We start from the raw sequence: 252,085 nt of genomic DNA, 5'->3' as shown, positions 1-252,085 counted from the left end.
GGCAACAGGGGCCCTGTGGGACCCCCTTAGTTTCCACACCACCAGCATTTTCATGGTGTGAGCACTGCCATGAGAGCATTGGTGGTAAGGAAAATTGTAGTATGCTTGGGGTTGCCTAGCATATTGCAGCCTCAGACCGCTGCTCCACCGCCAGAGAGTTAGGTTACCTGGAAGTTGCAATGGTCCCATGGTGGTCTGACCGCCAAAGTCGTAATACAGCAGCTGGACCGCCGGTGTGTTACTGCCACACTGCTACAGGTGCGCCACGGACCGCCAAACTCATAATCAGGCACTTAAGGCCTGATTACAATGTCAGGCACTGTGGTTTGGAACCGCCCCACCTTAGGTCGGCAGTTCCGACTGCATGATTACAATGGATCCATTTTCCAATTGAAGCTTGTGCGGTGGGCGGGAAAGGCCCGCTGGACAAGCTTCCATTCAAAATGGATGTCTGTGAACATACCTGCACTGTATGGCAGGCTAGAGAGCCCCAAAGTCACTTACCAACAGCCTTTCCATGTCAGAAAGTTCGACATGGAATGGCTCGGGAAACCAATATAATACGGACGGCGGAACCACCGTCATTAAGAGATTATGCTTTCTTTCTGATGGAGCCCGTCAGAACCACGTCAGAATCCCCTCACAGGTTTATTTCTGATGCTTTCATCCTAATATGGTGGCTGGACTTTAAACCTACCATGTCGGTCGGAAAGCCTCCGACCACTGGTTGGAGGGTTTCAGCCCGACATCGTGATGAGGCCCTTATTGTTTAAAATGAAAGTAGATCTTTCAAATTATACATTTTTAGTAATAAGCAATTAGAATGTATCTAGTACAAATGTTGTCCATTAGAAGGACCACTACAGAACGTAGCTGGCGACACACTTACATTTTCTTCTTCTCAAACACAAAGGAGTTTTAAAGACCTGCAGGGGTTGACTCCCCAAAACCAGAAACACAAAGGAAACCCGGGGTCTGTAGACTTCAATGAAGTGCCCACAGAATGTCCCTTTTTCAGATGGGATGCAGGGGGCGCTGATTGCGGCTAATTCTTAGGCGCAATCCATGCCACCGGGCATCTCATCCTATAAGGATTGGATGCTACCTGGGGTTTGTGCCATGGTCAAGGCGGGGTACGTTTTCTGACTATTGCAGGCAAACATATACTAGTGGAATTCTGAATGCGTGGACTACCACTCCAACCTCTAATTTTGTATATTTCTTTGGTTACACACATTTGTAGAAGCACACTTAAGGTCCTGAAGGAGGCCACCACACCAACTATGAGGGTATCAGGTTGAAACATGTTGACCTATCTCTTCACGCTATGACTGGTCTAATTCCCCCTTGTCATAGTCTGGTTTTTCCTGGTATAGGGATGCTTCTATAAAGTTCATTGCATATCCTATACCTAGTTTTACTTAACATTGTTTTTGTTCATACACCCCTCATCACACTCTGCTCCCTAAAGGTAATTAGTATGCCTCTTCCTAAACAAAAAAATCCCTGTGCTTCTCCCTCTCAGTGAGGTTGTAGCCTGCATCATGACTGGGTTCATAGTGCGAGGAGGTTACCCAACGATGAAGCATGCCACCTTCAGGTAGGTGAGGGAAACAGTCCTTTAAAAGGGACACTCAATGAGCACTTCATTGCAGTCTACAGACCCAGGGTTTCTTTTGTGTTTCTGACACCCTTACATTACCTGCCAAAAAGAATAATCCTGTGCCACAATAAAAACTCAAATGACTCCATTAACTAAAGCTATATTCTGGTTCCATGCAGCTTTTTGTTTAGCTGATGAACCAATTGCACACATTTACCTAGGTAACTGGCACACTGGCAAACAGGTTTGTTCCTTCTTCCACTGTCTCCCTCTTCCTTGGATTCACAGTACAGTAAGCCACATCCTATCCCCTTCAGCCAAACACGCCTCAACATTGGTATTAACTATTCAGGAATGGGTATTTAAAAAAAAATAAAATTAGAGGGTCGTTCCTTTAAATTCAAAAGTTTGGGAACTTAGGGGCAGATGTACGACCTGTTTTTGCGGTTACAAATGGGAATGTAGCCCGTTTTGCAACTGCAAAACAGGTCAGCCCCATGTACAAACCATATTTTGCGACTTGCTAACCTATTAGCGACTCGTAAAATATGGTTTGTGACTTGCGATTAGGAAGGGGCCTGAAGGCAAAAATACTATCCTCCGAGATAGACCCTAAGGGGAGAAGGGCCCTGGCCAAGATTTCTTTTTTCAACAATACCTTTATTTTAGCCGGGTATTATGGCCCTAACATAGACGACTCCACCCCATTACAATCTTTATACTCTCACTTAATCTCGGTAAATTTTCCTGTGATCCTAGGCGGTGATTTTAATATAATCTTAAACCCAAACACAGATCGGATACCAAAAGGGAAACAGAACACCTTGCCCAAAATGAGAGAATGGCTGACAATATATAAAAGAGATCTAAATCTCATTGACGTATGGGATGAAAAGGGTTCCAAACAGGATAGATTTACTTTTAATAATAAAAAATTGAGAATACAATCAAGAATCGATTACTTCCTAATAGATCAGGGACTTGTAGAGAATACTCATAAATTGACCCGCCTTCCCGCTCATCTCTCAGACCACTCGGCCGTCCAAATGATACTAAAAATAAAGGATGTTAAAACTATATCAAGATGGACTTTAGACCGTTCAATCCTCCTGGATACTACAGTAATTGATTTACTCACACAAGAGACAGATCAGTATTTTCATGATAATAATGGGGGTGCTTCACCCCAAATGATCTGGGACGCATACAAGGCAGTAATTAGGGGTAAGATTTGTAGCCTGGCTATACATAAATCAAGAGAGGCAAAAAAAGAGATCCAGAAAATGGAAGAAAACATAAAAATATTGGACAGACAGATCTTGTTAGATACTTCTTCCCCGAGATGTCAAGAATTAATGAGGGAAAGGCTCAACCTGAAGGAAAAATTATCATCACTATTGGAAGGGAAAATTAGGGAAAGATGGGAATGTAGTAAACTTGCCAACTACGAGTATGGAGAGGGTTGTGGAAAGATGCTCGCATGGAAGCTCAAATCAGACCAAGTTAGAAATAAAATAAATTACATTCACCCAACAGACAATTCTCAAAATGGGTTTGAAGAGAAAATAATAAAAGAAGAATTCTCGGCCTTCTTTACTAAACTCTACGCTGAGGATTGCAACCCAAAAATTGAAGAAATAACTAACTTCCTAATAACACAAAATATTCCAGTCTTAACCCTAGAGCAAAAAATAACTTTAAATAGTGAAATAAAATCAGAGGAAGTTGCCCAAGCGATTAAAGAGCTAAAGAGAGGAAAAGCAGCAGGTCCCGATGCCCTCCCCAACAAATTCTATTTAAAGTTAAAAGATACGCTGGTTCCCCATTTAACAACACTAGTCAACCAGATTTTCATAAACAATGCTAAAATTCCGGATTCATGGAATGACGCCACCATTTCTATTATACTGAAACCAGGTAAAAATCCAAAGCAATGCGAATCTTACCGCCCAATATCCATCTTAAATTGCGATTACAAGATTTTTACTCAAATCCTGGCAAAAAGGTTAGGGAAAATAGCGGGAACCTTAATAAATTCTAATCAGAAAGGCTTCATGGCAGGAAGGCATTTACAGGACCTCACTCATGAGCTGATCGCAGCAATTGATATCTCTATAGCAGAAAAAATCCCTCTATCAATAATTACGATAGACGCTGCTAAAGCATTCGATAGAGTAAATTGGTCCTATCTAAATGAAGTGTTAAAGAAATTCAATCTAGGGGAAAACATCGTAAAAGCAGTAGGCAATATTTATAACTCGCCCAGAGCTAAAATACTAATCAACGGCCACCTAACTAATAACATCCTGATAGGTAGAGGTACACGCCAGGGTTGTCCCCTCTCCCCCCTACTCTTTAACTTTTATATTGAGCCGATCGCAGAACATCTTAGGAATCTCCCTTCAATCTCCCCATTTTCTTACCAAGGGTGGCACAAGAAAGTCGCATTATATGCGGACGACCTTATGATCTTTACCTCAGACCTAGAAGAGGCTCTTAAAACAACAGAAGAGACCTTGTTAAACTTTGGGAGGATATCTGGTTATCAGATAAATCAATCAAAAACTGAAATAATAAGCTGGAATGAAAACTTCATATCCCCCTTTAGTAAAGATAAAATAAGGTACCTGGGTATTGATCTGGTAAAGGAGATTGATAAAATTACTCAAATAAATCTACATAGGGTAGAGGTTGAAGTAAAAAGATTATTGAATGTCTGGAGAGCTCTGCCCTTAACATTCCTGGGGAAATCGAACATCATAAAAATGGCAATTCTGCCAAAATTCACCTTCATTTTTAATGCTATCCCGCTTGAGTTCAATAGAGATAAGATAAAAAAGATCCAGGGAGACTTATCCAGTTTCATATGGTCATCTAAAAAACCAAGAATTGCATGGCGTAAACTAAGAAGATCAAAAGAGCAAGGAGGAATAGCAAGCCCAGATCTATTAGAATATTGCAGAGCCTTCCAATTTAAAAGTAGTAGGGTATTGCTGGGTCCATATGAAAATTACCCACTATTCTTATGTGTATTAACAAACAACACCAGCCACTTTCTATACAAATTTGGCCATCCTAAGTTCTTTAAAAAAATTAAACTAAAGGTCCTGAAATCTGCCGCAAGAGTATGGTACTGTATCAGATCTACGTTGGATATCCCCTTTTATAGTGAAAAGGCACCGATCTGGGATTCTCATACCACACCAGACTGCCTCAAGGATAGTTTAGCAACATCACTAAGAACAGCAGGAATAATGGAATGGGGTCAACTCCTGTTTCAGAATAATTTGCTTGACTGGGATATACTATCTCATCGCACGAACTCCACTCTTTCTAAGTTCAAATACTACCAACTGCTGAGTTGTAGTAAGTCTCTCAAAGAAACTAGAAAAGGTAATACTACCCTGGAGACAAAGATGCGGACGTCTAAATCATTTTTGAAAGAAACTTCCTACTGGTACTGGGCCCTAATCTCGGCCGGAGAGGAAAACTTCAGAATTCCAGAAGATATCTGGGGAAAAGATCTGCCGACGCTGGATACAAGAAACATATGGCAAGTATCTATGAACATGTGCTGGTCAATTTTAACATCTGCTGCTCTTAAAAGAAACCATTTGCTCACTGTACACAGAGCCTACTGGACTCCGAAAAGATTATCCAAATTTAACGGGGCCACAGTGAAGAACTGCCCAAAGTGCGGTCTACAGAGGGCTGATGATTTACATATGTTTTGGCGTTGTCCCAGCTTGGATGCCTTTTGGAATGAAGTGGGTACTACCTTAGAAGGGGTATTTGGAAGACAACTCTCTGTAAGTATGGACTTAGTTATTTTTGGGATCTCAAGAACAAATGTGGGAAGGCCTCTTACTAAAGCCCAAGAGAATTTACTTTTCATTCTGATTCTCTTGGCAAGGAGGGAGATCTGTGTAAAATGGATAACTCCGGTTCCCCCTACTCATAATGAATGGTTGGCCTCAATTTTGAAAGTGTTTAATTTAGATAAAAATAAGAGGTATGCCTCTAAAAAATATAGATTCTGGGACCTGTGGAAGAATACCATAAGCGATGAACTAAAGGGTGTGGTATATATAATGTCTATTTTGAAACTTGAAGGCAACACTCCTGGCTCTCCAAATTACCTCCTCGGTTTACGGTCCAATGATTACGCTATCGCAACAATGATGAGAAAGGCTGGTAAGAGTAGCAAAAATGGCTAGCTCAACCCACTATGAACAACCATGCCTCCTCCCTATAAGTATGTGGACGTAAGGGGTTTCCTTTCTCAAGGGTGCCACAAATATCGAGAAAGATCCCCGAAAACTCCAGACTTTTAAATGTTGCGTAATGAGGACAAAAAAAACAAAAAAAAAAGGAAGGGGCGTGCCAAGGCATCCCTTCCTAATAGGGATTCCATTACCCATGTATGATTGTCTGGCGACCGCTCTGGCAACCGCATTTGCGGTCGCAAAACACTTGCAGTTTACCACCCTTTCCAAAAGAGTGGTAAGGCACTTGCAAACATGAAGGGATCCCCAGGGGACCCCTTCCCCTTTGTGAATGGGTGCGTAAATATTTTTAAGAGCAGGCAGAAGTCCCAGGGACCACTGCCTGCCCTTAAAAAATTAAACTGAAAAGTTTCAATTTTCTTTTCTAAATGCATCCTTTTTTCTCTCACGGAAAATGGGCTGCATTAAAAAAAACTGCTTTATTTAAAAAGCAGTCTCAGACATGGTGGTATGCTGACCCCAGTACTCCACCATCCCTGTGAGTGTGAGCCATTCCCAATGGGGTCCCAAATTGCGATAACCTCATGAATATTAATGAGGCATGCAATTTGCGAACCCATTGGGAATAGCAATCAGTGTCTGAGACACTGTTGAACATTCTTTTTTGCGAGTCGCAAATTGCGAGTCACAATTTCACGCAATTTGGGAATGAAATGAATGCTTGTACACCTGGCCCATTATTCCCAGAAGATCTCACCCACTTTAAACACAAATCTTGATACATTGTGGAGAGTACTTGTATGATTTGTTTGTTGCTCTTAAAATTCAGTGGAAGTTCCTGTAGTTTCCTCATTGTGCAGCACGTCCTATTTCGTTGACAGTGACATGTGTTACAAAGGCTCAGGTGCAGGGGCGTAACACAGGCTCTTAAAGTTCAAGGGACCCCAAACCTTCTGGGGGACCCATTCAGCCACAGGTCAATCCATATCTGTGAGATATGGGAGACTCTGGGGCCCCTCATCACATTCATCATTTTGCATTACGTCACGGGCATGCAGCACACTGCCCATAGGTGTGGATGCAAGGATGGGGTGGACCTGAAAACCCTAGGAACCGAGCAGGTGTGCTCTTAGCTCCTCCCCATACTGGGGAACCAAATGCAATATACAGCTCTAAGAATAGCTGTAAATTGCTATTGATATAAAATATTGGTTCGGCACCCAACTTTGTGTATTTCTGTGTTAATTGAACAGTACAGTCACTTGTCCTAAGTGCACAATGTGATTTTTCGATCTCCAGGATCATATTCAGGTCATATTTAACAAAAAGTCATGCAGCGCAACGCAGCAAACCACCTCTGCTGCGCTGCATGACAGGGTAAAGGGAAAGGCCAAAAATGTGCCGTATTTAACATAATACGGCGCATTCTTATCTTTTTTCTGCCTAGTGCCAGGATTGTTTTTTTGCAAGAAGGGACACTTTCCTGCACACAAAAAAATATCCCTAGAGGCATTCCCTCTTTCCATGTGTGCTGAAGAATACAGGACACAAATAGGTAAAAAAAACAATTTCTCCTGGGGAGGCATAGCACTTTTGGCACATTCCCAGGTCTACTACTTATGGTAAATCGCGGAATACGTCAGATTCCATGGAAGTTGCATGGAAACGCCCACACACTACCCATGGAATGCCTCCCTGGGGCTGAAAAAATGCAACGCAGTGATTTGTGCTGCGTTGCATTACTCTGGATTTATCAAGCCACTCAGGGCCACGCAAGGTGGCCTTGCGTGGCTTGATAAGTCGCACTTGGTAGTTGTGTTGTGCTTGCACCCGTTGCGTCGTGCAAGTGCAACGCACCTACTTGATAAATATGGGACTCAGGATTTATCTCATTTTGATGACAGTGCAAATGCCTCTGACCTGCTGGCTGGCCTCGATCGCTCTGGGCTCCGATGAAAAAAGGTGGCAATGCCAGTTCTGATGCTCCTAAAAGGAATCCAAATCAGCCTTTTGTTGGCATCCACATCCATAATGTGGCCAAGGAAGCACATAAGGGAAACATCCTTTACAACGCAACTTTTACGACGCAGTGCTTTTACATCGCAACTTTTACAACGCAAACCATTTCAATGCATTGCGCTGGGGGGCGCTCTAGGATAGGGAATAGATTTAATTTACTATCCAACACCTTCCCTACTATCCACGGGGACTGGAGTTGGAATAGTAAATTAAACTATTCACTATCCAGCACCCCTCAACACTATGCGTTGTAAAACTTGCGATGTAAAATCATGCGATGTAAAAGCATGCGTTGTGATGTCATACATCCAGCACATGATGATGAAACAGTGAAAGATTTTAAGGGCATGCATTGCGATAGCCCATAGGGCTGGTTTACAACTCAAAAGTGGCCACATGCTTTCATCCATACAGGTACTCCATCCATTCATCAGTCAACTCAATCAATCATTATTCATGCTTTCAGCCATGCATTTTGTGTGTGTGCATGTATTCATTTACCTCTTGATTAATTCTTGCATTCACCCACTTACCCATCCACAATGTACTCTTGAAACTCATCTATCGATGAAGAAGCATTTTTCGATTATCAAACAAACTTATCGGCTCTGCTGCAAGTTTGTGGAAGGTGGGAGAGTACTTGCTGTAGTGTGTGACTGTTAGTCTGTGAGGGCATGAAATTGCTGACAGGAGTGTGTAACTGCTGCCTGTGAGAGTTGTGAAAGAAAGTGATGTCAGTAGGTAGAGCCTGCTGGTCTGTGAGGGGTGTAAGACTGTTGCCAGCAGTGTGAGACTACCATTTCCAGAGAGGTGCGAGAGCCCTGTCAGAAGTGTCAGCCTGCTACTGTGTCAGGGTTGTGAGTGCTGTTGGTAGTGTGTGACTGCTAGACTGTGAAGAGTGTGGACCTATATGGGAATACTTATATGTAAGGAGGGTAGGAACATCACCATTAGCCTGTGACTTGTACTCTGTAAGGCGGTATGAGAGTGCATGATTGCAAGTGTATGAGGCGGGCCAGACTGGCAGTACCGGGCATCAGCGGTTTCCCTGGGAGGCTGGAAAGGTGGGAGCTGGTTTTGCAGCAATGGGGACCGGTTTTGTTATTGGGGGTCCATTCTGCTGTGGTGCTGCAAATTCGCCCCCCAGGGGCAGCAGTGCGTCACACTTGCTGAACCGTCAAAACTGCCAGGCAGGGCCGGCTTTAGCACTGGTGTCTCCTGGTGCGACAATCACTTTTGGGGCCCCCACACCCCAGGACCGCCTCCCCGGATTCTCTCACTACCACCTGCAAAAGTGCCCCTCATCTCTCCAATCATAAGATATTGCTAAACAGAGTGCCTCCCTTGAGGTCACAGGGCCCCCTCCAAAGGTCAACACCCAGTGCGGCCGCACCAGTCGCACTGCGCTAAAGCCGACCCTGCTGCCAGGGCTGCTTTGAGTTCCCTGTTCAGCCCTGGTGTAAAGCATGGTTGGTTTTGGGAGTTTTTTGCTTTTCCATTGTAAGGGCTTTAAAAGTTCCTCTTGTGGTCTCACTGAAGCCATCAAGCCAAAGCAAAAATCCCCCATTCGCGTGTCGAAATCTACTACTTGTAACTCTTGTAAAACTATATTAACTTTATGTACTTATTTGCATACAGTTTATGTGCTTTGTCTATACAAACAAAACTATTACATTTGCTTTCACAATTTACATTCATTTATCAAATGAAATCATTAAAATTAAAAAAAATCCTCGTTCAAGATGTCATCTTTCTGTATTTTAGTGTCATCATTTGTCATTGTGTCCATACACATATTTTCTTTTTATTGACTCCGACTTACAGCTATTATAGACAAATTAATATAAATTCAGTATAGACTGCGTCTCCATATAACAATGCACAAATGTTGATCCTATCATCAACACCTTCGTGTGAATAGTATGAACATTACTCCTTCTGAAAGTCAAGGATGCGTTTCAGTAGCATCAATTAATAATTTAAGCTTCTTCAGGACTTGAAATTCATGCATACTACTTCACAAAACAATACCAATACAACTGTAAATGGTGGAGCCAATTCTTCACAATATTTCCTCAAAATCACTATAAAATAAAACCATGCTACATTGCAATTACTTCACAATGCTTGTCCTCCCACAGAACATTAAAATAAATCGTAAATCTAATTGATTTTTTATTAGGGATTAATCCTGCATATGCTATTATTCATTGAGGCTATGACCTGAGACATGCTGTGCACTTAATTTAACAATGGGGGAGTCCTATCATTAAAATAGTTCTGCAGGGAACTTAAGTCCAACTCGACCATTCGTAAGTGAAGCCCTCTTCCCCTGCTTGTGAGTCTTGGTGGTGCTTTCCTTAATGAGGTGCACAACTAGTAGGTTTAGTGTGTGCAGGCACTCACCCTTTGCTCTAGAACAGAGGCTCTGAACCTGTGGTCCAGTCACCCCTGGGGGGCCTGTGACTACTACTCAATGGGCTGTGACGGCTAGGCAAAAATGTAATCATATTTAAGAAATTAATAAAGTGAATATAATAAAATATTATGTAACTGAAAGAATTTGAAATTGGAAGATAACATTTAAGTTGGAATCCTCCGCTTGATTTAATATACAAGATGGATGTCTTAATTTGAACTTAGAAAAGCGCCAACCCTAAAATTGTGATTTTTTAAAAATATTTGTTTGTGAAATAAATAAAATATTTCAGCATGTGTGTATTTGTTTGATAAATGCTTGTTTCTATATTTTTTTTGTGTCCAAATCATTGGAATTACTTGATTACTTGGTCTAGGGATCTTGCTCAGGGATACCTTTACTTTTAGATCAGAACCGCTCACTTTGACACTTGATTCTTACCAGGCCTTATATTTTTCGATAAATGTTACCCCCACGGAGAGCTTTTCAGGGGTCCTCTGTTATAGGCCCCCGGGCTCTATGGCCTTGTTTAGTCAAGACCTGTGTAATAAGCTAGAACCCTATTTTGCGAGACTGAATTTTACTCTTCTTGGGGATTTTAACTTTCATTTAGAAAATAAAGTGAATCTTGATACGCAAACGTTTATAGAATGCAAGAATGACTGCGGCTTTTCACAATTGGTTGAATTCCCCACACACTTGGCGGCCACACCCTGGACGAAATGTTTTCCAACGATCGTCAGGTGGAGGTGGGTGTGCCCCTCCCGTTAGCATGGTCTGATCATTATGCTATTCCATTTCAACTAAGGGTTACAATATCAGGAATCTCCAATTATGCCAATAGGGAGGTGGGCGATAAGCGGAATTGTAATCTGGTTACTAATGAAGAGGTCGCCACTGCTTTTGCTGATTTTTAGCACCTGGAACATTTAAGTGCTAATTCAGCGGCTGATATCCTTTCTAAGCAGATTTTAGCTGTGATGGGCACTCTTGCCCCTATAAAAACGTACTACTCGGCAAGGAAGAAGCCCTCTGCACCTTGGTTCTCCGACCGTTTGGGTAAGATGAAACAAGAGTGCAGTAGGAAGGAAAGGTTTTGGTGGAAGGGTAGAGATTCACACAAGCAATCCCTGAAAGCTTATAGAGCAGCTATCATTGAAGAAAAGGGAAGCTATTATTCAAAGATATCAGAGAACCTGACGTCATCTAAGGAGCTTTTTGACATCCTTAACTCCCTTGTTGCGCCCACGGTCTCAGATGCGGTGGAGCCATCTCAGGCGCTCTGTGATAGGTTGGCCTCCTTCTTTTTCTCCAAGATATCGGACATTTATGTTCAGTTGGAGATCCTAAATGCTAATCAGGCACCTGGTGGCCTATCGGAAACCTATCCTGGTGATGGTCGGAGAAATGTGGTATCAGCAAGTCTCTCTGCCTTTCCAACACTCACTCCCGAAACAGTCGAGAATTTACTTGATGGAGTCAAGTTGGGGTCGCCCCTGGATCCTTGTCCTCTTAAGGTCCTAAAAACAGCCAAGGCAGCGCTTATCCCCCATATTACTATGGTTCTGAACTTAGCCATCTCACAGGGCCAGTACCCCCTAGGTTGGAAGGCAGCAGTGGTTAGGCCTCTCTTAAAAAAGCCCTGTTACACCCGTCAAACCTAAAAATGTTCCGTCCCATCTCCCTTCTGCTGGGCCCAGCGAAAATCCTAGAAGTCCATCTGAACTCTCATTTGGGTGCCTATTTGAGGGAACATCAGATTTTGGATAGATCGCAACATGGTTTTAGAAGGTTCCATAGCACGGAGACGGCCCTTGCTGCAGTTTTGGATAATATTCGAGTGCAGGTGGATGCAGGTTACACCACTCTCCTGATCTTACTTGACCTCACTGCAGCATTCGAAACCCTGTCTCCCCGGGGACTGGTGGAGCGTCTCAGGGAGATAGGGGTCGGGGGCTTGGCTTTGGATCTTCTGACTTCTTTCCTGGAAGAGTGGTCCCAAATAGTCAAATTGGGAAGCTTCCACTCGGAGTCTTCCCCCCTGGTTTGTGGGGGGCCTCAGGACTCCTCCCTGAGCCCCACCTTATTTAATATCTACGTGGCCCCACTGACAGGGGTGGTGAAGTCCTTTGGGTTGGAAGTTCTGTCTTATGCGGATGACACCCAAATTATGGTGTCAATCACGCAAAATGCTAGGGATTCCGCGCAGAACTTTAAGAACTGCATGTTAGCAGTCTCGTCGTGGATAGTACAAAACTATCTCAAACTGAACGGCGAGAAGACGGAAGTCTTGATCATTGAAGACAGTCCTAACATCTGGTCTAGTGAATGGTGGCCTGATGCCCTAGGCGCCTGTCCAACCCCAGTCTCCCATGGGAAGAATCTGGGAGTTGTGGTAGATGTCTCCCTTTCCATGAACCTGCAGGTCTCCAGGGCAGTGGCCACTTGCTTCTGGCTTATCCGGATTATACATAAAATCTCTAAGTTCCTCTCACTTGAAGCACGAAAAAAAGTGGTGGTTGCATTAATACTGTCCAGATTGGATTATTGCAATGCCCTCTATTTAGGCATCAATAAAGGCCAGCTGCGATGTCTACAACTGGTGCAAAATGCCTCTGCCAGGTTGGTGATGGACATCCCCAAACATCATTTGGTCTCGTCCTCCCTTAGGTCGCTGCACTGGCTCCCGGTGGACCGCAGAATTGTGTTTAAAACCCTCTGCCTTACTCACAACGCATACTATGGCCTGGGCCCTTTGGGCATAAAGACCATTTTTCAACAGTATGTGCCCTCCAGACACCTGAGGTCAGCAAAAAAGAATCTCCTTGTTCTTCCTAGGTGAGATGGGGCGGGAGGGCCTTTTCATTTGCAGCTGCAAATATTTGGAACTTTCTCCTGGACTTTCTCTCGGGGCAACAAGAACACTCAATCTTCCGTAATGCCCTGAAGACATGGTTGTTTCCTTGAAAGTCGGGTTTGAGTAGGAATCGGTTTTGCCTGTATGATGTCTGGTGCTAGCACCTTGATGCCCTTGGGCTAAGTCCACACTTTAAAAGTCTCACATACGTTCATTCATTCATCTTGGTTCCCTGCTTCCAGTAATGACTTAGTGGTGATCCCCGGATTCCAGTAATGATTAAGTGAGAGGCCACAGAAGTCAAAAGGTTAAGAACCACTGCTCTAGAACACTGCTTCCACCCACATATAAACAGCTCTACAAAAGGTTATCACAGTGTACCAGTCCCAGAGTCATCCCCCTCAATGCATGAACACATAACATGCATGTGCAGCAAAGTGATCTTCAGGTGAACCTCACAGATGTGGTGTGGATGTGCAGCAAAGTAAGCAATAGGAAACATACCAAGCACACCCATTCTCACAAACTAGATAAATAAATGATAGTGGAACAGACACCTCCCACTACTGTTCTTGCCTTTTGGGAAAGAGAAGTAGAGGTTCTGGGGGAAACCTGGCAATAGACATAATAAATAACACAACAGAGATGGGGAAAAGGAAGGAAAGACACCACACTGACTCAGCCTGTTCTTTCATTACTGCAACAAGCCACCAGCTTACTCCAAAACCTGTTCTTTATTATGTTATGTGGGCATGGCAGCTATCTTAGGAGTAGGCAATCTACAGTGTAAATGAATAAACTGTGTAGCTTTATATTCATGCCTTTGTAACAGATAAGCAGATACAAGCCTTGATTGAATATGTTTTGCAAATCTAATATTGGATATGTAATAATTACACAATATGGTGATGATACTTTTTCCCAGTTAGTATTGTTTATGGCATTTTGGATAATAAAGGCAATGAATTTAGGTTTATTTAAGAAATAAAGATGTTTAATCACCATGTTTTTAAACTGTAATTTTGTATTTTTCAAGTAAAATCTTGAGGAAGTTCTGAGAGGAGGAATTAAATGTTTTGACTGCCCTTGTCGGTCTTTTTATGCATACATCATTTGGAAAAATTATTTTTTTTTTTTTTAAATAAAACTACCTGTATTGCAAGAAACTGAACAAACAACTTCAAATTTGAAGAAATCAACAAAGGGTGGGCATCAAATAATTACTGACTGTATTCACCTGATTACATAGTTTGCTAGTGCCTCTCACATTAAAGGCTTAATCCACAGAGTGTCATGTCACATTGTACCAGCTTTGCAGCTGCTTGCATGTTTGGAATGGTGTGCTATTGCAGCTTTTTCAGTAGAATCCAGCTCTGCCATTGTTGAAGCTTATGGTGACACAGCAAGTGGTTAAGGGGGGATAGACCCTAGTAGGGCTGGTTCCATCTGGAGTAGAAGGCAATAACAATGCACCTCCACTGTAATTCATATCATAGGACCTCATTACGATGGCCGAAGGATCAACACTGACAGGCTGTAAGTGGCGGTTTTTCGGCCATCTTACCAGGGATCTCCGTCCGCCATATAACAATGGCATTTTGACGGGGAAACACCGACTGCCACAGTCCCGACAGGCAGTCTGTATCCGACCGCCTGTCAAACCTCATTGTAATGCAAGAATTGTGACATTACAATATCCCTTTCTGCTGGTCGGTCTGCAGCAGTCAACCAGTAGCAAAAAAGTAGGCAAAAACTGATTTGGGGGCCTGTAGTGGGCCCACCTAACCCCCTGGGCAAGGGACATAGGCCCTGGGGGCACTGCATGGTGCATGCCACGTAGTGCAGGGATATGTGTGGGGTTTCTGTTTTGGCTTGCAGCGGGTGCTGCAGACCACAGCACCCACCACAATGCAAAACATGGGCAATGCGACTGCCCCAGTGGCGGTCGCATCCTAATTTGTCCTGTGGGACTGCTGCCTCATAGGTGGGCGGTCCCAAATATAATTGGATGTGGAATGGACGAAAGTTCGCCCACCATCCTAATGACCCCGATAATGTGGGAATTGGTTCAGGGACTCGAAGGGCTATCAGAAGTTCCTGGGTTCTAATTGTTTATTGAGGCTGCCTACTATTGGGCCCAAACTGAGCTTCAAATACACCAATTTAGCACATGACCATCAGGATGTGAGGCAGAGAAATCCATGTCTGCTCAGGGAGGTGGTGTGGATTAAAACCACAGAGCCCTGCTAAGCACACATAAGCACCTAAATAAACTAATGTTCAGCCACTGATTTTTTTATAAAGAACGATAATTTACAAACAACTAAATGCGTACTAAAAAATAAATTTACTGATTACACAATGCAAGCAAGACCTCTGTAACCACTCCTTGATGTAAAGTCCTACGGTTCTACTACATTTTTGAGTAAGCCACGATTCCATCTTGGGTACTGTTCTTTGCCAACTTTCCTGATTTATGCAGAATCATTGCGATTCTGCCATTGATGCAGATGACATCTGACCATATCTTTCTAACAACTGTGAAAGTGTGAAGTCATTTGGCTAAAGACATAGATATAATCTCTGATGCAACATCAGCCTGGGACAAGTGTCTACTTATCACCATGTGAAGGTTAAATAAGAACAAATACAGACATATTGCCAAAAAAGTGTAGTATGAATCGATGTCCTTTATTTTATACGTTCATATGGAAACATCTGGGACGCTCACCTTGAAGCACATAATCTATGTTAGACATTTTTAAACTTAAGCCAAAAAATCCAATCTCTGATACGTTTTGGTGTTCAAGGATTGGCACATGTTCACTTGTCAGGAGACGTCATTAGCCTGGATTATCTCACAAGATTCTGCTAGAAAAGGTTTCACCTACTGTCAGTGCACTTCTACAACTACGTCAAAGTCGTAGAATATGAAATGTCCTGATGTAGAAATCTGTGTAAAAAGATATCTCATTGTTAATGTAAAGCCCTTTCCTGGGGTATTTCTCACAGGATTCACAATGTAAAACTCATTCCTATAATATTTGTCATAGATTTCACAATTTAAATCCCTTCCTACTGTATTTGTCCTTGTTAGTAACGTAAAACTCCTTCTTATTGCGTTTGTCGTAGACTTCTCATGGTAACATCCTTTCCAGTGGAAATGTCAAAGAGTTCACAATGTAAACTCCTTCCGAGTGTATTTGTCACAGAGATAAGCATTGCAATTCCCTTTGCTACTATATTTGACACATATCAGTAATGAGCAATGGAATCTCTTATATGGGCTAACACAACTGCTGCACAGATCAAAAACTAGTGGATATATGGGGGAACTTGCAAGCATTTGCCACGCATGCCTTCACAACGCAGTCTCTATCCTGACTGCGACGCTACCGCGTGTTACTTTACCACGCAAGTCATTACAACGACTTACATTAGGGGGCGCTGGACACTGGTATAGTATAACTTACTATTCCAACTCCAGTTTATGCAACAGTAGGTAAGATTTGGACTTAAAATCCAACACCAGTCCAACAATACACCCCCTAAAGCAAGTCACTGTAACAACTTGTGTGGTAAAGGAACGCATGGTTACGTCACAGTCGGGGTAGTGACTGCATTGTAAAGGCAGATCATGGTAATGACTACGTGATAAAGGGTGTTTACCAAAACGAGCACAGAAAATCAAGAAATGTTATGATTACACAAGCAATGTCAAGGCAAGGGCACTGGATCAGGTTGCTATGCGAACACTGTTAGCCCTTATATTCCTAAGGCGACACTTAATGCAGCAGCTAGGAACATCACAGGATCTAAAAAAGTTATCACATCACTCCTGACCTTCGAGCTCTGAATTGGCTACCATTCAAGGCCAGGATGCACTTCAAAATTGCTTGCATGACTCATAAAGCACTTCAACATAACACCCCTTCCTACCTATCCCAGAAACTGACTCTTTCGGGTGGAAACAGACCCTCCAGAAGTGCAAGCTCCTAACTTCTCAAGCCACATTGTAAGGGGCGCTGATACCTTTGGGTCATGTTCACGCTATACAAAACTCTAAAATACATCAATAAATGTGCACAGTACTGGTTATCAACACTGAATTACCTGTACTACAGGACAATACAGCTTTATTGCAACTAAATACTTAAAATTCTTTCCCACATTTGATGAAGATGGGTCCAAAAACAATAAATAACTTGCTGAATAGCAGGAAGGCTAACAGTATTATATTGTACAGGTGAGCTCCTTATCCAGCATTGCTCTAGCTGTATGCAAGTCCTTATGCAATGACAAAACATGAGTTAAAAAGCAGCAAACAAAGAGGAGCTATGGCAAAGCCCCTTGATTGATCTTCTCTAGAGTATTTAACTGGACAACACTTGTGTTAAGGGGCCTATGGTGGCCCTAACTAACCTAATTGTGGCCTAAAATAAAATATCTCTTAGTTTCTATATCAGACATGATGACCCTGGGAGCTACATTACATTAACAGCAAACCATGGAAGTTCAAATGGATGCTGTCTTTAAAAGCATCTTCCTCCACCCATTGCGTTGAAGGAAAGTCATTCCAGCCCCATATAAATCCTTGTGTTGTGGGTACGCCAAAATGTTTCAAGTTGGACTATGTGAATGTGCTACAGGAACTTGATCAATAAGCTCCAGCTCACTAAGAATGCTGAGGTTCAGATGGTGACTGGTCCTGGGAAATGAGACCAGACATCTAAGGTTGAAAGTGGAGAGCAGGATTGGGTTCAAAATCAGTTCCCTGGTATATAGGCATGTTTACAAATGAGCCCATGCGGGCCATCCCGTTTAAGATATTAGATGCAACGATTGCCGAAGAAAAGGTTTCAATCATGGGAGCCCCTTACTGATCTTCAAACGCCATGTTTGTTCTGAGAATTTTATGTTAGATGGTCTCACAAATCAGGAGCTCCACAACAAAGACAGTGGCCTCTGTTTTTTTTTTCTTTCGAGTTTTATACAGCGCGAACTCCACCCGAAGATATCAGGTATCAGAGCGCTTTACATGAGCACCAGTTTCGTTAGAGATGGACACATTCATTTTTGTTGGGCATGGGGGAGATTAAGTGAATTGCCAAGAATCACAGGGTGTTGAGCGACCCTGTTGAGTCTCGAACCTAGTTCCCCAGCTTTGAGGTGGACCTCTCTAGCCCTAAAGCTACATTCTCACCCCTAAAGGTGGGGGTAAGTGGTCAGTGTCTGGGGGCATGTCAGGAGATATAGCTAATTGCTTAGGACTCATCAGGCACGGAGGAGGGAGACGCCAAACTCACTCACACTGAGGGAAGCAAAAGTTAGGGGTCTTGCAGAGTGTTGGTGCTGTCTGGTTCAATGCTTTACTGGTGTAGAGAACACACTACATTACGATGATCCGGCGATTAACAGCATTTCCCAGCATAAAATCAACTCTCAGTTAGAGCCTAATTTAGATCTTGGTGGATAGGCTAATCCGCCAAAAAAGTGACGATATTACATCCACCATATTACAAATGCATTATATCCTATGGCACTTGTAATACAGCGACGGGACATCCGCCACGTTTGTGACAGAGTATCCTCTACGCCAAGATTTAAATCAGGTCCTTCGTTTGGAGATGGGGTGCAAGATCTGGAACATGTTCTCTTTGCCTGTCCAAATCCGATTATTGTGGCTGCCAGGAACAGATACATAACACCGATCAAAATCAAATGTAATATAAATTCTGTTGAGAATTTGATTATCCTCTGCAATGCTCCACCCAATGAATTTGTGTGTATCAAAGTGTATAACTTTTTTAAATCATTTTTAAAATTGTATTAGATAGATAATTTTAAAACTAAAATTGTCATTTTATTGCTAAAAATGTGTTGTTCTCGCAAGAGAACTGAATCAAATAAACTAAAACTTGAAATCAGGTCCTTCGTTTGGAGATGTTGCAGCAATCTTAGATATCTGAATTTAAATTTCCCTATGGTTTGTGACATAGTTGCTAGGCAATTGTGATACAATGTTGCTCCTCTATTGTGCAGCCAGGGCGTTGCCCCCCCTGTATTTGTGGCCTCTGTATTGAATGTTTTAAAAATTATAAATTTTTCTGGCCATGCAGCAGCTGTTATTTCAGTCAGTGCTCTCTCTTGTGCAAGTAGTGGGCGGGGGCGGAGCTGGGGCTTGTCAGCAGGCTGACTTAGGCTCACCCAGGTCACTCACTCTTAAAGTGAGATGCGCATGTCGAGTTGGCCGAGTGCCTTTCTCTGACCAGCCTGACATGCGCACTTGAGGTCTCTCCCTACTTGACCAATTAGTGAGCCCGGGGAGCTACTTCCCACTGGTCTCCTATAGAGCGCTGTGTTTGCCTGCCAGAGCCAATCCTAGTGCTTCTCTCATGCTGGTTTCTGACTAAAGGTAGGAGAATCTGGATGGGTTCACGAGACGTGGGTGGGCCTCTACTATTCACACCTCCTGGCCTTGCACACATTTCTCCTGCAGTGGATATTATCTGGCTGTCCCGAAAGCACTCTTGGAGTTGTGGAAAATAATAAGCAGAAATCATGGCCTCCGGCTGCTCAGGGGAAAACAGATTCCATAAAAAAAAAATGTTCCTTAGAAAAACTTTCTGGATGTTGATTATCTCTTGATTCTAGATGTTGTCTCAATTGTTTTTATTTTTTTTTTATTTCAAAAGTTTTTTATTTAGAAGATTTTCCAATACAGTAATGTTGCAAGCTCCTACACGCTGTGCCTGATTTAATCTGTCCATGTGTATCTGTCTATTATGCTTGCCTGCTCTGCATACGTTTGCATGCTGTGTATTTTATGGGGGTGTTAGTGTGGTGTTAGTATGGCGTGTATCTTATTGCACGATACCTGACATTTTCTGAATGCATATTTACATGTGACATTTTGTATCTTTGCGCTTTGTATGTGTGATTTAACTGATTTTATATGTGGCGTGTATGTTATTGCACGATACCTGCATTTGTGCCTGACGGTTTACCATTTTCTGAATGTATAGTTGCATGTGGTATCTTTGCCCTTTGTATGTGTATTTAACTGATTTCATACTTGTGGCTCCACGGACCCAGGAGGCCTATCACTCGAGTGAATGCAACAGCCAGTTAGCTGCATGGTGCCTACAAACGCCAACAAGACATAATAACTCCACTAGAAGTCTCCCCACTTCCCACACATTGGACAAGCTGTACTCACCAATGCCTGGCAAGTACCACCCGGGGAAGAGACCCAATGGGGATCCATGGTGCAAAACTGAAGGGCCATTATTCATCCAACCTGCACTAATGAAGCAGTTGACATGGTGCCAAATGGTGTGAGAGAGAGAGAGCGTCAACAACAACAACAACAGATTTTAAATGCTTGGAGTGTTAACATGCCTGATTTGAAGAATTGAAAAGACATATACAGGGTGTGGGTGTTTAGAAGGAGGCCACAGTTACTGCGCTTCCTATGATTTATGTTAGTCAAACGAAAGAAAATTCACGATTTCAAAATGTTACCAACATTTCCCCTCAGTTGTAAAAATAAACATATTCACATGTGGTAACTGATAAGCAGCCATTGAGCCTGGGTCATGTATGTGAGGGAGAGTCCTTTTAATTCATTTTAGTATGTAGTTTTCTAAGACCTTCCAAAATGTGTAGATAAGGGCTGGTGGTGCAAGAAGAAAGGGCATCCTACATGGCCCCTATGGCCCCCTCCCCCATGGGATACATTCAGGGGGGGCACAACATGCGCCCCCCAGTCTCTATCCCAACAGATTTCCAGCATGACATGGACATCCATGTTATACTGGAACTCTTTTGCTGTTCCCATTGCGGTGCCTGTTTTCCAGGCACTGCAATGGGAATTGCAAAGAAATGCTGACCGTATTACGAGTTGTGCATTTCCAACTCGTAATACGGTTGGCGGTCCTTGGGCGGTCTTGCACGGGTTTGGCGCCGCTGCGCCAAATCAGTATCAGGCCCTAAGTTACAAAAGAATTGTTAATGGGAGTGGATTCCACTGTTGAATAGTGGAGTTTTCATCACATTTGCAGAAACCTCTGGTCTCTTGGAATCCTCCAGTAATCAGGGGCGGCTCTAGGCTCATGGCGGCCCTGGGCAGGGAGCGTAGGTAGGGGGCCCCGTAAGAGGGGGTCCAGGCGGGGCAGAGCGCGGAGGCCAGTGAAGAGGGGGGGTCAGGATGTTTGGAAGTGGAACAGAGCCGGAGGCCGCCAAATCCCTGCCAGGGCTCGCCACGCAAATATGTATCCATCCTCAGAGGATTATTATATTAAGGATATATATTGGCGTGGTGGACCCTGGGGTTTGGTGGCCCTGTGCAGGTGCACAGCTTGCACATGCCTAAGGCCGCCCCTGCAGTAATTCCTGGCTTTTAAGTCAGTGGCACTTTTCATCCTCAGAAGTTCGAGTCAATGTTTTCACAGTAAAAACCAGTGTAAAAGTTCAAGAGGCAACGTGCTGCTGGCGCTGAAGGTGTCACACCTGACACCGGGCCACTTTGCACTTGTGCATGATGAGCTCACACAGTGACACCAGTAACTGGATCACTGTGGCTTGCATTTTGTCATGTGGTGGTGGGAAGAATTATTGGAACTTGTGTGCTAATACTAATTACTGTAATAATTCATCTTGGGGAAATAGACCCCTGCCTTCAATCAATCAATCAATCAATGACATTTATAGAGCGCACTACATACCCGTGGGGTCTCAAGGCGCTGGGGGTGGGGGGGGGTGCCGCTACTGCTCGAACAGCCAGGTCTTCAGCTTCTTCCTGAAGGAGAGGTGGTCTTGGGTCAGGCGCAGGTCGGTCGGGAGGGAGTTCCAGGTCTTGGCGGCCAGGTAGGAGAAGGACCTTCCTCCTGTAGTCGCTCTTCGGATGCGGGGGACGGCGGCGAGGGCGTGGTTGGCTGATCGGAGGTGGCGTTTGGGAGCGTAGAAGTTGATTCGGCTGTTGAGGTAGCTCGGGCCTTGGTCGTGTAGGGCTTTGTGTGCGTGGGTGAGGAGGCGGAAGGTGATTCTTTTGTTGACGGGGAGCCAGTGAAGGTCTCTCAGATGTCCGGAGATGTGGCTGGTTCGTGGGATGTCGAGGATGAGTCTGGCTGAGGCGTTCTGGATCCGCTGGAGTCTCTTCTGGAGCTTGGCGGTGGTACCGGCGTAGAGGGCGTTGCCGTAGTCCAGTTGGCTAGTGACGAGGGCCTGGGTGACGGTCTTCCTGGTCTCGGTGGGGATCCACCAGAAGATCTTCCGTAGCATGCGTAGGATGTTGAAGCATGCCGAGGAGACGTTGTTGACTTGCCTGGTCATGGAGAGGGAGGAATCCAGGATGAAGCCCAGGTTGCGTGCATGGTCTGTTGGTTTGGGTGCGGTGCCCAGGGCGGGAGGCCACCAGGAGTCGTCCCAGGCGGAGGGTGAAGAGCCCTGGATGAGGACCTCCGTCTTGTCTGAGTTCAGTTTCAGGCGGCTGGTCGTCATCCACTCGGCTACCTCTTTCATCCCTTCGTGCAGGTTGGCTCTGGCGGCGGCGGGGTCGTTGGTCAGGGAGAGGATCAGCTGGGTGTCGTCGGCGTAGGAGATTATGCTGAGGTTGTGTTGGCGTGCGATGGCCGCGAGGGGGCTCATGTAGACGTTGAAGAGGGTGGGGCTCAGTGAGGATCCTTGAGGGACGCAGCAGATGACTTCGGTGGCCTCTGACTTGTACGGTGGTAGGCGGACTCTCTGTGTTCTTCCGTCGAGGAAGGAGATGATCCATTCCAGCGCCTTGTCCTGGATTCCGACGTTGCTGAGGCGCTGTACTAGGGTGCGGTGGCAGACAGTGTCGAATGCCGCGGAGAGGTCTAGGAGGATGAGGGCCGCTGTTTCTCCGTTGTCCATCAGGGCTCGGATGTCATCGGTGGCAGCGATGAGGGCGGTCTCGGTGCTGTGGTTGGCTCGGAAGCCAGACTGTGAGGGGTCGAGGGATCCATTCGTCTCGAGGAAGGCGGCCATCTGCTTGTTGACGGTCTTCTCGATGACTTTGGCTGGAAACGGGAGGAGCGAGATGGGGCGGTAATTCTTGAGTTCGGTGGGGTCCGCTGTGGGTTTCTTGAGTAGAGTGCTGAGTTCGGCGTGCTTCCAGCTCTCAGGGAAGGTGGCGGTGTCGAAGGATGTGTTGATGATGTCTCGCAGGTGGGGTGCGATGACAGCGTCGGCCTTGTTGAAGACGTAGTGAGGGCAGGGGTCGGTCGGTGATCCGGAGTGGATGGAGTTCATCATGCGGATGGTGTCTTCGGTGCTGATCGGGGTCCAGGCGTGGAGGGTGGTGGAGGGGGGTGGTTGTTCGGTCTTGGTGTGCGTTGGTTGGTTGTTGAAGCTGTTGTGTATGTCCGCGATCTTGTTGTGGAAGTATGAGGCGAGGGAGTTGCAGAGGTCTTGCGATGGGGTGATGTCGTTGTTTCCTGCGCTGGGGTTGGATAGCTCTTTCACGATGTTGAAGAGTTCCTTGCAGTTGTGTGCGTTGTTGTCCAGCCGGTCCTTGAATGCAGTTTTCTTGGCGGCGCGGATCAGCTGGTGGTGCTTCCGGGTGGCCAGCTTGAAGGTGGTCCTGTTGTCCGGTGTAGGTTCCCTTCTCCAGACTTTCTCGAGGGCTCGGCAGTTCTTCTTGGAGCTTTTGAGTTCGTCGGTGAACCACGGGGCTTTCTTGCTGCCGGGTCTGCTGGGCGGGGTCCTCAGCGGGGCGAGCTCGTCCGCGCAGTTGCTGATCCACTTCGTGAGGTTGTCGGCGGCCTGGCTGGGGTTCGCTGAGCTGGCAGGAGGGTGCTGGCTCAGGGAGGTGGCGAGCTGGTCTGCTGTGATCTTGTTCCAGCTTCTGCGGGCAGCCTGTTGCTGGTGGTGGTGGGTCGTCGTTCTCTTGAAGGTGAAGTGGACGCAGCTGTGGTCCGTCCATTGAAGCTCTGTGGCGTGGCTGAAGTCGATGTCTGTGCTGGAAGAGAAGACTGCGTCGAGTGTGTGTCCGGCGAGGTGGGTGGGGTGGACACCAGCTGCTTGAGTCCAAGGTTGGCGAGGTTGTCGAGCAGGGTGCTGGTGTTGCGGTCGTTGTTGTTCTTCAGGTGGAAGTTGAGGTCCCCCAGGAGGATGTAGTCAGCGGAGGGGAGGGCATGCGGGCTGACGAAGTCGGCGATGTCCTCGCTGAATTGTGTGCGTGGTCCCGGAGGTCGGTAGATCAGGGTGCCTCTGAGGGTGGTGTTTGGGTCGGTGTGGATCTGGAAATGCAGGTGTTCGGCGGTGGTCAGGGTGTTGTCGGTGCTGGTCGTGAGATGGATGGTGTTCCTGTGGATGATGGCGATGCCTCCTCCCATCTGGTTGGCGGTGCGGTCCCTCCGGACGATCTTGTAGCCCTCTGGGATGGCGATGGCGATGTCGGGAGCTGAAGAGGCGTTCATCCAGGTCTCTGTGAGGAAGGCAACGTCAGGGGCTGTGGCGTCTAGGAGGTTCCAGAGTTCGATGGCGTGTCTGTGGACGGAACGGGTGTTGAGCAGGATGCACTTGAGGTGGGTGCTGCTGGTGTTCGACTTGGCGGGTGCTGGTGCGAGGCAGGTCCGGATACAGGTGAACTTGCAGGCGTGGCAGCTGAAGGGTCCGTGGGTGCGTCGTGGTGTGGCTTGGTGGCATCCAGGGATTCGGCCGGTGTTGAGTGCGATGAGGGTGGCAGCGGAGTACGTCAGGCGGGTCGGTCGGGGTCTTCGTGGGCCAGGGGTCCTGGCACTGGGCACGGTCCAGGCGCGGATGGGCGTAGACGGGCTTACCTTTGGCGCGCCTTCGGCGCACAATCGGCGCACCCGCTGCGCGTGACCGCTGCACGTTCGCGCGGTCGCCATATATGGCCAAGTGCGCGGGTGGGCGGAGCAGCTGGGAGGCGGGAGCGGGGAGGGAACAGAAGGAAAAAAGGGGCGGGGTCAGCAGTGGTGGCGGGAAGCGGGGAGCGGGGAGGGACGACGGAGGGCGGCAATAGGCAGGAACGATACAGACAATACAGCGGGGGAGACAGCAAATCTAACAATAACAAATCTACTCAGCCTTGCCTTTGATGTGCACACTGCTCCTGTGACCACTGAAATAGCAGTTCTGCAGCTTCCATTCTGGGGTTGAGGGTGCTGCTGGAAACTGCAGCACTTACCACCAGCACTCTGGGGCCTGGAATGGAAGTGCATCAGGTCTATCCAGGGGCCTGGCTTTGCCCTTTAAAATTGGGGGATGGGGGTGAGCTTCATATTTGCAACAATCACGCTGGCATATCATGTTAAATGATATGAGATGCATGGCATGAGGGTGGCATGAGGGGCAGGGGAAAGGGAAATGAGTGGGGATTGTTAGGGGTACTTAAAACTTACTATTCTGTAAAATAACCATCATGTTTTAAGATCTGCAAAAATGAGACGAGAGAGTGTGTTCTTTTGTCTGTGTATGTAAAAATCCCAGGTGAAATCCTGCAGACACCTCACCATACCCGCCTGAAAGCACCTGGACCCAACTACTTATTAGAGAATACATTTAGTAGGGGATGTAACACCCCAAACACCCCCTTGAGCTACTACGCTCTGGGTCTGTCAATCTGGCATGAGATGGAGGCTGCAGTGGTACTGGAACAATTTTCAAGGTCCGGTTGTTGACATCAATGTTTAATGATTGAAAGCAAAGGGACTGTGAAAAATCCAAAGGTAGCACAAAGAACAAGTGTCGCAAGAGAGCTACACCCACTCATCAGGAAAGTGGTAAATGTGTGATATATGTAGATGGAGTAGTATATATTGGGGCACGCTGTCACAAAGATATTACCAAAGTGTGGTGCCATAACAACTGGTATTTACAGATAGCATAACATATGGTGTTGTTTATCATGTGTGCAAATATTTCAAGACTACACGTTCACAATTGCTTTTAAACCTTCTTGCTTTCATAAACTTGCTTTAAAAGGAACCATTTAACAACTCTTTTTCTGAAAACTTTCTTGGGGTAGAACCCCCATCCCAAACCCCTTTTACTTTGGTCAGGGTCGCTCACTTGGCTTGCTGGCTAATTCCCATACTTTTACGGCTCACCACTTTGAAATGTCACCAGCCGCCATTGTCCATTTGGAACATGGATTGGGGAATAACTACAAAAATCGATGTGCACACACTAATTTCTGCAGATTTCTCCCAAAATGCAATTTCCAGAGAAAACCGTGACTGAGTCATTATTATTATTATAACAAAAACGCAGTGTATTATTGGGGTACTCGTTTACATACCCTTAAAATACCATTATGTGTCTGCCCTCTCTGTTGATGGTCACGTTGATAGCAGTGACAGGCGGGTCTCTGTTGACTATTGCACAAATCAGTGACCACCGGTAAACACCATTCTTTAATCATTTACCCTAAAAGTTGCAGAGGGTTAGGAGTTATAAGATCGGAAGGGGAGAGCCAGGCTTTAGCTTTCTTCGGCGCTTTGTTTTCAAGCCTGCTGTCTGCTCTAGCACTGACCGGCTCCCGGGGGTCCTGCCCTGTCGTGGGCGCTACGAAGATGAAGCAGATTACCGCAGCGCTGTGCTTCACGCTGCTGTCCCTCGGCAGTGCCCTCAGCCCTCAGCCTCTGGTGCCGGAAGACTGCAACGCCACCGAAGTCCAGGCGGGCCTTGTCCTTGACGAGATAAACAAAGACCGAGACGAAGGTTACATCCTCAGCCTGTACCGCGTGGCCGACGCTCACAGCCAACCGGGGGTAAGAGAGTGAGATACAAGCCTACATCGACTCTAGCCTTCTCTCTAATGTCAAAAAAACACATTTCTCCATCTAAGAATGTTATATTTCGCTTTATGACACTTTGAGAATCCCTGGAAGTCATCTGGGCATGGTCATTTAAATTCGTTGTTCATTTTTTCAGGAAGGGGGGACTATTAACCACATTTTATGTATCTATCCTGCAGTTTTGCAATGAAAGGCCTGATTTAGATTATTGGGCAGATAGTCAGTAAAAAACGTGACAGATCACTTGTCCGCCCTATTAAAAGCGCCATAGGAAATAATGCACTTGTAGTTAAGAGGATGGCAAACCCATCAACTTCTTGACAAGGTAAACCATTGGGCCAACCTCTAAATCAGGACCTATGCATTCAAAAGCAACCATTACAAATAGTATTAGTGGGTGTTCAAAACGTTTGATTAGTAGGGTCACTAATATTATGTGCTCAGTCAAACAGAGGTTGCTAGTCATTACAAACAGTGTGCTAATCCATGATCTGTTGCAACTGATGTGGGATAGACTGTGATTGATTATTTTAACTTTTTCTATTTAAAAGGGCCAGTCATTTTTAATTATGCAATAAAACGTTTATTAATATTACTCGTTATTATCATTATTAATATTATTAATATGTATTGCTAGAGGCACAGAGATTGGCTCCTGGATCAGGTGGTTTCTTCTTGTTTCAAAAAGAAGCTTTTTTTTGTTCTTTTAGGGTCCAGGTAGAATATTTTACTTAACTATTGATGTGGTGCAAACAACATGTTCTGTCCTCAGTGGGAAAAGCTGGAAAGACTGTGAAATCAACCCCTCCCATCAAACGGCAAGTACTACGATAACAAGTAGATTTACATTAAATATAACCTGTTTTTCCTGATGTTATTTGGACTGAAAAAAAGGTGCACTTTTTAGTTCTGGCAGTAGCCGAGAACTTTTGATTTTATTCAAAATATCTGTATAATATACTTAATTTCAATGCTTTTCACCCAGCCCTGTTCACGCATTGAATAAGAAACAAACAATTGTTCCCTCACAAGTAGTAGAGAGCCTTTACTACTAAGATAAAGAAAAAGTGTGAACAATAACAAAACTCAAAAACCTTTCAGTGGTTAAAACAAGTACCTGTGTATATAGATGCACAAGCCTATGCAAGATGCTGGTTTATTCATTGCATAAACATAATAGAGAACTTGTACATCCAAGCATCAACAAAATAACAGTAGAGACTCCTTGTGAACGGCGCAGTTTTTAAGTGAGTGGTGCAGGATAGTGAGCAAAAGTATGCAGTGTTTTTGTAAAAACATTAAGTTGACTTTAAAAATGCTTGAGTTTTACATCAGAAAACCCTGGTCCCCAATGGGTTCTTCTTCTAGCAAGTGTTCCTTTGAAGCCAACACATGTACTCAACGTTTTGACCCCTAAGCATCAATTTGTCATTGATCAAGGATACAGATTAAGATGTGTCATGGCTGATGAGCTGCCGTGCCACATAAAGGCTCAGCTTTTTTTATTTTGTACTATACCATGCTCCTATTATAAGGAATCTTAATCTGAATATCTCTTACTCATGTGAAGTAAAGATAAGACATGGCAAAGCATTCTGTTGTACTAAGAATGCCAAGGCATTGTACCCCGCTCAAATTCTGATGAGAAAAAGGGAGAAGAGTGAGGGTGGAAGGTCCTGTAGAGCAGGTTGTAAGAGCAGAGGAATCTGGAATTTACAAATGCGTGTTGCTATAAAAGCACAGATAAAAACATCATAAAATCTTACATGGGTCTTGCCAAGCATGACTCAATCCTTCAAGAGGTTAGCACTAAAATATGACACATGCTGGTAAGATGTGAGATTTGTGGCAGGCAATGGGTGAAAGAAATGTGCAGTAGGATGTCTTAAAAAATAAACAAATTGAGCATTGACTTTAGTCTGCTCAACATCATAATAAAAAAAAACAATTGATGGACAGAATGCAGAACAATGTCATACATTCAACCCAGTACAGATATCTGGGCCTAAATCCATCGTTTTTTTGCTCACCATGCCATTCCAGTTTGGACCCAGCCATATGCAAATTAGTCTTGACCCTGGGCAAAAAAACAATGGATTTAACCCAGATCTTTTGACTGGGGGAGAATGTTTGCATTGTCAGCATTCCGTCCATCATTTGTTTGCTGAACACTTTTTGCCCTAAGTGGGATGGGTATGCCCAGACGTCGGTCCCTTGCTCACTGTGCCACTGGATTCAAGCTAGCCTGGCAGAAGAAGGGTGACATACCCTGAAGCCAGTCCCAGGATGCTTGTTTCCGGTCCAGGGAGGACCTGGCCTGGAATTTTGGTCTGGACTGAACCCATGAGGCACAGAGTCAAGACTTTTTTGCATATGGCTGGGACCAAACTGGGGTGGTGTAGTGGGCAAAAAAATGATGGATTTAACCCAGATCTTTTGACTGGGGGAGAATGTTTGCATTGTCAGCATTCCATCCATCATTGGTTTGCTGTAACACTTTTCACCCTAAGTGGGATGGGTATGCCCAGATGTGGGTCCCTTGCTTACTGTACCACTGGATTCAAGCTAGCCTGGTTGAAGAAGGGTGACATACCCTGAAGCCAGTCCCAGGATGCTTGTTTCCGGTCCAGAGAGGACCTGGCCTGGAATTTCGGTCTGGACTGTACCCATGAGGCACAGGGTCAAGACTGATTTGCATATGGCTGGGTCCAAACTGGGGTGGCGTAGTGGGCAAAAAAACTATGGCTTTACCCAGATCTTTTGAATGGGGGAGAATGTTTGCATTGTCAGCATTCCGTCCATCATTTGTGTTCATGGGGTAACAGTGTAAACTAGACAATTATTGTGTCAAACACATTGTGGAAGAGAATATCACCAAAATAGGTCAAATATTGTATTTGATAAACATTGATGTATATTTAATTTATTTTAAATATTAATTAAGTAAAAAAACTAATATATATATATATATATATAGAGAGAGAGAGAGAGATTACTTAACAATACAACTCTACTAAATAAACATTTTTTAAATATATTTAAAATATTAAAGTAATGCTAAATGAAACTTAACAAACATATATATAACAAACAAATTGAAAGTTTATAACCTAATTTAAATACTAAAATGGACATATTATTAAGTTGGTGGCCAAGATGGCAGCGAGAGCAGACGTGTGATCCCACTGCTCCCGCCGATGGCCGTTTCTTAGCACCGGTTCTGGCGCTCCGGAGTCCTCAGAGTTGGACCCGTGGACTGCCGGAACTGTGGACAGAGCAGAGCGGGTCCAGAGATCTCGCCGAGAGAGGGGATTTGCACACGCCCGACTGTCGGGCGCTCGCAAACCGCGAGGCGCCCATCCCCCACCGAGCCAGAAGCGAGGCCCGACCCCGAGCGAGTGAGTGGAGGCCGCGCGGTGGATCCCGGGGTCCCGGGATCGGAGAGTGCAGTGCCGCTGACTGTCTGCTCCGGGTGAGTCCGAGGGTGTGCTGCATCGGGGGCTGCGGTCGCAGCTGGAGGAGAGCGACGCGAGGTCCCGGGGCCTCGGAGGTCCGGATGAGCGGCGGAGCCGCCGTACCGCGAAGAGAGTCCCGGGAGCCGGATTACCTGCTGGTGGTGCGGGGGAGGCGGCCTGGAATACGATCAGTGTGTGGCGGCCGATCAGGGGACTGGCTGAGCTTAAGGCAGCAGAGTGCACCAGTGACGGAGTGAGCGCACTTCACAGACGGGCCTGCTCAGGAGTGCTGAGGCGGATCGGGGGTGACGCGTGAGACCTGTGTCCCATTTGACTGGCGAAGACGGCGAGGCCATGAGGAGTATCCCGGCGATGCGAGGTGCCATTGAGTGCCTTTGTCTAAGGTCGCGGCTTCAGTGAGACCGGAGTCGGAAGCCCACTGGCCCGAGAGCCGTTAAAGGTGAGGAGGACACCACAGGGACAGTTTGAGGTGGCGTTAAAAGAGCCAGGAGGAGTGAGTGACCCTCCAGGGGTTGAGTGCAAGAGTCCGACTGCCCCAGAGTCTGTATGGGACAGCGTGAGACTGCTACAAGTGAGTGCTGATAAGGCAGAGAGAGGCGAACGCGCCAGACTTGGCGAAAGAGGGGCGCGGACGCTGTGGAGATTTGGAGTCGCCCTGCGGGTGCAGTGGGGAGAACTTCCAGGCCTACAGAGTTGGGGCATTGATCCGCCGAGCAGATCACCTACCGGAGTCAAGGAATGTCAGCTGGCAGGGGCTCCCGCGGCAAAACGGTGAAAGAACTTTTTGCAAAAACGCAGACCCCCCCACAGAAAGACACTGCGGTTTCAGCGCCAAAGAAAATGGAGCAGTGCACAGACGGAGGAGCGGAGCCCATCACAAAGGCATTTCTGGAATCCCTTTTCACGTCCCTGCGGGGTGACATTCAAACCTTCAAGACAGAATTTGCCAACGAAATTAAAGAAGTCCGGCGGGAGATGGATGGCATAGGGCAGGGGTCTTCAAACTGTGGGGCGCGACCCCCAGGGGGGCCGTGGAGTGGTGTGAAGGGGGTCGCGCCTTCACAGTCACACGTCTGCCCTGGCCTCCAGGGCTTCAGCCCCCCTCTTCCCCCGTCCTGTGTCTCAGCCGGCTGCTGCAGTGAAAATTGAGCTGCTGGGGGCTCGGCTGGGCAGTGTCTGGAGTCTTATCTCCGGCACTGGGTTTTTCACAGGTCTTTAAAGACCATTAGCATATTTACATGCCTTTGTAAACTGGTAACAGGGGCTTAATGTTTTTTATGGTTCCAGTACCCCCTGGGCCCCCACTCTGCCTATTTCTTACATTTGAATTTTTACACATCTTTCTGTAGTGTGAGAATTCATTTAATGAAAAGGAATATAAAGTTGGGTTGCCAAAAGAAAAATGCCTGCTCTTGACACTAAATAGAGTTATGAATAAAAAAAGTATGTATTAATTAGTTATGTGATTTTTCTTCTTTGTTCTCTTAAATTTTCAGTCATGGATCATTGAGGCAGCCCTAGAACACAATTAAAAGTGACACAATTAAAAGTGCTTTCTATTTATATTTGCTGTTCTAAGTATTGACAGATAAGTGCTAAAAATACAGCTTTAGGTGACTGCTTAATTCTTGGCCATCAAAATAATGAGCTGGTAACCCTAATCATAAGAATGGAAGTTTGTTGCAGGATCAGCACCTTATTTATTTCCTCCACCCTCAATCCCTGATTAATGCCATTATAGCAATAGTTTAACTATTATCTGAAACCCTACACTTCAAGTTTCTGGGAATGCACCCTGCTTTCAGACAACTCACTTCTCATTCTCGCCTTCACTTTCACGCTCACCCTGCACTCGCAGCGATCACAATGCACTTGCACTGATCACCATGCACTCATAGCAATTACAATACACTCACACTGATCGCCATGCACTCACAGCGATCGCCATGCACTCACAGCGATCGCCATGCACTCACAGCGATCGCCATGCACTCACAGCGATCACAATGCACTCACAGCGAACACAATGCACTCACACTGATCACAATGCACTCACACTGATCACAATGCACTCACACTGATCTCCATGCACTCACAACATTCACCCGCTCACCCTGCTCTCACAGTGATCACTCTGCACTAAAAATGTGCTTGCATTGTTCACTCTGTACCTCACCCTGCAGTCACACGTGCGCACTTCTCATCCTGCACTCATGTGACACTTCACTCATCTGTCCCCCCCTCACTGCTCAATCTGTAGCTCACTCAAACAAGGCCATCACTAACCATGCACTAATTTGTCCCACTCTGCCCTTACAGCCGAACCCAAATTCATATGGTCACCTCACTCAACCTGTAGTCACTCTTTTTACGCACGCTACTCTCACACTGTTGCATTGCTCTCCGTGCAGTCACATGGGCACTCTTGTCACCCACACAGTGCAGAAGGTTAAAGTACCTGGTACACAGAAGATGTAACATTCACATCACAGAAGTGAGTGTGAGTAAACTATGAGTATTTTGTCAGACAGGTGCTATATAGAGATGAGGTGTATTGTTGGTGAGTGGTAGTGAGGGAATTCATGGAGAAGGTGGAAAGACTGTTGCACCGTGTGCGACCAGGGCTAGGGCCAGCCCTGGCTAGGAGTGTTAAAGCCCCCCGAAGTTCGGGTTTAGTGGATCTCCTGCTTCTGCCTATTATTATTTACATTTGTAGTGCGCTACTGTTACCAAAAGGTGTCATGGGGCTAATAATCATCTGCCTGCAATGTGAGAGAGGGATCCGGGGTTGGGAGAGGAGAGAAGAGAGTGATGGAAGGAAGGGGTGAGAGGAAAGGGGCATGGGTAAACTGCTTAACTCTGCACAAGACCGCCAGGGTTTGAAGGGACCCTTGCTGCTCCCGGCCATGGCCAGGTGAGTTTCTAATGTGGCAGCGCGTATTCCTGCGCAGTGGGAGGCCCTTCACAAAGGTTGACTAGACATCTTTCTGATGTTAATTGCTGTATTTTGGTTATAAACTGGCACTGATGGGGTGAAATCTTTCCTCAGTGTTACTGTGTTTAAAAAATGTCAAAATAATAAAGCAATGCTATCCCAAAATACGCAGCATCACAGAACATTATTTAAATTTTCTACTCACACAATTTAGTCAAGCCTGTCGCATAATTTGGTACTCACCTGCCTCATAATTCCAGTAGCCCTGCCTAGAGGTTTAGACAGTTTTTTAAGGAGGGGGTCCTTACGCCTGTAAATGTTGACAGGGGGGTCTCGGCATCCAAAAGTTTGAAGACCTCTGGCATAGGGGAACGGGTGACGAATCTTGAGACCAAAAGTGACAATATGGATACTGAACTTGCAGCCCTGCAGCAGGAAATCATTCGCCTGCATGACCAACAGGTGGATCTCCAACTTCACATGGAGGACCTGGAGAATCGTTAGAGATGCCACAACGTACGAATTCGAAATGTTGCCATGTCCGATGCCACTCAGGACACGTTCCGGTATGCCAGAGAGCTCTTCAATCATGTGCTGGGGAGGCCACTGGACTCGACGCTCCACCTCGACAGGGCGCATAGAACGGGGCCTACTCGGGCGTCGGCAGCGGCCCCTCCGGACATTTTGGTGTGTGTCCAGGACTTCCGCACCAAAGAGGAGATACTACAGAAGGCACGACAGAAACACCCGATCTCGTTCCAGAGCACGTCACCGCTGCTGTTCCAGGATTTTGCAGCCCTCACGCTACACAAGCGCCGTCTCTTCAAACCGGTCACGACCCACCTACAAATGAAGAACATTTCATATAGCTGGGGACACCCCTTCCGTCTGGTCTTTCGGCTAGAGAACAAACAGTACCAACTTCGAGCGCTCTCGGAGGCCTGCCGTCTGTTGGACATTGAACAACCGGAGGAGGAGGACGAGTCCCAGAGAGCCACATCGGAAACGGAAGAGCAAAGGCCCCAATGGCGCCAGCAGTGGTGGCGGAAGAGAGTGAAGAAACCTCCAGCAATGGAAATTGCAGCGGGTCAGCGGGCGGCAGTGGAGGCAGTGGCCGTAGATGGTGGTGCTGACCCCACAGGATGAGGGCCCACGAAGATCTGAGGGCAGATTTATCCGTTCAATCCGAGCGGCCGTTGGCGGGAGAGTGCTCCCGGATAAACTAGTAAGACTACCCCGTGCGGGCGGCTTTTCTCCTTTTTCGTCTCCGGATGAAGGACTACAATAGTTTGCGGGGTGGGGGGCAAAGGGGGGGGAGGGGACGGGGTTGAAGGTTTGGTCCATGGTTCATTTGATGGGAGAGTTGGTCCTTTCTCCAGGGTTCGGGGCTCAGCCAGGGGGGTTGGGTCTTAGATGTCTGAAGGGGTGCTCACAGGGCTGTTATCACAGCGGGGTCATGAATACGCTCTGCTAGATGCTGACGGATGATATAATTATTCTCACTTTAAACGTGAGGGGATTGAACAAGCCCGTCAAGCGCAAAGCGACCCTGCTCCAGTTGGAACAGTCCCAAGTGGACATTTGCCTCCTACAGGAGACCCACCTTCTAGGTAGGTATTGTCATTGTCTTAGATCCAGCAGATTCCCCCTCCAATTTTTCTCCTCGTGCCCTGAAAAAAAGGCGGGAGTGGCGATCCTGGTGGCACGAAAGTTTAGAGGGAAGGTGCTGGGTAAGACCGCGGAAATTCAAGGACGCCTGTTGGTATCTAGGTTTGCAGTGAAGGATGTGACTTACACGATTGGCACGATTTATGGGCCCAACGAAGGGCAAGAAAAATTCCTACACAGAGCACTCACCGACATCACCGACACGACAGACCATCACCTCTTGTTGGGTGGGGACTTGAATTTAGTTTTTGACAATACACTGGACAGGTCCTGTCACGCACTGCTCAGGTGGGAGCGCTCTCGGCCGCGGGCCTGACCCGGGTGAGGGATTTGGGGTTGGTGGACCTTTGGCGCTCGCTTCACCCTGGGGAGCGGGATTACACATATTTTTCAGTTGCACATAAAACGTACGCGCGACTAGACTATTTGCTCGCCTCCACAGCTACCCAAGCGCTTGTCTCTATCGTTGACATAGGTACGGCTTCCCTTTGCGATCACGCACCGGTCACAGTCAGCCTGTCCGTGCCTGCGGAGCAACTCTCTCGTAGAGTGTGGCGCCTCCGAGATTCGTTACTGCATAGGAAAGGGGTGACCGCCAAAATTCAAAGCGTAATAACAGACTACCTTACTCACAATAGTAACACTGACACCACCTTGGCTCCACAATGGGCCGCACTGAAGGCCGTCCTCAGGGGGGAGTTTATTTCTGTCTCGACAGCAGAGAACGCGGAACGTCAAGTCAAAAGAGACGAGCTTACGCGACTGACCAGGGAACTTGAACAAATACACAGAAGGACGGGGGCCCCGAGAATACGGCGGCAACTGAGAGCTGCCCGCCAGCAGCTTGCAGCGTTAGACCTGGACAGGGCTGAATACGCTGCCCTGCGGCTGCGTCACACATACTATACGGGTGGGGACCAATGTGGGCGCCTACTGGCGCATAAGTTACGCGAGGTCACGCCGAGGCGGGAGGTAAGGGAGCTGAGAGGGTTGGATGGCCTAACAGTGACAGGAGATAGTGCTATAGCTGAGGCCTTCAGCGCATACTATGCGGACCTATACAAGGCTGACCCACCAGACCCAGAGGCGGAGGCAGACTTTCTAGCAGCCATCCCTCTACCTGAGTTGACGCAGGATCAGACTGATTGCTTGGAGAGGGACATCTGCCCGGAGGAGATGATTGCGGCCATCTCTTGGCTCAAAGTGGGTAAGGCTCCTGGCCCGGATGGCTTCCCGGTGAGCTTTTATAAAACATTCTGTGTCCAAGTAGCCCCAATACTTGCCTGACCCTTCACCTCCTTTGCGGAGGAAGGTGCGATCCCGAGAGACCTATTGGAGGCTTCTATCGCGGTGATACCTAAACCGGGCAAAGACTCCGCGGAATGTGGAGCGTACAGACCCATCTCTCTCCTAGACGTAGATCTTAAGCTTTACACCGGGATTCTTGCCTCCTGGCTGGGTCCATACATGGGGGCCTGATTGACCCTGACCAGTCGGGATTCATCCCAGACCGGCAGACCTCTGACAACACCAAAAGGGCCTTCCGCCTGCTAGAAAAAGCGGCCCGCACGGAAGGTGAGTACATGATGCTGGTCATAGATGCCGAGAAGGCATTTGATAGGGTCCACTGGCCCTATTTAGAAAAGGTGTTAATGAAGGCAGGCATGGGGCCCAAATTCCGAACCAGTGTGTTGAACTGCTATAAATTTCCCTCTGCTACGGTTCGGGTAAATGGCTGCACGTCGCCCAGGTTCAGGATCGAGCGAGGAACCAGACAGGGATGCCCGCTGTCACCCCTGTTGTTCGCCCTTTATATGGAGCTTCTTGCGCAACTACTTCGGTCAGATCCGGAGGTGCAGGGAATCAAGTTTGGGGGCGACACCCACACCATAAGACTATATGCCGACGCTGTGCTGATATCACTAACCAAACCCCGGAGCTCCCTTCCAGCGTGTATTGCTGACCTCACACAGTTCGGCCAGGTCTCGGGCTTCAAAGTAAATATGACTAAGTCAATGGCCATCGACTTGTCGCTAGTGACAGACACGCACACCCACTTGCAGGCGGCGTTTCCCATACAGTGGAGTTGGTCCCTTACCTGGGGATACAACTGGCGCCTTCTTTACAGACCTCCGTAGAGATTAACTATGCACAATTGAGGCAGAAAATTAGACGAGAGTTGGGACAGTGGAAGTATTACCCGATATCCTGGCTGGGCAGAGTAGCAGCTGCAAGATGACGATTCTTCCCCAAATACTATACCTCTTCCGCAAGATCCCCCTTGCTGCCCGCGAGGATGGATAAAACTGATCCAGTCGGAATTGACACAGTTTATATGGAACAGGAGGAAACGCCGCCTGAAACTGCAGATAGCAATGCTGGCACCGGAACAAGGCTGTATAGGGATCTCGGACCTGTCGACTTATTTTCAAGCAACTTAGTTGCGCTTCCTGGCAGAATGGGTTAGATGGGAATCCGGAAGACACTGGCTGTTTCAAGACCAGGCGGTCGCCGGACGTACCCTACAGGAGATCCCGTTAATGCGTCGAGAACATAGACCCCCTAATCTCTACGCGTCCACTATCACACGAGTACCGCTAGAAATTTGGGACCGTGTGGGGGTTAGTCAAGAACTCACTACCCTCCCATCGCCCCACACCCCCATCATCGGGAACCCGAACTTTCAACCGGGACTGGATGAAAAAGCTTTTGCACACTGGAAACCTGCCGGATGTCGCGCTCTCCATCATATTTATGGCCCAGAAGGTGTGGTTCCCTTCCCGCAGCTCCGTCAGGAATTCGGTCTGCCGGAATCCGAGAGGCTCCGTTATTTGCAGGTCCGGCATTGGGCGCTCAACACAGAGGTGCGATCCTTGGCGGATAGGCGCTTGACGGCATTCGAGCGGTGGCTGATCACCGGCTCCACGGATAAGCAACTGATCTCATACCTCTATAAAATGCTCATGCACAAACACAGATACACATACAACTCAGGTAGGGTGCGATGGGAACGAGAACTGGGGAGATCCCTTACACACAAAGAGTGGGAGGGGGTGTACTACAGGGCGCATCATTCGGCCTATCATATGGGACTTACAGATACACTAACGAAGGTAGCGACCTACTGGTACTACACTCCCGAACGTCTGTAGAGATGGATAGCGGCAAGGATCCCCTTTGCTGGCGTGGCTGTGGGCAAGTTGGTACGCTGGTTCATGTACTATGGGAGTATCATTTTCTGCAGGGGTACTGGGACAAGATCCTAACGGAAGTAAATGAACATTTTGACACAGATATCCCACGCTTTCCCGCCTACATCCTCCTGGGGCTACCTAATGCACTGACCTATCCCCTAAAATAGCCATTACACTGGGGTCAGCTGTACAGAAAATTGTGGTGCACTGGCGGACGAAACAAATCCCCACACGCCAGGGCTGGCTTCACCACCTTTGGATGGTCTTGGGCATGGAAAAGTTGTCGCTGTCTAGGGCAGGGGAGGGGGCTCGCTATGCCGAGCTATGGCAGCCATTTCTATCCTTATTGGCTTCTGAGTTTACGGAAGTAACTTGTCCGAGATATCTCCGATTGTTGAGGTTGACGGAGGCCGAATCGGAGGAGGGAGGGACTAACCCAGTTGTGAAGAAGGGAGGAGACCAACGGAGAGAGTAGATGAGAACCATGGACAATAGGGGATGCGGGTAGGGGTGGTTGGGATGGGGGGCGTTACAGTGTTGGGAAAAGGGGGTGTTGGGATTTGGGTTGGGGGGGAATGTTTGGGGGGGTCTTTCTACTTTGGACTACTTCAGGTGACTGGGGTGTGATGTACCCTGAGAGGACTTTGGGGCGCCATGGCGACGGGAAGGTGCGAGAGGGGAGGATGGTTGAACCCAGACTACATAATTCTGGTAATGGTTAAGGTCCTCCCCAGCTGGCAAACATGGCGAAGTACATGGGGGACGTTTTCAAGCCACACTGTATTTATGATGCGGCCGGCCCATCCTGGGTTGTAGGCGGCTTGCTGTGTATAACATTGTCTCCTCAGGATATGGCTAGTGTCTTGTACCTTTCCTGTATGCTGAGCAATGGGTCGGCCATTGGACTGACACGCGAACCCTTTAAAGTCCTACTGTATTTTGTCCTTTTATGATCATCAATAAAAACATTTAATACTAAAATGGACATATTAAATAGTTATGTTTAATATCTTAAATTGAATATACAAATATATATATATTGAAATAAAAATATTTGAACAATAAAATGTTACAAAGATAAACTTAACTGTAAAACAAGACATTTACAAAACAAAACATATAGTTAACATATAATAAAAATATATTATAAATAAATAAACTAATAAAATTAACATATAAAATAATTTCAAATGAAGAATACTTTTTAAAACAATATATACATTCAAAAAACTAAATATTGAAACATTGAAACAAGTAAAATGAAACAATAGAGAACAAAGTTATTATGATTCCAAAATTCTTTTTAAATTGGAAACATTTTACATCTTGCTTGCATAACATTTACTGATGTCATTTTAAAGAACACAACACCAGGAAAGTGTTGGATTTTGAAGTACTTTATTATTTCCACTCCATCATTAGAGCAAGTGATGAACTTGGAAGGGGTTATGTTTACTATTCTTATTCCAAACTAAGCAACCTTAGGGAAGGTGTTGGACTTTGAAAGGGGTTAGATTTAACATTGTCACTCAAATATAAGCAACAGTAGAGAAGGTGTACTTCAGAGGGGTTAGATTTACTATTCATGCTAAAGTATAAGCAATAATAAGTAAAGTGCTGTACTTCGGAGGGTTAGATTTAATCCTCCCACCTCAGTCTAAACAACATTAGGCAAGGAGTTAGTCTTTGGGCTCATTCAAATGACTTGTCCCACTACAGTCTAAGTAACAGTAGGGAAGGTTATGGATTTCGGGGTTGTTAGATTTAGTATTCCCACTCCAGTCTAAGCAAGAGTAGGGAAAGTGTTGGAATTTTGAGAGGTTAGATATACTATTCCTACTCCCACTTAAGCAACAGCAGGGGAAATGTTCGAGTTTGGTGAGCTTAGATTTACTATTCCCACCCCAGTCTAAGCAACAGCGGTTAAATATACCATTCTGAATCATAATTGTTTTGTTAAAACATTTCAACACCTAACAACATAAAATTATTACATCAAAATATTTTTTAAAAAAACAAGATATGTATAAAAATAAATTGAATTTAAAAATATCAAAAAATGATCACATAAAAAATAAAATACATTTTACAAATATTAAAGGCACTTAAAAAATTAATATTTGACATAAAATAAAAACATATGTAATGCAAATCAAAGAAGATTTACCTAATTAATTGTCAATTAAATATTAAAATAATATAACAAATAATTAAATAAACAATTTCAACTTAAATAACTTCCCACCCTATTTGACTGCAAACCCAACAGCCCATTCTAAAATATAAATCACTACTTAAATCATCATACATAAAAAATATAATCAAATTAACTAAATAAACTAAAATAAATAAACAACAATTAAACAAATAACCAATACACGGTTGACATACTTAATAACCAATTAAATATATTCAATGTGCAATTTAAAGTTAACTGACGTTCAACATCAATAAATTATAATTTAATTACCTTCCCATCATATTCCCCTAGAAATCGAACAACAGTCCACTACATTATAAATGACTAATGAAATTAAAAACAAAAATAACACATTTATAACTGCAAATTATATTTAAAGAAATATAGTAATCACACTAAAAACTAACACCTAAAATAAATAAGCAACTAATATATATTACATTAATCAAACAATATTTATTACAACTATATTAAAGTAAACAATGTTGAATATAAACAATAATTTAAAAAATCTTGAACAATATTTAAAAAAATATTATGTACAAAAAAAACCAATAATCTTACCATTGATATTCTGTTCCACAATATTTTTATAGTGACAATATTTTTGGCATGATATTCATTCCGCATCATATTCTGGAATCAATATTTAGCTGTTCACCCGCTGTGCCTGGCTGAACTGAAAAATATAACCCAAAAAAACAAATTAGCTTTGATTTACACCAATGAGCCTCCACCGCTTTGTAAAGGTGCTGTTTATTTCCACTAGCACAGCTTATTAATCCATTCATCAAACTCCCCTCTCTTACTAAGGTCAGACAACATAATCTGAATATCCCATTCCTCTCTGAAGTAAAGCATCATGTGGTGTCTATTTTTGTTATTAAAAGCCTAGTTCACAAATTATGCTAGTTTTGCAAGGTCCATTAAAGGTTTCTATAACTACCTTTTCAGAGTGTTCACCACTAATTATTTACTGAAGATACTTTGTCACTGACCCACATGTTGGCAATAGGCTTACTTTGCACAAATGTTCTGCCTGTTAATTAAATGGAGTTCTTCAAATACAAGACATGCTGCATTGCTGAATATATAGATTACAACATTCTAAAAATGGCATGATAAAACAATGCCAGATGAATATAGGGCATTTTAACCATACAGAAATATGTAACATAGCAAATATATGCTAATCCATGCATAATGTGAGCTATTTCTGCCCTAGGTGTTTGGACAGTGCAAAGCTGTGCTATATCTCAATTTGCCCTGGAGGAAAGTGAAACTTTACAGTTACAATTGTACTCTCAGCACAGGTAAAGTATCCCTTCAATAAATCAAAATAATGCATGAGTAAGGTATTAACACATAAAGACTAGGTGGAGAGTAGAGTGAGTAAAAATGCTAAGTTAAATAGCATTATATAATAAATAAGTGAACTATAAGGTTAATGTCCGTTTTGTACGCTAGATTCTTAGCCACGTGATTGCCTAGTCATCTTTGAGTGGAGTCTGATTTTATAGAAAATATGCATGCATAGTGTTATGCATCTCAGTACAACATAACATAAAAATATCAGTGTACAGAAAAATTTAATAATTTTTTTACATTCACAGTTCCTCCACGATTGATTGCTGATATGTGCCCAGATTGTCCACTTTTAGAACGAATCACACCTGGATATGTCCAGAAAGCGGAAGAACTTGTTGAAAAATACAACATGGAAAGTAACAATACCAACTACTTTGTACTAGATAAGGTTGAAAAGGCATCAATGCAGGTAACTATCAACTGCCCACTAGCAAGACTCAAAAAGTAACTTTTGAAGTTGTCTGAAGAAATTGTTGAACTTCTGAGGTTGTCTTGTTGTTAAGAGATATTCCATAAAAGTTTATAAATCATTTATGTACCTTAAAAAATTGGGATGGCCAAATGTTTATAGCTTATAACATATTTAGGACGTATAAGATTGATTGTATTAAAATATGTTAGAAGGTCTATCAATGTTGAGCACACAATCATGTTCCATGCAAATTAAGTATTGTTGGAGTCGGAGTTCATCAGCAAAAAATCATCAATTCTGCATAAAACTACAAACAATCCATAGCTAGCACTCCAATAGCATCAATTCCAGTGGTTAGGCTGTTGCTTGTAATCATGAATTTAAAGTGATATATATGGCATCTGCTAGTTCCAGTTAAAAAAAATGTGATACTTGTATAGCGCACTACTCATCCGCAAGGGTCTCAAGGCGCTTGTACGAATACCGCTCTGGAACCCATCCTGGCTTTCCCTGTGAGGCATCCACTCCTGGGCAACCCCAAGGTGGAGGCCAGGCATCCTTAGCGTTGTGGAGATTAAGCAAGCTATTGCCCAGAGTTGCAGAGTGGGACTCCATGATTGGAATGGGCACCGAGGCGAGAATTATCAGGTCCGTTGAATTTTGAGCCCAAGACCCGCCAAGGCGGGGAATTGTACCCTGGTCCCGGGCTAAACCTCTGCATCAGGGTCTGCCACTCTAATCATTGAGCCACACTTCTCCATGCATTGTAATGTGTAAACCATTATACAATACATGCATTACAGTTGTGAAGAATGTCTGATGTTAAGACTAGTGTTAATAATATTTTGTATGTGCATGCATTATAAATATTCACATTTACTTGCATATTTTTCATAATGGCATTTTTCATCTTTTAGTGGGTGGTTGGAGCATCATATTTTGTGGAATTCAGTATTAGAGAGACCAATTGCTCCAGATCAGTAGAAAATACTTCTGACTGCGAGGTCCTAGAAGATGACAAAGCAGTAAGTACACTGTTAAATACATTCTTCATTATAACCTGCACAAACGCTGTACAGCAACATCAATGCCTCATGCTCTGATATTAAATGTGATATAATGAAAAACATTGTAGAAATTTTAAAGATTCACTTAAATTAACATTTTTACATTTTATGGAAGACAACCCTATTTTATGGCATTTTTTAAAATGTGTATTCATTTTAATTGCAGGACAAAGGGATTGTATAAGAGAAAAACAATCAAACTGACTTATTGCAATTTCCTTTAGCACTCATTTAACTGAAAAACAAACGTTGCATATTCACCAAAGGCATAATGGAAAGAAATGCAAACTTTAGCAATGTAATGGAATTGCAAAATAGTTGATGCTGCACAACTATTATCTGGCAGTATTACAAGTTTCACATTCATCTACTTTGAACGCCCTTGCATCCACATTTTATAAATAATTGAGCACTTTATATCCCTTCGTAGTCATACTGCAGTTATAGTGCCTAAAGTACTAATTACGGGTCACAAAAATCAGGTTGCCATTTGTGACCGGTACTGTTGGACCAGTAAATAATTTAATTTAATGATCTGACTGTGTACTAATAGGTCAGTTTGAAAAATTCCAATTCGGAGTGAATCGCAATACGACCTATGTCATGATTATTAATGAGGTATGTTGCATATATAGATTCACTTAAGTTGGTGGCCATCACAGAGATGGTTGCCTGCTACGGTCAGCAGGCCACCATATCTGTAATTACCTTTCAATAAAGTTAACTTAAAGGAAATCAAGCTGCGACTAAAAAGAAAATTTGCTTTTTTTTAAAAAATTGTCTGACATTCGGGAGTGGTGGCCTACTTCCCCAACAAAAGATTTTTTCATTCACAAAGGGGAAGTGTTTACAAAGGAATATATTTCCAGCCAGATGCATGAGTTGGTAATTTACAATGTTTAGTGACATGATTTCATTCGCAAAACGTTGCATACCGCTTCAGATTTTGGAAAGGGTGTATGCAACATCTCCGAATCAGAGTCATACTTCCACTGACTTCATATTAATGAGGTAGGTCGCAAATTGCTAAAGTCTATAATTAATGGCTGTCGCATGGATAGTGAGATGCTAGGTTCTGCCGACAACCATGTCTGGGATCGGTTTCAACAAATTAAACTTTTTTTAAATGTGATTTTCCTTAATGAAAATGTGGCTGCATTTTAGACAGAAAGTTTACTTTTTTTTCAAAGGTTATTTGAAAGTTGGTAGGGGTGCCTTGGACCATTGACTGCTCTCCAACAAACTTTTCTGTAGCAACCATAAAAAGGAAGGTGTCTCTTCCTTTTTGCAAATAGCTTACCATCCCAACTCAGGATTTGGTGATTTTTCAATGATTTGCAACCAGATTTCTTTTGCAAATGATTGTCACATCACATGCCAGTTCAGTATTTGGAAACACCACCAACATGCTCCTTCCAAACACCAAATCAGTCATTCTCAGTCCCATGTTAGGAGTTGGTAAAACTTTACTGACTTTTAAAATGGGATTTGTACAATTCAAAATCTATTTTTGCATTCGCAACTCTTGTAGTCCTTGCAGTTACAAAAATGTACAATACACCTGGCCCGTTGTAACTACAGGTTAGAAAAAAATACCCCTCATTTGCATTATTATAACATACGTCACTGAGCTATTAGAAATATCCAAAACAGTCAGTAATTCAAACTCACTGTATTTTACTCTGTTCATTTGCTCCACTCACACATCAAAATAACTAATTGGCACCATATTTAGAAGATTAAAACCCATATAAAGGTAATTCCCAAATGGATTTGAAACAGTTGAAGTAGTGCATACCCTCTTCACTGTTCAATTGGTTTCCCCACAGAAAAATATCTGACGGTGATCGCTAGCAGGATTAGCCCACAGCCCTTTTGGCCTATGTTCAGCCCAAACTGATTACCAGCATGACACACCAAGTCATGCTTCCTTACTGCCCCTTTAAGTCATAGTCCCTAAAATCATACACATAACAACAACATGATGAAACTCTCTTCCGAAGTACCCAGCCCACCGATGCTTGATTTCCAACATTACATTTTGTTGCCCTCATTAAGTTCACCCGCCATTAATTTAGGATGTTTAATGAAATCTCATTCATAACGGTAGTTGTAGTGATAGTTCCTAGAATCTGTTTTCTTCTTCTTAGCAGCAGTCCAACACACAGTTTTTTTACACTTTTGAATATGCAATAGAATGGACAGATATTATGATAAAATTATTTTCTTACCCATCCTTTACCAATGTTGTTTCACTGAAACTACTGTTACAGTACCATCGACATCCATAACATTATAGGCCAATGTTGTTTTGTGTGGCAAAAATGTTTACCAAAATATTTTTTCTAACTAGACAACACAGTTGCATATGATAGGTTAAACACCTGCCAGAAAACTTTGAAAATATTTTAAGACATATTTTAAAATCTGTAATAATATGTCTTTAATAATCCATTAGTGAACAAGTAATGATAATAATAATAAACACAACCATAAAATATATCATACATTAAAACAGTAGCAAATCCATTAAAAAACATACTTCATCATACATTGAATTATACAAATGTCCCTGTCAATTCAATTTAATTCAAAAAGCTTTATTCAACACAGTTGTCATGGAAGCACAAGGAACAGGGTCAAGACTGATTTGCATATGGCTGGGTCCAAACTGGAGTGGTGTGGTGAGCGAAAGAATGATGGATTTAACCCAGATCTTTGTGACTGGGGGTGAATGTTTGCATTGTCCAGCATTCCGTCCATTAATTGTTTCTTTTGCATATGTCACATAAGTGGGGAAGGGTATTATCAGACGTGGGTCCCATGTTTACTACACCACTGGATTCAAGCTAGCCTGGCTGATGAAGGGTGATGCCCTGAAACCTGTCCCAGGATACTTGTTTCTGGTCCAGGGAGAACCTGGTTTGGCAGCTCGGGCTGGACTGTTCCCACAAGGAGCAGGGTCAAGACTGATTTGCATATGGCTGGGTCCAAACTGGGGTGGTGTGGTGAGCAAAAGAATTATGGATTTAACCCAGATCTTTGTGACTGGGGGTGAATTTGCATTGTCCAGCATTCCGTCCATCAATTGTTTCTTTTGCATATGTCACCCTAAGTGGGAAGGGTATGCCCAGATTGTGGTCCCGTGCTCACTACACCACTGGATTCAAGCTAGCCTGGCTTATGAAGGGTGATGCCCTGAAACCGGTCCCAGGATGCTTGTTTCCGGTCCAGGGAGGACCTGGCTTGGCAGTTCGGGCTGGACTGTTCCAACAAGGAACAGGATCAAGACTGATTTGCATATGGCTGGGTCCAAACTGGGATGGTGCGGTGAGAAAATGAATGATGGATTTAACCCAGACCTTTGTAACTGGGGTGAATGTTTGCATTGTCCAGCATTCCGTCCATCAGTTGTTTCTTTTGCATATGTCACGTAAGTGGGGAAGGGTATTATCAGACGTTGGTCCCATGTTTACTACACCACTGGATTCAAGCTAGCCTGGCTGATGAAGGGGGATGCCCTGAAACTGGTCCCAGGATGCTTGTTTCTGGTCCAGGGAAAACCTGGCTTGGCAGTTCGGGCTGGACTGTACCCACAATGAACAGGGTCAAGATTGATTTGCATATGTCTGGGTCCACCTGGAGTGGTGTGGTGAGCAAAAGAATTATGGATTTACCCCAGATCTTTGTGACTTTGGGTGAATGTTTGCATTGTCAAGCATTCCGTCCATCAATTGTTTCATTTGCATATGTCACCCTAAGTGGGAAGGGTATGCCCAGACGTGGGTCCCGTGCTCACTACATCACTGGATTCAAACTAGTCTGGCTGCGGTCCAGGGAGGACCTGGCTTGGCAGTGCGGGCTGGACTGTTCCCACAAGGAACAGGGTCAAGACTGATATACATATGGCTGGGTCCAAACTGGGGTGGTGTGGTGAGCAAACGAATTATGGATTTAACCCATATCGTTGTGACTTGGGGTGAATGTTCGCATTGTTCAGCATTCCGTCCATCAATTTTTACTTTTGCATAAAAGCAAGTACAGTATGGTGTACATAATTTAACTACTAGATAGATATTACAAGTTGATATATATCAATGAGTACAAATATTAAGAACTAACATTAATCATTTTAACATAAAAGAGTTTAGTTAAAAGAAACAACAATCTCATCATTAATACCACCACAGTAACACATGACATATGCTACATATTAAAATAGCTTACTTTGCAGTGTAGTAAAATAACACAACAAAAAAGTGGCATAGACCACAAGGGAAAACTAAATAGAATAGTAAGTGACCAATAAAATATCGAGTGCATATAATCAAACATATAATAAAACTCCAAACATGAGTGAATAGAGATAAAAAGTTGTTTACACACTGTACAAGTTAATAATAAAAAAGATTCACACAGTAGGATTCAGTTAGTACAGTATGGAGATCTAGTTGGTGTTACAGAGGAGGAAAAACCTGGTAGCAGAGATGCTTGATTATTCTCTATTGATGCAGTTTTTTAATCTAATGCACCATGCCCACTTTAAAAATTTGGCTTGTGGTATAGCAAAACGAGGGATCAGTCCTAAGAATTCTTAAAGCTTCGCTGCTTTGCTTAGTGCCAAAATCTTTACATTTAGGCACAAGCCAGATCTTTCGTGGGATAGCGTAGGCAGGACATATAAAAGGGATATGTAGGTATGTTTCTGTATATTCAACACAATGTGGGCACTTACTATCTCCTGAGTTTGACTATTTTGAAGTAAATGATTTTAAGGGAAGGGTATCAACTCTAAATTGAAAATAGAGTTTTCGATCAAGGGGCTTGGAGATAGTATCCCAATACAGTTTAAGGTAGGGATGAGGTTTAGGGATGTATGTCATCGATGTTTATTAAAAGTCATGAGTTTTGTTTTGTCTGCATTCATTTTGAGTCCTCTGTGTTTACAGAAATCACTGTAATCCACTAGGGGTCTTGGAAATGATAAGGATGTTGCCTGCAAACATAAGAATTGGGACCTTAGAATCCCCCAAGGGTTGGGGCATCAGTAGGTGTTGAGGCTAGAAATTTAGCAGCCTCATTAAATTCTCCCTGTCAATCTCATGCGTTACTAATCTATCTTGATCTTAAAATTGCTTCCAAAAGTTCATAGAACCAGCACTGTATAGTTACATACATGTCCTATAGCATAAACACAGCCATAACATTGTTCCTATCCATTTAAGCCTTCTTTCATAATAGTATGGGTCACAAATATTCCACCCTATCTCAATCATATCTGGATTTCTTTGATCTTATCATTGTACTTAAAAAATGCATTACTGCAAATAATGTACGATCATTCTGCAAAAGTTGCAACTGCCAGGGAGCAACACGAGCCTGCCTACATCCAATTTCTTTTAAATAAGGTTCAAGAAACTGTCGTCTGGGATGAGTAAAATATTTACATAGAATAACAAAATGTAAAATATCCTGTAGAGACCTATTGTCACATCCACAGGACCCGCTATCCTCAGTTTGTTCCGCAAAACTAGGAGCAGAGGCAATTAAGTGATGAAACATAAAATCTTAAAATGAGTAATTAAAAAACGCTCATGGGGACTGGTTAAAATGATAAGATAAGACTCCATTCCCGGCACTGATTTAACTGGAGCGGGTGATCTTACCATAGGCTTATTAAGCTCCTTTCCTTCTAGCTCGGCCATAGGTGTTTTAAAAAACAAGTCTTTAATTAATTTTTTATCCTCACCCGTCACTGTGTTATAGTTCATAAATATATCTGGTCTGCCGAGGGCTCAGATGATTGTTTGATGTATCTTAACCAGGGAATGTTCAATGCATGATCCAATGAGAGACAATCCTAAATGACTGCTTGATTAAAAGATGCCTCTTCGTTTGGACCATACATTCACCCAGCAGAGCAAAGGCTTAACTGCAACTAAGTCAGTGATGTACTTGACCCCCAGTTCCTCATGTACAGTATGTAGGTGTTCCCTGTGGCACTTGTAAAATCCATTTTACAAATTTATTTTGTGTAATCTGTAATTTATCAGCTGCCTTATAGCTTCAGATCTCACTCCCATACAAGGCCTTGGAGATACAAAATGATTGGTGTAATTTTAAACTCACCCCCGGTGACCATGTACCTAATCTGTGTGCGTAGTTTGCGATAGCTCCCAGGGTTTTATTCATGTCACTTATCCTTATGTCCTTCAGGTTATTCCAATTTAATTTGATGTCAAATAAAAAACCCAGGTATGAAAAAGTTAGGACTTTGGCTAAGCTAGCAGTGCCTGCCTTTTAGGTTTGTGTGCTAGTCCCTCAACACCCTATTTCCATCACAAACGACTTCGTAAAATTGGGGGGCAAGTCCAACCTATTCATGAAGGAAACAAACCTGTCAATTTAGTGCTTGCAATGCTCTGGGTGTTTAAGTTCTAGTGAACAAGTAAACAAATCAATTCAAAACAGCAATATAATGTATATGGCTACAATTTAAAGTAGAATTCTTAGAAATTATAATTATTTGAATGGATGTGTGTTTGGCATGGTATAAGGACACATAAGAGTGTGAGGACATAGGTATTAGTCGTCAGTAAGGTTAATCAAAAGAAAGGAGCATGGAGGTCTATAAATATAGCTATATAGATATACATATACATATAGATACAGTGGATGTGGTGTATGGTTAAAAATGGAAAGTTACTGAAAAATCCTAGCATAAAGTGAATTTATGATTAGCATGGGTCATAACACCTTAATGTAATTATTTTTTAAACTTAGAACCTCACTTAAAAAAACACAGAGTGCAGTTATCATTATGAATAAAAACAAAAAAACAATGAAAGGTGCAAATTATATTTAGCTCCATATTCCATAACACACAAACAGCCATACATGCCACAACTTGCATACCATTGAACTCTTGGTGGGTCGGTGTTAGGACAGATTGAAGGCCAGACACTTTGGGGAAGGGCAACCTGCACTGGGTTGGTTAAAGGGCAGGCTGTTGCCCAGGCTCTGTGCCTAACTCCTGCTGCACACATTTGCTGAAAAAACCCACAGTAAAAGCTCAGTTAATGTCTTGGCACAAACATACAGAACCTGAATGAAATAACGGTCCAGATGATTCTAAAATTTGCTCAGAGCAGAATTCATTTCTTGAAAACTACTGAATAGAGCCACACCAAACATGTCAGAGGCAATTCCTTGAACAATGTTCCATTTTTCAAGTTTGGTGTAATTGTGTCTGTGCTGAGGAGCAAAGAGTCCTGCGGGACTTAAAATGGGAAGTGTTACTTTTGGTATCCTCATTTTGTTTGTTCCCTATTGGTGGAATTTACTTTGAAGGGCACAGAGTGGATACTTTTTTTTTTCATTTTAAAGTTTCTTGGTAGATTCATTGAAAAGTGCCAAAAGTACTAAATGCCTTTTCAATGGAAATTCTGACTTAACCATAACTTACATTTTTTACTGTGTAATGTAGACAGATTGATAGATAGGTAGATAGATAGATAGATAGATAGATAGATAGATAGATAGATAGATAGATAGATAGATAGATAGATAGATAGATAGATAGATAGATAGATAGATAGATAGATAGATAGATAGATAGATAGATAGAGTATAAAAAGTAAAATTAAATATGAATATGTAAATGAGAGATTGTAGTTCATACGTTACTGTGAAAGATGTTTTGGAAAATTAACTGCTTTCACAGTCAGAGCTATTTAACTAGCCTCTTCTACCATAAATTTAAGAAGGCAAATCATTTTAATGTTTTCAGTTCTCAATAGCTTTATTAAGTGCCATTGTACGGACAACTCATTCTCAGCAATCAATCCACAACTGAGCAAATGTCTGGCTTGATCTATTTTCATTCACATCTTTTAACATGTGTTCTATTGTGTATATTTATCCGGTATCCCAAAGAAGCTAGTGTGGGTCGCAAGCAGATTTTTTTGTGGGCGCCAAAGTCCAGGCATTAAATAAAAATGTCTTTAAATTCATTCTTCATCCTGTCACATTTGCTGCGCTTCAAAAACAGAGGCCAAATATCAGGCTATGTCTTCTTCTGCTTATTTTTTAACACAGAGACTGATGTTTACAGACTTCTCTCACTTTGCAGTTAGAGAAAGAAAAATAAAGTGATCTATGTGACAACGCTGGTGGGGTACAAGTGTAAAAGCAAAGCTTGAGGGTGTAATTTTTTCTTAACACACCCAAAAATGTAAATACCTGTAAATGAACTGTACACATTCAGCAGATAGAACGCAAAATGAAGCGTGGACAGGAGTTGGCGTAACGGCAATGGCTGTCGACCTCATATCTGGGGAGCTAGATTCGAGTCTCGGCAAGGACGTGCAACATCCTGTGATTCTGGGCAAATCACTTAATCTCCCCGTGCCTAACGAAAATTAATGTGTCTTCATGTAGCGCAACTGGTGCTCGTGTAAAGCGCTCTGATACTCAATACCATCGGGTCAAGTTTGCGCTATATAAAACTCTGTAAAAATAACAGAAGCATGTAGGAGAGTAGGATCTGCTTACTATGGTTACCCCCACTTTTTGCTGGTGTTTCACTGTTTTTCAACTTTAGTCTGGCTGGGACCCTGCTAACCAGGACCCCAGCCTAGCTGTTTTCTCTCTAAATTGATTGCATGTACTTTAGGTACACTCCAGATTGGTTACTGGGTTAGCCTTATGAGTCCCTAGTATATGGTACCTTAGGTACCAAGGGTATAGGTACCCCAGAGGCCTACCAGGGGCTGAAGCATGTATTATGCCACCCCTGGGAAGCCTTCAAAAATGGCACCACAGGCCTGCTACAGCAGCCTGGGTAAGGTGGTGCTTGCATCCCTTACTAAGATATAAGATACCTATATCTACCTTAATTGGCAGATACATATAAAACTATAAGTCACTCCTATGGCATGCCTTGACAATCTTGAAGGCAGAGTGCTTGGTTTTGTGTGAGAGGGTGCCCAAGTATGAGCTGAGCACCTCTGCAGCTTTCGGAATCACTTCTCTGTAGCTGTTCTGTGATACAGCCATACCATATACTCTTAAGTGCATTATAACCTCGCAGTAAATGCTAACTTTGGAATGGCTGCATCAAAACATGTTGTGTTTGGTGTCAAACACTTTGGAATCCTACCCCCCCCCCCAACCAGTTCTGGCGGCGGGGGTAGAATTCCACCCTTCTAGAGGGAGAAGACATGTACACACTTACCTGACCGGTAATAGATTAAAAGAGCCCCAGCATCACAAAATGGATGCTGCAGCCACAGACAATAGGTTTCCTGTCACAGGGAGGTGTAACCACCTCCCCATACAGGCTTTAGTGTATTGGGGCTGGGTGGGTGCATTCAGTGAATGCTTTTCAGACAGTGCTGGGGGCACACTTGGTGTCCCTGTACATACCCCAGTTCAAACCGGTTGCAGGGGCACTTAGCCCCTGCTCTGGCGTGAAACTGGAAAAAGGGGGAGGGGTGTAACCACCCCGACCCCGGGTCCTCCTATAAGTGGGGCCCTAGAGTAAGTCCAACCCCTAAACCTAGTATAAGTATAGGAACCCAGTCCTTAGGACATCAGATTACCCTGGACGAAACTCTGCAACATATATCCTGGAACTTCGACATTCTATTTCGACTAGAAGATGGATGAATCCCCCTTGGGGTCAAGGAGTGACTCTCCTGTTCAAACAGGCACCAACGAAGCATCTTGCCAGTCTGCATTTCCAAGGCTCCCACTGGAACCCGAAGGTTTTGTGACACAGGACACAAACTTCCAGACATCTCCGAGGCCGACACGAGATCCCAGCAAAGCTGAGACCTGTAGCCATCACGAGAATTGTGGGACTGGAACTCCTGGACACCATGCACATTTGCAAGTGCATCTACTTCCCGACCTTTCCTGAAGTTGTGCATTGGGCTACTCGTAGTCCAAGCCCTGAAGTACCGAAGATTGTGGGCCTACACTCCACGAGTGTTCCGTTGCCCCGATTCTAGCATTTCTGCTCGAGGCCCCTTTGCGATCCCTGGTCCGTCGACTGGTGGGTCCCCAGGAAGGTAACTCTTTTGTTTCTTGGGCTTTTCTGGTTGCTCCACACGAGCCCTGACTCCTCTCCAAGGGTTAGCCCCTCACACCTTGCTAGTCTGCTCCGAAGCCAATCTTTGCATTCTGCATGGGTAGCTGTTGCCACGGCTTGTTGGATCCCATCTGGATACCAACACAGCAGCACTTGACATCCGACATGGGACAGCTCAAATCCAGCTACTGGTTGTCATCAACGCCTCCTGGTCCTCGTGGCTGAATAGTCAAGCTTCACCTTCTGCACCTGAAATCACCCGACATCGTTGGGCATCTTCTTACTGCCTCTCTGGTAACTATCAAGTGACCCACACTCTGTCGCCTCTGCTTTCAGGTTCTTCAGTTCTCTGATACACCCTTGGATCCATTCTGACACTTTTCACCTGGTCGCCTGCAGTACTTCTTTGCAGCTCGCCATAGGAAACGACGACGAAACCCGACATGAAAAGACACCTATGCACCCGGCTTCCCTGGGTGAAGTAACACGAGTACTTCAGTGCTCCTGTGGGTCTTGACCCTCGAACTGTCTAATTCTCAAGGGGTTTGCTCCTAGTCCACTCCTAAGTGTCCCTAATCTTTAAAATTCTAATCGCAACTTTCTCCATAGAAGTAAATGGTGATTCGCAGCTGTGTTTAGATACTGCACGCGTCCCCCATGGGTGTCCTGCGTCCCTACCTTGGGTGGTTCCTGGTTGCCCCAGCGGTTCTACAGGCCCTAGGCCTTGTCTCCATGTCTCTCGTGGTTCTTATACCACTATCCTAGTGTATGGTTTGTGACGCCCCTAGTGCTAAACATATACTGTGCTAATTTACTGTGTGCTAAATAAGTTTACTTCTATGTACTTTTGCCTCTAGCCTCATAAAGGGACTAGCGGGTATTACAGCCCAGTGGAGAACATGCTAAGTGCGCATGACTGTTTGGAGAGCCCAAGACGGTAGGCCAAACCATCATGCGCACTTATTGTGCACAAACCACTCCTCCTCCCTTTGCTTTGACACCAGCGCGCCCCTCCCTAACTCAGCCCAATAGCTAGGGGAAAAAAATGATAAAAATGATGTTATTATCATTTTATTTTTCCTGCTCTGAGAGCAGTGGGGCGAATCTCCTCTGCCCTAGCGGAGGAGTAGGCCCTGCCTGACTGCAAAGTGAGAGGAGTTTGCAAACACCAATCCCATATTAAACAAATAGGCAGCAATTTTTCAGACAAAATAGCCTGACATTCGACCTCTGTCTTTGAAGGGCAGTAAATGTGACAAGGTAAATACAGAATTTAAAAGACATCTTTATTTATTGCTTAGACTTTCGTGAACCACCAAAATTTGGATCGTGACCACTAGAGTAATTCTATCAGTTTTGCAAATGTCAAGTTTTCGGCTTTGCACTGCTTGATAATGAGGAGGAGCTGGAAAACTTGGTGAATGGAGAAGACCAAAATACCTGATATCTGTGAAGCCAAAGATACGAGGGAAATCAGTGTTATGTACATCATTGACTTTATCTCACTCAGATATGTTCATAATATGAACTGTGGTAACGGAAGAATAGACTTTTGCGAGTCTATCAGAATACTTAAAACTCAGGATTTTTGTTAGTTGAGGAAATGAAATTGGACTTCTCCCAGTTTATTACAAAGCCCAAACTTGGAAATAAATGAATGGTAAGTGAAAGGTCTTGGTGAAGAGAGAACTGTTTTTTATATGAGCATAATGTTGTCTAGGTAAATTATTAGTCTTAACCCTTGAGCTCTCCAAAAAACCCAAACTACTGGTTTCATTAGTTTTGTAAAGCAGTAAGGTGCTGATACCAGGCCAAAAGGGAAACACCTCATGTAATAAACCTGATTGCCCAATTGAAACTGCAAGTACTTTATAAAATCTTTGTGAATTGTAACCATCTGAAATGTATCTTGGAGGTCTAAACAATCCATTGAACATCCCTGTAAAAGAGAATCTCTGATGAGGAGAATAGTTTCCGTCTAGAAATGATGGTACATTACAGAGCCTCAGAATTGTTTCAGGTTTATCACAGGTCGCATGTTTGTTCTTTTCTGAACCAGAAAGATATTGCTGAGAAAACCCGAGAGGAAAAGAAAAGTTTGCTGAATCTCATCTTTCAGGATTAGAGAATCTACTTCTCAAAAGACCTAATTGAGAGATTGAGCGTTTCAGGAAGGACATTTTGGAAAGGCTCTGAATGAAGTTATATAATATAAAACTTGTCTGTGGTTAAAATCCAATGATCTAAGTTTAGTTATTGTTAGCCTGGAAAACAAGTTGCCAAACATACTCTATTAACAGGGGGCGCTCTGCATCCCCTGTGTCTAAAGCCTCTGTTCCTTCTTTTGTGAAAACAATTGAGGTCTAAATTCCCTGTTTGAAAAAGCAGAACCTCTGGAGTTGGCATTAGAGTTGACACAAAGGGGCCGATTCGCGATCCGGGCCGGAAATACTACGAGCCGTATGCGTGTTTTCCGCCCGACTCGTACAGCTGTACGAGCGAGCAAGTACGATGCGAGCTACGTGAAATTAACTGACCGAGTCGTTTCTGGGTCTGAACCGCTCCGTACGTCTCGGCCGTAAGCTAACCGTGGCATGCAATGTATGCGATTTATGACCGAGCCAGTACGATGCACGCGTCGGACAGCCGGTGTCCAGGAAGTTGCCTTTGGGGGTCCGCGTCGGACCCCCTATCACCCGCAGTCCTACGACTCGGACACAGGGGGAGACCCAAGGGTCTCCCCAACACAGGCATGTACAGTGCGGATGGCACAGACGCGTACCCACTGTAGGGGGGCCCTTGTGTGAGGCATACCCATTCAGTCAATGGGAGCCCATGTACGCGTCTTACAACCGGCTCCCATTGACTTCTATGGGAGTCCGACCGAACCGAGTCCGGCAGCATACAACCGCATCGTACTCGCTCGGTCGTACTGCAGGACTTCGGCTCAGTCGGAAAACACTCCGGATACGGCTCGGTCGGAGAGCTTTCCGACCCGGATCGGAATTGGCCCCAAAGTGACTAATGCCTCAGTCGGCCCTCCCAAAAACACGGTGGCTGAAAACTATCTTGAGCAAAAACTGAGCTTTATCCAAAGATGCAAATGTTGTCACATACTTGCTTTAATATTTAATATAAGAGTAGCTAGAAAACATTATTTTTGTCTGAGGACTTTCCTCCGTGGCCTCCAACGCTCTTTATATATAGTCAATGTTTATAAGGATGCCTTGCCAACGTGCATATACAATTGCAGCTTTGGTGTTGCCTAAAAGGTATATTGCCCTTTGAGTCCAATTTGACAATTCATCAGGATATATTGAATTACCTTCTAATCGTGTCTCTTCAGCTATGTCCAAAATCCTTGGTAGAGGGCCTGTTACTTTTAACAGCTTATCTTGACAATCAGACCAAGCCAAATCAGTCCTTTATTAGAGTCTTTGCCAACCTGAGAAAAAAACAATAAACTGGTGTAGCTGTGATATTACCTGGAGCTAGTCTGGCAGTCCAAAGCAACTCTAAGACTATTTGATATATACTGACCCACATGATTATCAGGGACCCATTCTAACGAATGTGCTGTGGGTTTAAACATGGGAGATTTCTGTTTTTTTCTGGACTACCAAACCATTCGGGTCTATTGTAAACAATTTAATAATGTCATTATTATGAACAGTGTCTTGGTTACCAAACCAAAATCTTTTAACACATCAAGTACAATTGATGACTGGATATTCTGCAATTGGTCAATTCACCTTACTGTTTAAGGTCTTAAGGGGGTTATACCATCAGTCACATACCAAAAGCTTTTGCCATCCACATTCTTAGAAAACTGAAAAAGCTTTTCATTGTGTCTGCTAAGAGACACTCCAGCCATAACAATAGAAAACTCTTAAATGGATCTCTTGGAGTCCGAAGATCAGAGATTTAGTTAGTTTTGTGCAACAGCGGTAGATTAGATCTTCCTGGTGTACACCACATGCGGGCAAAAGCAGGAGGTTTTTCAAACATTTGAGGGACTTTTAACATTTTGGCTATTCTCCTCGAGGCTATAAAAGATTAAGGATTATTCTACATTCATATAGGAGTAAAGCAATAAAATTCTAAACATATAAAGTTATATATATATTTAATGTAGGTAATGGAGCTGGTTCATTATCACTTAAGAGCAGACACAACCAATGAAAGAGGAAGGCCAAAAGGGAGAATTGTCTCGAAGAATAGTTTGAAAATCAAACTGGAAAGGGTTAACTGTGGAAAGCTGTGAGCGAGGGAAGATGTGGAAAGCAGGGAGGAAAACTCTGAGGAAGGGAAAGAAAACTCAAGCGGGCCCATTCAGAGGCATGAATGGAAGAGGAGCTATGTGCCAGTTACAGAAATGCACAGACTGCTAAAGAAACCAGTATGTTGGTTGAATACCTACTTTAAAGAGAGGATGCAGAGGAGAAACAAAGGCTGGAGGCAAAATGGGGAGCTATACTCTTGAGACAGGTGACCGAATGAAATGGCGTCGCCAATCCAAACAAGGATGTTGGGCACGCAGAGCAGCGGCGTGGGGACCACACTGAGAACACAGGAGGAGAGAAACAACACTGTGTGCACTATATTATATAGCACAATTGAAATATACTAGTATAATCAGTCAAAATATGCTCAAGAGAAATGTAAAATATGAAGGACATAAAAAGAGCAGCAAGAAAAGTAGACTTGTTGCTCGTAGCCAATGATAGGATAGGCTCAGTTGGGTGCTGATTTTGTTTTCAAGCCTGTTGGGGACTGTAGATTTTTTTCTTTTTAATTCTTGACTGCTATTAAATAAAGCAAGAAAGGTTTTGGGGAAAATATGGGCATTTATTAATGACATAAAATCCAGAGCCACAATTTTCACCAGTAGGACTTTGCAAGTTGTCAGTGCACTGGCTTTGTTGACCTTGGTGAGCCCCATTCTAGAGTATTGAGCTAAATCTCAGAGGCACAGCAACATTATCCAATGATATCTAAATTTCAGAAGGACAGCAACAAGATCATAGTCTGTTATTCAATAGAATCATTAGTGTACAACTTGACGCAATATGCTTTCATTCTTTTGCAGCATGTCGGGTTTTGCGATGGTCAATCCCTTACCCCTGCATCACCTTTTGAGTCTGGTCTGTTTGTCTCCTGTAAGATCTATGATCCCAAGGTAAGTTGTGTATGTTAAGACATTTAACATCAGTAGCCAGGTAAGAATGCATGGTGCTGAATTCCGTCAGTAAAATCAGTTCTTGTTTACCTTTGCATGGCTTTCATGCTGCATCAAACTCTGTACTTAGGGGCATATGTATCAAGCACTTTTCCCGTTCGCAAACAGGCTGATTCTCAGAATCGGCCCGTTTGCGAACGGGAAAAGGCCTATTGGGATGTATAATCCCTAAAGTGTATCGCAAATGAGAGAATCGCAAAATCTGCGAATCTCTATTTTGCAATTACATTTAAGGAATTGCAAATTGCTATTCCTTAAATGAAATGTATGAAGCACCTACGTTGTGCAATTTCTCCTTACAAAATCGCAAATGCACTTTTTGGCATTTTTCAAAGTGCCATGTGGTGCACATACATGCCCTTAGGGCATGTATGTGTGCCACATCCGCAAAAATGCTAATTTCAGTGGTGCATCAGGGTGTCCTTTGGAACTGGCACCCTTGAAATTGCATTCTCAATTTGCGATTCGCAATTTGAGAATCGCAAATTGAGAATGCAATTTCAAGGGTGCCAGTTCCAAAGGACACCCTGATGCACCACTGAAATTAGCATTTTTGCGGATGTGGCCTCCTGGCCCATAGGAATGAATGGGAAGGTATTCCTTAATTGCAATTCACAATTTGCTAATCGCAATTAAGGAATGCCAAGAAATCGCGAACTATTTGCAAATTTTTAAATACATCTCGTTTACGATTCTCAAATAGCGATTCTCAAAAAATCGTTATTTGAGACTCGCAAATAGAGTATTTGATACATATGTCCCTTAGCACACTGGGTGAAATGGGAATTTGAGAAGGAGGCAAATAAATTTCACCATGATGTTGTAGGGCCTTTCCCTTGCAATCGCCAGTTCTTAGGGCCCTAATATTAAGGTGGTCATTGTGATGCATCCTTCATGAACCGTTACGTAACGTTTGTGGTGTGACCCATAATTACAATTACATAGATTTTAGTGTTCTGTAGGGGAATTAAATACAATGAATGAAACAAGGATTTATAAAGTGTAACAGCAAAGTAGTAAGGTAAACCAATGTAAGGTATCTCCAAATTCACACTCATTTTTCAACACATCAACAACACACTCCTTGCAGTATGTTGTTTTAATGTAGTGGTTCATTGACTTAATGCTAACCCTCATTAAACTGAACCATACTCTTCTTTGTCACATTCTTTACAGGATGTGTCTGAGCCACATTCACAACCAGGAAAACACACTATCCCTTTCAATTTAACTGAAATCAAAACCCTTCGCTTTTCTTTGGGAACATAATAACTGCCTGTTTTTTTTTATCTGAGAGTCGTTTTGGTAATAACCATGTGCTATCAGAATGGTCGAAAACAGAGACTGCGAGGAAGGTGGCGAGGGAGGGAACCAAGTACTGTGAGGAAGAAGAGTGGGGATCAATGTAAATAGGATTAGGGATAATTAATGAAATCATCTTTTGATCATCCCTGTTGGTAATTAATCAACACTCTCACAAGTTTGTAACTTCAACGTAGTACAACTACTTATCATTAATCATTAAAGTTGAGAGCATTTCCTGCAGATAGCACACAGAGGAAGCAAGGCGGGCGTAGCTTGGTCAGTAAGATTGGGGGAGGGGTGAGCTTCAAATTTCCCAACAATCATGCTGGCATATTATGGTCAAAATACATTATTTAAGGAGCAGACCATGAGGGTCTTTTGGGGCAATTGGAAGGGATAGTATTGCAGATTGTTAGGGTTACTAAAATGACAATATGTTGTTAAATAACCAACAGTTTTAAGAACTGCAAAAGAGAGGGGAGAAAGAGAGAGAAAGAGAGAGAGAGAGAGAGAGTGTATGTTTTTGTGTGTGTGTGTGTGCATGTAAAAATCCCAGGTGAAATCAGACAATGACCTCACCATACCTGACTGGAAGCATCTGTACCCAACAATTTACTAGAGAATTCATTTATCAGGGTGGGTGTAACACCTCAAGCACCCCCTCCCACGCCCGAAGCTATGCCCCTGATCACAAGTGGAGCACCATGCAACCTGGCAGCACATCGGACACCTGTTTAATGAGAATCTTAGACATTTAGCCCACTGGTCCAGAAATGGTAATCCAAAAACATCTAGAATGTGTGATGTAAGCAACTGAAGCCACACAGACTCCAACTCGTAGGGCAGTCCCATCGGATGAAACCACCACCCACACAACAAAAGACGTAGTACTCTCAATAAAACAAGGTCTCAGCTCTCTTTCTTTTAAAGCACAACACACAATCTTGCAGGCTTGAATATTATACAGTGGATTTGTCGCTCAGCATCTCATAAGCTGCTTCTCTCCTTGGCCCAGAAGAAGGGAAAGTTTTAATAAATGAGACTGTGGAGGAGGAGGGAGAGGCAAGCAAATTATATTGCAGAACCACTGATGTTCTGTACAGAAATTCTATATCTTTAAGATGTTCTGGAGAGACCCAGTGAGTGACAAGTTGGTAAAACATCTAGCAAAAATGGGGCATGAAATAACAAAACATGCCACAGGAGGGAATACTTACCTATCCACTGTTAGCTTCTTGTAGGATCACGCACCATGAGTTCTTTACAAAGCACACCACAAAATAGCAGGACAAAAATCAGAAGCATTATGGAAATAAATGCACTAGGCAATGGCCAAACTAGATTAGACATATTTCTTCAATGGTAGTATTCGTATACTGGAACCTCCAATCATAGGTTGTCCACCATAAACAATGCCATAAATCTAAGCATAGAAAAACACGAGAGATCATTTCAACATCCACCATCATTTGAACCCTGACAGAGGCTTATCATGGCAATGTCAAACAACTCAATATTATGATTTAAGACCAGGCTGTGCCATGGTGTTCATGACATCCTCTGATGTGCATGAAGCACACTGAACCCGATGCAGAAAATCAAAAAATCATAAATGTATGCCTAATGCATGAGAAGACATTCATATTATTTATTTGATTTTTAAGGTGAGTTTTTAAACTAAAAATGTAATTCCACTAAGAACTGCACAGATTCCTATAAACACCTTACAATAAAATCTTTATTTTGTTTAACATGCTTTTATCTGTTTTTTCGTAGCCCGATCCTCATCATCGGCACCGGGGATGTGGGCGTAGATCTCATAGGCATGGTCACAGACATGGCCATAAGCATGGACCAGGCCATAAGCATCATCCTCATGGGCACAACCATACCCATTCAGAAGACAGAAACCATCAGGAGGAAAGTCCAGCTCACAGTCATGAAAGCAAAGATGGGAAAAGGCATAGTGAACCGCATGGGCATAGACATGGAGAAAGGGACAGCAAAAAGCATGGAAGAGGGCATGGAAAAGGGCATGGGCAAGAGCATGGGTGTGGTCCTCCCAATGGTGGTCACAAACATCATGGCAGCTCATCAGAAGAACACACTGGATCAAAGCCAATGCCTCCCACACCTGCAGGGCCTGTTGGGTCAGTGCAGCTTATTTATATGGAGAATGAGTCTGATGTTTTTCCTGTTCCAACTATTCCCGACCCCTCTCCCAGTGCTCCAACTGGTTGTCCTGCAGGTTTAGATCGATTTAAGGATCCAGAGCCTCAGCCTTTCCCTGTGGTCCCTTCAAATTCACCAGGATGCCCAGCAGAGCCCAAGCATCGGGTATCCCACATTGCATCCTTATTGCCACAGCCTAAGTAAAAGTCAAATGAAATAATGCAACAAGAATAAATGCACTTCTAATTAACAAGACTGGACCTCAATGTTTAACTTTTTGTTATATAGAGTGTGGATGTTTTAATTAGCCGCTTGTGTTTTATGAGCCTTTTCTATTTCCTCTTGAATGCAAATTTACAGCACTGCAATGCTGCTGCAAAACCTTGCAAGAGGCAGTAGGGACTAGATAACCCATCACTGGTATTTATATAAGGTTAGAGGAGTACTTTCTATTATTTTTTCTAACCTATTGTATCTGGAATATCACTCATTCATTGGCTTCCTCCCTATATCACTAAAATAACATTACCATGATTAGTTAATGCACGTTTCGTCTATGAACCTCACCTTTTCAAAACTGGGGTTGACATCATATAAGAGACGCCCAACTTTTACGCCCCTCGTTTTACACTATTCTTCAAAGGAATGAAACAACGCCATTCACCACTTGTCTAATTCCTCTTGAATAGACATTTCACAATTCATACTATTGATATTTTACCAAAACTAACTCAGACAGTTCATTAGGGGTGCTTCTTCCTACATGTTCACATTTATGCCTTTGCTTGAGCGGGTGGGAGCATGTACTATGCAAAATGCTCCTGTCAAGCTACTATTAGAAAATTGGCAGGCATATTTTAGGCATATGTCACCCAAATGTAGTTTTATATGGTGTATATGTAGATCTTTACCTACACTATGTAGAACTGCAAATAGAAGAGAATAGAGAAACCAGTACCGCCTAAAGAACATAACACAAATATTACTCCTGGAAGCATGAAAATAGAGACCTTTTCTCCTTGTATTGGAAGATGTTTTGGAACCTAACATTACCTACATGTGTGTTGTTTGTTGTTGTGTGATGTGCGTTTAGGAGATGCAATCCGTTATGATGTGTCTTTCATTGTGGGACGATTCGTTTTAAAAGTGGGATTAGCCATCTGTTTTTTAAATTCACTTTTTATGTTTTGATTTGTATGGGTGTCTGCAATATTTACAATTGAATGAATCATTTTTACATTATTGTTTAAGTTTTTATATACATATGTAATATTACATTTTTTATTGTTTTAATATCTAATAATACAAATAAATTAAACCAGGGGTGGGTGGACCTTGTGGAGTTTCACTCTGCAAAACTCTGCTGAGTGACATAAAAACACCTCAAAATTCAACAGAGTTCCGCCAGTGGGCAGAATTCAGAACGTTGCACTGCTCGCACAGATTTGAAGCGCTGGGAGCATGTTCCACACTGTAAAATCAGCACAAATGGCACCACATGGCACGCCAGAGGTCGCTGCTTCTTTCTGCAGCTCAAGTAGACTTCTTACCAGAGCCGCACCTTTCTCAACGCTAATGGTAGCTACCTGCTGCAACTGCCCACGTTGAGAAATCTTGCTGGGAGCTGTTCTAGCGCTCAAAAATCATGCTAGCACCTGCAAATTCTCGCTTGCCAACTTAACGTTGCTGAGCCACGTGCAAGAAAAACTCTGCTGCAAAGCGGTTGCCGGAATTTCGCCGTAACTCTGCACGTAGGCAAAACCTCTGCTAACTCCGCCGGCTGCATGGAATTTTTCACCCATCCCTCATTTGAAACTGTTATTTAAAAATGTCAGTAAGTTAAATCAATTTAACAAAGAACCTTTATCAAACGTTACTACATATAAAATAAAAATGTTAGTGAGGGTTGCATTTTTTTCAATGTTTAAAATATTATTTATAAGTACCGTGAATATATTGAAATGAATAAATTTTTAATACGCATTTCATTTATTTGCACCTAAGTCTGAAAATTAACCAGTAGATTTGTATCTTTACAGCCATAAACCTGTGAGAAGCTCCACCCCCTGAGTTAGGGGGTGAAGACATGTAAGTCTACACGTACACTAAAATCCACACTTTAAAATAAAGTTCTGTTGCATGTCTTCACAGAGAATGTTATCCTAACCAAACCATAGAGAACACGAGCATTTCAGCATTCATATGATTCACTGTCATAATAAGGTAAAACAAATGCCATGAAACTCATCAAAAATAAACTAATTGAATCAATCACACATATCTCACAAACACTTGCCTTCCTGGTGTAGAGGTGATTTTGGGGGAAGGGTGCAGGAGGTTGGTAAAAGGCATCAGAAATACAAAGTCATGCAGTTGGAGAAGCAAGAAACAAGTGCCAAGGTGGAGTTAGATAAGAAGAGAAAAGAGATACGAGGAATCATTGGATCTTTGCACAGCTCTCCACTGTGACCCCCACCAGTTCTTTGAGTTTGTGGACAATCAGCCGCAGACAAGCCACCATCTAAATGTTCAAGAGGTGGGACTCAGATACTCAACAGACATGCAAAGAACAGCAAACCTCGTCTCTCTATTTACTTCTTCCCAGATTTACCTAGATCATCACTGGTCATCTTCATCTCCAACTTAATTTCTTGCTTCTTAGCTTTGCTCTTTACTACTAGTCACTTATCATGTAGCTTAGCTCCACTCTGTCTTCCTTCGTCTTCTACAGCTATATTTCTAACTCACGTCTACAAAGCACCAACGCAGCACTATCTAAGGGACAATGTTTAACAACAGGATCAGGAATGTGGATAGTAGACAAAATGAAATAGAAATAAAAAATTAACCGCAGTGAATTTATGGGATAATCTTCTGAAGGATTTAGGTCCATAGAAGTCTTGGGCATGGTCTCATGATAGGTGTGTTTGATCTCATTAGTACAGCCACTAATTACGCCTTATTCAAATCAGAACACAAAAGACAGTGAAACCTTCTTTGAGACAGCACCTAACCAAAAAATTACTAATATAGTAAAGTTCCCTTGTTATCAATGTTTAGGGAATGCGTGCACACTGATTGACAACCACTGTCACAATGTTAGTTCCAACAGGAACTTGACAATATAAACAAAAGCAAAGGTGCACCGCAGAGTATCAGCAGGACAAAAAATTCTAATTCAAATAATAACATAAGAAATGGTCTTCAGTTTTGATTCCTTTATTCTTTTGTGACGTAGAAAAACACAGTACAGCCGACGCGTTTCGTCCCAACCGGGGATTTCTTCAGGGCTGTTTAAACACAAACATATATACATACATTTAAAATAATGTCCATCACAATGACAAATACAGTGACAAACATACAATTAAAAACACAGGTCTAGGCTATATCAGTCAACATACTTGGTATGCCAAATTATTTGATCAAACTATTAAACAAAATTAAATGTGGAGGTCTCTTAGGCAGCACATTCAGGAGCTATGTGCAAGGGTCTAATTTCCTATAACATTATGTTAAGTTGTAGGATAGTTTATACCGCATTACTATATCCTATATGATAAAGAAGTATAAAGATTCAGCATTGGAAAATATCAAAGGGAGAACAGGAAGTAAGTTAGAAAACAGGAAACATGAGAGTCCTATGTCTGTACACTCAAGGGAGTATATTCCTGGTGTGTTCTTTATGTACCAAAAAGGGTAATGTACATCATTATGTACATAATCAGGATCTAGTGATTAATTACTCAGAAGAAAGAAAAAAAATATATATATATACTGCTCATCAAGACACTAATAGATATATTAGTGTGAAGCAAAACGAGGTGAGCAGATGCAACCATTGTTTAAAGAGAAATTTAAAATAGATCTGTGATGTACCTACCAGTTTAGAAGTGGTAATTCATATCTCTACAGAAGATGCATCTAATGCCTTGGTATCAGATCCCCCATTTAAATCTATAAAACAATGGAACAACAGAATCCAAGGTCAAAATTGTGTCTGACGAATAGAGTTAGTGCCAGAGTAGTTCATGTGACTCCAAGAATACCTTAAATTTAAAGGAGAAGGCCAAATTATGAGCAAGAGAAAGATTCTAGTAGAAGCACCACTGCGAAAGAGGGGCTCTTCGGCGAAGAATTATGGATTCCCCTTCCGATGATACTTGTAAGAGTATGGGTCAAAAATTCTCTACAAGAACCAACCACAAAGCATAAATGAGATAAACGGCAAGTATGACAATTTGGGAATACTCGCAGAGGAACAGAGAGGGGTCTTATTACTTACATTATCAGTGCATGGATTGGATAGAAAATATAGAAGGGCTCTTCACTGAAGATTTATCATTTCACCTTCCGTTGTTGCTTGTAAGGATATAAGTCCAAGGCTCTAAAGGAATCAACCATAATACATATATGAAGCTATGGCATATGTAACACTAGGTGAATGCATGCCAAGGGTCGGATGGGGGTCTAATACTTACATAACAAGTGAAGGGCTAGGGTAGTTACTACGACAGGTCTGAACGGATGATCCTATGATATTATCACCTGGATGTCGAATGAATAAGGAGGTCGCGACAGCGTTAAGTGATTCTAGATGGGGAAAGGAATAAGACCAGCTTGTAACATGGTTAAAGATATAAACACATCTAAATCCCCCAATCTTACATATAGCCTTTTACAACCGAAGCGACCTAGTTTGCCCAAACATTTTTTTGCTAAAGTGACATTAAGAAGTTAAGTCCAGATGATAAAGAAAGCCCAGTTCTTCTTACCTCAGAGAATTATCTTAGAGGTATATATCCTTTAGTGGGTAAAAGCCCTATCAGGCATTACCAAATGGCTCTTTTTATGCAAAAAAAGAAAGAGAAGGAGACCAATATGATTATGTAAATCGAGAATGAGATAGTGGAATACAGTTACCTAACTCACTAATAGAAACAGCTGTTGCAAAATGGTTAAAATAGAAACATTAATACAAGTACTGTTTGGAGACTCGTCTTATGCTACTCCGATCGAACTGAGCTGAGTACTCCAAAAGTTACACAGGATAAATATCATGCCTAAAAGAACTGAAAGAAAAGGAAATCGCCCCATCCCCCAATATTTCTATTCCATAGGTGAACCTAAAATAAAGTTCAACCATCGTAATACAATGAACAAGAAAAGTGGCCCCAGCCCCCCCAGGGTTCCCAATTCAAAAGTAAAACAACAGCGTGAGAGCCCCGCTTACCGTAAAAAATGATCCCGGCCAGACGAACACGATCATCATGGACGCCACACCTGGAGGGGAATCAGGTATCGTGAGAGCATGAGGGAAAATGGCGGCCATATTGGAACGGCAAAGTCGGAAGTGGTATACTAGTACTGGAGACAAGCCCCACATCCCGAAGGTCAAAGAGTCACTGACGTAAAATCACATGAAAAACGGCTCCTAAAATCGCCACCATCATGACCTGCCCGGAAGGGGTAACTCCGGATCTAAATAAACAATACATATGCTAGTGGTCAAGTCTCCACAATGCTCTGTAATACTGTAGGTATAATATATATGGCATAGTATCATAAATCTTAAGTGGCACAATATAAGAGGCACAAGAGGTCAAATGATCAATTTTAAAGAAAGATATAAAGAGTATTTTATACACCAAAATTGAGCCAATCAATAACGGTGAGGAAGTTTAACACTCATTAGAGATTAAATCACATGCGCATGACAGGAATGACGCGGCCATTTCGAAATATCAGAAGGAAGTAGTATGTAGCCCAGGAGACTAGATAAGGGGCATGATACAGCTTGGCATGATGGGGAGTCAAACAAGAAAAAATATGGACATGTCAATTTAAGAACGATTTCTCGATAAGCGTGAATCATAATATGTTAGTGATTCATATGTGGCCAGCCAAAATAGAGTTGGAAGGCAAGGGAAGTGACCTTTTCGGGAGGAGACAGTATAGCAAAGAGTATAGGGACACAAAGAAATATGAGCAAAAGAAGAGACATGAAAAATTATATAAATAAGGTGTGAACATGTATACAAAGTCAAAAGTCAAAATTTTTTATTTGTTTCGGTACTCGATTGAGGACCACAAAATAAAATATATACAATATACATTCACATTTAATACATTTTTAGTGAAATTTTCAAAAACTTAAAAATTTTATAGCAAACATATTCGTTTGGGGGATTTTTACAAATTAATAAAAGGTCCTTTGAGTTTACGATCCTACATGATCGATAAATGGGTATAAGACATGATAACCTTGCTTTCACAATTACTGTATTAGGACATATAAAAAGAAGATGTTCCAAATTCTGACTGCCCCCCTGACAAAAGGAACATAAAGCTGTCTTTTCTGATCTCCAGGTAGAGGTAAAAGTTAGTACAGGAAGGATTCCTAGACGCAGCATCATAATTGCGCGTCTTGCACCGTGTATGAGGGTATAGTCTAGATATGGTAGGTATTGCTTATATTCATGGGAGTCTACATAGGTTTTATACAAGGATAAACTAACACAATGTGAATGGTCAGTGTCATAGCTCAATTTAGGGGTGAATTTTTTTAAAAATAGTTTGAGTTGGGCTGGAGACCATGTAGACAATATTTCTACATTAATTTTAGCAAGCTGAAGAGCCTCTCGCATATTTTTTAAAAAAGTGAGATTGGTGGAACCGATGTTAAATGTCTCGATTTTTAGTAAACTTCGGAGAGTGCCTTCCTTAGAGTGGAGAAGATTATAAGCCCACCTTATGATACTAGCTACAGCCGTAGCGTAGGCACTCCTGATGTTGCATTCCAGTCTCAACACCTGTACTGGAGTAGATGTAGAGAACTTCAGTAAGTTTTTTAGTATTTTACCTTCAATTAAGTTCATGTATGTCCATTGATAAATAGGAATGTATTCCGAAGCATATGAGACAACTGGCGGAATCTTCGCTCGATAAACTTGAATCAGTGCCGAAAAGTGCCTATGTCCAGTAGCAGAATATAGGCGGGACAATGCCCCAGCATGTAGGTCACTTTTCCTTTTTAAATGATCAATTTGACTCTTGTTACTCATATTTTGCGAAAAAATTCTGCCCAAGTAAGTATATTCCTTTACCTGCTCTACTTTCTCCCCTCCCAACTTCCATTCATATCTCACCCTTTTCTTTTGGTTAGAGAAAGCAACCACTTTGGTCTTACTAATATTTGGAATTAGGAAATTTTTCTTGGAGTACTGATGTAAAGTGTCTAGAAGATTTTGAAGTCCAAATGGTGTTAGATCAAACAGGACAATGTCGTCCGCATACAGCAGGGAATGAATATACTCGTTGGCTATCTTTGGCGACGTACTTAAACATTGTTGTAAATTACTTGGTAAATCACTTAAGTACAAAGAAAATAATATTGGAGCCAAGAGGCACCCTTGTTTTAAACCATTTGATGTGAAAATTACCCTTGATAGACCTTTATCACTCCCCATTTGTATACGGCACCAAGTGTCGCTGTGAAGATTCACTATTAAGAGCAGTAGCTGTTCTGGTATGCCCATTTTTCTCAGTTTTGACCACAGGGTCGGTCTGTCTACTCGATCGAAGGCCGTCGAGTAGTCTATGAACGCTGCATAGATGGTTTGCTTTTTCCCTGATACATATTTGTTCAGAATTGTTTGAAGAATAGCTACATTGTCAGTCACTGCATGGTTTGGACGAAATCCAGACTGAAACATAGGGATTAAACCCAGGGAAAATGCCCAAGTTTTTAACCTGTCCAATATTTCTGCAGCGAAGATCTTGCCGACAGCATCCATGAGGGCAATTTGCCTATAGTTTCCCGGGATGCTTCTTTTTCCTTTTTTGTAGATCGGGATGATTATACTCCCCTTCCAGGAGGTTGGCATTTTGCCACTATCGATTATATAATTAAATAGTGGCGAAAGTAGCCGTCCCCATTCTTTGTGGTCAGTTTGGTATGCCTTGATAGGTATCTGATCGGGTCCCGATGCGCCAGTACTTTTTGCCCATCTTATGATTTTAGAGACAGACACGGCCGACGTTTTATTGATTTTTTCGTCACTCTTTCCCGGACCTTGTACTTCAGCTTCGCCATTATTAATCAACCTGTTTGGACTATAAAGCTCTCGGAGGTAAATTTCCCAGTCCTCTTCAGTAACAGGAGTTGATTCTAACTTTTTCTTGGTTCCAGTCATTATTGCAATCAGGGCCCAATATTTGCGCTGGTTTTTTTGTTTGGCTGCTTCTTGGATTTCAATCCAATTGGTGTCCTGCTTCATTTTTTTCTGTTTAGTTTTTTCTCGTCTTATTTGGTTTTTTAATCTATTAATTTTCTTTTTATTTGTAGGTGAGAAGTTCAAAAACTGGGCACGTATCAGCCTGTTGATTTGTTTTACAACTGGTTTGTTTGAATTTTTATGATTACTACTTTGTTTACTTTTCCTTAATTTTGTTTGATCTAACTTACTTTGTAGTACATATTTCAGCTTATTTAATATGCAGTCAAAGTTCTTTATAAGATCGGCTGAATATGTAGTAGTCAACAAATTCGTTTGAGAGACCAATAGCCTCACATGGTCCAAGTTTTCTGACCCCCAGTAAATACGGCCCCTCGTTGCATTTACTTCCAGTGTAGTTTGATGAAATATCGGCTGATACTGGAAAGTAGTTTGTAGAATCCATTCAGTTGATAGACATAGAATAGCATGGTCACTTTCCTCATTGAATGTGATTGATAGTTGACTCATTCGATCTTTTTCGCCGATCCCACATATGAAATAGTCAAGGATAGAGGGAGATCCATTACCCTGCCTCGTGTACGATGCTGGTTTATCGCCATGTATATTACCATTTAAAATAGTCCCGTTTATTCTTGGGAGAAATGATAATAATGCGCGACCTCTCCTATCAGATTTCATTCCTTTTGGGAGTACGGGGAGTGATGTTTCCAAGGATTCTTCATTTAAGAGGAGAGCCCATTTCTTTATTTCGCAGTTAGACATTTTTGCATTCATATCTCCCATTATAATAAAAGGCATGTTGGGTTGTTCTTCAATGATTTGAGAGATGGTCTCCATTAGGTGTTCAAACAACAGATCGCAGTTACTACTGGGAGGCGCATAGATGTTGAAGAGTAGTAAAAGAGTGGGTGATATTTGGGATTTAAGAGATACCTTTAAACATTGTAAATTATCCGTCTTTGTATTAATTATTTCTTGCGACCAAGAATAATCTTCTTTTAATAAGATTGCTAAACCGCCTTTAGCATGGCCCCTTCTAGAACTTTTTGCCAGGGTTTCAAATACATAGTATCCTTTTTGAATAAAAGGTTTAGTATTCCATGTTTCCTGTAAACCTATAATGTCAGGGAGGCTTTCTGTTACATACTTCATTTTATTGTCCATCTTCCCAGCCAAGTTCCAGGACAGTAGCGTCATACCTTTGCTAAACTTGATTTTTTTGAGGTTTAACAATTTTTTTACTGTTTAGGGTTTCAGATAACCATGCCCAAGATTTTGTCGTATTCTCATTATCGGTAGGTCTTAATTCCCTGGACCATACTGACCTCTCTCCTTCCTTTACTTGTATTTTTAGCGAGTCTTTTCTTGTGGAATTTGAAGCTGTTTCTCCCCAGAGTGTACTATTAATTTCATTCCTTCGGTTATTTTGTCCCAAGGTACCTTTGTTTAAATTGTTGGTAGGTATGGGCTCCACTATGGAAATAACATCATAACCATTTTTATGAAGGATTTCCTTCTCCCTGAGTATGATTCCAGGTAGAACTGGCGAAAAAAAGGAGACTTGTGCTAGTTTCTTATTCTCATTATTAGGAAAGAGAACTAAATCGATTTCGTTACTTGTCAGTGAGGTCAGTGATGGCATTTCTTGTAAAAGGTTCAATATTCTACCGCGGTTAAGTGGCATCTTGTCAGTAGGAAACAGTTCCTCAATGATTAAGTGTTTGGATATAATTCCTTCCCATGGTTGCGTAATAATAATATTCGCTTCTTCAGCAGCCTTAGTGTTTTGATCTGTTGTTTTATATTCTACCACTGGACAGAATTCTTCAGCTTTTGGGTTCAAATGTGTTAACAGCGGAGATTTTTGAATTTCTGAAGAATTCATCAAGATTTTGGGAGTGAATTTTTGAAATTTCAGTTTATTTCCTTTTTTCCTTTGTATTCTCCTTAGTGGTTTTCTCTTCTTCCCCCTATCATTTTCCTTCTCATTTCTTTTTTCAGATTGATCTTGTTGACTATTTTTCTGTTCAACGGTAACGCCCAATGGCTCTGCTTTGTTATCCATAATACCCTGGTCCTGCTTGTTATTAGACTCTTTGTACGAAAAAATAGAAAAATGCTTGTTAGTGTTTCCAGTAATGGATTCCGATTCTTCTTTAAACAATTTTTTTAGAGATTTAGAGAATATGTGATAAGAGGTTTGTTCTTCTTTCTTAACTCATTTGTTTTAGTCACAGTTTTAGCTATGTTGTTTGTTTGTGTACTAGCTTCTCGCTGTTTTAAAGTTGTATTAACGTTATTTTGAGAGTCTTCATCTTTTAATGTTTCAAGTGGATCAGATTTTTTTGATATGTAATTATTTTGAATTCCTTTCTTTTTTTCCTCGACTAGGTATTTCAATATTCCTATTTGCACGTCCAAAGTGTCATCGGAATTAGCAAGAATTTGGCCAAGATGAGTGAGCACTGATTCCAGAATTTCTTGCAATGTAAAAAGCGCCTTTGAGATAGGAGAAGTGATATTTCCAAAGGTTAAGTGTGAAAAAATTGGATCAGTAAAGTTGGCCTGGTTAGGATATAGGATAGGGGATTTTTCCGGTGAACTGGTTAAAGGATGTATTTGACTCAATGTTATTTCAGATTTTTCTTGTTCTTGCTTCGTATTCATACTCGTAAACACATCAGAGGGTAGCTCATAATCCTTTTTACTTATTGGAGTTGTGGGGGTTATTTGGGCCGTTTCCACGGGAATATTTTGATCTTTCCCTGTGAAAGAAATAATTGCCAGGTTACTTTCTGATTTTGTGCGTCCTCGATAGTCAGTACTCTGGACGAAGAGAGGTAAAGAATCGTATTTTTCCTTATTTATAGGTGATTCTAATTTATTTTGATTTTCAATTGAAAGTGAAGATATAGTTTTTCTCTTCGAAAGGGTGGAAAAGTAGGTGTTTATAGCTGGAGTACTTGAGATTTGGCCAGGTTTCAATGAGTTGGCAGCCGTCTTTCTAACAGCGGTTTCAGTCCCCATACGCTTCAAATAAATTGTTCGTGAACGGAGTTTTTTTATAGCCCTCATATTTGGGATCAGAGGTCAAATTGACAATATATTGGCCGCAGTTGATTTTATCTGTTTGATAGGATCTATATTTCTGATGTGTATTAGAAAAGATTCTATCAAGAATTTAGAAGTGATCATATATTGGTTACGAAGTATAGATTTGGTAGTACCTCTGTAGCCAAGCGTAAATGGGGTGGCCCGTCCCGTCCTCGGTCGTCCCGGACGGCCACAGACGGCCCGCCCTTTGCCCGGGCTTCGCCCCGAGCTGCGTCCCGCGCGCGTCCCGCGTCGCGGTAGATCTGAGGGCAGATAAGAAGGAGGAGGTTGGGGGCGTGGCCACCGGGGGAAGAGGCAGCAGCTGTGTGCAGCTGAGGCTGCTGGACCTCGCAGTCCCCCGGTAGGCTCCACGCACAATCAGATGATGCAAGCCTCAACCTGGGAGCGCGTTACTCTCCACGGACTGTGGAGCCGCTCACACCAGGGAGGACAGGGCAAGAAGGCAGTGAGCGGCACCCGCGGAGCGGGTGTCGCGAACAGTTGCTTGAAATACCAGGAAGCAGGGAAGCACACAGCACGAGTCTGGCTCCTCTCGAGTTGCAGGTAGAAAGCCCAGAAAGCGCCAGGCAGCCAGAAGCCCAGGTGAAGTTATTTGCGGAGGCTGGGGGCGTGGCCGCCGGGGGAAGAGGCAGCAGCTGTGTGCAGCTGAGGCTGCTGGACCTCGCAGTCCCCCGGTAGGCTCCACGCACAATCAGATGATGCAAGCCTCAACCTGGGAGCGCGTTACTCTCCACGGACTGTGGAGCCGCTCACACCAGGGAGGACAGGGCAAGAAGGCAGTGAGCGGCACCCGCGGAGCGGGTGTCGCGAACAGTTGCTTGAAATACCAGGAAGCAGGGAAGCACACAGCACGAGTCTGGCTCCTCTCGAGTTGCAGGTAGAAAGCCCAGAAAGCGCCAGGCAGCCAGAAGCCCAGGTGAAGTTATTTGCGGAGGCTGGGGGCGTGGCCGCCGGGGGAAGAGGCAGCAGCTGTGTGCAGCTGAGGCTGCTGGACCTCGCAGTCCCCCGGTAGGCTCCACGCACAATCAGATGATGCAAGCCTCAACCTGGGAGCGCGTTACTCTCCACGGACTGTGGAGCCGCTCACACCAGGGAGGACAGGGCAAGAAGGCAGTGAGCGGCACCCGCGGAGCGGGTGTCGCGAACAGTTGCTTGAAATACCAGGAAGCAGGGAAGCACACAGCACGAGTCTGGCTCCTCTCGAGTTGCAGGTAGAAAGCCCAGAAAGCGCCAGGCAGCCAGAAGCCCAGGTGAAGTTATTTGCGGAGGCTGGGGGCGTGGCCGCCGGGGGAAGAGGCAGCAGCTGTGTGCAGCTGAGGCTGCTGGACCTCGCAGTCCCCCGGTAGGCTCCACGCACAATCAGATGATGCAAGCCTCAACCTGGGAGCGCGTTACTCTCCACGGACTGTGGAGCCGCTCACACCAGGGAGGACAGGGCAAGAAGGCAGTGAGCGGCACCCGCGGAGCGGGTGTCGCGAACAGTTGCTTGAAATACCAGGAAGCAGGGAAGCACACAGCACGAGTCTGGCTCCTCTCGAGTTGCAGGTAGAAAGCCCAGAAAGCGCATGTATACTATATTTATCCGTAGTGACGGATATTAAATTATCAATAACAAGTGTCATTGTCCAAACTAAACATGAGACACATTTTGGCTCAGAAGGAAGATCGAAAAAGATATTTTTCAACAAATTAAGTGAGAGATGTACATTAAAACAAATCAAATGACAAAATACTAATTTGAAATTAGGACATAAAAATCTGGACTCAAACGAGATTAATAACATTCATAAGTCTTACACGGACAAAAGGACAAAATAATAATATTGATAACTGACACAATGTGATACGTAGATGTCGACACTAATGAGAAACCAAAATTTGAACAGTCAGATCTATAAATATCATTACAGCAAGAAAGACATTTAATTCAAAAGGAACCAACATTTTCCTAGTAGGATTCAAAAGATCTCAATGCAGGGGCCACATTTGGACTGAGTGAATATGTTGGGACAGTTATTAAAGCATGCATATAGCATGATCAGGATAGAAAATAATGCATCTCATCATCATTGTTATGTCCTAGCTCTACGCTCCGTAATTTACATATCCATCCGGCCTCTTTTTTTCTTAATTTGAGTTACCGGTTACCACCCCTTGAGTGGACAAGTACATGATCTATTCCCATAAGCCAAAGATCCTCATCTGGTGTGTGCTTTTCCCGCATATGGAATGTCCAAGGGTATTTGAAATCCCCATTGCGACGTGCTCTAACATGTTCTTGGATTCTTAATTTTAAGGCTCTTTTTGTGCTACCTACATAGATTGTATTCTGGTAATGTGTCACCATGAGTGCATGGTGTCATCCCTGAGTACTGGGCACTCCTTGGGTTCTTGTAAGACAAGACTCCTGGTTTAGTTTTGCGATTTTTTACTCGTTCATTTATTCACATCATCATTGTACTTCATGATAACATTACGCAAGTTCAAATCGCTGTTTCAATTATTCCAATTATTCATGAACACATATATACATCCGATTGCTCCAATGCATTTCGGGCCAAACGTGCCCTTCATCTGGGAGCTTTCAGTGTGTTGTGATCTTCGGCTTCGGTCGTCGGTGTGGCGGTCTCTATGTGTTCATGAATAATTGGAATAATTGAAACAGCGATTTGAAGTTGCGTAATGTTATCATGAAGTACAATGATGATGTGAATAAATGAACGAGTAAAAAATCTCAAAACTAAACCAGGAGTCTTGTCTTACAAGAACCCAAGGAGTGTCCAGTACTCAGGGATAATTAAACAACAAGGGGTGGTGATGGGCAGAGTTTCTGAATTAAGCAGAATACTCTCACCCAGTCAAGAGATCAGGGCTAGATCCAACACCGTTTCTTAGCTCACTGCACCATCCCAGCTCAGAACCTGGCTATATGCAAATTAGTCTGTTCCTGTCCCAGTGCATGATGGGAACAGGGCAAACCAAACTACAAAGCCAATTCTTTCACTGGGAAGGAAACAAGCTTCCGGGGACCGGTTTCTGGCATTACAGCCGTCTTCGGCCCGGCTTGCTTGAATCCTGATGGTGCAATGAGCAAGGGACTCACATCTGAGTATACCCTTCCACGCTTATGGTGGACAAAGTAATTAAACAACAAGGGGTGGTGATGGACAGAGTTTCTGAATTAAGCAGAATACTCTCATCCAGTCAAGAGATCAGGGCTAGATCCAACACCGTTTTTAGCTCACTGCACCATCCCAGCTCAGAACCTGGCTATATGCAAATTAGTCTGTTCCTGTCCCAGTGCATGATGGGAACAGGGCAAACCAAACTACAAAGCCAATTCTTTCACTGGGAAGGAAACAAGCTTCCGAGGACCGGTTTCTGGCATTACAGCCGTCTTCGGCCCGGCTTGCTTGAATCCTGATGGTGCAATGAGCAAGGGACTCACATCTGAGTATACCCTTCCACTCTTATGGTGGACAAAATAATTAAACAACAAGGGACCCCGGTAGCTTGTCTCCTTTCTGGTGAAGAATTGGCTTGGTAGTTTAGTCTGCCCTGTTCCCATGATGCACTGGGCCAGGGACAGACTGATTTGCATATAGCCAGGTTCTGAGCTGGGATGGTGCAGTGAGATAAATAACGGTGATGGATCAAGCCCTGATCTTTGGACTGGGTAAGAGTGGTCTGCTTAATTCAGACACTCTGTTCATCACCACCCCCTTTTCTGAATCGATTTTGGCCACTATAGGTGTGGCAGGGTATACTCAGACATGAGTCCCTTTCTCACTGCACCATCAGGATTCAAGCAAGCCGGGCCGAAGACGGCTGAAATGCCAGAAACCGGTCCCCGGTAGCTTGTCTCCTTTCTGGTGAAGAATTGGCTTGGTAGTTTAGTCTGCCCTGTTCCCATGATGCAGTGGGCCAGGGACAGACTGATTTGCATATAGCCAGGTTCTGAGCTGGGATGGTGCAGTGAGATAAATAACGGTGATGGATCAAGCCCTGATCTTTGGACTGGGTAAGAGTGGTCTGCTTAATTCAGACACTCTGTTCATCACCACCCCCTTTTCTGAATCAGTACTCAGGGATGACACCATGCACTCATGGTGACACATTACCAGAATTTGTCTAATAGACGTGCCTAGGACGGACACGTCACCTGGTGGAGCACCCGACCTACTTAGTTTTCTAAAGAAATTTTCTTCAAGGTGAAAATACGATTCTCAAGCAGTGCGCCACCCACTCTTTGTTTTTACATAGATTTTATCACAGGAGCAGCCCAAGATATAAATCACATATTTGGTGTTACAATTTATTAAGTGATTAATATGGTATTTGCGCTTGGTGTTAAAACCAAATTCTTTAGTTTTGTCTCTCCCTAACGGGCACATGTTAAATCCTCTGCTGGTGTAAAATCCTTTAGTCACGGTATTTAACCAACAAGATTTTTTCTCACTCGTAACATAGCTAGGGTATAACATGTTCCTGAGATTCACTCCACGTTTGTATGTGACCTTAGGGTTTGTAGTCAAAACGCTCCATAGACTTGGTATGTCTGTCAATAGGTGCCAGTGTTTCCTAAGAGTATTATAGACCCTACTGCTTTCATCAGTGAATTGCGTGATGAAGGAGATTGGGGCTTTCTGCGATCTTTTTGGTGGTTTAGGAGTCAGAGTAGCCTTTCTTGTCACTTTGAGTACCTTTTCATGTGCTTTATTCAATGTTTCTACGGGGTAGCTACTCTGCAAAAATCTTTCTTCAGTTTCCCTGATGTTTCTAAGAAATGTAGCTTCAGTACTGTAGTTTCTTTGCATCTGAACCATTTCCCCATAGGGGATGTTGTTAATAACATGCTTTGGATGCGAACTTTGGAACTGTAGGGTACTATTACAGGCAGTCGTTTTCCTGTGTGTTCGACTCTGTATATTGTTATTTTCTATGAAAAATGTCACATCAAGGAAGTCAATTTCTTTCTTACTAGAGTTCATGGTGAACCATACATTGAATGGATTGTCATTCAAGTATTCATAGTAGGACAGAAGGTCAGGGGCAGGCCCATCCCAAAACATGATGACATCATCAATGTACCTGCCCCAAAAGATTACATGTTCTGACCATCTAGCAGCATGTCGTCCCCAGGCGTGCTCCCGCTCAAACCAGCCCATAAAGAGCCCGGCATAAGCGGAAGCAAATCTGGAACCCATTGCTGTACCCTGGATTTGTTGGTACCAGCTAGAATCATGCAGAAAATAATTCTTGGATAATATGGTATACCAAGTATGTTGGATGATATAGCCTAGACCTGTGTTTTTAATTGTATGTGTGGTGCAAAAGGGGGTGGTGATGGACGGAGCATCTGAATCAATCAAACACAGACTTTTGACTGGGTGTGAGTGTTTGATTGATTCAGATGCTCCGTCCATCACCACCCCCTTTTGTACCGCTTTTGGCCACCATAAGTGTGGCAGGGTATGCTCAGACGTGAGTCCCTTGCTCACTTTGCCACTGGATTCAAGCAAGCCGGGCTGAAGACGGCTGGAATGCCAGAAACCGGTCCTCGGAAGCTTGTTTCCGGTCCAGGGAAGACATGGCTTGGCAGTTCGGGCTGGACTGTTCCCATGAGGCACAGGGTCAGACTGATTTGCATATAGCCAGGTCTGAACTGGGGTGGCAGAGTGGGCTAAAGAACGGTGATGGATTAAACCCAGATCTTTTGACTGGGTGTGAGTGTTTGATTGATTCAGATGCTCCGTCCATCACCACCCCCTTTTGTACCGTTTAATTGTATGTGTGTCACTTTATTTGCCCTTGTGATGCTACACTACATACTCAACTCATATGTGGTCATACTCTCCAACTTAACTTCAAGGAAGGTGTGCTTCGCATGTTCTAGGGTGCAAGTACTGTCTTTACTCCATCCGAGCAATGCATTTAGAGACCCTGTGGACATCTCTAATCATTTGCAAAACTGCTGTCATGGTTCCTGCGACTGGGTTAAAAGTTTGATGCACAGCTCCATCAAAGAAGATGCCCTCCCATCGAACTTTTAACAAGTTTTTGCTTTTCTAAAAACAAAATTTCAAAGCCAAAAAAAGAATGGCCCACACGCTATAGAAGATTTCACCAAGGGTGTGGGCGGGTCATTATAATCGTTTTTGACTGACCCTCACCTGGAGGTGACAAACCACAAATAAAATAAATAACATGATGTTCTCTAAATAGGGTGGATGGTGTTATAAGTAAACTTCCGACAGTCCGTACTCCGTTCGGGCATTGGAAGTGTATGTCAGCAATGGAGCCAGAGTAGGCTTCTTTGATGTCATATGGAAGGGTTTATTGTACCTTCTCCATTAAACTCTAAATCAGGCCCTAAGTACTTAAGAGCAATTAATTTAAATGGTTTATAATTTATGCAGAGCTGTTAGAGCTTGTCTGAAGTTCTTCACTGCCTTCCAAAAATGTTGCCAGTTCATCAGGGCCTCCTTACCTCAAAAGCAGTTAGGCAATGCTTGTAAACCTTATAACTACAGTCCTTAAAACCACAATACCAGGTGCAACTGCAAGCTCACTGATTTGCCAAGTACTATATTTAGGCTTGGACTTTCAAGTGGTATCACTGTTTAACTGGGAATGCTTGCTCTTGGATTGTGGTTTGGTGCAGCATATCTAGCCAGCAGCACATGTGTAGTTCACAATAGGTATAATGCCCAAACCTTGATATTCTTTTGTAGAAAATTTGACTTTTAGTATTATTATTATTATTATTGAGTTGACTTGCACAGGAACCTTCAGATGTTTTCTTCCATAAGCATTTTTTTCGGAAAGCATATCAACAGTTCTCTTGTACTTACTATTCAGATCAAGGTTTATTATAATCAAGCTGCTCTATGCCTGTTAGCTATGCACAGTGTATGCTGGAAAAGTTAACAAGGGTACAGTTTGATACCTGATTCAGTTCTTTAAAGTATTTTTGGGCACCTTCAAGTAGCCACACTTGAGTGCGGACCTTGCGCATTGCCAGATGTTGCACAGTTACAGGACCACGGATGATGGGCCATGTGAGTCCAGGCCAGATGTGAGAATAAACAGCAGGAAGGGTGATTACACTGGCCTACTCCTCAGAGCTGGCTAATATGGGGGGGAATGGGAGCATGGTTCTGCAGAAGCAGATCTGAAGCGCAGTTCACAGGCTAGAATGTATCTCAGTTGTGGAAGGACAGGTGCAGGTTTTAGCACACAGGCTCACATGGTGGTCCGTTGCAGAGACAGCTGTGTCATAACACACAGTGAATAATATATGCTATAGGTATTACTGGGGCACCAGTAGAGGAGCAGGAAAGGGTTGAAGAAATGTAAGGTGTAACAAAATCTCATATGGACATTGACTACTGATAACCGAATGACAAATTTAAGATGCAGGGCACATGCTGACAAAATGGTTAGTCACAATAGGAATTAGCTGAATGAAGGTTGCAGGCATTCCAGAATCACCTTCTCATCAAGCAAGGAAGAAGTGCCATGAATGCAGGCATCACAGCCCATTGTGATCATCCTGCTCAAAAGGCTGCACCAGTAGCCTTAGCCAGATTAAGCTCACCGGTTTCTGGAACCGGTTGTATGAGGAATGTAAGTTACGCTGGGTGCCAATACAGGTCTTGACAAGCTTGCCACATTTGACCATCTCACAGTAACTTGCTGGCTGCTTAACTTAGGATCTGGCTGAAAATGGAAGCTTCTATGCATGTTCACTGGGACCTTCAGCAGCAGAGCTTCTTCCTAAATTGCCAGGGTACAGTCCTTCTCATTGCAGGGGAGACTGGCTATTTTTTTGTCTCTGAGAACCATCTTTCTCTACACAATTGTTTGGATCTATTGAAGTGAAAAAGTCACCAAAGGAGAATATGCAGATGATTTGTTGGGCATCCTTCTTCCCTTTAATATGTATCCAGCAGTGGTGTAACGAAACTTGAGGTGGCCCCCTTGCAAAGTACATGGAGGGGTCCCCCATGCTCCGGACCCAGTCAGGAGCTCTCATGCATAGGGCCCGCTGCACTTGCACAGTGCCCAAGGGGGACCCTTGGAACTCAGGTGCCCATTGCACCATGGGGGCTTAGGGGGGCTATACGTAAGCCACTGGTCTGCAGATTGGCTTTTACTTTGTGTTGGTGTTACCCATGGAAGTTCACACAGGGTATGAGCCTGTTTGAACTGGTCTACATAGGTATTTTCATCTCCTCCTTCCTGCCCGATGGCTGTACTTGGCTTTATAAATGGTTCTGGAGAGAGGCGGAATGATAGCAGCAGGGCAAGCATGCAAGGAGATGGGTGAGGGCAAGCACTGACTGCCGCCAACCCCCTGAAGCACCCTACAACCTTTAGGGTTTCCTAAGCACTCTCATACATGCTACATTTAACAATCTGGTAGAATGAGGGGGTACAACCATGATAAATATATAATGTTGGACCTGGCCCTCTCAGCAGGGTAACCCCCAAACTTTGTCTTTTTTTCTCCACTTTTTGCTGAATTTGTTTTTGTTGGCCATATGAATTCTATGCACTTTACCACTGCTAAACAGTGCTAAAGTGCTTAAGCTCACTCCCCTAAAATATGGTTGTTAGATTTGGGAGTCTCCAGTTGGCATAGGTAGGTACAAAATAGGGACCATTGCGTCTAGTCAGGGTAATGGGGTACACTCCTAAAATAACCCCTGCTCACCCCCTTGGTAGCTTAGCACGAGCAGACAGGTTTATCTCAGAGGCAGTGTGTAAAGTTTTTGTGAACACATACAGCAATCAAGTAACAACACTACAGATGGACACCACACAAGTTGTATATGAATAATAGGTATCTTTTATATAGATTTAACACAAGACCACAAACGACAAAAATCCACAATACTGCAACTTAAAATGGTAAAATCAGCTTAGTTATCTTTAGATCTTAAATTCATCACTTTGAGTGGGATGAAGTTTTGGTGCAAAGAAATAAAGATGTTGTCTTCCTCTTGATGCGGACCGCGACAGGCCCTGCGACATGCTTCCCGGCGATGCGGTGGCGTCTGCTGCAACGTCGATCCTCTTCTTCGCTGATGCGCGGTGCGTTGGCAAGGATGTGAGCCTCGGCAGGCCCTGTGACACGCTTTCCGGTGATACAGCAACATCTGCTGCGATGTAGTTCCTCTTCTCTGGCGATGCGAGGTGCTTCGACACTGATGCGAGCCGCGCCTGGCCCTGCAACATGCTTCCTGGTGATGCGGCGGAGTGTGCTACGATGTCGATCCTCTCTCTGGCGATGCGAGGCACTTCAGGGACCCTGCGATGACTCAGTGGTTCTTGGGGGCCACAACAGGCCCTGCGATATGCTTCCCGGTGATGCAGCGGCGTCTTCTGTGACGTCGATCCTCTTCTTTGGCGGTGCGAGCGCTCGCGGGTTGTGAAGCTGCAGCGGCAGTTCGGCATCACGCTTCTTGCTCGTGAGTCGCGCTTCCAGCACTTTGCGATGCGCAGTTCCTCAAAAAGTCCTGCACAACTGCAGGCACTTCAAAAGAATTCTTGGGAAGCTGGTGGGTGAAGTCTGTTGTCTCTGAGACTTCAGCAGGAGGCAAGCTCTTTTCTCAAGCCCTTGGAGATCCTTACAAGATGATGAAAGTACACAACGTTCCTCTCTGCTTTCTTTGGCGGTCAGGCAACCACTTCAGGCCAATCCCCCAAGCAGCACTTCAGCTTAGGGATATTCTCTCCTCAGTCTCTCTGGTTCCACTCCTCAGCAAAGGTGTCCTCTTGTTATCCATAAGTGAACAAATTCTCTGGGGTTTGGGTCCCCTCTTTTATACACAGTTTCTCTTTGTTCTCTGAAGGCAGAGAGACTTTTGCCTAGTACAAACCAGTTCTGGTCAGTCCTGGAGCACTCTGTTTACATGACTCCTTCTTTCCTTTCACAGTGCAGGGCAGGGACATCAGACGCACCACAGGAGGTGGAGCCAGCATTGTGGAGAGAAGGCATTGCCCTATTCAGGTCCCAGGTGCACCTCCTCCCTCCCATCTAGTTGCAGATCTCTCGATTCAGCACTGGGCTGACTCACACTGTCTCCTGGAAACCCTCAGCCCCTGTCACTCAAACTCCAGACAAGGAATACAAAACCTAGCAGAGGCAGGTTTGGATGGTGAGACAAGAAAATACCTACTCTCAAGAAGTGGTATTTTCAAACACAGAATGTTAAAACCAACTTCACTAAAATTCGGGGTGGGGTCGCACACTACTCACACACCAGCGGGATCGCCCCTAAGGACTGTGGTAAATGTAGTTTGTGTTCCGCGATGCATCTTCTTTCGATTCCTTGCTATCTTCGCTCTCTTCGCCATCCCTGTGTACGTGTTTCGGGGTATTTACCCCTCATCAGCAGGGATTAGGCCATCTTCTGGTGTTGCCGGTGGCTGCCAAATATTACCAGGTTTAGTACCACTCAGACGCGCAGGTGCAGGGTCCCAGGCTCGTCAGCCAGCTGCTCGAGGGAGCTTTAACATTACAATTCGGGGTGGGGTCGCACACTACTCACACACCAGCGGGATCGCCCCTAAGGACTGTGGTAAATGTAGTTCGTGTTCCGCGATGTATCTTCTTTCGATTCCCTGCTATCTTTGCTCTCTTCGCCATCCCTGTACACGTGTTTCGGGGTATTTACCCCTCATCAGCAGGGATTAGGCCATCTTCTGGGGTTGCCGGGGGCTGCCAAATATTACCAGGTTTAGTACCACTCAGGCGCGCAGGTGCTGGGTCCCAGGCTCGTCAGCCAGCTGCTCGAGGGAGCTTCAACATTTCAATTTGGGGTGGGGTCGCACACTACTCACACACCAGTGGGATCGCCCCTAAGGACTGTGGTAAATGTAGTTCGTGTTCCGCGATGCATCATCTTTCGATTCCCTGCTATCTTCGCTCTCTTTGCCATCCCTGTACACGTGCTTCGGGGTATTTACCCCTCATCAGCAGGGATTAGGCCATCTTCAGGGGTTGCCGGTGGCTGCCAAATATTACCAGGTTTAGTACCACTCAGGCGCACAGGTGCGGGGTCCCAGGCTCGTCAGCCAGATGCTCGAGGGAGCTTTAACATTATAATTCGGGGTATGGTTGCACACTACTCACACACACATTGCAATGCCCTTTTCTCCTGTATTTGACACAAATCAGTAATGAGCAATGGAATCTCTTATGTGGGCTAATACAACTGCAGCACAATCAAAAACTAGTGGATATATGAAGGAACTCGCATGCATTTACCACACATGCCTTCACAAAGCATTTTCCACCCTGACTGCGATATTACCACGTGTTCCATTAGCACACAAGTTATTACAATGACTTACCTTAGGGGGGCGCTGGACTCTGGTATTGTATAACTTACTATTCCTACTCCAGTCTATGCAACAGTAGGGAAGAATTGAACTTAAAATCCAACGCCAGTCCAACAATGCACCCACTAAAGCAAGTCACTGTAACAACTTGTGTGGTAAAGGAACGCATGGTTACGTCACAGTCGGGATAGTGACTTCATTGCAAAGGCAGATCGTGGTTATGACTGCATGATAAAGGATGTTTCCCAAAACGAGTATAGAAAATCAAAAGAATGTATGATTACACATGCAATGTCAGGCTGTTTCATAGCATTTAAGACCCTAGTGCAATTTTCCTGATTCATGCCCTTATATAGGTATAAATCACCTTGTCCTTATTTTTTTTAAAGCTTTATTAAGTCTTTATATCAGAAAGTTATGACAATACATAATCAAGAAGTTAAACAAAATGATTTGATATAAGATAATTCAAAAAAGGAAAAAAGAAAATGACAACAGGCGGGTAAAGAGTATACACAAAAAAAAAACGAACAGACAACTCCACTTATCCAATCCAAGCCGAAATAGGGGCCCAAATTCTGCGGCCCAGTTCCTGTCTTTTGCAACCTTTAACTCTATTAGAGATGAGCGAATTTTGCGGATCTCGCGTTCGCGAATTTTGCGGATTTGCGGATTCGCAATCCGCAAAATCCGCGAATTCCCGCGAATTTGCGGATTTTTTTTTTTTTGTGTTCGCCCGTGTTTCTGCCAGTTCGCGAGGGTTTTTACAATTTCGCAATTTGCGAACTTACCTGTCGGGTCGCAAGTTTTGCGAACTTGTTGTTTCTACGTGTCCAGCCTGTTTGGGACACTCTTCTTCATCACTGCCACTCTCTGTCACCACTGCCACTCTCTGACTACTCATGCCACCCTCTGGCCCACCCATGCCACCCTCTGTTTCATCACCACACCCTCTGGTTGTCCAGTGTACATTATTTTCGGCAAAGCAAAGCACACCTTCCCTGCCTCAAGTGACCTGAATTAATTTGGGGCTGATTAATGTGTCACAGAATATTTTTTTAGCTGGCACCTGCTTCCTTAGTGCGCCCTGATTAGTGATCTTTTGCACTTGCTAAGTGCTTTCATTGTTGCAAAATTAGTTACAACACCTGCCCTGCCCCAACTGACAATAATGAATTAGGGGCTGATTAATGGATTTTAACTTCCAGCCTGGCTCCTGCTTGTCTCCCTTAGCTGTAATTCAGGACCTTTGTGGCATATGTGTAACTATTCTGAGGTTCAGAGCAGGGTCACATAATAGTTTCAACTGGCAACTGAACTCTGGAGGGGCCCCTCAGGAAGCACTACAGGAAATGGCTACTAATGATGAGCCTGAACTTTTGAACCTGGTAAGTAGTTACTTTCAGTTTTGCTAAGATCGTATTTCTGCAATTTTGCACTTATTCACGGGGCGCGAACTCACGCGAACAGTGCGAGCAGTGCGAGCAAAATCCGCTGCTCGCGGATTTGCGGATTTTGCGGGAGATTCGCGAATCTCGCGGATTGCGGATTTCCCGAAAATCCGCAAAATCCGCGAGCGGAACGGATTTTCCGCCCATGCCTAAACTCTATACCCAGCTGATTCCATGTTATATGTTGCCAACAGACGAGCCCTCCAGTTACAAAAAGTGGGGGGATCCGGACTAATCTAGTGTAAAGTTATGCATGCTCTAAAAATTGACATTGCAATAAACAGGAAACCTTGCTTATGCTTACTACGAGAAAGATCCTTTTGTGATTGGTCAGAGCCTAGGATCACCCAAGCTGGTTTAAGAATTAAGGCTTTGCCAGTAATTTGAACAAGAAATCGCTCAACATCTTTTATATAATTAGCTAGCTTGGAGCAAGAAAAAAACATATGTACTGTGTCTGCGGCCTGGGCACCACACCCACTGCATGAATTCCCTTGATGATTAGACCATTTAGCAACTTTCGATGGTGTGTAATACAAATCAAAAGCGGACATATAAAATTGAGACCGCAGACTACCAGTAATTAACATCTGATCAGCCAATTCCAAGGGAATACCTAGGTCAGTTCCTCCGTGAGCAAATTTCCTGTCCCATTTATCATTATGAGCAATTAAATCATCAGGTAACTCAGAGATAAGGGTTTGATATTTGGCCCCTATCCTAGATTTCGTTTCTATAAGCCCAACTAATGGAATACTTTCAAACATGTCTGTTCTAGTTGTTACCTGCTGTTATGGAAAGCTCCTAAGTTGTAGAAATTTGAAAAAATGACTTGTGGGGAGACCAAACTTAGTTTGAAGGTCAGAAAAAAAAGCACGTTGATCCCCAAAAAGAGGTCCCCCAAAACCTTAATCCCCAGGGTGCCCCAAACAAAAGTAATTGAGTCCTGAAAAAACATGGGCAAGAGACTACTTGAAATAAGAGGAGTATATGCGTTGATATGTGGAATTTTGAATCGTCTGTGGATTTTTTCCAGACCGAAAAGGCCGAATATATGACCTTAAATGTAACTCTCTTGTAATAGCTTGGTTCGATGTTTACTAACCAAGCGATTACAAGCGGTCTCTCCAAGAAGTAGCTCAAATATTGAGGGTCTTGAATGCTCTGGCACCCGAGTATTCCCAGCAGATATTAGTGGACCCATATGTTGTAAAAGTGCAGCCCAGTGATACAACAACAGAGAGGGCATACCCCCCCCCCACCTTAGTCTGGGGAGTATTAACGACTTTGTCGCCCTCCGCGCTTTGTGATAGCCCCACAGAAAACTTGAGCATGCCCTTTCAGGGCTTGAGATACAACGTGTAGGAAATTCTATGGGAATAGAATGGAATAAATATAGGAATTTCGGGAATATTGTCATTTTAATTACATTGGAGCGCCCATGGATTGAGAGATGAAGATGGTCAAGGGTGCATCACCGTTACAACGCAACTTTTACATCGCACTACCACTACAACGCAACTTTTACAACGCAAAAACCATTACAATGCATGCCATTACAACGCATGGCATTACATAGCAGATACTATTACAACGCATGCCATTACATCGTAAGTATAGGTATGTATATAATTTTTATTTAATTTTATTTTACATTATTTTATTAATTTAATTAATATTAAAATTAATATAAAATATTAAAATATTATTTTAAGTAATTTTGGGGTATTTTAGGTTTTAGGGCTGGGTTTGGTTTTTGGGGTACAGGGGTATTTTTAGGTTTTAGGGCTGGGTTTGGGTTTTGAGGTACAGGGGTATTTTTAGGTTTTAGTGCTGGGTTTGGTTTGTGGGGTACAGGGGTATTTTTGGGTTTTAGGGCTGAGTTTGGTTTTTGGGGTACAGGGGTATTTTTAGGTTTTAGGGCTGGGTTTGGTTTTTGGGGTACAGGGGTATTTTTAGGTTTTAGGGCTGGGTTTGGGTTTTGAGGTACAGGGGTATTTTTAGGTTTTAGGGCTGGGTTTGGTTTTTGGGGTACAGGGGTATTTTTAGGTTTTAGGGCTGGGTTTGGTTTTTGGGGTACAGGGGTATTTTTAGGTTTTAGGGCTGGGTTTGGTTTTTGGGGTACAGGGGTATTTTTAGGTTTTAGGGCTAGGTTTGGGTTTTGGGGTACAGGGGTATTTTTAGGTTTTAGGGCTAGGTTTAGTTTTTGGGGTACAGGGGTATTTTTAGGTTTTAGGGCTGGGTTTGGTTTTTGGGGTACATGGGTATTTTTAGGTTTTTGGGCTGGGTTTGGTTTTTGGGGTACAGGGGTATTTTTAGGTTTTAGGGCTAGGTTTGGGTTTTGGGGTACAGGGGTATTTTTAGGTTTTAGGGCTAGGTTTGGGTTTTGGGGTACAGGGGTATTTTTAGGTTTTTGGGCTGGGTTTGGTTTTTGGGGTACAGGGGTATTTTTAGGTTTTAGGGCTAGGTTTGTGTTTTGGGGTACAGGGGTATTTTTAGGTTTTAGGGCTGGGTTTGGTTTTTGGGGTACAGGGGTATTTTTAGGTTTTAGGGCTGGGTTTGGGTTTTGGGGTACAGGGGTATTTTTAGGTTTTAGGGCTGGGTTTGTTTTTTGGGGTACAGGGGTATTACGACTTTATATAAATTAAATTCATTAAATTAATTTTATTAAATTTAATTAAATTAATAACAATATTTACAATTATTAATTTAATTGAATTAATAAACTATTATAATTAAATTATATTATTTAAAAATGTTTAATTAATTAGATTATTTTTATTATATTAAATATAATTATATTATGTATTTTTTATAATTTACTTAAATTATATTTATTGTAATAAATTACATTATATTATTTACTATTTATAAATTTATTATATTTCATTAATTATATTACTTTAAATATATTAAATTAATATCAATTTTAATATTAATTTAATTACTATAATTAAATTAATTACTGTTTTAAAAATTTTATATTATTTTTATTAATTTAAATTAATTTAATTAACTTTATTACATTTTTTAAAAAAAGATATACTTACCTATTCTTACGATGTAATGGCATGCGTTGTAAAAGTATCTGCTATGTAATGCCATGCGTTGTAATGGCATGCATTGTAATGGTTTTTGCGTTGTAAAAATCGCGTTGTAACGGAATGCGTTGTAAAATAACGCGTTGTAACGACATAGATCCATGGTCAAGTCTCTCCAATGACTGATTAACCTCTTTAACCATCGGTGACATATTGATTTCCGGTATCTCGTCCACCCTTGCCATGATCTTCACTCCCAGATAGGTAGCGTACGAGGTTATTGGAACCCCTGCCGGTTTTGAAAAATCGGAATGAATTATTTGAGTTTTGTTGACATTAGGTCGATAGCCAAAGACCGCCCCAAATTGATTGGCTAAATCATAAACTGCCGGAAGAGCCAGGCATACTTCTGTAGTAAAAATAGCGACATCATTAGCAGCGTATGCCAGTGTTTTATAGGCTATACCATTAACCAATGCTGCCTTAATCTGTAAACAAATATCTAGTTTGTTCAAAAGGGGGTCAATATAGATCGAGAATAAGAGAGGAGAGCAGGGGCAACCCTGGCGAGTGCCTCTGCAGATGGAAAGAAGTCCCGAATCTTGACCAGAAATACGGACTGAAGCTACTGGAGAAGCGTATAGTGCTTGCATGGACCGAATGAAATCCTGTGGGAATCCCTTAGTTCTAAGTAGTTGCCATAAGAAACCCCATAAGACCCTGTCGAATGCCTTTTCGGGGTCCAACAGGATCATAGCTAGGGGCTGTTTGGATACTTGGGCCCAATCAAATAAGGCGATTGCTCGCCTGATATGATCTGTGGTGTTACAGCCAGGTATAAAGCCATGTTGGCGATTGGAGACTAGGGAGGCAATCTCCTTACCTAATCTAAGTGCAACAACTTTGGCGTAAATTTTGCTGCCACACAAATTATTGAAATCGGACGGTAGGATGAAGGACTGAGCTCTGGTTTGTCCTTCTTCCTGAAAACTATAATTGTGGTCTTGCGCTAGGAGTCAGGAGTCTGTCCCTTCTGTGCCAATGTAAACAAAATTTCTAACTCACCTAGTAGAATATACCTAAATGTGCGATAAAATTCTAAGGGTAGCAGGTCAGGGCCTGCTGCCTTACCAGGAGCTAATGATGTTAAAGCTAATTCAAGCTCTTCCCTGGAAATCGGGGAGGAGAGGACCATTGCTTGTTCGGGTGTCACCGTCGAAGTTACATAGTCAGACAGGTACTCCTCCCCTGTGTCTAACTCATCAACCTTGTCAGGAGAGTAAAGAGATTCATAGTATTCCTGAAATACTTCAAGGACCTTGTCTGGTTGATCTTTGATCTGTCCCACGCTGTCTTCTATCCGGCTAATCCTATTCAGAACCCCCTTATGTTGCAGCCTCTTAGCGAACAGTCTCCCGGTGTTTTCACCGTACTCATAAATCTCTGTTCTACACTGTACAAAATTAGCCACAAGCTCCTCTGCAAAATATTGATAGATGTTATTCCTGCAGATAGCTATCTGCTTAAGACATTCCTCCTGTTTTGCCTGATCTAAGATAACCCTTATTAGTGATGTCTCTGCCTCTCGCAGCTGAAAATTAAAATCTCTCACCCTTACTTTAATTTTCTTTTGACGGAATAGCGAAAAACTGAGAGTCTCACCCCTCACGCTGCTTTAAAGGCATCCCATACAACAGCCACAAGAGCTGTACCGCTATTCCGAAGGAAACATTCTTTAATCTATGCTGACATATGGCTACAGTGTTCCTGGTCAAGCAGAAGTTTCCTCTCGAATGGCCAAGCTGACCTAGGAGGTCTTGTCCCTTTGGATGGAAGTTGTAAGACCAGGAGATTGTGTTTCGAGATGACTCAGGGATACAATTCGCAGGTAGCTCCCTCAAGGATCAAATCAGTAACCAAAAAATAATCTAAGCGTACCAATTTACTGTGAGGGGTAGAATAAAAAATATAACCAGGATCACTTGAGTAGAGCCTTTGCCAGACATCTGCCAAGGCGTGTTCCTGGCAAAGCCCCTGTAACCCTTTAAATGTCTCCGCACAAATTTTTGGGGGAGGGCCATTGGGCAAATTCAACATTTAAAAAGTGCAAGACAGAGGGGTCGTCCAAGTTAAAGCCATATAATGAGCAGATGGTATATGCTGACCCCCTGATAGTTATGTCCACCAGAGCCCATCTGACAAAGTTATCAACCTTTACCTGCTTGACAGTGCTAACTCCCCACCTGGCCATTATAGTTACCCCACTAGTAGTGGTTATTTGCTGTGAACAGGCCTTGTATAGGCATGGCAATCATAACCATATTTAGACGTAGCCCATGCAGTCCAAATACAAGCATGGATACTTCCACTAGTTCCAAAAAGCCACAACGATTTCTTGGAAAACTCGGCTTCAGCAGTTAGGGACCTCCCCTTGCTTGAATATTGATTTGTCCAAGAACTCATGGAGTTTTCAAAGAACTATGACTATTTGATGACATTATTACGTCCACCTTTACATCAAACTCGGCTCCTTCAAGTTATAAATATGCCCACACTTGCCCTAACAAAGACACAGTGGTTTGGAGCAGCTTGACTATCTACTTGCCCGATGCAGCTCGCTACAGCAAGTGCCGAAGGAAGCCGACCCCCCAGCTGACGCACTGAGAGAGACGTTGTCTTTTCTCTTGCCGAGAAATCTAGCTCCAGTGTTTCTAGGCTCCCCTTGCGGGGTGTTGGGAAATCCAGTCCCGAGACAGAGAGATACTAGACCTCCTTCATGCTAAACCAAGGTACGGAGCTGATTAGACCCTAAGAGAAATCTCGGATTGATTCTTGGCAAAGAATACTAAACTTATGCTACACCACACTTACTTCTTCCCTCGTACTAGACTTAGGTTAGGTACATCGGGGTAGGCGTATTTTAGAAGCACCAGTTGAATACTTTTAATCTTAATTTATTTATTTATGTATTTTATGGGTTAGAAACCATACCATGCTTTTACAGTATTAATTTATAATACGCTTCTTACTGTACGCATTATACTTTACAGCCAGTATTACGATTGTAGCAGTTCATTTCTTCTGCATGAGAAAGAAGACTGTTCAATAAATACTTTTATTGAAAATGCCCGTCTCTCTATTTCTCTGCAACTCTGATGAAACGAAGCATGCACGATTGACTGAGTGAAATATGTATCTATTGTTTCCACGACTCTGAAGATACGTTTTATCTTGGGGAAACAAAGTTGTCATGTTTATGCGGTTGTCAGAAACTATTCCCTTCTTGTTTATTCGAGAAAGTTTCTAGTGACCTCTGAGGTCACAATTAAGTCTAATATATTCAATAGAGACCCAGTCAACCTACGTCCTACGTCACATTTTTGGATATATTATTCCAATGCGCAGAGCCTATTGGGAATATAGGAACTACGCTACATGGCGCCCAACGTGGGGCAAGGCACTAATTTAACGCTAGATACTAGAGTAACTCAGTCGTGCTTTTCACAGAGACCCCTTTTGTCCCGTAAAATACTCCAATAGACGTATGGAGTGGGTGAAAGGATAAAATCCGCCATAACATCCTATGTATTCGTTTTTGCTTTTTGTTCAACATTGAAGGATACAGTGTTCTAAAATATTGTGCACCTTATCTTTGTTTCTTTGAAACTTGCTCTGCAAACTTTCAGTCAACAAAATGTTGAATAGTGACAGAGAAAACGATGGAGATGCAGTAAATGCAAACCAACCGGGTTTAAACCTTACAGGGTTTCAAGAAACCGATGTGGACGCTATAATCATCCCAGAAAACATACGGAAAACCATTGCTATAAAGCTTATACAAAATGACCTATCATCAAGAGGTGGTAGGGTAATATTTGTCATAGAGGCACATGAATATCGACAGACAGAGATATTCTATTCATGGATTATCTTCCCTGAAGCAAATCCAAGAACACATGTGTTCCACTTCTACAAGATAGAGGAACCTCCAGCGGAATACACTCCTTTCGAGGACATTGAAATTCCACTAACTTACCAAGAGCATCAGCTCTGGTTTCAAGGCCCCCTACAACATCAAAATCACATTACCAGGCTCGGTCCACTAGGTAGACCAGGAGCAACATGACCGGTACGAGCCAGCTATACACCACATCTTGACATTGAAAGAATGTCAAGTGGAGAACTATTAGCTCAGCTAAAACAATTAATTAAAATACATATATAATTGGTTCAATATGTCATCCGGACTCTAACGGTCCAACCTGCTATAAGAATTCCACAGCACACCCCTCATCAGGGGAACACAAACAAAATTACACGACAGACTATACAATCGGTCATTGGTAAATTACCCACCAAAAGGGAACAAATTCCATTCTGGTTAGCTCAAAAAATTACTCAAATCGAGGCAGTATTTCCCGATAGTACACCTCATGAGAAAAACAGGATTCCATAAATCTGTTTACCAATGGGGATGGCACCACACCTGGAGGACTGTAACACTTGGGGTACAATCTTTGCTGCAATCTACACAAAAACACCTGGTGGTCCGTCTATGGCGGTAATACCAGACGTCCTGAAATAGATTCAAAATGAATACGGGGCAGAGCCTGCTTTAAATCTCGGTTACTGAAGGATTTCAAACAGGTCTCAGCTATAATATTAGCTAATATTAAAGGTGAAACAGTATCCGTGGCAATCCGCCAAAAACTAAAAGAACTTGATGTAACTGAGCAACCGTATGAACTGTCCAGAATAATAGAAAAATCCTATGAAGAACTAGGTAGAGATAGTTTGGCTGGGAAACCAGTAAAACCTGAACTAACAGAAAGTCCTTAAAAAGGTTTTATTAAAAACACTCTCACTAATCCTAAAAAGAAGTGGGAAAATACTAGACAGACACTTCCTAATGAGAGGCGTTCTCAATCCAGAGGTAGGTCTCCTCAAAAGGAGCCCTCTGAAAAGAGGTATAACCTCAGAAACAGGGATATTTTGAGAAAACCTGATAGATATCAAGATACTGATACACGTTCCTCTCGTACCTTTCAGACTTCCTCACAGAAATCGGAAAGAAGAGGACGATCAGAACACAAGGAAGAACGCGTGAAGTCCAAAGACGATCAATACGTTCCAAAAAATAAGAAAACCCAATTCACCAAAAAGAAGGTAGCAGGTCTAAAAATCAGACATGCCGTAGATCTTGAGGACACAACTCAAGAACGGGGAGTGGGCCCGGACAATGCCGGACAGCGCAGCAGAAGTTACCATAGCTCGCAAGATCCTGAAGGATCATCTGGAGACAGTGGACTTGAATGAATACATTCAAGTTGAAACTACAGATACCAGGGTTAGTGTACCCCATAAATTATATGAAGTAACACTCCGAAGTGAGGGGGATATAACTAGGAAAATAAGCGCACTCTTTTGGGAGAAACTCTCTAAGGGTCATGACATTCTTCTGGCTGAAAAAGACTGGCCACCGGAATTTGTCAGGGAGTGCCCACATGGCAAAGAGATCATTATGCCATCCTTCTCAAATCATAATTCTATTAATAAAAAATACACATATGCCATAGAATTGGCTGTAGCCCAGGCTCCAGCATTATATAAAAAATCATGTGGGATGGGATGAGGATTCTCCTCACCATAAGATCCAGTTAAGAAATCAACCAACTGCTCGAAGGCAGTATCCAGTTAAGCAAGAAGCTAAAAAACAGGTCAGGGAGATCTTAGATTAACTTGAATACCAAGGGGTGATTGAAACATGCACCTCGTCCATGAACAATCCTTTGTTTCCAGTCTCCAAACCAGACAATACATATTGTCTAGTTTTGCACTACAGACATTTAAACTCCTGTTGCAAAACCTTTGCATTACAAAATGCACACAGTGCAGCACTGATGAATAACATCGTGCGCAAAAAATATAAAACCACATTAGATATTTCTAACGGTTTCTTCTGTCAAAATATCGCACCTGAAAGCAGGTACTTGACCGCTTTCTCAATTATGGGGACACAGCGTCAATTCTGTTGTCTCCCCCAGGAATTCAAGAATAGTCCAGGGTTATTTTCAGCCAGAGTAACAGAGTTACTACAAATGTATGATGATGAGGCATTATCTTATGTCGACGACATCTATCTTACAGACGATGACTTGGACAGGCACTTGAACAGAGTGAACACCATAATACTTGGCTTCGCATCTGAAGGGTACAAATTAAATTTTAAGAAATCACGAATTGCCCACCTCAAAGTCCTATTCTTAGGATACAAACTTTGAAGTGAAGGCAAAATCCTGGCAGCCAACTTTTTAGAAAAGTGTGCGCTGCTCCAACCTCCAAAAATGCTGAAAAACTTACAGTCAATTCTAGGTTTCCTGAATTTGGGAACAACTTACATTCTAAATTACGCAGAAAGGGTTAAACCTCTCTACGAACTAATCAAACCTGATTTCAAATCAACTAATTGGACACATAAACACACAGAAATTTTGCGTTCAGTGCAAACAGACAAGTTAGCAACAACACACTTACAGACACGCGTAAACGTACGCAATCTTGTAATCCGAATCATCTCAGGGAGATGCGGATTCACGTACTTAACCTTTAATGAAGGTGAAAAGGTACCAACTAGTTACAAATCCCACTTGTACACACAAGCTGAAGTGAAATTCACTTCAACAAACAAATTCTGACAGCGGTTCAAACTGCAGTAGCAAAGAGAGCTCTCGTACAGGGTAAACGCATAAAAGTCGTTACTCTTGTACCTGCTTTAGAGGCAGTGACAAAAGCAAGCATCCCGAATGCAAAAGCTTTACATCTGAGATGGATACAATGGGTTAACTCTCTTGCTGCAACAGACGTTGAATACGTTTTTGACCCCTACTTGAAAACTCAAGAATTTCTACAATACGAACAAGAATGTCCTCTGCCCACTGAGATTCGGCCTCTGGAACATTACGGATGTATAATTTATACAGACGGTTCAGCACAGCCAGCAATTGGGGGAAAACAAGCTTATAGTGCTTCCTGTGCGATTGTTAAAGGTCGCTGGCGCGATGGTAAAATCCGACCTATGGTCACAAAAACTCAATCTCTAGGAGGCTTTCAAGATGGCGCTTGAAAATACCAATTGCGAATTCCCCACACTTATAGTGTGCGATTTGTATTAATGTGTTCAATCTTACAACGGATACTTGCAGAACTGGGTTCAAAACGGTTTCAAAGACGCAAAAGGTGGCACAATCAAGCATAAATTGCTTTGGGAACAAGTAGTTTTATTACAGGAAGAACTACAAAAGACTCAAGTGATCCATACACTGAGTCATCAGCGTGATGGCGTTCACATTGCAGGGAATTCATTGGCTGATGAAGCCCCGAAGGCAGCTGTGCAAACGTAACTGCAATCACTCGTTCAAAAATAGACAGCGAAATAATGCAAGCTGTTGCTGCTTCAATAAAAGACAGTGGTAAAACACTTCCAAAAGGCTTTCCACTCAAGTACTCATATATAACTGATGCGAATAATGTTCCTTTTGCTCGAATCCCTGGAGTGGGGGGTAGAGTAATCCCAAACATGGAATATAGATTAGGACTAATTTTAGCAGCACATGAAGGACTTGTCTCTGCACACGCAGGTGTTTCCGCCACAGTGTCATTAGTAAAGCAAAGATACTGGTGGCAGCGCATGAGGAAACAGACCCGAAACTATGTTTTGGAATGTGAAATCTGCCAGAAAATTAAAGTTTCAACAGTGAAACGCCCGGCGAAGACGCCCCTTTTAATTTCAGATAAACCACTAGCATGTATTTACCTGGACCTCTGTGGTCCCTTACAAAGGGATGGCAACTATAAATATATCATGGTTGCAGTGGATTCATGCTCAAAATTCATTTGGATGTGGCCTCAGCGCTCGGCTGACGCCCAAACTGTTATAAAAGATTTGCGAGTCTTATCGGCACATACGCAATCGGCACGCTACATTCTGACCAGGGTCCTGTGTTTAGCTCCTAAGTTTATAAAGAGGGCATGGCCAATCTGGGCGTTGCATTGCGGTACTCAATTCCATTCCATCCTGAGGGAAATTCGGTTGTTGAAAGAAAAAAACATGACATAACAGCAAGGGTATTAGGCTTGGGTGACGGGTGGGACAAACATCTAATACGTATCCAACGTAGTCTTAACAATCTGCCAAGAAATTCTCTGGTTGGAATCACTCCATATGAAATACTTTTTGGTACTAGAATGATTGTCAAAGACCTCGATCATCATACTTCAGTGGTAGAACAAAAACCCTTTGACATCAAAGACCGTTTGGCTGTTTTACAGGACTTAAATGAAACAAGAAGAAGTCTAACCAACACATTACAGAAGCCAACGACCACTGAAGAGAAACCACCTGTCCCAGCAAGACCTGTCTGGATTCCAAAGATTGGGGATCTAGTCAGAGAAAAAATAGCAGATAAGAAGGAATTTGGGCCTTCTTACAGAAAACCAGTACCTGTGCTAGCAATCCACAGATCAAGAACAGTGTTACTGCTGCCCCTTGCTGGAAGAAAGGAGAACTGGTTTGTGTCAATCGACCTGGTAAAACCACATCATGTGGCTGATAATAAGTAGTAGGCCCAGTGGACTCCAAAGATGTAGCAGACGACCAAATCTTGCTACTATCCAAGAGGTTCAAACTGAGAGACTCATCCCCTTTGAAGAATCTGCAGTGCGAAAAGGACTATGCAACAAAGCCATGGAACTGGTGCCTCTTGAAACTCAAATAACAGTTTGTCAAGACATTCCCATCTACAATGATGTAGCATCTGACTATATTAATATGACAAGGGAACAAGCAGCTCCAGCGATTTCAAGTAATCCTGATGCAATACCTTCAATTGACAGAACTGCCTCTGGTTATTTCATCAACTTTGATATGTTTTCTGAGGATCCCAGTGAGCCCAAAACAACGCCAGCAAATAAAACTTTCAAGGAACAAGTAACAGAACTTTTTCACCAGCTTGCAAATACATATCTGGTTTCACCATGGGTTGAATTTTGGATTGTGTTAGGTGTATTTTTTCTCCTACTTTGGCTCATTCTTGTTTTAAGTTAGGGAAAGCGGATAGATGGAAAATATAGTAAAATGAACACAGTAAGTAAGAACATCAACTTGCTCCTGAAGCCACACAAATCATCTCATTGTGAACAAAGAAACCTGTCATCAGTGAACATCACAGCTGTACCTCTACCTGGTGGTATAGCATGGGACAGAACTGATTATGACATTTATGGTCCTGTAGCGCTGTTGAAGATTCCACACCAATTTAAGGTTTCCTTGAGTGACTTTGTTTCACCCAGCACATTTTCTGATGGTTGGGACTTTGAGACTGTTAATAACATGATGGCAGACTTAAAAATGTCAGCACAATTTACAAAACATGAATACTTCGAAGGTTCATCAGATTATGAACAAATGTATTGTTTTAATCATTATGGTCATCATTATTTGCATAAATCTGCAAACCCTAGAATTTTTTTCTACTTATAATCAATGGGAACATTGTCCAACGCCACCAAAGGGTAGCTCAAAAACATTTAATGAAAAATGTCTATACTTCTCAGGTTTTAATGTCACAAATCCAGAAACATTTTACTTTAAAAATGTTAATAAGAGAGGAATGAAAAGTATGTTGACTATACTAAGCAAATGTATTCTGCAGCCTTTTATGCTCAATTGTCCATATTAGGTTTTGACTTTTGGAAAGACAACATTGAGATATAAACTGTCTGGGGCACAAAAGACTGGCAGGTGCAAGGTTTAGAAGCCTTATTCAGAGCCTGCGTCATCCCAGAACAATTAATGTTCTTAAATGAAACTGTTCAACAGACATCTTGTCTTGGCCTGGCTAAGATAAAAGATTTAAACAAACCGTCCATACCTAAGCCCACACCTGATAGTAATGGTACTGCAGATGAGGAGGTAGACGTAAACTACATTTTACAACAAAATAGAACTAATACTGATTGGAAAAAATGGTTAATTTGGCCCACAGACATGAATAACTGTCAAGATAGATTCCTGAACAAGACACAAGGGTTTACAGTAACTAGGCCAGAACCAAGATATGTCCAGAGACAACATCCAGGGATAATGACAACATACAGTGTAGGAAAACTGTGCCTTGAATGGCTACAACAATCTGCTCTCCCAGATATTAAACAACACTTAAATTTACTAAAAGATAGCGTTGATTGGAGAGACTTCTTACAAGGACCTCGTAAACCATGTCATAAACGTTTCATAAACGCCGGTATATATGCTGCTTATAATGAAGCATGGAAAGTCACGCAAATGGAAACTGCAGAACGAATACGAGAAATTGATCGTATTAATTTAGAGAAAGCTCTCTCTGTAGTTGACAATGGGTTAACGACTCTGTCAGTCAGAGTTTATTCTTTGGACAGCATTGCATCTTCTGCCATATAAATAATGGAACAGGACTTGCTCATGCTACAACATGGCCAGTCTCAATTACGTTCTATAATGCTGCTGGGCAGGACGTTACAAAACCTTCTTTCAGGCTATGTGCCTTGGTGTCTAATCAACACCACGTCATTATTTGCTGGATTTAACCTTCCAGATAAACAATTATCTTTGGCACAAAGGGGAGCAGACTATACGGTGCTGAGCATAGAAAAACTGGAAAGATTACCATTAACCGTTTCTGAGAAACCAGCAGTTGAATGGATAATATATGGCACGATCACGATGCCAGCAATGATTTTCCAGTTTCAGTATTGCTTGAAACACATACCAGCAGGCCTGTATGAAAGGTTGGGTAAAGAATACATAAAGTCGACCTGGGATTTACCATACACACACAAATGTTGGAGTGGTGAAAAGGAGGTATTTCTTAGTGATAAAAATTGCAAAAGCACACTGAGCGGTACAGTTTTATGACAGGGTATTAATTTACATGGAGCCTGCGATAGTTCTTCGACCAACTTATCCTGCCACCTGCAGGGTTCTCCGGCAGCAGCGATAGATCCAATTTTTAGGCAGCTATCCAATAGGACCTACATAATGTTGAATGATCACAGCTGTTGTGGAATGATGCCAGGAATAGCCTATCTCGTTAGTGTGTCAGCCAGGGTCACTTGTATGCAAGTATTGTTTCCTAAAACTCAGACAGACGGGGAGTCGCCTCTATGGCCTTCACTGAACATCTCTTCTATACGAATTGATACTTTAAGCAGAAGGAAAGCCATTCTTTTACAAAAAACTGTGCCACTGATCTCGTCCAAAGAGACGTATGATCTGCAAGTTGCAAGGTCCCCTGCAGAGATACATGCCCTATTATCAACAAACTGCCCCATACATTTTGCAGAAATGTTTGGTCGTATCTTAAACATGTCTGATACCAATGGTATTGTACATGTATTTAAGACGTTTTTTTTTCGGGACTGTTAGCACCATTTGAAGCAGTCCTAGGCATTTTTCCAAACTTCATGCACTCTGTGTTCGGCGGCCTGCCTCTCATCTTGGGACTCGTAGCAGGGATACTATTTTTGTTCCTTTTGCTCCGATATGGCAAGTCCAGTCACCAGCGATACCCAGATTACCATGGAGAACACTCTTCTGCCAATGCAGTATCGAGAGCGCATTACACAGATTCTTGGCTTGGCTCGTTTGAGAGATCTGAATACCACGTGGTTCCTATCGTTCAGGCCAATCTGGCAAGATTGCATCTTACCTGTTCTACGATGCCTGCCTTGTGGATATTTGTCTGACACTTCCATCAGCCCTGCCAACGGATGTTGACGCTTTGCTTGGTTTAGTAACGGCTCATGCATTGTGTTGTCCTCAACGGCTACCAATCCTGATGACGGCATTCATTGAGGTCTCATCAGCAATTCCAGCTAACGGTGAGATACGTGGACCAACAGGCACACATGTACCATCTACTGCGAACATTGCTAATGCGACTGACGCTGACGGCAATGCTTCTCATCAGTGTACGATTGATCTACTTAATAAAGTGGTTCAACTTTCACCTACTTTGGTAGACGATTTCTTTGCCAACTTAGAAGATTCAATGTTTTCTCCTGACACCGAGAAGAACTTTTCAAATTAGCGCACAGCGTTCTATCAACTTTGAATTCGACCTTCGTTTTTCAAAACAAAAAACACTTCTAACTTTGGAACTATATTTTTCTACGATTTGATTTGACTTTTTCTAAAACTGAACTTTGGCACAAAGTAACCTGCTTAAAGTAGAACTATTGTCAGAGAACAAGAATTCTTTGAATACTTCCTAGAAACAATAATTGACCTTATCCAGAAACCAAAAACAGTTTATATATTCTGCTATGGGATGGCCTGGACCTTTTTAGAAACACCAGTTGAGTACTTTTAATCTTTATTTATTTATGTATGTATTTTATGGAGTACTGGATCAGGTTGCTATGAGAACACTGTTAGCACTTACATTCCTAATGTGCAAAGTTCTGGTTATCAACACTACGTTACCTGTACTACAGGACAATGTAGCTTTATTGCAACTAAGTACGTTAAATTCTTTCCCAGATTTAATGAAGAAAGGTCCAAAAATAATAAATAACTTGCTGAATAGCAGGAAGGCTAACCGTGCAGGTGATCTATTTTCCTGTAGCTGTATGCAAGCTCTTATGTTACGACAAAACCTGAATTCAAAATCAGTCGATAAAGAGGAGCTGTGGCAAAGCCCCTTGGTTGATCTTCTTTAGGGTATTTAATTGGACAGCACTTGTATTAAGGTGCCTATGGTGGCCCTAACTAACCTAATTGTGTCCTAAAATGACATATCTCTAAGTTTGCATATCAGACATGGTGACCTTAGGCGCTATATTACATTAACAGCATTCAATGGAAGTTCAAATGAATGCTGTCTTTAAAAGCATTTTTCTCCACCCATTACGTTAAAGGAAAGTCATTCCAGCCCCACTTAAATCCTTGTGTTGTGGGTACGCCAATACGTTTCGAGTTGGACTATGTGGATGTGCTATAGGAACTTGGTCAATAAGCTCTAGCTCACTCAGAATGCTGAGGTTCAGATAATGAGTGGTCCTGGGAAATGAGACCAGACATCTAAGGTCGAAAGTGGAGAGCAGGATTGGGTTCAAAATCCGTTTCCTGATATATGGGCATGTTTACAAATGAGCCCATACTGTTTAACATTTTAGACGCAAGAATTGCAGAAAAAAGTTTCAATCATGGATGACCCTTTCTGATATTCAAGCGCCATGTTTGTTCCGAGAATTTTATGTTAGATATCCTAACAAATCAGGAGCTCCACACCAAAGACAGTGGCCTCTGGGTCGGGGGTTAGTGGTCAGTGTTTGGGAGCATGTCAGGAGATATAGCTTATTGCTTAGGACTCAGTAGGCGCAGGGGAGGGAGACGCCAAACTCACTCACACTAAGAGAAGCAAAAGTTAGCAGGTTCTTGCAGAGTGTTGGTGCTGTCTGGTTCAATGCTTTACTGGTGTGGAAAACGCACTACATCACGATGATCCTGCAATTAACTGCATTTCCCCGCAAAACATACATTTTCACTTAGGGACTGATTTAGATCTTGGCAGATAGGCTACTCCGTCACAAAAATGACGCTATCTCATCTGCATATTACAAATGCATTATACCTTACGGCACTTCTAATACACTGGGTGGGATATCCGTCACGTTTGTGGCAGAGTATCCTATCCGCCAAGATATAAATTAGGCCCTTAGTTTGAAAATGTCGCAGCAATCTTAGATATCTGAATTTAAGTTTGACTATGGTGTGTGACATAGTTGATAGACAATTGTGATACAATATTGCTCCTCTACTGGGCAGCCAGGCCATTGCCCCCCTAAATTTGTTGCCCTTGTATTAAATATTTTTTTTAATGTATATTTTCCCTGCCATGCAAAAGCTGTTGTTTGAGTCGGTGCTTTCTCCTGTGCAAAAAGTAGGGGATGATGGGGCTGGGGCTTGTCAGCAGGCAGACTTAGCCTCGCCCAGGTAACTCTTAAAGTGAAGTGCGTATGTCGAGTTGGCCGAGTGCCTTTCTCTGACCAGCCTGACATGCTCACTTGAGATCTCTCCCTAAGTGCACAATTAATGAGCCCGGAGAGCTTCTTCCCACTGGTCTCCTATGGAGCGCTATGTTTGCCTGCCAGAGCCAATCCTGGTGCTTCTCTCATTCTGTTGTCTGACTTCAATAGCAAGGGAGGAGGATTTGGAGGGGTTCAGGAGATGTGAGTAGGACTTCACTATTCGCACCTCCTGACCTTATACGCATTCCTCCTGTAGTGGATATTACCTGGCTGTCCCAAAAGCACTTGTGGAGTTGTGGAAAATAAGAGAGGAAAATCTTGACCTCTGGCTGTTCAGGGGAAAACAGATTCCATTGCAAAAACGTGTTAAAGATTTCCTAACAAAAACGTTCCGGATGTAAAAAGAGGGGCTAAAATAACTTAGAGATCCATATCTCTTGATTTCAGATGTTGTCTCAATTGTTTTGCTAATGTTGCAAGCTCCAACACGCAGTTTCTGATTTCATCTGTCCATGTGTAACTGTATATTTTGCTTGCCTACTCTGCATACGTTTGCTTGCTGTGTGCTTTTATGGGGTGTTAGTATGGCGTGTATGTTATTGCACAATACCTGCAGTTGTGCCTGACGGTTAGCCATTTTCTGAATGTATATTTGCATGTGGCTTTGTCTATCTTTTCGCTTTGAATGTGTGATTTAAATTATTTCAACTTTGTGGGTCCACGAAACAGGTCTATCACTCGAGCGAATGCAACAGCCAGTTTGCTGTGTGGAATGAGCAAGCAAAAGGAGATGATGAATGGAGCGTTGAAACTTTTCACTCACCCCAAGTCACAGATCTATGTTGAATCCATCATCATTATTTAGCTCACTTCACCACCCCAGTTCAGACCCAGCTATATGCATATCAGTCTTGACCCTGTTCCTTATGGGAACAGTCCAGCCTGAACTGCCAAGCCTGGTCTACCTGGACCGGAAACAAACATCCAGGTACCAGTTTCAGGGTAACACCCCTCATCAACCAGGCTAGCTTGAATCCAGTGGCAAAGTGAGCAAGGGACCCATGTCTGGGCATACCCTACCCACTAAGCGTGAACAAGGCAAAGAGGAGATGATGAACGGAGGGCTGAAACTTTTCAGACACTCACCCCCATTGACAGTTCTGGGTTGAATCCATCATCATTCTTTAGCTCACTTCGCCACCCCAGTTCAAATCCAGCTATATGCAAATCAGTCTTGACCCTGTTCTTCATGGAAACAGTCCAGCCCAAACTGCCAAGCCAGGTCTTCCCTGGACCAGAAACAAGCATCCTGGGACCAGTTTTGGGGGTAACACCCCTAATCAGCAAGGTTAGCTTGATTCCAGTCGCAAAGTGAGGAAGGGACCCACGTCTGGGCATAACCTGCCAGCTTAGGGCAAAAAAAGCAAACGCAAGGAGATGATGACCGGAGCGCTGAAACTTTCCAGACACTCACCCCCAGTCCCCTCATCATCATCCTTTAGCTCACTTCTCCACCCCAGTTCAGACCCAGCTGTATGCAAATCAGTCTTGCCCTGTTTCTTATGGGAACAGTCCAGCCCAAACTGCTAAGCCAGGTCTTCCCTGGACCGTAAACAAGCATACTTGGACCGGTTATGGGGTAACACCCCTAATAAGCCAGGCTAGTTTGAATCCAGTAACAAAGTGAGCAAGGAACCCTTGTCTGGGCATACCCTGCCAACTTAGGGCGAACAAAGCAAACACAAGGAGATGATGAATGGAGCCCTGAAAGTTTTCAGACGCTCACACCCAGTCACAGATCTGGGTTGAATCCATCATTATTTTTTAGCTCACTTTGCCACCCCAGTTCAGACCCAGCTATATGCAAATCAGTCTTGGCCCTGTTCCTTTTGGGAACAGTCCAACCAGAACTTCCAAGCCAGGTCTTCCCTGGACTGGACACAGCATCCTGTGAGTAATTTCGGGGTAACACTTCTCATAAACCAGGCTAGCTTGACTCCAGTCAATCAAAACAGGGTCACCCAATAACCCAAAGGCATCTGGGAACAATATACTAAGTGAGAAAAAATTGATGCCTACGGTATTGTTTTTTTAGAATCAATCCTGGGACAGGTACCATTAATTACCTTTCCCTGACACACTTAGTTGTTTTTTGAATTCAATCAAAACTCATTTTGTTAAAGAAAACAAACTCTATTCCTATATATGTATTTCCATCTAGCTTGACTCCAGTGGCAAATTGAGTAAGGGCCCCACATCTGGGCATACCCTGCCAACTGATGGCAAACAAAATAAACACAAGGAGATGATGAACGGAGCACTGAAACTTCTCAGACACTCACTACCAGTCACAGATCACGGTTGAATCCATCATAATCCTTTAGCTCATTTTGCCACCCCAGTTCAGACCCAGCTATATGCAAATCAGTCGTGACCCTGTTCCTTATGTGAACAGTGCAGCTCAAACTGCCAAGCCAGGTCTTCCCTGGACCGGAAACAAGCATCTGGGGCCCGGGTTCGGGGTAACACCCCTCATCAGCAAGGCTAGCTTGAATCAGGTGCCAAAGTGAGAAGGGGACCCATGTCTGGGCATACCCTGACAACTTAGGGCGAATTGAGCAAACACAAGAAGAAAATTAAGAGACACTGATACTTTTCAGACACTCATCCCCAGTCACAGATCTGGATTGAATCCATCATCATTCTTTAGCTCACTTTGCCACCCTAGTTCATAGCCAGCTATATGCAAATCATTCTTGACCCTCTTCCTCATGGGAACAGTCTAGCCGAACTGCCAAGCCAGGCCTTGCCTGGATCGGAAACAAGCCTCCTGGTACCAGTTTTGGGGTAACACCCCATATCAGCCAGGCTAGCTTGATTGCAGAGGCAAAGTGAGAAAGGGACCCACATCTGGGCATACCCTTGCCAACTTAGGGCGAACAAAGCAAACACAAGGATATGATGAACGGAGCGCTGAAACTTTTCAGACACTCACCCCAGTCACAGATCTGGGTTGAATCCATAACCATTCTTTAGCTCACTTTGCCACCCTAGGTCCAACCCAGCTATACGCAAATCAGCCAAACTGGTATGGCATGGGGAGAAAAAGAGTTGGATTTAGGCCCAGATCTCTGTACTGGGGTGAATGTATGACAGTGTTCTTCCTTCTGTCAAACAATTGTTATTTTTTGCATTTGTCACCCCGGGTGGTATGGGTATGACCAGACGTGGGTCCAGTGCTCTCCATGCCACTGGAGTCAAGCTAGCCTGGCTGATGAGGGGTCAAACCCCGAAACCAGTCCTAGGATACTTGTTTCCAGTCCTGGAGGACCTGGCCTAGCAGTTCGGCCTGGACTGTTCCCTTAGGGATCAGGGTCAAAACTGATTTGCATATGGCTGGGTTCAAACTGGAATGGCATGGGGAGTAAACAACCGATGGATTTAGGCCCAGATCTCTGTACTGGGGTGAATGTATGACATTGGTCTGCATTCTGTTCATCAATTGTTGTTTTTGCAGTTTGCTGTGTGGTGCCTACAAATGGCAACAATACATAATAACTCGACTAAAGTCTCCCCACTTCCCACACATTGGAAAGCTTTACTCTCCAATGCCTGGCAAGTACCGCATGGGGAAGAGGGGGAACATCCTTTACGACGCGAATGTTACCCCGCGCTACCATTACAACACGTCTCTTACAACGCAAACGTAACCATGACTTGCGCTGGAGGGCGCTCAAGGACAAGGAATAGTTAATTTACTATTCCAACACCTTCCCTACTATCCACGGGGACTGGTGTTGGAATAGTAAATTAAACTATTCCTAAGTCCACACCCTACAGGGAAAGTCGTGGTAACGACTTACGTTGTAAAACACGCGTTGTAACGGTACGCGTGGTAATAGCCTGCGTCGTACCGTCATACATCCGGGAAGAGGCCCAACTGATATCCAGGTTGCAAAATTACTGGGCCATTATTCAGCCACCTGCACTAATCAATCAGTTGATAAGGTGCCAAATACTGTGCTAGACTGGTGGTGGCTCAGCAGTGGCGGTCCACCGTCCGCTGCATTATGACTTCCAAAGTCGATGCGGTGGTGGACCGTCGGCTGCGCCTGGGAACAGTCATTCCCTGATGGAGTATATGCACATATACCTTGATGTATCAAACATTTTATATATTTATTCCACTTGGAATTTCATAAATTAGTATCTGGCAACATACATACTACTGAAAGTCATACATCAGTTAACAGTAGTATTCATAACACCCTTCGCATCTTCTCGGACTGATTAGTCGGGCGTCTCTGGACCAAGCGTGACTGGTTTCTCGTACAAGCGATTTGTTGGCTTTTTTGACATCCTGCGACGTCTTACTCATAAGATACACTTACAGCTCGACCATTGACATTAAGATTGGTTTCTTCCAAAGCGCTTAATGAATGTGTATGTGCAACTGTTTTGTCCTGGAGATGGTCCCATGGATATTTTAGACCAACGGGGGACCCAAACGTCGACGCCCAGCACTGTTTCGCACATCTGTTGATTATTCAGATTTCAAGCATGTTTCCATGCTGTGTTTAAAATTCCATGTATATGGTGTTTTTGATTACCCATAATTTATGCGAAAGGTGTTATGAATACTACTGTTAACTGATGTATGACTTTCAGCAGTATGTATGTTGCTAAATACTAATTTATGAAATTCCAAGTGGAATAAATACATACCATTTTTGATACATCAAGGTTTATGTGCATATATTCCCTGTGACTCTATGGATTAAATGTTCATGTGTGTGACAATATTACAAATTAGCAATACTCTATAAATGTTTACTCTAGGGACATTGTGTTTCTGTTATTGAATATACCCAGTCCCCAGGGGATTATTGGGTGGCTCTGTGATTGCTGTCATTCCCTGATGGAGGCGCAGGAGCACCACAATGCAATATGGTGAGTGGGGACTGGCACAATCCCACTCAGCATAGTGCGAGTTCCTGGACCTCCAGCCTTTTCATGGCGGGGCCCCGCTATGAAAGGGCTGGCAAAGCAGGAACAAAGGGGGTCCTACATGGCCCCCCGGGACCTCCCACCATGGGGATACATTCAGGGGGCACAACATGTGCCCCCCAATCTCTATCCCAACAGATTTCCAGCACGGCATGGACGTCCATGTCGTACTGGAACATTTTTGCTGTTTCCTTTGCGGTGCCTGTTTTCCAGGCAGTGTGAAATGAAGATAAATTCAAGGAAATTAAGGTAGATCCTTTATTCAATCGAAGAGCACAGTACAAGTAATCCAGCAAGATCAGCATCAAGGAATAACTGTCCTTTACAAAGGATGCACATCAACATGACATGTATAACATTCCACATTCAGTAATGACATAACTAGAATGTGTATGATTAAAGGAACAGTACAATAAGTAAGCAACACAACACATCCCCCTTTCTAATAATAAAATAAAAAATAAGTTCCAATTTATATGCTATAAAAAAACTAATACCTATTGTTTGTGATATAATCCTTAACTATTGTTTGTGATATAATCTTTAAGCCACAGAGGAACCACCCTCTTCCTTGAGGAATGGCGGAGCAAAGGATCCTCGCCAGCAACAACAGAACTTCCTTCCATCAGCTAACCACTCCAGAACTGTCAATCAAATTATTGTTACCACTAGAATCATCAACATCCAAATCTTCTGGTTTCCAAAGAGTGTTAGAAATATCAGGTCTAGAAAAACAACTCGGATTACATCTTGCAACCCTACTCAAATTCCAAACTTTCCCATTGCTAAGTTTAACAGAATTCTTTAAAACTTCCATCACCTGAAAGGGTTCAGAAAAAGTAGACTCGCCTTTCTGCACCTTAAAAGGTTTTTTTAATTCTAATCCAATCACCAACATTTATCTTGACTTCCTTAGATCCATGTTTCAAATCATGATATTTTTTACTTTTGTCATGGACCTGTACCAACCGTGCCCTAACTAAGTCCTTAGAATAAGGTTCAACTTCACCTGAAAATAACCAAGTAGGGATAGTTTTAGAACGTGGGTTCCTACCTTTCATTAAGACAAAAGGGGAAACACCAGTAGAATCATTAACGGTAATACGGTAATTCCAAACCACTTTCCCAACTTGAGTTGGCCAATCCAGATTATTACTAATAGAAAGCTGAATAGTATTCTTCAACACCCTATTAAAACGTTCTACGACACCGTTACCACCAGGATTATAAAGAGAAGTTGTCCTATGCCTAATACCAAGTTTACTGAAATATCTTTTCGTTCTTACAGACAAAAACTGAACACCATTATCGGTGAGAATGCAAGAAGGGATTCCCTCTGTAACAAAAGTCTCATCCAGGAAACCTAGAACAGAATCAGTATCTGCCCTCTCTACAACCTTAACAACAGGCCATTTAGAAAACAAATCAATGAGGACAATCAAGTACAGATGAGAACCATCTTGTTCCTGAATAGGACCCATAATGTCCACCGCAACACATTCCCAAGTAAACTCAGGAGAAGAACATTCCAACATAGGAGGACGAAAGGTATGCAATGTTTTCTCTGCAGAAGCACAAATAACACAATCTCTAACAATCTTTTCCGTTTGAGAATAACAACCAGGCCACCAGAATAAATTCTTTACTAATGACTTAGACCTCACAATCCCAGGGTGACCCTCATGGCACAGCTCAATGATTCCTTCACATAAACCACTAGGAGGAATGATCTTCTCACCCCTTAATAATGTCTCATGTGCAACTGAGAGTTCAGACCTAACTTCCCAAAAAGGTCTTAAAACATCATCCAACACATCTTTTTTATTAGGCCAACCATCAACTGTGTAAGAAATTACTTTCTGTAAACATTCATCAGCCAAGTACTCACTACTCCATTCTTCCCTGCTGAAGGCTGAAAGACCTTCATCATGAACATAGGCTATTTGCAATTCATTCCAATCGTTATTATCACATTCCTCCAACATTACAGGCATCCTTGACAGAAAATCAGCAAGAACGTTGCTTTTACATGGAACATAAACAATCTTGTAAATGAAGTTCTGAAACCTCATAGAAATTCTAGCCAGGCGAGCAGAAGCATTGATTACTCCTTCTGTAGTCAAGATCTTTACTAACGGCTTGTGGTCGCTGCGTAATAAACACACTTTACCCCAAACGAAAGACTTGAAATGATCTAACGCCCAGGCACAAGCTAAAGCCTCCCTTTCTATTATAGGGTACTTTTCTTCACAAGGAGAAAGAGATCTTGAAGCATAGGCTATTACATTTTCCTTCCCTTTCTCATCTATTTGCATTAAAACAGCTCCAAGACCCTTGTTACTAGCATCAGTAGGTATTATGTTCTCCAAGGATGGATCGAAATTGTGTAGAGCAGTGGCCTGAGCAATAGCATTCCTAATATTCTTGAAATCTTCATTACAAGACTTAGACCTTCAAATCTCACACCCTTCTTCAAAAGTTGTCGAATATTATAAGTAACACTTGCAAAATTAGGAACATACTTAGAACAAAATTCAGCCATTCCTAAAAATGACTTAATGTCGTCTTTACTTGTAGGAATAGGAGCCTCAGAGATAGCTGAAACCAAAGAAGGTTTAGGCTTTACACCTTCCGCATCAATGATATGGCCTAGATAAGTTACGCTCTTTTGAGCAAATTTACATTTAGAATGTTCAACAGTAAGGCCCTTGCTCTCAAGAATATTTAATACTTTATGTAGTCTTGACAAATGTTCATTCTCATCATCCCCAAAAACAAGAATGTCATCTTGAAAAAATCTGACACCTTTTTCTCCCTTAAACAATTGATACATTAATCGTTGGAAAACTGCAGCCGCCGAAGCTAAGCCGAACGGCATGCGTTTATAACGGAAGCAACCAAAAGGTGTCACAAAAGATGTAAACTTCATTGATTCAGGGCACAGAGAAATCTGGTGGTATGCAGACGATAGGTCTATAGTAGAAAACCATCGTGCATTACCAAGACTAGAAACCATCTCATTAATTTTAGGAAGTGGGAACTTGTCAACCACAATATTGTTATTTAAATACCTTAAATCCACACACAATCTGATTTTCCCATTGCTCCGTCTCGCGACGACAATTGGTGAAACCCATTCACTCGCTTCAATTGGCTCAATAATGTCAGTAGAAACAAGTTTATCTAGTTCTTTGCTGACTTCATCTCTTACCAAAATAGGAACATTCCTACATTTATGCACTTTTGGACAAGCATCGTCCTTTAATATGATCTTATGCTCGAAACCAATTAAATTCCCCAAAGTTTTACTAAAAACTTTCGGAAATTTGTGTAAAATTCCATCAGTAACAACAGAACTATCATCAACTACTAAAACTTGTTCTTTACTGTTTGGATCTAAAATAATGTGAAGTTGTTTTTGGTCAAACCACCCTAAAACAGGTGGTCCTTTCTTCGAAATGTAAAGCTTTCCCCTAAATTCTCTACCTTTGAATCTGAAAACAAACCAACGAAAACCCAGAATAGAAATAGGTTCTCCCATATAACCTTCAGGGTGGATATCTGATGGCAATAACTTCTCACCAACATGTTGGACAAAAGAAGATTTCCACATTTCCTCATTAACAATGGTATAAGGTGAGCCCGAATCAGCATAGATTTTGACATCTACTCCACCAATACTCATTGAACAAATAGGTTTGTTAACCATATCCTCATCTCTTATTCTCAAAACTAACTTATCATGAACATTCATTACTAAATTATCTTCTATATCATTTTCAGAAATTTCTTCCTCATCAATGTCATTTACAAAATTTACTTTACTCTTCTTTTTCCTATTACATGCTTTTGTCAAATGGCCTTTCAAACCGGAACTAGATCATTTAGCTTTCAGGCCAGGACATCCTTTGAAGTCAGCCAAATGCTCCAAACTGTTGCATCTGTAACACTTAGGTTTAAAATTCGAAGAAGATTGAGGATGTTTTGTAGGAAACCTTGGTGGATTGCTGCTTACTCAAACGCCAAGCGCAACATTTCCTTACATTAATCGGCGCCTTTGCCCGCCCGCCTCCCGCTCCTAAGCAGCTCCAGAAAACATCGAGCGGAGCGCGGCGCTGAGCGAAGGAGACTCCAACTCCCAGCAGCCCTAGCGGCACCGGCCGCGTCAGTTTCGCGCCAGGAGGCGCTGAAAAACGGAGTCACCCCGGTCGAGGGGGTAGTCCTTTGCGGAAACCTTGGTGGATTGCTGCTTACTCAAACGCCAAGCGCTACATTTCCTTACATTAATCGGCGCCTTTGCCCGCCCGCCTCCCGCTCCTAAGCAGCTCCAGAAAACATCGAGCGGAGCGCGGCGCTGGGCGAAGGAGACTCCAACTCCCAGCAGCCCTAGCGGCACCGGCCGCGTCAGTTTCGCGCCAGGAGGCGCTGAAAAACGGAGTCACCCCGGTCGAGGGGGTAGTCCTTTGCAGAAACCTTGGTGGATTGCTGCTTACTCAAACGCCATGCGCTACATTTCCTTACATTAATCGGCGCCTTTGCCCGCCCGCCTCCCGCTCCTAAGCAGCTCCAGAAAACATCGAGCGGAGCGCGGCGCTGGGCGAAGGAGACTCCAACTCCCAGCAGCCCTAGCGGCACCGGCCGCGTCAGTTTCGCGCCAGGAGGCGCTGAAAAACGGAGTCACCCCCGTCTCGCGGGACGCCGGGCTAAGCCCGGGCAAAGGGCGGGCCCTCTGTGGCCCTCAGTGGCTGAGGTAGGCTGGGCTGGGCCCGGTTATTTACATTCTGTTTTTGCTTCGATGAACATGCTTTTATTTCTGCTGGTTTGAGAACGATCCGTGTACTGACATTATTACACCGTTCTTCATACTAACTTGGCCGGTCAGGGATTGACGTTACTCCAGGTTCACATAAGTTTTATCCTTTTACATAATAACATTTTACTTACTGTACATTCTCCTCTGGGGATTGTCCATTTCGATTAAGTTTATCTCTGTGGAAAATAGCACGGAAAATGTCTAAAACTCTACGCTCAGGAAGGGTAGTGGGAGAAAAACCTGGCAGAAAATTAACTACTACCCGCACAAGAAATAAATCAGTGAATAACCCACCGTTGAAAGGTCAATGCCAACTATCTGAACTTTGGGATCTATCTGTTGTAAAAAAATCTAAAATTGCTACTCCAGAAAGCTCTGATACTAAAGCCCTGGATGTTCATACACCAGCCCCCATAGACCCCCTACTGCCTCTGGTACATCCAGGGGCCCTACAATCAATGGTGGGGGGGTCTTCCTTACGGGACTCAACAGAGGGGAAGGTGATGGCCGTAGATGAGCCAGTGCATATACCACTGATGCCTCATTCCCCTTTGAACGATAGGCCGGGGGGCAACTTGTCTGCACTATCTATTGACCTGGAACTTTGGGGACGCTACGTAAGCCCAGCTAAAGTGGAGACTTTGGAACAGTTTAAATCTTCAGGGGGTGCCACCCCTTCTGGGTTACTGCTGTATAGTAGCACCCCTTCGTTAAATGGCCATGAAATGTCCGACTTGTTAAATGTTTCAAGGAGCCCCGATCTTAATCTCTTGGATAATCGTTGCTCTGTGGAAGCACGAGAAAAGCCGATCTCAGAGTCTATGATCGCCCTGGAACAACTCCTAGCCTCAATCTTACTTCTTCTGGGGAAATTTGTACGCAGCTCGGACTGTATTTTGGAATCAGTCACTCAAATTTTAAAGACATTGCTGCAAAAATCGCCTGATATGAGGAATGCTTCCCCCCCCAAGTCTGAGCATTACTTGCCTGAGGGGAAAACCAGAGACACCAGAGGGGAACTTGATAGGAAGGTTGAATCTCCTACCCTGGAATCACACAAGGACATGCATTTTACTGCAGCTCCCAACTGCATTAAAAACTCAGCTCTGGAGATAGAGGAAGATGATAAACCTTTGCCTGGCCCTGAAGTGGTCCAGGAGTTATTTCCTATTTTTATGCCTGAGATCGGAAAAGAACCCCTGGACGATAAACTGGAGGTAAAAGAAGACAGGGGAAAAAATGGTAAACATAAAATTAATAAAGGGAACAAGAGGAAACTAATTCGAAAATACAGAAAGAAAAAGCAGCGGAGGATTATTTTCCAAAATATTGCAGCGTCAAGGGAGAATGATGAAATTGATGTGGAGCCCTCTTCTACTTCCCTAAAGGTGGACATTGATTTGAACTTAACTACTTTAACCTCTGTAAAGGGGGAAAATGAACAATGTAGTCCGATGACTCAGGAAGTTATACCTCAAACGGGGGGCTCTCTCCTATGCTCTCCTCCACGGAGCGCATTTGGAGCGCCAATTTCATATCCACCTGGGGCTCTTAACCCTTTGGCCCCCCCTTTACTGTAGCATTAGAGTCTGAAAATCGCTGCCCTCCTGCCCGGTCTTTAAATATTACTAAGGCCCCGGTGGATGTGCGTGTGTTAGACTTCTTACCTTTATTTGATACTGACCTTTTGTTAAATAGAGCTTGGCTTCTCAAACGTTTTAGTGAGATTGAAAGTCTCTACCATATTCAATCTAGAGACATAGAATTGGTGTCTCTGTTGGGTGGAAGTAGGGTATTGAGTATACGGGTGAAATTTTATTCGCCTATTATAGTAAATTTGATACTAGAACAAGCCGAAAACTTTCAGCTCTTAGGTATTGACATTCTCCCTATCTCTAACCCAGGCAAGCCAAATCTTTTATGTAACCAGGTGTTTGGGGGTGGTGAGCAAAACGGGGTAGCCTCTCCCCTTAGAGACCTAAAAATTTGGGTCTCTAGGGGAAAACGCTCAGTTTTGCACGTGAAGCCACTTCCACTAACTGAGAACTCTTCACTTATAGATGACAATAACTGGTGGAATTGGCTCCATAGTGCGTTATCAACAAAAACAAAGGATAACCCCAAATTGTTTCATCATCTTTAACACCTCATTAAAAATAATTTCCTGGAATGCGGCTGGATTCCACAGCAGCCCAGAGAAATTCGCCTTTTTATCTTCTCTGGGTGCGGATGTATTGTGTATTCAGGAAACATGGTGCATTGATATGCTAACGCCATCAAAAGATTTTTATGTCCTGGAAGTACCCGCTGCGCCCTCTAAGAAAGGGCATGCCAGGGGGGGGATTGCCTGCTTATTGTCAAATAAACTGCAATGGAGATTCTCCCATTATATTGATCCTAGTAGACTTTTCCACACAATAACCCTAGAAAATTTGTTCCATAATGGCAAAAAATATCCTATGGTAATTTTTAATGTGTATATACCCCCTGAGGAGTGTTTTAATGCTAGTCTGCAGCAGGTTCTCCGATATATTGAACAGATAAAAAACTCCCCATCTTCCCTGGTAATCTTGCTTGTAGGTGATTTGAATTGTAAAATTTCTAACGCTAGTCTGAAACTCTTAAGGAACAAAGTTAAGGAAGAGGTACACTTTATTCCCCAGACGCTTTTTCCTGAGAACCTGGTGACAAACAAAAGAGGGAAGATCTTGTTAAAAGAATTAGCGACTGGTGATGGTATTATTTTAAATGGAAGATTTCCATCCGACGTCCCCGCTAATTATACTCATAAATCCCCCTTTGGGTCGTCTATTTTGGACTATGCTATTGCAGACTATGGTCTGTTTCCCCATATTCAGGACCTTAAGATTATACCTACGTCACTCAGCGATCATAGTATATTGTTTTTAACAATGTCTTTAAATCCTTTGAATACTGTGTCTTGGTCGCTTAATGGCAACGAGGCTACCTTCCATGCCTCTTCTGGAAGGTGCTTCTGGAACTCTGCCGCTATTAATGGGGTGCAGGACCTTTTGGCCGATACCCTAATGGTAATAAATGAGTGGAATGGCAGCGAATTACTTTATTTTGAAGAATTCATGCGAAAGATTTTATTGTACGCAAAACAAACTGTTCCCCCTAGGAAAGGAGAAGTGGTCCCTAATAAATTGCGTACTCTGAATAGGGAAATAAATAAACTAGTTCGCGAACAGTATTTAGACAGAGTCCTGGAACGTGGGAAAGAAATTGCTAGGTTAAAAAGAGAAGCAGACTCAAGCAAAAAATTAAAAAGGAAAGGGAGGACAAAGTTTGGATTAATCTGAGGGAATCTGCTGTACATGGTAATATTAAAGACTTTTGGGCAATAATTGGGAAGGGGTGTGGTACGCGTCATAGTCCCACCCCCATTCCTATATCAGAAGAGGTATGGTCCTCTCATATCCGAGAGCTCTACGCAGGGAACGGGACTACAGGTATTGATAACTCCATATATGCTGCACCTGAAGACCTTGTATTCCACCCCTCAGAGAAAGAAATCGAGATGGCTATAAAAAATATGCGGCCCTCTGGGGCCATGGGGCCGGACGAACTCCCTATGACGGTCCTTAAACAAGATCCCTTAAGATGGAGTAAAATCTTGTACCCCTTGTTTAAGGCGTGCCATCTCTCCAAAATTGTTCCTGCTTCCTGGAGAGGAAGTATTTTGGTCCCCATCTTTAAGAAGGGTACAAGGGATAGCCCTAGTAATTACCGCCTGATTGCGCTCCTCGACGCCATCGGAAAGGTCTTTGCGAAATGCCTTCTTAGTTCCCTTTCTGATTGGGTCGAGGAAGGCAATATTCTGCCGTTTGAACAGACCGGTTTCCGTAGGGATCATGGTACGCTAGATAATCTCACCGCCCTTCAGGTGATCACAGATAAATATGTCCAGGTGAGAGGAGGAGTGGTGTATGCCGCCTTTATTGATTTCTCCACAGCGTTCGATAAAGTAGATCGTGGAACGCTGTGGAGAAAATTGGCGACGCTTGGTGTCCCTACCCTCCTGTTGGAACTGGTTCGGTCTCTGCATACTGAGACCTGGTGCAGGGTCTTAATGGGGGGCGAAAGGGGGCTTTCTGCCAAAATACCATCTCGGAATGGCCTTAAACAAGGCTGCTTATTGGCTCCCCTTTTGTTCTCCTTATATACGGTTGACCTCCCTGCTGCCGTGTCTGCCAGTGAGGGGATTGCCCCGATGGTAGGAGGGACTCCAATATCCTGCCTGATGTATGCCGATGATGTTCTTATTCTTGACTTGACTCCAATCGGTCTTGCAAATCGGCTACAGGCTCTCCATGCTTTTGCTGGTGATCATCACATGAAGATTAACATTACCAAAAGTAAAGTGATGTGTATAGCTGGTAAGAAGAAGTGCCGCTCCACAAATTTCGGTTGGGCTATTGGGGGGCATAGATTGGAGGTCGTAACCTCCTATACTTTCTTGGGAAAAATATTTTCGGCCAATATGAGTGAGAAGCTCCATATAGAGCACTGCTCTCGCAAAGCTCTTGCCCATGGCAATGGTTTAAAGTCCCTATACCAGGCAACGGGGAAAAGGCATTTTTCCAGTCTTCTAGAAGTTTTTAGAGCAAAAATCCCCGCAACTATCTTGTATGGTATTGAATTAATAGAGGTGAAAAACTGGGACTTTTGCCATAAGATTGAGGGGAAACTCTTAAGATCCCTCTCTACTCTAAACAATGCTTGCCCACTAGCCGCTTGTAGGCTTGACTTTGGACTCAGGAGTACCTGGGTTCAGGGTCTATGTGCCCTAATAAGATGGGTGGCCAGTTTGGCTAGAGCGGGAGTAGGAACCCTGCGAGTCCTCCTCAAAAATGAACTACTGGGCAACTTTAAAGAGTTCTCTAAACTCGTAAGTAACTTTAGAAGGGCTGTAACGCTACTTAAACTTGATGAAAGTGTTCTGTTTTCCTACTCTCCCTCACAGTTAAAACATGTCCTTAAGGAGGCTTCGTGGGAGTTTTGTTTCCTTTCTGATATAAAGTCAGTTGGTGACAAAAGGAACGTGGAACCTCTCATTTCTTCCTATAGGTTGAAGCAGCCACAACCCTATGCCCTATGGAATCTACTGCATGGTATACGTAGATTTTGGTTTTTGTTACGCTATGATTTAATTCCACTAAATCTACTGTTATCCAAATGGCATGGCACTTCTGCTTTGTGCAATTTATGTAAACTGAACACCCAGGACTGTATGCATGTACTATTGATTTGTCCCATGCTACGTAATTTGCGCAATCGATGGCTAAAAGTAATTTGTCTCCGCCTTAGCATTGTCACTTTAAAGGACTTTCTTCATGCACTTTATTGCCCTCCGAACGAAATGTTCTGTTCTTATATTTTTAACTTTTTTAAAGGATTTTTAGCTATTTATTAATATGTAACTGGAGATATCTTGTCTGTCCGGCCTTGGTAGATTAATTTGCCGGTGTATATCTATTGTGGATTGAATCTTGTTCCTCAAACTTTTGGATTTTCTGTGTACTTGTTGTTGTGTATTGTATATTTTTATGTGGCCCTCTTTGAGAGCCAAAACATAATAAATAAATTTGAAATTTGAAAATTTAGGAAACGATTTGTTGTTAGAACCAAAAGATTGTTTTGAGTTATAGCTAAACCTCTTTTTATCAGTAGCATTCACCTTGCCAACCACTTCATTAGTCAGTGCACTGTTATCATTTTTTATCACGTTAGCGCACCTGCCAGACATTTCTGCTTTGCGTGCAATAGCAAGAATATCATCTAGAGGAGAATCTCCATTAATCCATAAACTATCCTGTATAGAAGCATTGTAAGAATGCATAACAATTTGGTCTCTAATTAATTCTTCTTGTAGTACACCAAATTTACAGTCTAATGATAATTTTTTAAGGTCAGCAAGAAAATGGTCAATGTTTTCATCTTTAGTCTGTTTCCTTGAAAAAAAATTGAATCTTGTTACGCCAATACACACTTTAGGAGCAAAGTAAGTGTCTAAATGTAAAAGCGCTAACATATAAACATTCAAATCACCTGGAAAAGAGGGTTTAGTCATAGTTTCATATACCTTTAGTCCAACAGGACCTAAAGAATGAAGAAGAAGTCTCTTTTTTTGAGCATGAGACATTTTTCCATCCTCATCTAATGTATCTATATAGTTACAGAAATAAGGCTTCCATTCCAACCACTTAAGTGGTGGTTCATTACCAGAAACCCAGAATGCCTGAGGAGGGCTAATGTTGTAATTAGGTTGAGTCATTGTAAATTAGAAAACCTAATACCACAATAATTTAAAGTCAAAATGTTAAGTTAAGTAATGCTGGATTAAGTACTTTAAATATTATCAGTAAGAGTGCTAGTGCAAGTAACTAAACCTATAATGTACTTATAGAGGTTAAATAGTGCAACACACTAAATTTAAATCATCACTGTACTGAATACCATAAAAAAAATAATTATATAGAGAAAATAGAGAAAGGTGTGCGAATCACCGTTGATGGTAATGCGCTGATGAAAGTGGAGATGGTGTGCGAATCACCGTTGATGGTAACGCGCTGATGAAGGAAATATGCAAAACCTCCTTTCGATCGTTTAACTTTTTCTCCGAGTCTTTCACGAAGGTCTCCGTAACTTTCCTCTTAACTTCAGGTTTAACTAAAATGGCCACCAAAACGTGTTACGTCACACACAATTACCCACAATTCAAGGCGGAAGTCAGAGCGTCGAGTTTGGAAGATGGAACCAAAAAGGTGAAACTGTCAGTAGTTACGAGGAGTCTATAATGTATTTACCTTTGAATATGGTGCGAGCCGTGTAGCGAGCTGTGGTGCGAGCTGTGACGCGCTAATGGCAACATAAACGGTAAAGCGCTTCGTTTCTTAAACTTCAATTAGTCACGCCAACATTTCAATTCCACTCGAATTCAAGGTTAAAATCCAACAGCGCAAGAGTTAATGTAAATCCTTTGAATATGCTCGATATAAGCTCGATATTTAAAACGCTTGCAATTTCAAAATGAACAGCGCTAAGAAAGAGTTCAAATATGCTCAAGCACCCTACGGTTAATCCAAAAGTAAATATTCAATAAAATAATTGGTATATTTACCAAGCTAGGTAAATGTCAGAGTTCTTTAACGTCCTTTCTAGTCCATTTGAGATAAAAAAAAATATCAAAATCAGGTTTAAGTAAGTATCCCACGTAGGTTCTGCTCTTCGAATCCCGTCGCCAGTGAAATGAAGATAAATTCAAGGAAATTAAGGTAGATCCTTTATTCAATCGAAGAGCACAGTACAAGTAATCCAGCAAGATCAGCATCAAGGAATAACTGTCCTTTACAAAGGATGCACATCAACATGACATGTATAACATTCCACATTCAGTAATGACATAACTAGAATGTGTATGATTAAAGGAACAGTACAATAAGTAAGCAACACAACACAGTGCCATGAGAATTGCAAAGAAATGCTGACCATATTACGAGTTGTGCATTTCCAAATCGTAGTATGGTTGGTGGTCCTTGGGCGGTCTTTCATAGGTTTGGCGCCAAGGAGGCGGTGTTGCGCCGGCTCTGCTGCGCCAAATCAGAATCAGGGCCTAAGTTACAAAAGAATTGTTTAGGGGAGTGGATTCCACTGTTGAATAGTGGAGTTTTCGTCACATTTGCAAAAACCTCTGGGGCCTCATTTATGAAAAGTGACGCATCGCTGCGTGAAAACAGCGATGCGTCACTTTTCACTGCGCACTCCTTACGACATTCCTGATGCGTCATATTTAATGTATGACGCATCATGTTGCAAGGAGTTACAGATATGTCAGTATTTCTGACGTATCAGTAAGCGCAAAAGTGACGCATTGCTGGAGTGTGTCACAAAAGTGACGCAACTCCAGCAATGCGTCCTTTCACATGGGGAAAGCCCCATGTGAAAGGGCTTGCATCATTCTTACGCCTGCTGTGAGGCAGGCGCAAGATTTTGACGCAACAGCGTCCTAAAAGTGACATAGATTTCACTGCGTCACTATTACGAGGCTTTTTGCGGGGGAACGCCCCCTCTGCATACATTATACCTGACGCAGGTATAATGTGGCGCAGGGGTTTAAAAAGTGACGCATCTACCTAGATGCGTCACTTTTTAAATATGGCGCAACGAGGTTCATTTTTTACACCGCTGGTGCGTCACAAAAAGTGACGCACCGGCGGCGCAAAACTGACGCAAGGCCTTCATAAATAAGGCCCCAGGTCTCTTGGAATCCTCCAGTAATGCCTGGCTTTTAAGTCAGTGGCACTTTGCATCCTCAGAAGTTCGAGTCAATGTTTTCAGAGTAAAAACCAGAGTAAAAGTTCAAGAGGCAACGTGCTGCTGGCGCTGAAGGTGTCACACCTGACACCGGGCCACTTTGCACCTGTGCATGATGAGCTCACACAGTGACACTAGTAACTGGATCACTGTGGCTTGCATTTTGACATGTGGTGGTGGAAATAATTATTGGAACTTGTGTGCTAATACTAATTACTGTAATAATTCATCTTGGAGAAATAAATCCCTGCCTTGCCTTTGATGTGCACCCTGCTCCTGTGACCACTGAATTAGCAGGGCTGCAGCTTCCATTCTGGGGTTTAGGGTGCTGCTGGAAACTGCAGCACTTACCACCAGCACTCTGGGGCCTGGAATGGAAGTGCATTGGGTCTATCCAGGGGGCTAGCTTTGCCCTTTAAAATTGGGGGATGGGGTGAGCTTCAGATTTGCAACAATCACGATGGCATATCATATTAAATTATATGAGATGCATGGCATGATTGTGGCCTGAGGGGCAGGGGAAAGGGAAATGAGTGGGTATTGTTAGGGGTACTTAAAACTTACTATTCTGTAAAATAACCAACATGTTTTAAGATCTGCAAAACAGAGATGAGAGTGTGTGTTCTTTTCTCTGTGTATGTAAAATCCCAGGTGAAATCCGGCAGACACCTCACCATACCCGACTGAAAGCACCTGGACCAAACTACTTATTAGAGAATACATTGAATAGGGGATGTAACACCCCAAACACCCCCTTGAGCTACTACGCTCCTGGGTCTGTCAATCTGGCATGAAATGGAGACTTCAGTGGTACTGGAACAATTATCAAGGTTGGGGTGTTGACATCAATGTTTTAATGTTTGAAAGCAAAGGGATTGTGAAAAATCCAAAGGTAGCACAAAGAACAAGTGTTGCAAGTGAGCTACACCCACTCATCAGGAAATTGGTCAGTGTGTGAAAGCATATGGAGCTGGTGTAGTACATATTGGGGCACACTGTCCCAAAGATATTACTAAAGTGTGGTGCCATAACGACTGGTATTTACAGATAGCATAACATATATTGTTGTTTATAATGTGTGCAAATATTTCAAGCCTGCACGTTCACAATCTATATATATTTTTTTTTCAAGTCAAAAACCACTTTATTCGATTTTGTTAAAAATCATAAAAGCATGCTACAAACAATTAAAAAACAGTCCAGATACATATAAAAAATTTCATACAATACAGTATCAGTATCAAGTATAAAAACAGTTAAAATGTCAGGTTTAAAAAAATCATCATGTGAAAAAAGGCAAAGCATACCAACATTCATCACAGACCCCAATGTTAGACTTGTAATTTCCTCTTCCTAATCCTAACAGCAGCAACGAGGTAATTTGCCACACTGAACATCACCAAGGGCGATTCTAGCATTTGTAAGTACAGGAGCGCTGGTTTTGCCTGTATAAAAGCTTTCTCTTTCAATAAAGGTACCAAATACTTCTGTCTCGGGACATTATAAAAGGGGCAGAACAACATAAGGTGCATATTATCTTGAATGGAAAAGTTATCACATTTGCATACAGGTGCGTCCTCAGGCTTAAACCAACCCTGACTATCACAGAGTACCAAATAAATCTGGTTAAATCGAAATTTAACCAGAAGCCACCTGTGAAACGGAATATTAACTAAGGCAAGGTACGGTTGAATGGCTATGCAGGTAATTGTCATATAATGGGCTCTAACCGTGGGTTTATATAAAAGCGAATGTATGTCTGTCTATATATATAAAAACGAATGTATGTCTGTCTGTTTGTCCTTTATGCATTACTACAACACTCATCCGATCGGCATGAAACTTAGGGAAGTTGTTGAGTACACTCCTGCGAGGGTTTCTGGCAAAAAAATTAAAATAATTTCAAAAAAAATTTAAATTGTTAAACGTTGTTGAGTACACTCCTGCGAAGGTTTCTGGCAAAAAAGAAAAAATGTAAATATCGGCCCCCCAGGGCCCTCATAATATTTCAAAAACTGAATGTGTACAGTTTCCTGTGCGACTCGCTTTTGCAATGACCATCAACCATAAAGCACAAGGACAATTGCTGCAAGTGTGTGGACTAGATTTGGAGAATCCGTGCTTCTCACATCGACAACTGTATGTGGCCAGCTCACGTGTCGGAAAACCTTCTGATTTATTTGTGTACGCACCAGACGGAAAAACAAAAAATAACGTGTATCCACAAGCACTCTAATAAATAAACAGAATTAAAACAACACTTTAAAATGTTTTCCATAGTAAAATGAATAAGTTTCAATAAAAACGACACAATGTAAATTGAATGTTATCATAACAAGTTTCCTTGAATTTTCTTGCTTCTGAGATCGCAGCAACGCGCAACGGGTAAGCTAGTTACTTATAAACCTTCTTGCTTTCTTAAACTTGCTTTAAAATAAACCTTTTAACCACTCTTTTTCTGAAAACTTTGTAGAGGTTGAACCCCTATTCAAAAACCCTTTCACATTGGTCAGGGTCGCTCACCTCACTTGCTTCCAAAGTAAACCTAATCCCCAACTTTTACATCCACCACTTTGAAATGTCACCAGCCGCCATTGACCATTGGAACTTGGCTAGGGGAATAACTTCAAAAATGTCTGAACTCACACTGAAATCGGCAGACTTTTCCCACATTATCGGTTCTTTTTTCAGTCTCACTCCGATAGTTTAGGCACTGGGAAAAAAGATCCAGAGAAAAACCCAATGGTGAAAGTTGCAATCCAGATTCAACTAGAAACTTGTAATATATGGCTAAGATTTTGTGGCTGAGTCACAAAAACATTTATGAGTACTGGAAGTAGCAATATAGGAGTATTATTTGGTAATCTTACATGCTGTTGTGAATCGACTGGACAAGTCCAATTCCTTATTAATAAAAGTGCAACATAGGCACAGTCCTTTCTATATGTATACATTATATATGTTCCCTATCCTATTCTTCCTATTTTATTCCCGTTTTAGATGTTTTGGAGCCGAACGAAAAAGCAGTGTACTACTGGTGTACTCTTTTACATACCTTACAGGCCTTTGTGTGTCTGCCCTGTATGTTGATGGTCACGTTGATAGCAGTGAGAGACCGGCGGGTCTTAAGTTGACTATTGCACAAATCAGTGATCAGTGACCGCCGGTAAACACCATTTTTTAATCATTACCCTAAAAGTTGCAGAGGGTCAGGAGTTATAAAATCAGAAGGGGAGAGCCAGGCTTTAGCTTTCTTCGTCGCTTTGTTTTCAAGCCTGCTGCCTGCTCTAGCACTGACTGGCTCCCGGGGGTCCGGCCCTGTCGAGGGCGCTACGAAGATGAAGCAGATTACCGCAGCGCTGTGCTTCACGCTGCTGTCCCTCGGCAGCGCCCTCAGCCCTCAGCCTCTGGTGCCGGAAGACTGCAACGCCACCGAAGTCCAGGCGGGCCTGGCCCTTGACGAGATAAACAAAGACCGAGACGAAGGTTACATCCTCAGCCTGTACCGCGTGGCCGACGCTCACAGCCAACCCGTGGTAAGAGAGTGAGGGGGGTTCCTTTCCTTATGACCTGTCCGGAAGCGTGGAGTTAGTAGGGGGAAATGGGTACGTGCCCTAAACTTGGAGAGGGGGTGGCGTACAGGCCAGAGCTGCCGACGTTGGAGTTGGGGAACCAGGTTCGAGCCTCAGCATCCTGTGATTCTGGGCAAATCGCTTAATATCCCCCCGTGCCTACCACAAATGAATGTGTCCTTGTCTAATGTAACTGGTGCTCATGTAAAGCGCTCCAGTACTTTCGAGTCGAGTTCCCGCTATACAAAAAAATAAAAAATAAATAAACAATTCCTTTTCATTCCTTCACATAGAAAATACTCTTCCATATATGAAGAAGTATATTCCCACAGGCTCATCAAAAACACATGGGGCGGTAAGAACACACTGCACCAACCTCTTGCAATTTATTTAGCTGCAGGTCTAGAAGGGCAGGACGGACGTGCAAATAAGTGTCAAGGCTTAGAACGTTTGTGAGTGTTCACTAGATTCCTATTGCACAGCCTGTATAGACCCTGCTGGCTCCAACATACCGTTGCGAAGTATACGGCGGATTTTCTGTGGCCTTCAGTACAATCGGCATTTAGGGCCCGATGTAGGTACCAAATACCGGTCGGAAACGGCCGATTTCGGCCGTTTCCGACCGGTATTTGGCCTACAGAGATGTAGGGGACCTTTTTTTGTCTGATTCGGTATTTTACCGATTCGGTAAAATTACCGAATTGCAAAAATACCGAATCGGTAGTTTTACCGATTTTTAAATTTGTAATGTAGGTGGGACTACTTTCTGTCCCACAGGCCCTTCAGATTCGGTATTTTAACACCCATTCCAATTGGGTGTTAAAATACCGAATCCACGTGTGCATGCACATGTGTGCATGCACACCTATGCCATGTGACAGACAGACATGCCCTTAGGGCATGTCTGTGTGCCACATGGCTCACATGCCTGTTTTGGGGGTGCTAGAGGGTGTCAAAGTGACACCCCCTGCACCCTTGCACAAATCGGTAATTACCGAATCGGTAATTGGCTTCAAGGCCCATAGGAAGCAATGGGGGATACCGAATCGGTATTTACATTATCGGTAAATACCGGATCTTACAGATTCGGTATTTACCGAATCTGAAATACCTACATCTCCCCCCCTCTAATTTACCACTTCATAAATACCGATTCGGTATGATTCGGTATTTATGAAGTGGTAAATGTAGATTTACCTACATCGGGCCCAAAAATATGCGCATTGGGATTTTGTGATCTGGGATTTGTGAGCAGAAGTATCACTTTTTGTGCACATTGGTCACACTTAGGTGTGCACAAATTAATGACTAACGTATATAATCACATTGCTTCATGTCCTGAATCAGTCTGTTGGTTTCAATGTGGATCTTGATAGCATCGCTCCTTTGACAAATGCTGCTAATGTTGTAATTAAAAGGATCTCTGTAGATAGATGAACGAGCAGTGCAGCAATACATCCTTCACAGGTTCCAATCCTTCTGGGCCAGTCTTTCATCCTCATCAGGTGGTAAAATGTGCATTGCACACCTCGAGCTGCCTAGCGATGCAGTGAGAAGAGTTGTTTCATTTACAGAGTTCTCAAGAGTGTGAAACATAGATAGTAATTTTGCAGATATTGATCAAAAAAATGGTGTAAACTGATATTTTGTTCTGGTCTTGCTAGCAATATATTTTTCAGGAAGTGCGATGCTTAATGGTACATCCGCTGCCTTGAAGGGGATTAATACTTAGGGGGTGAGTACGCCATCGTAAGATCTTTTTCCACCCGCCATATCAGGATGGCGGGCGGTTTGGCTGGCGGGCGGAAAGACCGTCCTCCACAAGTCCGACAGAGACAATCGTTATGATTGCCTGTCAGACCCACCCCACATCCACAAAATGGTGGCGGTGGAGGGGATGCTGCATCCCCTCCAGATTGTCAATGGCGGTTCAACCGCCATTGAAAGGCTGGCAGGGATGCACTTTGGGGGCCCATTGCGGGCCCCCCTTGTGCAGGTGTCCCCTGCAGTTGCGGCGGGTGCTGCAGCCAGAAGCACCCACGCAATGTTAATATTGCCTTCCGGCGGCCGCATTGTAATATGCTGTGCGGGACCGCTGCCATTTAGGTGGGCGGTTCCAAACCCTGGGACGATGGCGGACGGACTTAAGTCTGTCCGCCATCTTAATCACCCCCTTAGTTATATTTGCAGTTCATAGAAAAACATGCTGACAATTCAGATTCAGAATTGAGTCAGGGTGAATAAAAAATGGTGTACCGGCCCCAGCCCCATAAAAAAACAAAGCACATGATTCACAAGCTGCACTTTGTAGTACTACCAGCGGCGGCCGGCACAGGTAAACTCGGTGTGACGGGGAATGGTGGGAGGGGAGCAAGTTGACTGATGACAGAATAGGTATAATTAAATAATACCTATTCTGTCGTCTGTCGGCTTCCCCCCTACCTCACCCCGCCCGCCTTACCACGCTTACCTGTGCCGGCCGCCACTGAGTACTACAGTAAGACTGCAACACTTACTACAACGTGCTTTTCTCCTACTGCACTTTTGTAAGTGTACAAAATTTTGGTATTTATAATCTGCGCTTATTTATTTATGTACACTTTTTTAGTAACTGACACCTTTGTAGTAAGCTCCTACCTCCATCAGGGGCGGCTCTAGGCTCATGGTGGCCCTGGGCAGGGAGCGTAGGTAGGGGGCCCCCAGAGGAATGCAGGCGCGGAGGCCACTGAAGAGGGGGGGTCAGGGTATTTGGAAGTGGAACAGAGCCAGAGGCCGCCAAATCCCTGCCAGGGGCCGCCACGCAAATATGTATCCATCCTCAGAGGATTAATATATTAAAGATATATATTGGCGTGGTGGCACCTGGGGTTTGGCAACCCTGTGCAGGTGCACAGCTTGCACATGCCTAAGGCCGCCCCTGCCTCCATCTCCATTATTTTTTATGGGAAGGTGTGCAGTACAAGAGGTTGGCCATGAGTGGTGCTGAACTTACTCAAAATCGTAAATCACCTTTGTGAATCGGGACCCAAGGCACTAAATATTTCTTTGCACATCCATGTGTGAGCTAGGTTAAATAAGGTTGTCACGGCCCACAGTGGGCAGAAGGATTTCGGCTGCTTCTGTGGCCGCAGTGTAGAGTAACTTGTTACTTGTAGAGTTAAACCTGGTTTCACTTCTCAACAGTCTTTAGTGCCCCTGACTCTGAAGTGTTGCTGATCCTCCTAACCAGGCTCTGGAGAAGGAAATCTAATACATAAACTTGTTCTTCCAGTGAAGTTCTCAAAGAGTTTCTATGCAATGCTCCTGGCCTCATGGTGTTGGTTTCCAAAGCTTTTTATTTCTTAATATTTATGTTAAACCTTGTTGTTTTGACATAGCGACAGAAACTGTATGGCTCAGTCTACGCTCAGTCTAACCAGTAGGATTCTATCGAAAATCAGCTCCCCAAATAATTTCAGTCATTGGTAAGGAGGTAGGTGACTAGGTTAAGGGCCCTTCTGCTTCAGATACCTTTGATGCCTGAAACCCAAAATAGCCAATGTTCAGTTGATCAAACAGTCACTGTTTTTCCACTAGTTTAGAAAACTTAACCAAAACCCATGGTCCTGATTCACAAAGGTAAGCTTACACTTTTGTGTAAGTTCACCATTTTTTTGGTATTCACAAACTACGCTGCAGATTTACAAGAATCTGATGCATCTGTAGAGCTGCGTCAGTTTCCCTGCTCCTCCATGGGAAATCCTTGCACCACCATAGATGCCCCGCAAATACGGTGCACCATGGCGCAAGGATTGACATATGTGTCAGAAATTCTGACGCATCTGTTGACGCAAAAGTCACGCATTGCTGGAGTCGTGTTCCAAGCACGACGCAACTCCAGCAATGCATGGGGAGGCCTATACTTATTGTGTTGCGTGACTCTTTACGCCTGCTCCATGTAGGTGTAAGGTTTTGATGCAGTGGCGTCCTAGATGTGGCACAGTGAAATCTTGCAGATTTCACTGGTTCACTTCTACAAGGCTTTACTGTGTGGGAATGCCCACCCTGCATACATTATACCTGATGCAGATATAATGTGGTGCCGGGCTGTACAAAGGGACGCATCTCCCTAGATGCATCACGTAAATGGTCCCGAACTAGGTGCATTGTTTAGGCCACTGCTGCGCCAAAAAATGATGCAACAGTGGCACAAAAGTGACGCAAGGGGCTTGTAAATCTACCCCTATGAGTTTAATTTTGCTAATAGCAATTTTTGACTTCTGAGATGCCGCATTTGGGGACTCTGCCCACAAAAGATAGGACAAACTATCTTTTCATGCCGAGAGTCTATGCCACTAGTGTGGAGTCTCTGCAGTCGTAAGATTACGATTCGTAAAATTAAACTTGTAGTTTGTGAATACCAAAAATAAAGTAAACTTATACAAATGTGTAAGTTTACCTTTGTGAATCAGCCCTCTAATGTATGCAGTAGTAAATGCCTTTCCCAAAATGCATCCGGGCATCACAACGCCTATGATTGAAATCAAAGAGAAGGCTCAGAGCAATCTCCTCATTTAAGATAGGACCTCTTGAAATAGGTGTCATGTGAAGGAAGTAATTTCTCATAAATGTATGAGGCCCAAGACAGCCCAACCAGTATTTTTCTGATATACAATGGATAATTAATTAATTAGCAGGTAGAAGGTTCGAAACATGAGAATTGTTTTGTGCAGCACCTTTACTTACAGAGTTTACTCAGGGGCCTATTTACAATTTGTCATGCAGTGCATCACTGTAAGTCACCTTGCTGTTCTGCATTGTTCAACAGGAAAAGGGCAAGAATGTGCTGTATTTAAGGCAATATGGTGTATTCCTGCCTTTTCCGCTGTGCTGGTGCCCTTTTGGCAGCGTAGCGCCAACGCTGGCACCCTTGCACCATGGTGCAAGGGTGTCCGCGTAGCATGCAGGAATGTTTTTGTGCAGGAAGGTATACCTTCCTACACAAAAACAATCCAGAGAGGCATATTCCTCTTTTTATGTGTTCTTTTAATTGCCCCACACATGGACAGAGGAAGTAACGAAGAGAAATAAAGATATGTATCCTTGTTACGCCTTTCCAGGGAAGGCAAATCTTTTTCGTGCATTTCCAGGTTTACCAGTTCTGGTACATCTGGGAATGCATCAAAAACTGTGGGAGTTGCATCAGAACACACACACAACGCCCATGGAACTCCTTCCCAGAGCACAGTAAAGCAATGCAGCGATTTCGCTGTGTTGCCTTACTCCAAATCTATGAAGCCACTCGGGCCATGCAAAGTGGTCTTGCGTGGCTTCATAAATCTCATTTAGGACTTACGTCACTCTTGCACCACCTTGCATGGTGCAAGAGTGATGCATCTTCGCTCATGAATAGGTTCCTTAGAGTTTGCATCGGTTAAAATTGATCAGATCCATAGAGTCAAAGCAGAGCAGAGTGGAACATTGAATAGTAGAAAATATTAGATGGCCAAAAGAATGATCAGATACTCTCTTTTGCAAAAATGCACACAATTCGGCCTTTAAAGCACAAAATAAGGGGCCGATTATGATGGCGGACGGGCCTGAGTCCGTCAGCCACCATAGAGTAGGAGGGAACCTCCGCATGGCCTGCGGAGTTCCCTCCTGTGTAATTAGGATGTGACCGCCACCCTGGCGGTCACATCCTCTATTTTTACCATTGCGGCGGGTGCGGCTTCAAGCTGCCTTCGCTGCAACGGTAAAAATGCATACATTGCATTTATATGCAGAAAGCGGCAGGCACCGTGCCTGCCGATTTCTGCATACAAATGCAGGGGGGTACCATAGGTACCCCCCATGTGCACCCCCCACCCCCCTTTCACCCAGGGGGCCCGCAACGGGCCCCCGCAGTGAAGTTACACATGCTTTTCCACGGTGGAAAAGCCACAGCGGAAAAGCATTTTAAACAGCCCATCCTAATATGGCTGACGGTGTTTGAGAGACACCGTCACCATATTAGAGCTTTTCCGCCGCGGTTGTAAGCCAACCGCGGCGGAAAAGCTGTGGACGGAAACCAGGACCCACCAGCCATCCTGATGTGGCGGTGGGTCTTTGGTGGGTCCGCTGCGGTTTTTCCGCATCCTCCGGGCCGGTGGTGGCTTCCGCCGGCCCGGAGGATGCTGAAAAAACGCAATCGTAATAGGCCCCTAAGTGTGCAGAAAGCAGAGGAGAATTAGCACGTTTTTACAAGAAACAAAATCTAAGGAGAGGTGTAAGAATGAGTGAGACACTCATTAACCAAAAACAGTATAAAGAACGTGAATCAGCACAATTCAGTGGATAACAATTCATTTCAATAGGAGGCGATTTTTTTCCAAGTAGTAAAAACTTGCATGGTTCAGTTTTCAAAGTTTACGAGAAATGGAATACTGTGTACTGCATATCACAAGGTTTAAAAAAAGTACCACATATTCTTAATTGTGACTGATGCTATGTACACTTTTATAGCACATTTTTAGTCAAAAGTATTCCCTTGAAGGCACAGAAGTGACTATTGTCTGGTTCATACCAATGACATTTAGGGCAACATGTTAAAACCCTTGAAAACTTAGATGAAGGGTCCCAAGAATATCACTCCGGTTGGCCGCATCGCATATGTACAAATCCCAGATTTGTACAAGAGCACTGTTGCCGCACCTTCTTATAAGACACCACTGACGATAAACATGGGAAAAAGTTGTCTTTCTTGTAAAGTCGAGACTCATACGTCATCTAGAGTCCCTGGACCTAATGGACTACCAATGAATGTCTTCAAACAAGAACTTGCACGATTGACAAAGTTATTAATTTCACTGTTCAACAACATAATGGACCACTGTCTTTTCTGTCGTCATGGAAGGGGCACCCTCGAGGTTCATGTATAAAAATGGCTCAATTGATGATCCAAAAGATTTGATTTCAAATCCAAGCTACACCCAAAGTGGAAGAGCTGAGCTCGTCATGAACGTCAAAGGTGTTAATTACCTTTTTCATTTTACTTAAAATTGGTTTGAAAGGGGAAACTCATTGTTTGACATTATAAACCCTTAAGCTTTACCCTATAAGGGCCTTCGGGGCAACTCAATGGACCTTCTTGGATGCTATGTTAATTATAGTGTAACTTTTTATCAAGCTGCCCTCTCACTTCTATGGAATAAACCTGGTGCATGGGGGAATAAACAAAACTTTGCTGAATGTTATAGTCAAACTCCAACTCCTGGGCAAAGGTCTAACTAAGGGGCCGATTACAATGGCGGAAGGCCCATAACCGCCAGCCATGCGGTGGCGGTCCTTTTGCAATGGTACCGCGTTTTTCCCCCGCCACATTGCGATGGCAGAGGGAATCGCGCTAGGACCATGGCAGACGCAAAGGCCATTCGCCATTGGTCCGCCTGAAGCAATCTCAAAGATTGCCTAGCAGGCACAGTCCACCAAATCATAATGCGGGCTACAGCCGCATTTCCATGGATGCAATGCCGCCATGGAAAGGCTGGTGGGGATTGGTGACAGGACCCGTTGTTGGCCCCCCCCATGTGTAGGGGGAAATGAGGGTGCACGTGGGGGGGTACCCATGGTAGGCTCCTACTTTTCACAGCACCACGTGGCAGGCAGGTAGTGCTTGAAATGCGACACCGGTACAAAAGGGGTTGGTGATGGACGGAGCATCTGAATCAATCAAACACTCACACCCAGTCAAAAGATCTGGGTTTAATCCATCACCGTTCTTTAGCCCACTCTGCCACCCCAGTTCACTTTTGTACCGCTTTTGGCCGCCATATGTGTGGCAGGGTATGCTCAGACATGAGTCCCTTGCTCACTTTGCCACTGGATGCAAGCAAGCCGGGCTGAAGACGGCTGGAATGCCAGAAACCGGTCCTCGGAAGCTTGTTTCCGGTCCAGGGAAGGCATGGCTTGGCAGTTCGGGCTGGATTGTTCCCATGAGGCACAGGGTCAGACTGATTTGCATATAGCCATGTCTGAACTGGGGTGGCAGAGTGGGCTAAAGAACGGTGATGGATTAAACCCAGATCTTTTGACTGGGTGTGAGTTTTTGATTGGTTCAGATGCTCCGTCCGTTACCACCCCCTTTTGTACCGCTTTTGGCCGCCATAAGTGTGGCAGGGTATGCTGAGACGTGAGTCCCTTACTCACTTTGCCACTGGATGCAAGCACGCCGGGCTGAAGACGGCTGGAATGCCAGAAACCAGTCCTCGGAAGCTTGTTTCCGGTCCAGGGAAGGCATGGCTTGGAAGTTCGGGCTGGACTGTTCCCATGAGGCACAGGGTCAGACTGATTTGCATATAGCCAAGTCTGAACTGGGGTGGCAGAGTGGGCTACAGAACAGTGATGGATTAAACCCAGATCTTTTGACTGGGTGTGAGTGTTTGATTGGTTCAGATGCTCCGTCCATTACCACCCCCTTTTGTACCGCTTTTGGCCGCCATAAGTGTGGCAGGGTGTGCTCAGACGTGAGTCCCTTGCTCACTTTGCCACTGGATGCAAGCAAACCGGGCTGAAGACGTCTGGAATGCCAGAAACCAGTCCTCGGAAGCTTGTTTCCGGTCCAGGGAAGGCATAGCTTGGCAGTTCGGGCTGGACTGTTCCCATGAGGCATAGGGTCAGACTGATTTGCATATAGCCATGTCTGAACTGGGTTGGCAGAGTGGGCTAAAGAACGGTGATGGATTAAACCCAGATCTTTTGACTGGGTGTGAGTGTTTGATTGGTTCAGATGCTCCATCCATTACCACCCCCTTTTGTACCGCTGAAATGCAACACCCAGCATTTTTGCATCGCAGCGGCCGCTGCTGTCAGCAGCACCCGCCACAATGTTAAAATGCAGGATCCATCCGCCATGGTGGCGGACGCATCCTGATCCGGTGTGCAGGACTGCCGCATGAATGGCGGATGGTCCCAGTTTACTCCAGGATGGCGGATGGACTCCAGTCCATCTGCCATCCTAATGAGCCCCTAAGTATCTAGTGGAGGAGGACTCTCCTCTCAAATAAAGACAACAAATTGACTCACACTGGGTTATGTCCTGGCCCCACTTGTTTTTCCATTCTATGGGGCCGATTCGGATATGGGCAGAAAGGGCTCCGACAGCCGGTCGGAGCCCCCCTGCCCGCATCCTTTCCATCCAAGCCATTCTAATGGGCTCGGTCGGAAAGGAATCCGACACGGTTTTCCGGATGGCTTAAAATAGGCTGGGAGAACCCGTTCGCCATCCAGAAACCCTTCAGTACTCCCCCGGCCGTCTCTTTCCAGCCGAGGGAGTACGAGGGCAGTTTCCCACTGCCTTTTTGTGCCGGTCTTTCCAGCACAAAAAGGCAGCATGAAACTGTCTTTGGGGCCCCCAGCAGGCCCCTATGGGTGCGAGGCTGCTGAATGGCGGCCTAGGGGGCACATACAGTGTCCCCCTGTTAATCCCTGCACCCGGTGGCACCTTGAGGTGCCTGCAACGGGGTGCAGGTATGAACTGCACCCCTTCTCTTTCAAAGAGAGCATACATTCTGTTTGGAATGCATGCTCTCATTGAAAGGTATAGCGATACTAAAGGAGATGATGGACAGAGCGTTTAAGCAAATCAAATATTCACCCCCAGTCAACTGATCTGGGTTTAATCCATCATCATTCTTCAGCTCACTCCACAACTCCAGTTCAGACATGGCCATATGCAAATCAGTCTGACCCTAGCCTCATGGGAACAGTACAGCCCAAACTGCCAAGCCATGTCTTCCCTGGACCGTAAACAAGCATCCTGGGACCGGTTTCTGGCTAATCAGCTGTATCAGCCAGGCTAGCTTGAATCCAATGGCAAAGTGAGCAAGGGACCCACGTCTGGGCATACCCTGCCAACTTATGGCGAACAAAGCGATACCAAAAGGAATGATAGACGGAGCGTTTGAGCAAATCAAATACTCACCCCCAGTCAATTGATCTGGGTTTAATCCATCATCATTCTTTAGCTCACTCCACCACCCCAGTTCAGACATGGCCTTATGCAAATCAGTCTGACGCTGCGCCTCATGGGAACAGTCCAGCCCGAACTGCCAAGCCATGTCTTTCCTGGACCGGAAACAAGCATACTGAGCTCATTGAAAGGTATAGGCATGCGACTGAACAGCGTTCGGTCCCATCCTACTTGCAGGTCTGTAACTGATGACAGGAGGTCGTTCAGTTACAGTTCCTGACTGATGTCGGACGGACTCCGGTCCGTCCGATATCGGAATCTGGGTCTAAATGTCTAACCTTCTGGCCAGGTTAGATTCACTTTAAGTTGTTTCTAAAAAGGTGGGTGGTGTGAAAATCAGAAGTCTATCATATTCTGACAATCTACTGTTGATTGCTTCAATTCCAATCAGGTTGCTATGATTACTGAAACATCACAAGAGATTAAGTATTAACCATCTTGCAAGAAAAAGGAAACTAGAAGTATGGTTTTCTCAAGAAAGAAGTCTATCTTTACTTGGCCTGTAAATAATCCTATGATAAGTCAAGCTTCTGTATAGCCATACCAAGTTATTACTTTTTTCCAACTCTGAAATGTGAAGCAAACCTGCAGAACTTGAGAAACAGTGATACACTGTGATATTTGCCTTAATGAAATGTTTAATACATTATACAGGCTGATCTGCTGGGGCCCCAAATATCAGTATTTAAGACTAAACTTGAAATGGTTATACTGTGTGGTTCACCTACCTTTACGGGGAAAGTTAAATGGAGCTGTGAATACAATAACAATAAACTGTATTAGGAAACTCTTGAAATTTTGTCAGTCAAGGCCAAAATGCTGGATATGCCAAGAGTTTGGGTTTTCGCCTATTTATTATGATCTGGATCATTTTTAAAGTACATTGCAGAATGAAACAGGGCCAACATTGGGGCCTTAAAACATGCTGAAGTGTTAGACAGATTTACAGTCACTGTCAACAGAAAAAATGAATAATCTCATTTACTTAATCTTATTTGTTGGAACTCTATGTAAACTTGACTCTTAGGAAACATTATGTACTAAGGGTATATTGTATGAAATTCTGATTGGGTAAAATAATATAAACTCATGAATTTATTTTGGATTTGTATTTGCTTAACTGGAAACAGCATTCACATTAAGGCTCTTACTACGAGTTTGCGGTCCAATGGGCCGCAGACCCTGTGGTCGCGGACCATGGGACCGCTGCTGTCGCAAGTGATCCAGGATCCCTGGCGGTTGCGCAGAGGTCTGAAGCACCTAATATGCTGGCTGTGCTGCTGTGGCACCGCCAAGCATATTAGGAGAAAACTCTGTACGTTGTCCCCCCCGGTGTGCATGCACCCTCAGTTCCGGCAGGGCATGGACTTGACTTTCCATGCCTTGCAGGAACTTCCTTTGACACTCCTATTTTTCAAAGGCACTGCAGTGGGACCACCATAAAACCACCCACCAGAGTACTCTGGTGTGCAGTCTCTAATGGCTTTGGCGGTCTCGAAGCAAGACCGCCAAAGTCATAATAAGGCCCCATGTAAGCTTAGCTCCAAAGAAACAAGCCTACATAGACCCTCGTCTTAAAATCAATTCACTCCATCTTAGAATGTTGTATTTCTCATTATGACATTTTGAGAATCCTTGGAAGTCATCTGGGCATGGTCATTTAAATTTGTTGTTCATTTTTTCAGAAAGGGACGATTATTACCACATTGTATGTATCTATCCAGCAGGCCGTGGTTTGCAAATTAAGGGCTTGATTTAGAATTTGTTGGGCAGATAGTTGGCAAACTATGTGACTGATAACGTGTCCGCCCAATTAAAAGTGCCATAGGAAATAAAGCACTTGTAATAAAGTGGATGGCAAATCTATCATGTCTTGACAAGGGTAACCCATGGGCCAAACTATAAATCAGGACTTATGCATTAAAAAACAACCATCACAAATAGCACTAGTGGGTGTTCGAAACATTACATTAGTAGGGTAACTGATGCCATGTGCTCAGTCAAACAGAGGTTCCTAGTCATTGCAAATAGTGTACTAATCCTTGATCTGTTTCAATTGATGTGGGATAGACTGTGATTGATTCTTTTAACTTTTTGTATTGAAAAGGGCCAGCCATTTTTAATTATACAATAACATGTTTACTAATATTACTCATTATAATCATTATTATTATGTATTGCTAGAGGCACAGAGATTGGCTTTAGGTTCCTGGTTCAAATGGTTTCTTCTTATTTCAAAAATGTGTTTTTTTGTTCTTTTAGGGTCCTGGTAGAATATTTTACTTAACTATTGACGTGGTGGAAACAACATGTTCTGTCCTGAGTGGGACGAGCTGGAAAGACTGTGAAGCCAACCCCTCCCATCAAACGGCAAGTACTACGATAACAAGCAGATTGACTTTAAATATTACTTGTTTTTCCTAATATTAATTGAACTAAAAAAGTGAGCAATTTTTAGTTCTGGCAGTAGCCGAGACCTTTTGATTTTATTCAAAATATCTATATAATATACTTAATTACAATGCGTTTCAGCTAGCCCTGTTCATCCATTGAATAAGAAACAAACAATGGTTCCCTCACAAGTAGTAGAAATCCTTTACTTTTAGCATAAAGAAAAAGTGTGAACAAAAATAGAACCCAGAAACCTTTCAGTGTTTAAATAAATACCTGTATATTTAGATGTATATTTAGATGCACAAGCCTCTGCAAGATTCAGTTGTATGCGTGAATAAACATAATAATAGAGAACTTGTACATCCAAGCTTCAACAAATAACAGTAGGGACTCCTTGTGAACACCGCAGTGTTTAAGTGAGTGGTGCTGGACAGTGAGCAATAGTACGCAGTGTTAAGTTGAATTTAAAAATGCTTGTGTTTTACATCTGAAAACCCTGGTCCCCAATGACCCAATGGGTCTTTCTTCTAGCAAGTGTTCATTTAAAGCCAACACATGAACGTCAACGTATTGACCCCAAGCATCAATTTGTTGTGGAGTCATCATCAGGACCCCAAAAAGGTAGACACCTCATAGGTAATAACAATCATGTAAGCGTATGGGAAGTAAAATCAGATCCATCATCATCTATGTAATAAATCCAATATTGTTCACTCAAGATATAGGATGCACAACAGCTGTCAGTCGCTCCTAATCGAGAACACATCTATTGGTCTATTGTCTGTTGTTGTGTCATGCACATTTTTTTTGAGAGGTACAATATAAGGATATTGCAAGCCATCAAAGTGTTCTGTGGAGGAAGGAGGCGGAAATGGTACTGTGGTGACTAGTCACCGTAGTAAAGCAACATAGGGGTCAATTAGGATGGCGGACGCACAAAGTCCGTCCGGCATCCTATCGGGGGACGGGACCGTCCGCCACAGGGGAGGAGGTCCCGTGCCTCGAATTAGGATGCACCCGCCACAGTGGCGGGTGCATCCCGCCTTTTTAACATCGCGGCGGACGGAGGGCAACCGCAGCGGAAAAGCAGCGGACGGTCTTCCAGTCCGCCGCGGTCCCCCTGTCATTGTAATATGGTGGGGGGAAATAGGTAGCGGACGGGCACGGATGGCGGATGGATCGCCACCGCCTGCATGGTGGTGGCGATCCGTCCGCCATCCTAATCGGCCCCATAGTTTGGATTGGGGCTTTGTACTTTTCAGATGCCTGTATAGCTCGTGCATGATAGGGGTGATATGGTCATTAATCACAGACACAGAATAATATGTGTCATGGCTGATAGGGTGTAGTACCACTTAAAGGCTCAGCTTTTTTATTCTGTACTATACCATGCTCTTATTAAAACAGATCTTAAAATGAATATCTCTTACTCTTGTGAAGTAAAGATAGGACATGGCAAAGCATTCTGTTGTACGAAGAATGCCAAGGCATTGTACCCTGCTTAAATTCTGATGAGAAAAGGGGGGAAGAGTGAGGATGGAAGGTCCTGTAGAGCAGGTCGTAAGGGCAGAGAAATTTGGAATTAACACATATGTGTTGCCATAAAAGCAAAGATAAAAGCATCATGAAATGTTACATGGGTCTTGCCAATGATCACTCAGTCTTTCAAGAGGTTATCACTAATATATGACACATGCTGGTAAGATGTGAGATTTGTGGCAGGCAATTGGTGAAAGAAATGTGCTAAAGGATTTATTTAAAAAAGATAGGTTTTGAGGATAGATTGGAAGTACTGTATGCATTCACATCCAATAAAGTTCTCTGTACAGTTTAGCGTCAGAACAAAATCAGTTAACATAAATATCATGTCAAAAATATAATTTACAAACATTTTGTGTTTTTTGGACTTACAGTGTAAAGTAGACAATTATTGTGTCAAAAATATTGTGTAAGAGAATATCACACAAAAAGGAAAAATATTGTATTTGATAAACTTCAAAGTGTATTTCATACATTTAAATATTAATTAGGTACAAAAAATATATCATGTACAATAATGGTTTCAATAAGTTACGATAAAATGTACATCGTATATATATATATATATATATATATATATATATATATATATATATATATATATATATATATATATATAGATAGATAGATAGAGAGAGAGATAGAGAGAGAGATTATTTAACAATATCAATCTACTAATTAAACAATTTTTAAAATATTCAAAATATTATAAGTAATGCAAAATGGAAATTTACATATATATATATATAACAAATGAAAATATAACATATATAACCTAATGTAAATATTAGAATGGACATAATAAATAGTTTTTATTTATTACCTTAAATTGAATATACAAATCTATACATATTTCATGAAAAATATTTAAGCAATTAAAAATTTAAAAAATAAACGTAACAATCAAAAAGTCACATTTAAAAAAACATAAACTATAATTAACATATCTTTAAAATATGTAAAAATAAATTAAACTAATACAATTAATATATAAAATAATTTCAAATGAAGAATATTTTTAAAAATAATATAAGCATGCAAAAAAAATTTGAAACATTGAAAAATGTCAAATTAAACAATAGAGAACATAATTAATATGCTTACATTTTTTTAAAATTTGGAAAAGTGTTACATCTTGATTGCCTTATATTTACTGATATCACTCTAAAGTACACAAAATCAGGAAAGTGTTGGATTTCGAAGTACTTACATTTATTTCCACTCCAGTGTAAGCATTATTAGGGCAAGTGATGAACTTCAGGGGGGTTATGTTTACTATTCCTATTCCAAACTAAGCAACTGCGGGGAAGGTGCTGGACTTTGAATTGATTAGATTTACTATTGTCACTCAAATATAGGCAACAGTAGGGAAGGTGTTGGACTCTGGAGGGGTTATATTTACTATTCTCACCTCAGTCTAAACAACATTTGGCAAGGAGTTAGACTTTGGGCGCATTAGAACTACTAGTCCCACTACAGTCTAAGTAACAGTAGGGAAGGTTTTGGATTTCGGAGTGGTTAGATTAAGTATTTTCACTCCAGTCTAAGCAACAGTAGGGAAAGAGTTGGAATTTGGAGAGGTTAGATTTACTATTCCAACTTCCATCTAAGTAACAGCAGGGAAAGCGTTAGACTTTGGTGAGGTTAGATTACTATTCCCTCCCCAGTCTAAGCAACAGCGGTTACATATACCATTCTGATTTATAACTGCTTTATGAAAACATTTTAAAACCTAACTACATAATATTATTAAAACAAATTATTTTAAAAAACAAGATATATGAAAAACAATAATTTTAATTTAAGACTAACAAAAAATTATCACATAAAAAATACATTTTACAAATATTATTAAATACACTTCAAAAGAAATATTTGATGTAAAATAAAACATTTACATAATTCAAATCAAATAAGATTTACCTAATTAATTGACAATTAAATATTAAAATAATATAAGAAATAATTAAATAAGCAATTTCAATTTAAATAATGTCCCACCCTATTCAACTACAAACCCAAAAACACACTTCTAAAATGTATATTACTAAATGAAATTATAATACATATAAAATATAATAAAACTAACAAAATAACCTTAAATAAATTACACAACAATTAAGCAATAAACGTTTACCATAATTAATAACCAATTGAGTATTTAATGTACAATTTAAAGTTAACTGACGTTCAACATCAATAAATTATAATTTAATTAACTTACCTCCCTATTCCCCTAGAAATCCAACAACCCACTACTACATTATAAATGACTAATTAAATGAAAAACAAAAATTACACATTCAAAATTACAATTTATATTTAAAGAACTATAGCAATCACACTAAAAACTAACACGTAAAATAAAAATGCAACTAATATATATTACATTAATTAAAACAATATTTATTACAACTATATTAAAGTAAACAATGTTAAAAAGAACACTCTTAAAAAAAATATTGTGTACAAAAAACACAATATTCTTACCATTGCTATTCTGTTCCACAATAGTTTTGTAGTGACAATATTTTTGACATGATATTAATTCTACATGATATTCTGGAATCAATATTTGTGACAGTCACCCTCTGTGCAGTGCTGAACTAAAAAAGCATAACCACATTTTTTTTCGCTTTGATCTGCACCAATGAGCCGTCGCCTCTTTATAAAGGTACTGTTTTTTCCACTAAAACAGCTTATTAATCCATTCATCAAACCCCCCTCTCTTATTAATTTCAGGCAACATAATCTGAATATCTCATTCCTCTCTAAAGTAAAGCAACATGTGGTGTTTATTTTTATTATTAAAAGCCTAATTCACAAATTATGCTGGTTTTGCAAGGTTTGTTAAAGGTTTCTAGAACTACCTTTTAAGAGTGCTCACCACTCATGTTTTTTACTGAAAGTACTTTGTCACTGACCCACATGTTGGCAATGGGCTTACTTTGCACTGTGTTCCATTCTAGAGTTCTAATGACAAGTTGTCCCTCTATTAACAACATTAAATGGAGTACTTCAGATACAAGGCACGCATGCTGCATTTCTGAGTGTATATAGATTACAACATTCAGAAATGGAATGATAAATCAATGGCAGATGAATATAGAGCCTTTTGACCACACAGAATTATGTAACATAGCAAATTAATGCTATTCCATGCATAATGTGACCTGTTTCTGCACCTAGGTGTTTGGACAATGCAAAGCTGTGCTATATCTCAATTTGCCCTGGAGGAAAGTGAAACTTTACAGTTACAATTGTACCCTAAGCACAGGTAAAGTATCACTTCAATAAATCAAAATAATACATGAGTAATGCATTAACACACAAAGGCTAGGTGGGGAGTAGAGTGAGTAAAAATGTTAAAGGAAATAGCATTAGATAATAAACAAGTGGACTACAAAGTTAATGTTCCTTTCGTATGCTAGATTCTTAGCCATATTGATTGCCTGGTCATCTTTGAGTACAGTCTGATATTTATAAAAAATATGTAGATATCATTTAGTGCATCCCAGTACAACATAACATCAAAATATCAGTGTATGGAATAATGTAATAATTTTTTTACATTCACAGTTCCACCACAATTGATTGCTGATATGTGCCCAGATTGCCCACTTTTAGCACGAATCACACCTGAATATGTAGAGAAAGCAGAAGCACTTGTTGAAAAATACAACGAGGAAAGTAACAACACCAACTACTTCATGCTTGATAAGGTTGAAAAGGCATCAATGCAGGTAACTACCAAGTGCCCATGAACAAGACTCAAAAAGTAGCTTCTGAAGTTGTCTGAAGAAATTGTTGAACTTCTGAGGTTGGCTTGTTTTTCACAGATATTCAGTAACATTTTTACATGTACTTTAGAAAATGGGGATGGGCAAATGTTTATAGTGTATTACATATTGAGGACATATACAATTGGTTGTATCAGAATATGTCAGAAGGTGTATCAATGTTGAGCAAATAATTGTGTTCCATGCAAATTGAGAAATGTTGGAGTCGGCGTTCATTAGCAAAAAATCATCAATTATGCATGAAACTACAATCAATCCTTAGCTATCACTCCAATAGCATCAATTCCCCTGGTTAGAATGTTGCTTGTAATTACGAATTTAAAGTGATATATATGGCATCTGTTAGTTCCAGTTATCATGCATGGTAATATGTAAAGTATTATACATGCATTACAGTTGTGCAGAATATCTGATGTTAAGACGAGTGTTAATAATATCTTGTATGTCCATGTATTATAAATATTCACATTTACTGGCATATTTTTCATAATGGCATTTTTCATCTTTCAGTGGATGGTTGGAGCATCATATTTTGTGGAATTCAGTATTAGAGAGACCAATTGTTCCAGATTAGCAGAAAACACTTCTGACTGCGAGGTTCTAGAAGATGACAAAGCAGTAAGTACACCGCTAAAAACATACTTCATTATAACCTGCACAAACGCTGTTCAGTGGCAGCAGTGCATCATGTTCTGATATGAAATACGGTATAACGAAAAACATTGTAGAAATTTTAAAGATTCACTTAAATTAACATTTTAAAATATTATGGCAAACAGACCTTTTTTATGGTATTTTGTAAAATGTGTATTCATTTTAATTGCAAGAGAGAGTCAGAATAAGAAGGGATTGTATGAGAGAAAAACAATCAAACTGACTTATTGAAATTTCTTTTAGAACACATTCAACTGAAAAACAAATTGTGCAAATTCACCAAAAGCATAATGGATAGAAATGCAAACTTTAACAATGTAATGAAATTGCAAAATAGTTGATGCTACACAAATTATCTGTCAATATTGCAATTTCACATTCATCTACTTGGAACGCCCTTGCATCTATATTTTATTACTAAGGAATTGAGCATTTTATATTCCATCATAGTACTCACTGCAAGTCTAGGGCCCAAAGTAGTAATGGTTGCAAATACCGGGTTGCCATTTGTGACCAGTACTGTTGGACCAGTAAATAATTTAATGAACTGACATGTACTAACGGGTCAGTCTGCTAAATTTTAATTCGGAGTGCGTTGCAATATGACCTACGTCATGATTGTTAATAAGGTATGTTGCAAATTGAGATTCACTTAAGTTGGTAGCAATCACAGAGATGGTTGGCTTCTAGGGTCCGCAGGCCACAATATCTGTGATTACCTTTCAAGAAAGTAAACTTAAAGGAAACCAAGCTACGCCTAAAAAGAAATATTTGCATTTTTTTTTTACATTTGTCTGACAGTCATAAGTGGTGGCATACTTCCTCACCAAACGTTTTTTCCATTCACAAAGGGGAAGTGTTTGCAAAGGAATATATCTCCACCCAGATGCAAAGTTGTTTTATGACATGATTTCAATTGCAAAACATTGACACATTGCATACCGCTTCAGAGTTTGGAAAGAATGCCTACAGCCAATGTTCTCTCTATTTGTTTTCCTCTGTGTGTGGCAGTGTAGGGTCTCTGTGCACTGCAGCAATGGCTATCTGCCCCAGGAACCAGTTCGCGCTTGTACGCAACGCCAAATATCACTCCAAACTTTTGCTTTAAAAACACTAAAAAGACGGTGCATTTCAACACATACAACCCATCTTAAGGGGATTAAGGCAGATTAGCAATTTGGATATGCACGCCATGACATGAATTGGTGACACAGGCAAGTACACTTCAGGTTTAGGACAGCACAAGAGTCGCTGCCTACAACGGAGCGCAAAAAGCGCGATGCCAGAATTAGTTAAGAGGGTTGTAGGAGCTCAATATGCTGCTTCTGAAGGTTTCCAGGATCTCAGCAGCAGGCACTAGACATGCATACATTGATGATGGCAAGACAATCTTTACCTAAATTGATATTGTGATGTGGATACTTTCAGGAAGAGTCATGGGTCATTTGCATATCGAAGGCCCAGTAAGCAAGGATGGCCACTGTTTTATTGAATAGGACATCAGCACACTTTACTATGTAGCATTGCTGAGTGCAGGCACGAGACAGAGGCTCTAGGCTATTATGTTTTGCACAGTACAGACTGGGTGTAAATGAGCTCCACACCGGTATTGTATGCAGTTAACACTTGATTATTTGTAGCATTTATTCACTCTAGATATACTTGCTCACAAGTGTCGCTCAAAGTGGTTGACATGTCACTCAAAATAACACTTAATTTATGAAAATGTCACACATAGCAATCTAAAACCTTGGCAGCTATGACTTAATTGTTGGTAGAGCTGCGGGGCACTGGACAATATTTAAAAAAAAACATTAGCTAAGAGAAGAGACATTTTTATTTCCCAAAAAGCACACATTGCTATACTAGTACCTGGCACTGAAGGTTACAACTTTGGGTGTGAATGTGCTCTTGTGAAAGAGTAGAATGCCATCACTCACACTGAAGTTATCCAATGGCTGTAGGGGGCTGAATCATTGGCTCATTTTGTATGCTACTGTGGGTGGGAGAAAAATGTGAATGATGCAACAAGAGATCAATGGTTGAAGAAGACTGGCTGAAAGTGTCTTATAGCAAGTAATATTTTGTGTATAGTTTTACTAAAATTTAAAGGTCTTGTCTACTGACAGACATAAAAATTTGAATTCCTGTGACCGATGAGTAGGCCAAGACCTGATGAGGCTTAGCTCCATAATAAAAGCTATGCACACTATTTTTTAAGAAGATGGTAAAAGGAATTAAGGAGTGGATCACATAATATATATTGTTTACCCAGAGAACATCGAAATACTATAATTGTGTCTCTGGGCTCCAAAAATACGTGACTGCCACAACAAAATAAATCTGAAAAGAACACACAATTTCAATACTCTGCTGGAATTGAGAAGGCCCTCTTGGAGAAGTTTAGTGGTCACAAACCACAGAGTTTCATTCCCTATCTCAAATGTAAGCACCCTTTTCTTAAAACAAATGGAGGAAGTGGACAATGAGAGAATGAAGGTAGGTCACCAGACACATACAGAAGAGTTTTGATTACTTACTTTTATAAATATAGCCGGGAGCTAGATGATTGTCAGTACTGAAAGCCTGTTGGGGGGCACCTGTGAGCCATCTACAAAAATGCTGCACTTTGAAGACTTCCTTTAACCCAGTCGGCTATGCTGAAAACTAACTGGCCGCCTCTGCGCATCATCAATTGACTATCATCAGAGGGTTTGTGTGCCACTGCTACGTGTGCATAAAATGGTCACCAGGGTCTGCCCTTTACTGAGGGTCAACACACCCTTATCATTGCATCCCCTCCTGTAGAGGCCCAGTAGAGAGTGGGTACGCTGGCAAGCCTGCAGGTTCTGGAGATGCTCAGAGTTACAATGTTGGAGGGCCAGGCGGTAGCTGAAAGGACTGGAAACTGCCCTAGAACCAGAAAAGATAAGAGCAGAGAGAATAGAAAGTGGAAGATTATTTAACAGATTACGAGGCGTCAATGTGAAGAAATGAAGCCTGAAGAAACAACTAGAAGAGAAACTACATAGATGCGGAACCAAAACTAAGAGAAAGAATTGGAATACACCGAGAAATCAAGTAAGTTAGCTGGGGCAAGAGAGTGAAGACCCTTGAAGATAACACAAAGATAACAAAATCTAAGCCGCAAGGAAAGCAGTGAACAAAGAATCTGTGCTAAAGAAGAAGTTGGAGTAAGATAGTTAAGAGAAACGAGGAGGCGAACACAAACGTTTTAAGTAGCTTTGGAGAAGGGAAATCAGCGATTAAGGGACAACATATAAAGAAAGAAAGTAGTTGATTTAAGAAAGGGCCAGACACTGGACCAGGAAGAGGATGGGGGAGAAGAGGAGAAAAGATTTGACTTTCTGGATATTATGGGGATGTACACAGCAAGACGTGACCACAGATCACAACTGTTCTGAGAAAGTCAGAGCATAATTAAACATAACACAATGATTTCTAGATGAGGAGAAAGTAGGAATAGTGATATATATAAAACGATAGGACAATGGGTGGTAATAACAGCTGAAGCTGGGAATAAGAGGGTCTTATTTTTTTACGATTACATTTTTAAAAAGAACATAGTAATCCAGTTTTCAGCAGTCGTTTAACAAGCATAAATACGGTCAAGAAGGATGTCAGATAAGGAAGAAAAGCAGAAACAGATTTGAGAGACGTCAGCAATCAAGTGGAAGAGAAAGTCAAAGGGTTAAATGACAGAAATGAAAGAACCAAGCCCCGGGACAACTCAGAAAACAGGGTGAGCACCTGGCCTGCTGAGGATGCTGCTTTTTTTCCAGGAAACTAAGCAGGAGAAGAATGAAACCAGTTAAGAGTAGTACTAGAGACTCGACATGTAGATAAGGAAAGAGTGATCCGCTGTGTCAAATCAGCAGAAAGGTGAAGAAGAAGAATACGTGAAGAGTGTTTGTGATGACAAGCATGAAGCTTTGAGTTAGAAACTGAAAGTAAAGTGTATATTGGTGAATTACCACAACGAAAGCCCTTCTGAACTGGGTAGAGAAGGTCATTACCTTGAAGAGAAAGGGAAAGTTGAGAAAACACAATATATTCCAGAATTTTTTAAGGAAGCAGATAGGCCAGGCATTTGAGAAGTTATTAGGAGCTAAAGAAGGCTGCTTATGTTAAAGAAGAAGAACAGCTGATTTGAAGGTAGAAGAAAAGAGGCCCAAAGTCAGAGAAGAGTTAAAGAGAGAGCCCAAAAAGAGGAATAACAGGTGAGCTATCTCCAGGGCGGGCTTTAGCACTGGTGGCGCCCGGTGCGTCAATGTCTGTTAACGCTCCCCAATGACCATCTCTTCCACGGATTACCTCATCACTGCCCTTTAACAGTGCCCCTCAAGTCTTGAGAATTACTGTCTATCGGATTCATTTAGTTTAATAGCACCACTCATACCATTATAAGGTGTCAGAGCACTTTACATCACACACACATTGGACAGAGACAATCATAGGTATGTAAATCAGTGTATGGGAAATGTTACATTAGACAGGACTACAAGGTGTAGTGTAGGAGTAACATGTCATTGATAGTGATAGGCAATATAGTGTAAGAGTCCTTATATAAATTCAGAATTTGAAATGTAACACCAGGGTTAGGGGTTCTCTTTAATAACAAGAATGGTTATCTACCCAAATTGCCCTTTTGGCAAGATTAGGATGATGAAAGACTGGGTAAATAAACAAATAGCTCTAACATAATACTTGCAATTTACACGCAGCTGTTTGACAGTTACTGGCTCAATTCTTAGCAGCAGTCATTTTAACACACTGCGCTACCTTTGGATGAGTCAAAACTCTGTCTCTTTCCAGGAAGACATTAATCACCGTAGTTATCTTGGCATTTTTATTGATGCCTGATAATTGCTGGAGGCCAGGAACTCCACAGCAGCAGGCGCTTTTTAAATGACAAAATACTTGCACAATTGATGCCCCCTCACCCCAAGTCAGCGCCCGGTGCGGTGGCACTGATCGCACCACCCTAGAGCCGGCCCTGGCTATCTCTCCAGTGCGGGGAAGATTGTGGGCTTTTTTTCAAGTATTCATGTTAATCACAGCCCCTTCACGAGCTGTGATTAACATGAATACTTAAATAAAAGCACACAATCTCTCTCGCAGACGTGCTTTACTAACAAGAGTACAGCAAAGTTAAAAACACAGCGTGTACTTTCAGATAGTACGCGCAGTGTTTTTAAACTTGCTGTAGTGCAGTGAGAGAAATAAAAATAAAGTGAATTATGTGACACCGCTGCTGAGGAACCTGATGTGTAAGGAAAGCTGAGCGTGTAATTTATTCTTCACATACAACAAAATGTAAATACCTTTAACCCCTTTGCTGCGTCGAACGTTCAGCACCCAGTGCTGAACGTTCGAATAACGAGCTCGGCCAACGGTCGTGCGCAGCACTGGCAAGGTAGTGCTCGCGACGACCGTTGACCGACGGCAGCGCTTAAGGGGTTAAATGAACTGTGCACATTCAGAAGTTAGGAAAGCAAAATGAAACACATTTGTTTATAATTATGGTGTCACCACAATCAAATATGTATGTCTTCCTCTGTCAAACCTAAGCAAGTATGAAAGTTGGAAAGGCACACTATGGGCTTTATTACGATATCAGGAGGACGTGACCGCTAACGGCGGTCCCGACACTGCTGTTACAATGAGACAGCACATGGTGCGGTCACATACTCCCATTTCTCTATGGGAGCTTGTGCTGCAGCCGTAAACCGGCCGTAGCACAAGCTCCCAAAGAGAGATAGGAGTTTATGGTAATCCCTGCACCGTGTGTGCCACCTGGTGCAGGGATTAACAGATGGCACTAGAGGTGCCCCCTTGGCCCCCAACCAGAGGCTGCAGGGAGAAGGGGGCCTGCTAGGGGCCCCAAAGTTGCTTTCTGACATGCTTTTCATGTCAGAAGGCATGCCATGGAAAGCCTGTTGGAAACCGACATCGTAATCTTGACGGCAGAAACGCCGTCCTTAGGGATTACAGTGGGGTCTCCTTGAGCCCTTCGTAATCCAGACGAAATGACCAGCCAGTTTCACTTTCGACCACCTGCATTGTAATGTGGCTGTCGGAAGTGAAACCTACGATGTGACTCCGAAATCCTCTGACTGCAGCTTTCTGAATTACATTGTAATGAGGCCCTTCATGTATGGAGACCAGTCTTGAAAAAAGGTTTCCACAGTAGATGAAAGGAGATCTGCCCTTCACATTTAAAAGGGAAGACAACAGGCAAAGAAATCAATGTGAAGAGACCCCACTTAAAACAGGTGTTCCTGAACAGGAAAGGATGCATGTGATAATCATTGACTTCTTGAAGAAGTCTTGAATACCAGCCTGCTAAGATTTTTACATTGCCCAGGGTGTACTCTTCCTCAACTGAGAATTTTCATTGAAGACAAAACTCCCTAAATCCTTATTTCAACTCTGCAAGGGACTTGAATTCCACCAAAATGATTGTTGTTTTTACTGCCATTAGATTGTCCATTCTCAATTAGCCTGTACAAATTACTTTGGGGCTGATTACAATGGTGGAGGGAACGCCACCTACAGGGTGTCATGGCGGTCCCTCTGCCATCGTAATGCGAGTAACCGCTCACCATATTACGGTGACAGGCGGAAGTGTAGCGGTCAGGAAGTCCAACCACCGCGGTAAAGATGGGCGGATTCATTCCGACCATCATCTTAACAACCGCTAGTCCCTGCATTTCAGGCACCGCCTTAGGGATTATGATATCCCTTTCTGTCTGTCGTTTTGCGGAGGTCAACCCGCCGTGAAACAGCAGGTTGAAACAGATTTGGGGCCCGTAGTGGACCCCCCTTTATCCCTGGGGGTGGGACATGTGGTGCCCCCCTTCATATCCCAGCACCATGTGGCAGGCAACCTGTCTTTGTTTTGTACTGCGGCAATGCGACTGCCTCAGTGTCAGTCGCATCGTAATGCGTACTTTGAGACTGCCGCCTCGTAGGCGGTCCCAAAAATGAAACTATGGGGGACGGACTGAAGTGCGTCCGCCATTGCCACTGCCATCGTAATCATCCCCTTTGTTTTTTTCAATATATCGGATGGCAAAGAAACCAACAATCCTCTCTGAAAAATCTATGTTCAGAGAAGACTCTTATATAGACCATGAGCCTCCAGTAGAGAGCTGACCAAATCGTGACCCAGCCTGTTAGTGTTGAATCTGATTCTAATACTAGATCTACCATGGTTGCTTAGACAGCCTTTTTTTTCAAGCCCTAGTGCAGTTCTTCCTAAACATTTTTAGAACCTCGGCCCACATAATTCACTTTATTTTTCTATTTCTGACTGCAAAGTGAGAGAAGTTATCAAACACAGACTCCCATATTAAAAAATAAGCAGTAATTTTTCAGTAGACATAGCCTGACATTTGACCTCTGTCTTTAAGGGCAGCAAATGTGGCAAGATAAATATAGAATTTGAAGGCATCTTTATTTATTGCTTAGATGTTCGCAAACCACCACAGTTTGGATCGCGACCGCTAGAATAATTGTATCTGTTTTGCAAATGTCAAGTTGTTAGGTTTTGCACTGCTTGATAGAGAAAAGGTCCTGGAAAACTGGGTGAATGGAAGAGGCCAAAATACAAGATATCCGAAGAGCCAAAAATATGAGGGAAATCAGTGTTATGCATATATAATTGGCTTTATTTCATTCAGATTTGTTCATACTATGAATTGTGATAACTGAAGAATAGACTTTTGCAAGTCTATTAGAATACTCAAAAACTCCGTTTTTTTTAGGAAATTAGATTGGACTTCTCATAGTTTATTACAAAGCCAAAACTTTGTAATAAATGAGTGGAAATTGAAAGAACTTGGTGAAGAGAGAACTGGTTTTGTGATAAGAACTTAATGTTGTCTTGGTAAACTATTAGTCTTATCCCTTCAGCTCTCAAAAAAACCAAAACTACTAATTTCATTCGTTTTGTAAATCAGTAAGGTGCTGATCCCAGGCCAAATGGGAAATAACTGATGTAATACACCGGAATGTCCCATTAAAACTGCAGGTACTTTTTTAAAATCCATGTGAATAGGAACCATCTAAAAATGCATCCTGGAGGTCTAAACAATCCATCTAATCTCCCTGTAAAAGAGAATCTCTGAAAAGTAAAATAGTTTCCATCTAGACATGATGGTACGCTACATAGCCTCAGAATTGGTTCAGGTTTATCACATGTGTTCTTTTTCTGAACTAGAAAGATATTGCTGAGAAAGCCCAAGAGGAAAAGAAAAGTTGTCGCAATCTCGTCTTCCAGGATTAGAGAATCTACTTCTCAGGATATCTAATTGCTGAGATCCTCTGAAACATGGAGACTTTCAGGAGGGAAATTTTGCAAAGGCTGTGAATGAAGTTCTATAATATAAAACTGAACTGTGGCTAAAACCCAATGATCTAAGTTTAGTTATTGTCAACCTGAAAAACAAGTTGCCAAACATATTCTTTTGTCAGGGGGCCATAATTTCCTCTTTGCACTCTGCAACCTCTGTGGCTAAAGCCTCTGTTAACTTTGTGGAGAGAATTGAGGTGTAAATTCCTGGTTTGGAAAAGCAGAACTTCTAGAGTTGGCATTAGAGTTGACACAAAGTAACAAATGCCTCAGTCGGCCCTCCTAAAAATATGGTGGCTGAAAACTATCCGGAGCAAAAATTGAGCTTTAGCCAAAGAGGTAAATGTTGTCATATACTTGGTTTAATATTTAATATAAGAGTAGCCAGAAAACATTATTTTGCCTGAGGACTGTCCTCGGTGGCCGCCATCACTCTTTATATATAGTCACTTTTTAAGAGAAGACCTTTCCAAAGTGCATATGAAATTGCAACTTTAGTGTTGCCTAAAAGGTATCTTGTCCTTTGAGTCCAATTTGACAATTCATAAGGATATATGGAATTCTAACCGTGCCTCTTCAGAATGTCCAAAATCATTGGTAGAGGACCTGTTGCTTTTAACAGCTTATCTTGACAATTAAACCAAACCAAATCAGTCTATTTTTAGAGTCTTTCCAAACTGAGAAAAAAACATTATACTGGTCTAGCTATGATATTATCTGGAGCTATTTCGGCAATCCAATGCCACTCTAAGACTATTTGATATATACAACCCACAAGATCATCAGGGACCTGTTCTATCAAATGTTCTATCGAATGCGGCTGATGGATAGCTGGGGGGTTAAACATGGGAGATTTCAGGTTTTTTTCTGGATCACCAAAAGAATCAGGGTCTATTGTAAACAAATTATTAATGTCATTACAATCATCAGTGTCTTAGTTACCAAAGTCTTTTAGCACATCAATTACAATTGATGACTCACTCGAACAGCTTTTGCCATCCACATTCCTAGAAAACTGAGAAAACTTTTCATTTTTAGAAAACTCTTGAATAGATCTCTTGGAGTCCGAAGATGAGAGAATGAGCTAGTTTTGTACAAAAGCAGTAGATTTGATTTTCCTGTTTTACCGCATAGGAGGGGCAAAAGCAGGGTTTTCAAACATTTGAGACACTCTTCACATTGTTGGCCATTCTCCTCAAGGCTATAAATATTGAGGATTCTTCTACATTTGTATAAGAGTGAAGCAATAAAATACTGAATATATATAAAGATATATATATTGAATGTATGTAATGGCACTGAAAAGCAGACACAATCAATGACGAAACAGGCCTATTTGGGACAATTGTTTCAAATAATAGTTTGAAAATTCAAACTGGAAAGGGTTAACTGTGGAAAGCTGCGAGAAAAGATGTAGAAAGCAGGGAGGAAAACTGAGAGGAAAGGGAAGAAAGTTCAAACTAGACCCTTCCAGAGCCATGATTGGAAGATGAGCTATGTGTCAGTTACAGAAATGCACTAACTGTTGTAGTGTGCTGGTTGAATACCTACTTTATAGAGAGGATGCAGAAGGAGAAACAGAGGCAGGAAGCAAAATGGGGAGCTAGGCTCTTGAGATGGCAGACCGGATGAAATGGCATTGCCAACCCAAACAAAGATGTTGGGCACACAGAGCAACGGCGTGGGGACAACACAGATAACACAAGAGGAGATCAAAAACACTGTGCGCAATTTTTTATATACCACAATTGACATATACTATTATAATCAGTCAAAATATGCTCAAGAGAAATTTTAAATATGAAGGAGCATAAAAAGAGCAGCAAGAAAAGAAGACGTGTTGCTGGTAGCCAATGATAGGCTAGGCTCAGGTGGGTGTTGATTTGTTTCTCAAACCTGATGAGAAGTATAGATTTTGTCTTTTTTATCTTGGCTGTTATTAAATAAAGCAAGAAAGTTTTGTGGAAAAAAAATCAGCATTCCTTCTTGCCCTGAAAACTAGAGACACATTTTCACCAGTAGGACTTTGCAAGCTGTCAGTGCACTTTCTTGACCTTGTCAGCCCCATTCTACAGTGTTATGGTAAATTTGAGAGGCACAGCACACTTATCGACATTTTCAGAAGGACAGCAACAGGATCAGCTTGTTAATCAAAAGAATCATTAGTTTACAACTTGACGCAATGTGCTTTCTTTCTTTTTTTAGCATGTCGGGTTTTGCGATGGTAGCTCACTTACCCCTTCGTCACCTCTTGAGTCTGGCCTGTTTGTCTCCTGTAAGATCTATGATCCCAAGGTAAGTTGTTTATGTTAAGCCATTTGATATCAATAGCCAGGTAAGCATGCATGGTGCTGAATTCTGTAGGTAAAATCAGTTCTTGTTTACCTTTGCATGGATTTCAGGCTGCACCGAGCTATGTACTTAGCACACTGGAAGAAATGTATATTTGAGAGGGAGGCGATCAAAGTGCACCATGATGTTGTAGGGCCTGCCCCTAACAATCACCGTTTCTTAGGGCCATAATTTAAAGGTGGTCATAGTGATGCCTATTTCATAAACCATTAGGTTTGTGGTGTGACCCATAATTACAATGACAGAGATTTTAGTGACCTGTAGGGGAATTAAATAAAAGTAATGAAATGAGAATTTATAGAGTGCAATACCAAAGTAGTAAGGTAAACCAATGTAAGGTATCTCCAAATTCACACTCATTTTACAACACATCAACAACACGTTCCTTTCATTTCGTTTTTCCTATTGAAGTCAGAGGCTCTCAGGGTGGGGCGGGGCTGGCCAGAGCATGGAGAGGAGTGGTTTGCACCCATTAAGCGCGCATGACTGCTTGCCCTGCCCTCTAGGGCCGACTAAACAGTCCTGCACACTTTGCATCTGTTCCCCCAGGCTTGCTTTACACAGTCTGGTGAGGAACATACAAAACCTCCCAGTCCCCCTCTCGATCACAATGCTGCATTGCAGGGTTGTGATTGGCAATAGAGGGGCCTCGGAACCCAGGTGCTTCCTGCTGCTGGCGTAGACAGTAAGAAGAAGACCAAGGAGAGGCGGCGGCCAGCCGACCCAGTTAAGATTTCTTTTTTCATTTCCTTTCCGCCTTCCACCCCCAACCCCGGGCCCCTCACCACTCCCGATCAGTAGCAGCCGCTACTGGACTGCTCACAAGGTGGCAAGGGAGAGAGGCAAGTTCTGTGCGGAAGAAGAGTGAGGATCAATGTAAATATGCGTATGGATAAGTAATGAGCATATTACTACTTTATCTCTTTTGATCATCCCAGTTGGCAGCCAATCAACACTCCCACAATTTTTTTACTTTGACATAGTACAACTACTTATCATTAAACATCACAGTTGGGAGCATTTTCTGCAGGCAGTACACAGAGTAAGCAGATAAGTAGCTTGGTCAGTAAGATTGAGAGATGAGTGAGCTTCATATTTCTATACAATCACGCTGGCATGTCATGGTAAAATACATTATTTGAGAAGCAGGGCATGAGGGTCTTGTGAGACAATCGGAAGGGATAGAGCAGTGCGGATTACTAGGGTTACTTAAAAGACAGTATGTTGTTAAATAACCAACAGTTTTAAGAACTGCAAAAGAGAGAGGAGAAACAGGGAGAGAGAGTGTGTGTGTGTATGCTTTTGTGTGTGTGTACATGTAAAAAACCCAGGTGAATTCAGACAGTGACCTCACCATACCCGACTGGAAGCATCTGTACCCAACGATTTACCAGAGAATGTATTTATTAGGGTGGGTGTAACACCCCAAGCATCCCCCTCCCTCACCCCTAAACCTACGCCCCTGATCACAAGTGGAGAACCATACAACCTGGCAGCACATCGGACATCTGTCTAATGAGAATCATAGACATTTAGCCCACTGTTCCAGACATGGTATTCCAAAAACATCTAGAATGTGTAACGTAAGTGACTGAAACCACACAGACTCCAACTCGTAGGGCAGTCCCATCTGATGAAACAACCACCCACACCACAAAAGAAGTTGTACTCTCAATAAAACAGGGGCTCAGCTCTCTTTCTGTTAAAGCACGACACACAGTCTTGCAGGCTTGTATATTATACAATGGATTTGTCGCTCAGCTTCTCAAAAGCCCGAAGAAGGGAACTTTTTAATAAATTAGACTGTGAAGAAGGAGGGAGAGGCAAGCAAATTATATTGCAGAACCACTGATGCTCTGTACAGAAATTCTATATCTGTAAGAGGTTCTGGAGAGACCCAGTGAGTGAGAAGTTGGTAAAACATCTAGCATTAAATGAGGCATGAAATAACAAAACATGCCACAGGAGGGGATATTTACCTATCCACTGTTAGCTCCTGCAGGATCACGCACCATGAGTTCTTTACAAAGCAAACCACAAAATAGTAGGAAAATATGCAAAAGCATTAGCGCAATAAATGTAGGCAATGGAAAAACAAGTCTACACCTATTTCTTGCATAGGTAATATTTGTATATTGGAACCTCCAATCATAGGTTGCCCACCATAAAGAATGCCATAAATCTAAGCATGGAACAACACTGAGAGATCAGTTCAACATCCACCATCATTTGAACCTGTACAGAGGCTTATTATGGCAATGTTAAACAGCCCAATACCATGATTTAAGACCAGACTGTGTTTTGGTGATAATGGCATCCTCTGATTTGCACAAAGCACACTGAACCGATACAGAAAATACAAAAATTAGAAATGTATGCCTGATACATGAGAAGACATTCATATTATTTATTGATTTTTAAGGTTGTTTTTTAAACTAAAAATGTAATTCTACTAAGAACTGCACATATTCCTAGAAACACCATACAATAAAATCTATATTTTGTATAACATGCTTTTTACCGTTTTTTTCGTAGCCTGATCCTCATCATCGGCACCGTGGATGTGGGCGAAGATCTCATAGGCATAGTCACAGACATGGCCATAAGCATGAACCAGGCCGTAAGCATCATCATCATCATCATCATCATCATCATGATCATCATCCTCATGGGCACAACCATACCCATTCAGAAGACAGAAACCATCACGAGGAAAGTCCAGCTCACAGCCATGGGCGCAAAGATGGGAAAAGGAATAAACGTCACGAACATGGGCACAGACATAGAGAAAGGCACAGCGAAAAGCATGGAAGAGGGCATGGGAAAGGGCATGGGCAAGGGTATTGGCAAGGGTATGGGCTTGTGCGTAGTCCTCCCAATGGTGGACACAAACATCATGGCAGCTCATCAGAAGAACATACTGGATCAAAGCCAATGCCTCCCACACCTGCAAGGCCTGTTGGGTCAGTGCAGCTCATTTATATTGAGAATGAGTCTGATATTTTTCTTGTTCCAACTATTCCCGACCCCTCTCCCAGTGCTCCCACTGGTTCTCCTGCAGTTCCAGATCGGTTTAAGGATCCAGAGCCTCAGCCTTTCCCTGTGGTCCCTTCAAATTCACCAGGATGCCCAGCAGAGCCCAAGCATCAGATATTCCACATTGCATCCTTATTGCCACTGCCTAAGTAAAAGTCAAATGAAATAATGCAGCATGAATAAATGCACTTCTAATTAACAAGACTGGACCACAATGTCTAACTTTTTGATACATAGAGTGTGGATGCTTTAATTAGCCGCTTGTGTTTTATGAGCCTTTTCTATTTCCTCTTGAATGCAAATTTCCAGGCCTGCAATGCTGCTGCAAAACCTTGCAAGAGACAGTAGGGACTAGATAACCCATCACTGGTATTTATACAATGGCTAGAGGAGTACTTTCTATTATTTTTTCTAACCTACTTTATCTGGAACATCACTCATTCATTTGCTTCCTCCCTATATCACTAAAATAACATTAAAGTGATTAGTTAATACATGTTTCGTCTATGAACCTCACCTTTTTAAAACTGTGGTTTACATCATATAAGAGGCGCCCAACTTTTACACCCCTCGTTTTACAATATTCCTTCAAAGGAATGAAACAACGCCATTCACCACTTGTCTAATACCTCTTGACCAGAACTTTCCCAAGACATACTATTGATATTTTACCAAAACTGTCTCAGGCAGTTCATTAGGGGTGATTCTTCCCACATGTTCACATGTATGCCTTTGCTTGGGAGCATGTCCCATGCAAAATGCTCCTGTCAAGCCACTATTAGAAAATTGGCAGGCATATTTTAGGTGTATGTCACCCAAATGTAGTTCTATATGGTGTATATGTAGATATTTACCTGCACTATGTAGAACTGTGAATAGAACAGAATAGAGAAACCAGCACCACCTACAGAACATAACACAAATATTACTCCTGGAAACATGAAAATAGATACCTTTTCTCCTTGTATTGGAAGATGTTTTGAAACCTAACATTACCTACATTGGTGTTGTTTGTTGGTGTGTGATGTGTGTTTAGGAGATGCAATTCGTTAAGATGTGTCTTTCATTGTGGGAAGATTTGTTTTAAAAGTTGGATGGATCTGTTTTTGAAATTCACTTTTTATTATTTGATTTGTATGGGTGTCTGCAATATTTACAATTGAATGATTCATTTTTACATTATTGTTTATGTTTTTATATACATATGTATGTCTGTAACTATTACATATTTTATTGTTTTAATATCTAATAATTCAAATAAATAAAAAATTTAAACTAGGGGTGGGTGAATTCCACAGAGTTCCGACAATGGGCAGGATTCGGAACGTTGCACTGCTCGCACAGATTTGTAGTGCTGGAAGCATGTTTCAAGCTGTAAAATCAGCACAAACGGCACCACACGGCACGCCAGAGGTTGCTGCTTTTTTCTGCAGCTTGCGTAGACTTTTTACCAGAGCCGCACCTTTCTCAACCCTAACGGTAGCCACCTGAGACAACTGCCCACGGTGAGAAATCTTGCTGGGAGCCTTTCTAGCTCTCAAAAATCATGCTAGCACCACAAACTCTCGCTTGCCAACTTAACGTTGCTGAGCCGCGTGCAAGATAAATCTCTGACGCAAAGCGGTTGCCGGAATTTTGCCGGAACTCCGCACATAGGCAAACCTCTGCGAACTCCGCCGGCGGAGTGGACTCTTTCACCCATCCCTAATTTGAAACTGTTATTTAAAAATTTTAAACAGTTACATGAATTTATCAAAGAACCTTTATCAAACTTTACTACATATAAAATAAAAATGTTGGTGAGGGTGACTTTTTTTTCAATGTTTAAAATATTATTTATAAGTACCTTTGAATATATTGAAATGAATACGTTTTAATACACATTTCATTTATTTGCACCTAAGTCTGAAAATTGACCAGTAGATTTGTATATTTACAGCCATAGACCTGTGAGAAGCTCCACCCCCTGAGTTTAGGGGGTGAAGACATGTAAGACCACATGTACACGAAAATCCACACTCGGACATAAAGGTCTGTTGCAAGTCTTCACAGAGAATGTTATCCTAACCAAACCATAGTGAACAAGAGCATTTCACATTCATAAGATTAACTGTCAATTTGAGGAAAAACAAATGCCATGAAACTCATTAAAAATAAACTCATTGAAAATGAGTACTACCCGCTCCCTCCCACAACCTTGTCCAAAATTCACAGTGATTTGCGAACATTCTTATGGTTGGGGAAACACCCGAGAATAGCCTTGGCCACAGTACAACGCCACCAATACAGCGGTGGGATCTCCCTTCCCAACCTGGAGGCATACTACTGGGCAGAGCACCTTGCCCCGATAAATGAATGGTTGCATGCAGCGATAGATCACCCTACTTATGCCCTAGAAAGATCACAATGGTCTCACACAAACGTTCTATACTACTTATACGGTGGTTCAGCGGGGAGACACCTTCTGCCGGCTACTAAGATCACGCTGGCCGCGTGGAACAGGGCGACCAAACGCATGAGATGGGACAAACGACCCACCCGACAGACCCCGCTATGGCACTGCAAGTGGCTGGGTGAACTCAACAAACTGACAGGCTTTAGTCAGTGGGATACCATCGGCATCTCCACCGTAGGAGATGTGATTGCCAGGGGAGAACTCAAAACATTCCACGCTTTACAGGAGGACTTTGGCCTACACAACACTCAGCACTACAGATACTCACAGCTCAGACACGCTTGGAGGAAACAGAACATCGATCTGACAGACATCCCAGAATACGCCCCATTGGAGGGTAGATTACTACAGGAGCAGATTGGGAGAGGGGCGGTGTCCCTTACATACAGAACGCTGACCAACAACACATTAGGAACCCTACAAGACTTGCGTCATAGATGGGAGGCAGACACGGGGGAAATGGAAGATCTGGACTGGGAGCTGATTCTCATGCACCCTCGTGAGGTCGCGATTAAGTCCAGACTCCGTCTCATACAGTTGAAAGTGCTGCATAGAGTATACTACGATAGGGTGAGATTGTACAAAATGGGGAAGGCCATGGATACGACATGCCTTAGGTGCCACCAGCCAGAGGGAAATTTCTACCACACACTTTGGGGATGGAGAATCATACAGTCATACTGGGAGGACATATTTGGGGAATTAGAGGAGGTCCTGGAAACTACTCTACCACGTGACCCAAAGCTAGCGTTGCTGGGGTTGACGACCGAAGTCGACTTGGCCCGCCCTCTGACCATATTTCTAGTGCTGGCCCTAGTGGTGGCCAAGAGAGACATTGCTCGCCGATGGGGAACGGCCGAGCCACCAGAAGTGGAGGAGTGGAGGAGGGGGCTCGACCTCTATATGGCGGCGGAGAGAGTGACATATAAGGCCAGGGGTTGCCCAAAGAAGTTCCGGAGAGTATGGACAAAGTGGAGGCAATACCACGGACTAGAGTGAACCTACAGGAGCTCTAAAAGAGGGCGCTCCTTTACATGATCATTAATCCATGCATGATAATGGGGGCTGAGGTTGGGCCTCTTAAACTGTGACACGGTGGTACCCTGTGTTTGTTCGACGGTGGTAATTTCATCAGGAAAGGGTGGACGGACTCTGGGGTGGGGGTGGGGGGTGGGGGGCGGGCAGGGCAGGAGCTGTTTGTTAGGGGTTGTTATTTCTTCATCATCTGCATTTGTAACATGCTTTGGTTTGAATTGCAATGTTGCGGTTGATTGGTGGGCGATCCTCATGAGCAAAAGAAAAGTTGCGGATCCGACGGATACTGGCTGAATGTTGAAGCCAGCCCGTGTCCTCATGTATTCTCCTGTGATGCGCATTGTGCAACAATAAAAATGTATTTGAAAAAAAAATAATAAACTCATTGAATCAATCATACATATATAACATACACTTGCCTTCCTGGTGTAAAGGTGATTTTGGGGGAAGGATGCAGGAGGTTGGTAAAAGGCATCAGAAGAACAAAGTCATACAGTTGGAGAAGCAAGAAACGAGTGCCAAGGTGGAGTTAAATAAGAAGAGAAAAGAGATACGAGGAATCATTGGATCTTTGCACAGCTCTCCACTGTGACCCCACCAGTTCTTTGAGTTCATGCGCAATCAGTTGCAGATAAGCCACCATCTTAATGTTCAAGAGGTGGGACTTAGATACTCAACAAACATGCAAAGAACAGAAAAGCTTGTCTCTCTATTTGCTTCTTCCTAGATTTAACTACATCATCGCTGGTCATCTTCTTCCGCAACTTAATTTCTTTCTTCTTAGCTTTGCTCTTTCCTACTAGTCACTTCTCGTGTAGCCTAGCTCAACTCTGTCTTCTCTCATCTTCTACAGCTCTATCTCTAACTCAGTACCAGCACAGCACTATCTATGGGACAATGTTTAACCACAGGATTAGGAATGTGGCTAGTAGACACAATGAAATAGGAATAAAAACTTAACAGCAGGGAACTTATGGGATAAGCTTCTGATCGATTTATGTCCATAGAAGTCTTGGGCATGGTCTCATGGTAGGTGTGTTTTGATCTCATTAGTACAGCCACTAATTATGTCTTATGCAAATCAGAACACTTGACCATTCTGACTCTACATACTCAACTCGTCTGTGGTCATAAACTCCAAGTTAACTTCAATAAAGTTTTGCTTCGCATGATCTAGGATGCAGAGTACTGTATTTACTTCATCTGAGCGATGCATTTAGAGACCCTGTGGACATCTCTAATCCTTGGCAAAACCGCTGTCATGGTTCCTGTGAATGTGTCAAAAGTTTGATGCACAATTCCATCAAAAAGATGGCCTCACATCGAACTTTCAACAAGTTTCTGATTTTTTAAAAATAAAATTTCAAAGCCAAAAAAACGAATGACCCCCACACTATATAAGATGTCACCTATGGTGTGGGAGGGTCATTATTATGATCGTTTTTTTGACTGATCCTCACCTGGAGGTGACAAACCACAAATAAAACAAATAACATGATTTTCTTTAAATAGGGTGGATGGTGTTATAAGTAAACTTCCGACAGTCAGAGTATGTCCGCAATGGAGCCAGCGTAGGTTTCTTCAATGTCATATGTAAGGGTTTATTGCAGCGGGTCTTCCGTTGCAGTTGAGAAGGAATACCTGCATCAAACTCTAAATCATGGCCTACGTACTTAAGAACAATTCATTTAAATGGTGTATATGTTATGCAGAGCTTTTAGATCTTGTTTGAGGTTCTTCACTGCCTTCCAAAAGAGGGTAGCCAGTTCATCAGGGCCTGCTTACCTCAAGAGCCGTTAGGCAATGCTTGTAAACCTTATTACTACAGTCCTTAAAACCACAGGACCAGGTGCAACTGCAAGCTCACTGAAATACCAAGGACTCTCTTTAGTCTTGGACTTTCAGGTGGTATCACTGTTTAACTATGAATGCTTGCTCTTGGATTGTGGTTTGGTGCAGAATATCTAGCTAGCAGCACATGTGTAGTTCATAATAAGTATAATGTCCAAGCCTTGAAATTATTTTGCATAATATATGACTTTTATTATTACTATTAAGTTGCATTGCCCAGGAACCTTTCGATGTTTTCTTCAATACACATTTTTTTCTGAAAGCATATGAACAGTTCTCTTGTACTTACTGTTCTGATCTAGGTTTATTATAAAGGGGCTGATCTGTGCTTTATAGCCAAACACACTGTCTGCTGGAAACGTTAACATGAGTACAGTTTGATACCTGATTCGGTCTTTTTGGGCACCTTCGAGAAGCGACACACGAGTGCGGACCTTGCGCATTGCCAGCGATTTCACAGTTACAGGACCATGGATGATGGGGTATGTGAGGATCATAGTTCAGGCCAGATGTGAGAACAAACAGCAGGAAGGGTGATTACACTAGTCCACTCCTCAGAGCTGGCTAATAGGGGGAGAATGTGAGCATGGTTCTGCAGGAGCAGGTCTAAAGCACAGTTCTCAGGCTAGCATGTATCTCATTTGTGGAAGGACAAGTGCAGAGTTTCTTCCTAAGCTGCAGGGGTATAGTCCTTCTCATTGCAAGGGAGAAAGGCCATGTTTTGGCCTCTGGAACCGATCTTTCTCTACACAATTGTTTGGAGCTTTTGAAATCAAAAAGTCACCAAAGGAGAATATGCAGATGTAAGGTTGGGAATCCTTTGTCCCTTTAATATGAATGCAGCAGTGGTGTAACGAAACTTGAGGTAGCCCCCCTCAAAAGTACATGGAGGAGCCCCCATGCTCTGGACCCAGTCAAGAGCTCTCATGCCAAGGGCCCACTGCCCATGCACAGTGCCCAAGGGGGCCCCCTTGAGCTCCGGTGCCCATTGCACCATGGTGGCTGGGGGCTATTGTTAAGTCACTGGTCTGCAGATTGGCTTTGTCTTTGTGTTGGTGCTGCCCATGGGAGTTCACACAGGGTAGAAGCCTGCTTGAACTGGTCTACATAGGTATTTCCTTCTCCTTCTTTCCGCCAGATGGCTGTACTTGGTTTTACAAAGGGTTCTAGAGAGAGGCGGAAAGTAAGCAGCAGAGTGAGCATGCAAGGAGATGGGAGAGGGTAGTTTAGGAAAACAAGGGTACCCTACAAAGCGAACCTGGGGTTAGCGTGCATATAAAAAGTATAGTGGTTCAGGGGTGGCCTAGCTAGGTCCAAAAGCAAGAGCAATTACTTAAAGTGGATACTAAATCAATGTGGGAGCAAGACATGTGGGGCAGTATGTATATTTTTAAGAGACGTATTTTTCAAAACTTTAGAGAAGATACGTTCAGGTGCTCACAATAGTAACAGTGTGCGTATTGTGCCTGAGTGAAAATAAACAAAGCATCACATGAACAACACAAAATTATATTCAGTGGAAGGATTTTTGTTGGGGGTTGTTGACGACGTTTCGATCTTGTAGTTATTTAAGATCGACATCAGGACAGGGTGAGCAGTCTGAAATTTCTTTGTGGGTTGATTCAATGGTGGGGGAGACAGACTATAACATAAAAAGCATCCCAGCAGTTTTCTAGTTGAGAGAGCAGAAATGAGCTTTGATCAGTAAGACAAAATGGCGGCCACTAATAAAATGGTGTCATGAATGCTAACTTAACACAGTATGAAGCATGAGCAAGGGGGCAATAACATTTTCAACAGACCCTCCTTTTAGCATTCATTGCTTAGTTCATTATTTCTATCAGGTAAGGGCCTTACAATTCTAAGGGAAAAGAAAAGAAACAGAAATGCTCAAGCAAGGGCAACATTTGCAAACTCATTTGGCTATCAACGAAGGCTAGAACTATGTGTAGTATGTAATAAATACATTACAAGACTAGGCATACATCATTAACACTTGAAAATCCCTCACCAATGCACATCATATCCTGGATGTCCTGCATCGCCATGGCCTTGTTCTTAGCGTCTTGTTCTGAGTGGTTGGGACAGGGTGTCAACATGTGTACACAGCAGGCACAACAGGCAGGAACGGCAGTGTTTGCACAGACAACATGTCAAATGAGACCAGCTATGGCAACCAGGAAAATAATAATCTTCCAACCCCAAGTAGCAAACAAGCTCCAGAAAAACACTGATAATGTCCATGTACCTGGCTCTTGGCACATTTCAGTATAAAAATATATATTTTAGTATACAATGTTCTATGTGTGTCCTTATTCCAGGCCAAAGTCACAAAAACATGTTCAGGCAGTGAGAGTGTCATACCAACCAAATAATGAACAGGATATTTCTCATTCGGAAAACAAATCATCCCCAGTATTGCTGTTAGGAAAATCAGTACTATTGACTATTTTCTCTTGTTGGACCAGCCCGCTCTAAACGCGGTGCTGCAAAAGGCTGTTCCTCCTCAACAATTGGGCGGCCAAAAGGATACATGCTGATTGGGGAAAAATGCAATACAATGGAATTGGTAACCAGGGAACAAGAGGATGGGCTCGCTGGGAGACTCCTATTGTTCATCTATGGTGGTGCTACTGAGCACAATGGTTGAGCTGTCCATCTAGCTGGGATCCAAATCCCACGTTGCAGGGCAATGTACTTTCTTCCTTTAAAATCGCAGTCCCCTTGCCCTGCTTACTCACAGTGCAAACAATGTGCCAAACTCCCTTTCCCTAAACTTATCATTGGTACCACAGGAAGGGTACGTCCGCCCTATTCTTCATCCATGCAGTCCATACCTACTAACCTGACTTTCCCTTTGGCGCACTGTTCCTCCATCGGGGACGTAAATTGTATTTTGTCACTCCAGGCACAGAGAGATTGGTGAGCTGTTACTCCTGGACAGCAGCTCTCTCTTTTGCTTTTAGGTGGTGTGGCCCCGTCCTGCGCATCCTTAATTTTCAAATCCGTCTCAGTCTCATTTACTTCGAATTGCCCATAAAAAGCAGCCAGGCTAGGCATCACGTCCTGGCCCCTCTGATGTGACTGCAAGGTGTCCCGAACCTATGAGTGAATAGAGTACAAACTTTTAGTTAACAGACAAAGATAAAACTTTTGTTTACCGACAATGAGTAGTGGTGTAAGCCTGGATCCATTTACTAAACTCTTAAAGGACAATCAGGACATATTTAGAATCATTGCATCTGTCTATTCCTTTATTATTCATCTAAAGAACGTCAAAAAGGAAAAGTGTGTGGTGCAAAATAATCGGGGGGAAAATGGGTATCCTTTCCAGGATTGTGCATCATGCGCACCATATAGGGCACGGCTGGGCAATGGGTCACATTAACTACAGGAAAGATATATGCATCTGGCAACATTATTTTCTCTTCCCTGGCCTATCAATTCACTATCCCTTGTCCTTTCAATGGTGCCATACTTTCAAAATAAACATTGTGACTTCCAGTACCCACTCAGCAGGGCTGTCTGATCTGCAAACACCTTATTCCTTCCAACATCATCAATTACTTTCCGGTGGGTACTACACTTACAATTCATAATCTCTAATAAAAGCGGCCTGTTAAGTTACTTGAGCTAACTGATAAGGGACTTGTGATGTCTCTGTGACTATATGTAGTGTTGCTGTAACAGAAAACAGAAAATAATGTAACATAAGCAATAGTGGTGGTGCCACCTGGGAATTTAAACAAGAGCCATCGACATGTAGTTCCCCTTGAGGGTCAGATAAGGGAACATCAGTCTAGTCTACCCGTCCGTTCATCTCCTTTCCCTTTTCTTTCCCATAATTCGGCAGAAGGGAGGGGCAGTAACGTGGCTGAGTTCAAAGTGGCACATCTTTTAATCACAGTATTTTTTTAGAACAATGCTGATTTGTAGCTAGTTAGACGTGCACTGGTAAGGTGCTGCGACTCTTTTTATTCGAGGAGTGGTCGGCCATCATATCTGTGAAATCAGTGGCCAAAACGAGTCCAATCGATTGTCTAATGGAAACTGCCACCGTCGTGACCGCCCCATGACAGCTCGGGAGGGCTCTTGCAGTAGCTTCAAAGACAGAAAGCGTACAAGCCGTCTCGTGCACTTACAACACAAAATGGCACACAACAATCTGTGTACCAAGCACAGGAGCCAAAGAAAGTGCAGTTTGTTAGTTGCCCAATTGTTAATCACCCAAAGAAACTGCTTCAGGCATTCAAGATAAAGGTTCATGCAACTAATGCACTTCTTTAATGTGTTAGTTCGCCAAGGGACTAATCTCCCACCCCCTTCGACAGTAGGTAACCCAAGTAAGTGACCTCCTGTCGACAATACTTATCTCTTGAACAGCATTCTTCATTGCCATTCAAAGCTAAATAAGATAACTATTTAACTGTGCTGTCCCTAAAGCTTTGCCCCGTGTCTGATGCAATAAGCAAGTAACTAATCATTCGATTTTTTTTTTATATAACCATAGATGCTTTGACTCTCTGCATAGTCCTAGGAAGCGCAGCAGAGCCTATGACTGCTATCAGTCAATGTGAATCCGGACAAAGACCTATTATTAAACTTACTAGTATCACCAAACAATGTATTTTAGATCAGTGATAGAAAAATATTGAGCAGCCGGAGGAACCATTAGCAGAAGCATAGCAATGGCTAGAATAGCAGGAAGTTGGAGAACCACATTTTCGTTAACTTCACACCAAGCAGTCACAAAATTGTTAACACAATCAAAAGAATGGGGCTATTTCAATACAACAGTCATCTCCTCAACCTCGCCTTTCTCAGTGAAATCCTGCATTATGCACAACAAGGCTCGCCATCCCGCCCATTGTATCCGACAGTAAGGGATACGAGGCAAGAACGCATTGTCTATAGCTTAGATTAAAACCAGCAATATCTGTAGCAATCCCAGCTCTGCATTGCCTGTTGCCCATAAAGTAAATGGCACATCTGCAAAACTCAAGGGGTGGCGAACACTATTCACTACTTACATTAAGTCCCATCATCATACATTCACCTGCCAGAGAGCAATAATAGTAGGATGCCAAACCCATCACATTCTCACCACAATTAGACATTAACACAAATAGAATCCAAGGTAAAAGGGCCAATAATCAAAACAAGAGGCCGCAAAATGTGTGTTACAGCTAATATATCTGAAAAACCCACTGAAACACTCATAATATTGTGTTATGTTAAATATGTAACAGAAAGAGGCAATGTAGACCAAATACTCTCAAATGTCTACAACCAAGCCGCTATTTCAGAAAACACTTTAGAAACGAATCCGTGAACAAACAATTAAATTCGCTTTTAGGAGGCATCACCTGCCCATTATAATCTAGGAAACCCTTAAAATCAAGAAAAAAAACACATGAGAATCACTCTTATCTATCCTCCGGCAACAAGCCTTTAACTTACCTTTTCCCCCTACCTTTCTCTCGGCGGAACAAAAGGACTCAAACGCATGACAATGTGGCCCAGCAAAATAACTATCCCTGTTAATATCACACATAATCTGCAGCGCAGCATCTTTGAAAACACTGCTCCTAGAAACCAAGCAATATAGCCGTCATATTCCTAAGTACAAGCTGTTTCACAAAAGGCTCATAATTTTTATCACATTCCACCCTTCTACCACACAAAACCACTGAGCACCTTGATTAGCTATTACCCTCTTTCTTTCATTTCCCACTTCAGATCACGCGTATGGACCCACATGTTCCTCCAATTTCATCCAGTCTCTATACTTAAATCCACATACCTGTATCCCGGTACTCACTAATATCAGGGGAAGAAAAACCACTGTGGGAGTAGCAACAGAAATAAGAGACATTATCATTATAGCTGGCTGCCAAGTATAAGCGTTAGAGAAAAAGGATGTGTCAGTAGGTGTGTCAGGGGTACTAACAGTCATAATGGCCACAGGTGGCGGAGACAAGGATAATTAAGATGTGCCATAGCCAATGCAGCCTAAGCGACATAGCTGGAGCAGAAGCAGCAGAAATAGAAAGAACAGCTGTATTGATCCTCAACTATTTTCTCACAAAGCATATTGCACACAAAGTACTCCATAAAGGAAGAAAACCCTATTTCCAAAGAAAGTGAGGTGTAAAAGTCAGTCAGGACTCTTAAAGTGTTCAGGAAATATAATGCAAGGGTGAGGTCAACATATAGCTATATCAATAATTCATAATTGCAAAATCTCCCATGAAGAGAAATAAATGCATAGGACAAATTAAAACTTTACAAAGCCTGTTAGTTAAAACATAAAACGTAGACTTTTATGCCTAGATGCATCAACCTAGTTAGGAAGTGCAAACGGTGCGAATTGCAAAATTCGGCCGTTTGCACTTCCTAAATAGGTGTCTGGGATGCATCAAGCATTTTAGGAAAATCGCTATTTTTAGCGAATTCCAAAAATGCGATTGGTTTTAAGGAATCGCAAATTTGCGATTCCTTAAAAGCAATGCATGATTATTTATTACATTGCGATTTCGCAAATAGGGGGTGCAAATTACCACGAGGTTGAACCTCGTGGTAATTTGCATAAATGTGTCAAAATGCCCATATATGCATTTTTAAACACTGTCATGTTACAGACACACATGTCCTTAGGACATGCGTGTGTGTAACATGCACTTTAAAATACATTTCAGGGGTGCAGGGGGGGTTCCTTTGGACCCCCCCCTACACCCATGGAATGCATTAACATTTTGCGAGTTCCAAATTGCGAATTCGCAATTCCCATTGATTCCTATGGGCCTTTTGGCCCATAGGAATCAATGGGAATTGCGAAATCGCAATTTGAAACTCGCAATTTTATTGCGATTCGGTAAAAATTGCGATTTTTACCGAATCTCAATAAAATTGCGAAATAAATTATGCATTGCCATTTGCGATTCCTTATTTGCGATTCCTTATTTTTCGCAAATAAGGAATCGCAAATGAAAACGTTGATGCATCTAAATCTGCCCTTGTTCTGCACTTTTTGTCTCTGTCAGCCTCTCTGTGTCTTCTCACAGAACCTGCCCAACACCCCTCCTTTTCCCTCTGCAGAACTCAAGGAAAAGGCTGTGTATTTCTGCATGCATCCTTTCCATGAAGAGACAGAGCAGAGACGGGCAAAGAAATATCTCAAGGTCGAACAGTGAGCCCTCCAAAGCAAACTAAATAACGAGCTGTGTATTTCTGCTTTCCTACTACACTTTCAAAATCCTTTTTTTATTCAGCACAAATACACACAACCTTGAATGTTCAAAGCACTTTTTCCAAATAAAATGCACATTCTATAGTAAGGTCAAATCTAAATTAAACACACTCAAATCAATCATGAATTAATTAATTGAGCATTCCTTACACTTTTCACCAGCCTTAAAGCATCAGCATCTGTGCAGGCCTCATTCATCATTTTTTTCTTTTACTTTTAATGCACCAAACTTCTTCATGCCACTTTAAAAATGAGGTTTATGTCTGAAGCTCAAAGCAGCTTTTGTCATTTAGCAATGCCTAAAACTAGAGGGGAAATCTGGGCTCCATCAATTCAACCCCCCTGATGTTTTACATCATGCGCTATAACTTTCTTAGTTTACATTCTTCCCCCTTTTTTACATTCCTTTCCATCCTTGATGGCCTCTATTAGCCTCCTTCCGCCATGCTCAAAGGAAATCAAACACAGACTGCCACCTCTTACTATGTAAAAACAAACATATATATTTTTACTATTATTTATTTTCAAAAGTGCCCATCAACGTCCTTTTCAACTCGGCATTGTCCCTCAAATATTTGTGCCATAAAGTACTAAATATAGCAGGGCCAAGACCATTCTTCATGCGCATCAATATTAGGAGTGCCTTCTGGAGGCGCCAGCTGATCTTCTTCCAATCAAGCCTCTGCAGAGCAACAATAACAATAAGAAACTCATTCCAGGCATTTTCAAGAAGGAGCCAAATTCACTATTTCGCCTGGCAAAGCAATTGCAATTGCTTTTCTTTCCAAGAAGGTCTTCAGACCAAACCAAATGCAACCAAAAGTGGTACCATGCTCACAAAGAGCCCAAACAAATTCAAGCGCTTGTTTCAAAAACAGTCCTCAGACTGCACCAACACCAAGAGTCAGTCCTCAGACTTCACCAAATAGACAGGCTCAAGTCCCAGGCACTTTCAAAAGTAAGCCAAATTCATTATGTTGCCTGGCAGAGTATCCGCAGACACTCTGTATCTAAACGGTCTACAGACTATCAAGTTCAAGCAAGCCAAGAAATGGTCTTCAGGCCATACCCAAGAATATTCAAGAATGGCGCCATATTTACCAAGAATCAAGACAAACTCACCTGGCCAACCTGCACACAGGCCAAACAAAGTTATTCTCCACTGCTATCTCTTCAAACGGTTAGATCTAAGGATTTCGTCTTTCAGGACCCAACCGGGATGATCACTGGGTGAGGCACTGCACGTTCAGACAGAAGGGGCAGCTGTGAGAACTAATCTCTGTCTTGTGGGGATCTCTGATCCACCCATCTGACCTGACGCAGCCCGTCCTCCACACCCAGTTGCGGGAGAAGATGGGCCACCCAGTGGGTCTCTGTTCGGGCACCAACTGAGCACACACTATCTGTGCACCAAGGCCACTCTGCCTGCCTTCACAGCTAAACCAGTGGGAGCAAACTTCAATCTCATGGGAAAGGTATGCAGCAGTACAAAACAATGTATTCATTAGCACAGCGAGGCCCAACCTTGAAAGACACAAATGCATCACAGCAGTTTTCTAGCTGAGAGAGCAGAAATGAATTTCGATCAATAAGACAAAATGGCAGCCACTAATAAAATTGCATCATGAATGCTAACTTAACACAGTATAAAGCATGAGCAAGGGGGCAATAACATTTTCAATTCCAACATGAGCCTTCACACTTATTGTCCCACCCATTTAAGTAGCCCTTTAAAGCTTGTCCGAGGCCCGCCATGGAAGCTGTTTAAAACTGACATTTCACCTTGGCATTAAAACCCTCCTGCCAAGCCTTAAACTCCCCCTTTGTTACATATAAATCGCCCCTAAAATAGGCCCTAGGTAGCCCATAGGGCAGGGTATGATGTCAATAAAAGGTTGGACATGTACACTTAATTTGTACACATTCTAGTAGGGAAAATTTCATAAATCAGTTTTTTACAACCTTGCTGCCTACCCCTCCTGTAGGATAACATTGGAGATTTCTGATTACATTTAATAAGCTGTAATTTCCAATTGGGAGCAGGTGGCCATTCATGTTTGAAGTATTTTGAATTGTAATGAAAAACTCTGTTTAATAATAAAGTGGGGGTTTTTTTGCAATTGTAAAGATGTCACTTTTGGAAAGTTGACATTTTTCCTGCTCTTAGCCCTTTTGTGCCTGTAGCCTGGCCGGGGTCACCTGACCTGAGTGTAACTGACAGTAATACATTGTGAACTCCTCTCAGACAGTCACACAATAGGGGAATTATGTGTGCCTGAATGGGCCATCTGCTGGCAGGATGGGGACGGAGCTGAGCACAGCCCCACTTGCAACTGAATAGCCTTGTTGCGTTCTAATCTAGGACCCTGATCAATACTGTGACCTTATGCCCCTATACGGCTATAAATCCATTTATTCCCTAAATTGGCATAACCGATCAAATGCAATATTCAGAAACTCGTCTCTGGCCTCACACGTACAGAGCCACATTTCAGAATTGCTTCCTCTGCCACTTCCTTTGCAGCTAATTAGTGCAATGACATAGCAGAAGTTACTATCTAAGATTCCTAGATTAACACTCTAAGTTCTTCAACAAGATAAAAACTCAGCAACCTGGGAAAGCCCTGCTTGCTATGTTTTGATTAGTAATAGAACTCTAATGAGCACTGATAGACGATCACTTCCTACTGACATCTTTATTGACGTCTTATGTCCAAAAACTTACGTCAAACCAGGCACCTTTCAGGTATAAATATTACCAACGTTGCCTTAAGCAAACGCTGTCTCGCTGAAGCTGCTGCTGTTATGCTGATGATACCATAGCTGCTATCGCTACTGCTATCGCTGCTAACGAGCGAACGATGGTGTGGTGAACTTAGGAGCTGAACAGCCGTCCCCCTGCAAGAGCCCAGCAGATGCAAGCTGCCCGCGGACGCTGCCCCTCCTCTTCCTCGACGCGCTGAGAGAGACGCTGTCTTTTCTCCTGCAGAGAAATCCAGCTCCGGCGTTTCCAGCCTACTCTTGGGAGTGACTGGGATATCGAGACCCTGAAGGAGATACCAGACCTCCATCATTCTATTCCAGAGGTATGGTGTTGACTAAACCCTTAGAGAGAATTCTTGAAGCAAACCTTGGCAAAACCAATTTAACTAAAACTGCTACTTACTTACTCCCTCCCAAGTATTAGGCTTAGGTCAGGTACAGTGGGGTAGGCGTAGTTAGAAGCACCAGTTGAGTATTTTAGCCTGATGTATATATGAATGTATATATGTTTTATTCATTTTAAACCATTGTATGGCTAAAAAACCATATCAATGCTTTTACAGTATTATTTCGCAATACTCATCTTACTGTACGTACTTTTTATAATAACAAGTCTTGCAATTGTGGCAATTCATTTCTCTTGTACGAGAAGAAAGACTGTTCAATAAATGTTACCCTTTATTGAAAACGCCCGTCTCTCTATTCTCTACATATTGTGAAAGTAATCTGCACAACAACTGACTGAGTAAAATAACTGTCTATTGTTCACACGACTCTAGAGATTGACTCTTATCTGAGGAGCAAAGTTGTCATGTTGCACGGTTGTTGGAAAACTGAATCCCTTCTTGTCTGTGCCAGGGAAGCTGATCACTTCCTATTCAGTCAAGAAAGTTTCCAGTGACCTCTGAGCTAGTTGGTAACAAACCCAATTAAGTTTAGCATAGTCAGTAGAGGCCTGGAAGATCCGCACTTCTACGTCGATACTACTGTTTATGTTATTCCAATGCGCGGGCCTATTGGGAAAATAGGAACTACACTGCTCTGCCTAACGACCTCACATTGACCCTTTAGCCAGCTTGGAGCCATGGCAGGGGAATCAGGAAGTTCCATGCACTTCAAAGCCACTGTCTAGAACCTTATCCCACCTTCCAGAAGGAAGGAAGGCACCAGGGCATAAAAACGGTACCTCAGATACCAACTCTTCAATATACCTTTGGACCTGTGATACTCTGTCAGGTTGAAGGATTGCTGCGCTGCTGGAAGAACTCCCACTCTGCTGGACTGCTGCTCAGAAGAACTGGTGCACTGCTGGATTGCTGCCCTGCTATACTGCTGCTCTGCTACCTTCTGCCTGGGTACAAGGACTGACTCTTTAACTGTCCCAGGACCTCCAGAGTGACTCACAAGGGCTAGTTTGCTGGACTGTTGTTCAGAGTCACAGGGACGCAAAAGGCTTACTTCATCTTGCACCTGGACCCAACCTGAGTGAGTCCTGACCCTTCAAGTGGTGCCCCTTCCGTCCTAGACCCTTGGAAGTGATGCTTAAGGTAACTAGATAGCCAAAATCCAAAAGTGGGGACTTAAGTTTTGGCTAAAAACTGCTCTATAGAAACAGAAGGAGACTGGGACCAACCTGCTTGCATAGCCGCCTGAGGTAGACCCCCAGGCAGCTTATCCCACTATGGTCTTCTCTGCAGCAGCAAATCAATATTTCAGTTGTCCTTTGCCAAAGGGGTATTCAGACTTGTGTAACTGTCTTCCAGATTTTCAACTACCATTTCAGAGATTAAGGCTGAACATACTGCGGCTTTGACCCAAAGGTATCTTACGATGACAGTCCCTCTTATGACACCTCCTGCTGCCTTGTCCCACTGTCTACTATCTCAGAAATTTTTTCTCACAAATTCTTCAAAGACCAAAGGTAAGCTCAGACCGCCCCCAATCCACCTGTTGTATCTGAACCGCACTCCATTACAGTAGGCCATATTTTTCGACTTTGCCACGGTCTTTCAAGGCTAGATGTTAGCATTTAGCTCTTATAGGTGCTAGTTTTTGCCTTAAACAATAATACATTCATAACTCTGGTTCTAATGATTGGATTTTTGTTATTTTGGAGTCAAATAATTTATTAAAATGTATTCTATGTTTCTTAATTGGTTTGGGATTCTTCTTGTATTGGGTTTTCACTTTATTACTGTTTGTGTGCTGCATAAATACTTTACACATTGCTTCTCAGTTAAGTCTTACTGACTCCTTTTTGTGCAAAATTACCCAGGGTTAGGCACAGGTTAACTGGTGACCTTTGTGCTTCACTGTGCAGATTGTGTTTGTTGCTTAACCAAGGTTTAGACCCCAGTCACTCATCAACCCAATTTCTCATCTATCGATTTAACACAAATTTAAAAGGGAAACTCAACACACAGATTCCCCATTGTGGTTCAGGTAAGAAGGCTGGTCTCCCACTACATTAGGTCCACCCGAACCACCCAACAAGGTTCAGCTCTCTTTTGGTGAGCAACATGCCATAATCATAAAGCACGCTTGTCAAGAGACTTGTGGCATATGTTTTCCACACATGAAAATATATGGGGTCTGTGAGAATGTGGCAGTTTGACACATTGGCACGGAGCCAGGGTCTTTTGAATCTACACATTTCTGTAATACATCTCTCTTATAAACCCTTGAAGAGCCTTTGATTTTGTTGAGTGAAACCTCAACTAGGATACTTGATGTAAGGGGAGTCTGGTGTCTTCCTATGTCTGTGTTTGCTCCTGCTGCTTCATCTTGGAGCTCTTTCCACTCTTCTTACCAGGCATATCTGCGTTCTGTTTTATCTCTGCCTATTCTCCAGTAGTGACTCGGACTCCAGCTACGCCTTGACGACTGAAACAGAAAAAACAATGATTACACGTTCACAAACTGCAGCTTGTTCCCTTGAGGGCTCACGAGCGACGAGTGGTGCAGCCTTCAGAGCGCAGGAACAAGAGGACGCTTGCCTGGATTCCCACGCCTTTTATTTTGCAGCGGGAAGGCGGGGCAGCGTCCCCATCCCGCCCAGAGGTGCACGGACTTCCGGGCGGGTGTTAGGACAACCCATTTAGGCGGTGGGGGCGTGCTCCAACCACGCTGCTATGGGCATACCGGCCGGGATACGCCCCCCACCCGCAAAGGTTTCCCGGGGGATCGGGGCACCCAGCCATACGTTCGGGGTGACCGAGTGGTCTCCCCTTTCCATGAACATTTGAGTAGGATCCCACTTACCAATAAAATGTTACTTATAAGCAACCATAGTTCTCAAAAATTGGTGTAATGTGCAGTTTCCTATTAACCCATCAGTCATCACTTGTTGTTTAAGATAAGGGCCAAAGAGAGTTGGGCAAATGCCCATTCATGTTCCACAATATAAACCAAAAATATACGCTTGTAACAGAACTGTCCAATATCCCATGACCCAAGCCTTCACTATGATCTACTGCCCAATACGCTAGAGCAGGACCACAAAGGACTCAAGTGTTATATTCCATATAGGTACCCCAATATAGGCTTGGATAACATCGCAACTTTTCACCTATATTCATCCCTACACTACATACATAATGGGCTGCTAGGAATGACCCTTTACCTAGCTAAAGTACTGCTTACAGAACGTGGGGTTTTCCCTGATCAATAGCCTCATACATTATGCATGAGGATCCTTGGATTCTTGAACACACAGCAGGGCTACCACCTCCTGCATAGTAACTATGTACACGGTTTATTTCCGACGTCATTCTAAGTCCAACAGTGGCACAGAAAGGTCAATCACATGGGGATACCTTCAGGTATATAAACATCACATATTGCTGAGATAGAGGGAGGAGATCAGGACTGCCATGCCGACACACTGAGGCGAGACGCTGAAGCCCCTGCATGCAGATACACCAGCTCGCAGTGGTCTTACATTCCTTGCGAGGTGTCCAACCCAAAACCTGGTCAGGATCCCACAGTTTCTCCCTTCAGGTAATGGGGTTTGACTTTATCCTAGAGGGATTCTTGGCTTAACACCTACACACATGCTAGGGACACTCAGGTACATCTAGTTAGGGTTGCATCGTAGGAGTACGCATTTTATTATGTATTTTATGTACTCACCTGTATTCATGGTCATAGCAAATGGTAGAACTCTACCATCCTTTTACTATCCTAGTGCTTCTAATCATCTATATCTATTACTGGCTAATGATTGTTTCAGCACACCTGTTTTACACTAGAGTAACAACTGTTCAATAAATACTTATTGAAAACATTCCTACTGTTTATTCTATGCATCTCTCTGAGACTAAGCACGAGTGGCTGAGCAAAAAGTAGTACACTGTTTCCACGGTCCTGAGGGTTCAGGGATGTCATGTTCAATAGTTGCCAAGAACTATTCTCTCCTTGGTAAGAGGAGTTTCTATTGGCACTGTGAGCTAGCTACACAGGCCAACATACTTGGTTGGGGTGTCTAGAATCAGTCTGACACCAATCCTGCCATGTATGTTGTCTAAACACGCAGATCCTGTAAAGATTTTATAGGAACTATATGACAGAAGCCCTTGTGATTTGTCGTGTAATGCTGCCTTTTAGTGGGCATATAATTGGAAGATTTTGAATCTGGGCATCTGGAGATCTTTGTTTCATGAATTGGTGCATTCCTCACAATTCGCCTCGTGTTAACATATTTATCCAGTCATTTTCAAAAGAAAACCTTTAATTAGTTTGGCACTTTCGCAGTAGAAACCTCAGGGAGAATGTCAAGTACAGGACTTGTTCTTTTCAGGGTTTTAAAACAAACACTAGCCTCGTAGGGATTACCTAGAAAGTCTTATATTACAAATAAAATTTGCAGATAGCTGCAATACTTGTAAATGGCTCCTGACTCATATGGTCAGAGAAAAGCCTTGAAGAAAGAAAAACAAATTCTTTCTTGATTCCCCTCACTCACCAGGGTTTCCCCACGGTGACATGCTTCATCATTGGGGTCATCCCAGTGCTCTACGAACTGGGGCGTGCTGCGACTTGCGAAGTTACGTAGGAGCACTTGTTGGTAGACTGTGTGTAGCGCAATTTTTGGGGGAGTGGATGGAAAGTGATTCAAAATACCTTGCTAGTGGGCATCAACAAGTTTTATTCTTGCTCCTAGGTTGGTATGTCTAAAAAGGGGGGTGCACTGAAGAACCTAACTATAATGAGTTGGACCACAGTGTGAGATCAACATGTTTCGAGCTTCCCCTAGCTCTTCTTCAGGACCACACAGGGACAGCCCTGTGTTGCCACTCCTAATGTACCTAAATAGGAAATAAACAATTGTGAAGTGAAGACATTTTTTTTAAATATATTTAAATAAAGTGAACGCTGCTACTAATAAAGCATGTGCTGTTGATACATACATTCCCTATGTCACGTTGTATATCTGTAATGGTAAAAATTAAAACAAGGCCCCCCTCACTCATGAGTGGGGTGGTATTAATCTACTTCCAAAGTTGCAGTGCTCCTTATGGGTGAGCTGCTCCATAATGGCGTGTGCAGTCTTCCCAGACAATAGTGATTGTGCCTAGAAATATTAAAAAACAAGCTTGGTAGACTTTCCAGGCAATCGTGATTGTGCCTAGAAGGAATCAGAGTCATGCTTGTCTGCCACGCAGCATAGGTGTTTTTACACAGACATCAACATTCATTCATAACTAAAGCAGTGACATACAGAAAACACACTTCATGTATTAATAAGGTTACATAATTCGTTACTTTTTGGTGGGAGAATTCTCGCTCCATGGACTCGGGGGGGGCGGTGTCTCCCTATGAAACAATACTGCCAAGGATGAAATATAAAAAGCGTTAGCAATCGTGTTTGGCAGAGAAAAGGTTCGTGGGGCAAGTCATGGACAAATACGCTAGAAAGAGAAGTCAGTAATTTTCACATGACAAATGGCAGAGTGATTTCGTCCATGTTAGTTTCTTAACCAAAGTCTTTGACGGTCTCCAGTTATAGCCAGCAGTGCCTGTGAAAAGCAAACGGGCACTTACTTCATTTGAAGGGGCGCCGCGTAATAGCACCTGTACTCCTCCCCGCCGGACCGCATATTAGCGCGTCTCCGGTGAGGAGTCGGTTTTGAAGCTTTCGTGAGTCTACAGCGTGATCTAGAGGTTGTTTGGAATATGGCCGCCACTGTTGGGAAGAATGGCGGCCATGTTAGATGGATACGCGGGTGGGCTCCGTCGTATTTCAAGCTTTAACACTCACATGATCGAGTGTGTGAGCATTTGAAGCAATTTACATCATTGTCAAATAAGTTTTGATAATAACAAGAGCGTTTTTAACAACTACTCAATTATTTTTTTAAAAAGGTTGTTTTTCATGTATATGTGTCAATATGCAGCCATTAAGTTATCTATGTGGTTAGATCAACCCCAAGTGGTTGGTTATGAGCAGATAAACACTGTAAAATAACGTAGACACAGTTGAATGATTTCCATCTTTGGAAAATGCACACTGATGCCCCAGTGCATGCTGGGAAATATATGTTGTAAGAATACTAATGTTAGTTGGTGCATGTTGGTTGTCCTGTGCATTTTAGATTTTCAGGTCACTGGGATGTGATATTGGAATTTGGATACATTATGAAATGGTTCCAGATTCTATGCAAACTTCAACTAAACAGACCCAGGGGTATATCGTCATTAGGGCCCTTGATGTCAGTACAAAGTTTGAACACCCAGAGCTGTTCCCTCTCGTGCAGCCTTCTCTCCAGGTTGTCTTTATTGTTGATGTGCTCTAAGACTACCCACCTAAAATCGTTGGGTGTGTGTTGATTCTCAATGAAATGTGTGGTCATTCTCGTGGTTGCGAGTTGGGCCCTTATATTGCTCCTGTGTTCCACTATGCGGGTACTCACTTTTCTAGTGGTCATACCTACATAGTGGAGGTTGCACGGGCATGTAATGAGGTAAACTACTCCATTTGTGTTGCAGTTTGAGAAATGGCGTAGTTCCCAGGTGGTGCTGTTGTTAAGAACCACCGTTTTGGTAGCAGTGGTCAGGTGACAGACACTGCAGTTACTACAGGGGTAGTGCCCTGTTGGTAGTGGGTGGAGTCTCTGTACGCTGCCTTCATTTACATTGGTTTTCTTGGTCGTGTGTGCACTAAATGATTCTTTAAGTTCATGCCACGTCTGTGGCTGAACATGGGTGTTGGTATGTTAAGACCCCCGCTGTTTAGTGTGTTCCAGTGTTTTTTCACTATCTTGGTGACTTTGTCTGAGGTCACATTAAAGGTGGTTATACAGATTGGTCTTTTGGCTTCTGAGTCATTGGTTACCTTAGGTTCAAGTAGGGCTTCTCTGTTATTGTTCGCAGCCCTTTTGCTTGCCCTGGCTACAAATTGCTTTGGGTAATTGCACTCCCTGAATGTTTTTCCCCCGATCTCTTTAGACACCTTCCGCTCACTACTCTCGGCTGTGGGCTCAGGCTCCCCCAAGGATTGCTGTCCTCCCCAAATTCTTAGAGACGCCTTCATGGCATGCCCCGACCCTCCTCTGGACCTCCTAAACCGTTCACTCTCCATAGGCTCTGTCCCCAATGCTTTTAAAAGCGCTGTGGTGGTACCTATTTTGAAAAAACCCGGTTCCGACCCCGCGGTTCTGGGCAACTACCGACCTATCTCCCTTCTCCCATATCTGGGGAAAGTCTTGGAAACCTACGTCACCCGCTGTCTGAGCACTTTCATCGAGGAAACTCATTTCCTCGATAATCAACAGGCCGGATTCAGACCCTCCCATTCCACGGAGGCAGTGGTGATAGCGGTTATGGACACGCTGAGACAGGGGGCCGATAAGAACTTGGCCCAGGCCCTGGTGTTACTTGATCTCTCGGCCGCTTTCGACACGGTCGACCACGACATCTTGGTCGACCGTGTCAGAAATGCTGGGATCTCGGGCCTGGCCCTGTCCTGGATTGTGTCCTTTCTCCAACTCCGGACCCAATCTGTACACTTATCTTCCTTTTCTGCTCCTTGCACTTCACTTTCCTGCGGTGTCCCCCAAGGTTCTGCTTTATCTCCCCTTCTGTTCAATCTTTATATGCAGCCTCTGTTGGTCTCCCTCCGCCACTCTTCTGTTACCACTTTCAATTATGCAGATGATCTGCAACTTATCTTTCCTATCGACTCCTCTCCTCTCTCCTGCTCTAATTTCCAAACCACCATGCTCCCCATCTACGAGTGGATGAACTTCAGCCAGCTGAAGCTCAATCCTAGTAAGACAGAGCTGGTCCTGATCGGTGGGCCCTCGCATCCTTGGACTTCCAACTTCCACGGCTAGCTGCCTACACCCCCTGCGCCCTAGCCCACTGTCTTTGAGCGCCAAGAAACCAATTGGTGTATGTGCGCGGTATTAAATTTTTTTTAACATAACATAACATAACTGTAGGAGTTTCTCACTGAGATCCTTAGCCTGACTTTTGTAATCCTGTTTATTGGTGCAGTTCCTTCCTAGTCGAAGGAATTGCCCAAAGGGTAGATTTTGTTTGAGATGCCGGGGGTGGAACTCTCAAACTTAAGGAGGCAATTCCTTGCTCTTAGGCTAAAATGTGTGGTTGTTGCCAAAGTACCCTGCTGTGCTAGTATATTCAGATTCAGAAACACCAGATGAGATCTGCTCATGGTGGGGTGAATTTAAGATAGGGGTCTTGCAAGTTGAGCCATCTTAGGAACTCTTTGGCATCCTCTTCCGTACCATCCCAAATCAGTAGAACATTGTCTATATATCGTTTCCACATTAGGACGTGGTGTAAATGGTGGCTGGTGTTCTTTAGAATCGTATGCCTCTCCAAATGGTGCACTTAGAGTCCGGCCACGCTCGGCGCAAAGGTGCTACCCATGCTGTTACCATGGTGTTGGCGGTATAGGTTGTCCTCAAATCTAAAGAAATTCTCAGTGAGTGAGCGCCAGTCTGCAGCATTCCAGCAGTACGTGTCTGGGGGTGTGGTAGGCCCACTCATTCTCAAAAAGGACCTTCTCTAGTATCTCTAGGGTTTCTTTGTGGGGGAGAGAGGTGTAAAGACTCTCCACATCCAGGATGATGAGTTTGCAGGATGTGGGGTCAAATGCTAGATCTTTAAAAAGGCACAGAACCGCTTTAGAGTCCTGTAGGTAGGTATCAGTCTTCTGTATATTAGGGCGTAAGAATGCGTCTGAAAACTTACAGTTAGATTCATGAAGCTAATTTGCGATCGCAATTGATGCGAATTCGCAATTGCGATCGCAAATTGAGTAAAAGCTATTCATGAAATTGAAAATCGCAAAAGTGCGTACCTCCTCGCCCCATACCTCAACCCAGCCACACCACAGCAACGGCGTTACAATGCTGCACACATACGGACAAGAAATTGCATACAGAGGACATTTGGCCTATTGAAGAGCTGCTTCCGCATACTGCACAAGACTGGTGGGTCCAATCAAATACACACCTGAGGTCTGCTGCCACATCGTGGCCGTGTGTGCAATACTCCACAACATTGCTACCAAGTGCAGGATACCAGTGGAGATATCTGACAGTGAGTCTGAAGGTGACAACCGGCCACCTCCACATGTACCTCATGCACGCGGAAAAGATCCTGCTGAAGGACACAGGCGCCGCATCCACATCACTACAAACTGTTTCTAGTGCACACATTCCCCTATCACAACACTGCACCCATGCATGACAAATGTAATAATGACATGAGTGTGTATCATGTTTGACCATTAATCTTTATTGTTCATTCACAATAAATTGGCCTTTAAGTATTCAATTGTCTGATGGAGAGAGTATTGCTCCATACCTCCCCATGCTGGGGTGGGGGGTTTGCAGGGGTTGACTGCATGGCCTCCCTCTGAGTGTCAGAGTCCTCACGGACGGTGACGACGAGACGCCCCAAGTCGTCTCTCCGCATCCTGAGGGACGGTGTTGGCCCTACTTGCTGATGTTGGCCTGCTGCTGCGGCGACGTGCAGGCATCGGTGGCAAGGATGCGCTGCTGTTGGTTGGCGCAGCCTCACTTGCGTCGTCAGCCCCCTCTGCTTCTTCATGGGCAGTGGCCTGTCTGCCGAGCACTGCTGCGGTGAGTAGGTCTAGTGACCTGGCCACATCCTGGCAATACTGCACCATCTGGGCCTGCATGGTGAGTGACCTTCGTGCCAGCTGAGATGTAGCATTACCAACTACATGATTTGACCTAGTGTAGGCCGATAGGCGGGCCAGTAGTTGGCGGTGGCGTCGACGGGTCATGTCCTGCTGGGATACAAGCAGTTGGTTGTTTTCTCGCACTGCAGCGGTCATCTGGGCTATGTGTTGGTCGTTTGCCTGCATCTGTGTGAGCATTGCTGCCACGTGGCGCGCCTGTGTGCGATGCACCGCCAGCATGCGGCGTTCTATGGCCAGGTCTGAATCGGGTGTTTCAAGTGCCCTGGCGGTGCCTGCTGGGCCCTGGCGCTGCAGGCGCCTCAGTGCGCTGGTGTGTGACCTGGCACCAGGTGTGCACCTCGTCTGCCTCTGAGGCGCTGGTGGTGGAGCCTGTACCACTGCTGTGGCTGTTTGCTGGGGGGTTGGCTGCACGGCTGTGGCTGCAGGGGTGGCCCTGTCCACACGGGGTGGTGGTGGTGTTGGTGGTGGTGGATGCACTGCTGGTGGCTGTGATGGGCCGGGTCGTTGGGAGGACTGGCCCTCACACTCAGTGTCCTCCTGGCTCTCGGCGATGTGCAGCGCCTCGCTGTCTGTGCTGGCTTGCTCACCTGCCCCTGTAATGTGAAAGGGTGCATGATTAAAGTTATGTATCTTGCGCAGGCAATGTTGATACATGCATGCAGCCTTGCTTTCCCTGACTGGCTTTTGGATTGACTTTGCATTGAGTGCTCTGGCAGTGTTGGGCTAACTGCGGGTACATGATTACACTACAACTTCCACAATGCAATGGGGCTTTTTTGGTGAGCATGGGCTGCATTGTTGGGGATGTCATGTTGCTAGCTCAGGACTTAAGGGCATTGTTAGGGGACTGGGTCGCAGTCGCATGGCACTTACCTTCAAGTTGTTGGCTGGGTCGAGATGAGTACAGCTGAAGGACCCCCACGCAGGCTTCTGGCGCAATGGTGTCCTCAATCAGGTCCTCCAATGGGGTGTTCGGTGTGGCTACAGGTTCCCCTCCACCGGTGGCCAGTCGCTCCCCAAGCCTCTCAGCAATCCGCTCCTTGGAATGTCCTCTCAGGTCGTACCAGCGCTTTTTTAAGTCGTCAATGGAGCGCTGGGTCACGCCAACAGAATTGACCTTTGCGCGGATGCGCTGCCAGATCCTGCGCTTCTCTGCCGCTGGCACCCTCCGAGAGTCTTTTCCAAAGAGCCTGGCATGATCCTTGCAGACCCCTCAATTAGGTGCTCCAATTCGGATTCTGAAAACTTTATTTTCCTCTTCCTCTCCTGCCCACTGCTCCCTGCTGCATCCTGGGACATCTTTGGATACTTGTTTTCAGGCTGGGGTGCTGCACAGTGTTGGTTTTGGTGCTCCTCAGTTTCCTGCTGCCACTCCCTGGCTCTGTGTTCTGTTTGTGGGTGTGGTGAGCCTACTTCCTGGTTGTGGTGTCATCAGTGGGCTCGAAATGCAACTTCCCGTTTTTGCGATCTCGCAGTTAGCGAGATCCCAATTTGCGATATTGCTATTTGCGATATCGCAATTTCGGCATAGGAAATTGCCGATTCTGCGATTATTTTGCGATTGCGGCAAGATCGCAATCGCCAATTGCGATCTATTGCGAATTGCATTTTTTTCTCGCATTTGTACATGAATTCCATTCTTCGATTCTCAAATTGCGATTCGCAAATTTTCGCAACTTGCTAATCGCAGAATGGTAGCTTCATGAATCTGGCTATTGGACAGTGGTTCCAGAAAGGAACCTATCCCCGACACTATGGGTCTCCGTGGTGGTTTCTCCTGATGTGACATAGGGAACATATGCATCAACAGTGCATGCTTTATTAGTAGCAGCGTTCACTTTATTTAAATATATATATTTTTTTAATTCTTCACTTCACAATTGTTTATTTCCTATTTAGGTACATTAGGAGTGGCAAACCTCGAGCTGGTCCCTGTGTGGTCCTGAAGAAGAGCTAGGGGAAGCTCAAAACATGCTGATCTCACACTGTGGTCCAACTCATTATAGTTAGGTTCTTCAGTGGACACCCTTTTTTAGACATACCAACCTAGGAGCAAGAATAAATGTTGTTGATGCCCACTAGCAAGGTATTTTTAATCACTTTCCATCCACTTCCCCAAAAATTGCACCACACATAGTCTACCAACAAGTGCTCCTACGTAACTTCGCAAGTCGCAGCAGGCCCAGTTCGTAGAGGACTGGGATGGCCCCAATGATGAAGCGTGTCACCGTGGGGAAACCCTGGTGAGTGAGGGGACTCAAGAAAGAAAGAAAAAATGTCTTTCTTCAAGGCTTTTCTCTGACCATACGAGTCAGGAGCCATTAATCTGTGAACTAGGTCTCTAAACCCAACACTTTGGGTTTTCTTTTGAATCTATATGCCAGGAGGATGACCTAGTCTTTACTCCTCCAACTCCCCCAAACTTGTGTTCTGAAAAATGTTATAAAACATTTTTTAAACAAAACTACACGTATTTCAAGAAACTGAACAAACAACTTCAAATTTCAAGAAATCACCGAAGGGTGGGCATCAAATAATTACTTACTGTATTCACCTGATTACATTGTTTGCTAGTGCCTCTCCCATGAAAGGCTTAATCCACAGTGTGTCATGTCATATTGATGTTTGGAATGGTGTGCTATTGCTGCTTTTTCAGTAGCATCCAGCTCTGCTGTTGTTGAAGCTTGTGGTGGCACAGAAAGGGGTAATGGGGAGATGGTCCCAAGTAGGACTGGTTCCTTCTGGAGCAGAGGGCAATAACAATGCACCTCCACTGTAATTCATATCATATGGCTTCATTACGATGGTCTAAGGACCACTGCCGACAGGCTGTCAGTGGCGGTCTTTCGGACAGCTTACCAGGGATCTCCGTCCGCCATATAACAATGTCAGGTTGACTGGTGGCGATCAGAAACAGTGACTGCCATAGTTCCGATAGGCGGTCTGTATCCAACCACCTGTCGGACCTCCCTGTAATCCCAGAATTGCAGCATTACAATAACTCTTTCCACTGGTTGTTCTGTGGCAGTCAACCCCCAGCAAAACAGCAGGCAGAAATGTATTTGGAGGCCTGTAGTGGGCCCCACCAAACCCCCTGGTCCAGGAGCATAGGGCCTGGGGGGCACCTATGGTTCCCCCCTACATATTCCTACACCATGTGGTAGGCACTGCATGGTGCATTCCATGTAGTGCAGGGATATGTGTTGGGTTTCTGTTTTGGCTTGCGGTGGGTGCTGCACAGCGCAGCACTCGCCACAAAGCAAAACATGGGAAATGCTACCGTCACAGTGGCGGTCGCATCCTAATTTGCCCTGTGGGACCGCCGCCTAGTAGGAGGGTGGTCCCAAATACAATTTGATGGCAGATAGACAACAATTTGTCTGCCATCCTAATGACCCCCATAATGTGGGGATTGGTTCAGGGATTCCAAGGACAATTAGAAGTTACTGGGTTGTAATTGTTTACTGAGGCCGCCTACTATTGAGTCTAAACTAAGCTTCAAGTACACCCCTTTAGCACATGGCCATCAGTATGTGAGGCAGAGAAATCCACATCTTACTCAGGGAGGTGGTGTGGATTAAAACCATAGAACTCTGTTAATCACACATAACCACTTAAATAATCTAATGTTCAGCCACTCATTTTCTTTTTAAAGAACCAAAATTTACAAACAACTAAATGCGTACTAAAACATAAATGTATTAATTACACTGTGCAAGCAAGCCCTCTGTAGTCACTCTTTGACATAAAGTCCTATACTTCTACTCCATTTTTAGTAAGCCACTACTCCATCTTCGGTACTGTACTTCGCCAACTTTACTGATTGATGCAGAATCATTGCCATTGACACAGATGTCATCTGACCATGTCTTTCTAAGAACTGTGAAAGTGTGAAGTCATTTGGCTATAGATATGACACCTGATGCAACATCAGTCTGGGATAGTGTCTACTTTTCACCATGTGAAGGTTAAATAAGAACAAATACAGACATATTGCCAAAATAGTGTAGTATGAATTGATGTCCTTTCACCTTATACGTTCATATGGAGACATCTGGGACACACACCTTGAAGCACATAATCTATGTCAGACATTTCTAAACTTATGTCAGAAAATTCAATCTCAGATCAATTTTAGTGTACAAGGATTGCCACTTGTACACTTGTCAGTAGAGGTCCTTTGCCCAGATTATCGCACAAGATTCTTCTAAAAAAGGTTTGACCTACTGCCAGTGCACTTCCAAGATGCTGCATCTCACCTGCTGCAGATAAAGCAGCTGAGTCCCAGAAGAAGGCCGCTACTGCAGCATGTGTTTGCCCTAAGCAGTGAGCAATGCCTTCACACCTTTGCTGATGACAGTTCTTGCTGTCAACAAGGTATGCAGTTTGTTGCTTATCCCTATGAAATGCTACACCACAAGTTACTCTGCTATCCATGCTCTTTTAGTGCAGCACATAGAAGTAGGGTTTTGGCTGTTAGGTTGTAGAGGACATTTTATCCATGTTTGAAATGTTCAATTTATTCTCATTGTTCACAAAGTGCCTTCTTGCTGTTTTTATGACATCCTGTGTATCTATTTTAGAAGTAGTGAGAAACATTCATCCTGTTGTAATAAATGCATTTTAATAAAAGTGTATATTATTCTTAGTGCAAGGTGTGTGTGATATTGTGAATAACGAAATAGGTTTGTTTCTGTTGTTTCTGTTACCAAGTTGGCCTGCCTGATCCCATTGCTGGGATTGTTAGTACCCAAAAGCAATAACTCCACCTCAACAACGAATTGAATAGGGTTCTGTGGAGCTACAATAAACTCTCTTTCACAATCAGCATTGGTGCATTGAACCGAGTTCACCTGTGTCACATATGGGTGGGAAAACAAAACTTGTACAACTACTCCAAATTGGTAGTAAATGAAATATCCTGAAGTAGATATCTGTGCAAAAAGATATCTCATTGTTAACGTAAAGATCTTTCCTGTGGTATTTCTCACAGGACTCACAATGTAAAACGTATTCATATAATATTTGTCATAGATTTCACAATATAAAATCCCTTCCTACTGTATTTGTCCTTGTTGGTAAAGTAAAACTCCTTCTTATTGCATTTGTCATAAAGTTCACTTGGTAACATCCTTTCCAGTGTAAATGTCAACGAGTTGACAATGTAAACTCCTTCCTAGTTTATTTGTCATAGAGCTAACCATTGCAAAACCCTTTACTCCTGTATTTAACACATATCAGTGAAGGACGTGGCTCTCTAGGGCCACACAGGTTATATTCAACCACCTGCTATGCCTTCCCAAGAATGAAGAGTCGGTCAGACAGTAGAGAATACCAGTAGGCATTTTATTAGCTATACTCTGCAGAGGAGTCCATTAAGACCTGCACCCTAAGATGTCTGCCAAGGGACTGGCTTTCCCAGGCATAGAAATAACAGTTCTACATTTCAGCAGGAGCACAAGACACACCCACCCAGTACCTTTCCACAGAAGGCAGCAAGAGACAAAGAGGGGCACACAAGGATGAGCTAACACCTGCCAGATGGGTACACTCTACCAGTGGTCCAAGGCCACTGTGCTGAGTCTCAGCGTCTCCTAACGTGGGAGCAGAGTTACACATTGAGATCGGAATGCAGAGGCAGAACATCAGCTTATTAGCAAGTCGGGTTACAGCATTGAAGAGGAAAGAAAATAATAACGAAGTACAGTGTTCTGCTGAAGCGACCAGATTTGAAGAATGAGGCCTAGTACGAGCACAGCCCAAGCAGTCTAATAACGATTGTCAAATACAAAATGGAGTCACACGAGCTAAATAAAACTTACATGCTGCGGGGATAACTCAGTGGGTTGCATAACGTGAATGCAAATGGTGTCTATTTAGCCACATATTGCTAAACTAATATAGCATAACAAATGCATACTGGGAAGGGGAATTTCAAACCTAAGAGACCCTCTGGTGGAAAGTGGGTTATTGGTAGGAGCAAATGTAGGTCTGCCACTGGCAATAAGGCCACTAACACAAGATAGGACTCAGCATAGGTCTTAGAAAAGTATTCCTATGCTCAACCCTTGGTAACGTGGCTGCAAGCAGACAGGCTTAACTTCAAAGACAGGTATATAAAGCATTTAAAAACACCATTTCAGTACATAATTGAGACACAATACACAATCAAAATCTACCACCAATTTATAAAAATAGTAAATATTGTTATCTTTAAAATGACACCAAAACGACAAAAATCTAATGTAAGGAACCAGAGATATGAATTTTCAAAGATGTAATCAAATATAGCACTTAGAAGATTGTAGCACCATATTGCAACACCTGCTCACGATAGATGGGGCAAAGTAAAAGTTTCAGGCCAGGAGGGATGGAGCCATGAGCGGGCACAGCCCCCGGCAGGTCCTGGTCCCAGTTTCTACCTTCACACTTAGAAACTTTTCTGGAGCTTTTTCTCTCAAGGCCCCTCGAAGCTCCCAGCCAGTCTGGATCTGGTGAGGGTTCGCCGGCTTGACTTCTGATGAGGTCCCGGTCAACTTCCCTGGAGTGGACGTAGAAAATATTTCAGGTTTGCTTCAGTGGGCCAAACCAGAAATCCAAGCTCACGCGCGATGGAAGGCAGGTGGTTTGGCTCTCGCAATTGCTCTAGGTCGACTTTTCTACAAGCGGACTTAGAAACTTTTCTGGAGCCTTTTCTCGCGGGGGCTCTCGATGCTCCTCATGTAGCCGGATCCAGTGAGGGTTCGCCGGCTTCAGATTTTCTCTAGTCCCAGTCAATCTCTGTAAATCGATGCTATGGAGCTCTTAGCCGGACGAACCTGGTTGGCTTGGCCAGCTCGGGGTTGAAGGCGGTCGGCCTGGCTGGCCAGATTGAGTCGGCCCCTGTTTTTCAAAGTTACTCCACAGTTCTCCAAACTTCTTGAACTTCTTCCTGAAGTTCCTCAAGAGGTCCCAGAGTGTCTCAAACTTACTCCAAGGGTCTATAAGCTCCAAGATGGTCCTTGAAAGTTGAGGACTTCAGTTCCCAAAATCCACTGGTACAAAACCCTTACAAATCCACCGATGGGTCTCCAAGGTGTAGATTTAGTTGGTGATGTTCCAGTTGAGCTTCTTTTAACCTGTAGCTTTCAGGGGGTCCACTCTAGTTCTTTTCCAGCAAGATCATCCACAGGGCTGTAGTTTTAGATGGTGCAGTCTTCATAGGTCAGACCTTAGAGTTCTTTGCACAGCAAAATCTTCCCGGCAGGACACTTCTTGCTTCATTCAGTTTCAAGCTGCAGATCTGGAGGGCTCTGCCTCTCGCAGATACTCATTCAAAATTCTCTGGGTCAAGCAACAGGTCACTTCTGACCAATGAGGGTGGGGTAACTCCTCTTAGTTATGACCACATCCTGTAGAGTGTGGCATTATTTTGTCCCAGAGTGCATCAAATCTTCCAAATCCATAGTGGTTGATTTTTCAGCAAGGAGGTAAGAGCTGGCTAAACCCACCCCCTTGGATGGCTTATTTCCATAGACTCTCCCCCTACCATCTGCACATACCTTCCTTAAGCCTAGCCTTGACTCTGGGTCAAGAGTATAAAAGTGTAACTGATACCCAGGCCTCCCCTTTGCCTTTGAAGAGCATGGTTTACAACTCCACCCCCTGGCCTGGCATTCCTATGGACCAGCACACTGCCCTCCCAGCAGAGTTGGTAACCCCAGGGGCTCTTTATAACCTCTTCAAAGCAGCCTGGCTAATCCACTTAACTCTGACCTATCAGGGCAGACCACTGGAAGGCTGAATTTGGACTTACAAACAAGAAAGTCTTATAACTTCTTATATGTACACTTTAGGAGAAATTCAACAATACGATATTGTTGGATTTGCTACTACCATTCTGGGAAGTCTTTGAAAGGTAGCTCTATTCCTCTCCTATCAATAGTTATTAATCAATACCTTCCTACCATGTTAACCTATGGGCCAGGGGATTTGCAATGGGTAAAATGAAGTGGGCCAGTTTTCTAGCACCAGGGCTTATAAAAACATATTTTATATGTATTTCCCTAATTTCTATAGGACCTCCACCCCCTGTGCAACTAGGGGAGACTTTTGGGGTTCTGAATCTGCAGAAATATTGCAAATCCTCCTCACCCAGTGCTCCTAGCATCAAAGTCGAATTTGAGCAGCACTTTAACACAATGTGGGGAGTGAAATATGAAATTTCACTTTACCCAGGCATATAAAAACTCATGTTATAAGGGTGTACGTTATAGATAACTAACCCCCCACCACTGGGATACCTAGGGGAGACCCTGGGGGTCCCTAATATGCCTAAAGATTGTAGGTTATCCATTCTTAAGTGCCCCTACCACCAAAGTCGAGTTTGGGCACAATTTACTTTTTAAAAGCAGTCCTGGCACCCAGGGCTGTATTTAAACTGAACTCAGGCTTAAGCAGTGCACACATGCAAGTGCAGAAAAAGCTGCTGGCCTCTAAACTGCCATGCCCAAGGGTACTGGGGACTTCTAAGCAGTTTCAATCCCCTCCCCTATTATATACTAGGGGCTTATGGGGTAGGTCATGCCAATTACAAGGGTACATGTTAGGTGTTTTAACTGTATTCTAATGTGTCTCTTTCAGCTTAGCACTGACCCTGGGCATGGTTAGGCAGAGCCAGGGTGAGTCAAAATCAGTTACCACCAGCATCTGTCAGCAAAAAGTTAGGGGGTGCCCAGGACACAGGATGACTTTGCAACACCCTCCTTTTAGTATATGTGGCTAAAATCTTTATTGCTATCTGGCAGGGTCTTTACAATTCTAAGTGGGGATAAAGGAAATGCATGGTCACTCAAATCACAAAGGGAAACAAGACAGCACAGGTATATCAACATGCATACAATCTTCTTGATGTAAGGCACCCACCTTTTAAACTGATCTAGGTGTATACTCTTGGCGTACTATTTGTTCTTCAACACTGTGTCATAGACTGTATCAAAACTATTCAAATGTACATTATTATGAAGCAGGGAAACTATAAAAGACATATTGTCCTAAGATAGATCTACGTCAACGCTCAACAACCCTTCTATCTCCTTCTGAAACATGATCTCAACACTTGCACTGTATGGATGTCCTTTCAATAGCAAATAATGTACTTACTCAGTAAATGCAACAAACTGGGAGACAGAACCAGGGATGGGCACAATTCGTAGATGAGGCAGCAAATACACTGGAGATAGAAAAACATACTGTCATACTAACTATCATGAAAGGTCTCTGCCCAATATACACATTCTTTTGTAGGGCATGAATCACTAAATGCATTATTGAGGACTGGAGAACTGAATCGTAGGTACACCACTCTAGACAGTTATAGCATAATTTTATGTACTCCTGCGCTCCCCTGTGCAAGGAGCTAAAGTAACAAACATGTTCACAAGAGAAGCAGGTGCTGCGTAAACTTGGGAATGTACAGGATACTTCTCATTCTGGGAGTAGCATTTTCCTAGCACTATTATTAGCACAATAACAACTATGGATGCAACTTGTACTTTCTGTATACTGACCCCGCTCTGAAGAGGGAGGGGCAAAATAGGTGTTTTCCTCATCATTTGGGGAACCAAACGCATACATGGTGATTGGGAGAGAAATGCAACATAAATGGAATTGGTGGGCAGGGAACAAGAGGATGGGCAAAAAACGCTTCTTTCCAGTGTCTTTAAGAGAGCCATCACTAATAGGCTCCAATTGTTCATCTCGCGTAGGCGCTATTGAGCACCGGCGGTGGAGCTGCGTGTCTAGCTCGGATCCAGATCCCACGTTGCAGGGCAAGGTATTTTTATTTCCAAAATCACAGTCCCTTTGCCCCGTTTGTTGACTGTCCAAACAATGCACCAAACTCTCTTCCTCTACTCTATCACTGGTACCTTAGAAAGGGTACCCGCACCCTATTCTTCATCCATGAAGTCCATCCCTACTAACCCTAATCTACCTCGGTGCACTGTTCCTCCATCTGGCAGATGTCATACCCTACACAAAAGCGGTCAAAGGACGAAGGGGGTCAGACACAATATGGTACAAGGGGCAGAGGATCAAACACAGGTGAGCCCACCGGCTAGGCTCAATGGGCTAGGACTGAGACACAAGTAGATCAACAAGTTGGGGCTCCTAGATATCCCTTCTCTCTCTTTCTCCTTCTCGGTGGTACTGCCTTGTCCAGCATGTCTTTGCTCTGCAGCTCAGCCTTGGTCGTATTCATAAGTGTTCCATAACGAGCAGCCAGGTTGTGCATCACGTCCAACCCCTCTCTCTCCCAGTGCTTAATTTATGCCAGTGTTTTCTGGTGCTTAGCGCCAGCACGTATTTCTCAAGGCCGGGTCTACACTCCATATTGACTCACTTAAGTTCACACTGGTCTTCCCAGTGAACGCCATAAAATATTTCAAAGTGGATGTTACATGCCTTATTATGAGGCACATTCCGCCTCTCTGGGGAGGGACTGTCTGGCAAGAACACACAGCGGAGCAGTGCCTGCCCATGGTCCTTCCCAAGGCTGACAATGGAACATTGTTATCCCCGGCTGTAATCACATCCCTCCTGCTTGAAATGCTGAGCAGACCCCTGGGCTGACTCAGCCTTCTCGAACAGGCACCTCCACCCACTCTCTAACTTCCACCCACCTCTTGGCTTCCTGCACCTGCCGTCACTCTAATAGCGGCAAAAGGCATCTCCTGTAGGAAGATTTGAAATTAAATAAATCAGTGGCTTCGAGCCTGCTCCTCCTGAACCCTCTCTGCTTCTTTCACCTGAATCCCAGACACACTTGAGGGCTCGGAAACCCTGGAATCGTCTGAGACTTTTAGTGCTCTCAGTTTTGCAGCACTAGCCTCATCTCTCTTTGGCTCCAGGAGTCTGTCTTTGACAGTGCCCGGGGTTATCTGCCTGTTGGTTGTTATTCTTCTGTTTTAATTTGTTTCTCTCCCCTTGCCAGTGTCAGCTGCAGCCCTGGAGGCGATCTCGGGAGACTCCATGCAGGTAAGGAGACTGGCCTTCGTGGTTTCTTTCATCTTCAAAAAAAAGTGCCTCGTTACGGAGGGGGACGTGTATTGTGTTTGTGACAGGTTGTGTAAAAGATGAGCTCACTTTCAGAATGTGACGAAGTGGCCCTGAGACTCCCATTTCAGGGGTATACCTTCCATGTATTTTAGAATCCGTGGAGCAGCCAATGGTCCGTTTCCTTCTTTGTACTAGGCCCCACGACACACTTGTTACGCTAATTTCCCGTATCTCACAAATATTCATTGGTCATCGGTTTCATGGGAGGCCCGAGTAGAGTTGCCTTATCCCCCCCCCATGCCCATGCATGTACGAGTGGAGGCTGGCTTTGGGATGGAGCAAGATGGTTTTGATCAGATTAATGAACTGTAATGCTGTCGTACTGGGCAAGTGGTGTTTGTGGTGGTTTTCGCGTGGTCGTTGTATTTCTTTACCATTCTATTCTGCCCTGCATTACGTAATTGTGGGAGTTCTTTACTTTCATTACCAGAGTAAAGCGAGTTTACTGTTGAGGTGCATTAGCAGTGGAGCTGCGCATGGATGCCATGTTTTGCTGTTGGACACAATTAAGGTGCATTGTGCTCAATGCTTATCTTGAAAAATATTTAGTGCAGGGGCCTCTAGGATTTCTGGGGCCTTTGGCGCAGCCGGTAACTAGTCACAAAATCGAGAAAAAAAATATCGACTGGACAGAATATCGATTTTTTTATAGAGAATGGACAGAATATCGAATTGCAAAAATATAGTGGTGCGGAATATCGAAATTCAGGTAAGAAATATCGATTTTCATAATATCGGAGTTAGTAATATCGAGAGTCATAATATAGCCTTTGACAGTGCCCGGGGTTATCTACCTGCTGGCTGTTATTCTTCTGTTTTAATTTGTTTCTCTCCCCTTGCCAGTGTCAGCTACAGCCCTGGAGGCGATCTCAGGAGATTCCGTGCAGGTAAGGAGACTGGCCTTCGTGGTTTCTTTCATCTTCAAAAAAAAGTGCCTCGTTACGGAGGGGGACGTGTATTGTGTTTGTGACAGGTTGTGTAAAAGACGGGCTCACTTGCAGAATGTGACGAAGGGGCCCTGAGACTCCCATTTCAGGGGTATACCTTCTATTGGTGCAGCAGGCCCAGAGGCCTGAGGGGTCACTGCACTTTAATGATGTATTTTAAAATCTGTGAAGCAACCAATGGTCCGTTTCCTTCTCTTGTACTAGGCCCCACTACACACTTGTTACGCTAATTTCCCGTATCTCACAAATATTCATTGGTCTTCGCTTTCATGGGAGGCCCGAGTAGAGTTGCCTTATCCCCCCCCCCATGCCCATGCATGTACGAGTGGAGGCTGACTTTGGGATGGAACAAGATGGTGTTCATCATATTATTGAACTGTAATGCTGTCATACTGGGCAAGTGGTGTTTGTGGTGGTTTTCGCGTTGTCGTTGTATTCTTTACCATTCTATTCTGCCCTGCTTAAATTGTGGGAGTTCTTTACTTTCATTACCAGAGTAAAGCGAGTTTACTGTTGAGGTGCATTAGCAGTGGAGCTGCGCATGGATGCCATGTTTTGCTGCTGGACACAATTAAGGTGCATTGTGCTCAATGCTTATCTTGAAAAATATTTAGTGCAGGGGCCTCTAGGATTTCTGGGGCCTTTGGCGCAGCCGGTAACTAGTCACAAAATCGAGAAAAAAAATATCGACTGGACAGAATATCGGTTTTGTTTTATAGAGAATGGACAATATCGAATTGTAAAAATATAGTGGTGCAGAATATCGAAATTGAGGTAAGAAATATCGATTTTCATAATATTGGCGTTAGTAATATCGAGAGTCATAATATAGTTGTTAAAAATATCGAATTTTTTTATGTTTTAAGTGTTAGTATATGTATTAAAAGTATTTAATATTTTTGTAATGTATGTTTGAATTTTTTTTAAGTACTGAATTTTATGTTATTTATTTCTTGCGTAATTTAATTCCATAGCGGGTTGTGGGTTTATAAGGGAATAGGGTGGGAAGTAATTCAATTGAAATTAAGTAATTATTTATTTTTATTTCCTGGTATTGATAATTAATGTATTGGTAATTAATTATTAATTGGTAATTATTTTTTTTTAAATGGTAATTAATTTTTATTAATTGATTAATTGATACTTATATCAATTGTATTAATGTATTATTCGGAGTCGGTTGTGGGTTTATAGGGGAATAGGGTGGGAAGTAATTTAATTGTAATTGATTAATTATTGAAATTATTTTTATGTATTGATAATTAATTTACTGTTAATTAATTATTAATTGGTACTTTTTTTACCGATTAAGTTTTTGGTATTGAAATGTAATGTGTTGTTAATTATTAATAGGTAATTCATTTTCAATAAATATTTTTTATTGGTATTTATAATTAATGTATTTTTATTTAAATATTAAATCGTTACTTACCCTACTGTTGCACTCACTGGAGTGGGAATAGTAATGTGTACCCCTACGCTATCCAAAGCTTTCCCTACTGTTGCACTCTCTGGAGTGTGAATAGTAATTTTACCCCTAAGCTAGCCAACACTTTACCTACTGTTGCACTTACTGGAGTATGAATAGTAATTTTTACTCCTCCGCTATCCAACACTTTCCCTACTGTTGCACTCACTGGAGTGGGAATAGTAATTTTACCCGTTAACATGCCTGATTTGAAGAATTGAAAAGACACATACGGGGTGTGGGTGTTTACAAGGAGGCCACAGTTACTGCGCTTCCTATGATTTATGTTAGTCAAACAAAAGAAAAATCATGATTTCAAAATGTTACCAACATTTCTTCTCAGTTGTAAAAATAAACATATTCACATGTGGTAACTGCTAAGCGCCCATTGAGTCTGAGTCAAGTATGGACATGTGAGGGAGAGTCCTTTTAATTCATTTTATAATGTAGTTTTCTTAGACTTTTCAAAATGTGCTGGTAAGGGAACTGAGGTACAGGATCTTATGACATGCCCATGTGACGTACCCGGGATTCCATGCAAAATCATAGCTGTATATGATATTTACAGGGTCCAAAACTACCAAGTCTTGTATGGATTTTTTTATATACCTGTTTTTAGTTAAAGGCTGCCCACACTGTTAATATGTTGTTGTCTTTAAGGAAAACACCTGACCAGAGCATTGTAGAGTAATAGTGTCCCTCCCTGACGAGATGAAGTCGTCTGATAACTGCTCATTCTGCAGACTAATCCTTTACATTGGGAGATTTAGGGCCTGAGTATGAGTCTGGCGGTCTTACGACTGCTTGACTTGCGGTGGCTCAGCAGTGGCGGTCCACCGTCCGCTGCATCATGACTTCCAAAGTCGAAGCTGCGGTGGACCATCGGCTGCACCTGGGAACAGTCATTCCCTGGTGGTGGCGCAGGAGCACCACAATGCAATATGCTGAGCGGGGACTGGCCCAGTCCCACTCAGCATAGTGCGAGTTCCTGGACCTCCAGTTTTTTCATGGCAGAGCCCCGCTATGAAAGGGCTGGCGGTGCAGGAACAATGGGAGTCCGACATGGCCCCCTGCCATGGGGATACATTCAGGGGGGCACAACATGTGCCCCCCTATCTCTACCCCAACAAATTTCCAGCATGGCATGGACATCCATGTCATAGTGGAACTTTTTGCTGTTCCCATTGCGGTGCCTGTTTTCCAGGCACCGCCATGGGGATTGCAAAGAAATGCTGACCGTATTATGAGTTGTGCATTTCCAACTCGTAATACGTTGGCGGTCCTTGGGCGGTCTTGCACGGGTTTGGGAATTGTTAGGGGTACTTATAACTCATTGTTCTGTCAAATAACCAATATGTTTTGAGATCTGCAAAACAAACATGAGTGTGTGTGTGTGTGTGTGTGTGTGTGTGTGTGTGTGTGTGTGTGTGTATAATTCCCAGGTGAAATCCGGCAGACACCTCACCATACCCGACTGAAAGCACCTGGACCAAACTACTTATTAATGAATACATTTAATAGGGGATGTAACACCTCAAACACCTCCTTGGGCTACTAGGCTCCTGGGTCTGTCAATCTGGCATGAAATGGAGACTGCAATGGTAGTGGAACAATTTTCAAGGTCGGGGTGTTGACATCAATGTTTAATGTTTGAAAGCAAAGGGACTGTGAAAAATCCAAAGGTAGCACAAAGAACAAGTGTCGCAAATGAGCTAAACCCACTCATCAGGAAAGTTGTCAGTGTGTGAAAGCATCTGGAGCTGGTGTAGTACATATTGGGGCACACTGTCACAAAGATATTATTAAAGTGTGGTGCCATAACGACTGGTATTTACAGATAGCATAACATATATTGTTGTTTATAAGGTGTGCAAATATTTCAAGACTACACGTTCACAATTGCTTTTAAACCTTCTTGCTTTCTTAAACTTGCTTTAAAATGAACCCTTTAACCACTCTTTTTCTGAAAACTTTCTCGGGGTAGAACCCCCATCCCAAACCCCTTTTTCATTGGTCATGGTTGCGCGCTTCACTTGCTTGCAAAGTAACACTAATCCCAAACTTTTACGCCTTCCCACTTTGAAATGTCACCAGCCGCCATTGACCATTTGGAACACGGATTGGGGAAGAACTTCAAAAATGTATGGACACATACAGAATTCGGCAGATTTTTCCCACATTGCAGGTTCTTTTTTCCAATCTTACTCCAATACTTTTTGAACTGGGAAAAAAAAAATCCAGAAAAAACCCCAAAAGTGAAAGTTGCATCAACTAGAAACGTGTAATCTCACATGTCTTTGTGAATCGACTGGACAAGTCCAATTCCCAATTAATAAAAGTGCCACGTGGGCACAGTGCTTTCTATTTGTATATATTTTGTATGTATATGACCCTATTCTTTCTATTTTATTCCCGTTTTAGACGTTTTGGAGCCGAGCCAAAAAGCTGTGTACTTTTGGGGTGTTCTTTTACATACCCTTCATGCCTGTGTGTGTCTGCCCTCTATGTGTTGATGGTCACGTTGATAGCAGTGAGAGACAGGCGGGTTTCTTTAAGTTGACTATTGCACAAATCAGTGACCACCGGTAAACACCATTCTTTAATCATTTACCCTAAAAGTTGCAGAGGGTCAGGAGTTATAAAATCAGAAGGGGTGAGCCAGGCTTTAGCTTTCTTCGTCGCTTTGTTTTCAATCCTGCTGCTGCCTGCTCTAGCACTGACCGGCTCCCGGGGGTCCTGCCCTGTCGAGGGCGCTACGAAGATGAAGCAGATTACCGCAGCGCTGTGCTTCACGCTGCTGTCCCTCAGCAGCGCCCTCAGCCCTCAGCCTCTGGTGCCGGAAGACTGCAACGCCACCGAGGTCCAGGCGGGCCTGGTCCTTGACGAGATAAACAAAGACCGAGACGAAGGTTACATCCTCAGCCTGTACCGCGTGGCCGACGCTCACAGCCAACCCGTGGTAAGGGAGCGTGGAGTTAGGGGGAAATGTGTACGTGCCCTAAACTTGGATAGGATGTGGCGTAGCGGACCAAGTTCGAGTCTCGGTGTGGGCTCAACAACCGGTGATTCTGGGCAAATCATAATGTTCCCCGTGCCTACCAAAAAAAATGAATGTGCCGTTGTTATAACTGGTGCTCATGTATAGCGCTCCAATACCTTCGGGTCGAGTTCGCGCTAGATTAAAACAAAAAAAATCCTCTTCGTTCCTTCACATAGAATGTACTCTTTCTTATGAAGAAATATCTTCCCGCAGATCTCAAGTAAAACAAGCATTGGCATAGCCAATAGGTCTCGCCTTTGGGACCTTATAAGTGTTTAGTTATCCAGCACGATTTCCTTGGTGCAACAATATCCAGTGTTGCATGGCTAAACACTTATAAGGTCCCAAAGGTGAGACCTATTGGCTCTGTCAATGCTTGTTATAATTGCCAGATTCACGAACTATAAAGTTCATACGGATAGTAGTTGTTGAGTATTAACAGCTGGTAATTGTCCCCATCATTATCTGCCCTCACCCATTGGCTTACGCCAATAATTTTATAGTTAACACTGACATCCAGGTCATTAACCATTGTTAATGCAATGATCAGAGGGCAATGATGCTTAATTTACCACATCCATTAGAATGTGACAGCTAATCAGATTTAAATTCAGAGATGTTTAGGACAGCACTGAGTGAGGGGACAAATGGGTAGATTCATCAAAGACCCGTTTTGCGAGTCTTTAATAGCGATTCATAAGGAATCGCTATTACAGACTCGCAAGACGGGATTCATGTAGGAATCGCAAATAAAATTGTGATTCCTACACATTCCTTATTTGCTATTAGCAAATTGCTAATCGCAAATAAGGAATAACTCCCCATTCATTCCTATGGGCCTAAAGGCCCATAGGAATGAATGGGGAGTTATTCCTTATTTGCGATTAGCAATTAGCTAATCGCAAATAAGATAGCGATTTCAAGGGTGCCAGGAGTGTCCAAAGGACACCCTGTAGCACACCTGAAATGCAAATTTACACAGGTGTTGCACACGCACATGTCCAAAGGACATGTGTGTGTGTAACATGCAAAAGAGAAAATTGCACTAAAGTGCTTTTTTCTAATTTTTCGCTATTTACCACAAAGTCAGACTTCGTGGTAAATAGTGACCAAATATTGCGAATTCGCAATTTCAAATTGGTTGATGAATTGCATTTAAGGAATCTCAATTAGAGATTCCTTAAATCCAATTCCTCGCAAATATGCGATTTCGCAAATAGTGATTTTTGCATTTGGGATGATGAATCCCAAATGCAAAAATCGCTCTCGCAAAGGGCCAGATTCTCAGAATCTGGCCCTTAGCGAGCGCAATTTTGTTTCATGAATCGGGCTCAATCATCAATCAATCATGCTGAAAACTTGTGGAATAATGGCATAATATTTATCATCAATTTAATATTGACTACTTGATATTGCAGTGTGCATTAGGTGTGACTTTAAATACTACAGAGAGAGAGAATTATGCCAAGATGTTAATGCCAGTGTGTTGTAACTGTAACAACAACAATGGTGTAAATTGTAACGGGTAAGTTCTGGAAAAGAGTTCAGATTCAGTGCAGAAAGTTATCAGACACACGTCTCGCGCCCTGGGCAATGCTCAATATTACTTTTAATAACCCGCTGCGATCAAATAAAAATATATATGACCGTCAGTCGATTGACTAATCAAGTGCCCCTCACCTAAGATGTCCTAATCCTCCCTGGTCACAAAGCTCCCGCGCAAGGAATGCCGGCCACGCTTGATTAGCCAGGAACTGCCGCCGCATACATAAGTAACATATCACATTCATATGCAAAATAAACAGTCTGCACTATTTCCGAAAATGTCTGGTTGAATGAGATCTGAATCATATCCAGGAGAGTGGAACAAAAGGACACGTGAGTTGGTTTACGTTTCTTGGCCATTTCCACCTCCTAACATGGCGAGCATCACATGAGGTTCCCGCACCCGCCACAACTACGACGCCAGCACTCTGCACGCTCTCAACCCCGGACGACCCACAACTGCTTCAAGGCCACCCAAAACGCACACACGGTCCTTTCACCTGCCGGAACTGCAGCTACACCAGCCACAGAGCCGACAAACCACCCGCCAAGAAAGACCTCAACCACCTCCGATGCAAGCTACTAAACACCCGCTCTGCACGCAAACACGTCGTCGAGCTCTGGGACCTACTCAACACAACCGCCCCTGACGTCGCCTTCCTGACAGAGACCTGGTTGAACAACTCCTCCACACCCGACATCGCCATAGCCATCCCAGACGGCTACAAGAGACCACACCAACGGAGTCGGAGGAGGAATCTCCATCGTCCACAAGAACAGCATCAGGGTCTCGACTAGCACCGACGACGCGCTCAGCACAGCCGAACACATGCATTTCCAGATCCACACAGACCCGAACTCCACCCTCAGAGTCACCCTCGTCTACCGACCCCACCCCCAGTTCAGCGACTCTATCGCCAACTTCATCAGCACGCACGCCCTGACCACCACCGACTACATCCTCCTAGGAGAGCTGAACTTTCACCTTGAGAACAACAACAACTCCACAACCCTGATCGATAACCTCGCCAACCTCGGACTGAGACAACTCATCACAACGCCCACCCACTCCGCTGGCCACACGCTCGACCCCGTCTTCTCCTCAAGCCCGCACGTCTACGTCAGCCACACCACCAAACTCCTCTGGACCAACCACCGCTGCATCCACTTCACCTTCCAGAAAAACACCACACACCACCGTACCCAACAGATCCCCGCCGCTGGAGCAAAATCACCGAATACCAACTACATGCAAACTTTGCTCTCAGCCCACCCACCGAACCCTCCAACACCGACGTCGCTGCCCACAACCTCAGAACTCCTAGATTCCAAGCAAGCCTGCCGGAAACTAGAGAAGAAATGGCAACGTGAACAAACTCCGGACAGCCACGCAGCACACAAGGACGCCGTCCGCAACCACCACCACCTCATCAGGGCTGCCAAGAAGACCTACTTCAAAGACCGCCTCCACAACAATGCGCACGACAGCAAGGAGCTCTTCAACATCGTGAAGGAACTCTCCAAACCTTGTGAGACTCCCTCGCCACCTTCTTTTATCGCAAGATAGCAGAAATCCACGACAGCTTCAACACTCAGACAGCCCCAACAAATAGCAACACAACAGACCCTCCGCACACCATCGACCACATCCCCTTGCTAGCCTGGACCAGCGTGAGCGTCAATGACACCATCAAGACCATGAGCACAATCCACTCCGGCTCACCGTTAGACCCTTTCCCGCACCACGTCTTCAACAAAGCAACCAGCTCCATCGCACCCCACCTACGCAATGTCATAAATCTCTCCCTTGAGACCGCGACCTTCCCAGAGAGCTGAAAACATGCTGAGATCAACGCCCTACTCAAAAAACCCAAGGCAGACCCAAGAGACCTCAAGAACTTCCGACCCATCTCTCTGCTCCCCTTCCCGACCAAGGTCATCGGGAAAATCGTTAACAGACAGCTATCCCGATACCTCAAAGCGAACAGAATCCTGGACCCTTCCCAGTCAGGGTTCCGCAGCAACCACAGCACCGAGACCGTCCTCATTGCTGCCGCCGACGATATCAGGACCCTGCTAGAAAATGGGGAGACTGCAGCACTCATCCTCCTAGACCTCTCCGCCGCCCTCGACACCGTCTGCCACCGCACACTACATGCACGCCTCCACGCCGCAGGGATCCGAGACAAGGCTCTGGAATGGACCACCTCCTTCCTCTCCGGCAGAACCCAGAGCATCCGACTCCCCCATTCCCTTCCAAAGCCTCCGAGATCATCTGCGGCATACCTCAAGGATCCTCCCTCAGCCCGACATTGTTCAACATTTACATGCCCCGCTCGCACACGTCGCCCAACAGCACGACCTCAACATAATCTCCTACGCCGACGACACTCAACTGATCCTCTCCCTCACCAAGGACCCCATCACCGCCAAAGCCAACCTCCATGAAGGAATGAAGGCCGTTGCAGACTGGATGAATATCAGCCGTCTGAAGCTGAACTCGGACAAGACGGAGGTCCTCATCCTCGGTTCCAACCCATCAGCCTGGGACGACTCCTGGTGGCCAATGGCACTGGGGGCAGCCCCGACCCCCACTGGCCACGCACGCAACCTGGGAATCATCCTCGACTCAACGCTCTCAATGACCAAGCAAGTCAACACCATTTCCTCCTCCTGCTTCAACACCCTCCGCATGCTTGGAAATATCTACAGATGGATCCCGACAGACACAAGAAAGACAGTCACCCAGGCCCTCGTCAGCAGCAGACTCGACTACGGAAATGCCCTCTATGCGGGAGCCCCGACCAAGCTCATCAATCAACTACAACGCATCCAAAACCCCTCGGCACGACTTATCCTCGATGTACCACGACACGGCCACATCACCCCCCACCTGAGAAACCTACACTGACTCCCCGTCAACAAGAGGATATCCTTCAAGCTCCTCATCCACGCACACAAGACACTTCACAAGACCGGCCCAGCCTACCTCAACAGACGGCTCTCCTTCTACACCCCCAAACGCCAGCTCCGCTCCGCTGACCTCTCACTCGCCACCGTCCCATGCATCCGAAGAACAACCACCGGCGGGAGATACTTCTCCCACCTCGCCGCCAAGACATGGAACCCCCTCTCACTGAGCCTAGGACAGACCCAAGATCTGCTGAGCTTCAGGAGGATACTAAATACCTGACTGTTCGATCAGTAGCGGCCCCCACCTCCCCACAGCACCTTGAGACCCTCGCGGGTATGTAGTGTACTTAACAAATTATTGATTGATTGATTGATTGTCTGGGCTCAGCGGGTCACGCAGCACCATGGTCACAACATGACAGCGTCCATCGTCAACAATGTAGTAACTCGCTAGTCCTTACTCAAAGCACCTTCAGCTCAGTGTGCCGCTGCTACGGTATATTTATTTCTAGTGCGGCACGGTTAGGAGGACGCCCTTGAGTCAGCTATTGAGGCCAATACTGTGGGAGGAGTCCGATAGGATACCAAATGTTAAGCAACGCCGGTAAGTAACAAACATGATTACAAAGCAAAATACAATTTAAGGTGATCAGAATGTGGCAATTATTTCAGAGGTTGGCTGCGGGGAGGCGCTCGCGGCAATGAAATCGTTTGAGAAAGAGGGCTATCAATACTTTCCGCCATCTCTCTATCATGCCTGGGGGTGCACTGTTGATGCAGTGACATACTGCCTGACTCTGACATGGAAGCTTCTGTGACACTTCCCAGCCCATGAATTGACTTGCATGGGTTACACTCATGCGCGCTGTAGTGATGTGTTTCTTCGTGTTCATGCTGCAGGTACGAGGTTGCCAGCTTTGCACATGTTTTTGATTTGCTCGGATTTCCACATGCGTTATTCTATGGTCTGAAAGGTTGGCGTTGTCAGGAACAGCGTTGGTATTCCTCGTTGACTGCTCTGTGTATGGTGGGATCACTGAAATAATATCGACTGACAAAATATCGACTTGCCAAAATATCGTGGACAAAATATCGACAGTCAAAATATCGAGTTTGTATCTACAAACAGGTAAGTACAAAAATATCAAGTACAAAATATCGTTAACAAAAATATAGATGTAAAAAATATCGACTTTATTAAAAACAGTGTTAAATTAAATTAATATTGAATTTTAATTACTAAAATATACTTAAAACGACTTAAATTAAATTATAATAATAAAATAATAAATGAAAATAATAAAAATAATTTTTTAAAATCTGATTTGTTGACCCTGAACCCTAAAAATACCCCTTTACCCAAAAACCCAAAACTGACCCTGAACCCTAAAAATACCCCTTTACCCAAAAACCCAAAACTGACCCTGAACCCTAAAAATACCCCTTTACCCATGACCTGAAAACTGACCCTGAACCCTAAAAATACCCCTTTACCCATGAACTGAAAACTGACCATGAACCCTAAAAATACCCCTTTACCCATGACCTGAAAACTGACCCTGAACCCTAAAAATACCCCTTTACCCATGACCTGAAAACTGACCCTGAACCCTAAAAATACCCCTTTACCCATGACCTGAAAACTGACCCTAAACCCTAAAAATACCCCTTTACCCATGAACTGAAAACTGACCCTGAACCCTAAAAATACCCCTTTACCCATGACCTGAAAACTGACCCTGAACCCTAAAAATACCCCTTTACCCATGACCTGAAAACTGACCCTGAACCCTAAAAATACCCCTTTACCCATGACCTGAAAACTGACCCTGAACCCTAAAAATACCCCTTTACCCATGACCTGAAAACTGACCCTGAACCCTAAAAATACCCCTTTACCCATGAACTGAAAACTGACCCTGAACCCTAAAAATACCCCTTTACCCATGAACTGAAAACTGACCCTGAACCCTAAAAATGCTCCTTTACCCAAAATGTATCAATATTATTTAATTACCAATTAATTATTAATTAACAATAACAATAAAGTAAATATATTACAACATTAGGTGTAATTATTTTAATAATTAATATTATTTTATCAAAATTAATTACTTAAAAATAACACAAAATTATATATATAAAAAATGTACTCTAATTAATGTAATTAACTAATTACAATTAATTAATTAAAAATTATTTACTAATACAAAATATATTCAAAATTATATTAATTAATTAACTAATTAATATTAATTAATTATCAATTAATTATTAATTAAAAATATTAACAAACATATATTAATTAATTAATTATTATTAAATTACTTCCCACCCTATTCTCCTATAAACCCACAACCCGCTACAGAATTACATTACGCAATTATTATCAAAACAAAATTCATGTAATAAAATATTTTATAACATTAATACACACTATTCACACATATTATTACATAAAAATACACTATAAAATATTATATATTATTAAAAAATCGATATTTTTGCTATCTATATTTTATACAGTCGATATTACTTCACTTACCTGAAAAACGATATTTTTGTAGTCGATATTATGTCCAGTCGATATTTTGTCCAGTCTATATTTTAAACTCGATATTATGTCCAGTCGATATTTTGGAGTCGATATTTTGTCTCTATACCGTATGGTGCTATCCCGCTTGCTATTTACAGTGGAGTATGTACTGGAGTTGTGGGCATATGTAGTTACCCAGGTTCCAGTGCCCCTAATGAAAACAACACATTGTCTGGGTAACACCAGGACTATGTGCCCACTGTGTCAGAGTCCTCTTCCAAAGTTCTTGTAGATTGCACTCTGCACATGCTTGAAAACACACGTGTGCTTCTGGCTTTGCGTCTGTTCGCAGGCGGTGGGGAAGCCAGGAAAAATAATAGGCCGAGGCCAGCAAAATATTCCCGGTGTACATGCAATAGCAACAAGTAAAATATGTCAGACGCATTTCGATTAACATAGGATATTTCTAGAATGAATATATTACTGCATTGGCATCGTATAAAAGTATAATCATGATCGTACTTTTGAAGATAAAAGTGAATGTGATATACTTATGAAAATACCTTTATCAGCCCTGAGAATACCGAAGAGTTATTCCCAAGGGTGGAAACTAACGAAAACTTGTTCATTTAAAAGCATGATCATTGGATAACATTAGTCAGAACCGGAAATGACATTCACTAACCAGCACAAGCTCGCGCGGCAGCAGGGGGCGGGGGCCTGCGCGATTCCCTTGCGGGAGCAGCATGCAGCAAGGCGCGATGATTGCAACCATATGGCGCCACACGCTCCCGCAAAGGAATCACCAGACGTGCACGCGTTGCTATTGCAAGCAATGCAACGCGTGCACGTTTTTGCCCCCAAAGCTGTGCCGATGGCTAAAGGTCTCTCTCCTATTCAGCGCATGTGCGCTGCGTAGGCGAGACCTAAAAAACTGGGGGCACCAATTTCTTGCAATTTAGCTGCCCGTCTAGAATGGCAGGATGGGCGTGCAAATAAGTGTAAAGGCTTAGAATGTTGCGACATTGTGGGTGTTCACTAGATTTCTATTGCACATCCTATTTAGTCCATGCTAGCTCCAATATACTGTTGGGAAGAAATCCTCACGTGGGGGATTTTCTGCAGCCTTCAGTGCAATCGGCATGTAAATATCCGTATTGAGATTTTATGAATCGGGATCTGGGATTTGTGAGCAGAAGAATCAATCTTTATGCGCATTGGTTACACTTAGGCGTGCACACGTTTTTTAACTAAAGTATATATTCACTTTGCTTTACGTCATGAATCACTCTACTGGTTTCAATTCCGATCTGTATGGCATTGCTCCTTTGACAAATGCTGCTAATTCTGTAATTAAAAGGATCTCTGTAGATAGATGAACGAGCAGTGCAGAAATAAATCCTTCACAGGTTTCAATCCTTCTGGGCCGGCCTTTAATCCTCATCAGGTTGGTAAAATGTGCATTACACAGCTCAGACTACCTAGCTATGCTGTGAGAAGAGTTGTTTCATCTACAGAGTTCTCAAGAGTGTGAAACATAGATTGTAATTGTGCAGATATTGATTAAAAAAATGATGTAAGCTGATATTTTGTTCTGGCCTTGCTAGCAATATATTTTACAGGAAGTGCGATGCTTAGTGGTACGCCTGCTGCCTTAAAGGGGATTAATACTTAGGGGGTGAATACGATGGTGGTGAACCCACGGCCCGCCGGTGGCGGGTTTACTGCCATCGTAACACCTTTTTCCACCCGCCATATCAGGATGGCAGGCGGTGTGCCTGGCGGACGGAAAGCCCATCCTCCACAGGCCCGACAGAGACATTTGTTACGATTGTCTGTCGGACCCACCTGCATCCACAAAATGGTGGCAGTGCCTAGCAGGCACAGTCCCTTAGATTTGGATGCTGCATCCCCATCAGCTTGTCAAGGACGGTTCAACCGCCATTGAAAGGCTGGCGGGGATGTAATTTGGGGGACCGTGGCGGGCCCCCCTTGTGCTGGTGCCCCCCTACAGTTCCCTGCAGCAGGTGGCAGGCACTGCGTGGTGCCTGCCACATAGTGCAGGCAAATGCACAACATGCATTATTAACATTGAGGCGGATGCTGCAGCCAGCAGCACCCGCAGCAATGTTAATAATACCTTTTGTGTCTGTAGGGGTGCCGGCCACATTGCAATATGCTGTGGGGGAACGCTGCCATATAGGCGGGCGGTCCCAAACCCTGGGACGATGGCGGACGGACTTAAGTCCGTCCGCCATCGTACGGGAAACAACAGTTACAACGCAACTGTTACAACGGACCACTGTTACAACACAACTACTACAACGCAGGATCCTTTACAACGAATGCCTTTACAACGCATGACATTACATAGCAGATGCTATTACAACGCATGCCATTACAATGTAAGTATAGGTAAGTTTATCTTTTTTAAAACATTTATTTAATTTGGTTTTTGGGGTACAGGGGTATTTTTAGGGTTCAGGGCTAGGTTTGGGTTTTGGGGTACAGGGGTATTTTTAGGGTTCAGGGCTAGGTTTGGGTTATGGGGTACAGGGGTATTTTTAGGGTTCAGGGCTACGTTTGAGTTATGGGGTACAGGGGTATTTTTAGGGTTTAGGGCTAGGTTTGGGTTAAGGGGTACAGGGGTATTTTTAGGGTTCAGTGCTAGGTTTGGGTTATGGGATACAGGGGTATTTTTAGGGTTCAGGGCTAGGTTTGGGTTATGGGGTACAGGGGTATTTTTAGGGTTCAGGGCTAGGTTTGGGTTATGGGGTAAAGGGGTATTTTAGGGTTCAGGGCTAGGTTTGGGTTATGGGGTACAGGGGTACAGGGGTATTTTTAGGGTTCAGGGCTAGGTTTGGGTTAAGGGATACAGGGGTATTTTTAGGGTTCAGGGCTAGGTTTGGGTTTTGGGGTACAGGGGTATTTTTAGGGATTAGGGATAGGTTTGGGTATAGGGGTACAGGGGTATTTTTAGGGTTCAGGGCTAGGTTTGGGTTTTGGGTTACAGGGGTATTTTAAGGGATTAGGGATAGGTTTTGGGTATAGGGGTACAGGGGTACAGGGGTATTTTAAGGGTTCAGTTTTAAAAAAAACTACTTTAAATAAAATAAATTAATTACATTAAATTAATTAAATTAAATTAATTAAATATTTATTAATTACAATTTTTTTTAAAAAGATATACTTACCTATACTTACGTTGTAATGGCATGCATTGTAATAGCATCTGCTATGTATTGACATGCGTTGTAAAGGCATGCATTGTAAAAGATCCTGCGTTGTAAAAATCGCGTTGTAATGGTATGCGATGTAAAAGTATGCGTTTTAACGTCATACATCCCCATCGTACTCACCCCCTTAATTATATTTGCAGTTCGTAGAAAAACATGCTGACAATTCAGATTCAGAATTGAGATAGGGTGAATAAAAAACTGTTTAACGGCTTCAGTCTGCAAAAAAACAAAGCACCTGATTCACTAGCTGCACTTTGAAGTATGTCTGTAGTACTACCAGTGGCGGCCGGCTTGTGTAATCTTGGTAGGGAAGGGTGGGCAAGTCGACTGATGACGGAATAGGTATAATTAAATAATAACTATTCCGTTGTCTGTCGGCTTCCCCCCCACTGCACCCTGCCCTGCCCTGCCCTGCCTCTCCACACTTACCTGCGCCGGCCGCCACTGAGTACTACACTAACACTACAATACTTACTACAACGTGCTATTCTCAAACTGCACTTTTGTAAGTGTACTGCATTTCGGTATCTATAAACTGCACTTATTTATTTGTGTACACTTTTGTAGTAACTTACACCTTGTAGTAAGCTCCTACCTCCATTATTTTGTAGGGGAAGGAGTTGCACTACAAGTGGTTGGCCATGTGTAGTGCTGTACTAACTCAAAAGTGTAAATTTCCTTTGTGACTCAGGACCCAAGGGATTAAATATATCTTTGCACATCCATGTGTGAACTAGGTTAAATAAGGTTGTCAAGGCCCACATAGGCATGAGCGAATTTTGCGGATCTCGCGTTCGCAAATTTTGCGGATTTGCGGATTCGCAATCCGCAAAATCCGCGAATTCCCGCGAATTTGCGGATTTTTTTTTTTTTGTGTTCGCCCGTGTTTCTGCCAGTTCGCGAGGGTTTTTACAATTTCGCAATTTGCGAACTTACCTGTCGGGTCGCAAGTTTTGCGAACTTGTTGTTTCTACGTGTCCAGCCTGTTTGGGACACTCTTCTTCATCACTGCCACTCTCTGTCACCACTGCCACTCTCTGACTACTCATGCCACCCTCTGGCCCACCCATGCCACCCTCTGTTTCATCATCACACCCTCTGGTTGTCCAGTGTACATTATTTTCGGCAAAGCAAAGCACACCTTCCCTGCCTCAAGTGACCTGAATTAATTTGGGGCTGATTAATGTGTCACAGAATATTTTTTTAGCTGGCACCTGCTTCCTTAGTGCGCCCTGATTAGTGATCTTTTGCACTTGCTAAGTGCTTTCATTGTTGCAAAATTAGTTACAACACCTGCCCTGCCCCAACTGACAATAATGAATTAGGGGCTGATTAATGGATTTTAACTTCCAGCCTGGCTCCTGCTTGTCTCCCTTAGCTGTAATTCAGGACCTTTGTGGCATATGTGTAACTATTCTGAGGTTCAGAGCAGGGTCACATAATAGTTTCAACTGGCAACTGAACTCTGGAGGGGCCCCTCAGGAAGCACTACAGGAAATGGCTACTAATGATGTGCCTGAACTTTTGAACCTGGTAAGTAGTTACTTTCAGTTTTGCTAAAATCGTATTTCTGCAATTTTGCACTTATTCGCGGGGCGCGAACTCACGCGAACAGTGCGAGCAGTGCGAGCAAAATCCGCTGCTCGCGGATTTGCGGATTTTGCGGGAAATTCGCAAATCTCGCGGATTGCGGATTTCCCGAAAATCCGCAAAATCCGCGAGCGGAACGGATTTTCCGCCCACACCTAGGCCCACAGTGGGCAGAAGGATTTTGGCTGTCTCTGTGGCCTCAGTGTAGACTAACTTGTTACTTGTAGAGTCAATGCAGGTTTCACTTCTCAACAGTCTTCAGTGCCCCTGAGTCTAAAGTGTTGCTGATCCTCCCAACCAGGCACTGGAGAAGGAAACCTAATACATAAACTTGTTCCTCCAGGGAAGTTCTCAAGGTGTTTCTATGCAATGCTCATGGCCTCATGGTTTTGGCTTCAGAAACTTTTTTTAATGTATGTGTAAAGCCTTGTTGTTTTGGCATAGCTAAAAATAACTTATGGCACACCTATCATCCCATCTCAAGACTTCCTTTGCCAGCTAAAATCGTGGAAAAAATAATTAATGTAGAGCTATCCAATTTTATTCTAGAAAATCAACTTCTGGAAACCCTGTCAGTTTGGGTTTAGAGCGAATCACAGTACGGAGACTGCACTCATAAAAACCACCAAAGAGATAAGAATGGCACTGGATGGCCAGCAGCTCTTATCTTACTAGACCTATCTGCAGCATTTAACACGGTGGACAATGGCTAATTGGTCCACCATTGGATGCCATAGTGGTTAAAGGTAAAGCTCTCACGCTATTAACCTCCTTTTTATCAGAGAGATCTCAAACTCTGAATCTTGGTCAGTTTAAATCCCCACCCTTTACTCTGCCATGTGGGGTCCCTCAGGGCTCTTCATTGAGCCCAAAGCTTTTCAATATCTACGTTTCAGAACTTGCCCCTCTAATTAAAAGTTTCAATTTAAATCCAACATCTTATGCTGATGACACCCAACTGGTTGTATCAGCTGTAGACAATGACATCAACTACCCTCTAAGATTACACTAGTGCATGACCGCCCGAAGCAACTGGATAAGTAGACAATGCTTACAACGGAACTCGAGTAATACAGAGGTTATTCTGTTTGGCAATCTCTCTCCAGCTTGGTCTCCTGCCTACTGACCGGACAGTTTGGGCTCACCGCCCATTCTGGTGACTAAAGCCAAACATCTTGGATTTATCATGGATGATAAGCTCAGATATGAGGCCCAGGTGTCAAAAGTAGTGTCCTCCTCAATGGACACCATCAGGCTTTTATATGAATGGCTTATATATGAATCTCCAGGTTAAACTACTTGGTAAACTCCAGGCGGTGCAGAATACAGCAGTCAGATTGACTTTGGATAGCCCCAAACACCAGTCGATATCTGCAGGCATTCGAGAGCTTCACTGGCTCCCGGTGTGACAACGGATTAAATTTAAGGCACTCTGTGTGGCCCATCAAATCCTGTACAGAGACGGACCGACATTTCTTTGGAAGGCCTTTAACTGGCATTCACCAAGTAGATACCTACGATCAACCAATGCGAGATTGAATACCTCCACAAGAATCAGGAAAGTGAACTGGGGAGGAAGGAGTTTCATTAAGCACAGCCAGGCTGTGGAACTCTATCCCACTGTATCTCAGGACCATACCCACCCTTCTCGCTGTCATAAGGGAACTTAAGACCTGTCTGTTTGGGAATCAGCAATACCCCGGCTCAGTAGCTCATGTCTCTGCAAGCGCCAAGACATCTATGGGCAAACGCGCGCTATCAAAGTTTATGTAACAAAACATAACAAAGTCTTCGCTCACTCTGACCCTTAGGATTCTATCTAAAACGCAGCTCCCCAAATAATTTCCGTCATTGGTAAGGAGGTAGGTGACAAGGTTAAGGGCCCTTCTGCCTTCAGATATCTTTGATGCTTGAAACCCAAAATATCATTGTTCAGTTGATCAAACAGTCACAGCCTTTCCGCTAATTTAAGAAAGTTAACAAAAACCCATGGCCCTGATTCACAAAGGTAAGCTGACACTTTTGTGTAAGTTCACTATGTTTTTTGGTATTCACAAACTACGAGTTTAGTTTGACTAATAGCAATTTTTGACTGCGGAGACTCCGCATTTAGGGAGGAGAACTCTGTCCACAAACAGATAGGACCAGACGATCTTTTCAAGCCGGGACTCTGCCACGCGCGTGGAGTCTCTGCAGTCGTAAAATTACTGTTAGTAACATTAAACTTGTAGTTTGTGAATACAAAAAAAAGAGTAAACTTATACAAATGTGTAAATTTGCCTTTGTGAATTAGACTTCTAAAGTATTTAATAGTAAATGCCTTACCTATTATTTATCCGGGCATCACAACTCCTATTTGGAAATCAAAGAGGGGGCTCAGAACAATCTTCTCATGTAAGAGAGGACCTCTTGGAATAGGTGTCATGTGATGGAAGTAATTTCTCATAAATGTATGCGGCCAAAGACAGCCCAACCAGTATTTTTCTGACGTAAAATGGGTAATTCATCAATTAGCAGGTAAACGGTTCGAAGCATGAGAATTTGTTTGTGCAGCACCTTTGCCTACAGAGTTTACTCAGGGGCTGATTTGCGAACTTGTCACGCAGTGCAGTGCAGCAAGTCACCTTTCTGTGCTGCATTGTGCAACAGGAAAAGGGCAGGAATGTGCTGTATTTAAGGCAATATGGTGCATTCCTGCCTTTTCTGCTGTGCTGGTGCCCTTTTGGCAACCTAGCGCCAACGCAGACACCCTTGCACCATGGTGCAAGGGTGCCCGCGTAGCATGCAGGAATATTTTTGTGCAGGAAGTTATACCGTCCTGCACAAAAACAATCCAGAGAGGCATATTCCTTTTTTCATATGTGCTTCTTAATGCCCCACACACAAACAGAGGAAGTAACAAAGAGAAATAGATATTTATTCTGGAATATATGTTGATACTTCACAAACTAAAACAACGCATACTTTTACAATGTTGTTTTTAGTTCGGAAGTACCTTTACGACACATTTTTTATATCGCATAGCATTACTTGGCAAGTGCTTTGAAATGCATATAAAATGTCTTTTCAACAGATCCCAATTCCCTGCATACTTTTACAACGCATTTTTATTTAAATAACCCCCAACACTACGCTAATTTCCACATCCATTAACACTAGCCTACATAACACATGCTCTACAACACTACCCTAACCCCTCAAACACTTCCAACAGCACGACCGTCCCCCTTCCCTCAATCCGGTCCCTACATGCAAACACTACCCTGCACGACCCCCCCCCACACACTACCCTAAGTCCTAAAACACTACCCTACACTACACAAAAATCACAACACTACCCTTAACACTAAAACACTACCCCCTGCACGACCCTCCCCCTTCCTCATTCCAGCCTCTACACTCAAACACTACCCTGCATGACACACCCAACACAGCCCTAAACCTTTAAACACTACTCTACACTACACAAACACCACAACACTACCCTAAACCCTAAAACACTACCCCCTGCACTACGCTCCTCCTTCCCCAGTCCAGTCCCTACACTCACACTACCCTACATGACACCCCAGACACTACCCTAAAACACTACCCTACACTACACAAACCACATCACTACCCTAAACCCTAACACACTACCCCCTTGCACGACCCTCCTCCTTCCCCCATTCTAGTATCTACACTCAAACACTGCCCTGCACAACACATCCAACATTACCCTGAATCCTAAAACACTACCCTACACCACACAAACGCCAAAACACTACCCTAAACCCTAAAACACTACTCCCTGCACTGCCCTCCCCCGACCACCAGTCCTGTCCCTACACCCAAACACTACCCTGCACGACCCCCGACACTACCCTTAAACCAAAAACACTACTCCTTAAAGACTACAACATTACCCTTAATTCTAAAAGACTGCCCCCTGCATGACCCACCCCCTACCCTAAACCCTTAAAAACTACACAGCCCCTCGTACCTCTCTCTTCTCGTGGTTCCTCTCTTCTCCTTCCAGTGTCGTCAGAGTGGCGTGATCGGTGCACGTCGTTGTGAGGAAACGAAAGAGCCTCAGTTTCCTGACAACGATGTGGATCGCATTACAACGCTTGCGTTGTAACATCGCATGCGATGTAATAACATGCGTAGTAAAGGCTATGCGTTGTTACAGTGCATGCGTTGTTACGCTTGCGTTGTAATGGTATGCGGTGTAATAGCTGCATACTAACAGCTGTTCACCATTTATCCTTGTTACGCCTCTCCTAGGGAGGCGTATCTTTTTGGTTCATTCCCAGGTTTACCAGTTCTGGTAAATCTGGAAATGCATCAGAAACCATGGGAGTTGCCTGAGCACACACACACACACACACCACCCATGGAACGCCTTCCCAGGGCAGAGTAAGGCTACGCAGCGATTTGTGCTGTGTTGCCTTACTACAGATCTATGGAGCCACTCAGAGCCATGCAAAGTGGCCATGTGTGGCTTCATAAATCCCATTTAGGACTTACGTCACCCGTGCACCACCTTGTGTGGTGCAAAAATGAGGCAACTTTGCTCATAAATAGGTCCCTTAGAGTTTGCATCGGTCAAAACTGATCAGGTCCATAGAGTCAAAGCAAAGCAGTGCAGAGTGGAAAAAGGAAAAGTAGAAAACATTAGATGGGCAAAAGAATTATCAGATACCCACATTTGCAAAAATATACATAATTCAGCCACTAAAGCTCAAAATAAGTGTCCAGAAAGCAGAGGAGAATTGGCATGGTGTTTACCAGAAAAAAAGTGAGCAGTGGTGTAAGCTTGAGTGAGACACTCATTAACCAAAGACAGTATAAAGAACGTGAATCAGCTCAATTCAGTGGGTAACAATTCATGTCAATAGGAGATGATTTTTCCAAGTAGTAAAAACTTGAATGGTTCAGTTCTCAAAGCTTACGAGAAATGGAAATCTGTATACTGAAAATCACAAGGATTAAAACAATTATTACCACCTATTCCTAATTGTGACTGATGCTATGCACACATTTATAGAACATTTTTAGTCAAAAGTATTCCCTTGAAGGCAAAGAAGTGTATATTGTCTGGTTCATACCAATGACTTTAAGGCAAAATGTTAAAACTCTTGAAAACTTAGTTGAAGGGTTCCAAGAATGTAACTCCAGTTGGCCGCATTGTGGATGTACAAATTACAGATTTGTACAAGAGAACTGATGCCGCACCTTTTTATAAGCCTACCACTGACGATAAACAGGGGACGAAATTACCTTTCCTGTAAGGTTAAGTCTCATAAGTCATATAGAGTCCCGAGTCTGGATGGACTACCAATGAATGTCTTCAAACAAGAACTAGTACGATGGGCAAAGTTACAAATTTCATTGTTCAACAACATAATGGACCACTGCCTTGTCCGTCATCATGGAAGGGACACCCTTGCAGTTCGTGTATAAAAATGGCTCAATTGGTGATCCCAAAAATTTGATTTCATATCCAAGCTACACTCAAAGTGGAAGAGTTGACCTGCAAAAACTTGTGACTGGGCCAGAGGTTAATAACCTTTTGCGTTTTACCTAAAATTAGGTTTGAAAGAGGAAACTAATAGTTAGACATTCTAATCCCTCCATTTTAAGCCTATAAGGGCCTTTGGGGCAACTCAACTGGCCTTCTTGCATGCTATGTTGACAATGGTGTAACTTTGAATCAAGCTGAACTCTCATGTCTATGGAATAAACCTGGTGCATGGGGGATAGAGAATACTTCACTGAATGTTATAGTCAAAGTCCAACTCCTGGGCAAAGGTCTAACTAATTATCAAGTGAAGGAGATCTCACCTCTCAAACGAAGACAGAAAATTGACTCACACTGGGTTGTGTCAAATCTCCACTTGTATTTCCGTTGTATATTTCTAACTTTCTGGCCAAGTTAGATTCACTTTAAGTTGTTTCCCAAAAGGTGGGTGGTGTGAAAATCAGTAGTCTATCATATTCTGGAAATTTACTGTTGATTACCTCTAATCCACTCAGGTTGCTAAGATTACTAAAACATCTGGAATAAATTAAGCATTAACCATCTCACAATAAGTATAAAGGAAACTAAAAGTAAGTTTTTCTCGAGAAAGAAATCTAGACTTGCTTGGCCTGTAAATAATACTATGATAAGTCAAGCTTCTATATAGCCATACTGTATTACTTGTTTCCTACTATGAAATGTGAAGCAAACTTACATAACTTGATAAACAGTGCTACATTGTGATATTTGGCATAAAGAAATGTTTAATACATTATACAGGTTGATCTACTGGGGCTCTTAATATCAGCATTTGAGACTAAACTTGAACTGGGTATTCTGTATGGTTCACCTGCCTTTATGGGAAAGTTAAATGAAGCTATGTATTCAATAACAATAAACTGTATTAGGAAACGCTTGAACCTTCGTCAGTCAAGGCCAAAATGCTGGGTATGCCTAGAGTTTGGGTTCTCGCCTATCTATGTATTAGAATAAGAATAAGAATTTCTATTTATTAGCATCTGGATAATTATTAAAGTACATTGCAGAATGAAACAGTGCCAACATTGGAGCCTTAAAACATGCTTCAGTTTTAGACTTACAGTCATCGTCAACAGAAAAAAATTGTAGTCCCATTCCGTAGCCTTATTTGTTGGAATTCTATAAACATGACTCTTAGGAAACCTTATGAACTGAGGGTATATATTGTATGACATTCTTATTGGGTAAAATAATATAAACTCCTGAATTTATCTGGGATTGGTATTTGCTTATTTGGGAACTGCATTCACATTAAGGTCCTTATTACTGATTCGGCAGTCCAATGGACCACAGAACCTGTAGAGGCAGTCCATGGATGGCCAGACTAGCGGTCCGCCGGTCACATTAGGACTGTGGAGTGTTGACCACCACAGAACAGCTGCTTCTGCCAGGGATCCACAATCCCTGGCGGAGGCGCAGCGGTCTTAGGACCCTAAGATGCTGGGTGTGCTGCTGAGGAACCGCCAAACCTTTTAGGAGAAAACTCTGCGCAATGGGGTGCATGTAGGAGGCACATGTTGTGCCCGGATGTGTGCATGCACCCATAGTTCCTTCGGGGCATGGACTTGAATCTCCATGCCTTGCATGAACTGCCTTTGACACTCCCATTTTTCTAAGGCATTACAGTGGGACCACCAAAGAACTGTCCCCAGAGTACTCCGGTGGGCAGTCTTTAATGGCTTTGGCGGTCACTGAGCGGGGAGGCAGAGTGGCAACTCCACTGTGAGGCCGCCAAAGTCATAATAAGGCCCTATGCAAGCTTAACTCCAAAGAAACAAGCCAACATAGACTTTAGTGTTAAAATCACATTTTTCCATCTTAGACTGTGATATTTCTCATTGTGACACTTTGAAAATCCTTGGAAGTCATCTGGGCATGCTCATATAAATTTGTTGTTGATTTTTTCAGCAAGAGTGGACTATTAGCCACATTTTAGGTATGTTATGTTATGTTATGTTATGTTATGTTATGTTATGTTATGTTAATAACACTTCTATAGCGGGCAGCTGCCCCAGCCAAGGGGCGTCCCGGCGCTTCAGACAAAGTACCCAAAACACAACACAGCCGAGCAAACACAGCGACACACAGAACAAGAACTAGGATGGATGGGGGAACAAGTGCGTTTTAATCACCCTCCTAAACTTCTGGAGCTCATCAAGATCACGAATGTGTGGCGGAAGAGAGTTCCACAGTTTTGCGTCCAGAACTCGAAAAGATCGACCTCCCGCCCTACTCAGCCTAAATCGAGGGACCACAGCCAGGTTTTGGCCCGCGGATCTAAGAGAGCGCGAAGGCACATATGGCACCAGAAGATTCTCGAGAATCTGAGGGGAGGCCAGCTTAAGGATCTTAAAAGCTAGGCACAAGGTCTTAAACTGGATCCTCTGAGCCATAGGCAGCCAGTGCAAAGAACAGATGGTTTTTTCTGCAGAACAGAACCTTGGTAGTCCTACCAGTGCTCTGGCTGCGGCGTTCTGAACTCGTTGCATCCGGGCGACTTCAGCCTGGTTGGCCCCTAACAGGAGCGAACTGGCGTAATCGAGCCGAGATAATATGGATGCCTGTATAACCAGCTGCCTAGTAGGGGCATCAAAGAACCTCAAGATAGGTCTCAAACCTCGAAGGATGCCGAAGCAAGTGGCTGCCACTCTCTTAGTGTGGGCGCGAAAACTGAGAGCAGGGTCTAGCCAGACCTCCAAGTTCTTTACCTCTGAGACTGGGATTGGAGTTACACCCAGTTCAGGGGACCACCATGCATCACCCCAGCAGTCTGTGGTTTGCAAATTGAGGGCCTGATTTAGAATTTGGCAGGCAGGTAATTAGTAAAAAAATTTGATAGATAACTCATCCTCCCTATTAAAAGTGCCATAGGAAATAATGCACTTGTAGTAAAGTGAATGGCAAATCCATAATGTCCTTGACAAGGGCAACCCATTGGTCAAACTCTAAATCAGGACCTATGCATTCAAAATCAACCATTACAAATAGTTTTGGTGGGTGTTTGAAACTTTGATTTGTAGGGTCACTAATAAGATGTGCTCAGTCAAACAGAGGTTCCTAGTCATTGCAAAGTGTACTAATCCTTGATCTGTTGCAATTGATGTTCGATAGACTGTGATTGATTCTTTTAACTTTTGCATTGAAAAGGGCCAGCCATTTTCAATTATACAATAAAACGTTTATTAATATTACTCATTATTATTAATATTATGTATTGCTAGAGGCACAGATATTGGCATTTTGCTCCTGGTTCAAATGGTTTCTTCTTGTTTCAAAAATATGCTTTTTTTTCTTTTAGGGTCCGGGTAGAATATTTTACCTAACTATTGATGTGGTGGAAACAACATGTTCTGTGCTCAGTGGGAAGAGCTGGAAAGACTGTGGAATCTACCCCTTCCATCAAACGGCAAGTAGTATGATAACAAGTAGATTTACATTCAATAATACCTGTTTTTCCTAACATTTATTGAGATAAAAAAGGGGACACTTTTTAGTTCTGGCAGTAGCCAAGAACTTTTTTTTAAAATAATAATATCTATATAATATACTTACTTACTTACAATGCCTTTTAGACAGCCCTGTTAATCCATTGAATAAGAAATAAACAATGGTCCCCTCAGGAGAAGTAGAAAGCTTTTACTTCTAATGCAAAGAAAAAATGTGAACAGAAATTAAACTAAAAAACCTTTCAGTGGTTAAAACAAGTGCCTGTATTTCTGGACGCACAAGCCTGTGCAAGATTCAGGTAAATGCATTACATAAACATAACAATAGAGAACCTGAACATCCAAACTTCAACACAATAACAGAGAGGGACTTCTTGTGAACATCGCAGTGTTTAACCCATTAAGCGCGCCGCAAATTCCGCCCCAGTGTGGACGTTCCATTGCGCTAACGGGATCGGAACGTTCAGCGGACGTGCGCAGCACTAGCGAGGTAGTGCACGCGGCGTCCGCCGAACGTTCGCAGCACTAATAGGGTTAAGTGAGTGGGCAGGACAGTGAGCAATAGTATGCAGTGTTTTTGTAAAAACGTTAGGTTGACTTTAAAAATGCTTACATTTTGCATCAGGAAACCCTGGTCCCCAATGACTCAGTGGGTTCCTCTTCTAGCAAGTGTTCATTTAAAGCTAACACATGTATGTCGAAGTTTCGACCCCTAAGCATACATTTTTTGTATAATCATCCTCAGAAGCCAAAAAGGTAGAGATCACATAGGTATTTACAATCACGCCGGCTACAATTGATAAAGAATCAAGCCGCTAGGCTTGTCCACGGCCAGCCGAAATTCAGCCACGTGAAACCCCTGCTAAAGAGCCTGCACTGGCTCCCAGAGACCCAGCGCAGCCTCTTCAAACTGGGCTGCCTGATTCACAGAGCCCTGTCCTCCCACAGTCCTGTTTTTATTGGATGTATGACGGTACAACAAGTGCTTTTACAACGCATACCGTTACGACGCAGGTTTTACAACGCAAGTCTTTACAACGACTTGCGTTGGGGGGCGCTGGATAGTGAATAGTTTAATTTACTATTCCAACTCCAGTCCCCTTGGATAGTAGGGAAGGTGATGGATAGTAAATTAAACTATTAACTATCCTAGAGCGCCCTCCAGCGAAAGTCGTTGTAATGACTTTCGTTGTTAAACCAGCGTCGTAACGATACTTCGTTGTAAAAGTTCCATTGTAAAGGACGTTCCCCGTTTTTATTGCTTCCAAAATACAGCGCTACACTCCATCTCGCGACCTCTGCTCCTCCAGCTCAAATCTTCTGACCCCCTGTCTATCCAAACGGAAAAGACACGGTGGCTTAAGGTTCTCATCCCTGGCACCACATTTCTGATACTCCCTCCCTACGGGACTGCGCCATATCCCCTCCTACATTCAGTTTAGGAAATCGCTCAAAACATGGCTTTTTTCCCTGGCCTACAACTAGTCCCCCCGGCTGCCTCTGTCAATGCCTATCCGCCTATGCGCCAAGAAACCGCTGGTGTACGTGCGCTCAATAAATAATTTTATCATATCATGTAAGTCTCACTCATGTATGGGAAGTAAAATTGGATCCATCTACATCTATACAATAAATCCAATATTGTTCACTCAGGATATAAAATGCGCCACAGCCTTCAGTTGCTCACAACCGAGAACGCGGCTCTTCATCCATTGGTCTGTTGATGTATCATCCACATTTCTTTTGTAGAGTTACAATATAAGGATATTGCAAGTCACCAAGGGGTTCTGTGACTATGTAGAGGAAGGAGGCTGAAATGGTGCCAGGGTGACTAGTCTTCCCAGCAAAGCAACATTGGGGGCCTCATTACGATGTCGGGCGGAAAGTTTCCGACAAGCAGTAAGAGGCTTTCCACCTGAAATGGTAGGTTAAGACTGACCGCCGTATTTGGATGGCGGCGGTCAGAGTTAAACCTGGGGAGGAGGGATTCTAGCATGGTTCCGAGGGGCTCAAGAAGCCCGTCCGTCCGTCGGAAAGACAGCATAATCCCACAATGACGGTGGTTCCGCCACAGGATTACAATGTCAGTTTCCGCCATGGAAAGGCTGTCGGAAAATGACATAGGGGGCCCCAAATAGGGTCCTCTTCCCCACTAGCCCTCTGCAATAGGGCCTGGAGGCATGGTGCCTGCCACACGGTGCAGGGATGTGGCAGTGCCTGCCATACAGTGCAGGTATGTTCACAAATATCCATTTTGCAATGGAAATTTGTCCTTCGGGCATTTCCGCCTGCTGCACCTGCTTCAATTGGAAAATGGATGTTTGCGCCCGCCCTATGGGTGGTCACATCGTAATCATGTGGTCGGAGCCGCCGACCGTAGGTTAGACAGTTCAAAACTGCAACAGTCTCGTCCGCCCGACATCGTAATCAGGCCCATAGTTTGGATTGGGGCTTTGTACTTGTCAGCAGCCTGAATATCTTGTGCATGATAGGGGTGATAGGGTCATTGATCAAGGATACTGATTAACATGTGTCATGGCAGATGAGCTGCAGCAACACATAAAGCCTCAGCTTTTTTATTTTGTACTATACCATTCTCTTCTTATAAGGAACCTATATCTGAATATCCTTACTCATGTGAAGAAAAGATAGGACCCAGCAATGCATTCTGTTGTACCAAGAATGCCGAGGCATTGTACCCCGCTCAAATTCTGATGAGAAAAGAGGGTGAGGGGGGGATGGGGAGGATGGAGCGTGCTGTTGACCAGGTTGCAAGGGCAGAGGAATTTGGAATGAAAAAATGTGTGTTGCCATAAAAGCACAGATAAAAACATCCTAAATTCTCACATGGGTCTTGCAAAGGATCACTTAATCTTTCAAAAGGTTTTCACTAATATATGACTTATGCTGATAAGATGTGAGATTTGTGACCGACAATAGGTGAAAAAAATACAGTATGCACTCACATCCTATGGAGCTCTCTGTAATGTTTAGTGGCAGAATATCAAGAACAACAATAGCATTTGACTTGAATATAAAGTCCAAAATAAAATATTTAAGGATTTTGTGTTTATGGACTTTCAATGTGAAGTAGCCAATTATTGTGTAGAAAAGAGTGTGGAAGAGAATATCAACAAAAAATGTAAAATATTGCATTTGATAAACACTAATTTATAATTAATGTATTTTATACATTAATCAAGTAAAGAACTAATAGCATGTAAAATAATGGTTTTAATAAGTTATGATAAATGTGAATATATATTACATACTGGCGGTTGCCAGTAGGTAGTTATAGTTAGGACCTACTTTCCATAGGAAATCCACAACATTCTATTTGGAATAACTTTGGCGCTGGTGGGCAAATCTTCACGAATTTCTCCAAGAAAATGGCCTGCTCTGCTCTGCCCCTTCCCTGAAAGTATGGGGGTGATTCATCAAGTGGGGGCCGAGAAAAAAGGGGGGTCCCAAAACATGTTTTCCCCATGCAATTTTCCATAGGGACCTTTAGCCAGGGCTACAGCAGAACGGCTGAACGGAATTACACCAAATTTGGCAGAGAGGTAGAGTTCAGTTTTGCAGATTGTGCTTTTTGTTAAATGGTGTAAATCCGTTCAGTAGTTCCTGAGAAAATCAAAAGTAAAATCATAGTGATATCTAGAGATGAAGTACTGCACGTATACCGAAATCCGTACAATTCCGAGCACGAGCTGCATGCTTATTGGATGTCAACTGTCTGTCAACACTTCAAACCAGGAGGTGTTGGCAGCCATCTTTTGCCTCGGTAGCACCAAGTCACAGTAAAACAAAGTTGAAAAATAAGGAAAGGGGTCAAGGTAGAAACATGTTGACCCTCTAGGCCTGCTCAGGGGGTCCCACATGGATCTTTAGGCGCACAAATTTATTTATTTTTTAAATTAAAAAAAACGCGGGGTACGCGTATGGTACTCGTACGCGGTGGAAAAGGAAACAAAAACTAGAAGTCCGTTTAATTATTAATTAGCTCCCAGGGGGGCCAAATCCCAGGGGCAATTTTTTTCTATAATGGGGGGCTTGGAAGTGTCCAACAGGAACAAAAGAATGAAAAAAAATACCTAATGTCGAGGACATCGATGCTCCTGCTTCCTGCGTTTTATCAGGTCAATAGACTGTTTCCCATAACACAAAGGTTTATTGCAATAAATGCATAGAATTTTAACTTTAGCAAAATCAGGATCAATTTGGGTGTGGCCTGCTTGCTGAAAATGCTGGTGCAACAGTTGATGTGCTTGGTGCAGCAGCGGGTGGGTTGTCCTTCAACCTCTGTGTTGCAGCTCAAGCAAAGTTGTTGGGGTGTAAGTTCTTCACATGTCGCTACATATTTGATGTGCCAAAGGAGTATTTTTTAGATGGATCACCCCTTGAAAGAGTTTGGAAAATTTTACAGGTTACTTTTGGAGCATTAACCTTTTTTTGCCCTTCTGAAAAAGTAAAAAACTGCCAAATTGGAGCTTCTTTCTTCTTCTTTGGAGGTTCTTCAGGAATGAAATATTCCTCTGAAGAATGGCTGGAAGATGAGTCCATTGCTGTTATTATGGTAAACTTTGTTCTATTTGACAAGATTCTCAGAAGATATGCTTCTTCTTAGAAAGTCAAATTAGAATTATTAAAATGGGACGGAAGTTTCAACAGTTGTAATAGGAAGTGTTATGAACCAATCAAATCTCTTCTTTTAAAGTCACATGGCTTTGCGTACTCTTACGCTGTGATTACGGTACTCTTACGATGCGAGTACGCATGACGTTCCACCACGTTTTGTGTAAGTAATATAGGATTATTGGAACTTAAAAGAAAATGTTTTCATAATTATCCTAGATACTGTCTTCTGTTAGTATGTTCATTAAATACATAAATATAAGTTTTTAAACAATTAATAACATTCATGTCTTTGCGTAGGGGGCGCCGTACATGACACAGAAGCTTTGATGCGACGTGTAACGTGAAAGCGTATTCGTAGCGAATGCTGAGAATGATTAGCAGTACAAACTATGGTGCAATCACTCTCTCACTGTCAAATCAGAGCACAGGGCGCGCTTTGAGAATGGTTAGAAGTGGTCACTCATTGGAGATCCGAATCAGCTGTGTGGCTTATCCACGGTATCATAACGTTACTTTTTAGCCTGTTTAAGTTTGAGGTTTGCATGAAATACTACGCTATAGGTAGATATGGATCTTTAGGCAGCGCTTATCTCCATGAAGCTAGGTTATTATCATTTACATATAGGTGCCTGAGGGAGGGAAGAGAAGTCTATCTGAATGGCGAGGATTGCACAATAGCACCAGATCACTCCTTAATTTGTAGACACATACAATTGCATGGCTCTTGTAATCAAGATGCGCCTAATTTGGCCTGAGTTTTGAAAGGCACTCCGACACCTGCTATCATACCAACATTCAGTTTACTGGAAACGTGAGTTATTTAATTTGAAATAATGCAGATTGTTGTACAATGTTAGCAGGCATCGCTTACATGATTACGGTAACTGAGCGTGTGGTTTGCTATAAAAAAGTTGTGTTTACTCCTCTGCATGGGAAGCTGGATGTTTCCATCTGGCCGTCGACTCTGACCTTGAAAGAAGAGTCAGCCAAATGAGCCATATAAGAGCGCTATTGTCTCAAAAAGAGGTCGCTCTTACATCTGCTAGAGAATCATTTGTCCTTCATGTAGCAAACACCCGCACAGAAGTGCATGATTTATTAAAAACAGGCGTGCCCCTGCATTTTGGGGAGTTAATTCAGAGTATCTTTAATGCGTCCTTGACAACGGGGTTTCCTTACTTTTTTAAAGTTAGAAGCAGTGGCCTTGGGACTTCTTTTCAAACTATATTTGGTGTCTTCTTGGCATTTTTTCATTCGATGTTTTCCAGCATCTTTGGTGGATTCCCCTTAATACTCGCATTAGTTGCTGGTGTGCTTCTATTAATTTGTTTACTTAAATATGGCTGCACATCCTGCAGCTCACGAGAATATGTCCCGGCTGTTGCTTTTCCGCAACCGAATGCTTAGTTGTTACGGAGCGCTGCCTCTGGCTACATTGAGTGCAGTTTATGGATTATCATTTCGATTCTCCTTTTTCACATGCGTTCAACCTGTCTTCCATTGCCTGAGCTGCGATTTAGACTGGGACCTGGATTTATGTCTCTGCTGTACGGTGTCTCCCAATGCGGATTATGACCAGCTGATGAGCCCCCTAGTGGTTCATGACTTGCTCTGTTCTGGTGGCGGGATTATGGCCTTAGCAGCGATACATGGAATATTGGGACGTTGGAATGTTTTATGCAGCAGCGCATGACTTCTTGGCACGCAGTTACATTGAAGATGACCTGAGTTTTCCTGCGATGGTGATAGCGGCTCTGGTCATTGAGGAACATGTACGTTTATTCTCACTATTGAATTGGATGGCTGAAATGTTTTCAGATGAGAACAATGACTTCCTCTTGGAGGCTTTTGCTACATACTGTGCTTATACGCTGTTGGATTAAGACTCTTTGATTTTTCTACCTATTCTTTATTATTTAGTTACTGTTTTCTATCAAACAACAAATAATTATTTTTGCAAATTTGAACTTGACTCTGCTCTTCAGGCTTGGACTCTGCGTTCCTAATTCGCCCACGTTTATATCACGTGCTTTGATCGAGGGAGGGTGTCGTCGGCTGAGCCTTGCACTCACACCGTGTTAAGTTAGCATGGGTTTATTTATATATTTTTGCTTTCCTGCTCTGCTTTGCACACGACACGCACTTGTGATATTGTTTAGAGAAGGCTGAGTATTTTGCTTCACATGAGAATAATTTGTTATGCTACATTTCTAGACTGCCTCGCTATTTTAGAGTGTATAATGAGAGCATGGAACATCAAGGTTATCTTGGATACTGTGTCTGTTATTCGGAATGATCCTCATACGTTCGACCCATACCACATATGCAGCTGTGGCCACCTCTGATACTGGCGCGTTTAATAATGTATTGTGGAGGCATAATTACACACAGTTGGAGAGCATTTGTATCCTGACAGTTTGTTCAGAACTCAATGTGATCCACTACTGCTGAGTACCAGAGGTATGGGTCCGCCCATGAAATCCTGTGAGACCTTCTGTAGTTATAAACTAACCTGGTAGGTAGGGAGGGTGAAATGTAGGTATATTTTAAATCTGTTTCCCTTTAGCATTATAGGATGCTTTCTCCCTTTGTATTTTATGGAATAGTAACAATGCTGACAACCTTGTTTCTGATAATATGTTTGGTTGTATTATCTAAGGTACTGCGCATGAGATTATGGCGTTAGAAATAAACATTTCAAACTTGCACGTATGTTTATTTACTCCTTGTTTTGGACTGGTGTAAGACTATATTGAAAGAGTGCTCTTTTTATCCACCTTACTTGAGGTAATCTAAGTCGCATGTTTCGGGTTGACTAGTCATTGGTGTTTTTGCTATAGGACGAAGAACCAATGAGTCACTGATTGCTAGTCTGGTAGGGGGTTTGAGTACTAAGGTGGGTTTTGGTACACTGTAATTCACTGAGGTCCTAAGTCTTTATGCACAGTTCTGTGTAGGAGCAGAATTCCTGCAACAGTAGCTACAACAAAAAGGCTCGATAAAGGGTCTTGAGTTTGAATCAGAATATAAAATTGAAGAATAATTGATAACCTGAGCCAAGAAAGGGAGCAAGTGTGCAAATTTACAGTGCCTTTGGCCGGGGAAGTTGTTACAATAAAAAGCCTCGTTAAACGCCTGCACTTTGAATAGGAATATGAAATAGAAGAATAGTTGATAATCACAGCTAAGGAATGCAGCAAGTAGTTGTGTGGATGTGTGGATGATGTGTTGATTGAGTGGAAGATGAAAAAGGTAAAATATAAGGAAGGCTGGAGACACGCAAACTATCCACTGCCTTGTCAGTGAAGTGGATCTTTGGATTTCCAGCTCATTACACAGATAGGGTGTTGGATTCCGCAGTGGTAGCAAGAGAAACGAGTACCACATCTAAGGAAGCAAGCTAGTGCATAAAGTACACACAGTGTGTGGTAGAAAGGACGCAAGAAAGGACGGAAGTGTGTGAATTACCCACTGCTATTCACGGGTAGTAGTTACCAAGAAGGCTGAATAAAGGGCCTGCGCTTTGAGTTATAATTAAAGAGGAATAATCGATAAGCCCCGCCAAGAAAGGCAGCAAGTAGGTGTGTGTATTTGTGGATGATGTGTTGATTGAGCGGAAGATAAATAAGGTGAAAAATAAGAGAGGCTGCAGAGATGCAAACTTTCCATTTCTTTGTAAGGGAAGTGATGTAATTTGAGATGTCATGAGTGATGTCAGGAGTGATGTCACTGACTGTGGTAAAGGAAGAAGATGAGTCCAACACTGTAAGTAGTTAAATCCTTTAATGTAGATTCCTTCTAGAACAGTTGATAGTAGAAGATAAGAAGTAAAGATATAACCCCACCAGGAGCCAGCTCTAAGCAGTTCAGCCTGAGTAGATCAACTGACGTTATGAGCCAGAGAGTCACCCCAGGCATTCTATGATGTCATGAACATTCTAATCAGTAGAGCACCACAGAGAAGTAGTTTACTACACATCCTCTCTCCTTAGAGAATGACAGAAGAAAGAAGAAAAACATAGACAAAGATACCTCAAGTGTGACATTTGCATAAAAGTACAAAAATGAAGTACGCAAATAAATAATGTACAACAAGTACTGCATGAGGTACGATTAGCATGAACAGAAATACTATAATCATAAGTATGAGCAGAAATACAATAACATGCTAAATTTTAGAAGGAAAGAAACCACTAAATGCTACGATATGCCACATCCCCTTCCCTTAGAGTAAAAGCATGGTATAGATGAATAAAGACCAGAGTAGCAAAGAAAGATGGTCACGCTCACAACTGGGTACACCAGAGAGAAAACCCCCTGAAAAACAAAGGCGAGCGTAGACACAGTCCCTTTAAAAGCTCCCCTAACAAAACAATCTGACAGAGAAAAATAAAAACTCCTCACCCAAAGTCCCACCAACATGAAACCCTTGGCCACGAATCTCAGGCAGGTAGACTTTGACAGAAGCAGAGTGTCAAAAAAAAACAGCGATGTTAAGCAATCTCCACCAAAAATGGGAACAACACAGGGTACTAATCCTTAAAAATCACAACCTCCCCAAAATAGGGTACACCGCAGGAAAGTCAACCTGGGAACTGAAGCGGGGCATTGACTACCCACAAATAAACAACCTCCCCTCAAAAGGGTACACCACAGGGTAGTAAACCTGGGAACTGAAATGGGGCGTTGACTACCCTAATATCCACAACCTCCCCTAAGTAGGGTACACCACAGGGTAGAAAACCTGGGAACTGGAATGGGCATTGACTACCCTAAAATCCACAACCTCCCCTAAGTAGGGTACACCGCAGGGTAGTGAACCTGGGAACTGAAATGGGGCATTGACTACCCTAATATCCACAACCTCCCCTAAGTAGGCTACACCACAGGACAGTAAACCTGGGAACTGAAATGGGCATTGACTACCCTAAAATCCACAACCTCCCCTAAGTAGGCTACACCACAGGGTAGAAAACCTGGGAACTGAAATGGGCATTGACTACCCTAAAATCCACAACCTCCCCTAATAAGAGTACTAAGAAGAAACTAATTCATCGCCAGCTGAATGCTCATGTTGAATCTAATAACATCCTGCATGAGACTCAGTCCGGGTTTAGACCCGGCTTCAGCACGGAGACGGCGTTGATTGAGGTGGCTGATTCTCTGAGGTGGTCGTTAGATTCAGGGGACTCAGCTCTGCTGATGCTCCTGGATCTCTCGGCCGCGTTTGATACGGTGGACCATGCTAGGATGATCCAACGTTTGGCAGACATTGGCCTACAAGATCAGGCACTCGGTTGGATGCAGTCCTACCTGTCAAACCGAACGCAGAGGGTCACTCTAGGCACTTGTGACTCAAAGCGTAAGCCACTGCGATGCGGGGTCCCGCAAGGATCTGCCCTTAGCCCCCTTTTGTTTAACGTTTATCTTGCCCCTCTTTTCTCCCTCATTGCCAACTGGGGAGTCACCGCAATATCTTATGCGGATGACACCCAGTTGGTTTTTCCCTACTCTGAGGTGACAGAGGCGGCATTTGCAAACTTTAAGGGGTGCCTTCAGGATGTGGCCTCCTGGATGAATACTAATAAGCTGAAATTGAATCCGGGAAAAACGGAAGTGATCTTCTTTGGTAAAGGCAGTCACCCTCCAGCTGAGCTCTGGTGGCCAACTGAGATGGGTACTCCACCTTCCCCTTCCCAATGGGCTAAAAATCTGGGAGTTAAGTGGGATGAAAATCTCTCCTTTGCGTCCCAGATCCATCAGGTCACAGGCTGCTGCCTGAGTAAAATGAGGAATCTCCGCCCAGTCCTGAAGCTTTTGCCTGAGTCTTGCCGGAAAACCGTGATCCATGCGACCATCACCTCGAGATTGGACTACGCTAATGGCCTGTATAGCGGCCTCCCGAAATACTTGGTTCAAAGGCTGCAGACGGTGCAAAACGCGGCAGCCAGGTTGCTCAAACATATTCCTTTTAAAGAGCACATTTCTCCCCATCTTCGGGCCCTACACTGGCTCCCGATTGCCAGTAGAATAAAATTTAAAACTCTTACTCTGGCATATAGGTCCCTCTACGGCACCTGTCCTAATTATTTGAGAGCCCGTCTGCCTAGATATACACAGTCCCGCTCCCTTCGTTCAAATGATCAGGTGCTACTGAGTGTGCCGCGAGTCAAAAGGGCCAGACTGGGTGGTCGGACCTTTTCAGCCAACGTGACCCGTCTCTGGAATTCCCTACCTCCTGAGCTGCGAAAGGCCCAATCAGAAACAAGTTTCAGGAGACAGCTTAAGTCGTGGCTGTTCTCGGAGCATCTATAAGTTGCAGACTCCCAGCTAGCTTTCTTGTCGAGCCCTCACAGCGCCGGGACGCCTCCTAGTTGAGGCAGCTGTTCGCGCTTTATAAATACTAGTATTATTATTATTATTACAATATATTCATCAGTGAAACTCAAAACAACAACATCCCCTAGATAGGGTACATAAGGTTCTACATGACCCTAGGACACGGACCCTTAAAACAACACCTAATCCATAAAACAGTTTCACTGACCTCCCTCACAAGTGTCAACAACAAAACAAAGTGCCCCACGCCAAACTCACAAACGAAATGACAGCAGGCATTGTAATTACAGTAAAAGTGTAAAGCTCCCCACACCAAGCTCACATACGAAATGAAAGGAGGCATTGTAAAAACAGTGAAAGTGAAAAACTCCTCACAAACTTCCTCTCAATCGGTGCCCCCACCCCTTACACACAAAACGAAATAAAAAGTAGGCATTGCAGACAGATATAAACCTTCCTCCCCAAACCCACACAAGACTTCACGCTGTTGCCATCGGACAATAAAGAAATGGAGTTCCTTCCATGAGCAAATGGTGAGCAGCGCTTTAAGAACGAAGAGACATAAGATTCAAAAGATCCTCCTGGATCTCGGATCAGTTCACGAGTCGAAAGTTTGTTACCTCACCATCACGTACTGTAGTTGACCTGCCGCACCAGCGATTAACTCTTGGAGATTGCCATGTAGTGAAACAGCTGATCGGAAACGAGCCGGGAATAAATGTCCACGAAACTTTATTGACAACAACATTGGCAAGGACCGTAAAATTCAACACAAGATGGCGGCACGTAACCCTGACGTTGTGCAGGGTGGCTCTCTGCTGAAGCGTGCACCAAAGCGTCCACAGCAGTAAAGAACAGGCAGAGAGGACAGACGTCACAGAAGAACGATTGGAAGAATCCATGAAGAGGTAAGGCTGCGCGTGGCGCGTGAATGCGCGTGGTGAATGATCGTGGGCTGTTTGAAAGCCAGCGGTTAAACTGCCAAATAGCAGAGGCAACATGTTTAACGTCCAACTGAGAAAATTAAAGAAAATCACACACCACGAAAGCGCAGCTTCAGTCCCAACATCCACATGCGTGTGCATTAACTTGCCAAAGGTGCCACCACCAATACAACAAGACACTGCGACAGCGTGCAAAGTACCCCAAGACACTGAACAGCACTTTACCAATTGTGTACAAAAGCTTGCCAACATTACCGTCTAACTGCTCTCTCCAGAGTGCTTTTCAACGCTGAAAACCCTCCTTAAAAGGTGCCAAATTCGACCTACAGGCCAATGAACAGCGTCTGACTTGGAGAGTGTGCAAAAACGGGAAATTCGAAGAGTGCTGAAGCGTCGCTGAGTGCTGAAGCGTGGCTGATGAAGCTTGTTCTCTGTAGGAGACTTGCAGACAGTGGGAAAATGCCTCACAAGGAAACGCCGGTTTCAACACACAGGAAGGGTAGACAGAGTTTGTGGAAAAGTCTCTTTAGGCACAGGCGATTGATCACTGTAATAGACACTTACTTCAGAAGACTTGTTGATGGGCTAAGACAATTCCCACACAGGTTAAAGTATGTTGCATTAACCCTCACAACATTCACCTGATGACAGCAGAATCTTGGATAATGGAACCACAAACGCCCTAGATGCAGGCTGTCCAGGTAGAAAGGGACACTGGTGGGGTTAACCAGGGCGTTACCTTTAAGTTTCTTTAAGTTTCAAGACAAGTTGCTTCTTTGGTTCTTATGGTTCTCTGGATCCTTAGGTAGCCTTTCTTCTCAGTACTCACGTAGGTTCAGCCAGTTTAAAAATCGTCGCCAAGTTGTGGTAAAGGAAGAAGATGAGTCCAACACTGTAAGTAGTTAAATCCTTTAATGTAGATTCCTTCTAGAACAGTTGATAGTAGAAGATAAGAAGTAAAGATATAACCCCACCAGGAGCCAGCTCTAAGCAGCTCAGCCTGAGTAGATCAACTGACGTTATGAGCCAGAGAGTCACCCCAGGCATTCTATGTTGTCATGAACATTCTAACCAGTAGAGCACCACAGAGAAGTAGTTTACTACACTGACCATGTCATGAGTGATGTAATATGTGACGTCATCAGCAATGGATTGCGGGCACGCGAGTTATAGTTAGCTGAACTAACTATAATGGGGGAATTTTGAATGGTTTTGTAAGAGTGAAATGTCCAGATAACTATAACATGTGTGAAACCTATGTTTTTTTTTTTGCTAATTCCTAACTATAACGTGGCTAAAACCTATGTTTTTTTCAGTGAATATATATATATATATATATATATATATATATATATATATATATATTCTTAGAACAGCAGGCACTCCCCTTCAGCTCGCAATTGAAAGGCACACACAGAGTTGTATTTCAAAACCAAAGATGCTTTATTCGGTGCTTAGCCTTCTCCCCCCTATCGACAGACGCGTTTCGCCTCGCGACTTTTGCTATGTCGATTACATATGTAAAAAACAACCATTTTAAACCCTTCACATGTCGTCATATTCATGGAAACAAAAAATGGACTTTCCACCAACCTCAATGGTGTACTTTACAAGGCGGCCATCTTGTAATGGGTTAATTTTATCATACCAAAATCGTGAGTAATTTCATTTTAGCATGCTTGTGCAAAAAGTAATAAACAGTAAACTATAATTGTGCAACAGAGAATAATTCATTTCAAACATATATTTGTGCAAAAAATTCATCAATTTCAATATATGTCGCCTCTTTTTGTAGACCACAGTGGGAAAAAACAAGTATGTACATTAAGTTCATTTTTAATTACAAGTTTCATTATAAAAACTTAACTGTGGGTTCAAAATTGTGCCCTGAATGGGCTTTTGACTTGTGGCTAGTTGGTTTTAACTGCTCCTTATTTTCTTACTAGAAGATTCTATTCTCATTTTGGGCAGTTAGTTTACCAGGAACAAGGGGAAAAGGGAGGAATTGGAGAATGCTGTTACTCTTTCTATAGATATCTACATCTCTACTGCTTATTCCAGATGTGTCCAAAGCTCTTCATCATTGTTGAGTCCAGCCGGACTCATGCTTTGTAGCTCAATGATGTAGCGGGATTCCATGGCTCTCAGTTTCTTCAACCTATCTCCACCCCTTTCATGTTTTTCCACCCCGTCAATGCAATAGAACTGTAACAGATCCCTGTTGCTTTGATGGTGTATTTCAAAATGTCTTGCGACGGGGTAGGTTGGGTCTTTGTTTGAAATGGCCCGCATATGTTCTAATATTCGTTTTTTTGTGGGGTTCTTAGTACTACCTATGTATCTTTTAATACACGGGCAGGTGAGACAGTAGATGGTGTATTCAGAGTTGCAGTTGAAGAATTGTTTGATTGTTTTTATTGGCCTAGGATCCCCTAGTCTGCCTTCAAAATGGTGACTTTTCCACTAAATTTACAAGCTTTACATTTCCGGCATGGAAAAAAGCCATTTATCCCTAATTTGTTGTGAGTTATATTGGGATTAGCAAAATGGCTGTGTATTAAATGGTCTCCAATGGAAGGGCACCTTTTGTACGTGATGGGAGGACGCTCTGGGATATGATTTTTAAGCACATTATCAGTTTGGAGGATATGCCAATTCTTTTTAAATATTTGAATTATTTGGGCAGATTTATCATTGTACATGGTGATCATTCGTACAGTATTGTCATTGGTTCTCCTTGTTTTATTTCTGGAGGTCAACAATGTTTTCCTCTCAATTGCCTGTACCTTCTCTTCAGCAATTTTCAGATCGCCTTTCCTATACCCTCTATCTTTGAAGCGATCCAATGCTTCGTTTTTAGCAACTGTATAGCTCCTTTCCGTGGTACAGTTGCGCTTCAAACAAAATATATATATATATGCAAAAAAGAAGGAGAGAACTCTGGATAGTTCTCAAGTTTAGGTGGAAAGCAGCTCCTGTTAGAGCACTCTCACCACCAGCGACACTCTAGATATGCTCACCTCAAATGTCTGCATAATTTATGCGTCGCTCTATGCCTGAAAGGGTTTTGTTTTGGCTTATACTGTGTGCTCCCTTGTGTCTGGAAAAAGCTATACCTCTCTGAAGAGCTCTAATTAGAGCAAAACACTGTGTCAGGGGTTGCTTTAACTCATTTCAGGTTGGCTTGAGTTAGTATTTTACCAATTCAAAGCTGTAATACTCTGCCTGGTGTGATAAATGGCGTTTGTCATTTTACAGCTCGGCAAAGACAGCACTGTGCTAGTCCTATGCTTAAAGACTTTGCTGCAGAAATGGCAAAAGACTTTGTCCATTTCTATCTTGGTGTGGATGGCACTGTGCTAATCCTATGCTTAAAGACTTTGCTAGAAAAACAGACATTTGAGGTGAGCATATCTAGAGTATTGCTGGTGTTGAGAGTGCTCTAACAGGAGCTGCTTTCCACCTAAACCTGAGAACTACCCAGAGTTCTCTCCTTCTTTTTTGCATAATTTATGCATCACTCTATGCCTGAAAGGGTTTTGTTTTGCTATATATATAGATATAGATATAGATATAGATATAGATGTAAATATATTTTGATATATTTTCACATAGAGAGAGCGAGAGAGATTATTTAACAATATATCTCTACTAAATAGACAATTCTTTAAATACATTGAATTTAAAATATTAAAAGTATTGCAAGTGAAAATTAACAAACATATATAACAAAGAAAAATAGACAATATCTAACCTAATTGAATTATAAAATGATCATTTTCAATCATTTTATTTCATATGTTAAATTGAATATATAAATCTATATATATTTAAACAAAAATATTAAAATAATTAAAAATTACAAAAATAAACTTAGCAGTAAAAAAATCACAAAAAAACATAACGTAGTAACATATAGTAAAAATATATAACAAATCAGTAAACTAATGAAATTATTATATAAAATCATTTCAAATGAAGAATATTTTTTAAAATAATATGAATATTTAAAAGACAGAATATTGAAAAAAATGAAACGTAAAATCAAACAATAGAAAACATAATTAATATACCTCCAATATTAAAAAATGAGAAAAATGGTCACACCTTGCATGCATTACATTTACTGATAGCACTCCAAAGTACACAAAACCAGGAAAATGTTGAATTTCGAAGTACTTATTTTCCATTCCAGTGTAAGCATCATTAAGGCAAGTGATGCTATTCGGAGGGCTTATATTTACTATACCTACTCCAAACTAAGCAACTGTAGGGAAGGTGTTGGACTTTGAAGGGGTTAGATTTACTATTGTCACTCAAATATAAGCAACAGTAAGGAAGGTGTTGGACTTCGGCGGGGTTATATTTACTATTCCTACTCCAATGTAAGCAATAGTAAGTAAAGTGTTAGACTTCGGACAGGTTAGATTTAATCTTTCCACTTCAGTCTAAACAACATCAGGCCAGGAGTTAGACCTTGGATGAATTATATTTACTAGTCCCACTACAGTCTAAGTAACAGTAGGTAAGGTTTTGGAATTCGGAGTGGATAGATTTAGTATTTCCAGTCTAGTGCAAGCAACAGGAAGAAAAGTGTTGGAATTGGAGAGGTTAGATGTCCTATTTCGACTCCTGTCTAAGCAGCAGGAGTAAAAGTGGTCGACTTTTGTGAGGTTAGATGTACTTTTCCCACTCCAGTCTAAGGATCAGCAGTTACATATACCATTCTGATTCGCAATTCTTTTGTTAAAACATTTCAACACCTGACAAAATACAATTATTAAAACAAATAATTTTTAAAGAAACAAGATATTATATGAAAAACAATAACTTCAATGTAAAAAAATGAATATTATTAAAGATATATAACTAAACATTAATACATATGTGGCATAAAATTAAAAACTGACATAATGCAAATCAATTATGATTTACCTAATTCATTGTCAATTAAAAATAAAATAATCTAACAAACAATTAAATAAACAATTTCAATTTAAATATCTTCCCATCCTATTTGACAACAATGCCAACAACCAGCTTCTAAAATATATATTACTAATTAAATTATAATACATAAAAATATAACAAAATTAACAAAATAAATGTAAATAAATAAAATAACAATAAACAGTTAACATAATTAATAACAAATTACATATTGTATGTACAATTTAAAGTAAAGTGATATTCAACATCAATAATTATAGTTTATTTAACTTCCCACTCGATTCCTTTAGAAATCCAACAACCTCCTACTACATTATAAATGACTAACTAAATTAAAAACAAAAATGACACGTTTAAAATTACAAATGATAGTTAGAAAAATTGAGAATCATACTAAAAACTAACAACTAAAATAAATAAGCAACTAAAATATATTACATTCATTTAAACAATATTTATTACTATGATATTAAAGTAAACAATGTTAAATAGAACACTGTTTTTAAAAATATTGTGTACAAAAAACCCGATATTCTTACCATTGGTATTCTTTTCCACAATATTTTGGTAGTGACCATATTTTTGCCATGATATTCATTCAACGATATTCTGGATTCAATATTTGTGACATTCGCCCTCTGTGCACTGCTTAACAGAAAAACATAACCAAAAATACAAATTAGCTTTGATCTACACCAATGAGCTATCGCCTCTTTGTGAAGGGGCTGTTTTTTCCCACTAGGACAGCTTATTAATCCATTCATCAAACTCCCCATGATTATTAATGTCAGACACAATAATCTGAATATCCCATTCCTTTCTGAAGTAAAGCAACATATGGGGCCTGATTATGATGTGGGGCGGACTTTCATCCTCCCAACACTGCTATTACAATGCGACCTCACATGGTGCGGTCACATACTCCCATTTCTCTATGGGAGCTTGTGCTGTGGCTGTAAACCGGCCATAGCACAAGCTCGCATTGAGAAATAGGAGTTTCGTGTTAATCCCTGCATCGTATGGCAGGCACCATACGGTGCCTGCCACACTGTGAAGGGATTAAAAGTGGGACATCATTGGTGCTCCCTCAGCCCACAACCGGAGGCGGCAGGGAGAAGGGAAACCTGCTAGTGGCCCCAAAATCGATTTCTGACAGGCTTTCCATGTCAAAAAGCCCGACATGGAAAGCCTGTCGGAAACCGACATCGTAATACTGATGACAGTAACACCGTACTTAGGTATTTCAGTGAGGCCTCTGACTGGCCGACGGGCTCAAGGAGCCCGTCGGAATCCAGCTGGAATGACTTGCCGTGCCACTTTCAACTGCCTGCATTGTAAAGCAGTAGTCGGAAGTGAAACCCACCATGAAGACTTGGAAAATCTCCCACCACAGGTCGGAAGCTTTCCAAGTCTCATCGTAATGAGACATTTGGTTTTTATTTTTATTATTAGCCTAATTCACAAATTATGATGGTTTTGCAAGGTCTTTAAAAGGTTTCTAGAACTAACTTTTCAGAGTGCTCACCACTCATTTTATACCGAAGTTATTCTGTCACTGACTCACATGTTGGCAATGGGCTTGCTTTGCACTGTGTTCCAGACTAGAGTCCTAATGGCAAATGGAGTACTTTAAATACAAGATACACAGGGTTCATTGCTGAATATATAGATTGTAACATTCTAAAAATGGCATGATAAAACAATGTCAGGTGAAAATAGGGCATTTTGGCCACATATGTAACATAGCAAATTAATGCTATTCCATGCGTAATGTGACCTGTTTCTGCCCTAGGTATTTGGACAGTGCAAAGCTGTGCTATATCTCAATTTGCCCTGGAGGAAAGTGAAACTTTACAGTTACAATTGTACCCTCAGCACAGGTAAAGTATCACTTCAATAAATCATAATCATGCATGAGTAAGGCTTTAACGCGCAAAGACTAAGTGGGGAATAGAGTGACTACAAATATTAAATTAAATAGCATTATATGCTAAAGAAATGAATTACAAGATTAATGTTCCTTATGTACATTAGATTTGTTGCCAAGCGATTGCCTGGTCATCTTTGAGCACAGTCTGATTTTTATAGCAAATATGCATACATAATTTAGTGCATCTCATTATAACATAGCATAACAATATCAGTGTGTGGAAGAAAGTAATCATTTCTTTGCATTCACAGTTCCACCACACTTGATTGGTGATGTGTGCCCAGAATGTCTACGTTTAGATCAAATTACACCAGAATATGTACAGAAAGCAGAAGCACTTGTTGAACAATACAACAAGGAAAGTAACAATACCAACTATTTCATGCTTGATAAGGTTGAAAGGGCATCGATGCAGGTAACTATCAACTGCCCACTAGCAAGACTCGAAAAGTAACTTGTGAAGTTGTCTGATGTAGTTGCTGAACGTCTGAGGTTGTATTGTTATTGATAGAAGTTCAATTAAATTGTATACATCATACACGTACCTTCGAAAACTGGGATGGACAAATGTTTAAAGGTTTTTACATATTAAGGACATTTAAAATTGCTTGCATTAGATTAGGATAGAAGGTGTATCAATGGTAAGCTAACAATCATGTTCCATGTAAATTGGGTAGTGTTAAAGTTGACATTCATTACCAAAAAAATCATCAATTATGCATGAAACTACAATCAATCCTTAGCTATCACTGAAATAGCATCTGCATCTATTCTAATGGTTATGATTTGCGTGTAATCATGAATTTAAAGTAATATATATGACACCTCTTATTTCAACAGCTCATGCTTTAGAAAACGCATAGCATTATTTTATGCATTACAGAGAATATCTGATGTTAAGACTAGTGTTAATAATAACTTTTATGTGCATGTATAATAAATATTCACATTTGCTTGCATATTTTTCATAATGGCATATTTAACCTTTCAGTGGGTGTATGCATCATATTTTGTGGAATTCAGTATTAGAGAGACCAATTGCTCCAGATTAGTAGAAAATACTTCCGATTGTGAGGTCCTAGAAGATGACAAAGCAGTAAGTACACACTTAAAAACATATTTGTGTCTAACCTCCACAAACGCTGTTAAGAAGCAGCAATGTTTCATGTTCTAAAATTAAATGTGATAGAAAGAAAAATGTTTTACGAACCTTTAAACATTCACTACAATAAACGTTTTCAAATTATTTGGAAGACAGCCCTATTTCATGACATTTTGTAAAATGTGTATTTATTTTAATTGCAGGAGCAAGAGTCAGAATACGTAGGGATTGCACGAGAGGAAAACAATCAAACTGACTCATTCAATTACTTTTTAGAACACATTTCACTGAAAAAAATCAAACACTGCATATTCGCCACAGGCATAATGGAAAGAAATGCAAACTTTAACAATGTATTGAACTTGCAAAATAGTTGATGTTACACAAGTTATCTGGCAGTATTACGATTTCACATTAACCTACTTTGAACACCAATGCATCCAACTAAGTAATTGACCACTTTATATACCTTCATAATCATCACTGCAAATCTAAGACCCAATGTACTAAATGCATAAATTGAGTTGCAATCTGTGACCAGTAAAGTTGGACTAGTAAATAATGTAATGAACTGGCTTGGGCTCAAATAGTTCAGTTTGCTAAATTTCGATTGGGAGTGATTCACAGTATGACCTTAGTCATGGTTATTAATGAGGTATTTTGCAAACTGAGATTCACTTTAATTGGTGGCCATCACCGAGATAGTTGCCTGCTAGAGTCAGCAGGCCACCATATCTGTGATTACCTTCCAATAAAGTAAACATTTCTTTTTAAAATGCAGCCCATTTTCCTTACAGGAAATCGAGCTATGCCTAAAAGCAAATATTTGCTTTAAATAAAAAAAAAAATTTCAAGGTAATGCATTCCAACCCGATGAACAAATTGATGATATTTAAATGTTTTGTGACTTGATTTCAATTTCAAAACTTTGAAACATTGTATACGGCTTCAGTATTTGGAAAGGATGCCTACAGCATCTCTGAATCAGAGTGGGTCGTACCTCCACCCACCGAATATTACTGAGGTAAGTCGCAAATAGCGAAATACTCTAATTAATAGCTGTCACATGGATGGTCAGCTAGGGTCAACCTACAACCATGTATGGAATCGCTTTCAAGTAAGTAAACTTTTTTTTAATGCGGTTTACTTAATTGAAATGTGACTGCATTTTAAACAAAAAATGTACTTTTCTTCTTAAAGATTTTTTGAAAGTTGGTAGTGGTGACCTGGACCAATAACTGCTCTCCAGCAAACTTTTTTTAGCATTCATAAAAGGTATCTCTAACCTTTTGCGAATTGCTGCTGCCTTTCCTTTAACACTTCCTCTACCCCGGTGAAAATTGTCACATAATTCACTTTATTTTTCTATTTTCTTTTAATGGCAGCAAATGTGACAAGATAAATACAAAATGTAAAGGCATCTTTATTTATTCCTTAGACTTTCATGACCCACCAAAATTCGGATCGCGACTACTAGGGTTTCGTGATCTTGGGGAATAGTATCTGTTTTGAAAATGTTACATTTTTAGGCATTGCATTGCTTGATAATGGAGAGGTCCTGGAAAACTGTGTGAACGGAGGAGTCCAAAATACCTGATATCCGAGGAGCCAAAGATATGAGGGAATTCAGTGTTTTGCAGATAATTGACTTTATTTCGTGTGGAATTGTTCATAATATGAACTGTGGTAATTGAAGAATAGACTTTTGCTAGTCTATTAGAATACCCCAAAAATATTTTGTTTGCTGAGGAAATGAGATTGAACTTTTCACAGTTTTTTACAAAGCCTAAACTTTGTAATAAATGGGTGGTTATTAAGAGGTCTTGATGAATAGAGAACTGTTTTTTCAAATGAACATAGTGTTGTTTAGGTAAACTATTTGTCTTATATCTTGGACTGTAAAAGTAAAGTGCTGACCACAGGCAAAAAGGGAAACAACTGAAGTAATAAACCTGATTGTCCCATTGAAACTGCAGGTACTTTCTTAAATCTTTGTGAATAGGAACCATCAGAAATACATCTTTGAGGTCTCTCTAGACAATCCATCCAATCTCCCTTTAAAAGAGAATCTCTGAGAAGGAAAATTGTTTCCATCTAGAAATAATGGTTCACTACAAAGCTTTTGAATTGTTCAGGTTTATCATAGTTGGCATATTTTTCAGAACTAGAAAGATATTGCTGGGAAAACCTCAGCGATGAAGGAAAGTTTGCTGAATCTCATCTTTAATGATTAGGGGCCATATGTATCATTCCAATTTGCAATCGCAATTTGGCTCGGTGGTATGTATGAAAGAAAAATTGCCTCGCAAAATTTGCGATTCCTTATTTTGCGATTGCATTTAAGGAATCGCAAATTGCTATTCCTTAAATGCAATGTAAGAAGCACAGAAAAAGTGCAATTTGGCATTAAGGAATCGCAAATTACCACCAACTTCAAGTTGGAGGTACTTAGCGATTTCTCTGAAAAATTCACTTTTTTACATTTTTCAAAGTGCCATGTGGCGCACATACATGCCCTTAGGGCATGTATGTGTGCCACATGTGCACACATGCACAATTCAGGGATGCAACAGGGTGTCCTTTTGACACCCTGGCACCCTTGAAATTGCATTCTCAATTTGCAATTCTCTAATTGAGAATAGTAAATTGAGAATGTCTTCCTATTCATTCCTATGGACCTCTAGGCCCATCGAAATGAATGGAGAGGTATTCCTTAATTGCAAATCACAATTTGGAATTCGCAATTAAGGAATATGTAGGATTCGCAAAATTATTTGCAAATCTTACATACATAGCGTTTTGCGATTCTCAAATAGCGATTCGCAAACAAACGCTATTTGAGAATCGCAAATCCAAAGTTTCATACATATGGCCCTAGATAATCTATTTCTCAGGAGACCTAATTGCTGAGATCCTCTGAAAAATGGAGAGCCTCAGGGAGGACATTTTGAAAAGGCTCTGAATGAAGTTCCATAATATAAAACTGAACTGTGGCTAAAACCCAATGATCTAAGTTTACGTATTGCTAGCCTGAAAAGCAAGTTGCCAAACAAACCCTTTTATCAGAACCTATGTGCCTAGAGCGTCTGTTTCCTGTTTGTGGAAATAATTGAGTTTTAAAGTCCTGATTTGAAAAAGCAGAACCTATGGTGTCAGCATTCAAGTTGAAGCAAAGTGACTAATGTCGGTCCTCCCAATAACACAGTGGCTGAACACTATCTTGAGCAAAAACCGAGCTTTATCCAGATGGGAAAATGTTGTCAAATACTTGCTTTACTATTTAATAAAAGAGTCACCAAATAACGTTCTTTTGAGTGATGATTTTCCTTGTTGGCCCCCATAACTTGTTATATATAGTCATTTTTAAACTTTTCAGCTTTCATAAGCAATTGAAACTTTGGGGTTGTCAGAAAGGCATATTACCCTTTGAGTCCAATTTCATAATTCATCAGGATATATTGTGCCACTTAGCCATGCATCTTTTGCAATATCCAAAATCTTTGATAGACGGCCAGTTACATCTTACAGCTTAACTTGACAATTAGACCAAGCCAGATCAGTCCAATTTTAGGGTCTGCACCAACATTCTGGTGTAGCCATGGTATTACCTGGAGCGAATTTGGTTAGCCAAAGCCAATCTAAGACTACTTGATATATACTGACCCATTCTATAAGATTTGGAGGATGGATAGCTGTGGGGTTAGACATGGGAGATTTCTGTTTTTCTCTGAAATACCAAACCAATCAGGGTCTAAGGTGAATGATTTATTAATGTTATTACCATCGTCGGTGTCATAGTTACCATCATCAAAATTATTTACCACATCAATTGCAATTGGTGACTGGATATTCGGCAATTGGTCAATTCGCCGAACAACCTTCGCCAACCACATTCTTAAAAAACTGAGAAAACTTTTCATTTTCTCTACTAAGAGACAGCTGAGCCATATTAATAGAAAACTCTTGAATAGATCTCTTGGAGTCCAAAGATGAAACAATGAGCTGGTTTTGTGCAATGAAGGTAGATTAGAGCTTCCTGTTTTACCCTATATGAAGGTTTTTTCCGACATTTGAGACATGTTTGACATTGTGAGCTATTGACTGAGGATTCTTCTACATTCATAAAACATTAAAACGATACAATACTGAACATATATAAAGTGATATATATATATATATATATATACATACATATATCCAACATTTGCAGGAACCCATTAGAGAAAGGCCACAAGAAGTCCGTATTTGCTTCAACTTGATTTAATGGCAACGTGCAAACAGGGTCTCAATCCGAAATCTGCTTTGAAGATCAAACGCCAAACACGTTTCAGGACTGTTCCCTTCGTCAGTGGCTTGCTTGTAAAAAGAGATGAAAGCCTCTTGTTCGTGCACTCGTTCAAATATTAAATCCCTGCCCGATGGGCGTGGCCATCGCTGTGGCCTTATGGGGTATGTAGTGCGTTACTTGGTGATCCCCAGTGGGTGGGCTCCCATGTCTGTGAATAACAAAAATAATCCCAAGTGGGTCAAAGTAAAGTTCGGGCGGACCTCTGCCCCGCTTTGTAGATGCCACTAAGAAGCGTCACTGGCATTCCCCTGCAGAGCGCCAGATCCTTCATTCCCTCGTGCTGAGACCGGATGGTATCAGCAGGGACCCGCAGCGGCAGTGGGCTCTTTCTCACGAACGGGACGGCCATCTCAAATCCAACATTTGCAGGAACCCATTAGAGAAAGGCCACAAGAAGTCCGTATTTGCTTCAACTTGATTTATATACATATGTATCTATGTTTGTAAAGGCCCTGGTTCAACATGGAGAGACAGCAGACCGTTGAAATCGCATTGCCAACCCAAACAAGGATCTTCAGTATGTAGAGTAGCGGTGTGGGTACCACACAGAGAACACAGGAGGAGAGAAATAACACGATGCCTTATATACCTTATATATCACAACTAAATAAACAAGTCTAAATATGCTCAAGAGAATTTTTTTAATATGAAGGAGCATAAGAAAAGGAAGAAAAGAAGACATGTTGCTCGTAGCCAATGATAGGCTAGGCTCAGCTGGGTGTTGATTTGTTTCTCAAGGCTGATGGGAACTGTAGATTTGTTTCTTTTCAATCTTAGCTGCTACTAAATAAAGCAAAAAAAGGCTTGGGTAAAATATCAGCATTCATTCTTGCCATGAAATCCAGAGCCACAATTTTCACCAGTAGGACTTTGCAATCTGACACTGTACTGCCTTTGTTGACCTTGGTCAGCCCCATTCTAGAGTGTTACACCTAATTTGAGAGGCACAGCAAGCGTATCCAATGATAACAACATTTCAGAAGCACAGCAACCAGATTAAAGTTTCTGTAAATCAATGGAATCATTAGTTTACAACTTGACACAATATGTTTTCTTTCTTTTTCAGCATGTTGGGTTTTGCGATGGTAGCTCACCTACCCCTAAGTCTGGTCTGTTTGTCTCCTGTGAGATCTATGATCCCAAGGTAAGTTGTGTATGTTGAGACATTTGATATCAGCAGCCGGGTAAGAATGCATGGGGCTGAATTCTGTAAGTAAAATCAGTTCTTGTTTGCCTTTGCATGGCTTTCAAGCTGCACCGAGCTATATACTTAGCACACTGGATGAAATGGGAATTTGAGAGGGAGGCGAACAAAGTGCACCATGATGTTGTAGGGCCTGTCCCTTGCAATTACTGTTTCTTAGGGACCTAATAATAAGGTGGTCATTGTGATGCATCCTTCATGAACCAATACGTTTGTGGTGTGACCCATGAGTACAATGATATAGATTTTTGTGATCTGTAACGAATTTAAATTAAATTAATGAAACGAGGATTTATAGAGTGCAATAGCAATGTAGCAAGGTAAACAAATGTAAGGTATCCCCAAATTCACACTCATTTTGCAACACATCAACGACACGCTCCTTGCAGTGTATCGTTTTGATGGAATGGTTACCTAACTCAATGCTAACCCTCATTAAACTGAACCATACTGTTCTTTGTCACATTCTTTACAGGATGTGCCTGAGTCGCATTCACAACCAGGAAAACACACTATCCCTTTCTATATAACTGAAATCGAACCCCTGCACTTTTCACTGGGGACATAATACCTGCCTTTGTACCTGAAAATCTTTTTTTGAAATAACTGTGCACTATCACAATGGTCGAAAACAGAGTCCACTCTCGAGATGGCGAGGGAGGGAACTAAGTACTGTGAGGAAGTAGAGTGGGGATCAATGTAAATAAGATTAGCGATGAGTAATGGACACATCTTTTGATCATCCCAGTTGGTAAGTAATCAACACTCTCCCAAGTTTTTAACTTTGACATAGTACAACCACATATCATTAAACATCAAAGTTTAGAGCGTTTTCTGCAGATAGCACACAGAGGAAACAGGGGCGTAGCTTGGTCAGTAAGATTGGGGTAGGGGGTGAGCTTCAGATTTCCCAACAATCACGCTGGCATATCATGGTAAAATACATTATCTGAGAAACAGAGCAAGACAGTCATTTGGGGCAGTGGGAAGGGATAGCAGTGCGGATTGTTAGGGTTACCTAAAAGACAATATGTTATTAAATAACCAACAGTTTTAAGAACTGCAAAAGAGAGAGGAGAAAGAGAGAGAGTGTGTGTATGCTTTTGTGTGTGTGTGTGTGTGTGTGTGTGTGTGTGTGTGTATGTAAAAATCCTAGGTGAAATAAGACAATGACCTCACCATACCGGACTGCAAGCATCTGTACCCAACGATTTACTAGAGTATTCATTTATCAGGGTGGGTGTGACACCCCAAGCACCCCCCTCCTCAGCCACAGAAGCTACGCCCCTTATCACAAGTGGAGAACCATACAACCCGCAAACACATCGGACATCTGTTTAATGTAAATCATTGACATTTAGCCCACTGGTCCAGAAATGGTCATCCAAAAACATCTAGAATGTTTGATGTAAGCAACTGAAGCCACACAGATTCCAACTCGTAGGGCAGTCCCATCAGATGAAACCACCACCCACACCACAAAAGAAGTTGCACTCTCAATAAAACAAGGTCTCAGCTGTCTTTCTGTTAAAGCCCAACACACAATCTTACAGGCTTGAATATTATACTGTGGATTTGTCGCTCAGCTTCTCATAAGCTACATCTCTCCTTGGCCCAGAAGAAGGGAAAGCTTTAAAAAAAAGACTGTGAGGAGGAGGGAGAGGCAAGCAAATTATATTGCTGAACCACTGATGTTCTGTACATAAATTCTATATCTGTAAGGTGTTCTGGAGAGACCCAATGAGTGACAAGTTGGTCAAACATCTAGCATTAAATGGGGCATGAAATAACAAAACATGCCACAGGAGGGGATATTTACCTATCCACTATTAGCTCTTGCAGGATCACACACCATGAGTTCTTTATAAAGCACACCACAAAATAGTATGACAAAATGCAAAGGCACAAGCATTAGGGCAATAAATGTTGTAGGCAATGGATAAACGAGTGTACAACTATTTCTTGCATAGGTAATATTCGTATAGTGGGACCCCCAATCATAGGTAGTTCACATAAACAATGCTATAAATCTAAGCATGGAAAAGTACTGAGAGATCAGTTCAGCATCCACCATCATTTGAACCCTGACAGAGGCTCATCATGGCAATGTCAAACAGCCCAATACCATGATTTAAGACCAGACTGTGTCATGCTTATAATCACATCCTCTGATGTGCATGAAGCACACTGAACCCGATGCAGAAAATCAAAAAATGATAAATGCATGCCTGATACATGAGAAGGCGTTCATATTATTTATTTGATTTTTAAGGTGATTTTTAAATGAAACATGTAATTCCACTAAGACCAACACAGATTTCTAGAAACACCATACAATAAAATCTTTATTTTGTATAACATGCTTTTTACCTGTTTTTTTCGTAGCCCGATCCTCATCATCGGCACCGTGGATGTGGGCGTAGATCTCATAGGCATGGTCACAGACATGGTCATAAGCATGGGCCAGGCCATAAGCATCATCATGATCATCATCATCATCATCATGGGCACAACCATACCCATTCAGAAGACAGAAACCATCAGGAGGAACATCCAGCTCACAGCCATAGGTGCAAAGATGGAAAAAGGCATAGTGAACTTCACGGACAAGGGCATAACCATGGAGAAAGGCATAGCGAAAAGCATGGAAGAGCGCATGGGAAAGGGCACGGAAAAGGGCATGGGCAAGAGCATGGGCGTGGGCGTGGTCCTCCCAATGGTGGACACAAACATCACGGCAGCTCATCAGAAGAACATTCTAGATCAAAGCCAATGCCTCCCTCACCTACAGGGCCTGTTGGGTCAGTGCAGCTCATTTATATGGAGAATGAGTCAGATGTTTTTCCTGTTCCAACTATTCCTGACCCCTCTCCTAGTGCTCCCATTGGTTCTCCTGCAGTTCCAGATCCATTTAAGGATCCAGAGCCTCAGCCTTTCCCTTTGGTCCCTTCAAATTCACCAGGATGCCCAACAGAGCCCAAGCATACGAGAGCCCACATTGCATCTTTATTGCCACTGCCTAAGTAAAAGTCACATGAAATAATGCACCATGAATAAATACAGTTATAATTAACAAGACTGGACCACAATGTCTAACTTTTTGATTTATACAGTGTGGATTTTTTAATTAGCCACGTGTGTTTTATGAGCCCTTTCTCCCTTTTGACCTCCTTTCTAAAAACAAATTTCCAGGCCAGCAATGTAGCTGCAAAAGCTTGTAAGAAGCCGTAGGGACTAGATAACCAATCACTGGTATTTATATAATGATTAGAAGAGTACTTTGTCAGAGTTTTTTCTAACCTACTTTATATGGAATATCTCTAAACTAACATTAAAATGATTCGTCAATGCATGATTCATCTATAAACCTCAACTTTTCCAAACTATGCTTGACATCATGTGGGTTCCCTTTTTTACGCCCCTCCTTTTGCCATATTCCTTCAAAGGAATGAAACAACGCCATTCCCAACTTGTCTAATTCCTTTTGACAAAAACTTTCCCAATACATACTATTGATATTTTACCCGAATTGTCTTAGGCAGTTTATTAGGGGTGCTTCTTCCCATATGTTTGCATTTATGCATTTGCTTGAGCGGGTGGAAGCATGAACAATCCAAAATGCTCCTGTCAAGCTACTAATAGAAAATGAACAGGCATATTTTAGGTGTATGTCACCCAAATGTAGCATTATATGGTGCATATGTAGATCATTGCCTACACTGTGTGGAACTACGAATAGAAGAGACTAGTGAAATAATTTCAATGACATGATTTTTTTACATTATTGTTTATGATATATATATATATATATATATATATATATATATGTATATGTGTGTGTGTGTGTAGATATATATATACATATATATATTCACTGAAAAAACCATAGGTTTCACACCAGTTATAGTTAGGAATTAGCATTTAAAAAACCTATGAAATTCACTGAAAAAACCATAGGTTTCACACCAGTTGTAGTTAGGAATTAGCATTTTAAAAACCTATGAAATTCACTGAAAAAACCATAGGTTTCACACCAGTTGTAATTAGGAATTAGCATTTTAAAAACCTATTAAATTCACAGAAAAAAACGTAGGTTTCACACCAGTTATAGTTAGCTGGAAATTTTACTGACATAAAACCATTGAAATTCCCACGTTATAGTTAGTTGGACTCACTATAACTTGCGTGCCTGCAATGCACTGCTGATGACGTCACATATTACATCACTCATGACATGGTCAGTGACATCACTCATGACATCACTGATGACACCATCCAGTGAATGTGTGTCTTTCTGAAAAATACATTTGTTTTATATATGTATTTGTAAAGGTCGATGGAAGAATAAATGGTTAAATAAGTGTGTAAATGGATGTTTTAAAAAAAAATATATTTGTTAACTGCCTTATTAAGTGTATCTTAGTGAATACATATATTAGCGAGTAAGTTTTAAATATTGAAATATAAGTATCAGTGTTTCACTTTGTGTATAAGTGGCTGCATGGGTTGGTGACTGACTCACTGTTTGTATGTGTTTTGAAGACAGCATATGTGCAGGACTGTATGGGTGAATGAGTGTGTATATGTGTGTGTTAGTGAGTGAATGACTGTCTCACTAGTGTCTTTATCAGTAACTACATATGTTTTAATCTATTATATGTGAGTATTGATGTATATAAGTGAGTATATGTGAGAGCGAGAGATTGTAAGAGTTCCTGTTTAAATAAGTATGTGTTTCTATAAGTGATTGTTTAAGAGAGTAAGTATGTGTAAATTTCCATAAAAGTAAAGTGGTAGTGTGTGTATAGTTCTATATGTCAATTAATCAAAAAGAGACTAGCTAGGAATAGGGTTAGCATGACATTAATATAACCATCATGGTGACTCAGTATTGTTTTGTCAATTGGTGGTGGCACCTGCTGGGTGTCTTTAGAAAGCCCTCACCCACCAACCTAGTTGGTGGCATGCTTCATCATCGGGCCCACCCAGTGACACCTAGCGTGTCCCGGGTGTGCTACGACGCCTGATTACAGCGGAGAAGGTATGTCACTGTGTGTGAGGTGAAGGGTGATAAATTCGTGAGTTTAAAACGGCTTGGCGGGGGTCCCAAAGGGTGAGGACACTTTATTAAATGGGCCTCCGTCAGCGGTTAAAAATAAGGCTGTGGGACGTTAGAGGCGAGTTACGACCTCCTACGTCCTTAATGTGTCAACATGTTTCAGCCAGTGCCTTATCAATATTCTGGCTTTCTTCAGGACAAATAAAAGGTGTGTGTAATTAAAACTAGGGGGTGTGTAGTGTAGGCTATGTGTCTACACGCCCTAAAGAGTATCTAACTGTGAGAGGGGGATTCCCTTCTCAAGATCACCTGTACATATAACATAAAATGACAAAGACAAAACATACATGGGAGAAAAGAGTCACTAGGAGATATTTATCATAAGTTATGACAGCCGGCTAAATAGCGATGGGGTGCAGACTATAAGCGGCTCAAGTGTAATGGTACTGGTGGTACCATTATGGTGAAAGATCGCACTAGAACTTCGTAGGTGAAGTGGTTAAAAGAACGCTCAGGTGTGTGTCGGTTGCTTCGCGCTAGTGTGCGATGTAGTGGGCACTCTCTGCGCATGCGCAGTGCGACTGGGGAGTAGAGCGCATGCGCGGCCGATTAGTGTTACCGCGCATGCGTCTAGTGAGAGCGTTGGTACTGACGCATAGCGCCGGTGACTGGCGCGTGCGTTTTAGCATTACACCTTCGCTCTGGGCATGCGTGGCATAATTAAAGTGTTGAAGGTTGAGATGCCAGGCTTATCAAAAGGCTGGTAATGCCAAGGGGGTTCAAGCCAGAGGGGCGCAAAACGACCCACTATTCAGTGCTAATAGGTGGTAATGCCAATGGGGTTCGAGGCAGAGGGTCGCAAAAACTACCCACTATTCAGTGCTAATAGGTGGAGATGCCTGGCTTATCGGAAAGGCTGTTTATATCAAGGGGGTGCTTTAAAGGGGGGTCGCTCTACTCCCCAGTCGCACCGCGCATGCGCAGAGAGTGCCCACTACATCGCGCACTAGCGCGAAGCAACCGACACACACCTGAGCGCGATTATGACTCGAGATTTCGAGTCTTTCCACCTTTCCTTCCTTCTCCAGGTGCCATCACTTAACCAATGAGTATCAGTATATAAACCGGCTATAGCAGTCATTCCCTACCGGTTCTGCGAAGGAGGCACAACAGGTCCAACGCCGGTGCTGGCCAGAAATCCTGTGAGTATGCTGATCTACCATCTCTACTATGGGTAAGCGCTACCTCTCCTGCTTTTTCCAACAGGTCTCCTAACCCCAGTGGTCCTACCTTTGTCTCCCACATAGGGCCAACCCCTTGCCACTTCAATAACCTTGAGGCTAAACCAACCTAAAACTAGCGTAAGGAATGGACCTTACGCCTTATACTTCTCACCTTTCACCACTGTTGTATTTATCCGTTCTTTTAACCACTTCACCTACGAAGTTCTAGTGCGATCTTTCACCATAATGGTACCACC

General features: G+C 42.8%; 2 protein-coding genes across 5 annotated transcripts; both read left to right on the top strand.

Moving 5' to 3' along the window:
* The first annotated feature begins 26,562 nt into the window (after positions 1-26,562).
* On the top strand, positions 26,563-157,384 carry LOC147684011 (fetuin-B-like). Of its 3 annotated transcripts, XM_086944355.1 has the most exons (12): positions 26,594-26,890; positions 27,628-27,735; positions 41,616-41,703; positions 42,004-42,167; positions 43,088-43,195; positions 58,420-58,509; positions 137,291-137,398; positions 142,151-142,238; positions 142,541-142,704; positions 143,272-143,379; positions 153,998-154,087; positions 156,680-157,384. In XM_086944355.1, exons 1-12 carry the CDS (start codon positions 26,693-26,695, stop codon positions 157,331-157,333), a joined length of 1,968 nt encoding a protein of 655 aa, XP_086800481.1. In that variant the 5' UTR covers positions 26,594-26,692; the 3' UTR covers positions 157,334-157,384. The 3 variants fall into 3 exon arrangements, with proteins under 3 accessions (XP_086800480.1, XP_086800481.1, XP_086800479.1); XM_086944354.1 differs by lacking the exons at positions 137,291-137,398; positions 142,151-142,238; positions 142,541-142,704; ... (1 more) ...; positions 153,998-154,087; positions 156,680-157,384 and adding an exon at positions 61,651-62,301 and having other exon boundaries at positions 26,563-26,890; XM_086944353.1 differs by lacking the exons at positions 26,594-26,890; positions 27,628-27,735; positions 41,616-41,703; ... (1 more) ...; positions 43,088-43,195; positions 58,420-58,509 and adding an exon at positions 124,685-125,004.
* A 41,492-nt stretch (positions 157,385-198,876) lies between these two features.
* On the top strand, positions 198,877-248,622 carry LOC147684010 (fetuin-B-like). Of its 2 annotated transcripts, XM_086944356.1 has the most exons (7): positions 198,877-199,199; positions 219,944-220,051; positions 238,755-238,842; positions 239,144-239,307; positions 239,884-239,988; positions 245,409-245,486; positions 247,932-248,622. In XM_086944356.1, the coding sequence occupies exons 1-7, from the start codon at positions 199,002-199,004 to the stop codon at positions 248,571-248,573; spliced, it is 1,383 nt and encodes a 460-aa protein (XP_086800482.1). In that variant the 5' UTR covers positions 198,877-199,001; the 3' UTR covers positions 248,574-248,622. The 2 variants fall into 2 exon arrangements, with proteins under 2 accessions (XP_086800482.1, XP_086800483.1); XM_086944357.1 differs by lacking the exon at positions 239,884-239,988 and having other exon boundaries at positions 198,889-199,199.
* The last annotated feature ends 3,463 nt before the right edge of the window (positions 248,623-252,085 follow it).

The sequence above is a fragment of the Lissotriton vulgaris genome, chromosome 11 (assembly GCF_964263255.1).
Source record: "Lissotriton vulgaris chromosome 11, aLisVul1.2, whole genome shotgun sequence".
In the NCBI taxonomy this organism is placed as follows: Eukaryota; Metazoa; Chordata; class Amphibia; order Caudata; family Salamandridae; genus Lissotriton; species Lissotriton vulgaris.
Note: the sequence above shows the minus strand (reverse complement) of the source record. Positions and strands in the feature narration are given on the sequence as shown.

Coding starts and splice junctions, on each gene's coding strand:
- LOC147684010 (XM_086944356.1), top strand. CDS start 199,002: ATGAAGCAGATTACCGCAGCGCTGTGCTTCACGCTGCTGTCCCTCAGC. Junction 220,052..238,754: donor TCTACCCCTTCCATCAAACG/GCAAGTAGTATG, acceptor TTTCTGCCCTAG/GTATTTGGACAGTGCAAAGC. Junction 238,843..239,143: donor CAATTGTACCCTCAGCACAG/GTAAAGTATCAC, acceptor TTGCATTCACAG/TTCCACCACACTTGATTGGT.
- LOC147684011 (XM_086944355.1), top strand. CDS start 26,693: ATGAAGCAGATTACCGCAGCGCTGTGCTTCACGCTGCTGTCCCTCGGC. Junction 143,380..153,997: donor TTCTAGAAGATGACAAAGCA/GTAAGTACACCG, acceptor TTCTTTTTTTAG/CATGTCGGGTTTTGCGATGG. Junction 154,088..156,679: donor GTAAGATCTATGATCCCAAG/GTAAGTTGTTTA, acceptor TTTTTTTCGTAG/CCTGATCCTCATCATCGGCA.